The 285,178-nt window shown below is 32.6% G+C and overlaps 11 protein-coding genes and 3 long non-coding RNA genes across 14 annotated transcripts; 10 read left to right on the top strand and 4 right to left on the bottom strand.

Annotated features, from left to right (window-relative positions):
• Positions 1-736: 736 nt before the first annotated feature.
• On the top strand, positions 737-8,430 carry LOC134707005 (uncharacterized). Its single transcript, XM_063566457.1, has 4 exons — positions 737-835; positions 1,836-1,902; positions 5,139-5,314; positions 8,146-8,430. The coding sequence occupies exons 1-4, from the start codon at positions 781-783 to the stop codon at positions 8,346-8,348; spliced, it is 501 nt and encodes a 166-aa protein (XP_063422527.1). The 5' UTR covers positions 737-780; the 3' UTR covers positions 8,349-8,430.
• A 3,201-nt stretch (positions 8,431-11,631) lies between these two features.
• On the top strand, positions 11,632-13,064 carry LOC134718134 (uncharacterized). Its single transcript, XR_010107376.1, has 2 exons — positions 11,632-11,684; positions 12,570-13,064. It is a non-coding gene; the product is annotated as an uncharacterized LOC134718134 (long non-coding RNA).
• Positions 13,065-15,576: 2,512 nt separating this feature from the next.
• On the top strand, positions 15,577-19,501 carry LOC134718123 (uncharacterized). The gene is made up of 4 exons (XM_063580618.1): positions 15,577-15,715; positions 16,524-16,563; positions 17,325-17,476; positions 19,088-19,501. Exons 1-4 carry the CDS (start codon positions 15,658-15,660, stop codon positions 19,318-19,320), a joined length of 483 nt encoding a protein of 160 aa, XP_063436688.1. The 5' UTR covers positions 15,577-15,657; the 3' UTR covers positions 19,321-19,501.
• A 1,504-nt stretch (positions 19,502-21,005) lies between these two features.
• LOC134718113 (uncharacterized) lies at positions 21,006-25,971 on the top strand. Its single transcript, XM_063580608.1, has 4 exons — positions 21,006-21,231; positions 23,337-23,394; positions 24,643-24,803; positions 25,720-25,971. Exons 1-4 carry the CDS (start codon positions 21,186-21,188, stop codon positions 25,794-25,796), a joined length of 342 nt encoding a protein of 113 aa, XP_063436678.1. The 5' UTR covers positions 21,006-21,185; the 3' UTR covers positions 25,797-25,971.
• Positions 25,972-25,979: 8 nt separating this feature from the next.
• Positions 25,980-35,956, top strand: LOC134718102 (cAMP-binding protein 1-like). The gene is made up of 4 exons (XM_063580598.1): positions 25,980-27,656; positions 30,046-30,115; positions 34,577-34,734; positions 35,205-35,956. Exons 1-4 carry the CDS (start codon positions 27,605-27,607, stop codon positions 35,501-35,503), a joined length of 579 nt encoding a protein of 192 aa, XP_063436668.1. The 5' UTR covers positions 25,980-27,604; the 3' UTR covers positions 35,504-35,956.
• A 6,671-nt stretch (positions 35,957-42,627) lies between these two features.
• Positions 42,628-54,303, top strand: LOC134707003 (uncharacterized). The gene is made up of 4 exons (XM_063566442.1): positions 42,628-42,881; positions 49,580-49,646; positions 51,836-51,993; positions 53,583-54,303. The coding sequence occupies exons 1-4, from the start codon at positions 42,821-42,823 to the stop codon at positions 53,771-53,773; spliced, it is 477 nt and encodes a 158-aa protein (XP_063422512.1). The 5' UTR covers positions 42,628-42,820; the 3' UTR covers positions 53,774-54,303.
• A 2,130-nt stretch (positions 54,304-56,433) lies between these two features.
• On the top strand, positions 56,434-63,392 carry LOC134704504 (cysteine and tyrosine-rich protein 1-like). The gene is made up of 4 exons (XM_063563567.1): positions 56,434-56,581; positions 60,583-60,658; positions 62,297-62,454; positions 63,199-63,392. Exons 1-4 carry the CDS (start codon positions 56,521-56,523, stop codon positions 63,390-63,392), a joined length of 489 nt encoding a protein of 162 aa, XP_063419637.1. The 5' UTR covers positions 56,434-56,520.
• Positions 63,393-66,256: 2,864 nt separating this feature from the next.
• LOC134718092 (cysteine and tyrosine-rich protein 1-like) lies at positions 66,257-73,913 on the top strand. Its single transcript, XM_063580589.1, has 4 exons — positions 66,257-66,439; positions 70,426-70,501; positions 72,098-72,255; positions 73,636-73,913. Exons 1-4 carry the CDS (start codon positions 66,379-66,381, stop codon positions 73,824-73,826), a joined length of 486 nt encoding a protein of 161 aa, XP_063436659.1. The 5' UTR covers positions 66,257-66,378; the 3' UTR covers positions 73,827-73,913.
• A 2,185-nt stretch (positions 73,914-76,098) lies between these two features.
• LOC134706999 (cysteine and tyrosine-rich protein 1-like) lies at positions 76,099-82,214 on the top strand. Its single transcript, XM_063566426.1, has 4 exons — positions 76,099-76,428; positions 77,911-77,986; positions 80,185-80,342; positions 81,888-82,214. Exons 1-4 carry the CDS (start codon positions 76,368-76,370, stop codon positions 82,079-82,081), a joined length of 489 nt encoding a protein of 162 aa, XP_063422496.1. The 5' UTR covers positions 76,099-76,367; the 3' UTR covers positions 82,082-82,214.
• A 3,862-nt stretch (positions 82,215-86,076) lies between these two features.
• On the bottom strand, positions 86,077-88,876 carry LOC134706994 (uncharacterized). Its single transcript, XR_010105677.1, has 3 exons — positions 88,815-88,876; positions 87,688-87,816; positions 86,077-86,749 (listed from the first exon to the last, which is right to left on the bottom strand). It is a non-coding gene; the product is annotated as an uncharacterized LOC134706994 (long non-coding RNA).
• Positions 88,877-95,154: 6,278 nt separating this feature from the next.
• LOC134718085 (guanylate cyclase soluble subunit beta-2-like) lies at positions 95,155-169,846 on the bottom strand. Its single transcript, XM_063580578.1, has 12 exons — positions 169,592-169,846; positions 158,187-158,260; positions 127,143-127,243; positions 122,574-122,757; positions 122,012-122,088; positions 117,463-117,924; positions 116,395-116,569; positions 106,444-106,589; positions 105,171-105,313; positions 103,228-103,374; positions 97,224-97,378; positions 95,155-95,483 (listed from the first exon to the last, which is right to left on the bottom strand). Exons 1-12 carry the CDS (start codon positions 169,592-169,594, stop codon positions 95,207-95,209), a joined length of 1,944 nt encoding a protein of 647 aa, XP_063436648.1. The 5' UTR covers positions 169,595-169,846; the 3' UTR covers positions 95,155-95,206.
• A 21,069-nt stretch (positions 169,847-190,915) lies between these two features.
• Positions 190,916-201,261, bottom strand: LOC134701777 (cell surface glycoprotein 1-like). The gene is made up of 4 exons (XM_063563204.1): positions 201,055-201,261; positions 197,565-199,752; positions 196,926-197,046; positions 190,916-192,293 (listed from the first exon to the last, which is right to left on the bottom strand). The coding sequence occupies exons 1-4, from the start codon at positions 201,259-201,261 to the stop codon at positions 192,086-192,088; spliced, it is 2,724 nt and encodes a 907-aa protein (XP_063419274.1). The 3' UTR covers positions 190,916-192,085.
• A 65,517-nt stretch (positions 201,262-266,778) lies between these two features.
• Positions 266,779-268,161, bottom strand: LOC134700764 (uncharacterized). The gene has a single exon (XM_063562266.1). The coding sequence runs from the start codon at positions 268,159-268,161 to the stop codon at positions 266,779-266,781; it is 1,383 nt and encodes a 460-aa protein (XP_063418336.1).
• Positions 268,162-275,204: 7,043 nt separating this feature from the next.
• LOC134706990 (uncharacterized) lies at positions 275,205-280,990 on the top strand. The gene is made up of 3 exons (XR_010105676.1): positions 275,205-275,364; positions 276,355-276,454; positions 280,636-280,990. It is a non-coding gene; the product is annotated as an uncharacterized LOC134706990 (long non-coding RNA).
• Positions 280,991-285,178: the final 4,188 nt, after the last annotated feature.

The following is a 285,178-nucleotide window of genomic DNA, read 5'->3' as shown; positions in this document are numbered from 1 at the left end:
GTACAACGCCATTGAATACATATTGTATATGTAGAAATAGGCGTTTAATTAAGTTTTCATGTTTCATGTTTCATGTTTCAAGTGCCTGATAAAAAATTTCTCTAGAACATTGCCATGAAAATTCTTGACATGACCATTATGTTTTAGAATATATATAGTTATATAATTATTCGGTAAACAAGGTCTTGATGAACGATAACACTGAAAACATATCAAACCTTAAAGAATGTTCGCGTTAAACATATGAGATGTGCACCACCTCTTACGGAGCAGGTAATAATAGTCCTTTGCTAGTTATTCATATTAGTTGATTTACGCGTTTATAACCTTTGGCGACCCCACATTTTAAATGTCTATAGTAAACACTACAACATGAAAGATATGACAACTGGGCGTTACAGAAGGACGGTCATCTAAACTGACCCAGTCAATTGATAACCTGAACGCGCCAAGAAATGTTCATGTCCACGCTGAAAATGATTGTAAACTTTCTTTTTTTTTTTTTTTTTTTACTGTTGTTCAATTAAAAAACACCCATGTATACTAGATGTTCTAATAATGATTGAGAGACTCAGTCGATCACCCGGTTAACGTAAAACTGTAATGAAAGCACAAGCAATTATACATGTGCCAAATTATGTATTTATACACATGATTGAGTCTTTTATCTTATAACAAACAACAACGAAAATTACGATACAAATGTCACTTTCTTTTGTTTTAATAAGTGAATATAAATATATCGCTGCGTAAAAAACTTGTTCATGTAATTCTATCAAAATGGAAACTAAAGAAAAACTTTGTTTCATGGTCATTCTCTTTATCTTAAACTCAGGTCAGTAAAGTTAATGTACACCTGTACATCATTAGAAATAATTGGTAAACATAGTGCTTTCAAAACTCGAAAATTCTGTAATTAACCGATAAATGGCAACATTTTGTTTACTTTTATTTATACTATCAATTTTATAATAGTAAATTACTGATATTTTGTAACAACGTACCGTGACATAGTAATGGATAACCAGAAAAACAAATAAATACGTGAAAAATAGACAATTGTTAATATCTTTTTAATAACATTTTTTTTTATCAAATACCTGAATTTAACCTGATAAATGGAAAAACAACAGTTGTGTTTTTGATAGCAAGAATACCAAGCGTGCTATTCGAACTAATAAATTCTGTATATAAAAAAATAATCGTTCACCCATCTTAACTACAATGATTATATATGTATTAGAAAAGTTTATCCAAGCAAGGGAAAAGCTAAATGATTGCTATTCGGCTGGTGTGTTGATTTAAGACAGGGATGCAACATTGTGTTCTTTCGCACATATTTTTTATATAAGCTTTGGATTTCAAATATATTGGCCACGAGCATCACTGAAGAGACATGTATTGTCGAAATGCGCATCTGGTGCAAGAAAATTGGTACCGTTAATTTTATTACGATATTTATAGATTATCGTTGATTATCTCAACGAGATGGATTTTCTCGCTTGAGCTGGTACAGCGAAAGTGAGAAAAGCAATCGAGTTGAGATGACCAATGATAATCTGTTTATCGCTATTTTACCTGTGACGACGTTGTCAATTTCAATGTCAATTTCGTTAGCAACGCACGTGGCTCCTTAGTTTCTAGCAATATTTTTTTCATATCAAGCGAGAAGCATGATATGAAAATTATCACAAAAAAAGATCAAAGGAAAAATGCACAAAATAGCGATAAAATTCGTTTCTGTGTAGAATTCTAGACTGACCAAAACCGTGTTTCAATTGTCATAAAATTGATTTGCTTGCGTTTATGAAAATGTAATCTTTATCAATTTTCAGTTTCTCACGTTGAAGGATATTATCGTCGTTACTACCGTAGCTACTATTATTATTCCAACGATGGCTTGTAAGTTGAATGTATATTTATGGTCTTGTTATGGACGAAAATTGCTTTATACAAATTAAAGAATGCAATAACAGGCATACACAGGTGTATGACTGTATGTCAAGCGCCAAATTGCTCCCAGTCTAAACAAAAAAGAAAGAAAAAGATGAGACAAAAACAAATCAAAAAGATATCACCAAAGACTGATGATAGAAGAATTGGTATCAATCAATCGGAAAATATTTGATAAAATGATAATGTACTTTCCATCCTGCTCCCAGACAGATTATCGGTAGGAAATAATAATGAAACAACAAGCATACAATATGAATGTTCAGAAGAAATATAAGTACCGGTATTCCATAGAATATATAAAAATAATAAAGCTTTTGACTTGAAATTTAAACTTATTTAAAACTTACTTATTATAACCTACATATGTCATAAACAATGACACACATTCTCTTTTGATACAAATTGATGTTCGGAGGCCATGCAAGAAATATTTTTTAACTTGTTCCCATAACATAATATTTTGTTCCAACAAGATAGTATATTGTTCTCATAAGATAATATCTTGTACTCACAATATTTTATCTCGTGGGAACAAGAACACTTTTTTGTGGGCACAATATATTATCTTGTGGGTACAAAATATTATGTTGTGGGAACAAGTTAAAAACTATTTCTTGCATGGCCTCATTCTGCCACCGTATAGAAGAAGTGTTAGCCGTCAATTGTATAATATTTGATATTACATCAACACACTTTCCATCCAGTAACTAGACTTTAATCTTGTAGTATTTACTTTGTCAAGACTTTCCATCCAGTAACTAGACTTTAATCTTATAGTATTTACTTTGTCAAGACTTTCCATCCAGTAACTAGACTTTAATCTTGTAGTATTTACTTTGTCAAGACTTTCCATCCAGTAACTAGACTTTAATCTTGTAGTATTTACTTTGTCAAGACTTTCCATCCAGTAACTAGACTTTAATCTTGTAGTATTTACTTTGTCAAGACTTTCCATCCAGTAACTAGACTTTAATCTTGTAGTATTTACTTTGTCAAGACTTTCCATCCAGTAACTAGACTTTAATCTTGTAGTATTTACTTTGTCAAGACTTTCCATCCAGTAACTAGACTTTAATCTTGTAGTATTTACTTTGTCAAGACTTTCCATCCAGTAACTAGACTTTAATCTTGTAGTATTTACTTTGTCACGCACTTTCCATCCAGTAACTAGACTTAAATCTTGTAGTATTTACTTTGTCACGCACTTTCCATCCAGTAACTAGACTTTAATCTTGTAGTATTTACTTTGTCACGCATTTTCCATCCAGTAACTAGACTTTAATCTTGTAGTATTTACTTTGTCACGCACTTTCCATCCAGTAACTAGACTTTAATCTTGTAGTATTTACTTTGTCAAGACTTTCCATCCAGTAACTAGACTTTAATCTTGTAGTATTTACTTTGTCACGCACTTTCCATCCAGTAACTAGACTTTAATCTTGTAGTATTTACTTTGTCACGCACTTTACATCCAGTAACTAGACTTTAATCTTGTAGTATTTACTTTGTCACGCACTTTCCATCCAGTAACTAGATTTTAATCTTGTAGTATTTACTTTGTCAAGACTTTCCATCCAGTAACTAGACTTTAATCTTGTAGTATTTACTTTGTCACGCACTTTACATCCAGTAACTAGACTTTAATCTTGTAGTATTTACTTTGTCACGCACTTTCCATCCAGTAACTAGACTTTAATCTTGTAGTATTTACTTTGTCAAGACTTTCCATCCAGTAACTAGACTTTAATCTTGTAGTATTTACTTTGTCAAGACTTTCCATCCAGTAACTATACTTTAATCTCGTAGTATTTACTTTGTCAAGACTTTCCATCCAGTAACTAGACTTTAATCTTGTAGTATTTACTTTGTCAAGACTTTCCATCCAGTAACTAGACTTTAATCTTGTAGTATTTACTTTGTCACGCACTTTCCATCCAGTAACTAGACTTTAATCTTGTAGTATTTACTTTGTCAAGACTTTCCATCCAGTAACTAGACTTTAATCTTGTAGTATTTACTTTGTCACGCACTTTCCATCCAGTAACTAGACTTTAATCTTGTAGTATTTACTTTGTCACGCACTTTCCATCCAGTAACTAGACTTTAATCTTGTAGTATTTACTTTGTCAAGACTTTCCATCCAGTAACTAGACTTTAATCTTGTAGTATTTACTTTGTCAAGACTTTCCATCCAGTAACTAGACTTTAATCTTGTAGTATTTACTTTGTCACGCACTTTCCATCCAGTAACTAGACTTTAATCTTGTAGTATTTACTTTGTCACGCACTTTCCATCCAGTAACTATACTTTAATCTTGTAGTATTTTCTTTGTCAAGACTTTCCATCCAGTAACTAGACTTTAATCTTGTAGTATTTACTTTGGCAAGACTTTCCATCCAGTAACTAGACTTTAATCTTGTAGTTTTTACTTTGTCAAGACTTTCCATCCAGTAACTAGACTTTAATCTTGTAGTATTTACTTTGTCAAGACTTTCCATCCAGTAACTAGACTTTAATCTTGTAGTATTTACTTTGTCAAGACTTTCCATCCAGTAACTGGACTTTAATCTTGTAGTATTTACTTTGTCAAGACTTTCCATCCAGTAACTAGACTTTAATCTTGTAGTATTTACTTTGTCAAGACTTTCCATCCAGTAACTAGACTTTAATCTTGTAGTATTTACTTTGTCAAGACTTTCCATCCAGTAACTAGACTTTTTAATCTTGTAGTATTTACTTTGTCAAGAAAACATTGTTGTTTCAAGACCCACTTATGATAGCAACTAAATGTCATATACGATGACAAAATGTTTCTCTGTTCTTGCATGTGTTTGCGCAGTATTTCTGTCATGTAGCGTTGTCAGTTAAGTGATATTTTTAACATTGCCATATATGCGGGAGGTTTGGCTAGCATAAAATCAAGTTCAAGTTAACCATTTTGTATCACGTCAGGAATATGGCAGCTGTTATCAAAAAGTAAAATCACAAAATAGTTCGTTTCTATGTAAGTTGGCGTTTGTTTTTGTTGTACTTCAGTGTTCCTGTTGTTCCTTTGTTTTCCTCTTGTAGTTGATGTGCTTTCTCGGTTTTTGGTTAGTTACCCGGAAGTTAAAAATATCCAATATGGTATCGGAATAATTACAAATGCCAACAAGATAATGATTTAACAATTTTTTTTCAGATCAATTGGTGCGATTGTTGGTATTGTGATTGGTGGTCTATTTGTCATAGGAATAACGATTACTTTCATAGTCGCCATGTGTGGTGCTTTTTGTTTCAGCAAACGATCACACCGATCTGTAACCAGTGTCCCAAGCAATAATATCGCAGTGGTAGCAGCACATCCGGGATATCCTCGTAAGTTTAAGGAATATGAATACTAAGAGCAATGCAATGCTGCCTACAACATTAAGAATGAGATTACTGAATCTCAACAAAAATTCAAATTATATTGATAAACGAATGTGATTATATTATGTGGACATTTTAGAACAACATTGCCAGAAGTGACGACACTTTGACTTTTGTATAGGTAACAACTCCTATTTTTGTGAACTTTGTATATTTGAAAATGCCTGTACTAAGTCAAGGATATGACAGTTCTTGTCCATTCGTTTTTGATGTGTTTCGTCATTTGATTTTGCCATATGATTATGGACTTTCCGATTGGATTCTCCTCCGAGTTCAGTATTTGTGTGATTTTTTTTTTTTTTGTATATAAAATTTATGAATCTTTCTAATATACTAGTATAACTACCCACTATTGTATTAGATGATTTAGATTTTGTAACATTGTCTCTTCAATACACCTGATATAAAAGCCAACATCAAAACTAAAGGTCAATCCTTACCAAAAAAAATAGATCAAATCCATATAAACAAATCAACCGTTGTGGAAAAAAGATAAACACTTTTAAAATGTATACATGTACGAATGATTAACAAAATTACTACTATCAGTTGCCAATTGTAAACGTCGCGGTGGGGTTAGTTTGGTCGTTTGTTACAACTTACAAGCTCACAAGAAAAACAACTGTAAACCCCAAAATCTTTACGTTATGATACTAAGTAGATAGGTAAAGTATTTCCACTTAAGCTGGGGTCACACATTCACGATTTTTACTACCGTCCTCGACAGGACCATTCCCGATTAAAATTTATCAAAAGTCTGATCAAGATCCTGTGAATCGTGGAAGGAAATTAAAACTAAAATCAAAATTTGTAAAAGAAAATAATTTGATCACGACAACAATCAGATAGTGTTCAGGAAGCGACGATATTCAACCGTTTCTAAGCGAATAAGTCCCGATAATCCCGTTCTGAATCCGCTTCTAACCCAATTTGTATTTTTCGCCAGGTAAAATTCGACCGATTATGTCACGACTTCGTCCCGACTCTACCGAACGTAATCCGACAAAGATCAGACAGTGACCAGACAGTGAACCGACGCTGACGGAAGATATCCGTTAGAAAACTGTCGGCATATTCGGGATGATCAGGTACTGTCGGAACGTAATCCTATCACGGTCCGCTCTATCGCATTGCAAACGGCTTTGTCTGGTCTCAGTCGTATTGTATTCTGTAATTGTCGGGACTCTGACGTGGGTATCATTGATTAATTTCGTATTAATAACGGGACTGTTTCGGAACGGTTTCGGCAAAAAACGGTTCGCAATCGACAAGATTTGGATGCAATCTGGACTCAATCGTCATAAAAACAACTATGAAAAATTACTCAAGATCATTCCCGTTCCACAAGACACCGTCCAGAATACACAAGACATTGTTCGGAATTCGATCCGATACAGCAGAATCTGTCACGACATAGCCACGATTGTAATCCGACTAGACAAAATCGTCTGAGCTGTCCCGAATGTTACGGGACGCACCTAACTGTCGGGGTGCTTTGCCGAACTATTCGGACCCTTCCCGACCCGTAAGAATCTGTTACGAACTAAAACGACTGTGTTCAGACAAAGATAGGACATTCCAGATAATTAAGGATACTAATCCGACTTTTTAACTTTTCGTGTCGTATTGCTGTCTGACCTCAAACGGGAGCAATAATCGGCAATGTGTGAACCCCGCATTAGAGTTTGTATTTTCATGTGATTACTAATCGGTTACAGAATTTTCGAATATATATTTCGAGAAGACAAAAGTGCTAGCCCATCTAGAAATACAGGGAAAAGCTTCCGAAAAAAGCTATCAAAAGTTTTTATCTTGAAAATAGTTCTAATTAAGTTCTTTGATCTTTAAGTGTGCACTCTGAAAAAATAATAATAACCAAATGTCCAAATTAACAAATATTTAATGCAAGCTGTAATACTTTATTGTAGTTGTAACATGGGTAGGCATTATATGCGTGATTATTTTTGCCCGAGCTATAGTGAGGGCTAAAATAATCACGCATATAATGCGAATGTAATGCTTACCCATGTTAAAACTACAATAAAGTATAGCTTGCATCAACTATTTCGATTTTGATTAGGAAAATTAAGGTTATTTCTATGTCCGATGTGCATATTAAGTGTAGTGCGTTTGTGAAGACTCTTCCATGAACCTTCCCTTTTTGTTTGCAAACAAGCAAACGACTGGCAATGTGATTTTTCAGAGGAAGGAGTTTTGAACAGCCGGCATGCACGGTTGTCGTATCTAGGTGAAATATGTCAATTTCGAATTGCAACATGACAGTCATGATAAATGAATTAGTAACAACCTGTGCATTATATTAGAGTTTAGAAGTGTTTAAGTGATTGGAGATATTAAATGCATACCAATTTGAAAAAAAATTCATTATTCTCGTAGAAGTCAATATACGCATGCACTGAAACAAACTTTAATGGATTTAGAGCATGTGATTGTTCATAAAGCAAAAGAAGCAAGTCATATTAGAATCATCATCCATAGACGAAACAAACAACATTAACAGTAATGTATTATAAGAAAATTAATAAAAAGAATAAAATATATGTAAAGTAAAGTGCATTACCTTTTAGTAAGAATGATTCAAGTTGCCTAAGAATATATATGAATTAAAAAAGATGTTGAGTATACTAAGTATTGAAATGAAATAGTAACAGAATTATATACCAAACACCACAAAAAAAAACACCTCTATTTAAGATCAACATAAGAATTCAACAATACCAATATCTATAAAATTTCACCATTATTTTTATTTTTAGAAATGCAGCCAATGAACCATCAATTTTATGTACCAGCAAACCAATTTCCTCCACCACCAGCATACTACGAAAGTCAGAATCAAACACTTCCAATGGGAACAAACGTTTTCCAGACACCATCTGCTCCAATGCCTGACAGACACAACTCAGAATCAGCCAATCCTTTCCTGACAACAACAAACTTTGGAAACTATAATAGATAAAAGTCTAATTTGAATAATTTCACTAGATATTCGAACAAATTATCATTTTTTTTAAATGTTTTTGTTGAATAAATCAAAACTGCGCTGCACCGAAATTAATTTTTTATGAAAGTTAACCAAGTAATAAATTGAAAACACCGGTGATAGCTACAACCTCAAATGTGAAACCAAAGCTCCTGCTAAATATTTCAAAGTTAGGTGACTATGTTAAACGCATCTCATTTCTGTTCAATCGAACTTGAACTAATGGATACGCCAGATACATTTTAGTCCGTCTCTTATCGAGACTTATATATAGAAATTGAAAATGATAGCACGTTGAACAAACCTTTACGAGAAATGGGATTATTTCAGCTTTCAAATTGTGATCTTTTCTTTTCTTTGAAGTCCCATTCTAGCAGTGCCTCCATATAGAATATATATCAGTTCCAATCAAAGTATTACAAACTATTCCTTTCCTAATATTTAATTACAAGTAAGCTATTGTAAACCCAAGGATTTTAACTGATAAACAATCTAAATTTTGAAAAAAGAATTGGTTGTGAATTAGTCGCCATTTTAGATTATCTATACTTTCTCAGATGACCACTGGTACGTTCCGATTTACTCTAACCATAATTCCGTCCCCTTTTCCTCTATTGTAACATCACCAAATTTTTCAAGAGTATCATGAAGGGTGCCACATGCGGAGTAGGATATGCATATCCTTTCCTTGTTTTACTTTGTGCTTTTCCTTTTTTTCAATGCATGTGTTATTCATGCATATCCTTCGTCTTAAAAATTTCATATTCGTTCAAGTTTCAGGATGATTAGAAAATTGGCTTGACCGATGGTTGAACTAATTTTATGAAGTCTTAGGGTTAGATAAGTGTCTTTTAAAAACCGATATTTAGTGATGCCGTATACTAGTAACTTGAATTGACTAAACGTGATTTTTTGGAAATAAAGTTATTGTAATGATTTTGTGGTAAAAAGTACAGTTTCCTAAAAACCGTAACTCCAATTGCAAAAAGAGGTTATTACGCTCCTGCATCATTTCCATTCCGAGGAGAAGACACCGCATTGTTAAATATATATATATTCGATTGGGATTATATTATAATTTCCTTTGTGTTTATATGGTCCGTTTATCCTTTTTCGACTCATTGAAATCCAAGAGCCTATCCTAAATTGATGCCTTGTTCACACGGACATTTAATTCGAATTGAATTTGAATCGAATGCGAATCGAATTCGCTTATTGCGTTCACACACTCTTCTTCTTTAATTCGAATTGATTCGAATTGGCTAATTCGAATTTTCCAATTTGCATTAAAAATACGCTTTTGTGAATAATACAAATTAAAAGTTAGCGTCGTTTGGACAGTAAAGCGAATTTGACGCGCATTGCAATTCGAATTCGAATTGTCGTTACGACGTTATGGTGCGAATTAAAACTAATTCGAATTGGTTAAGTTTCGATACCTAACATCACTGAAGAGACATTAATTGTCGAAATCCGGATATGGTGTACAATTTTTTTCAGCTCATGTTTGCGGTATACTATCTTCTTCGCAAGTTTACTGTTTTCTGTTAAGTATTAAAGTGATAATTAAGATCTTGTGATCAATTCATTTGGCAATCGTTAATAGCAGTCAGCAGGGTTTAAGAACATCAATTGTTTGACCTGTTAGTCAATTGCGTTTGTTTAAAATATTCTTTTCACTTTTTGTGTCTTTCGGAAAATATTGTTTGTGCTGTATTTAGACCTCTCTACCAGTAAATTTGTTTTACATACACACGTATAAAATTGAGGTTTTTATGCAACGCATTCATAACGTTGTTTTCAATTTAGACTATATTTTTTCGTTTGGGCTTGTATTATTTTTCCTTTGGGTTAATATGATCCGCCTCTATGCTATTTCCACTCTTAAAAATTTAAGAGTCTATCCTTAATTGAAGTTAATTAATATATGGCCTCCCAAATTCCGTTTCGATCCCTAACATCACTGAAAAGCCATTAATTGTCGAAATCCAGATATGGTGTACACACTTTTGTTTGTACATATATTGAAGGTATTTATAAATATAACGTAAGGGTACACAAATTGCACCGAGTACCCAAATTGCACCTATTTAGAAAAAAATAGTAACGGAAATCTTACAAGATTTCCTAGACTAAACAATTTTGTATTTTTATGATTTGATACAATGCACGTCTCTCAACATAGGTAAACATATTTAGATATACACAAAACGTTCACATTACTTATCAACAGATGGACTGTTTACAGAAAAAGCAAAATGTACGAAAACGTCACCATGCGACGTCATCAAAACGTCATCTTTTTAAAATTAGCAAATACAATATATGTTAAGTATCTATTTTGTAAAATATGAAGAGTAAGCATGGACTTATATCCAATTGTTTAAAATATTTGAAGAAATTAAACAAAAGCTCGGTTTTTAGACTTTTGACGATGTGAATTTAAGCATGGATGCAATTTGGGTACTCCTCATTACAGAACCATGGATAGTTTGGAGGTTGATTCAAACCCTGTATTTTATGACTCAATATGGATAAAAAAAAAATCAACTTGGTGTACCTATACAATAAAGAAGGATAGGGCTATAAAATAAACACTGTGTGGACATTTTTTTCTTGATCTTAAAAAAACGTAGGTGAAAAAACTGTCAAAATAGGTGCAATTTGGGTACCGTCACGTTATATCAATTTTTGCTCTTATGGGAGATAGTTGAACTTTTGCGGTCATATGTTTGCGTTAGAAATGCATAGCGTTTCCGGATAACCCCCCCCCCCCTTTCCTGCTGCTCAACTTGGTGTATTTTATAAATAACACTTTGCATCTGCGGTGGCATTATTTGTGTATCCCTGACAGAATAATATCTCAAAGAAAGTCCAACATTAGCGGCTTTGGTAAAATACAGTTGCTTCAGATAGGAGTGTGGGACGGCCGGGCATCACTTTGTCTAGCTTTATTTGTATTTTTATATAAAAAAAATCATTGTAGGAAGGCGTCAAAGCTAATTCAAAATGACTTTCCTGAGCGTGTGGTAACGCATATATGTGATCATGTTTATTATTAATAGCATTTATAAAATTTGGATAATGCTTACGTTCACAACGGGAAAAAAATAGATGATGCTTTACGTTAATAAAGATTATTATTTTTTATGATTATTAGTTTGTGTGATCTTATGCTGTGTTATAAAGTTTTATAAAAAAATCAAAAAAATCTGTGTTACTGATAAAGTCTGAAATTTGATATACTTAATTTGACAAGCCCCTCACAACGATTTATCTCCCTTTCACTGTTGACATGGGCGAGCAAATAAGGTAAAACTGTACAGGGGATAAGGAATAATTCATTTCTGTATGTTTTTAAAAACTGAACTGAGTTAAGTGGAATAAAACTGGCCCTGTTTATTCTTCCTACAGGCTACAATCAAAACCAACGATATATGAGAGGTACAAACCAGAAACAAACGGTCCGACGACAAATTATTCTGTTGTCTCTTCGCGTTTGTAAGGAAACATTTTAATTTTTGGGTAATAAGAATGACCTTCATCAGAGTTCTTTCCCGTACCACTGCGCAGTGTCGTAGTAAATGAAATTAACAATCAGGTGCTAGCATTAAAGTAATTAAAATATTTTCCTTCGTTCACAATTTGTTTAAAGAGGTGTTGGACACCAGGTCCTTGGGGGCATGTCCACCCTTTTTCGGTTCCCCTTTTTTTGTGTTTTTTCTATATATAACATATTTATTGATGTGTCAACTTATATTTACTTATTTTGTGTGTTTCTGCTCCTATCCACATGAAAACACCAGTAAAGATAAAAAAAATCCTACATCAGTACATGCCCCCAAGCACCTGTGGACGGGATGGTTCATATCACTACATTATCAAGCGATCCTCATTCTTATGAGTCATTTTCAGTTTAGAAAAATAATTTTCCCATCATTTACTTTCAATCAAACCACTGATACATGCTTAAGTTCTCAATGAGTATGCCTTTATAACTTCATAAAATGTCTATACATTTATATACAACTCGTCTAAACATCAACCCAACAATGTTAGATCTGTAAAGCTTTCGCAAATTATTGGTTCTTCCCTCGCCTGGATTCGAACCCATGCTACTGTGATATCGTGAAAAATAAGGATCCCTTTGAGCCTATATGATACAATAAAGGAAATTCTTTATTATTTTTTTTTTAGGTTAGTTGGTGTTATTATTGGCACAGGTCTCGGATGTCTTCTTATGGTTATCTTATTAGGAATCGTTATCCAGACCTTCTGTGAAACTAACTGCTGCAGGCTAGATCTTCACGAAGCTACAGACGACAGTATCGAAGATACATCTCAACACCAACGTGATGCTGTAGATAAATCATATCTAACAAGAATCCGGCTTTGGATTCACAGACATTTAAATCAGGTCTGATACAACACCGGTTGTGATTTGAATAAAACATAAACATTCTACGTAATACGATTGCTTCGTTATGTGACATTATTTTCAGAAGGAATCATTGAATTTTTATTCATTTTAACACTTCAATGTGACAACCATTTTTTTTTTAATTTGGTGGTCATTTAGAATCATAAATTCTGTACTTTATTTAAAAACGTGTATTAGATTATTTCATTATTTCATATCACTTTCTTGTAGGACAAACGTAAAATTTCATTAAATCGTTATTTTAATTCACATCATTTATATCATTTGATCGTCAATTTTTTTACAATCTCCGATTTGGAACAACAGGGTTAACATCACGAAAAGCTTATACAATGAACGCAGCAGATACAAAGGGACAGTTAACACTAAATAGGAATATACAGGGTCAACTAATTTTCAGGGGGCAATAATTTGTCGAGGAGGGTCAGCCTATCAAACTGTTGTTAAAGAAGGAAAAAGAAGAGCTTTCAAATTCATAAGTTGGAGAGAAGGTGACAATGCCATCGCAAAAAAAAACCAACTAAATGAAATGTTTACAAAACACTACACAGAAAAACTAGACTTAAGTTATACGGACCCCATAAAAAACTAGGGTGATCGCAGGTGCTGAAGAGATTAATCAAATCCCTATGTGGTACATATCATGGTGTAAATTCAGGGATCCGTATCATTTGTTGATTTTTACAAGTAAAACCGAGGAAACTGATTCAAAACAGAAAGTCCATAAGCAAATGGTAAAATCAAAATCTCAAACACACCAAATTAAACGAATGAATAACAACTGTCATATTCCAGACTTGGTACAGGCATTTTCAAAGGTAGACAAATTGGTGTACTGAACCTGGTTTTACAGCTAACTAAACTTCTCACTTGTATGACCGTCGCATCAAATTCCATTATATTAACAACGATGAGTGAACAAAACAAACAATCTGATGTTCAGTGGTTGTCGTCTGTTTTTGTGGTTCACAAGTGTTTCTCGTTTCTCGTTTTTATATAGACCGCTGTTTTTCTCGTTTGAATGGTTTAACACTTGTAATTTTTGGAGCCCTTTAAAGCTTGCTGTTCGGTGTGATCCAAGGCTCCGTTTTGAAGGCCGTACCTTTACCTATAATGGTTTACTTTTATAAATTGTTACTTTGATGGAGAGTTGTCCAAATGGTATTGACACTCCGTACCACAACTTCCTATATCTACAATAGTGAAAACGACCAAAAACAGTTGATCATTCAGGATTTATGAACATTTAGAGATTTTGATGTGATGGCAATAAGACAATTATGAATGAGGAATTAAGTGTAATCATAATGTTTAGCAATGAGTAAAACAAACACCGTCTACTAGAAGTAAGGTACAAGAGACTTATAGAAAACTTAACGAGCAAATTAATATTACAATTAACGAAAATAAGTTATATATCAGACAACAAAAAACGATTACATGCTCCTGGTAGACATGCACTTAAAGAACGTGCAAGGGTTAAACAGGTTTGTGAGCGCTCAAAATTTCATTAACCACGTGGACAATGGTGTAACAATATAGAATAAGAACAAACTTTAAAAAAATGTCGATGAACATGACTCGTCAGATTGATATACATAATACACAATATATAGAAGAAAGATACCAACAATAATGAAGTGAGAGATGCTTTTTCTTCGTGTTGAGGGTACTGTGACTTTGAGATGAAAAACAGCAACATTGTCTCTGTTCCTTTGCTTTTTGTGTGGTTTTAGTTGTGCATGTTTGATTTTGTGTCATGGATCATGCATACCCAATATCCTTGGTTTTTCTATTCAAATCATAACGTATCGATCTGATAGTGTTCAGTTTTTAAGATACTGAAAGCTATATAAATACTTTTCAGACTAAAACACCAACCAGTAAACCTCCAACAGATTTAGGTTAAGACGTCATAAGCAATCTAGAAATTGCATTTTGTCTTGCAATGCCAAAATCTAGTTATCGACAGGAGATAGGACTTTTGGTAGACAAATATTTAACCTTTAAGTACAAACTAAACGGCAATGAAACGAAAAAATATCTTACCACAGTGACAAATTATGAATGAGTTTATTCTAACATAATAGTTATTGATTTATATATTGTATGTAAGGAAAGAGTCCAAAAGTACAAATGACCCTCTGTTTTCGTAAACGTTGCAGTATATTCGGATTATTTAGTTCAAAATGGATTCAACTAGCATGGCAGATATGATAAGTACTTAACAAATACAGAATTCAGCATCGAATCCAGTGATATAATTAGTACACTGTAGTTACATCATCAAGTCGTATGTTTGAAAACCGTCTGTGACAGATGTAGTGTTTGACTAAGACAGTGACAAAATCTGACAGATAAATGGAATTTGTTTTGAACAGCTCAAAATAGCATTTGGAATGAATGTAAACGTATACTCCAAAATAGAATTTGGAATGAATGTTAACGTATACTCCAAAATAGCATTTGAAATTAATGTTAACGTATACTCAAATTAATCAAGTAAGCAATTACATTCTACATAATTTTCATTGCTTAAGTGTTGTTTCCTTAACGTCCATTGCAAATATATATTGTATATACTGCACAAGAGGACTACATGTCAATATCATTGTTTTCCACTGACAACGAATCAGTGACTGTTCATTTGAAAAACTGAAAGAATTATTAATAAAAATGAAAGGTTATACATGTGTACTTAAACAATATAATTTAATTTAATAGTGTAAACATTTGTATAATGGCTGATTCTTTTGTCTATATGGACACGCTATTCACAGTAAATAGCTTATAATGCAATCATGTATTTATTCAAATTAATATATTTTGGATCATTTATCTGCAATGTATGTAATAGTGGGATCTAAAATCGTGCTTGTTTTAATTTGCTATGAATTAGTAGGTAAGCGATTTTTAAATACTTCATGTCACCATTTCTACCAAGATCTTAAATATAAGTATGTCAATCAATTGAATTTGATTGTATGCCCTTTATTTATGGGCCCTGTTATTTGGGAAATAAATATACCCCACCATAGTATGTATGTATATGTGCCTGTCCGAAGTCAGGAGCCTGTAATTCAGTGGTTGTCGTTTTTTATGTGCTACATATTTGTTTTTCGTTAAATGTTTGTACATAAATTAGGCCGTTAGTTTTCTCGTATGAATTTCAGGGCCTTCCATAGCTGACTATGCGGTATGTGCTTTGTTCATTGTTGAAGACCGTACGGCGACATACAGTTGTTAATTTCTGTGTCATTTTTGGTCTCTTGAGGAAAATTGTCTCATTCGAGTCATTGGCAATTATACCAAATCTTCTTTTTTTATATTCTATTCTACTATATTCTACTGCAATTCTGATGAATAAACAGAGATTTTGGGTATGTGACAAAATGATTTTAGGTAACAAAGAGACAGCAATCCAACGACAACTTAAACTAAGATTTGATGTATACGTAAAATACAGCAACCCAACGACACATTTTAAAAACAAAGAACCGATGAATACATCAATGAGACAACAACCCAACGACAAATTAAACAATCATTTGAGGTATAAATCAATGAGGCAGCCTTAACAACACATTAAACGAAAATTTATAGAATTTCTATTGTAAACAAGAAACAATACAAGGAATCTTCATATAGTAGCAACATTTTCAATTTTTTTTAAAGAATATTAAAACTATATATATACAACTTTTTTTCAGGTCATTTTGTAAGTGGCGAAGGAAATGACAGTTCTTCAAGGTATACCATATATACTTATACACTTGTACTTGGTGTCCATCGGAAATATTTTGATATTATATTCACAAAACATTATAATAAATGAATGACACCTTGTTAGGATAAAAGTTCCGTAGAGACTATAGATAGAGTGGTAATACAGGTCGCATATCTTCGATTCAAATGGGCCATCAAGCGTGACCGCAACAATCGAAATCATAGTCAAATAAGGCAGATGTAGATTCTTTTTGTAGAATTTACAAAGTGTTCGTGCTAAGATGGCGTCCGACATCTAAACATGTATATACCAGTTGTAAGACCATCTAATTTACAATTGCCGGCGAAAATTGAACCAAAGTTTCTATTTAAAGTATCTGCCAGGGTTTACATTCACGTCATATGAACTCTGGTGATGGATAGTGTTTTCCAAATGGAAACCTGACCACATCTCCTTATTTTTATATTGTTTTCTTAGTTATTTCACGGTTAGCTTCAAAGCGAAAATTAGATTATAGACATAAAACTAGGATAACTTATATAAGGACGTACACTATTTCGTCTATCAGAAAAAAAATATATTCTGGGAATATTTCTACGCAGGAAAAAGTTCATTGATACAGTTCCTCACATGCTTCATGTTTTTCAACCTGAAATTTGTAACAATGACAACAGCAACAACAAAAACAGCAAAAACAGCAAAAATTAAAAAAAAAAACCAACAACAATAATAACGTTATAACTACCTAATTTCATAATACCGTTTTATACATTTTTTTCTCCAGTTCCGATGGAACTATTTTAGGTGCTGTTCTCGGGAGTATATGTGTAATGTTAGTGGTTGTAACATGTCTTATTGTCTCAGTTTGCTGTAAGTCAAAGGTGTGTTCTGTACAACCATCTCAAGACGCTCAAAGAAATACAACAAATATCACAGGTCAGTATTACACCTACCGATTTCTTATCTAGATAACAGTGGATCGCGATATCATCAGTTCTGCTTCTATGAATATGTTATAATATTTTTTTAGTCACACGCCAGACTTGAATGATTAATTTAACCTCCATTAGGTGAAAATTGTAGACCCATCATTACCATTTTGAATCATTTTCTTCTATAATTCTAGTCGCCTTTGTGCGTCCTAACGTGGTCTCCTAGAGAGATTCGACTTGATCAGGGATTAAACCCACGACCTCCTTCACTAAAATAATAGTCTAAAAGGACCGAACTATTATGTTGCAGAACATCTTCTTCAAGTCGAAATGAAACTATCTTCGACGGAGTTTTTTTGTCTATAATCATTGTATACTATAATTTACTTTTAAAGATCTTCTGTGTTGCATGTACGTCAAATATACCAGTACAAAATTGGTGGAATGCTTTTCGAACGATATGAACCTAAAACGCTTAACGAGTATTTGAAGTTAGTTTCTAAATCTAGAAATGGGCGTATCAATAATTATCCCATTATTTATTCCTTATATATTTTCAAAATGGTATATGCAAATTTCCACAATATTCATACATTTATTCAAACAAGAACTAAGTGATGTTTTCTAAGATTTCTCTCGTTTACAACTATTTTACAATCGGATTAATTTAAAAGATTAGGCTTTAAGGCAGTTCGGGGATATAGAAAAACAAATGGCAGAATTTTCTTATACACTGCCAAAATGAAAATTTTACTATGCTTATTTCCAAAAAGTTATAAAAATAATCAAAAGTATGGGTCACCACGAAATTTTTCAAGATACGAGTCGTTCAAAATTGACAAAATTTGCTTGGATTGTTCATAAAAAAAACATATTTTTGTGCACACCAAAAAACAACTCTGAGACAGAATTTGAAATAAAATTAAGAACATAGGTTTTATAATATATTTTACGAAATAAAAAAGAATAAATGGTGTCCCGAACTTTTTTCTTGCTACAAGTAAAAAAAATCACAATATGTCCAGTATAAATTTTGCACCAAAAGAGTTATTTCCACTTTATGACTGGGTTAAAAAATAAGTTCTATAATCAAAATATTGGGTATTTTTTCAAACATTTTCGATCATGAATGCAATGAATAACTAAGTTTTCATATAAAAATAAATAAAATGATTAACCAATAAATCATAACAAATTGCAATTCTGTCTCCAAATTTGAAGATTTGGGCAAAAAACTAAACCGATTATTTACAATTCAAGATGGCGGTATACCACTGAACTGCCTTAACTGACTAAATCAAGCCGACCGTGCAAGGGCTTTATAGCCAGTCAAGGTCGTTAAAAATTTCCATTTGTTGTTGACTAAACCGACCGTGCAAGGGCTGTATAGCCAGTCTATGTCGTTAAAAACTTCCATTTGTTGACTAGACGACATTCTTGCCAAATCAATAACGATGGAGAAATATATATGTTGGTCCTTTTTCTCCGAGATTTTATAACCTCTTGGTCTAGATCGATGTTGCGGTTGCCTGCATGTTATTACCAATGTTCTGGTGTTGATAAACATTCTCAAGGTTCACTGAACCAATTTATATATTTATGCTTTCTTTTTCAGTGAATCTTGATCGACCACCTTTAGGACCTCCTAGATACAGTTCGCTGTATCCTAATACTAGACTCCCACCATTGACGAATTCGATAAGCCGATCTAGAGATGATTACACTTGTGAACAAGATGCAACTAATAGTTCTGTACATGGACATTCTATTCGACCATCGTGTATACCGGCAATATCACCTCCACAATATACTCCAACTATTATCCCTACATCAGAACTGAGAGATTGACGGATTTTTTTTTATACTTTAAAGACAAGTGTCATTTTATTTATGACACACACAAAGTACTGTTTACATGTAAAATCATTATTAGAGAATGGACAATGTAAAACTATATGTTCCTCGAGACCGGTATTTGTCATCTTAGATTTAAGATCGCCACTAAGAACACAAGTATAAATGAATATCATGGCATGTTAGCAAAACTGATCAAGCATTTAAACCAGTTTTTTCATAAATCAATCAAAATTTAAAATAAATGAATTATGTCCTGCAAATTATAAACAAATCATAAAATTTAGCTAAGACTATATTATCATTCATACATATAAATTTAAGATTGAAAGAGGAATCTTGGAATATGTGAAAGAGACTGTGCAACCCGACCAAAAACAAAAAACAGTCACAAGTCCACCAATGGTCTTTGCCACAGCGACAGATGGGCTTCAGCTGGCCCCTTAACAACAATGTGTACAAGTTTTGCGAAAGAACCTGACTTGGGATAGGTACATACGGAGGGGTTAAGGATTTTTTTTTAGATATTAACCCTCCCCGTATAAACATGTAGCCAATGTGGAATTACAGACACACCACAATATGCACAGTAAAACATGTATCTGTTGACGGTACCAGAGAACAGTTTATAAACACTGTCAAAAGTATCAGATGGTAAACATGTTTTAGGTTGGTAGTTAGATCGGCATCGAAATCACGATACTTTTTATAACAAACAAATCACCGTCAATGCACTATATCACGACTGGTTCTAGATAGTAATAGTATATCATGTTTTCACTGCGTTTCCCGAGAGAAATATAACACCCGATCAGCAAGAAATGAGATATGTATGTGTCTCATGAATGTGTCAAAGCCAATGTTTCCGCTCACTTTCTTGCATGTAGAATAATGTGAACGGTAAGGGTGACATACAATAGATATAAGAAGATATGAATTCTATGAAACAAATCTCCATCCGATTCACTATTGTAAAAATTTCCCATAATGGGTCAAAGTACGGTCTTTCAACACAGAACCTCGTTTCACACCGAACAGCAAGAATAAAGGGCCCCAAGAAACATTCAAACGAGAATATCTATATAAAAAAAAAACGAAAGGCGAGAATCACTTATGAACAATATCAACACACGAAAACTACTGCACATCAGATTCCTGACTTAGGACATGTGCAAAAAAATGCAGTGGGTTTAAACGTTTTAATATGAACCAACCTTCACCCTTATCTGAAGCAATAGCGTATCATTACAATATAAAAAGACGCACTATAAAATATCAAATGAAATGGCTTAACTCAATCAAAAGAAAAAGAATAGATTTTATCTATGGTACAACATGTCTTTTTGTGGACTGTTAAATTGTAAACACCCGGCTAAAGGTGGTTAGTCATATATGCGTTCATACGTACCTAACGAATTCCAAATAAAGCTTTTTATATAAAGATTTATATTATATGTCCTTCAATTGAAAGCCTACTGACGTAATTCAATATATAACATAAGTGTTTAGTTAACAGAAGTTAGTTAATATTGGGTAATACTTGATTTTTCAACCGTTAAATTTTCACAAATGTTTTGAATTCAAAGAACATTACAGGATGTAATGACGGGAGATTATAATCTTTGTTATCAAACAATGTTTTACACCTAGTTGTGTAATATAAAAGGGTAATTATTTACAAAGGGCTTAATCAAGTGGACTGTGACACCGCCCAATGAGAAAGATTTTTTTATTTGTCATTTCTAAATAATTCATCCATTAAAATATATAAGTCAATATTTACCTACATGTTCTCAAAACCTAGAACATTAGTATACACTATACATGTACATGTATGAGGTTTAAAATGAAATGTTAAAATGATACTTATTGTGTATGTGTGCTCAAGTGTTATTCTGACAAACGGTAAGACACTCTATTCTGTATGGTCTATGTTTTCTTAATTTAAGAATAATTATATTAAACATATCAAATTTACCAAGATAATTCAAAAGAAGAATTTGATTGAAAAATTACTATAGTGAAAAAAAGAACTTTCGATGGTTCATACATCGGTATATATTTATTTTGTTTGGAGAACAGCATAGAACCCATACTAATGCATTTCCAAATGTCTTTTTAAGCAACTCGGTGAGTTTGTCTAATATCAAATATTGTAATAATGGTGAGGGACGACAAGCATTATGATTTTCATTGTATTGCTTTTTTTCTTTTTAACATTTATCATACATATGCAACACAACGTTCTTTCAATGGTAATATCTGCGGCTTGGTGCTTACAATGATTTGTGTAGTAAGTAACTATACGAATTAATCCTAAGTGCTAGCTAAGGCAGTCTTACAAAATTTAATAATATATCGATTCCATCCAGAATTAAAGTGCATCTTATTAAAATCGAAATATATCGAAATTTTGTCAAACAATCGGTTGACTCGTTTATATGTTTTACTGATAAAGTCAAACGTGCAATAGTTGCCATCGAAAACTGAAAATTGAACCACAACAATAATTTTCTAAAATTTAGCAACTTATTTCCCCATATTTAACTTGTTCCGCTAAACGAGGTTAATTCCGACGGATTACATTTAAGTATTTTGGTCTATTATTTGTTGGTCTATTAAATTTTGGTCTGTAATTGGCACTGTGGCTGCTTTAAACGCAACACCGTATACAAATTTATACAAATATATAACTAGTGTACATGTTATAAGCGAGGGGAAGACCGCCAAAGCAATAGTTTACAATACATTCATACATTCATTTAAAGATAATGATCTAAAAACGTTACACAAGGTCCTGATAAAATATATCTTTTATTGTCCAATATTATGCAATAATAATCGGATTATTGTCCTCCGGCTAAACTTAGTAAAATAGCGATAATTGCTTCTTTTGTAGTTGAGTGTAAAATACATGTATTATCTTTCCCACTTTTAACTGCCATCGAATGGAATTGTAAATTATTGAAATCGATTTGTATTCAAGTAGTGTGTGTGGTTGTAGGAGAGGGAGAGGGTGACAATAATGATCATTTTCCCCGTTTATGATACATACAAGGTTTACAATACACTGAAAGGATATCGAAAATATCAAGAATTTGAACCAATATCAGATTATCAGTCATTGTGACTGGACTTGTACCTTGTAAACAGGTTTTGACCAACCATATGCATATTTCTGACATGTAGTATACCTGTCGTTACTTTGCTTCTCACAATGGAAAAAGACCCCAATACAAGTGACGAGTCCATCTTGAACCTTTGTTTCATGTACCACTCATAATCGATGTATATGAAAGTTTACACGTGAAAATTCACATACTTATAGCCTAGTGCGTGAAATGATAAAATAACTAAAATAGTTATGTTGTATTAGTATTGTCAGTGATCTTTGTTCCAAAGTTACAACTTTGATATGTGTAAAACACTAAGGTTCTATGATACAACAAGGCTGCACTTTAAAATGACACTCATTAGTTCATGTTAAGCACGTTTTGAAAAAAATATTATTGTAAACGTTCCTAACGTCACTATTCTCTCGGTTAGATTTACACAAAGAATATAGAGCATTACGAATTATCCACTCTTATTATAAGATAATAAAGATACGAGATTAAATTAAAAAAAAAGATAAAATATTAAAGACAATTTACAAAAATCACGCAAAAGGGTATTCTAAACACGTGTGATTATTGTTTCCTTTCCAAGTGGAAGCTACTATTTGAGGTATCGTCATTTTCTTTGCTATTCTGTTCGTTCACTGAAGAAACTTGTTGGAAATTGCAAATCGAAAGGTCTATGGTACAATTATAAATGGATTTTTTTTAACGATTTAACATAATCAGTGCCTAAAATCGCTCCGAAATGCCTCAAAGCACAATTATGCAGCTATGAAAAAGGGAAATCAAAATTTTCAAATGATTTTGAAGCAGTCCATCAAGAAAGCATTTACAAAATAAGATGATTATAATTGATAATATTTATGAATATATATCTTTATATCTTTCTAGTGAAAAGTGTAGCTGGACTATGCAGCAATTCTACAGAAGAATTGAACTTTTGCAATCCGTAAGTGAAAACAATATGGCCAAGCATTAATAACACCATTATCTAATGAACCATCGAGTTTTAATAAAATTATATCAATCATACAACAATACATACGGTAAGCTTGATATGATGCAAGACCTGAGCAATAAAACGACCTCAATGTTTCTATTTGCAATTTAAGTGAGGACGTAACAGCACATTGTGTATGAAGCGCGGGAAGAATTTGCTACAAAACTTAAAGAATTTCCCTAACCGCTGAAAGTTTTGCGAGAGCTAAGAATCATTGTAGTATCCTATCTATTTAACATATTAGCTAATATATCGCTCACATCATCACACACTCATGTAAGTAATATAAAAAAGAAGATGTGGTATGATTGCCAATGAGACAACTACCCACAAAAAGATTGCGATCCTATTTGTTTTTTGAGGATAAGTTCTCTTCTTGACTCCAGTTTTGCTGGGCATAATTACGATGCGAAAAAAGTAGTTTCAATCAGTTTTCATGTCATCTTGAAAATATTAATTAAAATAAAATCGGTTCTTATTGGATGCCTTAGTTATGGAAGTACAACACTGATGCATTCTGTCATTGCTTTCAATGTTAAATTCGTTAATTCAAGTAGGCTCAGCTGTTTTGTGTGAAGTCAAATTAAGTGACAATCATGCATTGCATGTCAAAGCAATAACTTATGGTATCTCATACTGAAAAAAATCAACAAACCTTTAATTGCAAAGCCAAGACGGAACATGTTCAAGGTACATTGATGTACCAAGACAGGTACATCAGATCTAACAAACAGGCAAATTATAGCCTCCTATTTAAATTTCATGCTTTTTTGTCATTGATAAAAATTATAGTCAAAAAGTGTTCTTATTTATCACCAGTCAGTCAATTTTCATTTGATACCAAAATTTCGAAAATATTTTGCATGTTTTTGAAGTTCCACGCAGGCATAGGAACTATTTTATTTCAAATATGTAGTTACAAGTATGTTTTTTTCTGACAAGTTCAAATAAATGGCGCTACACCTTTTGACGTGGATAAGGTCCTCAATTGACTTTAATGTGATATACAATTGTGAATATGTCCTAGACAGGGAAATATATCAAATACAGAAGACAATCAAAGTATGGGTATTTAAGGCCCGACCAATAATTTTGCTTCATGGAGAAATAATTTATTAGTATACTGCGAAGCACTCTATACCTTTTTACAGAGCTATCACCTGTTATTTTTATATTTGATTTTTTTTCTCATTTTAGCGATGCCGGGACCATTGTTGGCATGGTAATTGGTGGAATAGTGGCCATTATTTTGATCACTATTGTTATCCTCCTTGCTGTTTCACATATACGGATGCTGGATAATGATGACTATTTGATTCATGATACAGCAGTATCAACTAATCCATTAGGACGATCAGGTGACGACAAATTTCATATTATTCCAAAATAGGTTGACCATTTGAATCTAATTCAGGGCAATCAAAATTATATCCAATTTCATCCATTTTTTTGGCCGAAAGGGTAAAGGAATCTAAAAAAAATATAATTAAATTTTTGAAGATAACTAATCTGGATCTAAAAATTATCGAGATTCTTCAAACCTACATAGTTAATTTCGTGTCATTTGAAACCTATATAATACATACCAACTATTTTCTCCAAAAGGTGGTTTCGAATTTTGTTTTCAAGTTACCCAGGTCTTTTGAAATTCCCACCCAAATATTTATTTGTTGTAGCTTCCATTACGGGATTGTGAAGACATTTTCACAAAAGTGGAAATTTTCCACATTTCCCTTTTTTTTTATATTTCCACTTCGATTATAATAAATGTCCATTAAATACCATTCCTCTTTGATCAATAAAAATCCTGTGCAGCCCGGTGATTTGAGGATAATGAACAAATGCCTTTCAATAGAATATATCTGTGTATGCTTTATGAATGACGTTTAAAAAATGTTTCCCAATGAAATTAAACTTTTCCCAATGACATTGAACAAATGTTTCCCAATGACTTTGAACAAATGTTTCCCAATGACATCGAACAAATGTTTCCCAATGACAAAGAACAAATGTTTCCCCAATGACATAGAACAAATGTTTCCCAATGACATAGAAAAAATGTTTCCCAATAACATATAACAAATGTTTTCCAATAACATTTAACAAATGTTTTCCAATAACATTGTTGAACTAATGACCTTCAATTATATATATTATTATTTATATTTCTCTAATGCTGTGTTCTTGCTAGCCAACACTTGGTCAACAGTCTTCTCCACAGAGTAAAAACAAATTAAAGATTTAAAAATAAAAGAATGCATTCGTCTATTACAGGTCAACCACCGCGGTATACCAGACGTACAGACAACAGGAATACCCAACAAACAACTGAACAACCACCATCTGTGTAACAAACTCAATTGGAACGGGATATCATTTGACGTTTTCAGGAAAAATATAAGACAAATATATCAAATCAAGAGAGAGAAAGAGTGGGAGATAGATAGAGAGAGCAGGGAATTTTTTTATATTTTTACAATGCTTGTGCAATATTCTTTTACAGCCTTTAAATAAAAGACAATGTAAGTTGTTGTTATATCGAGTTACATTACATTAAACCCAAAATATGTTTTGTTGCAAATATACAGTTATTATGATGTGATCGACACTATTTGCACTATAACAAGCAGCAACAACAAAAAACAAACAGATTTGTAGAAACATCTTACTCAAAATATTCCCATGAAATATAATTAATATAGTGACTTGAGAGGGCCACTAATTATTACCATTCGTTGACCTCTATATATATATATCCATTTTGGATCAGGACAAATGATTGTAGGAGCCACATTCATGGCCATTTTATGACATCAATTTCAATTATTTTACAAGCTATCTCGCTAGTCTCGTGATAGCATGCTATTATTGCATGTAGTCCTCTTTTTGTTCACAGCATGGATTTGACGTCACAACTATTTAGATTGGAGATCTTCTGTTGAGTCTTATGCCGCTTCGTGTGTGACAAATTATTAGCCTGATATCGTTGATGAGTGGTTTGTTTTCTAAACCATTAGATTTTGAAACTGTTGCATATTCTTAGTCCGCAATATGGCGTAAGACACCAGCATACAAATAAAAAAAAACATCTTGGTACGGTAACATATCTAAATAAAAATAAAAGGATCTGAAAAGGTGGCTAATACTTGCAAGTTATGCAGTTCTAGTTCACATACAAGAGGTATTCAGCCCTTAAGAAAATATGTAACATATAATTTCAAAGCATATATAAAACACTGATACATGTATCTGATTCAAGATTTAAGATGGGCTCAGAAACATAGACACATTTAGGTTTATAATAGGACGATATTAGTACAAACAAACTAAAGATAAAACAGACAAAACAAACTTGAATTCATATGCCAGTCTTCAGTTTAAATTAGATATAAGAGGATGTGGTTTGAATGCCAATGAGTCAACTCTCCATCCGAGTCACAATTTATAAAAGTAAACCATTAGTACGGTCTTCAATACGGAGTCATTGCTCACACCGAACAGCAAGCTATAAAGGGCCACATAAATAACTAGTGTTAAACTATTCAAACGGTAAACCCAACAGTCTTATCTATACGAAAAACGAGATACACTAGAATTAACGTTCAAATAGGTACCAATCTTCACCCTTATCTGAAACAATATTGTATTATCATACACTGAACGAATAAAGTTGATCTATGACACAAAAACAATACAACTCAGAACCATTTTTCAGGGAAAGAGGACGGGAAGGAATCCTGGCATAACTAATTGTCCAACATTCCGTCTTTTTTCCGTGTTAATTAATTTTGATTTCCCAACTAACGTTTATATTATTTTTTTTATTGATATGCATAAATTATTTGCAATGCGATGTCAAATAAGTTCCTATAAAAAGATGAATTAAGCAAGCGATTTTATGACATTCCAAATTAAATTGATTAACATATGACAAAGTATTATATAATTAAGTCTAACAATAGGCGTAACAACCTTTTCATAATAGATGAAATCATAATTACATTAAATCCTTTGAATTTGATTGTGTCTCGCAATAAGTTTGATGTTTTGGTTTTAAATTAATCATGTATAAACTTGCGGTGTAAAAATAAATATATTTACTAAACAAAACATTGTAATATATGTTGATCTCCGTGAATTATTTGCCATACGTGTAAAAATGGCTGATTTTATATGGATACATATTTTAGCACTCTGTATACTAAATGAAGGTAAATAGTTTCATACAAATTTATTTCCAAATAATTTTCTTATCTAATTTTTGTTTGACACATACAACCACAGTGATGCTATTTTCCCTTCATTACCACTATGACAATATATGTTACTGTTCGAGTATTAATCTATGAGGTTTTCATAAATAGTGGTTAAGTTTTCACACTATCTGAAATTTATTTGAAAGACTAGACTTAACTTATTCTTATGAAAAAAAAATGTTCTCATATTGGAAACACGGTTGGTTGACTGCTTTAGATTATTGCGGGTTAGAGAGACCACGGATTTGTTCCAACTAACATACCCCAAACCATTCATCGTTATCTTAATTGAGACACCACCGAATCCAATGTATCATCCATGTTTACCTGCCATTCTTAACATTACGGGTGTAACCAGCAGAGGAGAAACTTCTTTAAACTTCCGGAGTACATGAATTCGCCGTCGGTAGTGTTTTGTTGTCTTGTCTGTCTTGTTTTATTTTCATGTTCAATTAATAAAAATATTATATTACTATAAAACAAGAACTGACATTCTCTGTCACAAAACATTATCTTGTCAGCGAAATAAGGACTGAATCGTCAAATGGCTTCTTTATAATGTTAAGTCAATATCAAAACAGGTATAAGGGAGACAACGTGTGTGTTTTTATGGCACCCTCAACGGAGTTGGGGTGACATATTGTTATTGTTCGTTTCTTTTTTTCTTATTATTTTTATTCTTCCACACTTTTTTGTCCATGCTATTTCTCGGAGTAGGCTTGAACAATATTGATGGAACTATACCATAATGTAGACAAGAACATTCTATAGTGCAGTGGGGTATGGCACCGTCAAGATGGCTGCCGAAACCATGGAAACGAAACAAATGTGAAAAAAATCCAGTTTTTTGTTTTTGTGAACTATTTGGATACTATTTAACTCAGAATCATTATATTTTAATACAATGTAGGTGCCCACTATATACAGGTGTTGGATGATTTTGGCACTCATTGGAACTACTATGTTGCCATGGAAACTACTCCAAAAAATTCAAAAATCTCAAAATGTTCCAAACTTAATGAAACTTCACAGTAACGATGAGCAACATTGGAAGATGTGGAATTTGGCGTTGGAATTTCCAAAATCGCTCTTGTTACCATGGAAACAATGCAAAAAGGTCAAAACTTTGAATTTTCACAGAACATTCTAGAACATCAATGTTTAATTTATTCTAGAACCATTAAATGGTATATGATTGTGGAGGGAAAAAGTTGCAGCGGGGGTTTGACTTTGGAATATTCAAAATGGCCGCCGTTACCATGGAAACAGCAAAAATACAAAAAACTTCAAAATGCTTCAAATTTATTGAAACTTATAACAAATGTTGCTCAGCTAATGTAGACTTGACTTTTGAGTTTGGAATTTCCAAAATGGCCGCTGTTACCATGGCTACCGCTCACCTGGCAATAGGGGAAGGGTGCCATCCGCTATTGCTTGCAATCGCAAATCTAGTTAATATTTCTTTTTCTTCGGTTTAAGTTTTTATAACCCCAGTGATATGTACATGTATATAAAAATAATAATTCTGTTCAAACTCTGACGTAAATATCTTAGACGAGGTAGTAATGCTTATTACGTTCAGTGGTATATATGTGGAACTAAATTCAATATTTGCTTTATACTGCAGTGGCGGATCTAGAACTTTTTATAAGGGGGGCCCGCTGACTGACCTAAAGGAGTTGGGGGGGGGGGGGGGGGGGGGGGGGAGAGACTCCAGTCATTTTTCAGTGATTCTCTATATAATCAACCAAATTTTTTCCATGATTCTGTTCAATATTCGTTTATAGTTAACCAGCCACAGCCGGCTCCTTTATCCTGATTATGATTATGATTAAGTTTTGTTCGTTTATAGTTATTCCAGTCATAGTCGGCTTCTTTATCATGATTACGATTATGTTTTATATGCATGTATTTTATAGTTATACCAGTTACATACGACTACTTTATCATGATTATGTTTTATTCGTTCATAGTTACATGTAACAGCCACCTGTTTTTATCATGCTTTTGATTCTGTGTTATATTCGTATATAGCCAGCTAATTTATCATGATTATCATTATGTTTTATACTCGTATATAGTTAGCTACTTTGTCAAGATTATTATTGTGTTTCATATTCGTATATAGCAAGCAATAACATTATGATTATATTTTATTTTCGTATATATCTGGCTCCTTTGTCATGCGTATGGGTCTGTTTTATATTCGCTTATAGTTACACCGGTCACAGCCGGTTACTTTATCACGATTTTGAATACGCTTCATTCGTTAACAGTTACATGTATACTAGTCACAGCCGACTACTTTATCATTACTATAATTATGTTTTATATTCGTATTTAGTTATACCAGTCACAGCCAGTTACTGTTCTTACAGCTACTACTACTCCTATAGATCTTGCGGATATGTATTGTGAGTATATCATTTTAGATATAAAAGTATTCCCTTTTTCCGAATAATTATTGTACAATTACATGGGGTTCGAAACTTGAGGACTTTTGGTGACGAAGAACATTTTTAATGACAAAATGATTTTTTTATAACGAAAAATGTAAAACCAGTTGGAAGGCAAACGCTTGAATCTGACAGATAAAGGTCAATTTGTCGACAAAAATGGACCCGTATGTAAAAGGTTTACGCCCACAAACAGCGCCACCTATAATTTTGTCTACGGCATCTTTGAGAACGATGTCCCGTTCTGTAGTAAATTAAAACATTAAATTAACTAAAACATATAAAAGTAAGTGTAAAAAACATATTGAAAGATATATTTGCAGATGACTGGTTATGCATGATACGCTGGCAATGTGCGCAATGTCCTTTAATCGAAGATTGGAAATTAGTTTGTTTCCTACGTCAAAATGGCGGATTTCAATGTTTACATTTTTTCCTCTATTTATAATCTGACACAATTTCATATCCAATCATTTATTAGCAATTTTATTATTGATCTTTGGAGATCATCCAATTAGATTTGCCGTTAGAAAGTGGCTATACGTTACCAGCCATCGTTACAAAGTAGCCATGTGTTTTGTGGGGATACCTTGGGAATGTTGTGTATTCAAAAGTTACGGTAAAAATCAATGTTTTCTTCATTATATTTCCATGCATACACAAGTCATACCACCAAATCCATTCTTTACAGACCTCATAAGGTAAACAGACATATTTAGCTGTCTGCTTTAGCAAAAATTCGTGTAAATAAGGCCTGATGGGTCGTTTTGAATTCAAGTACAGCCGACAAACACGTGGTAGATTGTTTATGTTTGACAGTTTGCTTTACCTTAATTGCACGTCGATGTTACATATATACTTAGCAATATAACCTTTATCGTGTTATACTTTCAAGAGTTATATAAAACATCTTGTCTAAGAAACTGGTCAAGCGAGGTGCAGGGACTTCCTTTACTAGGTCTTTAAATAGTGAGGGTGTAATGTGATGTTTACAAATTACCATATTTACATTACAGCATTTTTTTTTGCATTTGATATATTTCATATACATGTACATTTTATGTACACCAAGAACAATAGAGTAAATAAACATGCATGGATTTAAGACATTTAATTCCCACCCTAGGTATAAAATTTTATACTCATTATACATTGGAACAAATAGAGCAGATTGCAATTGGCATTATTATGTATTAAATGTCTAAAATCCTGATTGATGGGGCCAAATCCTCAACATATTTTTTTCTATAAAGTATACAGCAGCTCCTCCAAGGATTAGTAAGGGAATACTTTACATATAGTCCAATGGCATAAGTCCTGTCTTTTTTGTCTCTGATTATTCCTTATTTATATTATCATTTCTATTATTCTCTTGTACATATAGTAAGACAAAAGCTATTGGTACTCTTATTTTCCTCATTTGCCTGAAAACAATGGAATGTATTCATTGTTGATGTATGTAAAGTGACTTGTAATTTAACTGTCACTGCTAACAGGTACTTGGACTCTGGTGATAAGTTTCTAGACTGTTATCTTATTGGCAATTATACCATATTTAAATGTCAGTTTCCCCTTTATAACTTTTAAAGAAAAGAATTAAATGACAGTATAATAAGTTGTAAAAAATTTGAAATGTTTAGCACAAGTGCAAAATTTAATTGGCATATTCAAGAAAATCTAGAGATATTGAAAAATGTTGCAATTTAAAATAAATGTTTTGCACTCAGAAAACTATAAATACAGTACAGATATTGTTTTAATTAAGACTTTGAGAATATTTGCCTGTTTAATAATCATGATAATAGAAGATATAATTGTTATACCCTTTTTTTCTAATATATGTGTGGCCCTGGTCTGGCTGTGGTTTAAAATCTAAGAATGGAGTTGGTTATATTCATGTTTATCTGATTTATATCAACATTATTGTGTCAATTATATAAATCATTGTAGCACATTACTTTGCTCTTCATGGCCTTTTTTAATTGGAATAAAATATCTTATCTTATACCACATCTCTTTTATTTTAGTACTAACAGGTTAATTTTAAAAGCATTTGAAGTAAGTGAGATGTTGACAAGCTTTTATATAGTCCATGATTGTAAATACAGATAATATCATGAGTTTTTTTTATAAAAGTAAATAATGTGATTAAATTGATTATCTCAATTAAAAGAACTGACATTCTTATTTGATACTATGAGATTATTTCTGATATCAGAATAATAAATATCTTATTGTTGTCCTTTTTACAAAAAAACATTAACATACTTAATTTAAGTCAGTTTTATTTTTGTCTATGACTACTATAACATGGGAAGTGGCCGTGCAATCTCTATGTTATACATTGTAGTGTTCTCAGGTTTTTGTTTTTCAATTGATTATGCATTTTAGAGCAGGTAAGTATGAATTTGGATTAAATTTGAAGTTGATTCAGTATATTTTATGATATAATACCACTATTGTATTTTAACAAAGCATTTCCAAACTTTATTTACTGGTCAGCTTTATAGCTTATTATTCAATCAATAATTTAATTGAATGCACTCAACAGTTGGTTGCAGGACTATTGAATTCAAATATAAGAAGAAGAAAAATAAAGCAAAATTTGAAATAATACATATAATAGGAATTATGATGAGAACTGCATGATATCAGGTTGCAATACAGCTTTTGCTCAGTTATCTTTGTGTTGATTATTATGTTCTAAATCCCTTTCTGGTTCTTTGGGTTCAGATATTTTCTCTTGATTAAGGCAAGCAACATAACTTGTACATCTTATAAAGGTTATCTCAGGGTGAATCCAGACAATTTTAAACATAAGTGGTGGTATTCTCAACCAAGGATAAAAAGGAGAGTTAACTATATGATCCCTGATTTCAAATGCATTAATCTTCCATAAAAGAGGAGGTCACCAGAACCCCTGGGATCCACCACTGTATCTTAAAAGAGGTACAATAAAACAAGCATTGTACATGTACTTCTGTCCACTGCAAATTCATATTATTTTCATTCAAAAGTATAAATGTTCACAATTTTTAAGACTATATTTCCTTTGTTTCCATATTCAGTTTGCTTTCATGCAATGAAAAGTTCAATTCTATTGTAACACAGGTTCTACTGACAACTGATAAACCCCTCTTGTATCCTTCTATCTACCAAAAGGGTGTTTGAGAAAATACAATAAGTCCAAGTTCAGAATTTTCTTCTTTGGAAGTGTTCAATAACCTGTAAGTACTTGAAAAAAAAATGTCATATTCAACCTTCCCATGACTATTTTAATGTTACAACAGTAGAGGAACATAGAATATTGAAAATTTACTGAAGAAATTGCCGAAATATATCTGCAATCATTAATTTTACTCGAATTTACTGTTGTGAACTTGCAATATCCTACGATGCGCGTACCGAGTTATCTCCCTTTGATCTCCGCTTCGCAACGAATAATCTGACACAATTGCGTATCCGGGGTTTTTGTGATCTGATAAAGTATTAAAAGAAGCAAAAAATGGTTTTACTTCATATTTTATACCCCTCAACACGTTACCAAACCTATTTGAGGAATTATAAAGGATTTTCCGTGGACCTACGCAAATTTTCAGAAAAAAAGTTTCACTTCACTCGTGAATTTATAACATTTTTACAACGCTTTTTAATGATAATTATATAAAATAAGGAAGCTTATTCAATCTAGAATTGAACTCTTTGGTTTTTATCAATGTACGAGTACAAATAAGACAATACGAGTCCAAAAACCACGAGGCGTGCACGTTTACCAAAAATCGTAAACTCTGACCTTTTATCACGTGACCAATGTCTTGACCTTAGAAGCCATTAAATCGTTTGCCGTTCAACTGAACGTCTTGGCTCAACATCTAAAAGAGAGACAAAATATACCTAAGGAATATTTAAACTCATAAATCAAAATAGACTGGTAATGTCATTAATAAAACATAGAAAAACAGCGAAAAGAAAAACAGCAGTACCCAAAAACAATACATAAAAAACTAAACGTTGGCTTGTTTCCCGACCCACATCTCAGATAGTATAATGTCCTGATGGGATCGCTTTTTACCGCGTTTTAAAATGTGCCCGTTAACCAAGCATGCCGACTAATATTTTGGATATAGATTATTGAACATAGGGATCAAATGCTAATTTTGTCTCTTATCAATAAAATCGCTTTGCACTAAATAAAGAAAATCAAAAAGAGCGCTAACATGTTCAGATCCATCTACTGTCCATTTACATCAACACTGTTAGTTGACATATTGAAATGGCCAGCTTGCAAACTAAAGATTTGTTTAAATGATCAAAACTGAGGAGATTAAAGTAGTCAAGTTATGTAAATTTAAAAAGCCAAATTAGAAACTAGAAATATAATTCTAATCAGACTGGTAACCATACACTTGTACATTTCAGTCCGACTGGTGCTATTCCTGGGATAGTGATTGGTTGTATCATCTTTGGAATTATAGTTTTTGTTGTTGTTATGGTTGTATGTAAGCAGATAAAGACCAGTGGGAACAGAGGCACTGTTGTACAACCGACAACAAGAATTACTACTGTCCAGCTTTCACGTATGTAATACAGTAACTAGATCGCAGCATACTTAATTCAATCCTTTGTATACTAGACTAATGAATGTTGATCCCGAAGTTGGATATATTAGTTTCTTCAAATATTTTCGAAACATTCCACGCAAAAACAGTTATTGCATTTATTTTCCAATATTACTATATATATTCTCGTTATTTTTATAAATAAGAAGATGTGGGATGAGTGCCAATAATACAATCTTCTAAGTCACAATACAATACAGTAATGTATAATTATAAGTAAAAGAACAGCCTTAACCATTTCATTTTTTTGTATGAATAACGGTCTTTAGTACAGAGAGTTTTGAGAGACAAAGATGTTTATGATTATACAAACCAGTTTTTGTAGTCAAAATACTTTTTCTTTTTTCTTTTTCTTTTTGTATGTTTCTTTTTTCAGTTTGTAATATTTTGAATTATTGTCTTTCATTTCCTACTTTTTTGTATTTCAGCTCCAGTGCCATCATTTCCAAATCAGCCAACCGGAATGAGTTATCCACCACCACCAGGACAGAATATGGCATACCCACCTCCCCAGGGACAGTTTGGATACCCACAGCCCCCACCTCCCCAGGGACAATTTGTTTTTTCACAGCCTCCTCCTCTTCAGGGACAGTTTGGTAAACAACAACCTACTCCTCCTCAGGGACAGTTTGGATACACACAGCCTCCTCTTCCTCAGGGACAGTCTGGTTACTCACAGCCTCCTCCTCCTTACGGAGGAAACGGGGCATCAGCACCGCCGTACTAGACATTAATGTAAAGGAAAGATAAACAAAACTTACAGAAGTCTTCAAGATACACAAATTCACAAAATCAAGAGGATGAATACTGGTATGCGCTGTGTTGATGATGTTTTTTTCTGAAATATTTCCTGTATGCTTCGAGCAAGACACTTTCTACGACCGAAGATCTAGTACAATGTAACCGTATTTCTCCAATTGAGAACAGGAATAAACACTGTTGGTGACCTTCTGCTGTCGTTTTTTTATTTGGTCGGGTTGTTGTCTCTTTGACACATTCCCCATTTCCATTGTCAATTTTACTGTAAAAGTATTTCTCATATTGAGAATAAGGAAGAGATTGTAATAACCTTTGCATATGATTCGAGTTCATTGTATGTCACTAAAAACGTTACTCTTACATAGATCGGTGACAAAGAACACATACACAATATTTTGTCAATAAAATTAATTATTTACAAGTTTTAGTTTCTAAAATGCTAAGGACTGCTTCGTTCTCTCTATATATACTAGAACACACCCGCGAAATCGTGGACATTCAGAGCGTATTTGAAAGGATGTAAAGTGTTGGAGGAAGAATTTTGTAAAAGATTTAATGTCTTGAGAATTTCAGGAAAAGTATCAAAATTCATAGGTACTTGGGTACAGGAAAATGTTTTTATTAACCCTCTTCCTTTATTTCCAAAATTCCCATTTTTTGTTTTCTATTAATTTCATTATGTACATACATTTAGTGTACATGTATTATGAACATTCCAGTCAGGAGCCTGTAATTCAGTGGTTCAGTGACATTTGTTTTTCGTTCATTTTTTGTACATAAATAAGGCTGTTAGTTTTCTCATTTGAATTGTTTTACATTGTCATTTCGGGGCCTTTTATATCAGACTATGCAGTATCGGCTTTTGCTTATTGTTGAAGGTCGTAAGGTGACCTTTAAATATTAATTTCGGTGTCATTTTGGTCTCTTGTGGAGAGCTGTCTCATTGGCATTCATATACCACGTCTTCTTTTTTTTTTGTAAAACATTTAGTGACTTGAGAATTTCAGAAAAAGTATCAAAAGTCATAGGTAATTTGGGACAGGATAATTGTTTTTCTAGCCCGGCTCCTCCTTTTTCCACAAAAAAATCATTTTTTTGTTTGTTTGTTCTCTATTAATTTTAATGACACATGAATAATTTTAGTGCTAATCTGTATATTATGAACATTCATTAAAGGGGGGTCGGGTCAGAGGCGGATTTAGGGGGCCCGCCCACTTTTTCTTGAAAATAATTGGTTGCTTATATATAGGGAATCACTGAAGCATGACCAGAGCGGGCCCCTCTTATAGGCAGTCAACGGGCCCCTGCGTATGATTTTTTTTGGATCCGCCACTCCTCCCAATATCCCGAGCTTAAAAACATGAAATCCCGAGGTTCTGAATTTATTATACAAATTATATATCTCGACATCCCGAATTCGAAAAAAGAAATCCTGGATCCCGAAATGGTCTATCCCGAAATTTCGATCTTAAAAACACCCGTTCCAGACGTCCCGAAAGTGTATTTTCTTTTTACAGTCAATTCTCAGTTTAATAATTGATCCACAGCGGTCATTAATATATTATTCAGACCCTCTCTATTAAATACAAAAACAGAAGTGACTAAAGTTTTAAAATGTGATTATTGTAACAGCTTAAAGCGAACTTATAAACCTATAAATATACGGCAAGATAAACCATGGATAAATGATGACTGCAAGCTATTGTATATTGAATATAAACGCTCATTGAAACAATTTAACCAAAACAAGTGTGAAGAAAATAGACTAATTTTAAATCTTGCTAAACAAAGATTTAAACGAAGTGAGAATAGTTTAAAAAGACGATATAAAAAACAAAAAGGAAACATGTTGAGTTCTATGAGAAAAACGAATCCAAAGTACTGTTATCGAAAATTCAGGAAACGAAAAAAGGCCAAACAAAGCAACATAAAATTAAACGATTTTGTGACTCATTTTAAAAACTTAGTTTCTAAAGAAGAAATTGACGACGGACCGGAAGAAGAAGTCAACAATGAAGTAATTTACGAAGAATTGGACCGACCTCTTACGGAGCAAGAAATTGATGTTTGCGTTAAAAAATTGAAAACTGAAAAATCAACAGGCTATGACAATCTATTAAATGAATTTTTGAAGGAGTGTAAATTAGTCCTACTGCCATTGTTATGTGAACTTTTTAACGTAATACTTATTACCGGTTGGTTTCCAGAAATATGGGTCAAGAGTGTTTTAGTTCCGCTATTTAAAAAAGGTCAAGTTGATGATACAGGAAATTACAGAGGAATTTCGCTTGTGTCTCATGTTGGGAAATTGTTTACTTCTGTCATTAATACAAGACTATTGAAGTGGTGCAAAGAATACAGTATATTGACTGATGCGCAATTTGGATTTGTCCCTGGATATGGTACACACGACGCGATTTTTGCCCTTCATTCTATTGTATCAAAAAGTTTACGTAAAGGAAAGCGTCTCTATTGTTGTTTCATTGATTTTGTCAAAGCTTTCGACAGTGTGTCACATTATGTTTTATGGCAAAAAATGTTAAAATGCGGTATTAGTGGAAATTTACTGAATCTTATCAAATCAATGTATTCTAAGTTAAAAACTTGTGTTAAATTAGATGGTGAATTTTCAGATTTCTTTCATTGTAATGTTGGCCTTATGCAAGGCGAATCATTATCACCATTTTTATATGCAATTTATGTAAATGACATAGAAATTGAGTTAATTAAACAAGAAATAGAACCATATGAAGTAAAATTGTTAAATCTTTATCTTTTTATGTATGCTGATGATACAGTTCTCTTCAGCGAAAGTATTTCTGATTTACAAAAAATGATAGTCACTGTATATGATAGTTCATACAAGAATGGTCTTGATATTAATTTAAGAAAAACCAAAATAGTTGTTTTTCGTAACAAAGGTGTACTGAAAGAGAACGAAAAATGATATTTGAATGGAAAAATGATAGAAATGTGTGATCAGTTTGTATATCTTGGTTTGTTATTAAACTATAACGGTACTTTTACTGTAACACAGAAAACACTATCTGAACAGGGTAGAAAGGCTACATTTTGTTTATTGAGTAAGATTTATGATGATTGTTATAACACTGAGACTTTGATGTCCCTTTTTGATACATATGTAACAAGTATTGTGAATTACGGTTGTGAAATATGGAGTTTCCATAAAGGAGCTGATATAGAAACGCTTCATTTGTATTATTTAAAAAGAATTTTGAAAGTGAGAAAAACGACTGTGAGCCATATGGTGTATTTTGAACTTGGTCGTTTACCATTGTATGTTAATAGATATGTAAGAATGGTACGTTATTGGTTGAAGCTATTAGAATCTAATAATTGTATATTGAATAGTATTTATGAAGATATGTACGAATCTAGTTTTGTCAAACCGAATGATAAACTCAATTGGAGTTGTAAAATAAGAGACATACTAAACAGGTATGGATTTAATGATATATGGTTAGCACAAAGTGTTGGAAATAGTCAATTATTTTTGCATGAATTTAAAAAAAGAATTGTTGATAATTATATAGCAGAAGCCTTGTCATTTTTTGAAAACACTTCAAAATGTTATTTATATCAATATATACATGATGGACATACTTTGCAATTTTATTTGAATCGACCATTGAACAGTTTATATCAGTCATATGTAACTAAATATAGAATAAATTCACATTTACTTAATGTAGAAACTGGAAGATACTTTAATATTTCCAGAAATGAGCGTGTTTGTAATATGTGTAATAAGAAAGTCATCGAAGACGAATATCATTTTATATTAGAGTGTGATAAATATGTAAATGTCAGAAGTAAATATATTAAGATATATTATTACAGAAACCCATCTACCTTCAAATTAGTTCAATTACTATCTGTAAGAAATATTAAAGAATTAAATAATCTGGGTAAATATCTGTACGAGGCAGAGAAAATTCGTAACACTTGATTTTTGTTTTGTACCTTTATTACCAATGTAAATTATATGCCAAACTCCGCTATATAGTAATGCTTTATATGTTTATGTATATGTTTATGTTAACTGTATAATTTGTGTATGTATTTAATCCTATGAGCTGTATATTTGCTTACGGAATAAAGAATTAATTAATTAATTAATAAACCCTGTGACCGCCGTGGATAGTAAACTTGAAAATGATATCAGACAGAAAATACACTTTATTCGTAGTATATGCATTTGTTTCAAAGTAAAAAGAAAAACGCAAACCGGAGGTCTAATCTGACTTAAATTTCGTCCAATGACGGATATAAGACAGAAAATACACTGTATTCGTAGTATTAATGTATGTTCAAAGTATACAGAAAAACGCAAACCGGAAGTCTAATCTGACTTAAGATTTCGCCCAATGACGGAAACATATCCGGACGTCTCTTTTCTCGTTTATCACTCAAAATAACTCAATCTGAATAATCATATGAATGGATGACAAATGCGATTATGCACTGTACCCATAGGACATAGAGGCATGATGATTAATTTATTGTGGAAAGAAGAGAAGCCACACCCAAAATTAGGTCATCTCGTTTAATAGTATAGATATATCCTAATTCAAAACATATGTTCACATTACTTGTTGAAAAATTAAAACATTTACGAATAGACACGACTCGTGAGGTGTGTCTTGATTGGCAGAGGTTACATAATACAGATAATGCATGCTCATAAACATTGCATAGGAACATTGTTTAGCAAAACAAATCGTGCACATTGCAGATGAACATAGCAATTCAACACGTATATTAAATAATTGATCTTTCAATATTCATTTTCAAGGTGCAACACACAGTATAATAAAACAAGCATGAATTGATGACATTTGATCGGAACTAAAATACACATAGGTTATTTTCTGGCATTTGATTTCTTATCACGAGACGGGAAAAGTTTGTAACTTTTTGTTACTATCTAGTTTAAGCCAATAGCTGTCGCTATATCTAACCGGACAGTAAATAAAGGCAACAGTAGTAAACCGCTGTTCAAAATTCATAAATCGATAGAGAAAAAACAAATCCGGATTACAAACTAAAACCGAGGGAAACGTATCAAATGTAAGAGAACTACCTGTTGTTAAAAAAACAACGAGAAATTGCGTAACAACAATCAAATGAAATGAAAACATTCTCATTGTTGAATATCACCTTCGAGGAAATTTGTCATTTGGTCACTTCAAACTTTTGTCAAAATATCGTTTAATATGTCACGGTCAGAAATCTTTAATTATAAAGAATTGATTCATGAACATAGACATTTTGGTTGTACAGTGCAGTTTGCACAGTATGACAATTGACTTCCAAATTGTAAATAAGTAATCACAAATACTCCAAAATATGTAATGTGAAAATGTTTTTTGAATAATTAAAATAATTTAATTTTGAATGTAACACGTCTTCAGATTGGCTGAAACATATTTTTGTTATGCTGACCTTGACGTCTTCAACATTTTTAAGGGTTACTTATGATTGTAATATTTTTTTCTGTCTTTTCGAAATGACATAAACATTTGGTGCACACTTTTGAATAATCTGCTATAAATGACCGTTACAAACAAATAAATTAACCATACAACAAGCAAAGACGAGCAATTATTGAGTCACAACTGTCCTATAAACTCATCATATATACCAGGACTAAATTTAATATATACGTCAGACGCGCGTTTCGTCTACAATAGACTCATCAGTGACGCTCGAATCCAAAAAAGTTAAAAATGCCAAATAAAGTACGAAGTTGAAGAGCATTGAAAACAAAAATTCCTAAACGTTTTGCCAAACACAAAGTAAGTGACTTAATACAGACACTCACTTCGTAATTTATTAAACTGTTTTTGTGTATAGCCCTACATTATATGAATTATTCCTTGATTTTCTGTGGTTAAACAAGCATTTATATATTTTATTCCGATTGTTTGCTGTTTTAATGCAATTGCACTTTGAACATGTCAGAACTGATATACATAAAAATACTAGAGATAAGATTTATTCCGTAGGGACGAATTTTTCTACATGTTCTACGATAAATTAGTACTACGAATAGATATCTTAAGTGGTTTTATCATCATCATCATGTAGCATATTAATCTATTTCAATAAAAAATCATAATTTCAAATAAAATTTGTAGATTTAGCTAACTAAGTTCTTTTATTTCTATAAAATAACATTCGTTTATAGGGGAACATTGTTTTATCAATTAATTAGCTGCAATCAAAATTTGTTTGCTAGTCCTTCTCTGTGATCACAAATAGATAACTCTGGCTCATTTCCCAATCAATCTATCATGAAGGGAAGTAATTTAAAAGCAATTTTTATTCATAGTCTATTTCAAAAATGATAAAAAGTTCTTTATATTGGTATGTAAAATTTTTTAAACGTTTCAAATTTAGGAAATTAAATTCGTACATCAATTGTTTTGATACATCAATAACAAAAACTGAAATATATTGCATTGATTCATTTTCTAATTATTCAAAATTATATCAGAAACCTAAACATAATTATAAAAAAATGAACCTGTTAAGGGGAGACAATTATCGTATAACTTTTTCGAATTGGCACATAATACCACGGAATGTCACTCATCATACAAATGGCACATCCATATAATTAATTAACTGCGCAATTGCACTCCACCTTCAAGGATGATTCTGAATTATAAATATAACCAAAAGTTGTTAATCTATAGATAGTGAATACTAATGAAAGCTAACCCACTGTAAAAATATTTTTTTGCACTTTTTTAAAACTTCCTCAGGAAAAATTCTCTAGCCACTTGACTTTCATAGCTCCAAATTAACGTTTTTACAGAATATTTGAATAAAGTAGTTACAGATTATTCGCTTCTCAAAGTGTAAGACGCAATAAAAATCGTATGCTTGCACAATCTTACCGAAATACGGATTTAATTAAGTCCTAAACATTTTGACATTTCTTCGTATATTTTTATCGAAAACCGGTTTGAACAAATCACACGTACGTGTTAAGATCCGACTAAATACCTATTTCCCGATATGGTCAGGTAAAATTGCTATAATTTATGCATATCAGAACTGGCCTACACGAGGGGCAGTAAACCACTTTCGTTTATTAATTTCGTTGTGTTTACGTTTGTTACACAACATAAACTTTGCATTCATGTGCTTAACATTTAAATAGAGATTACGTCTGCTTATAAAACTTAATATTTAAAACTTTTGCACCACTGTGACGTTTTTAAAATCAAACGAAACAACATATATATTTACATGAATGTCCAAAATGACGGTTCTAAACTGGATTATCATTATTGCTGTCTGTATATTAAATGAAGGTATTTATTGTTATTTAGTTTTGTGTTATAAAAAAAACCCACGAAACGCACGAGAGATCTGACATTGCAAAGTTAACACAGGATAGGGTTTTATATAACATATACATATGATTTTTTTAAATTTTAACTTTAAATTTTTGTCTTTCTCAAACTTTTGTTTTCAGTGAAATATTATAACTTCAGTTTGTCTATTCGTCAGTTTCCTTTTTGACCTGGTTTTGTCAGTTTTTCCTTGAAGGTTGTCAGATGTTGACCCCTCTAGTAATACAGCAGGGTTTAAAACGAGAAATAAAAACCTTCACCTACGTACATGAATGAATTACTAGTAATTAATCTTAATTGCAAAAGCCTAGAATGCTAGGACAAACTTAACAACATATAACAGATTATATAAAACATGAAAAGACAGCAGAGAAAAATAGTATAAGGCAATGACATATAACGTTCTGTAATAATTATCCCAAGAGGACGCAGTGTTTCAGTGTAAGATCATCCTGATGGCCGAACTTTTTTTAAAAATCCCAGCTGTTCTAGATTAGCTAAAAAATCATTTACGCTTTATAAATAAAATTGAGAATGGAAATGGGAATGTGTCAAAGAGACAACAACCCGACCATAGAAAAAAACAACAGTAGAAGGTCACCAACAGGTCTTCAATGTAGCAAGAAATTCCCGCACCCGGAGGCGTCCTTCAGCTGACCCCTAAACAAATATATACTAGTTCAGTGATAATGAAAATCGAAAATCTAGTTTAGAATGGCACAAAATCCTTATGGTATATCATTACATAGTATATACATTTAATGAGCACCGGATACAATGTTTAAATATGTTAAATTAACAGAGTGTTTGTATCCAGTCGTCCTTGCGTAGGAGTTTGAGTTGTGGATTTATATGATAAAGGTCTTGTCTTGAGTTCTATTGACAGCATAGACACTGGAATTTTTTCTACAAACATTTTGATAGTATTTCTTTTCCGTAAAAGAAAATTTTATTGTGGATTAGGGATTCCCGCCAAAATATTACAAAACAAAGGAGAGCATGCAAAACAACGAACATCTAGCTAGGGAGGTCTGGTGAGGACGATCCAGCTCGGATCAGCCATTGTAGAACAAAAGAGCGTGGATGTGATGTAAAACCTACGTATTCCAATAGACAAGGAAACTCGCACACACACTATAACAATTAATTCAAACTATTTGACTCGAACGTATTTGAAATTTATTTCAATTTTATATTGTTATTTATAAAACTTAATAATAAAAGCAGGAGACAAAGTTAACAACTAAACCCATTGTTGATTTGAACCGATTAAATAAAGGTTTTAAAGATCACAATTTGGCTTTATACACCATAACTTAGTTTTAAATACTTTTTTTATGCCATGATATACTTTAAACTATAATATTTTAATGAAAACTAAACTAAAAAACGTAATCTGTGAACTCTCGTCGACACATACAAAAAGAAACAAAATGTAAAATTTTCAAACTTTGGTGTTAAATTGAATTAATCACATAGAGATAAAAAGTAAAATCAGAAAAATACTGAACTCCGAGGAAAATTCAAAACGGAAAGTCTCTAATCAAATGTCAAAATCACATGATAAAACCCATCAACGGAATGGACGGCATCTGTCATATTTCTGACTTGGTACAGGCATTTTCAAATGTAGAAAATGGTGGATTGAACCTGGTTTAATAGCGCTATTTTGAATGACAATCGCATCACATTCCGTTCATTTTTGATACTGTTCTTCGGAAAATGTGATTTACTTCTCATACAATTTTGTACTTTTACATAAATTTCACAGTTTTGACATTTTGGACTTAAAGTTCATTGTGCTTAATATATATATTTTAACGGTTTTGGTTGCTTTCATTATTCATAATCCATACCTTTCAATCAATATATTTTGAACTTTGAGTGACATTTTTTAATCCATAACAGTTATTGGATTAGTGAACGCATCGATATTGTATTTTTGTGCTGATGACGTAAATCAATCATCAATCAATCAGTTTGGAAAAAATTCACTTATTCCTAAATGTATGTTCCTAATTGTCATAATCAGATTATCCTTTCACATTTATTCTCCCAAGTTCTTAACACACCTTTAATCTCTAACAGTGAACAATATCAATCAGATTAGTGTTGGTAAATCTTTTTTTTCAGTGTAATATTATAATTTGAGTTTGTTTATCCGTTAGTTTCCTTCTTGTCCTGGTTTTGTCAGTATTTCCTTGACGGCTTTTTCGTTGCCCCATGTTCCCCCTAAGTAAATGTATGTAAATTCCGTGCTTTGCCTTCCAGCTAATGAACATTTCATTTTAGCCAAAACATATTTTCATTAACGCCACAAACCATATTTCATTTGAACCAATACAAATAAAGGCAACAGTAGTAAACCGCTATTCAAAATTCATAAATCGATAGAGAAAAAAATCCAAATCCGGGTTACAAACTAAAACTGAGGGAAACGTATCAAATATAAGAGAACTTCGACACAACAGAAACACAACACCGAAACGTAACACACAAAGAAACGAGCTATAATGTAACAATGGCCATTTTCCTGACTTGTTATAGGGCATTTTATGAAAAAAAAACTTTTTGTGGGTTAATCCTGGTGTGTGGCATGCCAAACCTCCCGCTTTAATGGCAGTCTTCATTATAACATTAAAATTACAACATTACACGACAGGGTAACAATAAATAAACAGATAACTGGGATAAAATATGGGATAGAAAAACAAACGAATAATAGCCATCCAAAGGTAACAGGTTTATGCCCGCGTCACACTGTCCCGATTTTTATGTACGATGGACACCCGAATGCGAAAATTGTACGTTCGTACGAAGTTGGTCCTGATCTCCTGAAAAAAGTGACCGAAGCTAGTACGATGAATAACGAAGTCTATACGATGGTGCCGAAATTATATACGATAGCAAAAGATGGACATACGAAGGTTAACCGAAGACGGGTATTTAAGCTTCATATCTCAGCCGAAGCCTACACGTTGGATCACGAAGGCTACACAATGGATTACGAAGGCTACACGATGGATTACGATGATGGCGCGATGGCCATACGATGTCTAAAAGACGTCGTGTACATCAATTTACCATTTTCTACATGTGTCATATACAAATATAGTGTCCATATTTGTCCCCAATATGTTACATACGAGGGGTGTGCCACGCTCGGCATTGCCTTGTTTGAACTATAAAATGTGTGCACTAGTCTGAATAATCACCCATAATTATGCCCATGTTTACTGATCTGTCTTAATGGTAAGGTAATGGGTTCGTTGATCCCTTTTATTCAAAAAAAGCTCTTTCTAGGAAAATATCATAATAATATAGACAAAAGGAAGGATGTGGGGAAAGCAACAAATGCGGCAAAATATGACACATAGAAAACAAAATGGTTATGGAGTAAACATTCGTGTGACAACAACTCAGACGATACATAAAAAATCATAACAATGAAGAGAAAGTTGGTTTCCCTATATACGTGTACCTGCAGTGTTGGTATACGAGGCGCGTTAATGATTTTCATTAAGTTACTTGATATATGAAAAATTGACAAAAAATAATATGTTATTTGTAAAAGTAAATCCTGAGCCTGTAATAGCAGCTCTACCTATTCCATTTGAATTAATAGAAACAACGCTGTCGCCTTTCTTCTTCTCATAGAATCATATAATTATGAGCTCCATGTTTTGTGAACGTCTTTCTTAACTGTCGTATTAGACTGACCAGTGCATATCACGCATGACACTTTAAATATATTTTAGCGCGAAAATTAACTTACATTTAGCTGGACTTATTGCCGTCGTAGTTCCATCTTGTCGCCTTCGTACTTTTAATCGATGACAACACGACGGGATTACGAAGACTTCACGAAGTCGTGTTGTCATCGTAAGACCTTCGGGTAGCTTCGTGATCATTCGTGTAGACATCGTAATTTCAAAACTGCCCGATGGAAACGATGGAAACACGAATGCAATACGATGTTCAAAGATGCATTCCCGGTGACATTACGTTGGTGAGGATGGTGATACGAACTCAATACGAACCCTCAACATCGGACGCACCTTCGGGGATTTTTTAACATGTTAAAAAATTTAGAACCCTTCCCGAAGTTGTCCCCGAAAGCTAGAAAAAGTGGCCGATGGTTCTCCGATGGTTAAAGATGGCACAACGAATAGCCCGATCTGGATACGATCAGTCCCGATTCTGAAAATTTCCATTATCGTGTTGCCATCGGCGTAAAAATCGGGACAGTGTGACGCGGGCATAAAAAATATTTTAAAACACCAGACGCGCGCTACGTCCACACAAAACTATGCTCAGATGTAAAAAGTTTGAAATCCATAACAATTATCAAGTTGAAGATCGCCGAGGACCAAAAGTTCCAAAAAGTTGCGAGGCCAGGGTTATCCGCCTTGGACAAAACATCATTATTATCAAGAATAATATATAGTTTTGCAAACAGTAAATTTTATAAAATGACTATATAATATATATACATGATTAAACTGAAGTGGTGACTAGTAATTATAGAATAAAAAACGAATATATTACAAAATCACATCACTGTTAGCAGCGCCCAAAGTGACGTCAAATATACGATGTACAATACGTTTCATTGGCGCAAATAATATCCACAGGACTTTTATGATAAATGTTTGTGAGTGACTTGGGCTAGTTTATACACCAATAAATTCCTTTAAAAAGGCGTTTAATTCTTATAATTCTTTTAAATTGGAGAGAATGAATATTTTGTTTTCACACTCGTTACCTCTATTACACTTTAATTGTATATTTATGTCATTGAATATACCTGGCACATGAATATATTTGTTGGTTAACGCAAAAATATGTACACAATGAAATTTGATATCTGATAAAAATTAAACTGCAAAAACTCTTATTATCATTCAAACGAATGTTTTTGTGTATTATTTTATTCAACGATTAACTTGCAGAAAAATAAAAAAAAAAATAACGTCGTTGTTATTATCGACGCCATCTTGTTTACATTGGTTACGAAAAGAAGTTCGGTCAACGTCGTCTATCGAAAAATAACCAACGTCAAGATCAATAGCGGAAGTCCTCTTGACCAATCATATCAACGTATTCCTTAATATGCATATTCTATAAGATTTATTGGTTAAGAGTTAGCTTCTCTAATTGTATAACAAGAGCCCACATGACATTCTTTATTCTTCAGTAATAATTTCTATCGGTTTTTAACAGATAAAAACCTGAACCAGAAAACTGTTCGTTAATAGACTTTTACAAGTGGGTCGTTTTTTCTCTGTTTAGAGAGATGTCCCTTTAATAAAACATTTTTTTCTGTTGATAAATTATTTACCATGTTTTCGTTAATTAAAGAACTATAGAAAACTTTATTTTGTTTTCATATACTGAAAATATTTAGCCATGGAGTTGTTAGTTTATGTTTAATCTACGAGTTTGACCGTCCCTCTTGTATCTTACGTCTCTCTTTTATGATTGTGTTCTGATATTGTTTTTTACATCTCAACCTCTTATTTTGTTTATTTTGTATTTACATTGTTTCATATATGAAATTTATTTGTTCAGTGTATGTTCACTAATTTTTTTAACATGTGTCTTTTGATTGGGTTAAGCCATTTCAATTGATATTTTATAGTGTGTCTTTCTATGTTGTGATGCTACACAATTGTTTCAGGTTGGGTGAAGGCTGACGACTATTTAAACGTTGAAATCCATCGCAGTTGTTTGCAGCTGTTCTAAATCAGGAACCTGATTTTCGATTGGTGTCGTTTGTTCATGATTCAAAAGAGATTTTCGTTTCTCTTTTTTTATATAGATTAGACTGTTGGTTTTGCATGGTTTTACATTGGCAATTGTTTTGGCCCTTTTTAGCTTGCTGTTCGTTGTGAGTCTAGACTCTGTGTTGAAGGCCTTTTATGGTTCACTTTTTTACAAGGTGTGATTTTGATGGAGAGTTGCCTCATTGGAATTTATACCACATTTTTTTATATCTATCATGACTACTGTTTATATTTGTATACAGATATACAGATATACCAATATCAGCCAGCTACTTTATCATGATAATGATTCTGTTTTATATTCGTTTTTAGTTAAAACCAATGTCAGTAAGCTACTTTATAATGATTATGATTATGTTTCATTTTCGTATAAAGTTACACCAATCTCAGCCGGCTCATCTATCATTATCATGATTCTGTGTTGTATTCGTTTATAGTTATACCAGTCCCATCCGGCTGTTTATCATAATTATGATTCTGTTTTATTTTTGTATTTAGTTATACCAATCTCAGCCGGCTTCTTTATCATGATTATGATTCTGTAAATTTTTCGTATTTAGTTATACCAGTCACAGCCGGCTGCTTTATCATGATTATGATTCTGTTTTATATTCGTTTACAGTTATACCAATCTCAGCCGGCTTCTTTATCATGATTATGATTCTGTTTTATATTCGTTTACAGTTATACCAATCTCAGCCGGCTTCTTTATCATGATTATGATTCTGTTTTATATTCGTTTACAGTTATATCAGTCTCAGCCGGCTACTTTATCATAATTATAATTCTGTTTTACATTCATATTTAGTGATACCAGTCACAGCCGGTTTCTTTATTATGATTATGATTCTGTTTTATATTCATATTTAGTTATACCAGTCACGGGCTGTTATTACAGCTACTACTACACCTACAGATATTGTAGTTATTCTGGAGTGTGAGTATATTCTAGATAGGTATACAATATTGTTTGTTTCGAATATCCTTTACTAGAGATTTTTTTTTATCAAAGAAAGAAAATGTTCGAACCTGTCATACAAGAAGCCGGTTTTGCTAGCTATAAAACCAGGTTTGATTTAAAATTTCACCGGAAAATGCATGAACCAAGTCAGAAATGTGACAGTCATTAAAAAAAATGAATTTGCTGAGTCCTCACTAAGTCCTTTGCTTGAAAATATAAGTTAATTTCGGGGACGTCGTCGTTGAAACTCTGACACGTTATCGAAAATATAATACGCACGATATAACTTTATGTAAAGCACTGTCTTAAAAGACTTTTATTTCAATTAATCGTGATACCATGTTTAGGACACATAATAATGTTTGAAACTGACAAGGACTTTGATACACAAATTATTACAATCCTTTTTTATTTTACTTTATTAAGTTTTCGAGTCTGGGATATCACGCTCATTATTTCATATATTCAACTTTAGATTGAATATTAGCCATCTTTTGTTTACTAGTTGTTTTCAGTATTAAAAGTTTTTTCTATCCCTGATATAATGAGGCACTTTTCATTATCTTGTGTAACCTCAACACCTAGTGGAAGGCCAACGAGACGTATCGGATTTTCCTTCCCATTTTAGCATTTACGGCATTCCTTTCCTTCTCTACTGGGCGTCGATTGACTCTCAATTGATATTTGCGGTGGTGGTACATCATCTAGATCTTAGTTTTGCTCAGCTGTTAAGGTCGTTTCCGAGTCTGTCCTTTTTGACTGAACTCTTGGGATTATATTGTTTTTTTATACGGATGTTACTATTATATGACAAAAGCATTGAATTCTTGTACATTTTAAGTGATCGGTGTACTGAAATTTATCACACGGGTTTAGATTGACTCTAATTCAGGTCGTAGATTTATCGCCGTAAATCAATTTCTTATTTACTGAAATAGACTTCAACTCCACCAAGTATTCATTAACTTTCAATAATTCTGACTTATCTTTAATTATTTAAGTATTCATTGTATTATGTGTATATACAAAAGAAGATGTGGTATAATGAGACAATTCTCCACAAGAGACCAAAAATACACAGAAATTTACATTTATAGGTCACCGTATGATGTATTTTCCAACAATTGTGACTTATTAGGTAAAGTTAAATGAAGGTGAAAGGTCTGACTAAAGTTACCTGCGTTCAAGCTCAAGATTTATACAAATAGAATCATATTTAAAACAGTGTGGTCCTGGCCATTGATTGACGACCTAAATTATCCCATTGACTGGGACAGATTAGGTGAACGTTTGTCTGTAACGACCATTGCTCACTTCTTACTTATTATAGAATTTAAACTGTGGGGTCACCAAAGGTTCTAAACGCCTTTAATAATAAAATTAGTCGAAAAATTATTCAGGAATAACCTTTATGTTTTGATTTATATTATTAATATAAATCAACACATCGTATTATTCCGGATTCGTTTTTCGAATTGCTTTATTTAGGTGTTGAGAACCTTTGGTGACCCTACAGATTCTGTGTCTTTAACAAGTACATAGTAAGCAGTGATTGTTACCGACAAACGTTCACCTAATCTGTCACAGTCAATGGGATAATTTAGGTCGTCAATTAATGGCCAGGACCACACTGTTTTGAATATGATTCTAGTTAAAACTAAGGTGAAGTATAAGCTAGAACAGACAACATATAGATTATAAGTACAATCATAATTCTAGAAAGGTCAGGTAATGTGTTCCGGCGAAATAAAATTTTAGATATAACGTGGATGCTTTAACGTTGGGTAGATAGATCAAATAATGTACATGTATCTTTTATTATTAGATTTGTAATTGGCACTCACAACACGTTTTCCTATATCTATTGTAATTATTCACTTGAACATATTTGTCCGACTAACTATAGTGCTGAAACCGGTTAAGTTGTTGATTGCATCATCTTTGGAGTTGCAAACCAGCAGAAAACATTGTTGAAGGCCGTACTTTAACCTATAATGGTTTAATTTTTAAATTGTTATTTGGATGGAGAGTTGTCTTATTGGCACTCACACCACATCTTCCTATATCTATTGAAGATATATACATAAGATGTTTAACTTGGTATGAATAGAGCAGACAAATGTATAATAAAATCAGACTGGTAATCGTTCACTTGTACATTTTAGTTCAACTTCTGCTATCCCCGGGATAGTGGTTGGTTGCATCATCTTTGCAGTTATAGTTTTTGTTGTTGTTATGGTTGTATGCAAGCAGATGAATACCAGTGGGAATAGACAAACCGTTGTGCGTCCAACCGCAACCATAGCTACTGTTCACGCTCCACGTATGTATTACCGTAACTTATAGACTTTGAAATTGAAACGGGGAGTGTGTCGAAAAGAAAAATATTCGACCTACGATCAGAAAAACAAATAAATGCAAACAATGGATTTTTAACACAGAGAAAAATCCCTCATGCGGAACCAGGCTTCAGTTGTACCCTGAACAATAATTATTTGCGAACAAAACCACTCTAAACTCCAAAAAATATAAATGAATCAAAATTAAAAGAACAAACACACAAGACTAACAGTACCCAGAGGTTCCAATCTTGGAACAAGCGCATATGATTGCTTTTCTTTATTTAAAGATATCAACCCTTCTCCATTACGTCAAGCAAACATGGAGTAAACAAACACAAAACATCTTCAACATTGAAGACTTCTGTTTACAGTTTCTCTTTATCATATATAAGTTTAAATGCATTTAATTCCATCGCCTATTTCTTTTTTTTTGGCAGAATTTGACCTGATTGTAGATCTTGTCTGCTGATCATATTTGTTAGCTATACAATTTATATCTATCTTTTATAGTTTTAAAAAGATAATGGACCATAATTTAATTTTGGATGTAACGCGTCTTCTGATTGGCTGACGTTATTTTGTTATCTAATTCTACAGGCGACTGGTTATTAAAAGTATTGCTTTTAAAATACGATTTTTATAAATTATTTTGTGTTATTTAAGGAATGACTGTAATATTTTTTCTGTCTATTCGAAATAACATAAAAAAATGTGGTGCACATTGTTAATTAACCCGCTATGCGCTTTATTCAGTGAGCACTAATTTTTTATGTTATTTCTTCATAGACAGAAAAAATATTACAGTCATTCCTTAAATAAAACCAAATAATTTATAAAAATCGTATTTTAAAAGCAATACTTTTAATAACCAGTCGCCTGTAGAATTAGTAATAAGACCTATTGGTAGATCTGGTCTTTCTGAGAACTTATGCTGTTTCTCTTTATCTTATATCGTTTCAAGATAATAGTCAGAATGTGGAAAAGTAGTAAAATTTGTCACTTGAGGGCAACTGCTTCAATAAGAAATTGTTTTACAGCATTAAAGAAGATTGTTTTTGCAAAAGGTAACGAAAGAATGGAGACGACAACCCGGCTACGGACGCCAAATGATGGGATCAGCTAACGTGGCCCGTCGGGCCAAGTGAGCTAACATAAATAATAAGCAATAGAAAATGATTTCTTTGATACTAAAGTAATAAGCTTCCTATCAAAGATGTAATATAAAAATCCAAAACTAACATGTTTGCAACAAACTAAATTAAATATTTGTGTATACTGGACCAACGTCGGTGCCAATACTGATGTTATATAATTTAAGATCTAAAATATTATCTGTAGAATTATACGCGAAATCAGTTCTTTAACATTTTGTTTTGATGTTGCTTTGGTTTAAAAAAAAATAAATATATATATGTACTTTTTACAGGTAGAGAATGTTTCATGATCACATTGTCGTATTTAAATCAGTTGGATTAGATACTATTTCATTTTTCATCATTTCCTTAAGTAATGAATCAGATTAGTGTCTTTCAACATAACTAGTTTCTTACATTATTGTTTTATATTTCAGCTCCAGGACCATCATTTCAGCCAGCCGGGATGAGTTATCCCGCACCAACAGGACAGAATATGGCGTACCCACCTCCCCAGGGACAGTTTGGTTACCCACAACCTCCTCCTCCTCCTGGACAATTTGGTTACTCACAGCCTCCTCCTCCACCACCTTACGGAGGTTACGGAGCACCACCCCCGAAGTATTAGACATTAAAGTAAAAGAAAGATAAACAAAACTCAAGTCTGCAAGATACACAATTTCACAAATTCACCAAAAGAATTATTACTGCTATGCACTGCGTTGATGTATTTTTTTCTGAAATATTTCCCATACTTCTCGAGCAGGACACAAATGACGGCCTATAATGTGTTGTACTGTAAAGATATTTCTCATACTCAAACAGGAATACACAATGTAAATATATTCCTCATATTGAGAACAGGAAGATATTGCAACAACCTGTACATATGATCCGAGTTCATTGTATGTTGTGATTGTAGAACCCTCTTCTATTACCCAGATCGGTGACAATAAACACATACAAAAATATATAAAATGAATATTTATAAAACAGCGATTCGCATTGTGATTATACAGTTTTAAATGTCAATGTAGCATACTCGTGAGTTTTTGTAATTTGTAAGTTGAAGACATATTTTTTTCTGCTCAATGATATTTTTGAAGAACAAAGATGTCCTACAGTTCAACAATTCATTAAAAAGGAAAATCGATTTCAGATTTAACGTTTCTTGGTTTTATGTTCACGGATTGCTTAAAGTGCCATGGTGACAATGATGTTTCCCAAGGAAAAAACATTCCATATACAACATGGTTTTTTGAACGCCTTGTCAAACACGTTATTTGGAAAATCGTGACCACGAGAAGTTACGTCACAATCATACCAGTATTTGTAAGATATAATGATATCCTCTTATTTGTAAATGGATTTGGCCATGCGTTTTTCTGCTAACCAGTTTAAGGTAGATGGGGTGTCTACGTTATAATCCATGGATGTTTTTGATAATTTGCCAAAATGAAGTTTATCTTTTTAAAAAATAATAATAAGAAGAAAGGGTCAAGTTGCTTATTTTCATGCTACAGTGTGTGCATTGTTGACAGATTTTGTATAGATTATGCACGGAAACCCCAATTTTCTGCCATGGAACGAAAAGTACACCATAGAATTTTAAAATAAATTCTGAGAAAATAGGTCTAATATTATCCTTTCAGATAAGAAAAAGAAACAAATGGGATCACGGACTCGATTTCTTGCTACATAATAAAATAGGTAAATTCTTAGCACATTCTATTGTAAAAGTAACTTTATCTGAATTATTTGCCCTTATATTTGAGTTTCATGTGACAAAGTTCGAAATCAAATGATTTAACAAAAGTATTCTGTTTTTGTAAAATACAACCATAATACATGTCATTTTCTATTATGTTTTGCTTTTTAAAAATTTAATATGTCTTTAAAACTAATTCAATATTCATGTTAATGAATTTATGTGTTTCTGTTGTAGTGAATGATTTATTACTAGCATTAGTTTAAACATGTTTATTCATAGTGGATTAGAATACAATTTTTGCAACTTATATTAATCCCTTTCCACTTTGGGGTTGCGAGTGCTGCCTTGTCGCAGCATTCAGCCTACTCATTTTCGAAATCTACAAGGATGTCTTTTACGTGCAAGAGATATGGCTCTCTCTAAACAAGGATCAGCCATTTATCGACCCCTTCCGACGGACTATAATCTTTTCCTCACGACCATACTCGCAAATGGTGTCAATGGAGACCATTGTTTGTTGACTGTTGGCTCCAGAGGATATCAACAGCCAAATATAGTATACTGCGGTACTAGCATGCAAATATGGATAATTAAGGATTTTTCTGTTGCATACTATTATTAAACTCAGATAAATTATCCTAGTTTGGTTTATCACGTTTTTTGTTTTGTTTATCAACTTTTCAATGTGTGTATTACATGCACGATTTTCAAATATTTTGGCCTCGAACATCGTTGGATATCAAGTACGTCTAACAGCTGACTTCTGTACCATAATCTTTATTGAAAAAGATCGTAGTTTTGTGTTTATGTCTTACATATATCTAAGATTAAGCTTAACAATTTATGCTGAAACTTGATCAGCGCAGATGATACGTTTTTTGCTCATACATTGCAACATTGTTCTCAAAAACCATAAATTGATGAAATCAGACAATATGTGTGAGTAATTTATTTAAGAATTATTTATATAGGCACTTGCCAAACAAATATCTCCTATATATAGTTTAATGTAACACAACAAGTACATAGGTGCCTTTTTTCAGGGACTCATGCCTGTCATTTGGTGCTATCAATGAATTATTTTTTTCAATTATGAACATATTCAAGTATTTCTTAAAGGGTGCGCTCGACTCAGTGTGATGTAATTTGGTTAAAGTTTTTTTTATTAAAAATAAACGCTAGCACAACATAGATAATCAATTGAGTAATTTATGTTTATACTGTTATAACGAAATCTCTACAAAAAAGCGTATGTATTTTTTGTCAAAATCACAATATTCCCATTTTCTTATAAATGCAAAGGAAAAATTTCTTATAAATGCAAAGGAAAAAAATCAATATCATTGCAGAAACAGACGTTTCAATTTGATAATAAAAGTATGTCATTTTCATTCGTTTCTTTATTGGAGCTGTTTTAAAATAATTGAACTTTCGAAATATCGTTATATCGTTATATCAGTCTTACAAAAACCATTTTCATGTACTAGTTTCGTTGTGTTTACGTTCGTTACACGATATAAACTTTGCATCCATGTGCTGACCATTTAAATATTTCTACTTTTAATACTTAATAAAAATATTTAAACGTTATGAATATTTATAAATTTTGTACCACTGTGAGATATATTTAAAATCGTAAGAATACCACATTTATATGTACATGAATGGTCAAAATGACTGTTCTAAACTGGATTATCGTTTTTGCTGTCTGTATTCTAAATGAAGGTAATTATTGTTATTCAGTTTTATGGTATGAAAAAAAACCCACGGGAGTTTATGGATCTTTTTGGTGTTCAAACTTCAGTGCATACATACATTTTTACAATTCATAAGTGAATGACATACTATTTATGGCATTGTTATACTATTGATATATTACGAATAAGACATAGTAGGAATTTACAAGTAAATGATGTGAATACTCGGTATATGATACGTCTTAAGGATACTTTGGAATACATTAAATATATATTATCATATCAAAAATAAATTTAATTTAATAACTTCCATAAACCCTCCCTCCATATATAGATAAATGTCTCGTGTTTGTCTTTAGAAAGATATAAAAGAGGGACGAAAGATACCAAAGGGACAGTCAAACTCGTAAATCTAAGTTATAACTATCATAATATCTCCAGACGTCTTTTCAAAAATTTAAGAAAAGCTTGCATAGATATTAATAGTCTGTCAAATATTGAAAACAACACGTTATTAATTTATTGCGTCCGTCAAACTGTTGTGTGTTCTTAACATAGTTTATGTAATACTTTACTGCAGATTGCAATAATTTAATACTAAGTTATCAGAAATCAATACACCAAAAATGACAATGTCTTTATTCAAAAATATTTTTACTCCAAAAGCTAAAACCACCAATTAGAAAATTCTCTCCAAAATTGTTTTATTTCTGTACATTCATAAAAATGATGCTCTATGGTTTCTAATTTTTTACAACTGGCACTTTCATCAGTTTAGGAAAGTATATATTTTTGAAGAACATAATAATGTGAGACTATTCTGTGTAACATGTTATATTGGAAAGCTTGTAGTCTGCTTTCTATAGTACATTTAAAAGCTAGTGAATAAATATTTTTTCACTTTTCGTCACTAATTTCTTTAATAAAACTTTTTTTCCACTATTTTTTGCGAAATAGGAGAAACACTTCCCTGATCGATAAAAAGTGAAGATACATCTTTAGCAAATATATTACTGATAGGCAGTTTTGAAACCTCATGCTCAAAAACGAATCCAAATGAGTTGTTATTAGGTGACATGTGTTCGTGAGTTCTGACATTTCAAAGTTAACACAGGAAAGTGTTTTGTATAACGTATCAATATGATTTTTTTAACTTGAATTTTAGTCTTGTTCAAACTTTTTAGTGAAATATCATAATTTGAGTTTGTCTATTCGTCAGTTTTTTTTTACTTGGTATTGTTAGTCTTTCCCCGACGGGTTTTCATTGTCCGATGTTGACCCCTTTGGAAAATGCAGGTAACAATTTACCAAACTGGGATTACAGAGGGAATAAGACATCTTTATATACGTCCATATACACCAATTATACAAATTCATAGCCTCTTTTAAAGCCTCTTGTAAGACTTGTGAATTCCGATAGACAAGGACATGACGCATACAAACTAGTATAACAACCAATTCAAACTATTTTGATTCTAACACATAGAAGGTGATCAAAAGTATCTAAGTTTTTAGCTGTTAACACTCGTTTATCATGATGTTTATGACTCTTTTAAATAATAAAGGAAGACAATAACAGCAACCATTGTTGATTTGAACCGATTGAATAAAGGTTTAAAGAAAAAAATTTGGCCTTATACACCACTTCTTACACAAAACATTTAAATGTCTTGACATAAATTAAACTCAAATTGTTTAGTGAAAACTAAAAATAATAGATAAATAAATGAAATCTGAAGTGACCACCATCGACACACATATAAATAACACACACGTTCATTTTAAAAACTCTTTAATCTGAATTGAAGTAAATAATACCGTGTACTTAGAAGTATTAGCTCTTAATTATTTTGGAAAATGTGACTAAACTGCTCATACAATTTTGTACTCTTACATACAATTCACAGTTTTGATCTTTTGGACTTAAAATGCATTGTGCTGTATATATATTTTGGGTTTCTGTTTACATTTCTTATCCATAACATTAATCGACATTTTTTTAACTTTCAGTGATATCTTTTAATCTGTAAAAGTTATTCGGTTAGAGAGAGTTTAATTTATTTTTCAACGTATGTCCTTAGTTATAGAAATAATATTATCATTTCATATTTATTCTGCTAAGTTTTGAAATATGTAATCTTCAACAGTAATCAATATCAACCAAGTTTGTAATTTAATGTCTTGCTTTCACTGTAATGTTTTAATGTGAGTGTGTCTATAATATAGATATAGGAATATGTGGTATGAGTGCCAATGAGACAACTCACCATGCAAGTAACAATTTATAAAAGTAGACCATTATAGATCAAGGTACGGCCTTCAACACGGAGCTTTGTCTCACACCGAACATCAAGCTATATAGGGTCTCAAAAATTACTAGTGTAAAAACATTTAAGTCAGTTTTCTTTTTCTAGTTTTGTCAGTCTTTCCTCGACGGTGTTTGGTTGACCCATGCTCCCCCTCTGGGTAATGAATGTATGTTCCGGTGCTGTGCTTTTGCGCTTGTTGCCATTTCATTTGAAACAAAAATACCTTCATTTGCGCCAAAACTACTGTTAGAAACAGGTCAATAGTAAAAAACAATAGATGTATTCAAAAGATTCTTTCAATAATAACTTTCTAACACAGTTTTTTTTTTGCATTATAAAACATATTCATCAGAAAGTAGTCATCATTACACCATGATAAAAGCTCTAAATACCGGCAAGTTCTATTTATAACCATGGTTGTGTTAGTTCAAGTTTGTATATGTGTTTTTTTATACTCTTAACGACTTGCCACAATTTTTAGACCATGAGATAACCTATGTTTGTAATCATTATGCATAACATTCTAATCCCTTTATTTGATTTAAAAATTTGAATGTTGTGTTTATGTTGTATCGTAGTTCTCCTTTTATATTTAATGTGTTTCCCTCAGTTTTAGTTTGTACCCACATTTGTTTTTTTTCTCAATTGATCTATGAATTTCGAACAGCGGCATACTACTATTGCCTTTATTTGCCTTCGAATTCACAGTGTCCGTCATGAAACCCCAAACTGGTGAATATTATATAATTTTAACCTAAAGTGACTCACAGTTTTGTATTATAAATGATTATAAGCTCTTTTATGGAGGAATACTTTTTAAAAATATGCACGATCCGTTATAAGTTACCTGTAAAAAATAAAATCACATAAGTACTGAACTCAGAGGAAAATCAAATCGGAAAGTCCCTTATCACATGATAAAATCAAATGACAAAACACATCAAAAGTTGCCTTTTCTAAAAATTATCACAAATGCAATACGCCCGTTTCTTCGTGTCAATTTAATTTTGCATATATATATATATACATAAATACAATTGATGATCCAAACATGACTTTCAAATGTCCATCCGAAATAAAAGCATTCCATGCTGAAATATTGAATTATAAACTCGTGTTCAAGGGTTTGAAGTGTTGGTTTGCACTAGAGTTTTACACTCCCCCGACTCAGTCAGTCACAAGTGAACTTACTTTTTTTTTAAATTTCATTTGAAATATTTATTAAATTGAAAAATAATGAAGAAATATAAAAGCTGATCACAATAATTATAACCATTCTAATTATTTACAAATGTTATCCCTTTTTTTTTTTTTTTTTTAATGAACCTGCAATTATATGAATAGATGATAATAATATGAATAAATGAATAGGAAATACAATTTTGTTTTTATAATTTGTTTAAGTTTGGTGTATATATATATTCACCGAGTATAAAGCCACATGCGGGTGTCATCTATGTATGACACGGATGACAGATTAGAAACAAAGAAAAGAAGTTCAAGTATCAATATTTCTGTTTTGAGAATTGTAAGTACTAACTTATGTACTGCACGGAAGGATTGAATTATAATATATTTCCTGCAAGCAAAAGCAGCGTTTTCAGTGTTCTTTTTTCTCAAACACCTCTTTCTAGTTTTCCGTGTCACATTCGGATCCTTTATACCATGCACAGCCGGCTACTACATCATGATTATGATTCTGTTTTATATTTGTTTATAGTTATACCAGTCACAGCCAGTTACTGTTATTACAGCTACTACTATTCCTACTACTATTGTGATTCCTCATATTCCTTGTGAGTATATTTAAGATGGTTAACTTATACAATATTGTTTGTTTCGAATATCTATTTTACATAGGATCGCATACAATACGAAGAAATATTTCATATAGAACGTTTGTTAAAGAAAACAAAATTATCGAACCTTTAGCATAGTAGGTCAAATGTTTTTAGATTGCTATTAAGGCACAAACCGGTTATTTTCTCTCGAAATAAACTATATACGACCAATTTTATATTCCTGAATTTCAAGAAGTGAATGATTTATCATTGATATGGGCGAATATGTAAATAAACTGTTCACAAAATTTGAATTTTTCGAAATACTAAGAAACTTCTACTTCTGGGATCGATTACCTTAGATGAAATTGACAAAATATTTCTGCATTTTGTTTTCTAAATGCTTTTACAATTCGTATTTTATTTGGCATTTTTTCGAATGGCATTCATGAGTGTGGACGAAACACACATCTGGCGTACAGAAAATTTACCTGGTATCTATGATGAGTATAAACAGAAGATGTGGCATGATATCCAATAAGACAACTCTCCACAACACACCATAAGAGACAGAAAGTAAAACCTTTAGGTCATCGTACGGCATTTAACAAAGCATATACCGCATAGTTAGCTTTACTTTAAAAGGTCACAAATAACAAATGTAAATCAATTTTAACGAGAAAACAAACAGTTTTGTTCATGTACAAAATAATGAACAAAAATATATATGTAAAACAACAACAAGCAACAACCATGATTTTTATCATAAAATTTCACAAACTGAATTCTAAACTCAGTGATACTTAACTTTGCTGACTATAAACTAGTTGCCAAAAAAAACAGTGTAACCTTTATGAACTGGGGTCGCAGACAATCATCTTTTGCTAATAACTTTTGTTTAATCATAGCACAAAAATGCCGTGCTATGTCTGTGATTCGGAAAAACTAGTATTTGAAAATACGTGTTGGATAAGTTCAGAGTTATTCCCCAATCTTTTGCTTTCAGTGGCTTTTTTAATCTGTTCATCGTGTGCATTTTGATATTTTTTTTTTAAATATCTCTTATTTATTAATTTTAAATCTATAACTATTTCATGCAACTAAGTTTCTGAACATCATTCCCGAAATCGTTGTCAGTTTGTCGAATACTTGCGAGTGTAAATATCCTTTTGTACCTTCCGCGTCTCATACCGTTTCGTTCTTGAAAATTACTTGAAAAATTAACAATCTTTCATTATTTATGCACATTTTACGTACGATAGTCTATTAATTTAAAAGTCAATTTTCCTTGACACGAAACATAATACATATAACAACATTTAGACATGGGCAGATTTTTTATTTATTGTGAATGTCATTGTTTGTAAGGACTCATGTTTGAAATGGAACTAATTAAAGAGTATGACGATTAAAATTTGAAATTGCCGAGTCTTCACACAACTGTCAATTTTTTAAAAATTAAAGTAAATTTCAGAGTCGTAAGGTGAAATATAAGCTTAAACAGACAAAATATAATCCATATTCTTGAAACTTATTTGAAGGATGTTAGGTAATGCAAACCAAAAAATCATATTTTAGAAATAACCTTGATGCATTAACTTTGTGTACTTATCTGTTTTATCATATTTGTAATTATTCACTTGTTCATTTCAGTCCAACTACTGCTATTCCCGGGATAGTTGTTGGTTGCATCATCTTTGGAGTTATAGTTTTTGTTGTCATTATGGTTGTTTGCAAGCAGATGAAGACCAGTGGGAACAGAGGCACAGTTGTACAACCAACAACAAGAATTACTACTGTCCAGCCTCCACGTATGTAATACAGTAACTAATAGTAATACAATTGAAAATGGAAGCGGGGAATGTGTCGAAGGAAAAAATTTCGACCAAAAGCAAACAATAGATTGTTAACGCAGCGCCAAAATCCCGAATCTGAAGGCGGGCTTCAGCTTGCCCCTGAACAATCTTGGTGTTGCTGGTTACTTATGCTATTTAAAGTTCCCTATTATCAATTGTTGTTTTCAAGATAAAAGGTAAAATGTGAAAAAGTATTAAAATTTGTCATTTTAGGGCAACTACTCCAATAAGAAATTGTCTAACAATTTTGACGTAAATCATAATAGGTAAAACTCTACATACTGATGAATCTTCCTCCTTCAAACTTTCTTTTGTCAAAGCGGATTCAAAAATTAAAGACCAAAGATATGTTTACACCTATGTTCTATTTGAGCTATGTCGGCCATCTTGGTTGGCAAATGGGGTCATTAGACACATTTTTGAAATGATGAATGTGGCCAAATTTCGTTAAATATGGATTTATAGTTTCAAAGAAGATAATCTTTGTGACAGTTAACGAAAAACGTACGACGACGACAGACCATATTTCTATTTTTTACATGCAGGGAATGTTTCATGAAAAAAATGTCATATTTAAATCAGTTGGAGTACATACCATTTTTTTTTCTTCATTTCTTAAGAAATGGTTCAGATTAATGTCTTTAATTTTCTTTCTTCTCAACATAAATATTTTCCTATTTTATTTTTTTTGTATTTCAGCCCCAGGACCATCTTTTCAGCCAGCTGGGATGAGTTATCCCCCACCACCAGGACAGAATATGGCGTACCCACCTCCTCCCCAGGGACAGTTTGGTTACCCACAGCCTCCTCCTCCTCAGGGACAATTTGGTTACTCACAGCCTCCTCCTCCGCCAGCTTATGGAGGTTACGGAGCACCACCACCGAAGTATTAGATATCATTGTTAATAAAAGATAAACAAAAATCTCACAAGTCTTCAAAATACATAATTTCTCAAATCTATTAGAATTAATATTACTGCTATGCGCTGTGTTGATGATGATTTTTTTCTGAAATATTTCCCATATGACAGTCGTATCAAATTCCATTATATTGATAAATAAAGGCAACAGTAGTATACCGCTGTTCAAAACTCATAAATCCATGGACAAAAAACAAAATCGGGGTAACAAACTAAAACCGAGGAAACGCATTAAATATAAGAGGAGAACAACGACATAACACCCAAACGTAACACACACAGAAACGGACCAAGCATCAGACAAAACACCACGAGAATAACAAATATAACATGAAAACCAAATACATGAATTTGGGATAGACAAGTACCGTGCCACGTCTTATCTCAATATCTCAAAAATAAGAGGAAACACAAACAACTCAACGTTAAAATGCAACACACACATAAACGAACAATAATATAACAATGGCCATCTTCCTGACTTGGTACAGGACACTTTTAAAGGGGAATAAAAGTGGTGGGTTGAACCTGGTTTTGTGGCATGCTAAACCTCGCACTTTAATGGCAAAGTTAAATATAACATTGAGATGACAACATAATATTACAGGACTACAATACAAATAAATAGGAGAACATGTTAGACAAAGAAAAACATGATAAATAGATAACAAAAAGCATCAGGTTTAAAATCCAATACGCCAAAAACGCGCCTAATCCACACAAAAATCAACAACGACGCCCAGATAAAAAAGATCGAAAGTGAAAAAAAGCACAAAGTTGTACAGCACTGAAGATCAAAAGTTGAAAAGGTTTCGCCAAATACGGCATTGTTTTTATGCCCGGGGTAAGAACATTCTTATTATATAGAACAATTCATGCTATTGCAAACAGTAAATTTTATCAATGATGCGTGAACAAGAATTTGAACAAAGACATTGGGGTTTTAAAATGCAATTTGTGCAGTTTTGACAATTAAATTTTTTTATGATTTTTTTTAATAAAATGAAATTTGATATATCTGTTTGATTACACTGAATAAATTTTAATTTAAACTCTCTGTACTAGGAAAAGGAAATATGTTTATTTGAGGACAAGTTCTATCATAAAATATACCGCGGGAACTATACATGTACTTATACGCGTTCGCGCTGTGTTTATGTAACGTCATATCCGAAAAAAATGGCGGGAAGATGCTCGCGAGGGTAAAAAAGGAATATCCAAAATGGCAAATACCATTGTATTTGAGGCATATTTATCGGCAGTTGGGAAAAACAGTCAGATTCGTTTGAAATGAGGAAGAAATGTTAGAATATGCGAAAAATACACTGTCTGTCAGCCAATCAAAAGCTGGCATTCTTATATAAGGTGTAATTAAGAGTTAAATAAAACGGAGCAATTGTAATATTTTTTTCTGTCCATTTAAATAAATGCTATAAATGACCATTTATAACAACTAAATCAACCATACTACAAGCAAATATGAGCAATGCATTGAGTGTCAACTGTCCTATTTAGTGACTTAATTGTATAGGAAACAAAATTATTAACGACACGAGATAGTCCATGATGTACAAGTGAAAAAATGTTTACTCAACATGTAAATCCTTCTCAACGACAAATTTTACACACACATATTAATCTTGGGATGATGCACGTAACAATTAAGCTTTCAATTAAAATGTGTTGAATTTCGAATGAAAGTTTAGTCCTATTGAAATGCTGAAATACTAAACAAAATTAAATAGTCCGCCTTTGTCATACGATATATACAATTGTTAGTACTATTTCAAACACCAAAAAAGAGCACAAATATTTCACTTTTCTTGTTAAACATTCCATGTGAAAAACGGTCTCAGGGATGTCTTGTAAAACACGTAATTTAGAAATTCGTGACCATGGGAAGTTCCGACAAAAATCATACTAGTAATTGTATGATATAATGATTTTCCTATATTTTGCAAATGAATTTCGCCATATTTTTTCTGTTAAATAGTTTTGAAGGTTTTTTTTAAAACTTGGCACCATACTTTTAAAAGAATTTTCACACAGTGAAATATCATTCGAATATGTATTAAGATTTGGCAGTGTGCGTTAAGCATTCACAAATCAATAAAGTATGATGCATTTTGCTTTCTCTTAAACATAGCTACTCGATGAGGGCTAAAATGAAACTATTTCTAGACTAATTGTATTTGCATTTTCCACTTTATATTTTTTTATTGATCTTATTGAAAACGGGTGAGTGCTGTGTGTTGACTTAACAGTAATGAAAACGCCGACAAAAAATAACGCGGCAAAGTGTTTATCGTCACTAGGTGCTACTTTGGATATTCATAAAGATATACATTATTTAGTCCGATAAAATTATATGTTGACTGACATCGGGCATTATATGTAAGAATTGTACAGTTTCTAACTTCATGCTTGCTTATTAAATTGTCATTAGTTGAAACATATGTAATTGTAATTTTTTACACTGATATGTCTTTACAACTTCTTAATTGAAATTTAAGGATGGTGAAATAATGTGCTTCTGGTGAAATTAACAGTTGGCTCCAGAGGATACTAACAGCCAAGTATAGTATACCTCGTACGTACTCGCATGCACATATGGATCATTAAGGATTTTGCTCTTATTCTAATATGTGTTTCGCTTTAATTTATTTATCAACTTTTCAATGTTTGTATCTCATTCAGAATTTTCAAAAAAGCATGTCTATGTCATATTGTTTTGAAATAAATGAAATACAGTCCTTAAGAAGGTAATAAACCAATAGCATGACTAGTTTGGTTGTGTTTACGTTCGTTACACGATATAAACTTTGCATCTAGGTTCTGACCATTTAAATACATCTACTTATAAAACTTATTACAAATATTTAAACGTATTCAATATTATTACTTTTGTACCACTGTGAAGTATTCAAAATCAAAAGAAAACATATTTATATGTACACGAATGACCAAAATGACTGTTCTCAACTGGATTATCATTATTGCTGTCTGTATATTAAATGAAGGTATTTATCGTTATTTAGTTTTATGTTAAACAAAAAAATACACCTCGAGAGTTTTAACATTTCAAAGTTAACACAGGAAAGTGTTATATATAAGGTATAAATATATTTTTTTTAACTGGAATTTTAGTCTTGCTCAAGCTTTTGTTTTCAGTGAAATATTATAATTTGAGTCTGTCTATTCGTCAGCTTTCATTTTAACCTGGTTTTGTCAATTTTTCCCCTACGGATTTTGATTGTCCCATGTTGATCCCTCTAAAGTTAAGTAATAGACCGAACTAGGATTACAAAGGGAATTAAAAATCTTTATCTACGTTCATATACACAAACTATACAAATTAAATGCCTCTTGTCAGACCTACGTAATCCAAAAGACCATGAAATGACGCATACAAACTATGACACTAAATATACTGAACGACTTTAAAAACGCAACACTCATTTTGTTGATTTTTTTTTTACCAAATCTTGTTTGGTTCGATTACAACTACTTATCATGCTTATCATGCTTCTTTCTCTCTTTACAAAAAATCAAAATCTGACTTATCCGTGGTTATTGAACATACCGAATTTTTGAAGTTGCACGAATTTCTTCAAGCGAAATTTTGGACCCATGAAAGGTTGTTTCAGTTTTTTTTGCTTCGTGAAACAGTTTTTTCAATCCTTTGCCTCAATTAAATCCGTTAAAAAATGTTGCATCTCCATATTGCCAAGACTGAAAAATAAAAAAAACTTAATCAGCCCTTAAGGTCAAGTTACAGTAAATGGGCTATGTCACAGATTTCAGTAAAATTTGGCATACAACTCTGGCTCGATGAACTTCAACTGAAAATCGAAAAAATAATGCATTTATCTCAATTAACATTTGAAATATTACTGATTGAATTCTTACAAAATGCGTAAACATTTGTATAGAAAGCACCTAAAATCGGCGGAAACCCTTCTAAAATTTGTCTTAAAATCGCCAAATCTCTAATTCTACTCCATAGATTTTTCTTAAAAAACTATATGTTGTTGATACATAAATTTCCGTTATAATGATGCAAAATAAAGATAGGGTCACCGACTTCGTTTTTACGGTATTCATCATTCAAAGTTGCGTTCTAAGTAAAAAATGCAACAAAACGTCGAAATAATCGTAACGTTATCGCGTTGCAGGCCGTAAAACGTTGATTTTTGACGTTTTTCACTACCAACAAGGTAAAAAAATGATTGTTGGACAAAAAACGAAGTCGGTGACCCTATGATTATTTTATATCATTAAAACAGAAATTTATGTTCAACAATAGTTTTTTAAGAAAAATCTATGGAGTAGAATTAGAGATTTTGCGATGTTAAGACAAATTTTAGAAGGTTTTCCGCCGATTTTAGGTGCTTTCTATACAAATATTCACCCATATTTAAAGAAATCAATCTGCAATTTTTCAGATAATACAAGAGATAAATGTATTATTTTTTCGATTTTCAGTTGTAGTTCAACAAGCCAAGGTTGTATGCAAATTTTTAGCAAAATCTGCGACTTAGCCCATTTACTGTTCCTTGACCTTAAGTATACTGCAAACATGAACACATAAAAGTGCTGCAACCATACTGTATGACTTCAGAAATTCGTCTTACTGTCCTTCCGACAACGATACAAGTAGACACGATTTGTTGCTGGCCATCAATGAACAGATACACGTTTATTGACAATGAAACGTCAATAGAATTTGAATACGCAACGTCATTTGCCAGACATGTTATCGGCCGCAACGTCAACTGCTAATCGAATTGTCGAGTGCTAGTGCGTACAGATTCATGCCATAAATGATCCCATCAACTGAATTGCCAAAGAATCGACTGAACAAAAGCCTTTAAAGTCCTCAAGTTCCAACCGCATAATTGCAAAAAACTAATTAATGGGTTGAACAAATGCATAATCAGAAGGTGTAAAACAGAACCAAAAACATGTCAGACAGAATTTGTTGACCTTTTTGACAATCATTTTGGCGTTTGTAACAGGCAGTCATTGTTTTTCACGGTGACACATTCATTAAAAAATAACAAAAAAAAATAATCTAGTGTTGCGTTTCTTAAGTTAGTCAGTATATTAACTATTTCGATTCTAACACATACAAGGTGATCAAAAGTGTACAACTTGTGACGTATTTTGAATGTATATCCAGTTTATCATGATATTTATAACTCTTGATAATAAAAGCAGCAGACTACAACTTTACTCATTGTTAATTTGACTTGATTAAATAATTATATATAAAGGTTTAAAGAAAAACTATTTGGCTTTATAAACCGTTATTTAGTTAATACTTTTAAATGTCTTGACATACATTAAACTAATATAGATTATTGAAAACTATAAATTAAAATTAAATATGTGAAATCTCAAGTGACCACCACCGACACGCATAATAAAAACTCACAGGTCAATTTTAAAAACACTTTAATTTAAGTTGAAATAAAAACTAAATAATACTGTTGATTTAAATCTTAATTATTTAAGAAAATGTGACCAAGATTTTATACTGTTGATACATTTTTTTACATTTACATAATATTCACAATTTTGACCTTTTGGATTTAAAAATTAACTGTGCTTTATATATTTATTTGGGGTGTCTTTTTACATTTATTATCGGATCCATAACATTTGATCGACACATATATTTTGAAAATTCAGTGACATTTTTTAATCTGTAACAATTATTCGGTTAGAGAAAAATTAAAGTATTTCTCAATGTATGTCTTTAGTTATAGTAATAATATTATCCTTTATTCTCTCAATATTTCAAAATACTTTAATCTTTAACAGTGAACAATTTCAATAAGATAAGTTGTTTATAGTATTTGAAGGTTTGCGTAAACTTTTTTTAACTCTCAGTGTAATGTTATAATTATAGTGTTTCTAAAAGTAAGTTATTTTGCGCTTATTGTTATTTCATTCGAGCAAAAGAAAATCTTTCATTTGAGCAAAAATTTCATGTGAGTTAAAAACTTTACTAAAATTGTCCGTTTATAAATTTGAAATTCTTATGAAATTAAGGTTCAACTTCCTCAGGCAAAGTTGACTTTAGATGAATTTGGCTATTTATTTTAGGTATTTTTTTTACATATAGCTCTTCAACGGTTTCGGTACTTATATATCGTCGGATTTCAAATGTTTGGCTTTGAACGTTCCTGATGAAGGTAAATTCAGAAAAGCGATTCGGACGCAAGATTTTATTAAACGTGTTGTTTTCAATTTTTTACATCACTGGGTCGATACCTCTGTCGAGGATTGCGGGAACGTTATGCGTTCGTATGTGTGACGTCGCCACTGACGATGTGACGTCGCGTTCCTATGTATATGTATCTTATGATTCTATGCTTTTGAATGAATGTTGAACCACACGATTGTATTAATTGTTAGTGAAACCCTAAACGAACACAACGCGAAGTAAAAACACACTCAAAACCCAACAACCTCTGCTGGTGGACTAGTACTATATACATCACACACACACACACACCAACACACACACAAACGCATGGTGAAATATTTTGAATGAGACAAAAAGTTTTAGAGAGCTGATCAAGGAATTAATTGTGGTGCCTTATACCAATCACAGCCGGCTTTTTTATACTGATTATGATTCTGTTTTATAAAAAGTAAAATCACAAAAATACTGAACTTGGAGGAAAATCCAATCGGAAAGTCCATAATCACATGGCAAAATCAAATAACAAAACACATCAAAAACGAATGGACAAGAACTGTCATTTTCCTGACTTGGTACAGGCATTTTCAAATGTAGAAAATGGTGGATTAAACCTGGTTTTATAGCGCTAAACCTCTCATTGTTGACAGTCACATCAAATTCGGTTATATTTACAGTGATGCGTGAACTAAACACACATAATAAATAAAATAAGCCAAAATATGAATACAGCATGCATCATCGTGTAACAATTTTAAAAGGAACAATTTAACAGAACATTATATTCGTTTATAGTTATACCTGTCACAGCCAGTTACTGCTATTACAGCTCCTACTACTCCTACTACTATTGTGATTCAAGTTATTCTTTGTGAGTATATTTAAGATGGTTAAAATTTACTATTCTGTGTTTCGAATATCTATTCTAAAATAGATTCGCATATTATACTAGTGAATAATTCATAGAGAACGTATGTTAAGGAAAGTAACAGTTGGAAACATATTTTATTTGAGTTGCGTTTTAACGCACAAACCGGTTATTTTTTTCGTATAAAACTATATACGATCAATTATATAGTTTTTAATCTCAAGAAGAAAATTAGCTATCATTGATATAGTCAAGTATATAAAATTGACTGTTTACAAAACTTTTGAATTTTACGAAATTTCTCTCCTGCAGCATCTTCGCTAGCCAAGGGTTACGATCCACTCCCGCTCTCTTCACCCTTGGCAGATTGAGCCAACATTTGTGATAACAATGTTGCGCCATCTATCGGAAGATAAAAATCACGCCCATTTCGAATACATTATTCTTGACCAATGGTAGCACTTGAACTCTTCAATTTGGAGGTAAAAACACGGAAGCGTCTAGATTCTACACACTTGGTAAGGCCGGAAATGAAAATATACGTCAACATTCGTGCATTTGTGCATGAAACATACACCGGAACTTCTGTTGGTTGATTAAAAACATTCAAATTGTCACTAAATATAGACGTATGTTTAGGGATGTAAAGACTTGTTGGACAATAAACACGTGGTAATTGTTTACAAACACTTTATACATTTTCACGTGATCATGTTAAAGGCGCTTTTTGATTGGATGCAGCGAGTTTTGACTGCAACCAATAAAAATCCTTACCTTGTGTCTCCGAAATTTTATCTCAATCCGCCAAGGGTGAAGAGAGCGGGAGTGGATCGTAACCCTTGGCTAGCGAAGATGCTCCTGCAGTAGATGACCGTATATGAAAATGACAAAACCCTCTGAATTTGGTGTTGTCAATGCTTTAACACTTCGTATTACACTTGGCCTTTTTTTCGAGTGGGATTGCTGAGTGTTGACGAAATACGCGACTAGCGTTTACCAAATTAACCTGGAATCTATGATGAGTATAAACAGAAGACGTGGCATGATTGCCAATGAGACAACTCTACACAACACACCAAAATGACACAGAAACTAACGCTCTTATAACATGCTTTCAGATAATAAAAAGGGAAAAGGAAAATGGGGTCACCGAACTTGTTTTTATACTACATATTTAAAAAGGAAAATTCACAACACTTTCTATAAAAAAATTACTCTATTTGTGTTATCTCCCCTTATTTTTCAAAGTTGAAAAAAAAATCAAAAATATTGTGTTCTTTAGAAAATACGGCCGTCAATATGATAACATACATAATTTTCTATATTATCATTAAAAGTACTCTTACACATAAATTATATTCAACTCTCACAATTTGCACCTTTCATTAAAGGAATAGAACAATTATTATCTGCTACTTAAAAACCCAAGATCGAGGAATACACCGGAGCCACATTAAATCAATACATTAAAATATGTCGATATAGCAGTCATAAGCTTTCCGTAATAACCTTGATGCGTTAACTTTGTGTAAATATAGCAAATATAGTAAATGAAGTATATTTTTATCAGATTTGTAATCATTCGTTTGTACATTTCAGTCCAACTACTGCTATTCCCGGGATAGTTGTTGGTTGCATCATCTTTGGGGTTATAGTTTTTGTTGTCATTACGGTTGTATGCAAGCAGATGAAGACCAGTGGGAACAGAGGCACGGTTGTACAACCGACGACAAGAATTACAACTGTCCAGGCTCCACGTATGTAATACAGTAACTATGAGAATTGAAAAAGGAAACGAGGAAGGTGTCGAAGCGAAAAATATTCGACCAAAATCAAAAAACATTTTTAAGGCAAACAATATTTTTTTAACGCAGCGACAAAATCCCGTATCTGAAGGCGGGCTTCCACTGTCCCCTGAACAATACTTGTGTTGCTGGTTACTTATGCTGTTTAAAGTTCCCTTTAACTATTGTTGTTTTCAAGATAAAAGGCAAAATGTGAAAAAGTAGTAAAATTTGTCATTTTAGGACAATTACTCCAATAAGAAATTGTCTGATAACTTTGACGTAAAACATAATAGGTAAAACTCAAAATACTGAACATTTTTGCTCCTAAAGACTTTCTTTTTTTCATAGCGGATTTTAAGTTAAAAGACAAAACTTACCTTTTACACCTTTGTTCTATTTTAGCCATGTCGGCCGTCTTGGTTGGCGAATGGGGTCATCAGACCCTTTTTTGAAATGATGATTGTGGCCAAATTTGGTTTAATTTTGGTTTATAGTTTCAAAGAAGATGATCTTTGTAAAAGTTAACGAAAGACGTACGACGACGACAGACTACGGACAACAAATGGTGGGAAAAGCTTACGAGGTCCGTCGCGCCAAGTGAGCTAAAAATGGATAATAAGCTATAGAAAATGAAAAGTGATCTCTTTGATTGCAAAGTATTTAGCTTTCTAGCAAAGATAGAGATATAAAAATCTAGGATTAACATTGTTTTCAACAAACTAAAGTAAATATCTCTGTAAACTGGACTAATATCAGTTCCGATCCTGATGTTTTAACCCCGCCACATTATTTATGTATGTGCCTGTCCCAAGTCAGGAGCCTGTAATTCAGTGGTTGTCGTTTGATTATGTGTTACATATTTGTTTTTTGACAATTTGTTTACATAAATACGGCCTTTGGTTTTCTCCTTTGAATTGTTTTACATTGTCTTATCGGGGCCTTTTATAGCTGACTATGCGGTATGGGCTTTGCCCATTGTTGAAGGCCGTACGGTGACTATAGTTGTTAATGTTTGTGTCATTTTGGTCTTTTGTGGATAGTTGTCTCATTGGCAATCATACCACATCTTCTTTTTCTATATTACATAGTTTCCGATCTTAAGATATATCTTAAGAATTTTAAGCGAAAACAGTTCATTAACATTTTGTTTTGATGTTGCTACGTTTTTAAAAAAATATATTAGTATTATTTACATGCAGAGAATTTTTCATGAAAAAAATGTCATATTTAAATCAATTGGATTATATACCATTTATTTGTCGCCATTTCATAAGTAATGGTTCGGATTGATGTCTTAATTTTTATTTTTTCTCAGCATAATTATTTTCCTACTTTTTGTTTGTATTTCAGCTCTAGGGCCATCTTTTCAGCCAACTGGGATGAGTTATCCCCCACCACCAGGACAGAATATGGCGTACCCACCTCCCCAGGGACAGTTTGGTTACCCACAGCCTCCTCCTCCTCAGGGACAATTTGGTTTCTCACAGCCTCCCCCTCCGCCAGCTTATGGAGGTTACGGAGCACCACCACCGAAGTATTAGACATTAATGTAAAGGAAAGATAAACAAAACTCACAAGTCTTCAAAATACACAATTTCTCAAAACTATTAAAAGGATTGTTACTGCTATACGTTGTGTTGATGATGATTTTTTTCTGCAATATTTCCCATATGACAGTCGCATCAAATTCCATTATATTGACAACGATGAGTGAACAAGAGTTTGAACAAAGATATTTAGGTTTTTAAATGCAATTTGTACAGTTTTGACAATTGAATTCCATAATTGCAAAGGAGTGTCTACAAAGACTTCAAAAAAATTATATGAAAATGTTAATAATAATTAATGATTTATTGCAAATGTGACAAGTCCTCTGATTGACTGGAACATTTTTTTACTAGCTCATCAAATGTTTTTTTATGATTTACTCCTTAAAATGAAATTTAGAGTGAAATAGAACGGATTGATTGTAATATTTTGTCTATCTATTCAAAATATGCTAAAAAAGAATGTGGTGCACTGCCACACATTTAAATAACTTGCTATAAATGACCATTGATAACAAATAAATCAACCATAGTACAAGCAATTAGGAGCAATGAATTGTAAATCAACTGTCCTATTTAGTGACTTTATTGTCTAAAAAACAAAATGATTAACGACACGAGAAAGTCCGTGTTTTACCAGTGCAAACATGTCTATTCAACATGTTAAACCTTCACAACGACAAATATTACACACTCATAAATCTTGGGATGGTGCACGTAGCAATTTAGCTTTCGATGAAAATGTGTTAAATTTCGGGTGAAAGTTTAGTACTTTTAAAATGCTAAAATACTAAACTAAATGAAATATTCCACCTTGCCATACGATATATTCAATTGTAAGTGTTATTTTAAACACCAACAAAGAGAAAATATTTCATTTTTCTTGTTAAACATTCCGTATGAAAAATGCTATCTTGGAGGCCTTGTAAAATACAGTTTCGCAATATGTTTTTCTGTTAAACAGTTTTAAAAGGTTTTTTTTTTTACATTTGGACCATAATTTTAGAGAGTTCTCACACAATGAAAAATTGTTCGAATATGTATGTAATATTTCCCAGTGTGCGTGAAGCATTCACAAATCAATCAAGTATGATGCATTTTGCTTTCTCTTAAACATAGCTACTCGATAGGGGCTAAAATGAAACTATTTCTAGACTATATTTTTTTGCATTTTCCTCTTTATATTTTTTTATTGATCTTATCGAAAAGGGATGAGTGTTGTGTGTTCACTTTACAGTAATGAAAACGCCAACAAAAGTTAACGCGTTAAAGTGTTTATCGTCACTAGGTGCTACTTGGGATATTATAAAGATATGCCTTATTTACGTCGGATAAAATTAAATGTTGACTGACATCGGGCATTATAACTTCAAGAATTGTTCAGTTTTTAACTTCATGCTTGCTTTTAAAATTGACATTAGTTTATACATATTTATTGTAATGTTCTATTACACTGATATGTGTTAAAAGCATCTTTAGTAAAAATTACGATCTTTGAATAATGTGCTTATGGTGTAGTAAACTATTACTGTTGGCTCCAGAGGATACTAACAGCAGTGTATAGTATACCTCGTACTGGCATGCACATATGGATACTTAAGGCATTTTTCTGTTGCATAACTCTGATTTCTTATATGGGTTTGGCTTATCACGTGTTTCCATTTCTTCGTCAACTTTTAAATGTTTGTATTACATTGATGATTTTCAAAAGTGGATAGATATAGGAAGATGTGGTGTGAGTGCCAATGAGACAACTCTCCATCCAAATAAAAATTAAAAAATTAAACCATTATAGGTTAAAGTACGGCCTTCAACACGGAGCCTTGGCTCACACCGAACAACAAGTTATAAAGGGCCCCAAAATTACTAGTGTAAAACCATTCAAACGGGAAAACCAACGGTCTGATCTATATAAACAAAACGAGAAACGAGAAACACGTATATATTACATAAACAAACGACAACTACTGTACATCAGATTCCTGAATTAGGACAGGTGCAAACATTTGCAGCGGGATTAAACGTTTTAATGGGCCCAAACCTTCTCCCTTTTTCTGAAACAATAGCATAACATCACAACATATAAAAACATACGATAAAATATCAATTGGCAGACTTAACTCAATCAAAAAACGTATGATTACACAATGAACGAATAAATTTGATCTGCGATATCTGAATACAAATGCACAGTTAATTAAATATTAGAGACAAACATTCATGACCAAAAGGCTTACAAACAAATTCAAACACACTGAGAAATATTGGATGTATATTTTATTCTGTTTTGAAATAAATGAAATTTCGAAATATCGTTATATACAGTCCTAAAGAAGGGTTCATAAACCATTATCAAGTACTAGTTTCGTTGTTGACGTTCGTTTCACGATATTAACTTTGCATCCATGTGCTGTCCATTTAAATTCGTCTACCTATAATACGTATAACAAATATTTAAACGTATTGAATATTCATTACTTTTGTACCACTGTGAAGTATTTATAATAAAAAGAAACCATATTTAGATGTACATGAATGTCCAACATGACTGTTCTCAACTGGAATATCATTATTGCTGTCTGTATATTAAATGAAGGTATTTATTGTTATTTAGTTATATGTTATAAAAAATACATGAAGAGTTCTAACATTGCAAAGTTAACACAGGAAAGAGGTTTATCAAAATATGATTTTTTTAACTGGAATTTCAGTCTTGCTCAAACTTTTGTTTTCAGTGAATTATTATAATTTGAGTCTGTCTATTTGTCAATTTTCATTTAATTCTGGTTTTGTCAATTTTTCCCCGACGAGTTTTGATTGTCCCATGCTGACTCCTCTAAAGAATGCATGCAAGTAATGGACCGAACTAGGATTACAAAGGGAATTACAAATCTTTATTTAGTACGTACATATACACCAACTATACAAATTAAAAGTCTCTTGACAGACCTACGTAATCCAATACACAAAGAAATGACGTATACAAACTTTAACAATTGATTCAAACTGTTTTAAAAGTATATATGAGGCTTTAGTTGTTACTGTCGTTGTGACGTATTTTAAATGTCTATTCAGTTTATCATGATATTTATAACTCTTAATAATAAAATCAGCAAACTACAACTTCACTCATTGTTAATTTTACCCGATTAAATGAAGGTTTAAAGAAAACGATTTGGCTTTATACACCATTATTTAGTTAATACTTTTAAATGTCGTGACGTACATTAACCTCAAATAGATTAATGAAAACTATAAATTAAAATTAGATATATGAAATCTCAAGTGACCACCGACACGCCTAATAAAAACACACAGGTCAATTTTTAAAACATTTTAATTTAAGTTGAAATAAAAACTAAACAATACTGTTGATTTAAAAGTACTAGCTCTTACTTATTTAAGAAAACGTGTTAATGGTATTCGAAGGTTCGATTAAACTTTTCTCTCTCAGTGTAATTTTATAATTTTATAATTATAGTGTGTCTATAAGTCAGTTATTTTGCGCTTGTTGCCATTTCATTTGAGCAAAAAAATCTTTCATTTGCATCACAAACCATTTTTCTTTTGCGCCAATATTAATGGTAGATATGTCTTCTACAATCAATTTCTATTTGGTTTTGGTCAAATTAAAAAGATTGCAAGTGATATTAAGATAATGATTATAATTTTTTTCCCTTCCTCATTCATTTCTCCTTTTTTTTGGTGGTGGAAATGAATGAAAACAGGTGAAATAAACTTTTGGATGTTGTATTCTAACTTATTTTGATATGGAAATAATGATTAGGCCAAGTACAAAATGATTATATCTTCAGTTTTCGGAACGTCTCTTGACTTGTCAGTATAGGTATGGATGTGTATTGGCTAAATTTGTAAGAGTGATTGCTCCAATTTTTCTGAATATTGGATGTATTTTTGAACTACATCTATACATTACACACAAAACGCATGGTGCAATATTTTTAATGAGACAAAAAGTTATGAAGAACTAATAGAGGAATTGATTGTGATCTGTGGTCTTACACCAGTCACAGCCGGCTTTATGAAGATTATGATTCTGTTTTATATTCGTTTATAGTTATACCTGTGACAGCCAGTTACTGCTATTACAGCTACTACTACTCTTACAGATATTGTGATTCATATTATTCTTTGTAAGTATATTTAAGATGTTAACTTATGCAATATTCTCTGTTTCAAATATCTATTTTACAATAGGATCGCATACATTACTAGAAAATATTTCATTGAGAACGTTTGTTAAAGAAAGTTTCAGTTGGACAAATATTTTATTTGAGTTGCTTTTTAACGCACAAACCGGTTATTTTTCTTGAATAAAACTATATACGATCAATTACATATTTTTGAATCTCAAGAAGGGAATGAGTTATCATTGATATGGTAAAATATATTAAACTGACTGTTTACAAAATATTTAATTTTTGATATACTTCGAAATGTCTTCTCCTGGACTAGATTACCTTAAGATGAAATAGACAAAACCCTTTAAATTTTGTGTGTTCAATGCTTTTTCACTTCGTATTTTATTTGACCTTTTTCGAGTGGCATTGATGAGTGTGGACACAACACACATCTGGCGTATACCAAATTAACCTGGTATCTATGATGAGTATAAACAGAAGTTGTGGTATGATTACCAATGAGACAACTCTCCACAATACACCAAATGATGCAGAAACTAACAACTATTGTTAAAAAAAGCTTATACCGCATTGTCAGCTTTAAAAAGCCCCAAATGACAAATATTAACCAGTCGCCAAAATGCACTAATTTTTAAATACCGTGGTCTCAGACAAGCATCTACTGGTACAAAAAGGATTCGGAAAAAATAGTATTTGAAAATACGTATTGGGTAAGTTTTATTCCCCAATATTTTTGCTTTCAATAGGCTTATAAACCTGTTTGATCGTGTGCATTTTGATTTATTTTTTTTGGATTTTTTTTTATATATTTATAAGTTCGTGCGGTAAAGCGTTGTCAATATATATAAAGAAGATGTGGTATGAGTGCCAATGAGACAACTCTCCACATGATATCAAAATGAAACAAAAATTAACAACTATAGGTCAACAACAATTAGCGAAGCCAAGACCGCATAGTCAGGCTTTGCATTTAAGGCCCCGAAATGACAATGTAAATCAATTTAAACGAGAAAACTAATCGCCTAATTTATGTATAAAAAATAAGTTTGTCTTCAACTTGCGAGTTTAAAAATTCTTTGGTATCTTCCGCATCTCAGACCACTTCATTTTTTGAAAACTACATATCAATTTTTCATAAATTTTGAACATATTACGTACGGTAGTCTATTAATTTAAAAGTCAATTTTCCCTGACACGAAACTTAATACATATGACAACAGTCAGACATGGGCAGATTTGTTTTCCATTCTGAATGTCATTGTTTGTTTGGACTCATGTTTGAAACGGAACAAATTAAAGAGTGTAACGAGTGTTTGAAAATATATGGGTTATATCCTATACAATGTGAGTTATCTCCCTTTAAAAGTCCAATAGTATTGTGTTCTTTAGAAAATACAGCCATAAATATGATAAAACACATCATTTTCTATGTTATCATTATAAGATTTACACATGAATTACATACTACTCTCAAAATTTGCACATTTCATTAAAGAAATAGACAAATTGTTATATGCTACTTCAATATCCAAAATAGAGGAATATACCGGAGCCACATTAAATCAATACATTACAATATGTCCACCTGGCAGTCATTAGCTTTCCATAATTCTGACGTTTGTATCATCATTCATTTAGGTATTCAGTGTGTTATGTGTTCAACAACTGTGTGTTATTAAGTAAAGTTGAAAGAAGACAATAGGTCTAACTCAAGTGGTCTTCTTATGTTAAAAAGTAAGGCGGAAAGTAAGCTCAAACAGACAAAATGAACATGAGCAGTATAATCTTTATTCTAAAAATTCTGAAGGATGAGAGGTAATACAAACCAGCAAAATCATATTTTAGAAATAACCTGGATGCGTTACAACCAATTTCAAGTATAAGGTAATATCTTTAGTTAGCTTGCTTGCAAGCTGAACCGTGAAGTCATTGTTAGGTTAGGTAAACTACCCTCCTTTAAGAGTAGACTAGTCCGACAGATAACCAATCTATCTGTCTGTAGGACTATGTTATTTCGGAAGGAGGGTATAATATCTTACATAACAATGACTTCACGGTTCAGCTAGCAAGCAATCTAACCAAAGATACCACCTAGAGCTACATACTCATTGAAATCGGCTCTAGCTTTGTGAAAATATTGCAATTAAAGTATCTTTTTTTTATCAGATTTGTAATCATTCTCATTTCAGTCCGACTGGTGCTATTCCTGGGATAGTGGTTGGTTGCATCATCTTTGGAATTATAGTTTTTGTTGTTGTTATGGTTGTATGCAAGCAGATGAAAACCAGTGGAAATAGAGGCACCGTTGTGCGTCCCACCGCAACCATATCTACTGTCCACGCTCCACGTATGTAATAACGTAAAAGAGGGACGAAATATACCAAAGGGATAGTCAAACTCATAAATCTAAAACAAATTGACAACGCCATGGCTAAAAATGAAAAAGACAATCAGACAAACAATAGTACACATAACACAACATAGAAAACTAAAGAATAATCAACACGTACCCCACCAAAAACTAGGCGTGATCTCAGGTGCTCCGGAAGGGTAAGCAGATCCTGCTCCACATGTGCCACCCGTCGTGTTGCTTATATAATAACAAATCCAGTAAATAGTCTAATTCGGTAGGTCACATTCATGAAAGGGAAGGGGATAGTAGTTACGACGTAAGGATTATATCCGATATCATTTTGTGAAACCGTTATACCATAACGGTCAATCAACTCGTGATGGTGTCCGTAAAATTTACGAAGGGATGATTTCAACTTCACCATTTGGAACTCTTGGGTTTATAGCTTTCTTGTGAGCAGCAACCCTCTATCAAGAAAATCATGATAGGAAATGCAAGCACGGGAATATCGTATTAATTGGGAGATATATACCCCGTATGCAGCCAGGGGCTGCTGGAATGTTGCTACTTAGAAATGGAAAGTTCACAATTGGAAAGTTGAAATCATCTCTTTTGTCGTAAAGTTTTGTTTTCAACCGACCCTCATTGTCAATTTCTAGATGTAAGACAAGATATGAGGCCGTCTTAACTGTATCTGTAGTATACTTTATCTCTAGTTCGATGGGATAGATGCGTTCCACATAGTAACTTACAGGATTGAAAATGGAAACAGGGAGTGTGTCAAAGAGACACCAACCAGACCAAAGATCATGAAACACCATAAGGCAAACAGTATATCTTTAACGCAGCGAGATAATTCAACATCCGGATGCATGCAGACTATAGCTGACCCCTAAACTATAAAGTATAAAAAAAACACAAACTAACAAAGGCTAGAGGTTCCTGCCTTGGGACAGGTGCATAAATACAGTGGGGTTTAACATGATTTTTTTTAGATATCAATCCTCTTCATATACCACACGCCAAAGTGGAATAAACAAAATTAATGTATAGCAATACTAACACTAAAACTCAGTTAAAAAATTCCAGTTCGATGGCAGACTATACAACAGAAGAAAATAAGCAAGGTGTCCGTGAACATTACAAATTAACAAATGAATACTTGATCAAAAGGTTATATTAAAAAAAATATGGAAAATCAAGCACAGTCTCTCCCATAAGGTGTTTAATATCATCCCATCATCGTGAATTAAAAAAAGAAGACCATATCCCCTTATCATGCCAATAACGTTTTAGTATACATGTATGTATTTCCAATGCAATGCCAAAGACCCTATGAGTGGATCAATCTTTATCTTAAAAAATGACATGTCTAATATTTAATGGTCATATTTAAATCAGTTGGATTATGTACCATTTATATTTCCTTAGTTCATTAAGTAATGGTTCAGATTAATGTCTTTAATTTAAGAAGAGTCAAATGAATTTTATTTTTTTCTCAACATAAATAGTTTCTTACTTTGGATTTTTGTATTTCAGCCCAAGGACCAACATTTCCAAATCAGCCAGCTGGGATGAGTTATCCCCCACCACCAGGACAGAATATGGCGTACCCACCTCCCCAGGGACAGTTTGGTTACCCACAACCTCCTCCTCAGGGACAATTTGGTTACTCACAGCCTCCTCCTCCCCCAGCTTATGGAGGTTATGGCGCTCCACCACCGAAGTATTGAATATATTCCTCAATCCATTTTCAAATGCTTATTTTCGGATTAATATTGACAGTGTAAAGACTTGTAATATAAAATTACGTGTTTCAAATTATTAATCTTCTACAAACTAATAAAAAATTGACTAACCATATCACTACAGATAGTTAAGTTATAAAAAAATTATAGTCATGCGACAATAATGTAACTAAATGAAAAATATCTAAAAACATTGTATTGAATGATTTAATGCAAAAAGGGAAACGGCTTGTGACGAATTATTCAGAATCATTTCATAACAGCGTGAACAAGACCATTTCTTGGCGCGCTCAGCGTATCAATTATCTGCGCCAGTATAGGTGAACGTTCGTTTGTAACACTCACTTGTCATATCGTACATGTTATTAACATTTTAACTGTAGGGTCGCCAAAGGTTCTAAACGCCCAAATGAAATAATACGTATATAACAAGCAGGAGACCTAACCTGGTTTGTTGATTTAAATGTTGAATACTTAAACTTTCTTTTTATTCTTCTCGTGCACATGCATGTACTTTATTGTTTTATTTTATGTAATACCCCACTGGACGGCCTCTGAGTATTACAGACTGAGTGAGCGTTAAATCACTGTTATCGTAAAGGAAATTGATTCAGTATTATTACCAACAAAGGTATTGCGGTTGTCCACGCTGTTACGAAACGACTCTATGTTTTCCGTGAACTAAAACTTCTAGATTACACAATAAATAGTATTGTGTTCAGACATATCGGTGGGCAACTATATAACCCTCAAAATAAAAAAGGGAAAAATAAGTTGACCATAAATTAATAGATAACTTCTATATCAATATTTCGAACAATAACCGATAATGTGTTTAAATTTTCCAAACAGTCGTGTAGAAAACTGCACAAACTAACAAAAATACATACAAACAAAAATAAAATCGAAAGTCAAACTTCTTGTGAAGTAATGACAGCCCACACTACATACTTTTGTACTAATATGATCAACACAACGGGTGCAACATGTCGAGCAGGTTCTGGGTACCCTTCCAACGCATCTGACACCATACCATGCGACCCTTTGTTTGATAGCTACATGATAACTTAGAAACCCTAGGTTTATGGTGGTGTTTATATTGCCACGGAGGTTTTTGTATGTAATGGGTTGCATTAACATCTGCAAGAGTTAATGCTAATTCAAATTTTGTCTAGAAGATGCTTATTTTTATCCACATAATTAATAAGGTTGAATTAAACAGTAAACAGAAACAGGTCATGAGAGTGGTTATATATATATCAAAGGTACCAGGATTATAATTTAGTACGCCAGACGCGCGTTTCGTCTACACAAGACTCATCAGTGACGCTCATATAGAAATATTTAGAAAGCCAAAGTACAAAGTTGAAGAGATGGTTGTATAAACGATTTACTCAGAGGACTACCCGAATTAAAATTACAGCTTATCTTAGTAGGAGATGATTATCTCGCATTCTGTAAGTAAACCGAAATGTATTGATGTAAGTTTGCTAGTATAGTGATTAATTATAGGTACATGTATTGTTTGGTGTCTTCTACAATAATAGACTGCAATTATAGTGTTGAAACTGAATTTAGATAATGTGACTGGTTGATACACATCAAGTTACAATTTAAAACTTTTATAAATTTGCATATCACACTCTATATTTTGATTTCAATAGTGGTTGCCATTTATATCTATTAAGTTCAAGACATACATAATATTGCTCATGAAAAGTGATGTAAAAAGAAAACAATTTTATACGTTCAACCTGCTTATCTGGATTGTACCTTATTTGGGAGACTCATCGCTGAATATTCTAACTACATATCTACAAATATATAACTACAGTTACTGATAAATAAAACTCGAGAAAAAAATGAAGAGCCCTTGGAACTTTTGTTCAGTTCCTTAAAAATTTCTTGATATATGAAAGAAACAATTTGAAAAAGGTTTGTTATGAAACATGTGCGTACCAAAGTGCTGACTATTAACCTGATATGTCCACCAGGAACGATAATCCACCATAGGTACCGTTAGGAATGCTCCAAGTCGAATACTTGAAACCACTGTTGTGTAAGAACAGAGAGCTGTGTGACCAGTAACTATCAAACACAGATCACATAAACATATCCTTCTTATATCACAAGTCTTGTGCTTTAAACAATTTAGTAAAAAAAAATATAAATAATTAAACTGAAAAAAACTCATTTACCTACTAGCAGAGAGGCGAGAGATACCATAAGTCGAAAACAAGCTGAAATGTCAAGACAAACAACGAAAAACGATCAAACGACAAACTTAATAATACATACAAAACGTAACCTAACATAAACAGTAGTCCTCGTTACTCCGAAGTAGGAGGGATCTCAGATGCACCGGAGAGGGCAAACAAATCATGTACTACATGATACATGATATGGATTTAATATCTGGTTAGCATACCCAAAGACGGCTATATGTTGGTTATGGATTAAAGCTGAAACGTGGAAACACACAAAGCCCCCGCGATGCGATACATGCTATCTTGTTAAATGACAAGAAATACATTCGGACTCGTACTTCTTTTGACTCATCAAAACATGTATTGGGACTACATCAAATATGAGATGCCAAGTCCTCGTCATTTAATCTAATGTGTTTCCACAAAAACTAATCTATTTTAAAGTCCCATTAATAAAGGAAAATCTTACCGGTATATATACACATGGATAGCGGCACAATTGAATTCTGAGGAAGACCAAAAATGAAGGAGGTGGGGGGGTAGAACATAGTTTCAGTTAAACAGTAAAATGTTAAACTTTTAGATGTTTGGGGCATAACAGTGTTGGAAATATGCCGCACAGCCCTTTATTTTGACCTTTGAAAAACGTTGTAGTGTATATGAGCTTTCCTTTCTAGAATATATTTTATTTACGAAACTTTTAGTAAAAGTGGTACATTTTTAACTATAAAAGGAGCTCAATTGCATTGTCTGTATTCCAAAAGATAATATAACTGTAGAGGAAGCTTAAACCTTAAATGAAAAGACAGGCAGAGAGACCGTCAGTAATTTCTGGAAAACTTAAAAATAAGGAACACAAAAGACCCCTCTCTTTCTTAGTAGACAAGAGATGAAACAATACTAGATATACGTTTAACACATGCATCAAACATAAAAGATTAAATGGATTCACATAATTACTGAATACAAAATACCATTGTAAAGAAATTAAAACGGACCCGTGAAAATCCAACAACTGCATTAAGCATATTTATAATCGGAAAACATATAAATACGAAAACACTAAAATACTAGCAAGAAAGATCAAAACGGTTTATGACAAATGTAATAAAAATGAATTATAACTGACATTTAAAGCAAAATCTTATATTAACCATCACTACTAAAATCATCCCATTAAAAACAAAACCTAACCAAACATCAAATAACAAATACAATGAATTCTCTAAAGATCATAGACATCCAATAACAACGATAACGTTGATAATGAAGAAAAAGGATTCATTCTCTAACATATACAAACACATGATTACTAATAAAAAAAACCCAAGCCATTCGCCCTCCAGGCTGATGGATTCTCTTTTTTTTTCAATAATCAACGCATAGCCGTTGATTCTATTAGGCAGCCACCATTTGATTTTCTGTGGGGGGCTAAGGTTTTTTTGGAAAAAAAAGTATGTTTCCAGTTTTTGGAGAAAAAAAAATGGTTTTTGATTCTGAGAAAAAAAAATTGTTTGTTTCACTCTCAGCTGCCACTATAAGTAATGCTAAAACTGAAAGAAAAAAATTGTTTTCGAATTGCCGCGAAAAAAATAGATTGTTTTTCGCCGCAGGCCAAAATACAAAATGTGTCCAGAAAAAAAACCCCATAGCCCCCTATCAGATAAAGGACAGGGACTCAGAATCATATTCCAAATAACACCATCTTAGTTCAAACATACATTTATCAAACTTTCACATAAACGTGATATAACTTTTATTATAGGCCTGAATGGTATCTTCTACTAAATATTGTATACTCAAAAGATTATGTTTACACTAATAAATACATGTTCTAGGTGATTAAACATATTGTTCAAAACCGTTATAACATTTCCTCTTTATATCAAGATCTTAGAAAACGTCTCACTTCAATTCGTGTCAAATGAACTTGTGTGGTCATTTATTTCACTTGACCTTTTATACTGAACTACAAATTAAGTCAACATATTACAAAACTTGGATTTTAATCACTTAAAATATCGATTATCATATACACGTAGTTAACATAACAGAATTGATGAAAACCTATTGTAAGGCATTATATCATTGCGTATCCTTACTTTATATTATGAAAATATGTGTTGAGGATACTACTGTATGTGAACTCTTAAGTGCTGTAGTCTTCCATCTGACTGTTTGAATGCAACAGTAGAACACTCAAAGAGATATTGTGTACTGAAATGTCAGAGTGCGTTTTTATCTCCAGTTAATTTACTTGTTTCGTCAACACAATTAGGTTCTTCTAATTCGATTTCGTCATCATTAATGGTACCCACTTTCCTTTGACGTACTATGCAAATAAGAATTCCTGCCATTACGGATACTATCAGTAGAAAAGCAGACACAGCTAATAAAACGTTGGAAGGCTCATTGTCAACATCAGGTCTTACTGTTGTATTATTACCTGTGTAAAACATAAGACTTATGAAAGTGATACTGTCATTTTATTTTAATAAAAAGTTTCATAAAATTGCAAGACCTAATAGTTTTTCAGTGCAATTTATAGACTATACGAAGAGTATACTATCAGATTAGTTTCCAAGTGAATAAAAGCAACCCTGAACGTAATCTCATTGGAATATATTATCTATTATATCTTCATTTGTAACGCAATTAAGACAAACCGGTTACGAGGAGTAACTGGTTTTATTTATATAGTAAATTTAAAAAAAAACGAACTTTTGACAGTATCGTCAATGCTCATGAAATAATGTTAATTTTGCAAGGAATAAGTTGTCCTTTTCTTAAATGTGTTTTGTCTGTGTAACAGAAAATTTTCAGAATAACATTATGAGCGTCTGACATTTTCGCCGATTTTATTTTTCCATCGTTCATTGATTTCAAGATCTATTTGATCCTTCTTGCATTTTGTGCTGCGCTTTTTTCATGGCCTTTAGAGGTTCTATTGTCCATTCATACTATATAGACTGTTAATGTTTGTGTCATTTTGGTCTCTTGTGGATAGTTGTCTCATTGGCAATCATACCACATCTTCTTTTTTTTTTTATATGTAAATAGATTTTTAAGTCATTTGATATTTTATTGTTAGATCTTGAACTCAGTTATTATAGTGTTTTAAACTAAAAATGGACTTTTTTGCCCAAAATCCTACTTCCAGCTCCCCATTGTGGGAAGTGGACAACAGATATATGCATGTTTTAATTGATAATTCATAACATAGGTATCGCTGGCTAGCGAAATAAGTTTTTAATGATAAATACAAATGGTTTGCACTTGCAATCGTCGCAAATACAAGAAATAATTGTCGCAAGTGAAAAAAATCGGCGCAATTGAAATGCAGATCGACGCAAATGCAAAACGATGATAATAACATTCTCTTACCTTCCATGAGGAACATCTACAATAACCAATCACATTTCGTACTTGAATTAATTAGGATACACCACTGCTGTCCGGTTGAAAAGTCTTGATACAGTTTATGAATTGTCGTCTAAAACGCCTCTGTATCGCCTGAAAACAATTCCCTTTGAAATTATAGACTTATTTTGATATGAATTAAATTACTACTAACGAATAGACTATAAGACATTGCTACAATGCAAGAAAGATTGGAGTAGTTTGAAGTATTTTATATCTGCAAAGTTTGTCACTTATTTACCAAGCAGTATTAGATTTAATATTGAGACTTGAAACTTGTTTTTATTGTATTAAGAAATATAGAATGGTTAGAAAAGGTTGAGATGTATTCTTTTGAGATTGTTTTAGTTTGATTAAAATGACATTGAAGAATGAAATTTAATAACGAAGATGGATAAATATATGTTGAACTGATTCACTTTCATAGAAGCACACATAAAGTTGATACCTATATAAAACACAACCAGTGACAATATGAGATACAAACAGCCGGACAGCTGTTCGATCGTCATAAATAACCCAATTACCCTTAAGTGGATGCATTCAAGGCTATTTAAGTATGATAATATAAATGTCATCTACAAATAAGAATGTAGTAGATATTTCAATGCAAAATAGCTTCAAAGTTGTATGATAAGCAAACCTAACAGGTCTGTATTAACATGATTAAATGATAAAACAAGCAGTATTTTGTTGAAATTAGGAACGATAATTTGTGTTCGTAGATGACAACACACTCAATTTCATCCTTAAACAATTTCAACATTTCTAGATATAATGAATGTTTAATATTCATCAGTTAAAGTAACAGTCAGGTTGAATTTTGTAAAAACTTAAGCGGACAACCAGAAACTCGTCAAATCGATGTAAATTAATATTTCATCACCAAAAAACAAAGAAAATCTTCAACTCTGCAGAAAAGGTATTATTACTATCACAGAGTATTCTGGAATGCGTATGAAATAGTATTATATATTTTCAGCATTTTTCTTTTACGTGTCATTTTTTAAAACAACAAAATATATTTCATTAACATGCGGTGTCAATCAGTACAGATCTATTGAACTTAATATATAAGATATACATCTTACCAGTTACTATCTTGTCGACATTATTATATGTATAATCATATCTAAGCACCTGCTATTATCCCACAAAATTTAAATTTGAATTATCTCCCTCTACCAAGTTTACTAAACGTAACTTTATAAATTTCCGGATATTTATTTTACAATGCATCGTTAAAATGTCAGAAATACATGGTAGTTTAAAAGATGACAGGACTATAGTTCATAGAGAATTAAAACGAGACTAAATGTTGCTATACTTTTTTTGATAAAGTTAAAATCTAAAACTGAAGTCAATTAAAGCTGATATGAAATCTGTTGAATGAACGTAATCCAATAAAAGTAATGAATTCATACTTAAAATAGTTCCAACCAATCAAGTAGCAGCAAATAACTCATCATAGAATTCTTGGAAACTTATAAATGTTACAAAAAAGCGACATAACTCGATAACCATTTTCTGAACATATCACTCATGATACTAACATAATATTATAATTATAAGATCAAAAATAAGCTGCATGCGAGTTAAGCCATTTCAATTGATACTTTATGGTGTGTCTTTCTATGATTTGATGTTACACTTTTGTTTCAGGTTAGGGTGAAGGTTGATAGCTATTAAAACGTTTAAACCCGCTGCATTTGTTTACACTTGTCTTAAGTCAGGAATCTGATGTTCAGTGGACGTCGTTTGTTGATGTGGTCCATAAGTGTTTCTCGTTTCTTGTTTTTTTAATTAAAATTAGAACGTTGGTTTTCCTGTTTGAATGGGTTTGAACTAGTCATTTTTGAAGCCCTTTAAAGGTTGCTGTTCGAAGTGAGCATAGACTCCGTGTTAAGGTCGTAGTTTGACCTATAATGGTTTACTTTTACAAATTGTGACTTGGATGAAGTGTTGTCTCATGAATATTCATACCACATCTTCTTATATCTATAATGACATAATACTGTAAATACAAATGTTTACTTTCAAACAAAGAAACGCATTGAAGATATTGACAATTTATTAATTTCTGACTATGATTCTCATTATTTCTTTTCATATTTTCAACATTATATCAATGAAATGTTTGGAACTGTCTCGAAATAATCACACAATTTTCTGTAATATTTGCGCGCATTTGGGGATTAAACTTTTTATACGTTTGCGCGCAGCTTTGTTTTTTAACGATTGGTCGCATTAATATTTCAGGTTATACTGATAAATATAAAACTAATTCATAACATATCGATAGTTTATAATTGCTAACCTACAATAGAAGAGTGGCATTACGTTTTCTGGTCTGTGCGTCCGTTTGTTTGTTTATCCGTTTGTTAGTTCGTCCGTCTGAACCGTTTCAGGTTACAGTTTTTGGTTAAGGTAGATTTTGATGAAGTTGAAGTCAAATCAACTTGAAACTTAGTAAACATGGGCCTCATGGTATGATCTTTCTAATTCAAATGCCAAAATTAAAATTTTGACCACAATATTACGGTCCACTGAACATTGAAAATGATAGTGCGAGGGGGCACCCGTTTACTATGGACATATTCTTGTTTATGATAGTATTACATATATAAATCCATTGTATGTTTCCGAACTAAAATATACAGATAGGAGAGCTGTTGTAATTAGAAATGAAAAAGGGAAAACAGAGTAACTGATAAAACTATTCCGATAATGACAGAGTGGAGACGAGAACCTGCTTTATTTTCTTCAAAAGAATGGTTTCAAATATTGAGCTCGTAAAGATTTGTAGAATCGGAACTTATAGTATTCAGATTTTTACTTTTCCATGACTTCCTGCTTGTGCATATAATAATACAAACAAACCATCTTCCATCTTCTCGAATGTGATTTAAACAAAGTGAAAGGTTGACATGCAAACGTCACTGGGCGGATATTATAAGAATTGTTATTGAAACATACATAATATTTGTCATCATCCTGTATATGTTGAAAAAAGCATAAATACTATGTACAAGCATGCTGTATGTGTTGGTAACTGATTGATTAAAGCATAAATACTATGTAAAAGCATGCTGTATTTGTTGGTAACTCATTGAGTGATAAAAGCATAAATACTATGTACAAGAATGCTGTATTTGTTGGTAACTCATTGATAAAAGCATAAATACTATGTACAAGCATGCTGTATGTGATTTTAACTCATTGATAAAAGCATAAATACTATGTACAAGCATGCTGTATGTGATTTTAACTCATTGATAAAAGCATAAATATCATGTACAAGCATGGTGTATGTGTTGGTAACTCATTGATAAAAGCATAAATACTATGTACAAGCATGCTGTATGTGATTTTAACTCATTGATAAAAGCATAAATATTATGTACAAGCATGCTGTATGTGATTTTAACTCATTGATAAAAGCATAAATATCATGTACAAGCATGGTGTATGTGTTGGTAACTCATTGATAAAAGCATAAATACTATGTACAAGAATGCTGTATTTGTTGGTAACTCATTGATAAAAGCATAAATACTATGTACAAGCATGCTGTATGTGATTTTAACTCATTGATAAAAGCATAAATACTATGTACAAGCATGCTTTATGTGATTTTAACTCATTGATAAAAGCATAAATATCATGTACAAGCATGGTGTATGTGTTGGTAACTCATTGATAAAAACATAAATATACTATGCACAAGCATGCTGTATGTGTTGGTAACTCATTGATAAACGCATAAATATCATGTACAAGCATGGTGTATGTGATTTTAACTCATTGATTAAAGCATAAATATCATGTACACGCATGGTGTATGTGTTGGTAACTCATTGATAAAAGCATAAATACTATGTACAAGCATGCTGTATGTGATTTTAACTCATTGATAAAAGCATAAATACTATGTACAAGCATGCTGTATGTGATTTTAACTCATTGATAAAAGCATAAATATCATGTACAAGCATGGTGTATGTGTTGGTAACTCATTGATAAAAACATAAATACTATGTAGAAGTATGCTGTATGTGTTTTTAACTAATTGATAAAAGCATAAATACTATTTACAAACATGCTATATTTGTTGGTAACTCATTGATAAACCCATAAATACTATGTACAAGCATGCTGTATGTGTTGGTAACTCATTGATGCAAGCATAAATACTATGTACAAGTATGCTGTATTTATTGGTAACTCATCGTTGAAAATGTAATGATATGTATAAGAAATTCTGTGTCATGTTGGCCGCATGGTCTCTTGTGGAGAGTTGTCATTGGCAATCATACCACATATTTTTTTATATGTTGTATTTGTTGTTAACTCATTGATGAAAATATAGATAATATGTATACTTTTGCTGTATTTGTTGGTAACTCCTTGATCAAAGCATAAATACTATGCGTAATGAAGCTGTATTTGTTGGAAACTCATTGAGGAAAGCATAGATAATATGATGATACTGTATCGTATCATATTGGCTTATTCAAAAATTGTTCTTCCTTTATAACCGTGGTAGATTAGCCGCTATGTTTGTTCAGAGTTCAATACCCGTCCCGGTCAACCTTATAACCAATTTCCCTAGGCACTGGGGATTTTAGTGTAAGGACTTTTTAATTGCTTTATTTTTTTTGTTTTGGGTTTCCATTTTGTATCCATAACGCCCGTACAATTTATTGAAATTTCCCACCATCTTAACCATATCATGTTACATGTATTGTGTATTTAGAACAGATACCGTTCTGTGGTTTCCTTTACCAAAGCCCGGATTTAGCACTTGCTTTATCTAAGAGTATCCATTTTGTATCCATAATGCCTTACAATTTATTTTTTCTCGCCGTCTTAACCATATCATATTATTGCGCAATTGTTATTTGTATTTTGATTAAATGCAGTTCTGTGCACGTGGTTTCTTTTAAAAAGCCTGGATTTTGCACTTGCTTTTTTTAGATCCAATTATGATCCAAATTCCTACAAAACCCTTATGATTATTACTATGTAGTCAAAATTTCTCACACTCGAAATCTTATTGTGAACCTCATATTTTCATGCCCCACCTACGATAGTAGAGGGGCATAATGTTTTCTGGTCTGCGCGTCCGTTTCTTCGTCTGTTTGTCCGTCTGTCCGTCCGTCCCTTTATTCGTTCGTCTGTCTGTTCTGCTTTAGGTTAAAGTTTTTGATGAGATTGAAGTCCGCACAACTTGAAACTGAGTACACATGTTCCTGATGATATGATCTTTCTATTCTTTATACCAAATAAGAGTTTTTATCTCAATTTTGCATCCACTGAACATAGAAAATATTAGAGCGAGTGGGGCATCCGTGTTCTATGGGCACATTTTTGTTTTAATTATTTTTATCAGAATCGTTTTCACAGTCTTCTCCAGTAAAGAAGGCTCACACTATAGTAACTTTTAAAATACCCTTCTCCTCCTTTTATCTTTATGAGATCAAATTTTCGCAGTATCTTCAACATATGATGTTATTGTGACCTCCTAGTATGCGTTTGCTTTTAATTGTTTGTTTGGTATTCCCTTACCAAAATGAACTCTGCAAGCGGAGGATCAATATTGCTATGATTGTTTGTAAGATTTCAGAGCATTCGTATTGTGCCACAATTGTTGTATAGATCTTAAAAAAACTTCTTACTTAACATCTGACAGCAAAAGTTGTGTTTCTTCATCACCAACTAGCAATTTCACTCAAAAAATCTCGCAACCACTATTCCAATTGTAGTACTAAGAATAGATAGATCTTTTGTCTTTGATGTATGTACTTTTCCTAAACTCCTTTTTGTATATAAAAACTATGAGAAACTGGTATTAAAGAACTCTGCACTTCCCAATTAGCAATATTTATCTAGTTGTGGATATCCTATGGCATATTGTTACATGCACATTCGGAACAATGACATGTTTATGGAAAATCAATATCCGTTTCACAGATGATATTGGAAGTGTTCCTTATTTCGTAGCTACAATTCCGTACCCTTGTCACGAATGTGACCTTCTAAATAAGATTAATAACCGGGATGGTAATAAAATGAAGAGCAGGATCTGCTTTCCTTCCTAGAGCACAAAATATCCCCCCCCCCCGTTTTTGGTGTGGTTCGTGTTACTTAGTCTGAAGTTCTGTGGTGTCTTAGGAAATACAATTTGTCTGTTTATCTTTTTCTTTTTTAGCCATGTCGTTGTCAGTTTATTTTTGACCTACGAATTCGAATGTCCCTCTAGTATCTTCGTCCCTATTTTTTTTTAACGTGATAAAGAATATATCCGACATGCCCTATACTAACACACTGATCATGATCATGCTAGTTCAAAAATCACAATCCGCAGGTATGCAGCATCATACTCAGATGTATTATTATGACTCCTAGTCTCACTGTCATGGTCGTCAATGCTTTGTACCACGTTATTGGTAGGTACTCAGCAATAATACTATTTTTAGTTAATTTGAATGACCCAAACGTGAATCAAACCAATGACGAAAAGAACTCAATGCGCGCATGCTACAACGAGACCATCCAACAAAAAAAGATACAAGCATTTGCATAAATAGTGTTACCAGTAAAAAAGTGGACTCAAATAATATATTGCATTATCCGGTGCAAATATTATTTTGATTGATTCAGTTATATATATCTGTTAGTATTTTTGAGTAAATGATACATTTTTCTAGTTTATGGAGCAACACACCAGCACCGCATGCATATTAAGTGTAAATTTTCCAGTTGATACGATATTACAGGGCTTGTTTACTTATCATGACTTCCTTGATAGGGGCTGCTGCTCGCAACGAAGCTATTAAGCCAAGAGTTTTAAGTTGAAATCATCCCTCGTAAATTTATGAACGCCATTACGGGTACAATGACCATTATGGAATATTTGTTTCACAGATTAATGGATGACAGATATAATCTAATTTTTTAAAACTACAATCCCATCCTCTCATCCCGGAATGTGACCTAACGAATATTACTTATCACAGGTGTGTACTTATATCAGCAACATGAAGGATGGTGCGTATGGAGTATTATCTGCAGAACATTTCGAGGTACCTAAGATCACCCCTGGTTTTTGGTGGGGTTTATGTTGTGCAGTCTTACATTTTCTATGTTTCGTTTTGTACAGTACTGTCTGTCGTTCGAACTTTTCCTGACGTATGAGTTTGAATGTCTTTTATTAAAATGATTTTTTCTACAAATCAAAATTTTCAACACGTCATACCAATATATATGTATACAGAATCATACTAACTCCTGAATGTAATTCCTTTATAAAAATAAGTGAATTACTGAATAGGTATAATACACCAATACCAGTTCCAAAATTTTATTCCTCTATAAATAATTTCTGGGGCATTTTTCGGTATGTACGATGGATAAATTGGAAAAAATATCAAAAATGAGACAGTTTTAATAGCATAACAATTACAAAATGTATTCATGAATATCAAAATAAAACACAAGTTGCGCTCTTGCTGATTTTTGATTTTGTTTTCTTAGTGGTATTACTATTTGTATCTGTAATTTTGATTGGTTGCTTCTGATCATTTGCTTTTGATTTGATAATTGCAATTGGAAGGTCACTGAAACTGTCATTTGGTTCATATAATCTTTTGATTCCTTTTCCAATCAATATATACGTGTTCATAGAGCCTTTTCCTTTCACTTCAATTACACCTCTGTCTCTTAGAATATAATTACTTTTGTCGTCGTTCATCAAAACTCTGCAAAAATTGAAGAAAGAAATAGTTTAAAACGATAATGATTTGCAATTGATACAATTTCGACGTAACACATTTTTAGCTGTTTTCATTATGAAATAAAAAGTAAAATCACAAAAATACTGAACTTAGAGGAAAATCAATTTGGAAAGTCCATAATTACATGGCTAAATCAAATCACAAAACGCATCACAAACGAATGGACAAGAACTGTCATATTCCTGACTTGGTACAGGCATTTTCAAATGTAGTTCGATTGCCAATGAACAATTATTCAACAGATACCACATCACCTAGATGTTCAATGTTGCATTTTACACATCGTTGTTAACAATATAATGAAATTTCATGCAGATACATCCCGTCATCGTGTCATTGTGCTATGGTAAATTTTGGACTCTTTTCGTTCGTTTTTTCTAATATTCTTTGATTAAATGCAATTTTGTTTATCTTAACATATTGGCTTGTTTTTACAGTGATAACACAATGTTGACTGTTGTACCCCTATTTTGACATTTCAACTTTTATATCTGTTTGGTTTGTTCAATCTTCGTTATCAATATGTTGAAATTGTATGTGACTGTCATACAAGTGATATTTTTATAGCAAGCTATAAATACAGGTTTAATTCATCATTTTCAACATAAGAAAATGCATATACCAAGTCAAGGAAATGACATTTGTTATCCATTCATTTGATATGTCAGAGCTTTTGATTTTGCAAATAGCAATTGTATTAATGAAGTCAGACAATTGTCCTGTCTCACATATTTCCGATGGAAATATTACGTGTAATAAGCCAAATGTCGGCAATGCATTGAAAGTACCTTTTTCCTCTTTGTCATTCTGTTGTTTTTCGTAAATACATATATACAACTTAGTGCTGTACAATTGTTTTTATAATTTTGGCAAAGTGAATCATAAGCCTCCAACTTTATGCCTACTTCTAATACCAGGTTTTCGTGAAATGAAAGTCATATTACGAGTATTAAATTATGTAAAAGTAGTTTACCGATGTTTAAATCACACCATTTCAATAACAAGGCAGATCTAGGTAATAAATCTAGGTAATAAACAAACAATCAAAGGAATCCCATGATCCCCCCAAAAATCAAGAATTATTATTTAACTAACAATACATTTTTAAAGGGATTATATACTCTTTGCACTTGGAAAAAAACCAACAATAAGTGATAGCTTCCAAAAATTCACAACTTCCACTGAGGTAAAAAAAAAAAAGAAGACACTTATTAGTTCAACCACATACGGATGACTAAGTATTTACCACAATTTATCAAAAACAGAAAAAGGGGTGGCTACAGACTTGGACAGATAAGAGCTACTAAGGAAGTATACAACAACTCCTTCTTCCTACGCTCTATAAGAGACTTGAACCTTCTGCCAGACACAGTAGCAGCAGCACCAACACTCGAAGAGTTCAGGGTCAGATTAACCAGTGTGCCCTGGACCCAGATGCAGCCTAACTAGACATCAGCTTACCAAATTGTACAGTGTACTTTTATTCAATGGAGAAACCTCTTGTTTTACCGAGCGGAGTTAGTTAATCACTCAAATATGAGGTCAACTGCTTAACGGAAGAAGAAGAGAAGCAATCCCGTCATAACATGATTGCTATACAATGTATGTACTTTTGATCTATTTTATTTCATAATGTTAATATTTTTCCTAATATGTAAAATAAATTGGCGTAGTCATTTTGATAATTTTATAAACATATATTACTTTGCAGTACTTCCACTCATATGAATTCTCCCTGGAACACCATGGCTTTCCATTCTAGATGCAGTGTTTACAGTGTCTCCAAACAAACAGTACCGTGGCATCTTCTTACCAACCACCCCTGCAACAACAGGACCACTGTGTATCCCTACCCTTATCTACATAGAAAATATAATAATGAAAAGTAAATATTAGACCGTTTGTATTCCCGTTTGAATGGTTTTACATTAGTAATTTTTGGGGCCCTTTATAGATTGTTGTTCTGTGTGAGCTAGGGCTCCATGTTGAAGGCCGTACATTGACCCATGTTTACTTTTTCAAATTGTTATTTGGATGGACAGTTGTCTCATTGGCACTCATACCACATCTTCCTATATCTATAAGGGTAAATATAAACAGAAGGAATACAACACAAAAGACTAACAGGAAAACTTTGTCATTAATAAATTACGATGGGAGCTATAAACAGGTAAAATTACATTTAAAATATATCAGTCCAATCTATCTATTTCGTTGAAAGGAGAATGAATATAACTTAAGGCGACAGAAGAATACCGATGTTTAAACCCCACAAATAGACTAAACAAAGACATATCAATGTTACAATTAAAAAAAAGAAAAAGAAATATCCCAACAACCCGGAGAGAATCGCTACATCTCAAAACGGAGCAAGAACAGCTGCGATAGAAATTCCAGGGAATATTTCCTTTCCCCTTTTTTTTTTGAATGAATCTGTCTATTTCACAGGTCATTTTCTCTCCCTTATTTCAGTGAGGTTGAATCCGTTTATTCCACAAATTATTTGTCCTACTCTTATTTTATTGACGTTGAATATGTTTATTCCATGGGGGATTTCTTTGCCTTTTTTCGGTGAAATTTAATTTTTTGTTGTCTTTGAATTTTTTCTCGCACTTTTTTCAGTTACGTTATATCTGATTATTCTTTGGAATTGCTCTCCCTTATAGTCCGGCGGCTACAAGCACATTTCAGACAAATTGTGCACATCCTGTTACAAGCATAAAATTTGGCATAGACCTTCCTCAACTATTACTCTTTTGTTTCAGATAGGGAGGCATTTGAAAAAAATGTCTCACTTCCGGTAAAATTCAAAATGGCGGACGTCATACTTAAATCAGCCCAAAATCTAAGGCTAGCGTGTAAAATGTGTTATTATCATGCTACTATCATAATATTTGGTACAGACCTTTGTTTTTTACTACTTTTGGATAAATTAAATAGATTAGATGTCTTCAGAAACCCCACTTCCGGTTTAAATCCAATATGGCTGACATTGTACTTAAATAAGCTTATTTTTTAGGGAGGGTAACTGAAATGTATTTTAACGTATTGCTACTATCATTACATTGTGTATGAACCTATCTTTGGTGTTCTGATGGATACAATGCATAAAACATATGTCTTAAAAATCCTTTCTTCCGGTAATATCCAAAATGGCGGACATAGAAATATCAATTTTTTATTCAAATTTTATTTTTTCAAAATGTAAAGATAATGATTTTATTTTGTGCTGGTCATTAAACTTTTGGCTTAAAGTTATCCTCAAAACCACTTATTCTAGCATGTTGTAAATATTTAGATATAAAGTTGACAATAGTTAAAAATATGACGTAAGTTTCAAAGATGAGTCCTCAATCTATTTCTTTGATGTAGAGTTTTGGATAGATTGATTAAAACAAAATAAAATCACTATAGTACTAAAAATTATTTAAAATTACTACTATTTGGCCAAGAATACATGTTTATTCACAGTCACCATGACATGCACACATCGCAGTGCACGGGATACCCGATTTTCCACATTAAAAATGACCACGTCATCCACAATGTATAAGCTTTTGACAAAATGATGAGGCCTCAAAAAGAGTTTTTCAAAAGTTATCCTCTTTGTCCCCGCCTGGAGTGGGTAGCATAAGAGCCAATCCCAAGCTCGTCTCCCTAAACACCTACCTAAGTATATTGCATGATTTACATGCTGGAAAAGACTAGACCAAGTTTAGGGAATAGCCTCAAAAAGCCGTCCCTGTTGCGCAAATAGTTATTGCCTTGCTTCGTTAACCATGTTATACCCATCTGTTAAGTTTGTGCGATCTTACAGTAAAACCCTGGTGATTTAATCTGATTAATCATCATTTTTTTTGTTAAAATCACATCTTCAAATGCAATCAATGTCTCCCACATAGTCTCTTTCCCTCTTTCAAGCAAAGAGAGAACCATATCACAACATGTAAAGACATGGCTAACAATAAATGTTTCAAATCACTCAGATCACTCATTGCCTAGTGCATTTGAAAGGCCATTGATAGATATAATATTAATCCAAGGCTTTTGCCCTCCCAAACACAATCCATAGTTCGTCTACCCCTATGTCACGGAATAGCGAAACAGTAGTGACAGCATCATCATTAACGACTGTTCGAATCATGACTCGTTTAAGTGCGTGTTTCACTGCATCAGACACATGCACCATGATTTTAGTGTCTGCCTCTGAATGTGAACTTGGTGCTGAACTTGAAATACATTACGTGGTGGATAAGATAGAATATCCTGACCATTTGTTGCTATAACTACCATACGCATCCAAGACTTCATCCACTCGTATTTCAGTTTCAAGATATTTTATTTCGGTAAGGACATAATACACAATCAGCATACTCAGTAGGCCGCAATTCACAATCGGAGAGCTGATTTCCAACATTTACAAAGACTGTGGTATTGCTTCTCACATCCATAGATTCTGCAAAAACACATATTGTCTTGCCTTGTTAACCTAATCTGTTTCTTTTATTTTTCGATCTTCCATCAAAACCACGTATCGTTTTCAATGACATTAAACATCAAATCCATATGGTGATGTTGGCTGGTCAATCATCATTCTAAATGCTATAGTCACATCTTCAAACTCCATTAAGGTCACCAACGCAGTTCCTTTTCCAGCAAACGTGCATTTGAAAGGTTTGATTGATATATATCTTATACTTTTACCCTTCCAAATGCAAAACCAAAGTTTGTCTGCCCCTATGTCACGGAATAGCAAAACAGCAATGACATCAGTATCTACTGTTTGAGTCATGACTCAATTAAGTCTATGTTTCACTGCATCAGACATATCTATCTTGATTCTAGTGTCAGTCTCTTCGTGTAAACATGGTGCTAAACTTGAAACATCATCAAGTGGTGGATAACACTTAACATCCTGAGCATTTGTTGCTTCAACTACCTTGTACTCAAAATTGTATTGAGCAAGCTCATGTGAATGAAAACTTAAAAGTTCTTTCTTACTGTCGTCATCTCTCAGAAAACTTTCCCAATTTTGAGGATGTTTTTAATCCTGGGTTCGTCTGTGTATTCCCTTTCCCCTAAATGTTGCCCTTGCTTCTTTTAGCAGCTTTCAAACTACCAGTATTGTCTATGTTCACATCCAACACTACATTCACTGTTGTTACAGTTTCAAGGTGTTTCCTTACGAGTATGATGATTGTGTATTATGTCCTTACCTTAATAAAATACATTGAGACTGTAACAAGAGTGGATGAAGTCTTTGATGAGTATGGTAGTTGTAGCAACAAATGCTCATGATATTCTATCTTATTCACCACGTGGTGTATTTTAAGTGTAGCACTGACACTAACTGACACTTAAATCACTGTGCATGTGTCTGATGCAGTTAAACACACACTTAAACGAGTCATGATTAACAGTCAATGATGATGCTGTCAATACCATTTCGCTATTCCGTGACATAGGGGCAGACGAACTATGGATTGTATTTGGGGAGGCAAAAATCTTTGGATTAATATCTATCAATGGCCTTTCAAATGCACTAGGCAATGAGTGATCACACACTTTTATTTCTGACCTATACCTTATGACGGGTTGTGATACTGTTTTCTCTTTGCATGAAAAGGAAAAAAAAGACTGCGTGGGAGACATTGATGGTATTTGAAGATGTGACTTTAACATAAAGAATGATGATTGATCAGCCTAAATCACCGGGGTTTTACTGTAAGATCGCACAAACTTATCAGATCTAACATGATTAACGAAGCAAAAAAGTCAATTTTTGCACAAAAGGGAAAACTCATTTTAAGTGAGGCTATTCCCACGACTTGTTCTAGTCTTTTCAAGCATGCAAAACGTGTAATATACAAATGCAGGTGTTAAGTGAGACGAGCTTTAGATTGACTCTTGTGCTACCTAGTCTTGTCACTGATGGATTGAGAAGGGACAAAGAGGGTCCCTTTTAAAAAAAACTCTTTCTGAGACCTCATTCTTTTTTTCAGAAGCTTGTACATTATGGGTGTAAGAAAGGATGCCTTTTTACTTTTAAACGAATCGTAATCGTAATTTGTAAAATCGAGTATCCCGTGCACTGCCTTGTGTGCATGTGGTGGTGACTGTGAATAAGCATGTATTCTTGGCCAAATAGTAGTAATTTTCAATATTTTTTAGTACTATAGTGATTTTATTTTGTTTAAATCAATCTATCCAAAACTCTACATCGAAGAAATAGATTGAGGACTCATCTTTGAAATTTACGTCATATTTTTACCGGAAGTGTCAACTTTATATCTTAGCATTTACAACATGCTAGAATAAGTGGTTTTGGGGATAACTTAAAGCTAAAAGTTTAATGACCAGCACAAAATAAAATCATTTTCTTTACATTTTGAAAAAAAATGAAAATTTGAATAAAAAATTGATATTTCTCTGTCCGCCATTTTGGATACTTCCGGAGGTAAGTTTTTTTAAGACATATGTCTAATACATTGTCTCCGTCAGAAGCACCAAAGAAAGGTTCATACACAATGTAACTATAGTAGCAATACGTTAAAACACATTTCAATTGCCCTCCCTAAAAAATAAGCTTATTTAAGTACAGTGACCGCCATATTGGATTTTAACCGGAAGTGGGTTTCTGAAGACATCTAATCTATTTAATTTATCAAAAAGTAGTAAAACACAAAGGTCTGTACCAAATATTATGATAGTAGCATGTTAATAGGACATTTTTACACGCTAGCCTTCGATATGGGGCTGATTTAAGTATGATGTCCGCCATTTTGGATTTTACCGGAAGTGAGAGATTTTTTTCAATTGCCTCCCTATCTGAAATAAAAGAGTAATAGTTGAGAAAGGTCTATGCCAAATTTCATGCTTGTAACAGGATGTGCACAATTTTTCACAAAGCCGCCGGACTATTAGTTCAGTAAGATTAAAACTATTTTACTCTCAGGAATTTTCAGTCCCTTTTCAGTGACATGAAGTTGTTTTGTTTATTTTCAAGTTATTATTTTTTTTATAATTATTTCTCTGCCTTATTTAATTGACGGTTAATCTGTTTATTCTAAGAAATATTTCTCTCCATTATTTAAATGTATACATACTTGACAGAAACAAAAGGTCGGTCAAAATGGAATTTTACAGTCAATAAGAATGTTTTTTATTCTGGGAAAAAAGTTCAAACACTAAATAATAAAATTCTGTATTGCTTTAATAATACAATAATGTTTTCCTTGTTGTATTTATTTACGTACACCAATTGCGTTCTGCAATTTTGAACAGATATTTAGGAAAAACAGTGATGTATTTGAAACTATGCGGGGATAAATTAACGATTTGAAGGTCTGAATTGAGTCTATATTAGACGCGTTTGCAGTAACTGAACAGATATGAGAAATGAGAAATTGAGGCACGCAAATCTTCAAATGTAATACGGTTATCTACATTTTTATTATGCAAGAGCAAATAAAAAATAAATCAATCATGTATTTTGAAAAAGACATTTGTACTTGCGCGCAATACTTTATTCCATTAATCGTGGATCCATTGATGCTCAGAAAGTTTTTGGCGTTATCCAATCAAAATGAAAGTTACGAACATTAATGTTGTAGAATATTACCTGCCCTAAAAAAAAAAGGCAATCAAATAAGCGTATTATACTTAAAATACTTAGAATACACTATTAAATATAGATATCTTTAACTACCTGTATCGGCTGTCCAGTTATAGGCGAACGGACTTTTGATGCTTCTTCTACTATTTCCATAGCAAAATCTGCTACTGGTTGCGCATGTCTGTCAGTTTTGTCAGGAACACCACTCACCACCATGTAAGCATCACCAATCGTCTCAACCTACAAAGATCATTTAAAAATTGAATGCTTCTTTTTGTAACTTTATTTGGGTTAAAAGCGTTGACCGAAGTACATTTTGTATGAAGCGCGGAAGCGCTTCATTCTAAAAATGTACGAACGGTCAACGCTTTTACAACCCTAAAGAATAAACAACACGAACCCCACCAAAAACTAGGGGTGATCTCAGGTGCTCCGGAAGGGTAAGCAAACCCTGCTCCATATGTGGCACCAGTCGTGTTGTTTATGTGATAACAAATCCGCTAAATAGTCTAATTCGGTAGGTCACATTCATGAAAGGGAAGGGGGTTCCGTACGACGTTAGGAACATATCCGATATCATTTGTGAAACGGTATTCCATAACGATCAACCAACTCGTGATGGTGACCGTATAATTTACGAATGGATGATTTCAACTTCATCATTTGGAACTCTTAGTTTAATAGCTTCCTTGTGAGCAGCAAGCACGGGAATATCGTATCAATTGGGAGATATATACCCCGTATGCAGGCGCTGCTGGAATGTTGCAACTTAAAAATAGAAAGTTCACAATTGAAAAGCTCATCTCTTTCAACCTATCCTCATTGTCCATTTCTAGATGTAAGTCAAGATATTAGGCCGACTTTACTGTATCTGTTATATCCTTTATCTCTAGTTCGATGGGATAGATGCGTTACCAAATTTTGAATTATTTAGTCAAAGCATATCATCTATATAGCGGAAAGAAGAGTTAAAGGATATCGCTAACTTCTTATTTTTCTTCCTAAGAAGTTCCTGCATGAAGTCAGCCTCATAATTATAAAGAAACAAGTCGGCAATTTGTTCCCATTGGAATGCCGACAGTCTGTTTAAAAACACGTCCTCCGAATGTAACAAATATGTAATCAATCAAGAAACCAAGCACTCGAATAATAACAGTTTTAGAGAATTTTTTGTTTGATTCAGAGTGATTCTTTACAAAGTAGGATTTATCCCTCCGTAAGACAAGATACTTGTATCTACGTTGGCCATTCTGTTAAATAAAGCAAATCAGTACCAACGCTTTCAATTTGTCTTTTAGTTTGGAATGTGAAATACTTGTGCAAAGAGTAGAACAGTCAAATTGAATGTACTCTAATAAAAGATCTTTGGAATTTTTCAGTATCCACATGTGATTCACGCTACCTCTAGAATAGGCAGTTTCACAATAACTTTGAAGCCCGTCTTTGTTTGCTGATAAAATAAATGTTAATAAATGAGAAAGAGGTTTCGTGGAGCACTTGGAAGACCCAGCACTATACCGTTGTTTGTAAGGACACTTATGTAGTTTAGGTATCCAATACAGTGATGGAAGATCCAGTTCTTCGTCTTTGATTGAAATCCCAAAATAACATAGGACAGACCTATGGTTATCTAGGATTTCCTCGTTGGTAAGTGTCGTTAAGGTATATGTTGAGTTCCCAAACGTATGGTATCATCGGGAACTGATAGTCCACAAACATTTGCAAAAAATGGATATACTTTTATATATTTTTTAGGAGTTTATTCTTTCTCTAAAGGAACATGTTGTCAATTACAAATCTCATTAGAAGTAAATACATTTACAATATCATTTAAGCCAATAAAATCAGTTCTCAAATTCCACTACATATGAAATATCCTAAGTATAAAACCGATGAAATGTCATCGAGGAAAACATGATATGACAAAACTCGGACAGGCGAGATCAAAGACTAGAACATAAGGAAAACCAATCAAGAAAACAACGTTTACTTAATGTTATCAGTAGTATAGTCTCAGGTCACAATAAAAAAGATACCTTGTAGACTTCATTGGTCTTCTGGTCAAATCTGTTATATAATTCATTCAGAAGGTTCACAATATCCATCGGGGGACAGGCTGATGCAATATTTGTAAATGTCACAATATCAGTAAATAAAATAGTGGCAGATTCAAACTTTTCTGAAAAATAATTATAAATATTGATTTATCATGTTATTTGTTTTTTAATACAATTGCAGTCGATCAAAAAAATAATAAAAAAATAGTAAAAAATACAAACCCTATTGGTTTAATCTTGAAGTAGTCTGTCCCAACACCCTTTATTGTTTTGTTTAAAAAAGAAATGTTAGCAGTTCAGATGTATGGTTTATAGGTAAAAAGATAAAGATTGCTTGGTGAAGGGTAATTTAGAAACCCTTTTAGACTTTTTTTTCATTTCAACTGACCTACACATGCGTTGAAAATGAACGTATCCCATTGAAAGCATGTACTCTTTGCCATAATCTAAGTATGCACTTATAATTTTTGGATTTTTTTTAACTTTTTGCAAACAAGTCGTTTATTGATTATGACACTTCTTAATGGTCAGACATGAATCTATTTTGTATATGTCCAGCTGCAATTCGAGAATGCGTTAAAAACAGTGTTAAGTTTTATGAATACAAGCTTAATACCGTGGCCTAGTATTTAATGAATTTTAGATAAGTTGATCTACAGTTATGAAACTAGTTATAAAACACTAAGCAATTGGTCACATGTTTCACAATAATTAAAATGATACTTTTACGAATTTTTACACAAAATAGAAATAAAAGCGACGTGACATGGTTGCAATGAGACAACTAGCCACCAGAGGCTCTAATGAAAAAGACATAAGTGCAATCTTTGATTTCAGAAAAACATAGGGCTTTTCAGTTTAGATTATTTTTAGGGGGTACTTGTTCCAGAGGTACACTTTTTCCCCAATGTTTACAAACTATTTTGTTCATTTATAAGCTTGCATTAATATACGCACAATGTGAACTGATCTACAGAATTGTGACCAGGTAAGTCATGTGCTCTTGTTGCATATGTGTTATAGTTTATATATTTTATTTATAAAAAAGATGGGGTATTAATCTATGAAACACCATCTTATCGTCACAAAAGTACAAGAAGACACAAAAAATCAACCAACCGAATACATAAAGCTTTATATAGTCAATTTATTTTTATGCACTAAACCCAAGCGTAAGAGAAAAGACGTGTCTGACCATTGTATCATTCAGCCTCTTCAAGGTTGTCTTATGTTATTTATCAAATCAGAGTACCTGCTTTTACTTGTCTACCATTTTTCAAATCGTCTGCAATCTCTTTTGGTAACATTTGTGAAAGTAGCTCTTCTGTTTTCTTCTGCTCGTTTTCTAGTGCTTTTGATGTCAGTTTTAGTTTTGCTGTAGTTTCGTCAAGTTGTTTTCTATATATCAAAATAATAAACACTTTAATAATGTACTAAGTCAGGAATATGCCAGGTGTTAAATAAAGACAACAGTAGTATACCGCTGTTCAAACTCATAAATCCATGGACAAAAAACAAAATCGGGGTAACAAACTAAAACCGAGGGAAACGCATTTTATTTAAATATAAGAGGAGAACAACGACACAACACTAAAATGTAACATACACAGAAACGGACCAATCATCAGACAAAATCTCACGAGAATAACAAATATAACATCACAACCAAATACATGAATTTGGGATAAACAGGTACCGTGACACGTGTTATCGCAATTTAAATTTACACTCCAAAATAAGAATATCTATTCGTATGATGTGTTTGAGTTTTTAATTTTGCGATTTGTTTTGGGATTTTTCGAATTGAAATTTCCTCGATGTTCGATATTTTTGTTATTTTACTTTTTATACCACTGTGTCTAAACCACACCGGCAGAATTTGATCGGACTCGATGGTATCTAACGTCCGGCACAATGACGGAACATCAATAGACAGAAGAAAGATAGGTTTCTCCTTATTTTCTTATTTTTTTAATGATATCGAAGAATATATATACATATACAACTATTTTCTATTGTGAGATGCAATATTTTCTACAACCGTTCTATATTAACGGAGAAATAAGTCAAAATGCATGTCAAAATGACGAATTGAGTGAACCTTGCCTCGAAATTGTTTATTTTCTCTTTAAATTGTTCACATTGTACGGAAAAAAAGGTACGGGAAGATAGATACTGACACAGAGATTGCAAAACTAGTCATTATGAGCATCTCAATACTTGTAGTTATGTGTATGGAACGAAAGAAATGGGTCATGTCAAATAAAAATACACCGGTTTCGTCATTGTTGTTTACTACACAACACCCGGTTTCGTCTATATATATCACCCGGTTTTTTATATTTGTTTAAAACCAACAATTTATAGAAAGCAACGTTAACACGGATCTGAACATTGTCTTTCGAAAGAAATTTAAATAAATATGTATTATAAAGTAAACTTGGCGTGTTTACATTTATTTACATAGGTAATTATAGTACTACACATTTTCCTAATGAAAGTCGTATCCGTTATTTCACTGATCTTCAAACTAATTTTAAATGGAATATAAATACTCAATTGCAAACACTGATATATAATTATTTTTTTTAACATTAACATTATGATATTTTTTTTATATAGGTTTTGAGATACATCGCAGTATGTGACCCCCCCTTTTTTTTTTTACAAAGAAAACCTAATTAACGCTTAAAAACAAAATTTAAAACATCACCTTAAAGTATGCAGAAGTTAAGATTTATATTACTAAGAAGTGTGTAAAGTTTGATGCAATAACGATTAACCATTTTGAGATATGGCGCGACATGTTAAAAAAAACACACTCCTGTTTTACTTACAAAGTTCTGTAAAAGATTTAATTTGATTTTCACTAAAAGGTTTACAAATCGTTTGACCATTCCAAGAAATAACTTTGTTAAGTTTCATGAAAACTAGATCAGCTGTTCTCAAGTTACGGTGCGACATGTTTACGCTGGACAGAAAGATAGACGGATAGCTAGACGGACGGACGGACGGACCGAATGACTGATAGATGAAGGAACGGACGGATGGACAGACGGGTGTGTACAATAATACGTCCTGTCAAAATTGGGATGGGCGTGTAAAAACGCAAAGAAATGAAAAAAAAATCGTAATTAAAGGTCAATAAGTTTTACTGATTAGGATATCGGCCAAGTCGATTTATTTGTATATTTGTCTGCCTTATCATTTTCCTATATAACTTTTATATATATTTGAGAAAAATGTATAGAAATCGATAAAAAGAACTTGATTTTCGGTATTTATTATAATAAACAAAATCCAACTCACATAATGCGATTTCCCGGGTGTCCCTATTTTCTATATCTTTATTCTCATAAACCAAAATCCATGGAACAGAGATATTATAAACATTTATAATACAACATAAAGTCAGAATTAATACAAATGTATGATCTACAACTGGAAAAATATTTCCAGCTACATGTAATATAAAAAAACACATTATGCATGTATACATATTATATAAAAAATACATTTAACAATGTTTCCCCTAAGAGTCCAGCTGTTTATTAATCAGTTTGATAAATTTGCACAAATGATTCAACATACTGATGTTTCTAGTATTCATCAAATCATGAAATTTCAATACGTTTGGTCTATTTAGATAATATGGTTTCAAAATTTTTTCTCTATCATGATTAAATTTCGAACAATTAAAAATATAGTGGAATTCATCCCCAATATCTCCTGAATTACAAAGTTTACAATTTCGATTTTCTCTAGGTATATTTTTCCACCTTCCAGTTTCAATAGGAAGTTTATGACTGAGTATCCTGAATCTACAAAAAGTAATAATATTTTTATCATCTAGTATCTTAAAATAGTTTTCTCTTTCAGCATTATCTTTGAATAGACGATAATTAATAGCTTTTGGCGATTCTAATAAGATAGAGTGCCAATTTCTTACAATATTTTAATTCGTTATACACTTTATAAGATAAGTGGCGAATCTAGATGACGTATAGGTTGCACGCCCCGACCCCACCTTCGGTTGCCAAAACTATATTGATTCCTGTATTTAACGATTTTGTAAAGCAAAAAATAATCAAAATATTGTTCGACTCGCTACGCTCAACGGTATGTACAAGTTGATCGAAATACGCCCACTTTGAAATAAACTGAATCCCTCTGTCCGTATATATTGTCAAAATATATTGACCAACGTCAGTGTACGATCATCATAACACAATGGCGACAGTACAGACTCGTTTTTTTTTAATAATGTTAACAAAATAATTATTATTGAATTTTATCGATGACCTGAGACTATTATACTAATTTGTACATAGCAGTATAGTTACAATTACATGTAGTGATAAATAAATTTTATTTTAATGCATGGTAGTTGTAATCCTACATTCTATGTCGATTATGCATGCATATAAATTTGTCTTATCATCAACTTTTATCCTTAAGAAGATTTATTTTTAACGATGGTAGAAAAGATTACATACATGGAATGATTAAATTACTTATAAAGGTGTCCATTCTTTTGTGCGAGAAAATCACATATCAATTGTGTGTTTCGATTTTTAAGACCGTAAACTTTAATTTCAAGTTTAAACATGTTCAACATATTTTCCCATAACTCATATAGAAAACGCATATTTAAAGAGCTTTAATCTCAATATGCTGTTAAAAAAGTTCGGAATGCAAAGTAAAATTAAAATATTTGAGTTCTATAAGAGTAGGAATTTGCTTATTATTTATTTGAATCTGAGACTCATATAAATAATAAGCCGCTGTCCGGTGAACGAACTTGTTTTCGAACGACCCACAAAACTCCTTTTGAACTCTGAAATTAAATAATCAATTATAATCTAATGCGATTATGATTTTTTTTATTTGACCAAACCGGGTTATGCATTTTAAAATCTATGACGAAACCGGGTTGTATACATTGACGAAACCGGCCAGTTCCATTTTGACATGACCCATTTCTTTCGTTCCATACACAGAGTTACATTTATTGAGATGCTCATAATAACTAAATTTGCAATCTCCGTGTCAATATCTATCTTCCCGTACATTTCTTTCCGTACAATGTGAACAATTTAAAGAGAAATTAAACAATTTCGAGGCAAGGTTCACTCAATTCGTCATTTTGACATGCATTTTGACTTATTTCTCCGTTAATATAGAACGGTTGTAGAAAATATTGCAACTCACAATAGAAAATAGTTGTATATGTATATATATTCTTCGATATCATTAAAAAAATAAGAAAATAAGGAGAAACCTATCTTTCTTCTGTCTATTGATGTTCCGTCATTGTGCCGGACGTTAGATACCATCGAGTCCGATCAAATTCTGCCGGTGTGGTTTAGACACAGTGTATACGCAACAATTATAAAAATGTTCTATTGATGTTAAAATATAAACAACAAACGCAGTGAAGATCTACCTGTTAAACTGTTGGAACAAACAGTTACCAAACTAAACCCAAATCAATACTTTAATACATATAGAAGACTTAATGTCTTTATTGTACTTTAAGCCTTAATTTTACTTGATGCTTTTCTTTTCACAATATTTTATTTACAATGGTATTATTCAGACACATAAAAGCAGGATTTTTTGTTGTAATTAGGCACATGATTGTCTCGTAAAAAAGAAATGATGTCAAATAGTACATGTAAAGCTTAATACCATGCAATTAAAGGCGATATAGATTTCCCAGGAATATTACGTGACAAGCAGGTCATAAAATATTATTAATATTGGTAGAAAATTGCACTTTCTGTGTTATCTTGAGTAAAGCTTATACTTTCATCAATAAAACTCAAACATTTCTATTCATCAACATCACCATTCATCAACTTAAATACTATTTATTTATGCCTAGGATTTAGAAGATTTCTTTTATTGTTTAGAAAAATGAGGAATTTTTGACACTAAAATCCGTTTTCACTATGGAATAACTAGTAAGATAATTCTCATTTATCAACAACAATAGATATAAGCCAGTCTCGTGACTTTGAAAATGAACAAAACTGAAGATAAATGAATTTTACTTTATACAAGGATTACAGAGAAAAGAATTTGACTATTGTTTGCGAACATAATTGTCTTGGTAATTACTGCTTTTCAAGGTTTTGACATGATACTTGCAATATATAATCAGCATTAAACATCAGCTGATTTTTTTTTTATATATTCCAATAATCACATTGATAGAAAATTGTACAAAAAATAAAAATCCCAAAAATACCGAAATCCGAGGAAATTTAAAATGGAACGTCCGTAATCAAATGACAAAATTAAAACTTCTATCACACCGAACAAATGGATAGCAACTGTCATATTTCTGACTTTGCACAGGTATTTTTAAATGTAGAGAATGACGGATTTAACTTTACAGTCAACTAAACCTTCTGATTTGTATGACAGTCATATAAAGTAGAGTTAAACTATCAACGTTTTGTTATAATCTTAACTACTATAAAACATACAACAGTCCTACTAAAATTAACTGTGCAAATGATCAAACTGCGTTTATATTTTTAGATTCATTGACCATAACCATATATCTCTGAGTAACTATACTTACAGCTGAAATGGAGCAATGGAAAGAATAACAAGGCCTGTATAAAGACGTATTTTAAGTCTCCCCATGACCATATTAGTTTAGATTTTTTCCAAATATTCTTATTTTGGGTAAAGAATAAAATCAACATCATTCATCTAGGTTATCCAAGTTCATTATGTTTCAGAACATAACATGTGTGGTTTGTTGGAAAATGACAACTAGCGTTTGTATATGGATCGTTCCGGTATTTTTTTGGTTACAACGTTGTTCAATGTAGATATACCGAACGTCAGCAAATGTGCTTCCAAATTAAAAAGGATATAGCTACATGATCCCTCAAATAAAACCATACTTTTATTTATAGCCAACTTTTCTAAATAGAATCATTTTTAATACATTTTAGACTTATTTGAGTTTCCTCTTTTAACAGCCAAGGCTGATCGTAGATTAATTTGGTTAATTATAGGTACGTTTAAAAACAATATGACCATCCGATACCCTAATGTGTAGTCAGGGTAGTTAAAGCCCTATAGACATATTAATTATGTAATCATAATGCTATCTGAAATAATACTTTGCTTTCCTTTTTCAACACATTCTTTGAATACTTTAATTTTCTGTGTGATTTTGTTTGCTAATCTTGTACATTATGTGATTTATCTCATTGAATGTGTGAATAGCACTTAAGTATTATGGAAACAGATATCTATCTAACACATGCTATTAATATAATGGCCAAGCGTGCATTTTCTTTCAGTGTTGCACACATTAATGTAATAAAGAATAAGACGACAAGTCGCCTTTCCCTGTTTTTTTAAAGGAAATGGTGCCGTGTCTGATTCAATGTTTTTTCTCTAAACTGTGTTTATTTCAATTTTATTGAAAGGTTATTGAAAGAGTTTCTCCGTTATTACACAGAACTGATGCAATTACTTAACTATTTGCAAAATTCTTCTAAAGCAATTCCTTTAAAAGCAATCGTTTGAAATAAAATCTGTCATTATCTTCAGAAATGAGAACAATAATAACTCGATATGACGGCAATAAATTGCTACCCAAAGTAGTAAATGGTTATAAAACATGTACTTTTCAGCCTACTATACTGGCACTTACTGCTTTAATGACATGAATATCAGTAAAGAGTTATCTCGTTATCCTTGTTATATGAAAAGAAATAGCTGTTCTTTAGTATGGATTGCTCGAAAGAAAATGGGATGAAAATAAATACTTCTTGCAAATAGCAAAATAAGAGGTGGTTGCTAATAACAAAGGAAATAAATTTATGACTCCTAGTATAATACACTTTAAGAAAGGAGCCTTTAATACAATGATTGTCGTTGGTTCGTGTCTGTTATATTGTAGTTCAGAGCCACACAATTATTGGGAATGTATATCAACCTACTTTAACGTATACTAGATAATGAAATCAAATGATTAGTCAGCCAAGGGTATTTGACATTTCTTTTTTTTTTTTAAAAAGAGCATCTATAAATCTATATATGTATCAAGACGTATTTGCAAATCAAGTAAACTCGCTGTTTTTGGAAAATCCTTTACAGAAATTTTGATGAATTTAAATATGCATGGTTCTCTAATGAAATTTTAAAATTTATGTTCCACAGGAATCTTCATTTTTATGTCAGTATAAAATAAAACAACATTCATTTGCAATAACAAGGTAAAACTATAGGAACACAGTTGTCTGTAAACACCCCGAAAAACTTTCAAAGGTTCACTGTCAATGTACAAGACACTCAAAAACCTGATTCAGTTTATAATGGTATTTCCGTTGTTTTAATCATTTTTTGGTTAGTATAAACATTTTATTCAAATCTACTGCCGTTTTCTCTCTCACTTTTTTATGCATATTCGACGGTTGTATTACGTTGCTTTCAAACCAAAAGAAGTAACTATTTTATTTCAAGATCGGAAATCTGATCATGTTTTGTTGTACTTTTCACAGTGATATTCATCATCATTATCCATTTTGTCATTTCAAAAGAGATGTTTAACGCATTGTTGAAAAAATAAATATAATTATGGTATAATGAATACAAAATCAACAATTATCGAAAAAAAAATATTTGTTAAATTTCCTATCCTTGTGCTTTAATTTGCAAACACGCAATATGCAGTCATAAAGTAACATGTTTGACTTCCAAAACATTAGGAATATCAGGTTTTAACATTACCTGATGCATTCTACTGCAAAACAAGGACTGACAGGAATAACTTTAACGACAGACTCGACAATGGAACAAACAAAATCAATTACCAATGATCAATATAGTACTCTAAAATCATTGGATAATTAAGTGTTTCGATTGTTTGTTACAGAAAAAAAAGTAAACAAATTGTGAGTCTGTCATGCATAACGTGTGTCGCCACCAACAATAAATAAAATAACTATATATAGAAATAATCACAATAAAATATATTGGAAACACACCAAAATCATGTTTTATGTATATAAAAAACAAATGAACAATTGTGGTTTAATTCTACCAAGCCGTTTCAAGATTAATGGATTAACAAAATATGGCGCAAATTACACGGACGACTGCGCGGATGATGACGCCAGTAGATCTGTATGTGTCGCCAAAAAATTTTACTGTCAGACGAAACGTCAAGGAATATTGACTGGCAGACTTCCTGTCTCCGATTTCCGTATCACGTATTTATTGATACTTCACTGGACTCGAATCCTTTGAATTGAATGTCCTAAGTATACAGACTATTTACTTTCCCCTTAATAACACTTTGATTAAAGTTAATTCCTTTTACCTCAATAACAATACAATGAAGAATAATGACATTTCCAAGATAACACTCAAAGACATTGATAATGAATTCATATGCTATGATATAGATTTCCGGACAACCATTCATTGATATCTCATAAAACACTATCGGCAACACTTTATCATTTCTAAATTGGAAAAACAGTTGTAGCAGAAAAAAACTTTTATCAATCGGGGCAAATTAATTACATTATTGTAAATTTGTTTAATCATATGAGATATTTTGCATTTTTTGGTAATAAGGAACAACAAAACATGATAAAGTAAAATAATCAACATTTTCCTCAACATGCTAAATTTGTTTTTAGGAAAAAAACATGCATTTTGTTTGATAAGCACGCTTCACAACCTAATTAATCAACCATTTAAGTACGTGTGTAACAAAATGATCATCATGAATGAACTGTTGTCATAGAGATGTGTTTAGCCTCTTTTTATAGTTTAGTCTTGATTTTAAATGTAGCATTACCGATGTTTATATACCGTAAATCAGTTATAAATAACAAAGATTATAGTAGCAGAATGAAAACGCTAACATCTTAACTTTAATATATATACAAAATTTTTAAATTCTTATGAAAATCGCTTAGAAGGCGTATAAAATAATATACTTATGAAGATGATTTTTGCAAAAGGCTTATACAACTGCATACAAAATATCATTGCCCTATTGTAATTCCTCTAAACTTGACCGTATAAGCAAATTACGTTAACTTATGTTTCAATATCAATAAAGCATGTTCGAGAGGGGGACGCACTATTATTGTCATATAAATGAGATTTGTTAATGTAGATGCTTCTGCCTTCCAAATATAATTGACTTCAAATGTGGATCCTGTTAAAATAGTCTAATCATAAACTCAAACAACTGTTGAATCCACCGTCGCCACCGGAAACAACAGGCTATAGTTAAGACGAGTACACGAACAGCTTTAAAATGTATCACATATGTTTCAAAATTGAAGTAGTAACAGTTCTTGCTGCACTAGTCGCATTTGTTGAATTGGTCATAAAATGTAAGAATCAGATGATAAATTACATTTGATTGCTTTGATGGATTCTGACTAACGTTAAAATAAACGATTAAAGATTGTTTAGTTGAAATAGAAACAATCAATTTATAAATCTTATCTTATTTGAGGGTAACATAATCTGTGTTTAACAGTAGAGTTGTCGCATTCGCGCTCATACCACATCTTGTCATTTCTGTGAGGTACAAGCATCTAAATCTATCTTTCTTTGTAACCGTTTGATTGTTTTATTTAAATTGGGTGTCGGGTAAAAGATGTAAGGGTTAAAACCATATCAAAATTGAAGTATATTAGTAACTTCATAGATCGATTGTAATGAAAATTTTATGTTCTATTATTGTTTTCATATAAAGCGAGTACATAGAATAATTTAGTTGTGTAGTTTAGGTTTTAAGCATCATCTTTATTGAATATATACTTCAAAATAGGAGTTCATTTAGCTATAACCAAACACAGTATTATCATTTAGAAAGTTAAAAAGTGGGAAAAGTGCTTGTTTGTTACCACACTAGAAAGGTTTTGGTGTTCTTTTTCTTTTTCTTCCATCTAGATCGTACATAAATATCTCGTTACTAGTATTCTTATGATCATTAAATGTCTTTTCCAATCGGCAACTTTCATTTTCCTGTTATAAAAAATAGTTGTGCCAGTGTTCTTTTGCCAATTCATCTTCCGACAGAAAATTGACGGTTCAATTTACGTCGTAGCAAAAATCAATCATTACATGCCTTTGTTACTGGTCAACAGCAATCCCAACTAGGTCCGATTACATATTTTGAATATTGAATAAAAATACTTACGCAACGTCGATTTCAGCAATTCTTTGTTGATTCAGCAATACCAATTCTCGTGTGACGTCATAAAGAGGTATGTCCGACAAAAATACATTCATTTCCATTAACTCTGTTAAGCTTGAGATTCTGGGAGAACTGATAAATATCATATGTCGTATATCTTCTAGCCATATCATCTGTCCTTCAATGAATACATTTATCATGAATAAACTTGCATTGAAAAAAAGTATGAGTATCATAAGAATAACCAAATGGGTCTAAGGTACACTTCACTTGAGTGAGATGGAACCCAAGTCCCTTAATACCTTCTAGAATTTATTTCAGGAATATATAAAAAAATATATGTATCTATGCTATAAAATCATGCTAGTACCATATCATTAACATCTGAGATGATGCTTACCTTATGAGCCTTACGTCTTACAAGCGCTTCAGTGATAGTGCTTAAAGTAACGTTTTATAAAACTCATGAATTTGAAGTAATTTTCTTAATTGACCTTCATCAGGAACGCTCAGACTTAACCGTTGAGAGGTACGAATATGATAATACAAAAACACTTTATACGTTATGAATAGTCAGTTTTGTTCCAGTTCCATAACACATGCATATCTTTTCAACGTGAAACTCAAAATGGGTATTTTGTAGAATCAAGCACCTAACTCCAAACAAGTGAAACACTCGGAAGTTCAACATTTTTCGCTGTTCCTTATGACCTGTTGGTGACCTTCTGCTGTTGGTTTTTCTATGGTCGGGTTGTTGTCTCTTTGACACATTCCCCATTTCAATTCTCAACTTTATCTTTTGTTTTTGTTTTTTCAACGGTTTCATAATTTGGGTCAGCGTGCCCGATGGCGGTTATTTCGGGGTATCTAAAGAAGGATATTCAACCGTAACGAATATTCTTTTTGCTGAAGTGAATATCCTGTTATATTCAAAATGTTATTTATATAGAAAAACCTCTTAAAGTTCTAGCATTATGGAATAAAATGAATTAATCCTTTTATACATAATATGAAACATATTATCCAAGCAAATTCTTGAACAAAACTAATTTTAATACCTTCAACTAATACCTTTTAACGTAAATCTATGTCCATTTTTATGGATACGCACTCCTAGCATAAATACAGAATTTATAAAAGTTCGGATATTTTCTATTGTGAACCTCATTATAGGATGAACAATGTCAAATAATTCTGACATTTTCATTCCAACACAAATTGGACAGTTCAACACTCTTTGAATCATTCGTCCGCACTGCTGAATTTCAAGATGTTCATTAAAAATAATATGATATGGAAAAGCATGACAAAACTGATCAGCACTGATTTGGAATCCTTCTCGAACTGCTGGTTTGAACACTTCCATATTTCGAACTGTTAATTGATTTTTTTGGTCCTTAACATCTACTAATTGTACTTTAAATATCACATGTTCTTGAGTTTTTCCTCCTTCCATTATATGTTGTGATTTACTCAGAAACTCGACTGTGGCAGCCTGGTGATACAAATCTCGGGCGACAGCTTTTACTAATCCTATAATGAGAATGTAAATATAACGTTAAAAAGATAAAATTCTTATAAAGATTGTTCTTGATATGATGATAGTACACTGAATGTTATATTAACACTATTGTATTAACAATATACCAGCCAAACATTAAAGTAAAAACGAAGAGTTTATATATATTCTGAGGAACGTACACAACATCTTATCTTACCTTCTATAGATTTATGGGGATATGATTGATTAACGGAACAAAATCTGGTGACTACATGTATTTGGTATAGGATGTCCAAAACAATACATGGTTGGTTACTATATTGGGTAAGCAACCACATCGGGATAGTAAGGAGTTGCTTCCCTTTCTAAAAACGAAATCTGAAAGGTTTAAACAGATGAAGAAACAGACGATGAAAGAATGAAATGCATTCATGAAACAAATTTAAAGCTTACACGTTGTTATTTTTGGCATTGTTTTTTTTATAGGCAAATGGAAGTAGGTTCTTAAACATGTTAAAATTAAGTATTGAAGACTTGATCACTTTGATATGCCGATAGTCAAACACCGCAAGTATGCATATGAAATTTACTGACCCCATACATATCGTATTAGGTCACTAGCACACCAAGTAACTAATAATATATATATGTCAATCAGTGCAATAAAACCATTATATTTGAAAAATAATAAATAGGAATACAGTTGCCTGATGTTTTAGGAAAACATTTATGAGTTTGATTTTGATATTGACGATTTAATACAAATGTTTAACTTCAAGCATCCATTGTATATTTTTGTCCATTTGACAGCTTTGGATGACTTAAGTATTTCTCATTGTGATATATGCACATGTAAAAATTCAAATTTAACGCTGTATATTAGCCTTAAACTGTGAATGACTTATTATTGTAAGTATTCTGACGAGTTTAGTTTCCATTAATATCCTTGTCAATGTTCACAATGAAGATAAGAAAAGAAAAAACAGTTTCATTGGGAATTCGGGAAAGTTTATCGATATTTGTATATCTTTAAAGGATAAAATGAGAGTAAAGTATTTACGGAAATATGATCACGATAAACAACTCCTTGAAATCAAACCTTTAAAGCGTAATTACATTGTACGATTATTTGTTTTCAAATCCTAATTTATATGATTAGTTCATAGAGAGGACACAGGCAATCAACATATTCTAACACTAATCAGAAGCCAAGTTGACTATTTAAGGAAGGAGTCCACACGGCCTAACGACATCGATCGCATTAATCATGTTTACTTATCATAAATTCGTCATTAATTTTTTCTAGCTTTAAATAATCCCCAATCTGACATATTGCTAAGCTTAACATTTGATTACTCGCACAAAATATATCGTTTATGGAATGGCTTTAATTAACTTGTTGAGCTTCTAATATTGTAACATCGTTATTGTAAATCGGAAGCCGATAAAAAAAAACATGTCATATTTACATTATTAATTGCGACATCAATCTCTTGACACAGTAGTATACTGATTGAGAACGGGTCTTTAAAGAATGAATCGCAGACAAGATAACTAAAATACTTGATTCTATCACAATCTTTTGAAAACAAAGATTCTTCCGGTTTGTTTTGTTGTTTTCTGTAGGGTATGATACAGCATGATGAAATCTGGAAATAATTTTCAGAATTTAGATTAGCAACTTTTGATATTGATAACATACGACAATACAATCAAACCGATTTTAAGATACCACTTACGGGAGAGGAAGAGAGTGGTCTCTTAAAACAGGTGGTCTTTCAATAAAGGTTCAAATTATATAAAATGATCAGAGGGATCTTAAATTGATGGTCTTTTGAACACAGGTTTTTGCTTAATACAGGTGGTCTCTTAATTAGGGTTGACTGTATATCAACATAATATCAAAACTATAGTCCAAACAACAACTGTCCTATTCCTGACTTGGTACAGGCATTTTCAAATTTCAAAGTTATTCCCCTTGACTGACAAATACACTTAAACATGCTCTATCTTACTGGGACCAGTTTTAATGTTCGCCCTTGAGTTATTCCCCTTGACTTACAGTGACATTAAATAGACTCTTGCTTTCTGTGACCAGTTATAATGGTCGCCCATGAGTTATTCCCCTTGACTTACAGTTACATTAAATAGACTCTTTCTTTCTGAGACCAGTTCTAATGGTCGCCCTGGAGTTATTTCCCTTGACTCACAGTTACATTAAACAGGCTCTTTCTTTCTGTGACCAGTTATAATGGTCGCCCTTGAGTTATTCCCCTTGATTGACTGGAATATATCTTACTGTGACCAGTTCTAATGGTCACCCATGAGTTATTCCCCTTGATTGAACCTGGTTTTATAGCACTAAACTTTCACTTGAACGACAGTCGTATCATTTTAGGTGCTTCGGAAGGGGTTGCAGATCCTGCCCCACATGAAGCATCCGTCGTGTTGCTCATTTTGATACAAAGCCGGCAAATATTATAATTCGGTAGGTCACATTCGTGAAAAGGGAAGGGAATTGTAGTTACGACATCTGTATAACGAATATTCATTAACGGTGACCAACTCGTGATGTCGTCCGTAATATTTACGAAGTGATGATTACAACTTCACTATTCGGATCACTAGGTTTAAAAAAAAGGAAAAGGTCATAATTGGGAAACTGAAATTATCTCTTTTGTCGTAAAGTTTTGTTTTTACCCGACCATCATAATCAATTTCTAGATATCAGTCACAATCAAATGTCAAATTCAAAATACTTTGACAATCGTAAATTTACGAACTATATAGGATTCTATGCAGATGTTATAGAACTACATTATTTGATAGTGACAGACATACTAGACGATTGAACTGTATTCAAATGTTTCTGATCATTAGTATAAGAGCAATTATGCTTAACAAATAATTTCAAGATACATGAATAGTGGGACTAATAGTTATCGCTAACTCTAACACGATTGAAAGAAATGAAATGGGATTGTATAAGCAACGTATAAACATAATTAAGAGAATAATCATGTGCTGATTGTATAATGGTGATTAATTGATTGATGCTGACTAAGTACTCACAGTGCTAAATGTGTTGTAATATTTGGGTTGACAAATTTCGAAATATAATCATTTGCAGACAAATCAACCATATGCCAATTCATTTATAGTACAAATAAACGCTATTTTTGCCAGAATTCTCCATTATTTACTGCAAGTTTGTCCATATATAAACAAACAATGGCTTTCGCTACAATGTAGTTTTCATTCACTGCACATAGAAGTGTGAGCGATTTAATCAAGTGTGTGCATATAACCAGATGAGTCGCATATTTTTATCATTATGTTTTGTAATTATCTAAGGTTTCGGCAGTATGCACATTGAATTATCATATTGCATGGCAATCTAATTGGTTAAACATTATGTGAGGGAATCACAATTGATCCCAATATCTTAGAGAAAGCAAGAGTATGTCTGCGAAAATGAAATGAAATACAGCGCTCGAGTGTCCTTTTTGAGGGTGAAGGCTAAAATACAAAAAGGCACGAAACAACGTAGAAGGACTCTATATGTTATGCGCCGTGAAGGTTTACGACACAAGTCCTTCCCAAAACAGCATGCCAGTGTAATCTCAGACAAGGTAGTAGTAAGGGCATTATCTAAGACAGTTTTCTGTAGACCTTGTGTTATGGTTTGTTAAACCGATTGTGAAATAGGGACCTAGTTTATTTGAGCAATTTTGTAGTAACCTACATATAATAAGGATACTATACTGTACTTCGAGGAGCCATATGTAAGATACTTACCAAGGACAATACGGTTTTGTCCTGGCCTGATTGTGTAGTATTCAGATGACTCACATAAGAACGTAGAATATAGTCCTGGCCTGATTGTGTAGTATTCAGATGACTCACATAAGAACGTAGAATATAGTCCTGGCCTGATTGTGTAGTATTCAGATGACTTACATAAGAACGTAGAATATAGTCCTGGCCTGATTGTGTAGTATTCAGATGACTTACATAAGAACGTAGAATATAGTCCTGGCCTGATTGTGTAGTATTCAGATGACTTACATAAGAACGTAGAATATTCTGGCCTGATTGTGTAGAATTTAAGTAACTTACCTAAAACAATAGGATACAACCCTGGTCTGATAGTGTAGTAGTGAAGCGTAACAGAACCATCAGCTTCTCTTTCACACCTTAAATAGAAGTTTTAATATTAGCATGTTCAAATAGCAATATCTTTTTTTTCAAATGCTAACTGTTTCGTAAGGCTTCTCTAGACTACGGTTAGATCACGATAAACAACTCCTTGAAATCAAACCTTTAAAGCGTAATTACATTGTACGATGGTTTGTAAATTTTCGATCATATGTATGTTTCGAAATTGAGCGTGTCATCCATTTTTCTGAACTTTTGTTAAGGGTCAGATATAATCCGTCTCCGGGTGCTGGATGTTCTCTGTGTGTTGACTCATTGGTTGCCTTTGAGTTTGTACTATTCTTCGGTCGGATTGTTGTCTCTTTGATACATTCCCCTCTTCCACTTTAAATTGTATTGGCAATTGTTTTTAACTTCACTTAGTATGTTATATCAATAGAGGAATATGAAAAAAACACTAATATAAAAATAGGGAGCTGTGTATGCACGTCAATGTGATATCTAAAGCATTAGAAGAACTTACCTGAAAGATGGTGCTGATATATTTTTGTACGTCATAGACAACAATGCATGAAGTGAGTCTAGATTTTGTACGAATGATATGAAATCTCCCCCAAGTGTCCTCAGCATTTTATCATACCCATGTCGCATACAGTACGTAAGGAAATACTCCCCGAAAACCTCTAATACATCTGCTAAAGGCAAACCTGAAATGATATTGAACGTTTAGCCCAGCTGTAAGTAAGAGGTAAAAGAAGTTTACGGATGTTTAACTTCCACATAGTTTTGAGAAATATATGAAAACAAATAATAAAAACCCAAAAAACTGCGGCAATCAAATGACCCGAAAAGGAGCGTACCCGGTGTACCCGGGTTTATTGCATCTATCTGGTGCAGTAAAAGTTGGTACCGTAATGTTGTTATCGCGATGCATATATCATCTTCCTTATAAATTGAGTTTTAGTTTCACAATCGGTGAAAGGGACGATAATTTTACAGTTCGAAGGATACAAGAATGCGATATCATGTAGCTGATGAGGTAAGAAACAAACACATTGTATTGGTCTTTCAATCATAATGATGGTGACTCTTAAACTTGTAGTGTCGATTTCAGTAGTTTAGACAAAAAACAAGTGCTACGGCATTTTTTGTTTCTAGGGCAAACCCATGTTACATAAAATGGTGAAAAGAAACGATTGTAACATACAAATTGAAAGATATATATAATGCCGGCAATTTTATGGCAGGTATTTTACTGCTAGGAAAATTGAAATTATCACGTTTGACATATATTATAGTTTGAAACTTTCCACCAGTAAGAGTATCGCTTGACTACATTTTCCCTAAAATTAATTTGGCTCGTTTAATTTTCATAAAATTTTGTCAAAGTAAATACTCTAACAAAAATATACAAATTAAAAACATTTTAAACCAAACGTTACACTGGTTATAAAGCAATTTGACACAAACACCAATTTTGATCATTAATAAGCTTAATATTCTGTTCACACAACGTAAATAAAACGTTAAGCTGACTTTACAGAGTTATCTCCCTTTAGTGTTAGGTACCACCTTAATTTATTTGATTTTACCGTTACTCCGATATTATCATTATTTTTTTTGACTGGCTAGTCATTAAAAAAGGTGATTTTTTATTGTACACTGTTAATACTTTTGAATACACATTTCATTCAAGATGAAATTTTGTATTTACATTTTTCTATAAACTACACAGTATCTAGATGTAAAACATTGGACTCAAAATAGTGATGTCTGTTCCACTTTATTTTATATGATGTGTTTCTAATTATAGTAATGGCCTAACAATTGAAAAGAAAATATTTACAACAGTTTGGTAATATGAAAAAGGACATCTAATCAAGTTTCGCATATACTCTCGAGATTGGGACCATCCAATCTGCATTCATAATAAAATACAAGATGTGAACAGTACATATGAACTAGAAAAGAAAAACGAAGCAAATAAGCATTGCCACTCAGTCATATACTATATTACAGACGTCTTTAGATGCATTACGAACAATTGATTCCTCAAAAACCCTAATTGCACAAACGGACATTAATTTGAACAAATATAGCAAAAACAAAGATGACCAACGACAGGGTTTAAATACATATAAGCAGGTGGCTATATGATAATATTTTCTAAGCATTCATCAATAAAGCAATGTATGTCCGTTTGAAACACATTTCAAGAGAATACAATCAAATAGAAGCAATAATAAACAATACTCAAGGTTTGTTTTTAACAGATGCCATATGAAATCTAATAGAAATTGACATTTATCAAGTCAAATCAAGTCCTAAAACAATACAGATTACACTGTTACACTGCATCAAAATGAATAACTACCCACGAAAAAAAAAATCAGCACAATTATGTTTTACATGATTTGTAATGCTGTGCAGCTTTTATATCTTTGGATTTATCAGAAGAAAAAAAACATAATCAATTTTTGAAAATATTAAGTTGGGACAATTTGTTCCAATTCAAATACCAACTGTTTGTTAAAAGATCTAAATGATTGTTGTCGCCCAAAGTCCGTTTTTTTTTGTATCATTGTTGTATTGATGAAGTTTTACGAAAGAAGATGTATCGTAGTTCATCTTCTTGACCTTAAACAACAAAATAATACCAGTACATATGTATACGCCTTTATCACAACGGTGCGTTCAAATACTTTTTTTTTTTTTTTTTTTTTACATATTTTCGTCTTATACGAATCTGATTGAGCACTTGTGTGTTCAACTTCTACAGACTGTGAGATTATGTCAGCCGCATCTTATAAAAGTGTTGACCATAACTCGAAAAAATAGCAATAAAGGGTATTCATTGAGTGTATAACTTACTTGTTACATCAATTTTGGAACAAAGCTGATCATAATGATACCTATTCTTTTTCTACTCCGGATTGTGTTATTTTTATTGTGCATGATGGGAGTTGAATGCATAGCTGGAGACGCGAATCCTGTCAAAATACTTGGTCTTGCTCCTTTTAGATTTTATGCAATTGTTAGTATGCTACCTTGATTTGTCTCAACTACATCGTTAACCGAGATGAGGATATAACTGCTATCGTTTAAATTTGATATTTACCGGTAATCGAAAATAGAAGTTTTAGATTTTGACTGGCTAATCATAAAAATTAAATGTCATTGTAAATATTTTTGACTACACATTTCATTTAGGGAAGAATACTGAAATTTTGCTATCTGATAATTATCCTTTGTATCATGTCAAGTGTTATCGATATTATTTTGACAAGTGGACATCATACAACACTACATAGGTTCAAAGCACGAAATGTCCTACAGGATGGCAATAAGGAAACTTTTTGTCAGAAAATCAACATACGTCATTAATTTATGAACAAAATGCTTTTATAAAAGTTTATTACGTATTTGAAAGCATAATTAACATCATGATTTTACATTACGCGCTTGAAATACGTCATAAACATGCTTACAGAAGAAAAAAGCAATTACTTAATAGCTTTTTTCCATAATGGTTCATTGAAACTAGTTTAGCAAACCGGGTATATCTGTCCTTATTCGGTCAAAAATTATTACAGCTACATGAAATGTATTATAATATCGAAAATAAAACAAGCATGCCATAAAACATAAATATCCGGCATTAACTTGAAGAGCTACTAAACAAATCGACGATACTCATATTTTTTTTTTTTTTTTAATTTAAAGTTGAATATTCAATTGAATAAAACTATATGCTTTTTAATTCATTTTTTCTTCTTATAATATTCTTAGATAACTAAGAATTGATCGGTAAAACTAAAGGCTTAATCGAGGTTTCTGATTACTTATTAAATAATGCGGGCTTTTCTTATAAATACATATAAGTATGTATGTTATTTAATCCTTTTGGTACTCTGGTGTTAGGATTAGATCGTAAAAGTCAATGTTTGAAATAAATGCAACTTTATATAAAAAAAAATTTCATGTTTTACAGCTCGATTTTTACAGCCTCTCTATTGTGTACTACTTTTAAGGAGAAAACATATAATGCTAGAGATGTACTTGTTTTTTATTCGCCAGTTTTTAAGTGGGGTTAGTTTAGTTTAAACAATATTTTATTCAAATAAATTGAATTGGATTAGGCAACAGGCATAGCCTTTGTAAGCCCTCTCCAAGTGGGGTTCGTGTTGCTTAGTCTTTCTATGTTGTGCCCTGTGTACTTTTATTTTTCTGTTTGTCTTTTTATATTTTAGCCATTGCGTTGTCAGTTTATTCCAATCTATGATTTTGACTGTCCCTCTGGTATCTTTCGCTCCTCTTTTATTCATCTGAAGTGTAGAAATAAAACTGAACTCGTCCATTTTTCTGTTAACTACACACAGTATCGTGTAAAACATTTCCCTCAAAATTAAAATATCTGTACCAATTTTATTCTTGTATATTCTACATAAAGCAATGACCTACAAATTAAAATAATAATTAAACAGTTCGTGAATACAAAAATGGGACAACTGATCAAGATGGGCCCACATTTTCTCGTCATTGATAAATCCATCTTTGCATTGATAATGAGATACAAGATGTTTACAGTATATACGAATAAAACATCAGTGTCAAAAGAGTAATTAGCACTGCCAAACAGACAAACATTGAAGATGTCTTCCGTTATGTAACGAACCATTGATTTATAAAAAGCTTAATTAATAATTGCACAAAGAAACATTAATTTGAACCAATAAAGAAATGACCAAGGTGACCAACGACAGGACATATATGGAAATAAGCAGGTGGCTTGATTAGACTTTATTTTTTTTTATTAGCGTTCATCATTATAGAAACGTATATTCGTCGGAAACATATTGCAGAAGAAAAGAATCAAACAGAAGCAAAAACTAACAATTATCAGGGTCTAGTTTTAACAGATATCATACGATATTCTGAAATTTATCTAGTTATCAAGACCTAAAGCCATACAGAAAAAACTGCATCACTGCAGAAAAATGACTGTCAACAATTAAAAAAAACCAGAACAATATTTTAATGCTGAGACACTGTAAAATTATCACCCTCATAATCAATCTTTAATAAATCTTACCTGATACCTTACAAACAGACCCGATCAATCCGAAAGTACATTCATCTGAGTATTTATGAAATACCATAAAGTCATGTTCATCATTCAAATCACTCTGTTCGCTGCAAAAAGAAATGAGTAAATTTATAAATGTATCCTTACTGACCAACATTCCTTCATAATCATCGCCATAAATCGAAGATTTAATATTTGTTATTGAAAAAATATATACTATTTCTTTGGAGAATGGTTTCAATGATCCAAAGACGCTAAATATGTTTTTTCCTTTTCAAAAACAGTCCAAAAATTAAAACCCTATGCGCTATGAGTACTTGAGTAAATTTGGGGCTATATGAATATTAAACTCATAAAAGACATGATAGATACAAGAATTAACATTGTGTACGTCGCATTTCGTTTACGAAAGACTCATCAGTACGCTTGGATAGAAATGGCCCCCCAAATACATCTTTAAGTACAGACAAATTTATTGAAAGGTAAACAATTGATGTCTTTATTCGTTCGATTACTATTGTGATCACAGGAACAGTCATTTCATAATTTGAAGAAATGTAAAATTATTGGACACAGAATATGTACACCAACCATTAATTTAAAAGACATATTTATAACACACAATAACTCAAACACAGAAGAAAACTGAAAAGTTTGTCTGAAATTGTTCCATTTTAAAAAAAGAGGCAAACACCCATAGATGTACGACGGTTACATTGATTCAATTCACTGAAGATTTTCCGGATTGAAGCTGACATAAAAGGTTCACGATAACATTATAGTATGTAGAAGTTCGAAAGATATGAAGCTTAAGTAGAAAAAGGGGAAAATACCAAATATATACTGTTGTAAATGTACATTCAAATTCAAACTGATGAAGAAACGAAATAGGTGACAAAGTTCATCAGATGATGAGTTATACTCTGGGCGGTTTTCAAAAAGTTTCGAGAAGAGCTGCAGGATTTGTTATATACAAAAAAGGGTCTGAATGGTTAAAAGGCAAATTTCAAAATCACTTAATACTACATGCCTCAGAAAGTGGACTCAAAAAGTAGGAGTAGAAAGATGCAGATGCCGTATAACCAAGAATCAATGACATTGTATATTATCAGATATACAATTTTGCTTTTGTCATTATTAGAAATACAGAAGATAGTAACATTTACTATATACTTAGTAGTAAATACAGATAAATGGTATGTGTAATACAGTCATTGGCAAGCTTGCTGTATCAGCCACCCGTGATGATATCGATATCAGCACGGTTGCAAAAGCTTTATCACAAGTTTATTCTGTATGACGTCACGTCATCGATTGCAATCACTGTTGCAAAGGCTTTATCAAATAACTTATCTGTATGACGTCATTTTAAACCTCCTTATCTGTATGACGTCATGTAACACGAAAAACATCTACTTGAGGTATATGTATATATTATAAAGTGTATATGATATGGCTTTTTCAATATCACACACCATATCAACCCTCAACCAATATAATCCCTCGAGCAGAGCTCTTGGGATTATATTGGTTTCTCGGGTTGATACGGATGCGATATTGAAAAAGCCATATGATATTCTCTATATATTCAATGAATATTATGTACGTAACTTGTAAAGGAAATGAAATGTGATAAACGATAATGAGTCTTTATATTAGGCCATAGAACTAGACATTTATATAAAATACACTTACATTAAGGTTTACCAATGGCATATAGATATATCACTATAACGTAACAAGTCAAAGCTAGATGATATAACATATAAATTCAGATGAAACTCAATACGATTAGACACTTTAGAGCAATATAACATCCAAACGTTATATCGAGAATGATTGAATAGATGTTCCAGTTTCAAAAGACAACAGTACATCACATATAACGTTGTAAGATTTACCTACTTGGATATATTTAATCATTATTCTTACTCAATTGTTACGAGTATTTGAATATTATGTTTCAGCAAAACATAACAAATAGCTTATTCTGTTCATTTGTCAACACTGTCGGTCTTATTTACTTGGCCGTCTCGAGGTAATAAAAGTAAACGATAAGTAACGTTATCTGAATACATTATAAGGATTGGTAGAGACACACTGTTTCATTTCGTCTATACTCTACACACAGTTAGATCTGATCAACGAGAGGTCAAAGACACCAACGTGATATGCAAACTCATAAAATGAAAACAAATTGATAGTTATGGATATTTATGTTTTTTATGTTATTTATGGATCCCCCAGATCGATCATTTCCAATGATAAAAATGCCGTGGAAAAAAAGACCAAAGCAAGAAAAACAGACAGTAGAACAAACAACACAACACAACACAACACAGAAAACTAAAGACTGGGTTAGTTCAACTAAACCAAACACTGACGTAATGTCTTGTTAACCAACATAACACATGTATCAAATAATAAAAAAAAATGAGAATTTAAAAAAAAAAAAACCCACATGATTTTTAGTAAATTACAATATTAACATCAATTCATACATTTGTAGGAACGAAAAGATTTTCTATTTCATCGAGTAAATATAACCACAATTAAGTATTTTGAAATTGTCCTAGCATCAAAGCAAAGTTAATATAGATATATCAGCGTGTTAAAAGTCATTAATACATATAAATGCAAGTTTTGTCATACTTATATCTATTGTCTTTCGTCTGGTAAACATTCATATACTGTGATGTTTTTATAGTCTTGACAAAGGTAACAAGACTGGTGTTCATAATTATATAAAAGCATGAAATAATGTGTACATGGTCCCGATTTTAGAACGTATACTGACATTTGTTGGGTCGTACTTTATTCAAGAAATGACGAACTTGCGACTGGTTTTATGACTGCTTTGATCGATCTACTAAGGACCCAAAAAACAAAAAATCAAAAACATATATATTTTTTAGGACTCTCATTGTGAATGCCGAAAAAGTAACACTTTACCCTTTATAACTTGTTTATACATTAACTTCGAAATCAAACCTGCACACGTGTTCACCTCTACTAGACATGATGTATGTTTAATCTGGCCTGCATCAAGCTTAGAATACCTCTTTATCGGTCTTGCGATTCATGAGAATATTTTCTTTATATTTATACACTGCATATAAGTTTTACTGGAATAAGTATATACTCTGGTGTGCCTGATAAAAAAAATAAACAGTAACCCAAAACCGGGCATAAACCAATAAACATTATCGAGAACAGACCTGTCCTCATCACTAGTAAACAGCAGAACTGCACACAGTAAGCAGTACCACTTTTTTTCTGCAACAGATGAAAATATCGACAATAAAAGTCTCTTCGGTGATTCTCGAGGCCAAGCTATGTGAAAATCTTAAGCTTGAAAAAGATGAAAAGGTTCATTCCAATTAGGTTTCAAAAGTATAGCCAAAGGCAAGGATCCAGAGCTAAGCATGAGGGAGAAACATTCCGTAATTTAAAAATAGTGTCCAACATTTTGAATCAGCAAATTTTAATAACAAGAAATCCGTATTTTCATGATAGTACCAGACTACTGGCTAATGTGCTGGTTATACCTTCAAGGACTAACCAGGAGAGGCATTGACCCAGTGGTATCAATAACATTAACGGTAAAATTTGTCGCACTAGATGCACAATTTGATTTTTTTGTCTAGTTTGAAACAGCCGTGAAGCAGTTCTAATTAACGGACATTTGTCTTTACCATGTTTAACGCTATAACAAAGTAAACATGTTTGTCTGCAGACAGTGCCACGTTTACTGTCAAGTTTTCAACTGTAATAGTAAAGCAGAAGTATTGCCATTTTAACAGCGATTAATATTTAAGTTAACACTGTTGACGTAACTACGATGTATTGAACAGTCGAAGTATTTACCTTCACAATTAACAGTTTTATTAATTTTAAGTAATCTGTCTCAATGTATTCATGATTGAAATCGATTAAAAAGCATTAATATAGGCATGAATTACCATACGAACAGTCCCTGATAATCATATATTCATAGTGTCTCTTGGATTTGCGTCATCAGAATACATAAATTGATGACATAACTACTTGCTGACATGCAAATGTATATTTGAATAAGTATGCCTTTACAAAAAGATGAGATATTACGATTTCCAAATGTTCGTAAGATGCAATTTATCCTTCGACAAAATTGATCGTTGGATAAATAGATGGTAGTAAATTTCAGTCAGCCATCATCATATCTCATGCATCTTAACAACATATCCCCGTTATCTTAAATGTCATCTTCAAACAGACAAATTGGTAATAATAACTCCGCTGTAAAAATAGATCTTATAAAAAACGTACAAACATCACATCATTTTATTCAGATGCCGCTCAAATATTTTGTATCTCCATACATCTTAGTGGAAAAGTACAGGATTATATAAAGTCACTAAAAGTACTAAAATGATAATTAAGAAAACTAGAACACGTTACACAGATTATTCAGAAGTGTAATGAGTGTTAATGAGATAAATCTCTATCTAACTCACAATTTGTAAAAGTAACCGTTATAGGTCAAAGTCCGGAACCAAAGCTCACATCGAACAGCAAGCTATAACGAACCCAAAATATTACTAGTGCAAACTCATATTTCAACAGAAAAAACAAACGGTTAAATCCATATTAAATACGAGAAACGAGAAACTCATAACCACTTCATCAAACGAAAACCCCTGAACAGCAGGTACCTGACTTAGTACAGGTTCAAACAAACTTATACGATGATGACTGATGTACCCATGTTTTGACTATGTTGTTTATTGTGTCTGTTTGTTTAACGCATCAATGTAAATAAACTGAATTTGATCAGACTGTCATTATAAAGTGAGAGGGTTAGCGCTAAAGAACCAGGTTTAATCCACCATTTTCTACATTTGAAAATGCCTGTACCAAGTCAGGAATATGACAGTTCTTGTCCATTCGTTTTTCATGCGTTTTGTTATTTGATTTTGCCATGTGATTATGGACTCTCCGAATTGATTTTCCTCTAAGTTCAGTATTTTTGTGATTTTACTTTTTAGGTGTTCTTTAAGACATATAAGTGGCTTTGGAATCATAACAGTGGATAGGTAAACTCATTTACATTAAAATGCATTGAAATGAAAAATGCACCGATTTTTGCAAAATCTAACTAATGTTATTTATGTCTTTAGGAGAACAACGCTGTTTGTTTCTAACAATTAAGAAAACTAACAAGAACTGTAAAATGACAGAAAATACATGTTTTAATAATATCCTTATCAGTATTAACACAGTGGTTTTGAAAATTCATAAAAGGCAAAAATTTAGAGCACTCGGTGTCATTATATGATAATTCATAAAAAAAACCAAAAAGATTGGACAGCTATATCAGTGACGAAATACCTGACTAGGGATATGGACATGGGAATGTGGCGGGAAAAAACGAGTTTCCTTAGTTTCAAACACTCCAACCTGTTTAATATCGATTAGATGATTAATTAAAGTACCATAAGAACACAATACGCATAATTGTTTCATACTTCCGATATATTGTCCCATCACATTCTGTTTTTTTTTTCTCTAACAAGGTTTATTAACTTCATTCTGTGATAAAAACAGATTATTTTTCGCCCGACAGACAAAATTAAATGTTCTTTGGGATTTTACTAGAACGTTGAAGAAAGTTTAATTGAAACTGATGGTTCAATATTTAATAAAGATCTACGTCACATACCGACGTAAACCGCAATAGAAATAATTTGGAGCACCGAAATTACAAATTACTCAACATCGATTATAAGAACATCTATATGCATCAACGTTAATTTGTAAATTGCCATCAACACTTTTTTCCAAGCAATTTATAATATTTGTTTTCTCTCGCCAATTTATGACATTTAGCGGTATACTACTGTGGCTTTATTTATTCTTCCAAGTCTATTATTTTCTCGTTTACCCCTTTCATTCATGTTGAAGTATGATAGCATCGTTACCTTTATATGTATGTTTATGCATACGTAATATTGCTTATACTATATAAAGAGAAAAAACGCTAGAAGTAAATTGATATCTACTAACTTCGATTTAAAAAAAAAAATCGTGACTGTTAAGTGTTGAAAAATTTACTGCAATTGTTAATTTTGAAATAATATGTGGTTTTTTAAATTATTATTCCTTCCAGATATATCTAATAAATTCGATAGACTGAGACTCGTATTTGCATCTTTTACAGTTTCCTTCTATATCTTTTGATTTTTTGTTAGTGTAAATATGAACAAGAAGAGATAAAAGGTAAGCTGTTTAATTATTTTCATAAATAGATCGAAACATACATTAAATATCACTGTGGGACTTACATATATATTGTTACAAATAGTTACGAATGGTTCTAGAATTGTTCTAATCAATTGCTTTCAATTACTTTAAATCAATAAAATGATTTAGACAATACAGACTAGTGGCATTTCGGAACTGAAACTTCACGTTAAAATTTAATTGACAATTATGTTATTTGTTAAAGTTCCGTCTGACTCCACACTTATTGTTATTGAAGTCTGTTCATAAAACTCTCATGAATCTAACGGTTTATCTTTAAACGTCCCAATGTCGAAAATTAATCCAATCAAAAAGCATTAAATATAGATTGTTATGTGACCGAGAGGAAATTAAACTATCAGAAAGTCATCTGGGGCTAGGAACCTAAAGATATAACACATTGTTATGGTAATCCTGAATAAATTTAAATGTATCAAAGTTTATTGCAAGAGGAGAATTTTAATTATGGTCGGTATTAGAAAGTATTTTTACTTTCATCTAAAAAATAAACTTATCCAACGCAGTACAAAATCTATGGCAAGTTTCAACCAAAATGATCTACATTTAAGACCCTGCAACGAGCTTAGGATAAATAAATCATTCGATTAGATTTATCTCTGATTTTTTTGTTAGGATTTCTCGAGGAAATGTTTCTCATATACTGTTTATGATATGCATAAATAATATACAAATAATATTCCTCTGCTGTACAACAAATGTGTAAGTAAATGGTATACTTACTTTAGGAATAGTTTGTTTTCGTCCAAATAAAGTAAACTTTAATTTCACTGAAATATTAACTAATAAAATTTGGTCTTTTGGCTTACTCGGATGGACTAATAAACGTTTGTTACAAATATATTTATCATATATATCGAACCAAAGATATATCAAGACATCATTAAAAATCTGTATTGACATTCAGGTACACATTACCTCAATTCGGTTATCAATGTTCCCCATATCAAAATACCTCCAATAGCAACATGTAGCACCAACTAATTTGAAGATTTTTTGACGAATTTAAAAAACAAATTTAGATGTGTGATACATGTATGAAAAGGCCAAGTGCGCGCTTCTAAACGACAACCTTACACCGAACACATGAGATCAACCCTAGTTTTTGGTGGGGTTCGTGTTGTTTATTCTTTAGTTTTCTATGTTGTGTCATGTGAACTATTGTTTGTCTGATTGTCCTTTCATTTTTAGCCATGTGTTGTCGGTTTATTTTCGATTTATGAATTTAACTGTCCCTCTGGTATCTTTCCTCCCTCTTTTACAGGAAAAAGTAGATGAACTACTAAGACCTATCGGTCACTAAATCCCTTTGGTGTAAGTTATTTTTGTTATATGTGCTATGAAAGAATCTAGTAAAAGTAAAAGCATCTTGTGATAACGAAATCCAGACACAAACATAACGAACAATTTGGGATATATAAACACAGTAAGATGTTGCCAAAGGAACATCGCTTATAGTATTCGATTCGTTTTAATTTACTACTGGATAAATTTCTTAAGTATTTTGAAGAAAACTTTTGATTATTTAACGAAAAAAATATCATCAAGACAACAGTGTTAAAAAGTTTAATCAACTAATTGTCATTTTTTTTTATTTGACCGAAATGCATTAATTTCAAAGTCATTTACGACAACCGTTCAATTCTTAGAAATAGTTATTTTAGGTATTATTCAATTTACTTTTTCTAAATTTTTTAAAGTGCTGACATGCATAAAATTCAATGCAATTTTCGATAATCGTTCCAACTCCTAGACATAATCGAAAACTGTTCAGGAATATGGCAGTTGTGATCTTATAGTCCGTTTTTATGTATATTTGCGTCGATTTTTGTAGCATTTGAGTGTTTCTATTGCTTTCCTCTTATAGTTGGTATGTTTTCCTGGTTTTTGGATTGTGATCTGGATTTATTTCAGTTAAATTGATTGATTGACTATCAAAATGCGGTTCGGTATACAAGTCTACTATTGCCTATGTTTATTGCAAAATTATTAAGAAAACATTATCATTACAGTTTTTTTGTATAGCTATTCGAAATTGTTTTGCACATAAGTTTTTATTATTACTATCAAGGTACTAATCAGGGACATGTCGACCTTCTTATAGGACTGATATGTCAGTGTTTGTGCATAGAATTTTTTACTTATGACTTGATACGGCAAGATTAAAACTAGATAAGAAAGAACAAAAATTCCAGAAAAAGCCCTGAAATAAAATTGATAAAAACGCATAGAAAAGGGATTGTAATGTGTTTATTTAATTGCAAACAGTACCCTATCAACTGAAAACTCTTTTAGTAGCGTGGATTAACTGGCATTTTTAACAGCGGTACCAAGATATAATGTGACGTTTTTGACAGATAGCACTGCCTAAATTTTTGTTGATATCGTCTATATTTTGTTGAACTGCTATTTAGCTAACCTTGGGAAATACTTTATGAATTATGGAGATTACATGTTTTAATCTAATTGGGTTGACTTTGTTTGTCTATGTCTCTACCACGACTGTACTTAATATCATTATATATAGCAAAGAGTGTTTGTATTTTATGTCATAATTACCTATGTATTGTATAAATGTTTTTATATTGTAAGTTCCTGAATAACAGAAGGCATGGTTTTATGACCGGTAGCTTGTAGTAAAATGTACGTTACTTTCACTTTGGCTTTAACCGGAAGTCACGTATGGTGTTAAATATAGTGGAAAGGCTGAGAAATAATATAATTTGTAGACTGTCTTGATCATGTTTTTGTATGTTTTTCAATATAGATATATATGTTAGAACATTTTATGTAAGATTTATGTTGAATAGAGTTTTATTCTATTTATTGTAACATCGTCTTACGAACTATTTTTGCACCGACGTTGCGCACCTTTTCTCCGTAATAGGGCTGGTATGACGTCATGTTTCTAAGACGTTAGTGCAAAGATATGAACCTTATAAGGAAGTTTCCTTATTAGGTCATTGTTTTCTATCCATATTTGGAAGTTCTCTCACGCGAAATAACAACACTAGCGTAAGATTAATAGTATTTTTACGTCAGTTCCAGCTTGTCCCTAGTTCCGGAAAGCAGCAAAATAAACTTGTCTTAACTTTCAAGGTACAGTTTTTCTAAAGAAGCAGTTTAAAAGTTCCTGTATATTGCATAAAATATATGCAATATAACTATTTTTGCAGTACAAATATAACGTTAATTGTTCCCGTTTCTAGTTTTAAACCGTGAGGCAGAATTTAACCAGTGTTCTTGATTTCTGAAAGATTCTAAGTTTTGAGAATAAAGATTAATAATGTATTTTAACTTTAAATAAGAGAAAGGTGCGTCAACTCGGCAAAGGGGGCCGTTTGTTTTAAATAGTTAGGGTGGCTGTTTATATATCTTTTTATATGTTACTCTGATATAAAAAGAGAGTTACGAAAATAGTGACTTGTTTATTTGTGTATAGTATTTTACATGTATTTATCTGGATAGTTGCTGATAATCTGTGTTTCCTGAATGTTGATTTTTGGTGTAACTGTTTTAGAATATTATTATCTGTTTATCTAATCTATGCGGACGATTGTTAATTGTTGATTGTTGTTTTAAGAGATTTATTACTGTTAATCCATGGTCCAGTTGTTTTTAATATTATGTCTGGATAATAAAAGTTATTATACATGTTAAACGTATTTGTGTTTCCATCCAGAACCTCAAACTAGAGACTGAACTGATAATTTATAACATTTACATATAAAAAGCAGATCCGACGTACACACACACATATAAAGAAACTTGGTGCTGACCTAGAAACTATGTCTGGGTGATATGCAGTTATTGTAGCAGTAATATAGTAATATTGATTTATCCGGAGTGTTTATATTTCCTGTGAAGTTATCTTTGGTTCGTTGTTGGTGTCTGGTCTGTTGGGTAGTTTGGTTAGTGGGAAAGGTTCTCACCGGTTTGCGAACACGTTACATTTGGCGTCGTCGACAGGATTCTATAGTTTCAAAGTAGAATTAAAAGATCCTTGATAAATATATTGTTTTAATTTTATTTTTGTGGTTCAAACTGGTGAGAAAGATAAGTAATAGAGATGGCAGACAGAACGCCTCGGCGGGTCCAAAGTTATACCGGGTGTAGGGACGACCTGGAACTCACCCCCTTTAAAATTGTAGCCGGTACTCCCAGTGGAGAAGTTCAAATGAGGGTTCCGGTATCTGATTTTGGGGCTGGCCCTAAATCTCCTGAGATTAGAGGGAAAGCAGATAAGGGAAAAGGGGATATTCAATTAAGGGAGAAATATGCAGAATTATTGGAGCAGTTTGAGAAATTGAGCGAGGAGTTTAGGGTGACGCTAGATGGTTCGGACTCTGTGGATATTCTATCTCCGCCTTCACATCCTAGGCAGGTGCAGGGGCGGAATAATCGCGAACTGGCGGCACCGGGCAACAAGGGGCTACACCAGATTAGTGGTACTGATCTTAAGAGCCCTACCATAGATCAGGGTTGTGCTAATGCTGCTGAGGGGTCCACAGAGGGGTTCCAATCAACCGGGAGTGTACCTGGGTCTGTGCATTCAAGGGATGAGACTTCGACCGCGCTTCTGCAGGAGCCGGCGGGGCTACGGGGCAGGTACCAGATTTCGTTAGCTGGTGGCAGTGAAAATCACATGCCGAATTGTGAACCTCCTCCTCAATTCAATGAAAATGTAACTACTATACCAAATACAAATAATTATGTTGTAAATCGCAGAATTAACGTACCTACTAAGAACAAAAGTTCATATAAAAAGCCCCCCACTTATGATGGGACATCAAGCTGGCAGGACTACCTGGTTCAGTTTGAACTTTTGGGTAAAGGCAACCAATGGACACAAGAAGAAAAAGCTATGGAGTTAGCTACTAGTTTAAGGGGAGCTGCGGTAGCAATACTCAGCGATTTAGGGGTGCAGGATAGGGAAGATTATGATTGTTTAGTTTCCGCTCTAGCAGCACGATTTGAACCCACAAATCAGTCAGAGATTTTTAGATCTCAAGTAAAAAGTAGGGTAAGGGAAAAGGGGGAATCTTTACCAGAGTTGGCTCAGGATGTGAAGCGGCTGGTTAGGTTTGCCTATCCAACAGCAGGCGTAGAGCTTAGGGACCAATTGGCCCTTGATTGCTTTATTGATTCATTAGGTGATGCAGAGTTGCAGTGGTCCGTCCATCAGAATGGACCAAAGTCAGTTGGTCATGCTGTTTCTGCAGCTCTTAAATATGAAGCATTTCATGCTTCCCGCAAAAAGCAAGGTATGCCTAGACCAGTCCGTACTCAGAGTGAGGTTGCAGCTGAGCAGAATGAGATGGCAGATGCTGTGAGGAAGGTGGAGCAAACTCTGGAGAAACTAACCCAATTTGCAGGGGCGTCTAATAAAAATAAGGGGCAGGGTAACTATGGCAGGTGTTATTGTTATTATTGTGGAGTTCTAGGTCATATAAGGAAAAATTGTAACAAGCGCAAGAAGGATTTAGAGGATACTGTACAACAGTGTCAGATAAATCAGGAAACAAACAGGAATGCAGAAAGTTATCACCTTTCGGGAAACGGGCCACGGCTGGGGTAAAGGGCCCTACTCCAGCGTCGCCTGATTTCGATGATGGGTCTAACAATTTGAAAATGAAATGTAGAAAATTTAATAATGCTTTGTATGTAAATGCTAGGGTGGACAGTATTCCTACCGCTTGTTTGATCGACACAGGGTCTACCATAACTGTGCTAGACTCTAGGAAATTTCATCAGATTCCTGAGGCGGATAGACCTGTGTTGAGAGAAACAAGTCGATTAAAAATGGCCGATGGCAGTATTGTACGCCCCCTGGGAAAAGCTGAATTTATTTTTGATATTGGTTCTAAAACTATAAAACATGAGATGACTGTGACTGATATTGAGTCACAAGTAATATTAGGTTTTGATTTTTTGTCTAAGCATAAATGCAGTTTAGACTTGGAAAAGGGAATTTTACAGGTGGGAAATAAGTCAATTAAATGTACTAGCGAAAATGCAGAACAATCAGTTTGCAGAATTCGAGTTGCAGACAAGGTTTTTGTTCCAGCGGAATCTGAAATTGTAATTAAATCTTTTGTAGAGGGTGATTCATTTAATGATTGTCTTGTTCTTATAGAACCGGTTAGTACCAGTATGAGTGAACAGGGTATCCTGGTAGCTCGAACTATAGCAAAATCAAAAAATGGTTTTGTTCCCCTGAGACTTATAAATATAAGTAAACAACCCCAAATTTTACAGAAAAACATGCAGGCAGCTGTGGGCGAACTTGTGGATTCAGTTTACTCTTCGGAAGCTGAATATGCGGAAATAAATAAAATTTGTGTTGAGAAAGTTCAAAATGTTGAACTACCAGAATATATGGAGCCTATTTTAAGGTCTTGTGACGGCTTGTCCGATGAACAAATTATAAGAGTTAAACAACTTCTAGCTAAGCATTTACAAGTATTTGCTAAATCCAAAACTGATCTTGGAAGAACAGACCTGATTACACATAAAATTAATACCGGTGACGCGAGGCCTGTCAAACAAGCCCCAAGACGGATACCATTAGCCAAGCGAGACGCAGCCGAGAAGGAGTTACAGCGCATGATCGAGTGTGAGGTCATTGAACCTTCGAAGAGTCCCTGGTCAGCAAATTGTGTTCTAGTAGAGAAGCGAGACAAGAGCCTTCGGTACGCGGTAGACTATCGTCTCCTGAACCAAGTGTCAAAAAAAGATTCGTACCCGGTTCCGCGCATTGACGACGCGCTGGACGCGCTGGCTGGCGCAAAGATGCTGAGTACCGTCGACTTATTGAGTGGGTACTGGCAAGTCGCCATGGACCCAAAAGATAAGGAGAAAACGGCCTTCTCTACTTCGCACGGCCTATATCAATTTCGCGTCATGCCGTTTGGTGTATGTAATGGGGTAGCTACTTTTGAGCGCTTAATGGAGTTCGTGTTGGCAGGTTTAAATTGGCAGATTTGTCTAGTGTACCTAGACGACATAATTATCTTTTCGCAGGATTTTGACAGTCATTTATCGCGTCTGGATCAAGTACTCGATCGAATTGGCAAAGCTGGTTTAAAGATAGCACCGAAAAAGTGTCAGTTCTTTCAAGAAAAAGTAACCTTTTTAGGCCATGTCGTTTCAAAAGACGGTATTTCTACCGACCCAAGTAAAATTGATGCTGTTAAAGAATGGCCAGTCCCGCGTAATGTACATGATGTTAGGAGTTTTCTGGGAACTTGTTCCTATTATCGCAAGTTTATTCGTGGATTTGCTGACATCGCGAGACCGCTTCATCGACTCACAGAAAAACAGGTCCGATTCGAATGGACGCCAGAATGCCAAATAGCGTTTAACACATTAAGGGATCGTATGACAACTGCGCCTATCTTAAGTTACCCACAACAAGACTGCCATTTCATTTTAGACACGGATGCTAGTGGTTTCGGTTTGGGGGCGGTGTTGTCGCAGTTACAAGAAGGCGAAGAACGGGTAGTGGCGTATTTTAGCAAGTCACTAAGTAAAGCAGAGAGAAATTATTGCGTGACCCGTAGAGAATTGTTAGCAGTCGTTATGTCTATCAAGCAGTTCCATCATTACTTGTATGGGGTAAATTTCACCGTAAGGACAGACCATGGCGCCTTGACCTGGTTAATGAGATTCAAAAACCCCGAGGGACAAATAGCCAGGTGGCTAGAGGTTTTGTCTACCTATGATTTTGAAATCAAACATAGAGCAGGGAAACAGCACGGAAATGCAGATGGTCTCTCTAGGAGACCTTGTTCGGATTGTGACTATTGTTCCAGACAAGAGTCTAAGGACTTGCCTCTTTTAGATTCTGAACAAAGTATGTCTGCATTACGGGCTGTTTCGAATGTTCCCGATAATGAGGCTGAACTTTTGACCTGGTTCCAGAGTAAATCCTTGTCAGAGATATCTGAGTCCCAAAACAAGGATTATGTCCTTTCTGAAATAATAAATTTAAAAGAAACTTTCCCCTCTAGGCCAAAATGGGAAAATATTTCAAACAAGTGTCCTGAAATAAAAGCTTACTGGTCACTTTGGGAAATGCTGGTTTTGAGAAATAAAATACTTTATTATAAATTTATTGAAGCTGATAACAGCGTGAAATTGACGTTAGTGCTTCCTCAAAATCTTAAGCCGGAAATTTTGACAATGTTGCACAACGATCCCTGTTCTGGTCATCTAGGGATAACCCGCACTTTGGCAAGAATTAGATCAAAGTTTTTCTGGCCAAATTTGAAGCAGGATGTGACTAGGTGGTGTGAAACATGTTCGGCCTGTCAAAGGAGAAAGGGACCCTATCGTAAAGCAAAAGCAGGAATGAAACAGTACTTAGTTGGGGCGCCCTTAGAAAGGGTGGCGATTGACATTATGGGCCCTTTGCCTTTGACATGGCGCAGGAATAAATACATCATGGTAGTTACGGATTATTTTACTAGGTGGGCCGAGAGTTACCCCATGCCCAATATTGAAGCACAAACTGTTTGCAGTTTACTTATAGAAAATTTTATAAGTAGATATGGACTTCCTAAGCAGATACATACTGACCAGGGCAGACAGTTTGAATCTGATTTATTTCAAAGTATGTGTAAGATCTTTAAGATAGACAAAACTCGCACCACTAGTTTCCATCCTCAAGGTGGAGGTTTGGTAGAGAGGTTCAATAGGAGTTTGGAAGACATGTTGTCCAAAGTTATCTCCCGAGATCAAAAAGACTGGGATGAATGTCTTCCCCTGACTATGTTAGCTTATAGATCCTCTGTCCATGAAAGCACTAAACATACTCCAAATCTTATGATGCATGGACGAGAGGCGCAGCTCCCGATTGATTTATTATACGGTCCATCACCGGATGAAGCAGAACGTGTTGAGCCTCATGGTTATGTAGACAGAGTACAGCAAAACCTTTGGAAGATTCACCAAAAGGCTAGAGACAAAATGGCTGTAGCTAGCATGAGGCAGAAAACTCAATACGATCTTCATATCTTTAAAAATAAATACACGGTGGGCACCCCAGTTTGGCTCAATGTCAAAATTAGAAAGAAAGGACTAAGTCCGAAGTTGCAAGACCGATGGGAGGGTCCTTATTTAATAATAGGGGTATTATCAGGTTTACTGTATAATGTACAGAAGGGGGCCGGAGCCAAAAATAAAGTTGTACATCACGACCGGTTAAAACCGTTCCAGGGTGAATTCACCAGCTGGTTATAGATACCTTTTTGAGCCGCTAGTTGAAATTCATATGACTTTGTCCCCAAGTCTTATGAAGGCTTATAATATTAAATAGGCCATAACTTATTATGTGTTGTATGTATACGTAAAACACAGATACTTTTAAGGGTTTTGATTTTTGTGTTGTTAAAATAGCTGAAATGGGTTTTGTAGTGTGTCTTGTCTTATTATGTGTATGGCTGTGGTTGTGCTTGGCAGTGGCAGGAACTTCTAATAAATAAGATAAAGTTACAGCTCTCTATGATTTTAATCTGCCCCATTCTTAATAGGTTATACATTTTATTTATTGCAGATGAATATGCTTCGAGCAAAGGTGCCGTTTACAGTTTACCAGTGCCCAAAGTGTCCTGTGGGTTTTCCAACCGCTGCCCGGTTATTAATGCATGAGGAGGAGGTACATGGTCCACAAGATGTATGCCCGTTTGCTGGATGTGATGTGTCGTACCCCAGACAGAAGCCAGACCGTATGCACCGCCACATCCAGCGTGTGCATCCTGTGTTGAGGAGAGGGTCACCCGCAGGGCAGTCGTCAGTCAGTGTCGGTAGAAGGAGGAGACCCCGTCCCACAGAATGTCCTCCTGTGATGGAACCAGAGGTTGGGGAGGCACTCCCTATTATTGATTACTGGGCAGTACCTGTGCCAGATGAGACACTGTCTGAGCAGGAGGAATCTTTGTTCAGTCCTCCTTCCAGGAAGGTGCTGATAACAGATGGATTGCCAGAGGATGTTTCAGACTGGGAAGAGCCAGATGTTGAGCTTATGGAGATGCAAGGATCACCCACCAGGTCTTTGTTAGATGTTGTGTTATTAGCGGCTGGATTGAAGGATGTGTCTGGCGTGGGTACTTCAAACGCTCTAGGTGTGTCCTCTGGAAGTTGTTCTGTTCCAGTCACGTCTTCCGTCCTGCTAAGTTCTTGGTCTGTTCCTGAAGTGTCTACTGTACCGTCCTGTTCCGTTCCTGTCATGTCTGCTGTACCGTCTTACTGTTCCGTTCCTGTCATGTCTGCTGTACCGTCCTGTTCTGTTCCTGTCACGTCTGCTGTACCGTCTTGTTCCGTTCCTGTCATGTCTGCTGTACCGTCTTGTTCCGTTCCTGTTATGTCTGCTGTACCGTCTTGTTCCGTTCCTGTCATGTCTGCTGTACCGTCCTGTTCCGTTCCTGTCATGTCTACTGTACCGTCCTGTTCCGTTCCTGTCATGTCTACAGTACCGTCCACTGTTCGGGTTCCCCTCATGTCTTCCTCTTCAGATTTCCTTGCCGCCCGGATTCCGGACTTTCCCAGGAGCCCCCCAAGGGAGACAGAGGAGGACTTTGTTCCCGTTCAGATAATCCCGGCTGCAAGAACTGTCGAAAGAACTACGTACGATTTCGAGATGCAGGACCCGAGGCTTTTCTTTGCGGGGGCACCGTCCTCTTACGTCAACTCCTGCCCCGCTCTAAGAGATATAAGAAACATGGCCAGAATTTCATCTAACCGTACTCGTCGTTTTGTTCCGGTAGGGTTTGCATGTATGCAGAAGTTAGAGAGAGCCACCCTACCGGACGGAACTGTATACGAATTGACTTCTACCTATGTTACTGATCCAAATTATAAGGAGATCCGTACCACAGATACCCAAACACCTACTACCCAAACCTGTAGTATTGGTGTTGGTTGTAGACCCAGTCTATCGTTCGATTGAACAAGGGTAAGATATCTGAAATTGATATGATATTATAAATTGTATTTTTAAGATTTGAAAGTTTAAAATTTGAAATACTTAGCATGCAGTCAAAGGTGCTTCTGTTAGTTATATTTCCGGTTATAGAAATGTCATGGTCGTAGAATTAACTGTATAAAAATTTTAAAAATGTAATAACAATGTAGGTGCTTATACTATTTGATTTGTATACTAGTTTATAACTATGTTAGTTACTTTATATAACATCAAGATCTCAACTTCCATCCAGATGAAGAAGATACTTAGTGGACACTCTAGTAGTGATATGCTAATCACGAAATCACTAAGAGCTATTGTACATTTATAATATATATTGTTCAAATTGCATAACTTAAGTTAAAGAAAAGGGGGGATTGATAAAGAAAATTGTAGTTTAAATGTATATGGGTTATTGTATTAGAGCTGTAAATGGGTGGATATAATTAATAGTGGAAACCAGCACAACTTTGAAATAGGTCAAATAGTACTATTTTATTATCTATAAAAATTGTCATAATGTTATTTACTATGTATATGTATAACAAAAAGTTTATATATGTGATCTGAGGTAGTGACAGTTACCGTATTTGTTTGTATATAACCCGCGGTCGGGTCGACCACTTTTTGTAAGGAGGGGGTAATGTGACGTTTTTGACAGATAGCACTGCCTAAATTTTTGTTGATATCGTCTATATTTTGTTGAACTGCTATTTAGCTAACCTTGGGAAATACTTTATGAATTATGGAGATTACATGTTTTAATCTAATTGGGTTGACTTTGTTTGTCTATGTCTCTACCACGACTGTACTTAATATCATTATATATAGCAAAGAGTGTTTGTATTTTATGTCATAATTACCTATGTATTGTATAAATGTTTTTATATTGTAAGTTCCTGAATAACAGAAGGCATGGTTTTATGACCGGTAGCTTGTAGTAAAATGTACGTTACTTTCACTTTGGCTTTAACCGGAAGTCACGTATGGTGTTAAATATAGTGGAAAGGCTGAGAAATAATATAATTTGTAGACTGTCTTGATCATGTTTTTGTATGTTTTTCAATATAGATATATATGTTAGAACATTTTATGTAAGATTTATGTTGAATAGAGTTTTATTCTATTTATTGTAACATCGTCTTACGAACTATTTTTGCACCGACGTTGCGCACCTTTTCTCCGTAATAGGGCTGGTATGACGTCATGTTTCTAAGACGTTAGTGCAAAGATATGAACCTTATAAGGAAGTTTCCTTATTAGGTCATTGTTTTCTATCCATATTTGGAAGTTCTCTCACGCGAAATAACAACACTAGCGTAAGATTAATAGTATTTTTACGTCAGTTCCAGCTTGTCCCTAGTTCCGGAAAGCAGCAAAATAAACTTGTCTTAACTTTCAAGGTACAGTTTTTCTAAAGAAGCAGTTTAAAAGTTCCTGTATATTGCATAAAATATATGCAATATAACTATTTTTGCAGTACAAATATAACGTTAATTGTTCCCGTTTCTAGTTTTAAACCGTGAGGCAGAATTTAACCAGTGTTCTTGATTTCTGAAAGATTCTAAGTTTTGAGAATAAAGATTAATAATGTATTTTAACTTTAAATAAGAGAAAGGTGCGTCAACTCGGCAAAGGGGGCCGTTTGTTTTAAATAGTTAGGGTGGCTGTTTATATATCTTTTTATATGTTACTCTGATATAAAAAGAGAGTTACGAAAATAGTGACTTGTTTATTTGTGTATAGTATTTTACATGTATTTATCTGGATAGTTGCTGATAATCTGTGTTTCCTGAATGTTGATTTTTGGTGTAACTGTTTTAGAATATTATTATCTGTTTATCTAATCTATGCGGACGATTGTTAATTGTTGATTGTTGTTTTAAGAGATTTATTACTGTTAATCCATGGTCCAGTTGTTTTTAATATTATGTCTGGATAATAAAAGTTATTATACATGTTAAACGTATTTGTGTTTCCATCCAGAACCTCAAACTAGAGACTGAACTGATAATTTATAACATTTACATATAAAAAGCAGATCCGACGTACACACACACATATAAAGAAACTTGGTGCTGACCTAGAAACTATGTCTGGGTGATATGCAGTTATTGTAGCAGTAATATAGTAATATTGATTTATCCGGAGTGTTTATATTTCCTGTGAAGTTATCTTTGGTTCGTTGTTGGTGTCTGGTCTGTTGGGTAGTTTGGTTAGTGGGAAAGGTTCTCACCGGTTTGCGAACACGTTACAATATTATTGAAATAATTGTGACATTTATTGATGAATCAGAGTTTTACAACAATGTAAAGTTCAGATTCTACATGGTTGTACATGGTTCTACATATATTCATATTTGATATATACCATTGAAATCTTATTTTAGACAAAAGTGGATGAGTATCAGAACAGTCCCTGTTAATTTTCGATGCATATTGTCAGTTAGATGTTCCGTTAACACATACATCAATTAATGATATAACTACTTGTTGACATGCAAATATTACATTGCATAATTAATCGGTTCCTTCAAAAAGAGAAGAGATATTACGGTTTCCAAATATTCGTATAATGTAAATTTCTCCTCCGACAAAGTTGTAACTAAGATAAGGAGATGGTAGTGAATTCAAGTCAGCTAACGTCAGATCTCATGTATCTTCATCATCATGTCATCTTCAAATACACTGTCAAATTGGTTATATTAAATCTGTCGTAAAAAACGACCGTCTGGACAATCATTATTAGAGGTTTTATGAGTGATATACAAATTATCAAACAATTCTGTGCAATTTGAAACCTTTAATAACTTGAAAATCATGGATTATTTGTTAAACAATTTATATCTGTATTGGAAACTGCAAATAAGGCGTAATTGTTCATAAATATCGAATGGCTCAATTGTATTGTTTCTCTTTAAATTGATAAAGATCGTCTAAAATAAGCATTCGGTGCATTGGGTAATACAACATAATTATCGAACAACAAGGAAATTTCAAAATGAAAAAACCCTTATCAAATGGCAAAATCAAAATGCTATGACACTTGACACTTTAAGATATTTAAAGTAGTTATATATCGAAACAAAAAATCCGTTAATCATTTTCACATATAGAAACTTAATTTCGGTCAACCTATTTTTATTGGATTTTCCTTATAATCATAAACAAACTCATTATCCCGAAATCTGCCAAAACAAACATGCCTGGTCTTCAAAAGAGTGCACATGCATTTACTTTAGTCAGAAATATGACAGTTATTATCCATTTGTTTGATGTGTTTGAGCTTTTGATTTTACCACTTGACAATACCGCAGTACCACTAGGCCACGATCGCACTACGATCTGTGAAAAAAATGCAAATTTTGATGATCGTAGTACGATCGTGTAGATCGCAGTTAGGTCGTATCACGGTCGTGGTGAGGTCTGCAAGATCGTGAAGAGCCTGGCCAACTTAAACATGTTCAAAACAATCGTGGTGCGGTCGTGGTGAACTCAGGTCGTAGTAGAAGCGTAGTGAAAGCGCACTAAGATCGTAGTAAGATCGCAAAGGTCGCTGTACAATCGTAGCAAGAGCGTAGCGAAAGCGTGATTCTATTCGAGGAGACTGCGCTACGATATCACAGCGACGTTATCACGACCTCACTACGACCATCACATTCTCACCGCGACCCAACTACGCTTCCACATCGACTATTCCACGCTGTTCACGACCATAGTACGATTCTAGCACGCCCTTGCCGTCCTCATCACGCTCTTTTTACGACCTGACTACGTTCACACTACGACCATCATTCTCATTGTCATTTTCACATAAAATATATAAAAAGAACTCCCTAGATTTTGTTTGTCTGATTGTAATCATCCATTTGCTCCTACGGCTCAACCATGCTTCTCGTTTTCATATAGATTAGACCGTTGTTTTTCCCGTTTAAATGGTTTTACACTAGTAATTCCTTTGGGCCCTTTATAGCGTTATGTTCGGTGTGAGCCAAGGCTCCGTGTTGAAGGCAGTACCTTGGCCTATAATGGTTTACCTTTATAAATTGTTACTTGGATGGAGAGTTGTCTTATTGGCCCTCATACCGCATTTTCCTATATCTATTGACACATCTATGGCATCTCTGCTATCGTTCACTGAAATATCGTCATTTGAGCTTTATGGACCAGCAATAGGTTGTAATTTAGGTTGGATTGGTCGGTCCGACATCTCTGCTTGATCAGGGTTCGTTACTTTGCTCCCTCTACCTCTACATCAACCCCTACCACCACACTCTCGTGTTGTAGTAGGTTTTGGTGGCATGACTGTTTTGTTTCCGAGAAATCTACGTATTAATCAGAAATAGGAGGAATGGAACTGTATTGATATGGAAAACGATGTTGATGTTATTGCTGAGAACGTAATAAGATCGCGGTATGAACGTAGTATAATCTTGGTAAGAACGTGCTGTAATCGCAGTAAGATCGTGTTGCAATCTAAAAACTCGTGGTTTGGTCGTAGTAAGAACGTGAAGAGCATAGAAAGATCTTGATAAGCGCAGTGAGGTCACAGAATAAGCGCGGTGAGGTCGTGGTATAATCGTAGCAGGATCGTTGTAGAAGCGTTATGGGGACGTAGTAGTATCGTGAAAGCAACGAAAATTTACGTTTTCATGCCGCTCATACCGCGACCTTACCACGATCTAAATTTATTTTAGATCGCGGTGAGCATGGTGCGATCGTGGTCTAGTGGGACTGGGGCTTTAGGGACTTTTCTTTTTGATTTTTTCTTGGAATTTTGTTTTTTTGTGTTTTTGTGATTTTATTTTTTACACTGGATGAAATAAAGTGATAACTTATTTTATATGTTCCCCATTTTTCCTTACTATGTAAATGCTTTCTTATTATTATATATTATAACCATGAAGTGGTATTGTGATCGAATGCAAAACGGGAAGGTTTGAATTGGCAATTTTAATAGTTCTTTGACATTGGAATTGATATCATACAAAAAAAAATAATCTTAAATGACTTATCGTTCAAAATGGAGGCGCTGCTTTTAATTTTTCGATTGCATATGCAGGTTAAAGTTATATTAGCAGACAAGATATACAAAACAGGACCTTTTTTCAGTTTCTTTAAGTTTTTGTCATCGGTAAATTATTTTTTTAAAATCACTTTTTGTTTCTCATACCCTTTTTAGTTATGTTTAGAATATGAAAATCGTTTGAAAATATCTTTCATGCATACTATTTAGTAGTTAAATAGGTAAAAATGTTATAATAGTAGGTGTGACCGAATCCATTGTATAACGGCGGAAACTTGAGGATATCTGTTTAAATTTTTTTTGTTATTCAGGTTTAGATACTATTATATAAAATATGAATAAACGTAGGTGTGGATGAACGTCTATGAGCTTACAACTTAAGACAAAACCAAAACCAATAGAGATATTGAAAACTAACACTAGACATGTGTCAGCACAAAATATCAATATACACATTATTTCGAGTCTATAAAAGTTAAATTTATTGGAAACAATAAAAAAAATTATGCTATTAAAACCCAATTATCAAATAAAAATAGGACATGACATTACGAAAACAACCGAAAAAACTTCCTGATAGACAAACGAAACATAAGTGTTGCGGGGTTAAACTATATTTTATTAGATTTAAAAAAAAATCTCGATCAATAGATTAACAAAATATCCATAAAAGAACACAATGAATATAATCGTGTCATATGTTCGATATATTGCCCAATAAAATTCGACACTTTTAGATTTAATGATATCATTCTATGACAATATGAAACTAATTTTCTTCCGATAGACAAATTAAGATTTTCTTTGGGACATAACTAAGATCGAACAAGAAAATGAAATTAAAATTTAAATATGTTATGAGGATTCGTGTCACTTATGGATGCAAACCGCGAAGACATCCCCTGAGGTATGTGAGTTTCATCTTACACAAAATATATGATATGAAAATGACTTGAAAAATGTTCTTTCAAAATAAAAATAAGAAGATGTAGTATAATTGCAAATGAGACAACTTTCCCCAAGAGACTAAATGACAGAGAAGTTAACAACTAACGGACATCGTGCGGCTTTCAATAATGAGCAAAACTCATACTGCAGAGTCAGCAAAGAAAGCCTTTTTTTAAGTCTATTTTAGGATAAAACACCTTTTCACAACAAGCAACATTGTGTTTTAATCTGAAGAACATTTTAACAATACAATGATGGGTTGAACCGGATTTTGATGTGAGTCAAACCTCGGCCTTTTATGGCAATATTGAAAATACCACTTAAGTGCCAGTCTGCCTAAGAATCAGGCAGTGGTGAAAACATGACCAAAAAACCCCACCCAATTTGACATTGATTTCAGTTCATAAAATGTAGTTATGCACAAAAATAACATTCATTTCTGTTTTCTGTTCTGGTAATAGAAGATACAATTTGGTTGAAATGCACTAGAAATTAACGAATAAGGGGAGATAACTCTGTAATTTGCTATCATTCTAACCAATTTTCTAACCAAGTTATTTGATATTACCAGACACACACAAACGAAAGACCAATTATTTTTAACTCAGGATGATGATTAGTATTAAATAACATGATTAGCTCGGTGGGTTTTTTTCTGATCATGTTTTGATTTTTACCTAAATTGCCTGATTCTTACAAAGACTGGCACTTAAATGACAATTTTACATCACAGAACTATTATAATAGTACAAATAAATTTAAGATTATTCAGGACAGAGAAATACATAAAATAAACATTAAAATAGGACATTTCGACATGTTAAATACACCATATGTGCCTTTCTTATACACGACTCAACAGTGATGCTCAGATCAAAATAGTAAAGAAAGCCAAATAAGTACAAATTTGAAAAGCATTGATGACCAAAAATTCTAAAAAAAAATTGTGACAAATACGGCCAAGGTTATTTTTGACTGGGATAAGAAAATCCTTAGTATTGATAATAATATCTTCTTTTGCAAACAGTAAATTTATAAAAAGGACCATATAATTGTTCATGTCAACCCCGAAATTGTGACGAACCACAGAATAAAAACGAACCTAATGTAAAACAAATTAGAACAGCACATAAAACAGCAATAGAGAACCATGCAATGCACCCGACTGGATACGCTTCAAAAATTATGTCACAGGTAACTTTCTTAATTTTTCATATAGTTCAAAATCAGGTTTGTAATTATGGTATTTGATGTATATATGTTACAGTGAATTTGTATAATCAGGGATTATGTAGAATAACTTAAATCATTATTGATTATACAGATTCCCTAAAAATGACCATTGATTTTACATAATCACTGTTAATTTTAATTAGTATTGTACAAATTCCCTAATATGATTTCAGGGATTATCAATAATTAAAAGCTCCAAAGATGATGAAACAAATTGATATAGACAAATTATAATTGTTTTTTTCTTATTCCTTGAAAGTTTAAGTAAACAGTTTTCATTCCAGATCTACTATGTGAATCTTAAGTGATGAGTTTTCCCCTATATATTTTAGTCAATTGTTGAACCTCATTATGTTACTAACAAATAAGCTCGGCACAGACACAGGTGTTGCTTGGATTGAAGAAAACGTATCCATAAAGGTTAATGAAAATTGCGGAGGAAAAACAAAATGCAACATATATCTCAAACCAATTCCACTAGTGGTTCCAGAAAAGGGAGATAAAAAAAATGATCTAATTCACAAACAGATTGAAGAAGGATATCGCCTTGCCAAATATTATGGACCCCTGATCGGATCTTTAATACACGAAATCAGTTTGAGGTTGCTTATTTCCCTTCATTGGTACCTTCAGATATTTGTGCTGAAAACTCTATTTCTCTGAGACGTGCCGTAAAATATGATTCGATATGGAGGACAAGGTTTATTAAATGTTGACATTGTGGTAAAAACAAATATAAATTTGGTAGATACACCTGTAGAAAAGCCGGGCAAATGTGTTATAGTCGAAGCCACCCAAATCTAGTTTGTAAATAAAATGTTTATTTGTAAAATATTGTGCATAAAATTTACATTTATCAAAACGATTGAACGCATAAAAATAGTTTTAATGACAATTTCATTTTAATTCATATTCTCAACCTAAAAACAATTGCTAAAACAATACGATCCAAATAATAATCATTATGCCATCTAATATTTTCATACTAACTTCACCAACCCGCCCTTGCGGGTTCGCTTATTGTTAATACTGATACAGTCGATATGAAAAAGGGCGCGCTTGATACTAATGCTGATAAAGTCAGTATTAAAAACAAAACATCAATTATTCAATATATATTTTGCTAAACATTTAATTATATTGTGTTTAACATTTCAATATTTTTGTGTCTTTCATATTAATATATTATGCCTAACGTTTTACAATATTAAGGTTATAAGTTTGATATAATACTGTTAACTTTTATTATATTTCAATATGTTATATATTTAAGTACATTTTAGATTTTCTCTATAATCCCTAACGTTTTTTCTAGTGATTATACATAATCCCTGAAAATTTTAGTGATTACATATAATCCCTTAACTAACCAGTGATTATGAATAATCCCTGAATATTTTAGGGATTCTACATAACATTGTTGGGTATATATACAGATCTAAAAATGTTGGATTGATGTTTAGACAAGTTGTATATTATACAATATGTACACAGCCATGTATCACCATCATTGCTGGTGATCCGATGAATAAATCTGTTGTAGAGTTGTCACTGACTCAGACGTACTTATAAATATAATTATCTTCTGTGACTGAATCTTACATTAATTTGTAGGATCATTTACTATAGATAGTTGAGCTGATCTGTTACAATAACATCTCCATGCCTTATATATCATGTACTGTATTATGCCGCTAAATTAAAACTGACGAGGAAAGGTAACACACGGCCACCGAAAGCTTTATTATTGTGAAGCCCCGGTGGTCGTGTGGTCTAGCAGGACGGCTACAGTGCAGGCGATTTTGTGTCACGATATCTCAGTAGCATGGGTTCGAATCCCGGCGAGGGAAGAACACAAAAATTGCGAAAGCGAATTTACAGATCTAACATTGTTGGGTTGATGTTTAGACGAGTTGTATATACATAATGTACACAACCATGTATCACCATCACTGTTGGTGATCCGATGGATAAATCTGTTGTAGAGTTGTTCTGGCCCAGACTTACTTACATATATATATATCCTTTACTGTATTCTTCTTAACTTTACTATCATAAACTCATAACAGAAACCGGAATAAAAATATTGTACACCGGGTTTAATCCAACATTTTCTATTATTTATTTATTTACTACATAAGAAAATACCTGTGTCAGTATCCATTCGTTTGATGTGTTTGAACTATTGATTTGGCAATTTTCTTGGAGTTCTGTATTTTTGTGATTTTACTTTCGTTTACAAAAATCAGTAGGGACGCTCGAATCAAAGCTCTAACACGAAGTTAAAGAATATCACAGGGACTTCGATATTCATTTATTATAAATCGTGATAAGAATAGTTCTTGAATTTTATTTTCTAATTGCTTGATTTAAATGATATTGAATTTGTAATTAATTTCAATCAATGAAATTTACTTAACAGTGTAGATAAATGGCATTTGGGAACGGACACTTGATAAATAATAAAAATTGTTTAATTTGTTCAAGCCCTATGTGACTTGATAATTTTTTTTACTGAAAACTCCTATAAATTGAACGGTAAACGTAGATGTTCCAGTGTTGAAAATTAATCCAATAAAAAGTATTGAATATAGATTAACATGTGATTGAGAGGAAATTTAAATACCAGAAAGTCACCAGACATCTGGAAACAGAAAATACAACCACTGTGTTAGGTTATCAAGAATAAATTGAAATGTTTAACAGTCTATTTAAAAGAGGCATTAGCTACGAGTTATAATACACAAAAAAATATGAGTTTTTGTTAAATCGTTTATGAAAGTAAAATAGTGAAATAATAATGAGACATGGAAAGAAAATCATTTGATTGACTGATTCGATCACCAAAACCTCTTTTTACAGATACAAACGATGATTACTATATTGTTTTTTGTTTTCATATCGGAGGCCACTTTTATAGTTAATTAGACGGCATCTAGACTAAAATACATAGGAAATATTGATATTGAAATAAAAAGATGTGGTAAGATTGTCAACGAGACAACTCTCCACAAGATACCAATCCGTGAAACGGTCACCGAACAGCCTTCAATAATGAACAAAGCACATACTACACAGTCAGCTATAAAAGTCCGCAACATGAACTAACGTAAAACAATTAAAACGAGACAAAGTAACGGCTTAATTGATGGACAAGTATGTCAAACCAAACTGAGATTTTCAATGAAGTTTAACTTATCCTTTCCCGAGTCAACTAGTTATACATGATAGTATATTGTAGATATAGGATCAGAGCATTTTCTTTATTAAAAAGATAAAATAAATAATCTATCTAATATATATTCAAATATTTATACTTTACCAGGAAAATTTCCGGAAAAGTAATAAATACAAATTGCGGAAACTTATACTTTAAATTTGCGGAAACGTAGTATTGGGACTTGGAAAAATTAGCGGAAATTCAATACGCCCGTTTTAGTATCTGATAATTTATATATGAGAATTTGAGTTATATATGTGAACATTCAGTCGAATGCCCCTTTAATGGGAAATAATTAATACATATATGTTTGGTGTAAGATAGCATTTTAACTTTCATATTTAACTTTTTTCAAGAAAGTTCAACTAAGAGAATCTATATTAATTTTTAGAAACCCTTCAACGACTTTCAGGATAAAACACATCAATTGAAGAGCTATTTCTATGATATCTATAGATTACTTTAGAAATTCTTTTCGATATTCATTTTTATACCAAGGAGGTTATATGTGTTTAATTATTGTTTATACAAATGGCGTTCTGTTTTATACAAGATAATGTGTTTATGTCGTGTGTGAAAATGTGCAAGTAATTCTTTTCCTATTTTGATAACCGTTTATGCAGGAAGAGTATTATTTTGTGCAAAGAGAATCAAGTAACAAAAAGAAAAAGAAAAAACGAAAAAACGTAATCTCATATAATGAGAAAGAAAAATCTGTGTTACTTCCTACACTAAATTGATTTTCAGTAAGATTCAGAAAACTAGAGGCTCCAAAGAGCCTGTGTCGCTCACCTTGGTCTATGTGAATATTAAACAAAGGAAGCAGATGGATTCATGACAAAATTGTGTTTTGGTGATGGTGATGTGTTTGTAAATCTTACTTTACTAAACAGTCTTGCTGCTAACATTTATCTCTATCTATAATGAACTTGGCCCAGTAGTTTCAGTGGAAAATGTTAATAAAAATTTACAAATTTTATGAAAATTGTTAAAAATTGACTTTAAAGAACAATAACTCCTTAGGGGGTCAATTGACCATTTCGGTCATGTGACTTATTTGTAAATCTTACTTTGCTGAACATAATTGCTGTTTACTGTTTATCTCTATCTATAATAATATTCAAGATAATAACCAAAAAAAGCAAAATTTCCTTAAAATTACCGATTCAGGGGCAGCAACCCAACAATGGGTTGTCAGATTCATCTGAAAATTATAGGGCAGATAAATTTTGATCTGATAAACAATTTTACCCCGTGTCGGATTTGCTCTAAATGCTTTGGTTTTTGAGTTATAAGCCAAAAACTACATTTTACCCCTATGTTCTATTTTTAGCTGTGGCGGCCATCTTGATTTGATAGTCAGGTCACCGGACACATTTTTAAAACTAGATACACAAAAAATGATTGTTGCCAAGTCTGGATTAATTTGGCCCAGTAGTTTCAGAGGAGAAGATTTTTGTAAAAGATAACTAAGATTTACGAAAAATGGTTAAAAATTGACTATAAAGGACAATAACTCCTAAAGGGGTCAACTGACCATTTCGATCATGTTGACTTATTTGTAAATCCTACTTTGCTAAACATTATTGCTGTTTACAGTTTATCTATATCTATAATAATATTCAAGATAATAACCAAAAACAGCAAAATTTCCTTAAAATTACCAATTCAGGGGCAGCAACCCAACATAGGGTTGTCTAATTCATATGGAAATTTCAGGGCAGATAGATCTTGATCTGATAAACAATTGTACCCCATGTCAAATTAGCTATAAATGCTTTGATTTTTGAGTTAAGCCAAAAACTGTATTTTACCCCTATGTTCTATTTTTGGCCGTGGCGGCCATTTTGGTTGGTGGACCGGGTCACCGGACACATTTTTTAAACAAGATACCCCAATAACAATTGTGGACAAGTTTGATTGAATTTGGCCCAGTAGTTTCAGAGGAGAAGATTTTTGTAAAAGATAACTTTAATTTAAGAAAAATTGTTAAAAATTGACTATAAAGGACAATAACTCCTTAACGGGTCAACTGACCATTTCGGTCATGATGACTTATTTGTAAATCTAACTTTGCTGAACATTATTGCTGTTTACAGTTTATCTCTTTCTATAATAATATTCAAGATAATAACCAAAAACTGCAAAATTTCCACAAAATTACCAATTCAGGGGCAGCAACCCAACAACAGGTTGACCGATTCATCTGAAAATTTCAGGGCGGATAGATCTTGACCTGATAAACATTTTTATCCCATGTCATATTTCCTCTAAATGCTTTGGTTTTTGAGTTATAAGCCAAAAACTGCATTTTACCCCTATGTTCTATTTTTAGCTGTGGCGGCCATCTTGGTTGGTTGACCGGGTCACGCCACACATTTTTTAAACTAGATACCCCAATGATGATTGTGGCCAAGTTTGGTTCAATTTGGCCCAGTAGTTTCAGAGGAGAAGATTTTTGTAAAAGTTAACAACGACGACGGACGACGGACGACAGACGACGGACGACGACGGACGCCGGACGCAAAGTGATGGGAAAAGCTCACTTGGCCCTTCGGGCCAGGTGAGCTAAAAAGTATCGAATTTTGACAGATACATTTGTACTCGGAAAATCTAAGAAACTGTTTGAAGGAAGCAACAACAAAAACCATCATACAGACAACAAGGTTGACTAAAACAGCTAAAAACCAAACAAGAGTCACAGCAAGCTGAAGATGTTACTTAACACCACACCAAAACCCCATAACACAGGAGACATGTAAGCATTTAGAATATCACTTAACCCCTTATTTGTTCGGTTTATACTGCTTATGTCTAGTAACAAGGCAGTGGCATGAAAGAGGACATGATATTGGTTGTGACATATTGATCATATTTCTTGTCATCTTTGGTGCATATGTTACATTAAGGTCAGCCAAATCGTAAATGACTAGATACTACAACTTACATATCTGGATTAAATTCCTTCATTATTGACAGTGAATTAATAGCATATTGATTTTTTTATTCATCTTTTTTAAAAATATTTTATTAACTTTATTGGTAAAATTTATTGGTAATTTATTGGCATAATATTCACCAAATATACACTTTTATTTTTCAAGGTATAAGGTAAAATAGTCGACCTAAAGAGATAAAACATAATGTGTTTTCCTTAGTTTTGGTTTCTGACTCTGATTTGTTTTAGTCAAATCGAATTAGTACTATTGAACAGCGGTATACTACTATTGCCTTTATAAACTCGTCCTTCTCCCTTCATGAAAAGTATCCGTTACTCTTGTTACTGATATTTATTGAACGACAAATAGGATGACGTATCTAATAGCTAGTATGTTGTATTTTAGAAAATTGTGATACTCACATGATTTTGTCCCATGCTTCTTGTCCGAACTTTTCAAGAACGAGTTCACGAACGCACAAGTGAATTTGACCATACTGCAAAACAAAATTGGATATTATTCATTTTTACGTTTACAGTGTTAAGAAAAATATGCATTCACAGTCATTGTAAAGCTAAACTACATTTGCATGTATTGTTGTTCTATGTAGTCTTGTTTTGTATCGATTTAACGGATAAAGTCTTTTTCATCTGAATTGTATAGTTTGATCTTATGTTGTATCGGAACACCACTGCTACAAGTAAAGGAGGGGGGGGGGGGGGGGGTACGTGCCTACTAACTAGTTAAACCTCGTCACATTCTGTATTTTTAGTTTAAACATATTTATTTAGAGTGGATTGGGAAACAAGTTTTGCAACTTATATTAATCCCTCTCCACTTTGCGGGTGCGAGTGCTGCCTTGTAGCGGCATTAGCCTACTCTTTTTCGAAATCTACAAGGGTGTCTTTAACGTGCAAGAGATATGGCTCTCTCTTAACACGGGTCAGCCATTTATCGTCCCCTTCCGACGGACTATCATCGTTTCCTCAAGACCATACTCGCAAATGGTGTCAAGGGAGAGCCGAAAATTGAGTTCCTGAAATTTTCATCCCAAACGGGAATCGAACCAGGAACCTTTGTGTTAGTAGTCCAATGCACTAACCACTACACCACGGCTCTCATTCTGTATGAACCTATTACAAGTTTAAAGCCTGTAAAAAATTAGTATTGTCGTTTTTTTTTCTCAAAATAAATTTGTTTTACTTTCATCAATTTGATCAGGCCGTTAATTTTCTCGTTTGAATTGTTTCACATTTGTCATTTCGGTACTTTTCTAAGTTGACAATGAGGTGAAATTTATGCGACTGGCATACAAGTGAGAGGCTTATCTACAAATAAAACCAGGTATAATTTACCATATTCTACGTAAGAAAATGCCTGTACAGGAATAGGACAGTTGTTATCAATTCGTTTGATAAGTTTTATCATTTGATTTTGCCATTTGATTAAGGACTTTTCGTTTTGAAATTTCCTCGGCGTTCGGTATTTTTGTTATTTTATTTACTTTTTAGATGGCACAATATTGTTCTGGAAACAGTAAGTGTACACACACCAACAACAAAAGGATATCTCATAGTATGTTCCTAATCTTTGCAATAATTGTAATTACACAAGAATGCCATATTATTGTTGTCTTGGTACTAAGGAAGGTCGAACTATAAGTCTAACGGAAGAGAAGCTAAGAAATAACTACCTCACTCATATCGCAAACCTGAAATCTTGAAATATTTGTATTTTTCCAGAACAAAAATATATGAATCTACCTTGATCTTACATTATACAATCTAAACTGATAATCAAATCAGTATTGATGAATGACAAAACAATGATGATGTTTGACAATACATATATCAAAATTTGACTAGTTATGTATACAAAAAACAGAATCAGGTTGATAAATCGTGTTTGAGATTTGAAATATTGTCATATCATTTTTAATGCACGAAGTAAAATGATTAATTTCTATTTCTATGGCGCTTTTCAGTTGGAACCGTTAAACATTCTTCGGAGAAAAGCATTATCAATAATGAAAAATTATTAATCCTTGCAAGATACAAATTCGAACTTTACTTTAAACAAAGCGAAATTATAATTGACGGTTATACGATCTGTTATCGAAGATAGTAACTATGTTTATCGTCCTGAAACTTCGATTAATTGAGTTTTGTCGACCAGGTTATCATTTGATAAGTTTGAGCTTTGAGTTTTGCCATTTGATTAGGGACATTTTGTTTTGAATTTTCCACGTAGTTCGGTATTTTTGTTAATTTTACTTTTAACAAATATCTAACAATGTACATGATGTATCGGTATTTGGATCACTTATTTGTCCGATTTGCACAGTTCGCCAGGTATCATCTTTTAACCAGATATTTCTATCCTTCGAATGCTCTTGGTATCACTTTTGATCATTTCGAGAGCTAGTGGTACTACAATATGCTTGTTATAAATTTGTTACATAAATAAAGGGACATTCAAACTCATGAGGTGAAAACGCCATAACTAAAAAACAGAAAGGAACCAAAAATCCAACTAACAATACACAGAATACAATGTAGAAAGATAATTTAAAGGACTGAGCAACATGAACCCCACAATTAACTGGGAGTAATTTCAGGTGCTCTGGGAGGTAAGCAGGTCCGTCTCTACTTTCTCATTTATGTCGTTGCAGGCAGAAAAAAGTGCAACATAAAGTCTATGAAACAAGTTGACAAAAAAGAATTGGGAATCACGATTTGTAACACTGAAAACAATTTCACTCCTCAAACTTATTTTAAAAAGGGACCATGCTTACCTAAATACATTTATATCCAAATGAATTACTTAAAATTAATCGTTCATTCGGTTTGACCAAAACTAAAGATATTTTAGGAACCTAAAAATTAAATTTAATAACAGATAAGATCTGACGTCTGAAAATATCAGTTTTATTTTCAGTAGAAAAAATATCAAAAAGAAAAAAAACAGAACATGTGCTTGTTACTACTACAAAGAGGAAGCAAACAAAGCATTCATTGTCATGGAAAACATACACAAGACTAAAGTATATCAATAAATCAGCTTTATGTGATAGAGGAAAGACATTCACATTTAATCTTTTTTTATTTTGTAAACATACAATACTACGACCATTGACTCAAATACGAAATAAATTGTTTCCGATTCAAGTCGCGGAACAAACATACTTGTTCATCATGCTACCGGTGTTGTAGATTTTAAACAAACAAATCGAAAACTCAATATAATGATCAACAAATTTATTGAAATATAGAATTAACTTCACTAATGAAGAACTAATTACAAAAAATCATTATCTGATAAAGCTGTGCAGTTAATACCAAGAAGGATCAATACTCATTAAACTGAACCTTTAGAAGCAGAGGAAGAATAAAATTTAAGTTGTTTCAAATCCAAACTAAAGGACTGTTTCTAAAAAAAAACCAGAAAAAATGGACAGAAAACTGTCAAACAAATGTTGATATTTATCACAATACTATGTTACCTCCTATATAAAGTTATCATTTCAAATATCTTGATTATATATTATACGATGATATTGGTCATGAATCAAAATCAATTCGTACTTTGATCCTTATGATATACTGATAAACTTTGCAAAATCGAAAGATCCTAATGACCTTGCTGGTGTTCTGATTAAATCTATATTTTTAATAAAGATTAACCACAAACAAAAAAACTTAAGTGAAATTGAATGTCATTTTATGAGAAATTATCGGCTTTCGTACTTTTTGTACACAGGCGCGTGTCGCCTATTTGTGAAATAACCTTCATCGGGTACGCTCGATCCAAAAAGATTGATAAGATATTTCATAAATACAGTAAAGATAAACAAAAACTAGCCTGTCTTGACAAAGCTAAAAAATATCCATACATTAACAAGGACCAATAATTAGTATGGATTTACGATGCTTACACAATACTTCTTGTTTCAACATTGCATGAAAAGGTTCAATCCTTCAAGTATAGCAGTACTACGTTATTCTAAACACACATCATAAAAATGTATGATTTAAAGTTTTCAAGTATCGAAGGGATGTGTACTGAACGTACGATACCCTTGGGACTGATATTCTGCAAACAACGAAACTGATTTAGTTGTAGAGATTAAAAAGAATAATACCGATTTCAGTAATGCCACGTGTTTGGAAATAATTTTCATCTGGAATGCACGTTAACATTAGTACCAATTTTTAAGAGTTTTTTTTATTGTTAAATCAATGAGAGTCCATACAGAAACAGGATATTAACTGAAAATAATGACGTTAACTTAGATCAAATCAGTAGAAAATTGATTGACAATATCAAATGCTACAGGTACTTATATAAAATCGCATTTGGAAGAGAAATAAGGGAGTTGCGATTTTTCTCCGATTAGATTCAAATTCAGATTCAATAGTTTATTAAAGCCTCACCACATACATACAAGTATAAACACAATATAATCACAAGTATAAGTTTTGTTATTTATACAAAACATAAATTTAAAGTGCAATATCACCATGCACATCCAAGGATAAAACCTGATGTACATGATAAAAATAACCGATTTTTAACAGTCTAAGATACTATTTTGTCGTAATAAAATACATTATTGCAGGTTTTGGCAACAGAACTACAAAAGTACAAATATTTTCATTTTTGAACAAAAATATAAATTTTTCATCATCTGACAAAGTTAAAAAGTTTTAACATATCATTTTGTTGAATATAATCAATAAATAAATTTTTCATCATCTGACAAAGTTAAAAAGTTTTAACATATCATTTTGTTGAATATAATCAATAAATAAAGACTGCCTTAAATCTTCATATAATGGACATGTTAATAATACATGTTTTTTCATCTTTTATATTATCACAATTGAAACATAATCTTTTATCTAAATCTAATCTTTCGCAACGACCATTTTCAATTTTTAAAGGTGCTACAGACTCCAAATCTAAATTTCGCATATGCACTGCGATTTTGAATAGGTATATTTTGCAACAAATTTTGATCAGTAGAGTATGAAAATTTAAACAATTTATAAGTTCTTAACTTATTTCCTTGACCATAAGAATCAAGTCTTGTACTCCATTCAGTTTTATTATTATAAAAAATATTAACTTCTAACTGATGAATTATATTTTTATCCAGCATATAATCATCTACATTACAAAATCGGTCCATATTGTAAAGTTTCAACATTTCAATCACTGTATAACTCCAATTTTTAATTTTATAACTACTTTTTCTTATTGACCATATAAATACTTTATAATCTATCCTGCCTTTATTAATTTTTGTACATAAGATTTTCGACATAAATAGGGAAACTTTTACGCGATTTATTTTGCTAGTAACATAAATCTTATGTCTCAATCTATTCTTTAATCGATACACAAAATCAAAATAATATTCGAAAAGGAAGAAAACAAAATTGTGCTGATAACTTTGGAAATTTTAATTTAATTTATGAAAGTAATTTAGTGCAAACCTTTCTTTTGAAATGGCATACCGGTATCTTCTAATGCAACAAAGTTGTAATGCGAGTGGTCTATTATTTAGTGACGAAAACAAATATACAGTTTAGATTTTTGAAACCAACAATCGATATTATTATAATAATTATCATTGAACAAACTAAGCAATACAGACTATTATATTTTTGAGTTTGTCGCGTTTCAATTTGTACTGTTTTGGTTCCCATATAAAGATAAGAAGATGTGTTGTCAATGCAACAAATCACCATCAAAGACCAAATGCCATTGCAGTTAAAACAACTGTTAGTCTTTACATTTTATTCAAGTGTTGTTAACTCTATACTATGTTTCATTCATGTAAAATTATGTGACACATTTGTCATCTAAATAAGGTAACAAAAATAAGTTATAGTCAACATGCAATTTCGTAAACTGAAGAAGCACGTTTGTTGGTAGCTTGATTTACACGTGAAAACTTCTATGCTATGGAATATAGCAACTCTAAAGATAAAATCATATAAGTCATATGAATTATATATCGTTTCGTAAAAAAAATTCCCACTTTTTATTCAATGTTTCTATAGTATGTGAAAAGCTGGTAACCATTAAGGAGTTTCGGTATTTTTAGGTAATCTTTGGTGTTACTAGACTACTGATTGTTTGTCATAAAACAGAATGGTAGATGGACTGATCTTGATGTAGTCGTTTCTTCTGTTGTATGATTAAAGTTTTGATCTGAATATCTCCAGCAATCACAAACTAACAAAACAAAACACATTGTAATACAACCAACAAATGTGAAGATTAAATTTAAGCTTGCTTAAGCCATTTATTGATTTTTTTGGGCTTGAATATGTTATCTCTGTAGACCTCTGAAGCATTTTCTTTACATTCATTTTAATTCATCCTTCATTGTTAAAATTGGCTGTATTTAAGAAAATAATGGATTGATTGGTAATAAGTGCTAAGTTGGATGAAGCTTTGTTTAGTATATTTCCTGTTCTAGCATATTTGTCTGATGAATGTTCAATTAACTCGCGTCGTGCATGCTGAGGTATGTTTCATTCGTTAGTTCCTCATGTACAATATTGATAGTTCACCGTTCTGCTCAGACTAACTCGAACAACTTTTGATTCAATGGCCAATTTGCATTAAAAAAAACTTCATCGGTAATGAAACTTTTTTGTTTATATGCCAACATTATAGAAAACAGAAATTTTAAAAACGTACATAATGGTTAACGAAATCGTCACAGTTTTAAATTAGAGGTCGAAATAACAAACACATAACATCGCTGTCAGAATAATGGAAACTTTAAGCGAATGTCAGTGAGAGGTTCAGCTTGTTATAAAACTAGGTTAAATCCAGCATTCCCTATATAGAAAAAACCGCCCGTACCAATATGATATTTATTATCCATTCTTTTGATGTGTTTGAGCTATGATTTTGTCATTTGCTTATGTATTTTCCGTTTAGAATTTTCCTCGAATTTTGATATTTTTGTTATTTAACTTCTTATCATATTGGACTTTTTCATTGTTGTTTTCTAATAGAAATTCAGGATATTTATTTATAATAGCATTTTACGTAAGAAAAGGATATTTTGGATAGGGTAGAAATGTTAACAAGTAACCGGTCATCTTAACGGACACCTCAATGAGTTGTTCGAGACAAATTTAACGAAGCTGTAGATGATACCCTCGGAAAATTACAAAATCATAATATTTCAAGAAGTGGACATTACATGAAGGGAACTGCTAATATTGTGATCCTCTGGGGACCAAACCTCAATCAATAGTGTGAAAGATAGATTGGTTGAACCTGGGTTTTTGTATTTTTGATATTCACAGGTTTAGTTAGCCGCAAAAACAAGTTTCAACCTACCAATATTTTTCTTAAAATGTCCTGTATCAAGTTCTGAATATTACAGTTGCTATCTAATAGATCATTTCTATGTATGTTGCATTGGCGTTTGTTTTTGTTATTCTGTTGTTTTTCTGTTATATTTGATGTGTTTCCTCGATTTAAGTTTGTACCCCGGATTTATTTTTACTCAATCGATTTATGAACTTTTGAACAGCGATATACTATTGTTGTACATACCCAAGGCATGTAAAAACTCATCAGATTCCAGACTATTAATCAAATTTACAAGAGATGCGTTTCATCTTTAAAAGACTCATCAATCATAAAAAAAAACAACATTTTCATACTCGTCATGGGCTCATTAACTGTTTGTTTTAATGTCATAAATGAGTTGTGAAACCTTAACATCAACCGATAGAAGATGGTAATCGGAGACCTTGTGAAATTAACATTTCAGTTGTCTTTTTATTGCAGCAATATTTCTGTTAAAAGCATACCACTGTTGTTAAAATCGCCATAATGAACACAAATTAAACCCGAGGGAAACACATCATCTATAATAAGAATCTTATGTTCAGTAGTTGTCGTTTGCTGATGTTGTTAATAAGTGATTCTTGGTGTCTAGATAAGATTGTTGGTTTTCCCGTTAGAATGGTTTCACACTAGTCATTTGGGAACCCTTTATATATCTTCCTGTTCGATGTGAGCCAAGACTCCGTGTTGAAGACCACATCTTTATACTATGGAAGACAGTGTTTTCACCCTTAGATGACTCTTTGCTTTCAGTATCGTTTCGATTCTGTCTCATTGATTTATATTTTTATTTTATTTATTCACAAAAATGTATCTGAATTTACAATGTCCTTTCCTACACACTCTGATTATTTAACTCGTCGTTTGTTTACATTAACCTACACTTCAAAAGAGGCCAACAAACTAATTAAGTTCACTATGATAACTTAAGTATCTGTACTATCTTGCGTCTCGTAAACACTTTAAACAATCAGATGAATGAATTTATTATATATTGACATTCACAAGAAGTGACAAATGCAATTTGGTTCCTACTTAAAAACATTCATATCACTGCTTCTCAACTTTTTTCATCAAACTCAATTAATATCGTTAAACTTGGTAAACATCAACCTTTATTTTTTCTAACATAAACACCCTTTTGTTTACAAATCATTTTCATTTGCATGATTTAGATCGTATCATTACAAAACACGTTCTGTATTTGTATAATATGGTGACATTGTCGTTTTTGCAAGTAAAGTATAGAAATATTTCCATTTAGTGACCTAATGGAGTATGAATGATGGTTCGTCACAATGTTCAATGACAGTGCAAACAAGGAAGTAGTAAACAGATCCATATGATACCAAAAATCAGTGCATCTTGGTTTATTTCTAGTAACATCAGTTCCTTAATTTATAGTTTGAAACAAAATTTCAGGTTTCTTTGTTTGTCTTGTTTTGAACTTCTATACAAATTTACGCATTGTGGCATGATATCAAACGAGCAGGTTTAATAATTTAGAATTTACAGTTGAATAACTATGATAATTACTTCCCCATAATGGGATTAGCGATTATCCGTTATTTTACTTTCATGTTTCCGATTGGGGACCGACATTTGATACTTCACTTTAGATTTATTGAAAAGTAAATTATAAATCGTGATTCTGGGTTATTGGGAGATTTTCGAAATATATAGATAGCTATCTCTGTAAACGTCGTCCGTTGACTTAGGCCTCTAGATGCCTATTGATTTTCGTGTCGTACAGTCGCTGTCTGATTGGTGAACACTCAACATATCCATGTTCTTTTTTTCAATGTGAAACAAAGTTACAGAGCCTTTATTGTAGTTCTTCTGAAGATTTATATATTTAGGATGAAGAACATCAAAGTCGTAATAACTATTTTTAGAGCTAGATGTATATTTAGATATAAAAAGATGTGATAAGATTGTCATTGAGACAAATCTCAATCCAAGTTACAATTTGTAAAAGCAAACCATTATATACCTGACTTAGAAATGATCTGTATGCATGACCTTGCCTTAATGTAAGATATAAGTTCATAAATGTATGTCCTTTTAATAAATATGTTTATATAGCAACGTACTTGTAAATAATGCTATAATCAAAGGGTATTTACTGTGTTTGTTAAACGTTATGAATGACTTTATTGATTTATTAATTATTTAAATTATATTACAATATCGGAACAAAGTATCAATTAACACGATACTATAATAATGGAGTTATACAATGTTACAAATTTGAAAGGGAGCACTAAATCAGTACTATGTATTGTATTATACAATGTTACAAATTTAAAAAGTACTATGTATTGTAGCTATTTAGGTATAACGGAAATGTAGACATTAATTGTTATATAGTGAAGATGTCAATGTTCTATATATATACAGTTTGGATATGCATTTGTACTATTAATGTTAAAATTGAGAATGGAAATGAGGAATGTGTCAAAGAGACAACAACCCGACCAAATAAAAAACAACAGCAGAAGGTCACCAACAGGTCTTCAATGTAGCGAGAAATTCCCGCACCCGGAGGCGTCCTTCAGCTAGCCCCTAAACAAATATATACTAGTTCAGTGATAATGAACGCCATACTAAATTCCAAATTGTACACAAGAAACTAATATAAAAATAATACAAGACTAACAAAGGCCAGAGGCTCCTGACTTGGGACAGGCGCAAAAATGCGGCGGGGTTAAACATGTTTGTGAGATCTCAACCCTCCCCCTATACCTCTAACCAATGTTGATTGTTTTAAAATGCTTAATTTCCGATTTGTAGATCTTGCAGATTCAGGAGGAGAACCAGTTAAATGTATTATATATAATTTAATATAAGCAAAGGATTTATAAAAACTATGATAATCGGGTGCACCGATAATAAATTTTGGCAACTTTGACTACCTTTAGGTGTAAAGATATGAAATTTGGCAATATAACAATTGTCGTGTAAAAGACATATATGGACCATTCCGTATATCAATTTAAGTTGCTATATAACGTCCTTAAGTTGTTAAACAAAACGAAGATAGTATTTTAGAAAATATATTAGCGGAACATGCATGTTGAAAATTCATTTCTCAGTATATGTATGGCAAATGTTGTTAAATAGCCATGTTTCTCTTCATTTTTTATGACATTCACGCTTCATCAACACTTTGAAATTTTCAAGCGATATATTGTTATGAATTATACGATACAAACTGTATTCTCAAACGTTATGAGACAAAGGTTGTATTCTGTTCAGCATGATGCTCCTGTTTTAGCTCATTTATATTATTGTTGCATTTGTACAGTATAGTGAACCTGCAACATCTTTCTATTAGACAGTTAGTTAAACTTATACTAAGTGCAGCAAGAATAAGTTTAGACGAATAATTACAGCAAACCTTCTAGCAAATTATTATACAAATGTGACATTTTGCCGATTACGAAGATAATACATGATCATAAATCGTTAATAATGTATAAGGCAAAAAGTAATTTAGCTCCAGAATAATTGTCGAGTCATATTTTGTCAGCTTCTCGAACCAAAATAACATACAAGATTTTCATCATTTGATATTTTTTTTAATTCCGACGAACATAACTACAGCAAACCTTCCAGCGAAATAGTTTATGAATGTGACAGTGTGCCGATATCATAGATAATACATGACTATAAAGCATTTCAGGCTAATCTATATTAAAAAAAAAATTTACTCCAAAATATTTGTCGAGTCTTTTAGAATCAGATTCTGTAAACCAAAAATACAACACGAGATTTTCAACATCTAAATTTGTTTTAATTCCAAAATCATAAGTCTAGTTTATCTTACAAGAGACCAACAAATTACTAGGAACCAAAAGTTTGTAATTTTCTTTCAAACACAATCAATAAATCATAAGAAAAATAGTTTAAACATAAAAATAAATTCCGTAAAAAAGCACTAGAGCGTATTTTAATCATGCAAGCATGTACAAAGATACAAAAGATAGTAAGGAATCATTATAATCATTCCAAAATTAAATGAAATGCACTTAAACAAGCAAACAACATCTCAACATACGTGAATTAAACAGTTCTTACATAATACAAATCAAAGCATTACACAAATGAGAGTATCAAAATAAACAGCAGTTCATGTATATAGCATAAAGACGAATAGACAGAGACCCGCTCACTACCTTTTGGGGAAGGGGGACTTTTTTTTTTAAATAATATATAATCCAAACACAAATGTTGATAAAAACTTAATTGAAAAAGAAAAGTAGCATTTTAGTTTCATGATTTTGATATTTTCTATCTAGCAACATTTTTTTCATACTATTTGATACAGAGAGGGAAAATCCGAACGCATTAATCCAGGTGTAGTTTTTGTTATTCACTACCTTCTATTATTAATACGAAATTATTTAAGATAATCAGAATATTTAAAATTAAATGGACTTACCATATCGATATTAATATTCCAAATAGAAAATCATGTCAGTTTCACTCGATTTATCTGAATTTGTTCCAATATTACCACTTGACTAAACTTGCGAGCCATGTAAACATTAATGACATTTAAATTTCGCTGTCATAGATCTATAATAGCTGTAATCAAGTAGGACTTCATAAAATATTTCACAGACCATTCATAGATGTTCATTTGCTGTAGATCTCTACTGATAATTCAGTGTTTGAATGATATAAGATCCACAATAAAAACTTGCATCAGATAAGTAATTATAATATACATATAAAAACCGCTTATAAAGGCACGTTAATACTGGAATATTGTATCAAATACAATATCTTCTTATAACAGGATTGTGTTATAATATATTGAGCTGTTAAGCTCTTGCGGTACGTATTATAGAAGCTTTGTCGTGATTTACAGAAAATAAGGATTTTACGAATTGATGATTTTCTAAGCAAATGCAGTATACTATATGCAAGGCATGATAATGACTTATTTTATCCTAGCAAATTAGTAAAATCAATTTTGTTTGAAGATATTTAATAAAACTGCAATTATATCGCAAAACAGAAGACAAAGGATCTACATGTAGTATACTATACTATAAGACCAACTATATTTCATATATATATATACACAAAAGCTACGCTGTTTAAAAGTAGTGATTCTAATAAAATCTTAAATTCAGCTAGATTTAGGTCACAACTTTTCTAAATTTGTTCAAAAAGTTTCATTCAATTTTAGAAAGTATCAGCTTTAAATGATTCGAAAAAGAACTCATGGGCCCAAAATGCAAATATCAAGCATTATTTGTGCATGCCGTTTTCAGTGTATAATATATGAATTATTTGATTGGCTACTGTTATGATACCCTTTGTACCATGCCGTTTTTATAATATAGATAACATGTATTGGTCTGACACATTGTACCTTGTCGTTTTTATTGTATCACTTTTGTATCATTTTCTGTCTCAACATATTCAACCATGCCGTTTTCATTCTATTATTTTTCTGCCAAACATAAAGCACCATGTTGTTTTCATGATACAATATATTTTGCCTAATAATCATTGTACCGTGGCGTTTTCATTGTACTCTTTTACTGAGTCTGTAATGCGGTAGAACAAAGTAATAAAGATACAACTATAAAATGATTTTATAATGGTATATATTGCCTTGTATTATGGTTTGACATCCACTTCACGTGCCCTTTCGAACTTATCAGTTGAGTAAACAGGTGTCTTCTAGGATTTTTGTTCATTGGTGCGTATATAACTTACAAGACAAATATTGAACCAATGAACGTGTGTTTATTAATTAAATTTGTTAGAAGCTCTCTTATATCCTAACAAACGCGACTGGTTATATTTAAGGTAAACGGATTTAAAATTAATCAATCGGCAAAAATCATTTGAACACATTTATTAATGAATCAGCCATAATACGGATTATCAGCATGTGCAAAACAGTGACTGCAACTGACGATATTTCTCTGCAAATATTGATATAAACATGCAGTGTTGTCTCATCAACTGATATAAAATATTTCACTTCCGGTTGTAATTTCTGACCACCTAACCAAACTGATGAGGCGTTTGATGCATATGTTTCATTTCAGTTTCTCAAATTTTGTTAAATAAATTCAAATGTTCTTTCATTTTTCAACGAACAGATCTTCATGTGTAACTTATAAGTAAGGGTTATCGTACCAATATTGTAATTAGATCTCTGAATATAGTTCACATTGGCACTAATATTGATTTTGTCATTAGCAAATTAAAACATAACTAAATTTCATTATCTTTTGAGGCGAGATGTATAGAGACACAGACACGTTAACTTTTATTTCTATAGAAGTCGCTCTTCACTATACTACTACCTGTCGATACATTTATTTTTGGCATTGCACAAGTCATGTCTTCTTTGACTATTAATGACGTTAAAATACTAAATCCCTGTGATGTGTTTTAGTCGATTTTAGTCTCTGATGCATGATTTTTTACTATTAATTGGTTTTGGCTTTTAACTAGCTGTTAGTAACTGCGAGTCCTCTCAAATCGTATTTTCTTGTTAATTCGACCTGTTGATACTGTTTATAATACTTTTTTGTTATTTTTTTTATTTATATTGATCTTGTCTGTACACCAGCTTTGATTATTTGTAATATCTTCAATTTTTCACTTATTCTTACAACATTTGTATAAACTTCAAGATTATAAAAAAACGTTTTTTTTCTAAAGTGAACATTGATTGGTTAAATATTTCCCAGTGATGTCCTGTGTTTGAATTTGTTTGTTAGCTTTTGGTCGTGAATGTTTGTCTCTAATATTAAACTGTGCATTTGTTTTCAGATATCGCAGATCAAATTTATTCGTTCATTGTGTAATCATACGTTTTTTGATTGAGTTAAGTCTGCCAATTGATATTTTATCGTATGTTTTTCTATGTTGTGATGTTATGCTATTGTTTCAGAAAAAGGGAGAAGGTTTGGATCCATTAAAACGTTTAATCCCGCTGCAAATGTTTGCACCTGTCCTAAGTCAGGAATCTGATGTACAGTAGTTGTCGTTTGTTTATGTAATATATACGTGTTTCTCGTTTCTCGTTTTGTTTATATAGATTAGACCGTTGGTTTTCCCGTTTGAATGGTTTTACACTAGTAATCTTGGGGCCCTTTATAGCTTGTTGTTCGGGTTGAGCCAAGGCTCCGTGTTGAAGGTCGTACTTTAACCTATAATGGTTTACTTTTTAAATTGTTATTTGGATGGAGAGTTGTCTCATTGGCACTCACACCACATCTTCCTATATCAATATACTAAATAGTTCAATTGCGTTTTTCTTTCTTCCAATGGCTGGTTACCGCAAGGTTGACTTGGGTATGGAAAAAATATGATCACCTTGCAATTGATAAACCTCGGGGACTCCGCTTCTCTCCATCTATCGGCAAGCATTGGGTGACTCCGCTTCCCGCCATCTACCTGTTATTTCGAGGTACGGATTGGCCGAGTTGTGACGAATTTGTTTCCTTGGTCTTTTTCCAACTGGAAGTTAAACCCTTGCAATATTAGTGTGTTTTGTACAGTACTGGATGTATGAGTACGAAGCTACGTCTGATCGGAAGATGGTAATAGATCGAACGCATCATGTACATAGAGAGCACTTGCAACAGATTTGAGGGATCGGTAGGTGGCAAATTACAAGAATAATTACTATCCTATAGATCTAGCATATCATCATGTCCATTGGCGGTCTAAATTGTCCATCATTCTTTCGATGGGACTTTCTCGCTTTATTTATTGAATTAATGGGATAGAAAAAAGTCCACATAATTCAAACGTTTAATTTCTCAGTAAAAGTATATATGGTATCTATATGTATGCAATAGAAATATCAGATAAAGGCAATTTGTAAGTTAAGCGCCTGACACAGAAAATCTTAAATGCCGGTAACTTCTTGTCCATTAGAGGTCGAACAGTTATTGCATGTAATCTTGAACTTCTGATTTCTTTATACTTTATAGAAATTTTTAACATTTGATATTACTACTGTACAAAGCATATTATACAGATATGATTAATTCATACCTTTTTAATGTTTATCAAGAAGTACAAAGTAATTTGAAGAAAAGCCATTACTAACACTTTATTTCTGTTATCGTAAGGAAATTGAAATGTGGAATGGTTAATAAGGAGATTATGCTGTTTTATGATACTATGTATGAGGCCATTAATATGCAACGTAATATTTTAAAATTGATGATTAATCATAACTATTCTGATTAATTCTATGATTGATAATAATAGCTATGACCAATGCCCACATCTATTTTTCTTACAGGGTAAAAAAATAGTTTTTCAAATTTATAGAACTAAATGCTATATTAAGATACCCAAACATTTACAATTACCTTAAGTCGATCCCTGAATCAGAGCTTCCTTATTCCTAAGAATCACAGTTGATGCATATAGCATGGAGCAAAGACAAAGAGCTTCAATCGTTTCTTCGTATGTCCACTGGTGTATTAGATGTGCATTTAATTACAACAACATCAATTGTAAACACTACAATATACACCAGTACTTATAGTAATTGTACTTGACATATGCCTTTCAGCAGTATTCGAAAACAAGTTCCAAAAAAAATGAAAAGATATTCAGAATGACCGCACTCAACGGTTTTTCAAAACTCAAACATAAAAATTCTTGTAGATCATTGTTAAAATTTTTCTTATTAATTTGAATAATATCTATACATACAATGCATGTATGAGAAATTTAATTTTGGATATTTACTTTCAACATATCGTTTTCGTTTATTAACTTACAAACGGTTCATGTTTATTCTGGACAAGTCCCCACTATACAGCTGCTAATTCCGCTTTGTTGTATTGCAAATTGACAGAGCTTTGTAAACATAATACATTTATGTTGTCAAATTTGACAGGCCATGTAGTATTAGTGTCGTTCCATGGCTTCCGGATTTGGTTTACAACACTGTCACACATGTATTTATATTATTGGTTATCCAGTTTGCGTATGCTAGTACAAAGGAATCTACAGCTGGCATTGGTTAAAAGGTTGCTGCAGATTGCCAATAACTTTTAAACAGCGACATTAAGTCATTAAAGAGAAAAATCACTATTTTGAATTGTTTAAAAAGAATATTTTTTACGGGTGACAATTTACAGAAAAGAGCGACGATTTACAGAAAAGAGAGACAATTTACAGAAAAGAGAGACAATTTACAGAAAAGAAAAGGAAATGATTGTGAACGACATAAAAGAACAGAAAAGAAACGAAAATGAGACGAACAACAGCATACATAAAAAAATATATCTATTTCATATCTATAAAGTAACTGAACGCGAAATTTTGCTATACCTTTACTACGAAAACGTATTAAGCAAAACAATACTTTCAAACCGGTGCTAGGGCCATCTTAAATATTATTAACACTGTCTCGTCCTTAATGAATGCATAACTCTAATTAAGAAATAATTCATGGGGGCTTGAATATATCGTGATTTTACCACGGGTTGGCCCTTTATGACAAATATTTTACCCTGAGCGATAGCGAGTGGTAAAATTTCGGCATAAAGGGACAACCCGTGGTAAAATCTAGATATATTCAAGCCCCCATGAATTATTTCGATTCTAATAGGTCAAATACGGCAATTCTTTTGGATCGAAGCGCTCTAGATGGAGGCAAATATTTGCCATTCCCATAAATAAACGCACAATCAAATTGGCGTAAAAGAACGGAGAAAACTGAATTAGTAACATGCTTAAAATATTTAAAATAACGTATATAGATAGTTTTGAATTAATTTAAATGATAATTTACTAATATGTCTTAAATGTTTAAACAAATATGGCTTATAAAACATTTTAGCATCGTTTTACGTTTCCATGTTGTGATGATTTTCGGTTTTTCAAGCGTGTATTTTCCCGTAAAATGCTCATATTCTAACGTCATCCTTTTATGACGTCGCGAAACTCATTCATAAAAAAGCATTTGACGTGGGAGTACGATCAGAACAGCCCATGTAATATATTCAAATTTTACCACGGGTGTGTACTCAAAGCTTTTGAAGGACGTCATGTTAGAATTAATATTGTACATTTTATAGGGAAATGTAGACACAAACAAAATGTTGGGGGAAATAGATTAGGCATGTGAACGCCCAACAAATAGGTTTAGATGAATGAATTGAAAATCAAGAATTATACAAGTGTGGACACAGATCAGTGTGAATAGCATGTTTGGATGTTTGGCAGTGTTTTTCTTTGATTCTTTTTCCATAGGGTTCTATGTTACTGTGTTTCTCTGTGACAGCCAAACCGTATCAAACACAAAAAATAAGCAGTATCTTTTTCTGATATTTAGTTTTAATGTTCAAGACTGTCATGGCTGAGATACTATAGCTAATTGCATGGATTACCAGTTATTCTGATTATTTGATCTACAAAGACTCATACTTATACAGGTAAAAACGATAATTCACATTTTATTTTAACCTATAACATGAAATCAAACAGACCTATAAAAGTCAAATGAACGAGTTCGCTTACTATTTATATCTATGTTAATGATTACACCGGATTATATAATTGTCGTTAGTCTTCATCAGATCACCTCGATGTTTAATTAGAGGGAGTCTAGTCCAAAATACACACGAAATGATGATACCTAATTTCGAGTGTATGCATCGTAAATTGGTAATTTTATTCTTTTTTATACAGTCATAGAAAAGATTATTTTGTATGAATGCCAAAAAGACAACTCTCCACAAGAGACCAAAAAGACACAGATATTAATGACTATAGGTCACCGTACATTTAACATTGTAGCTTTTCTTTTTGTAAACTTATTTAGGTGTAAAGGCATTGACCGATTTAAATACATCTTGTATTGAGCAGACATGGGGTAATTGAAATATGTAATTGTAATTGACTGTAATTAATTACAATTTATCATGTAATTGAATGTAATGTGTAATTGAGCATTTTTTCAATTACATGTAATTGAATGTAATTAATTACATAGCCAAAATTGCCTGTAATTGACAATTACTTCTCAATTACAAGTCAATTACATTTGAAATTTTGGATCAAAAGATTAAATCTTGTGTTTTCTCAAAAAATTATTAAAAGCAATAATATTAACAAATGTTGTAAGCTGACAAAGAAAAGCCTTCACAGTATACTTTCTGTATTAACACAACCATGGTAGATTCTTCATTTTGTATTGAATGATAAAAAAAATGTAGACACATGCCATAATTTTAAAAGAAACCACTAGGAAGTCACTGTCTTGACCTTAATTAGTAGATTTAGATAGATATTTTAAGACATTGATTTAACATAATTAACTTTATTCAAGGAATTAAATAACCAATAAATATAACCTCTGGCTATTTGTTTTATTACAAACTATATAATGACTGTTTTTATAACAGTTATGTTAAACAGATATAAGGCTAATTAGAGAGAGATAAATATACCCCTAGGGCCTATAGGTACATGTTTAAATTCTTGAAGGGATAATGCATATGACAAAATCTCACTTGCAAAATTTGTTCACTATATATATGAATGTTGAAAGAAAACATTTTATCAGATTTAAAAATGAGCTCTAAGAGTGTACTGGAACATTTTACTGTTCCTGATGACTTCCAAAATGGAAATACTTTCAAAGGAAAATGTATGCATTGTGGCACCCTCATTAGTGGAAGTTATAAAGTTACATCTAACTGTGTTACACATATGAAGGTAATACTATATAAGAATTTTAAAAATTAATAAATTCATAATGCTTCTTTTTCATTTCTAACCAGATTTCATTTATCTTATATCCTCTAATAGCTTACATTTAAATTTGGAAAATATTTTGTTTATTAAATTAATTAGTTGTGATTAAAACTAAAGTTTATTTTTGTTTTAAGAAGTCAGATTTCTAAATCACTTATTTAAGATAAATAATTTGAATAAGCTGGGATAAAAATGAAAATCATTTCAAAAAATAAAAAAATAGTGCTCTTTTTTTGTATCATTTACAATCAAATAAATTTAAATAAATGTAAAATTTCAATAGGTAAATTAAAACAATTTAATATTTTCAAGATATTAAATAAGGCCTTTTGTAATTTTCAGAGAAAACACAGAGATTTGTACATTCTGCATTCTGAGAATAAAGAAATTCAACCAACATTGACACAATGCATAAAAAAAAGTGTAAAATATTCACCGTCTGATCCAAAACAGTTAGAAATGACAAATGCTCTTATAATGTTCATAGCTGGGGATCTTTTACCACTCTCTATTGTCGAAAGTGAAGAATTTAAAAACTTGATGGAAAAAGCTGACACTAAGTATCAAGTGCCTAGCAGAAAGCATTTATCTTCGAAACTTCTACATGAAAAATCGGTTGAAATAAAAAATAACCTTGTAAATACTCTTAAAAGAGCTGAAAGTGTGTGTTTAACCATTGATCTCTGGTCTAGTAGACAAATGAGAGGATTTTTGGGAATCACAGGCCACTTTATTTTGGACTGGGCTATGAAGTCTGTCATGATATGCTGTAAACGATTCAAAGGTAGACACACAGCAGAATCCATCAGGAGTGAATATGAAGAAGTTGTTACTTCATTTGAAATAGGTTTTAAAATTGCTGCAATAGTCAGTGACAATGCTAGTAATATGGTCAAAGCATTTTCAATTCCTGGCTTTGATGACTTTAAGGTAGATCATGAGAGTTCTGATGAGGAAATTGATGATGTAGACAAAGAAATTGAAGATGACCAGTCTGATGATTTACATTTATCCGACTGCTTACCCAAACATTCAAGATGCTTTGCACACACCTTACAATTGGTTGTTAAGGATGGCCTGAAAGATTGTTCACCCCACCTTAAAACTGTTATTACAAAGGCCGGAAAGGTGCAGACTGGCTGATGGAACATTTGAAAAGCTGATGATGGTCAAATGTAATGGGAAAATGCTTAAATAAGTTATATGACACAATACAAAAATGTATATACTAGTTGAACACTGTCTAATTGTTATAACTATAGAGCAATGTATAATACTTATATACATATCATAGAATAAATGCATGTTTTCAATGTTTTATCTTAATTTTCCTTTCAAATGTAATTGAAGTAATTAATTACATTTGCCAAGTAATTGGAATGTAATTAATTACATTGGTAAAAAAAGTCAAATGTAATGTGTAATTTAATTGAAGATTTTGTAATTGTAATTGAATGTAATTAATTACTTTCAAATGTAATTGACCCCATGTCTGATATTGAGCGCAGAAATGCTGCAATATAAAGCTGTGCGCACGGTCAACCTTATAGAACTACAAAAAAAGCACTCAATACTTATAATTGCATTTTTTTAACTAGGATCATGAAAACACAACTGCTATCAAGTTTCTCTTTTATTTTCCTGTGCACTTTACTGCTGAACATCGTGACGTCATGAATATGTGACATTTCATTTTGAAATAAAGGCGAGATTGATGCTAGCGAATCAAAACAATGTATTATCAGGAATCGTACATATTTACCTCATGTTACATATATGTGTCTGCGCGTTGCTTAAAAAAAAGATCTTGAAATCTTGGAATCTATATTTTGCAAGGTAATTATTACTAATTAACGGCTTCTGACGACTTCAGTGTTTAATCTAAAGACATTTATTCTGTTGAACTTACTTTAAATAAAGCTAATACTAACAATGACCACTGTCCTTTCCTCGATCTTGATATCTATATCAGTAAGGGAAAGCTTAATGCAAAACGTTATGATAAAAGACATGATTTTTCATTTCTATCGTTAATTATTCATTTTTTAGATGGTCGCGTTCCCTTTTCACCATCTTACGGTGTTTATATATCTCAACTTGTACGATTCGCTCGTGTATGTAACAACGTATTATATTTTAGCGATAGAAATTTATGTATAACTGAAAAATTATTAAACCATGGTTTTCGATATCACAAACTAGTCAACACATTTACTAAATTTTATCATCGATATAAGAAAATATTTCGTAAAATAACTCAACATGCAGACATCTTATACGTTCAGGTATATTACATCCAATCTTTTTATCGTAATATTCTTTACAAAGCACAAAAATGTCAGTATTCACCTCAAAATCTTACACAACCTTTAAACAGACTTATTAATAAGGGATTTAGTTACGATACTGTTGTCAGGTCTTTAAAGATTGCATATTTTGGCTTTAATATTGATTCACTTATAGAGTCTTTGCATCGAAACTGAATACATTGATTTTAAAAAATAGTTGTTGGCATGACACGGGTTATGTTCTTTTCATATATTTTATGATAGCATGATACTAAATACCTAACGGGAGGGATTGTGCCTGATATTCATATGATAAAGACATAATCTTTCACTCAGTGTAATTGAGGTCTGGAGCTGGCATGTCAGTTAACTGCTAGCAGTCTGTTGTTATTTATGTATATTATTGCCATTTTGTTTATTTTCTTTTGTTATATCTACTGACATCGGACTCGGACTTCTCTTGAACTGAATTTTAATGTGCGTATTGTTATGCGTTTACTTTTCTTCATTGGCTAGAAGTATAGGGGGATCTCATAAACATGTTTAACCCCGACGCAAATTTACGCTTGTCCCAAGTCAGGAGCCTCTGGCTGTTGTAAGTCTTGTATGATTTTTAATTTTAGTATTTTGAGTATAATTCGCGGTTTAGTATGACGTCCATTATCACTGTAATAGTAAACATATTTTCAAGGGGGCCAGTTGAAGAACGCCTATGGGTGCGGGAGTTTCTCGCTACATTGAAGACCTATTGGTAAGCCTCCGGCTGTTGTCTGCTCTATGTTTGGGTTGTTGACGCTTTGACACATTCCCCATTTCCTTTCTCAATTTTATTCTTATATCGATTTGTGTAAACATGACAATAAGCTTCTTGCATTGTTCAACAGTAGTTCTAACATAAGACTAAGCAACATTTGCAAGATCAGGTAATGGTAAAGTGTATTGTAGCAGGGAATATGTTATACTAGTCGGTACGAGAGTTCTGTAAGTATAATGGGTGTGTGTGGATCGACGAGGTCGCCTCCGTAGTAATATTTCACAACAAACAACTTACAAGCTTCAGACAAAATATCTAGCGTGACAGTTGACAAATGTTTACATTTTAAACTCACACGTAAATAGCAAAAAACAAACAATGGTGTCTGAAGATGGTGTAAATATCTAAGTCTTTATAATGATATTTTATCTAACAAATCTGAGCTGGATGTTATCAGAATGGATTACGAAGGATCAGACTGGTCACATTTGTAACACAAGTTTCAATAAATGTCACATTAACTATCAAATCATGAGTGATAAATTTCATGAGAAACATTCAGCGAAACCATGCATACAGAAAAAAACTCAAAGAATGTTTATTGATGTTGTGACACTATTTCAATCAAATGAAATAGTTACAAGTCAAATGTTGTCAATGGTAATAAAACTATTTCCATTACATACACATTAATTGATGTCAAGGATCTGGTAAATCATCTTTTAATAGAATGAAGATATGAAGAACATGCTCAACAGTGCCTAGATTGATCCATGTCCAATAACAACAGTACTCACTCTCCAGGCATATAAACATGGTAAATTCAACCTTATAATTGGTAATTAGATTTTTCTTAAAGGTAAAGTTGCTTTTATAGGGTTATCTCTATGTAGTGTTATGTACCACCTTAAGACCACAATATTCAATCCTTGCGTACAACATTAACAAGGGTAGATCTCTGTTGATCCTCTCCAACATACAGATGAAGGACATGGAACTAGTCTAAGACAGGATATAAACATGTATGTCCTCCGCTGATCATCCCTCCTGCAACATACGGCTTAATCAGAGCCAAACAGATAAAGGACATAGAACCAGTCTAAGACAGGATTGATATATGTAGGTTCTCAGCTTATCCTCTTCATTGCAACATACGGCATTGTCAGAGCCGAACAGATGAAGGACATGGAACCAGTCTACGACAGGATAGATACATGTAGGTGCTCCGCTGATCCGTTCCCTTGGAACATACGGCTTTGTCAGAGCCGAACAGATAAAGGACATGGAACCAGTCTAAGACAGGATATATACATGTAGGTCTTCCGCTGATCCCCTCCCTTGGAACATACGGCTTTGTCAAAGCCGAACAGATAAAGAACATGGAACCAGTCTAAGACAGGATAGATACATGTAGGTCCTCCGCTGATCCTCTTCCTTGGAACATACGGCTTTGTCAGAGCCGAACAGATGAAGGACATGGAACCAGTCTTAGACAGGATATATTCATGTAGGTCCTCAGCTTATCTTCTCCCTTGCAACATACGGCTTTGTCAGAGCCGAACAGATAAAGGACATGGAACCGATCACAACAGTGTATATCCATGACGTTCCTCCGCTGATCCCCTCCCTTGCAACGTACAAAGTTGTCAGAGCCAAACAGATGAAGGACATGGAACTAGTCTAGGGCAGGATAGATACATGTACATGTAGGTCCTCCGCTGATCCTCTCCCTTGCAACATACGGCGTTGTCAGAGCCAAACAGATGAACGATATGGAACCAGTCTAGGACAGGATAGATACATGAAGGTCCTCTGCTGATTCTCTCCCTTGGAACATTCGGCTTTTTCAGAGGCGAACAGATAAAGAACAAGGAACCAGTCTATGACAGGATAGATACATGTAGGTCCTCCGCTGATCCTCTCCCTTGCAACATACGGCTTTGTCAGAGCCGAACAGATAAAGAACAAGGAACCAGTCTATGACAGGATAGATACATGTAGGTCCTCCGCTGATCCGTTCCCTTGGAGCATACGGCTGTGTCAGAGCCAAACAGATGAAGGACATGGAACCAGTCTTAGACAGAATATATTCATGTAGGTCCTCTGCTGATCCTCTCCCTTGCAACATACGGTTTTGTCAGAGCCAAATAGACGAAGGACATGGAACCAGTCTAAAACATGGTATATACATGTTGGTAGGTCTTCCGCTGATCCTCTATCTTGCAACATATGGCGTTGTCAGAGCCAAACAGATGAAGGACATGGAACCAGTCTTAGACAGGATAGATACATGTAGGTCCTCCGCTGATCCTCTCCCTTGGAACATACGGCTTTGGTAGCAATACACAGTTAGAAGTTTAGTTTCGCATTATGGCCCCTGTGAATTTTTTAAATATGAAAGTTTTTGTACAATAAAATTGAATTTTAGATAATTGAAGAATAATATAGCCTTCTTAGTGGGTTTATATGAACATTTAGATTGATTTGAACATGTTTTATAGGCCATTTCTATGATTGACAGTCCGTATTTTCCTATCCGTACCGTTTATAGGTCCATAAATTATTGTAGTGTTTATCAACAAAGATTTTGCGCTCGATCTTTTCAATTGAATTTTATGGAAAAACGAGCAGGAAGGCATATGATTTTTTTTGGACCACTTGATAGATATAAACCTATGGATTCAGGAAAGGTATCACTGTAATTCATTGAAATTTTCCTTTAGACCAAATTTTGGAGACTTTTGTGACATGTTCACCCCCCTTTTTTGATATATTTTGTATCTAAGAAATGCAGATTGTTGCCATGGTTACAACCAAAAGGGATCATATTTCACCCTTATGACCATTAGAAATCAAATCTATGGAAGATTTTCTTTCTACAAGTATATACATGCATAACACACATATAAAGCTTTCTTTGTTACACGGGAGGGGAAAGAGGGTGTTTAAAAATTATGAGTGTCAATTTTAAGTGTTTTCCCAACTGTGTATTGCTACCTTTATCAGAGCCAAACAGATAAAGGACATGGAACCAGTCTAAGACAGGATAGATACATGTAGGTCCTCCGCTGATCCTCTACCTTGTAACATATGGCGTTGTCAGAGCCAAACAGACGAAGAACATGGAACCAGTCTAAAACAAGGTATATACATGTAGGACCTCCGCTGATCCTCTCCCTTGCAAGATACGGCATTGTCAGAACTAAACAGACGGAGGACATGGAACCAGTCTACGACAGGGTATGTACATGTAGGTCCTCCGCTGATCCCCTCCCTTGCAACGTACAAAGTTGTCAGAGCCAAACAGATGAAGGACATGGAACTAGTCTAGGGTAGGATAGATACATGTACATGTAGGTCCTCCGCTGATCCTCTCCCTTGCAACATACGGCGTTGTCAGAGCCAAACAGACGAAGGACAAAGAACCTGTCTTAAACAGGAAAGATACATGAAGGTACTCTGCTGATCCTCTCTCTTGCAACATACGGCTTTGTCAGAGACAAACAGATGGGACCACAAGTCACGTGTAGACAAAAATTCTCTGTGTAGTGATATTTGACACTTTTCTATGATAAACAAGTGACTGAGCTTAACCATTTGAGAAAATTAGAAAGTAGGGGAACACAGAATAAATGTGTTAAATCTATGGAGCTATTAAATGTGTTCAAAGTATTAAATTTTCAAAGAACTTATTGTGTTAAAAATGGGATTATTTACCATGAGGAGCCGCATCACAAAAGGATACTCGGGGTTTGCTAATTTACGGAAAAGTAATCTAACTTCGTGCCCCTAAAATTTAACCACATATGTCAAAATGTCTCAGCTTCGAAACGAGCCATCACACATATCCAAGTTTACGATATAGAGTGAGCAACAGAAGAAAACGTTACCATTACGGCCTATGGAGAAACGAATGCGCATTTGTAACCAGATGAAGAACATGGAACCAGTCTTAGACAGGTCCGACGTTATCAGGGATACACTCGAGGGATTTCATTACGTAGGTTACTGATAAAACAGCAATTAAAACATATTGTCAGTTAATGCAAAGTTAATCATGAACGACAATGCTAACGCTAGTAATTAGACGCAATAATTGATTTACAAAATTACAAAAAGACAGAAACTATTTTTAATTTATTTCTTTGTGAACTTTTTATTAAAAAATAACAAGATTGATTTTATGTTGGAATATTTTATAAATCATATTTTAACAAGACAAATCAATTGTCTCTCATCTAATATGGTATCTATCTTTTGAAACTTCGTCTATAATGGATTTAATTGAATGCCAACAACTGATTTATGACCAATTTCGAGTAAAAAGTACAAAAACCGACACATTATATGTTAAAGGCTTGAAATTTACAAAATTATTACATTGAAACATAGTAAAGTTAACTAGTACCAGTTACTTTTTAGCACTTACTGATATTATGAAGCTTATAGCACGTAGCTTGTAATGCTGTGATTTGTAATGATTATATCACAGTTATCATTGGATAAGGTGTTAATACTTAACGAGTACACACCTTATATTTGTATTTGTCAGACTATTTGCCGTCATTCGTCGGATTCTTTTTTATTTATATTCCTTTCAAGTGCAACAATGTTTTTCTTAATAAATTTGAACTATTAATTCCTTTTTTTCTCAATCCAAGACCTTTCATCTTTATCATTATAAAAAAATACAGCAAATAAAGATACTGCAAAAAATATATACATGAATGTGTTTATTAGCTGGAATAACTAGATTTCAGTATTTTGCTTAAAGTGAAAATTACATTTATAGACGTATAGATATCAAATCCAAAAATAAACTCGACCCAAGCACTCACAAACAATTAAAAGTTCGCAAGATTTTTATGATATGTTTGTGAGTGACTTGGTCCAGTTTATACACCAATAAATTCCTTTAAAAAGGCGTTTAATTCTTATAATTATTAAAAATGGGAGATAAGGAATACTAGTACATGTGTGTATGGTTCAACGCTCGTAACCTCTAGCATCAATTTGTATATTTGTGTCATTAAATAGGTCTGGCGCATGAATATATTTGCTGGTTAACGCAAAAATATATATACTCAATGAAATTTGCTATCTAACAAAAAATAAACTATAATAGTCGCCGTCAGCTGTAATCCGTAGCGGTTATTGGTAAAAAAAATAATCTAATCTATCAATCGCGTTCACTCGCGTTCACTCGAGACATAGTTTTTCACATTCCATTCATAAATCGTGCTCTATGTAAATTTTCTGAACTTGAACTCTACGACAACACTTCCGGTAAAAACAATGGCTGGTTCCACCATTTAGCATTGTCTTGGAAAATGTGAAGGTCAGGATTATCACAGTGAGCTCACTAAGAGGGAGGTCAGTGGTGGTTTTTCTTTTGACGATTTATGAATGGAAAGTGAAAAACTATATCCCGAGAGGACGCGATTGATCATAGTTTAAATTCTTTTTACCGATAACCGCTACGAATTTCAGCTGACGGCGACTATAAAAAAACTTTTATTATCATTTAAACGAATGTTTTTGTGTTTATTATTTCATTTACCGATAAACGTGCAGTGAAAAAGTTATTATCGTCGCCATCTTTTCTACATCGGTTACGAAAAGAATTTCGGTCAACGTTGTCTATTGAAAAATAAACAACGTCAAGATCAACTACCGGAAATCCTCCCGACCAATCATATCAACGTACTTCCTAATATGCAAATCATATAAGAATTATATGTAAAAAAGAAAAATATGTAAACATCGAAAATAAAACAAGGATGAACCATTTTGTTGACTGACTCGATCACAAAAAACAAAACACATTCTTATAAATTTGAAAACGATGGTAAACATACCTTTTAACCAATAATATGAAATCAAGCAGATCTTGAAACATAAATTTGCAAGTGGTTTAATTGGTATTTGTTTTTATTTATACATTTACGTTAATATTGGTTTCAATGACAATCGGCAGTCTTCGGAGGTCAGTTAGATTGTTAATTATATGATAAGTGTATCTTTACAAAATATATATATGAAATGCTGATGAATATTGTCAGCTCCATGTTTTGTTAATTGTGTATTTTCGACTATTTGTAACAAGAACGTACGTTTAAGTATATAAAATCAATCTTAAGAATTTGAGAAACATCGGTAAAATTGGCAGCTAGTACCTTTAAATATTAAAATTGTGTCATCAATGACTTTGAAATGGACACACAGGGATGACTAGGACTTTTATAAAGTGGACAAGACAATTATGCTTCAATTCATTTTCAAAGTTGACTTGTGTTTACTAGGAAAACAAACGCATCTTCAATTTTGTTGATATCTTTTTTTGAAAACATCAGATTTCTCGTATAAGCGTTTGCGTTTTTGCTTATGCGTGTGACTGCTTGTTTGTAATAACCACCATCTTCCTACGTCAATAATGAGAAAATTGTAAAGAGTTGCCTTTCGTACACCACGAATTCGACTATATCAGGACCAAACATTAATTCGAAATAATTTCAGTAGTCTCCTGCGTGGTGAGCCAAATTTTTTGTTAGAAATATCATTAAGGTACAATAATACAATAGAAAATCAAATTAAATTCACCCATGTTACGGAATTACAAAACTGAATATTGTATTAAATATTGTTATTGGAAATGCTTGTCAAGTTCGTTATTTATATTGTAAACCTGTTTCGCTGACAAAGCGTGTATCAGTGCAAATGTGGAATGGTGACCGATTAATTAGGATCAATTTCATCGAAATGTAATTAATTGATAAAGATATGAAAGTATATTAATAGAGTATTGGTTATTTAACATTAATGTCATTAATGGTATCTGCTTTACTCACCAATTATTAGATTATTGACCTCTATATTTCCAAAAGATCGTGTTTTGTAATAGTTTAGATAACCATACACAAATAATAGCCAAAAAACAAATAAAAGATGAAACCGTTTAAAGCGCCTTTAAAAAATATAATTAGTCAAAATAGCAACTATTTGATGTCACCATGTTGCAATATGGAATTTAAGTAAATATACTTAAATTCAGTTATCGCTGGGACCACTGCTGGATTGTGTTTCATGTTTTAGATTTACCTCCGCAGCAAGCCAGCTGTTTAAATATCGCCAAACCAAAAAAACAATAATAATAAAAATTTATTGTAACTATCATCGACACAACTATTAGTATACGTAAATTTGTTTTTATTATTGTTTTTTTTGTACAGTCATTAATTTGATTTTGTTATGTCAGTGCTAAGTAGCATGGTGGAAATTATATTTACGTTTTGTTGAGTGACAGCACAATGTTGGGAAGATCATTTAAAAAAAGTTAAAGTGTGACTTTACTCATCCACAGAACACTGCCAAGGGTTTTTAACAGTTGGACCAAAAACATAGACAACAAGAATGTGTCCTCAGTACACGAATGCCCCACTCGCACTATCATTTTCTATGTTCATTGGACCTTGGAATTGGAGTAAAATCTCTAATTTGGCATTAAAATTAGAAAATTAGAAAGATCATATCATAGGGAACATGTGTACCAAGTTTGAAGTCGATTGGACTTGAACTTCATCAAAAACTACCTTGACCAAAAGCTTTAACCTGAAGCGGGACAGACGGACGAACAGACGGACGGACGGACGAACGGACACACAGACCAGAAAACATAATGCCCCTCTACTATCGTAGCTGGGGCATAAAAATGACGCACCAGGTTTTACAGATGGGTCACCATATTGGATTTACGACTCATCACGCCACCAACTCAACTCCTTTGGAATATGACAGTTGTTATCCATTCGTTTGATGTGTTTGTACTTTTGATTTTGCCTTTTGATTTTTGATTTTCCTTTTTGAATTTTCCTCGGAGTTCAGTATTTTTGTGTTTTTACTTTTTAGGACACATACATTGGTACATTGGATCATCATCCGATGTTATTTATGCAAACCACTAGAGCTCTGCATTAGTATGTTTCGGTTGATAATTTGTCAGGTAATCGTCAGGTTTACTAATTTAATGCAGTATATTACTTTAAATAAAAAACAATTCGTAAATATGAGGTTACAATTATTATTATTATATAAATATATTACATGTGAAACTTTTAAATGTTGTTTTGTATATTATCATATGATTTGGCATGGAGAACTCTATCGATTAATTATAATATATCATTTATCTTGATTAATAATCTGAATATTAAAAATCAGATATGCATGTACTGCATGAATACAGATGTTGCAATAAAGTACCACAATTATAAAGGACAAAATTTATAGAAGTGTATATTTATTGATCACTTTTTTAGGACAGACTGCAAATATTTCTGTTTGCCCAAACCTTACCAGCTTAATAAATATCAACCATAATTTGGAATCAACTGTAGCCGAGAAACCAGTAGGGCCAATGGTTTTATGCAAATGACCTGGCATGTCCGTTAATGTTAGTTGTCCGTTGATGATTTATGTAATATCGTAATTTTCATTTTTTTGGGTGACCTATTCTGATATTGGACTCAGACTTCTTTAAACTGTGTGGTTTTTACTGTGCGTATTGCTGTGCGTTTGTTTCTTCTTCGTTTGGTTGAGACGTTTATCATGCTATAACCCCACGGGAATTTATTATCTAACTGTTATTTCAGACCTTTAATAACTGTTTAATTGTAAGTTCCACACCACCCAGTACATACAGATGTATCTGAGAGGACAGTCTTTCTTTTTTCATGAGTACGGTTCTCTAATTGTTAATGAATACATTTCCTATCTCTCTCTATGAATTGTTAAGGTATTGCTTACTTGTACATTTTGTATCTTTCTCAGCAAAAATTGTGACATTACTAATTTACTAGGTTTGGATTTTTTTTTAGTTTTTAGTAATTTAACAGATGTATAAAAGAAAATATTAAAAAAAAATAATTGAAGTTTGAGTTTTTAAGAAGGTATTTAACACTCCAGGCCTTTACACTTACCACAACCATTAGTATTTGAAGCTGTCTTTTTAATTGATTTTGGAGGATTATTAAAGGGTTGGAGATCCAATGCTGACAACACAATACAGGGGTTTACAGAAGAATTATTATTTTTCTCGATAATTATGCTTTAAATTGTATTGGTGTTACTATGTAACATATACTTCCATGTAGCTACATTTGCCGAACAATAATTGTAGGAGATCCTATAAGCTTTAATATTTGGATAGTTGAATCCTCAATAGTAAGTATGTTTTTGTAGCAGACTGACATTCTCCAGATTGGATTGACTTAGGTCTAGGCACGGATATGAATCTTTGTGGTGGCATATTTGTTAAGTTAAAAGTTTACCCAGAACAATGAAACTATAAGGATCCACCATATTTTTTTTAATAAACATGTAGCAGGTAATGACACAGGTAGTTCTATGGTCGTTTTTTGCACAATGAGATGTACAACATGATCAGATGGATTATGCGATTCATCATTCTTAAGTAAGGATAGTCTCAAATTGACCAATGCAAAACATGGACTGGTGTTGCTATAGAATATATAACTTAATAATTGCATTGATAATTAGCTGTCAGGGTTGCTATCCTAAAATAATATTATTTTCAATCAGACCAGAAATTTTTCAACTGGTTGTTTTTCAATAGTCACCCTTAACATGCTTATAGAATGAATTGTTAAACACCTTGAAATATATATTTGTTGATAATATACTATAATTCACTATATTTTATGATATACAAATACAATCAACTATCTCATTGTTTAGTGTAGTTTTGGTTAGTATTTTTATCTGTGTAGGTAAATATGTTTTTGAACAGTTGTTCACAAAACATCGTCTAGATTTTTTAACATAATATATGTACCAAGTTGTACTTTAAATTAAATATCTAGCTATCTATATGTAGTTTAAATTAGATATATATCTATAATTATCTATCTGTAGTTATCTCATTTCTGGTTCACAGCTTAGCAGCGAACCGCCCTTTTTATGGCGGTTGACAGAGTCTCTGTTTTCCTCCGTCAATGTGGCAGATTCGCTGCATAGAATCTTAATATTAACAATGAAATTTTAGGTTTTTGGATAATACATACTACACTTGTGTATCCCACGCTGTTTTCTAAACTTAAACTCCAGTGTTTCCCACAGTGCATCTTTACATTTTCATATATATCTATCTATCTATCTGGTTGCCATATTATCTTCGGGTAACCGATCATATATCTATCTACATTTTATTTTTCCTATGTTGTACTATTATACCTCTGTCTCAAGTTGAGGGGAGAAAGATAGGGTTCAAATGAGTTTAATCCCCCCATATTCTGCATGTAAGAAAGAGGCTTACAATTTAGTGGCTGTCGTTTATATTTGTATAACGTGCCTAGACCTTAGTCAACCTGACTTTTATAGGTACGGATTCAATATCTCCTTAATTTTATCATGCCCATTTTTACATAAATCTTATTGTTTATCAGTGCTATATTTTTAAAATCTGTTTGTTATAGAATTTTTATATTATTATATTGTAAATACTGATATATGTGAATTGATATATGTTGTAAAGCGCTTAGAGTAAGTTTATTTTTATATAATGCGCTGTTATACATACTGTATAAAAATAATAATAACGTATTCATTTTTCTTTTTTTTTACTTCATACATACATTTGTTCGTTAATTTTCTCGTTTGAATTGTTTTACATTTGTTATTTAGGCCCTTTATAGCTGGCTATGTGGTATGGGTTTGCTCATGGTTGAAGGCCATATAGTGTCCTTTAGTTGTTATTTCTATGTAATTTAGTGGAGAGTTGTCTCACTGGCAATAATCTCTTAAAATTCTGATTCAAAACCATCGGCAAATTATCTCACATAATAAATGACTTTTATTCTCACTTAACTACAATTACATACTAGAAGTTACAAACATATACAAAAATAGCTATAATATACATGTAGTACATACATGTGTGAACAATACAATGAAATTAATTTATAGGACCCGATCAAAATGATAAGAAACACGTTATTTTTATGAAGTTATCTCCAACAATAAAATAAATATTAACACAGCATGCTTCACACAAACGTTTAAAAAAGGTTATGCGTGTAACAAGGAGAAAATAAAATATCACATGGGAAACGTACATGTAACTACAGTATTCATTACACGATCATATGTCAAATATTTTCTACATTGTAATTACATGTATCTGCATGGTGGTTATAAGAAAAATAGCAAATAATTGTTCTTTCGTACACATTTCTAGAGAGTCGTGTACGGCGTCTACATGGTCTACTGAGTGCAAAATGAATTCTAACAAAAACATGAATTTGCACAATTATTTCAATGAATGTCACTCTTGCCAGGTACATATGTGATCGAAATTTGGTCTACTGAACAATAATTTGTAGTCATAATTATATTGTAATAAAAGAAAACGCAGACACAGTGCAATATTAAATTTGAACGTAGTAGTCCAAATTACAACATTCTTTTTTTATCCAAAATAAAGTATAAATTCTTTTTTCGTGTTTAGCCTTTCCACTCATAAATCAAATTTGGGATAACTCTTAGTTAAACAAACAATTATTTTAAAACAGGACTGCGAAAGTATAGAATTCCAAGATTTTATTCATCAAAAGTCCCTATTAAGGATTCAAGAGGGTAACAGGAATAAAATTTTAATGCGGTATGTTGCTTTTTAACATAATCGTCCGTAATAAATTATAAATATTAACAAAGAAAGTCATACCATTTTCTCTGTTTTACTTCTCTGTTCTAATTTAAGAACGGAGGTTTTGCCTGGTTGTTCGCAGAAATACATGTATATATCTAGAACGTGTTTGGCACCTACTCAGTTAGTAGATGGTGTCAGATTGTTTTTGAGGTTCAAAAGTTAGCTTGTGATGAATTTGATGACTGGCGACAACAAATGCGAATAACTGATAGAGATAGTAAAAACATTTTTTTTTAATTTCATTTGTGAGTATATATATCAAAAAACGATTATACTGTGCGTATTGTTCAAAACAAACTCAGTCTTAAACTTCAGTAAAAGAGGGACAAAAGATACCAAAGGAAGATATATTAATATACATATTATACATCTGGGAATATTTCATTGGATACACAAGTCATTGTAATGTTATTGTTGACAGTAGTCTTCAAAGAAATTACGCTGACTATAAGTATTGGAAGAAATACTTGATACAGAGGGCCTTGTATTGATTCGTGAAGCATGTACGAAATCGGGTGTTGCCAATTTGTCTCCATCTTTAGTTCCATCATTTGTTTTGCGTGTATAAATATCCCAGGAGTCGAATACACTGGTGTTATCAATGTTCTCCTGCTTCCTACAAGCAAACACAATATCAATTAGTATTAACTATTTTGCATATGAAAAAAAATGATACTTCATGTGTCCAGCATACTTAAATAGGGTTAGTGCACAAAGAGATAGTTTTGATTAAAATGGATGTCGTTTATCATAGAAAAGTGAATATGGTGCTTCTACTCAGATCCTGCATAATGTAAAAAAGAGGCGAAGAAAAACTAACAACGTAATATAAATTAATGGCAAAAAAAATAAATCGACGAAAAGACGACGATTTTACAAATCAATTCATAAAAAACTAAAGACTGAGCACCACGATTCCCGTAAACAAAATAAAGGATTAGATCGAGTTTCTGGATCGGTGCTGATTATAGACAACTTCGTATAATCATACAATGTAGCTGTATATTTTGCAAAACTACAGACAGAAGATACTGAAGCGAAGTGGGCAATATAAATTGCGAAGTCCACTCAAAACTGACTACATCATGGCCACAACTAAAAAAAAATAGAGGACGAAGAACAATACCAAAGCATTGCACAGAAAACTAAAAGCAAGGCGGAAACTGCCTAAGGAATCCGATACTAATACTAAATTATTCTTTTTTGTAAAAATATTTCCGTATTCCATTACTGTATGCCGTACAACGAAACTATTTTCATTTACCTTTACATTATTTTTTGTGGCGGTATGTTGTCCAAGGTTGTGGTTTTCTTTCTGATATCGTTTAACACTCATATCTCACCCCTTATTTTACTGCTACACGTTCCGTTTGTTGATGGTTTAAAACAAAAATACTCTTGAAGGCCGTACGGTGACCTATAGTTGTTAATTTCTGTGTCATTTTGGTCTCTTGTGGACGGTTGTCTCATTGGCAATCATACATCTTTTTTTATATCTATCAAGAGAAAATATTTCTAAAACTTACCCTCAACTCTTCAATTACAATCATTGCAATTTTGCAATAATATCAAATCTATTTGTTTATGCACATGCACCCATAAATACTTCCCTGCATGCTCCGTTGAAAGATCGAGTTCATACTTTTAATTATTAGTGCTCTTTTCCCTAACAAACATTGAATCATAGATAAAATTGAGAATAGAAATGGGGAAATGTGTCAAAGAGGCAACAACCCGACCAAAGAATAGACAACAGCAGAAGGTCACCAACAGGTCTTCAATGCAGCGAGAAATTCCCGCACCCGGAGGCGTCCTTCAGCTGGTCCCTAAACAATTATATATACTAGTTCAGTGATAATAAACGCCATACTAAACTCCAAATTGTAATCAAGAAACTAAAATTAAAAAAAATACAAGACTGACAAAAGCCAGAGGCTTCTGACTTGGGACAGGCGCAAACATGCAGCGGGGTTAAACAGGTTTATGAGATCTCAACCCTCCCCCTATACCTCTAGCCATTGTAGAAAAGTAAACGCATAACAATACGCACATTAAAATTCAGTTCAAGAGAAGTCCGAGTCTGATGTCAGAAGATGAAACCAAAGAAAATAAACAAAATGACAATAATACATAAATAACACCAGACTACTAGCAGTTAACTGACATGCCAGCTCCAGACTTCAATTACACTGATTGAAAGATTATGACTTCATCATATGAGTATTAGGCACAATCCTTCCCGTTAGGGGTTTAGCATCATACATCTACCATCATAACATATATGAGAAGAAAATAACCCGTGTCATGCCAACAGCTGGTTTTTAAATATATGTGTTTAGTTCCGATATAAAGACCCTATAAGTGAATCAATATTAACGCCAAAATATGCAATCTTTAATGACCCGACAACAGTATCGTAACTATATCCCTTCTTAATAAGTCTATTAAAGGGTTTTGTTAGCTTCTGAGGTGAATACTGACATTTTTGTGCTTATAAAGAATATTTCCATAAAAAAATGTATGTGAAATACCTTAACGTATAAGACGTCTGCATGTTGAGCTATATTTACGAATGATGTCCTTATACCGATGATAAAATTTAGTAAATGTTTTGACTAGTTTGTGATATCGAAAACCCTGATGTAATAATTTTTCAGTAATACATGAATTTCTCTCGATAAAATTTAAAACATTGTTACATACACGAGCGAATCGTACAAGTTGAGATATATAAACACCGTAAGATGATGACAAGGGAACGTCGCCATCTAAAAATGGATAATTAACGATAGGAAATGAAAATCATCTCTTTTATCATAAATTTTAATTTTAAGCTTTCCGATAATGATATAGATATCAAGATCGAAGAAAGGGCAGTGGTCATTGTATTAGCTTTATTTAAAGTAAGTTCGACGGGATAAATTTCTTTAGTATACATACTGAAGTCGTCATTATTGAGAGCCAAAATATTATCCAAATATCTAAAAGTATTATTAATTATTATTTTGTATCAGATGTTGTTTCGAAGGGTCTTTGCTGATATTTTTTCATAAATTGTAACTCATTGCAATACAAAAACAGGTCCGCAATAAGTGGTGCACAGTTAGTCCCCATTGGAATTCCGATTACTTGACGATATACGGAATCTCCAAAGCGAACAAAAATGTTATCTAGTAAAATTACAAGGGCAGATAAAGTATCAGAGCATGTCCAATTGACATAGTTTTTTGTTTTTGTTTATTGCTACTAAAAAATGATCTAAATGAGTTTGAACATATGTATTCACATTCTTACTTTTTAAATGCCCATTTAATTCGGTGTGTAATTTTTTTTCTTAATGAGAACGTGAGGCAATGTGGTATATAGGGAAGAAAAATCAAAACTTTGAACAGATACAAAATCACCAATATAAGCATGCAATTTATCAAGTACTTCCAACGAGTTATTGACACTCCAAAAGTAATTAATTTCACTATTTTCGAAGGTCTTATTTAAACAATTTATTATCAGGTTTTTGATTGTACCAAGTGTACTTGTAAGAAGAATAGAAAATTTAGTAGTGGAACAATAGCTTGAAGACAAAATAAATCTATATTTGTACTTGGTGCTTTGTGTAGCTTCGGAAGCCAATAAATAGTTGGGACTTTCACTATATTTGGTTCTGCTTGTAAAGCGGTAGCTAAAAGTTTATGTTTGTTACAGATGTCGTTTTCTGAAATTGGAGTCAGTTGGAATGTTGGTGAATTGGTGATTTCTTTTTGCATAACCTCAATGTAAAATTTACGTCAAACAATAATAATATTATTAGCAGCTTTATCGGCCGGACAAAAACAAATTCCTTGGCTAATTCTTTTCGTTTACATGTATGTTTGATACGAGAAATAGGTTTATTATGGTTATTGTTAAGAGTAAAATGTTCTTTAAAATGTTGAATAGTACTTAAATCAACTATGTTCATTACTGAATTAAAAAAAGAGTCGAAAGATTTTTTGTCAGCTTTTTCCCATTTTATCCATTTCGAACAGTAAGTAAGGAGTGAGTCGTGGATGATATTACGACACTCATTCCAATTAATAATTGACGGGGGACGATATTTGGGTCCTTTACTGAGGAATGATTTTAACTCTCGGTCTTGAACGGTGTTAAGATCTCCTGTTATAACATGGGAAATGGGTCCATAAATGTATTTGGAATTACTGCAATTACATGAAGTAGGTGTATTTTCACTAATATTAACATCTTTACACAATTGGCTATAACTGAACACAAATTTCCAGGTAGATTTCTTGTAAATATAACAAATAAGAGGGAGCTCAATATTATCAAAATATCCAGGAATTTGTTCTTTAACAGAATGGTCGTTAAAAATACCGGCAATATTTACAAAGTCAAAACCTTTATTGACATACTTTATTTTAATAAAATGTTTTTTATGATCTTCAGGGCGATCAATTTTGGGAAACAGTTTAGAATTACAATATGCCATTATAATTTGAAAGATTTCATACTTAGACCTGCTATATGAAATTGTGATGCAATCCTCTAAAACTTTATTTAACTTATTAACTGGTAATGAACATAGTTTTGTTAACTGATAATGTTTGTCGTTGTTTTTAGAAATAGAAATTAGGTCCGAAATATTGGTATGATTGGTCCGAAATTTTCTTTGATTGCGATTTTTTCTACGACCATTGTTCATGTTTAAGATGCATCTGCATATAATCAAGTTTATTTCAAAGTTGATCAACATACTAGGGCCTGCGTTTCATTTCATATTGTTTTTATATGATTGTTGCTGATGAGAATAATGAAGGTATCTAGCAATAGGTTCTGAATGGTAAAGTTGAGGAACTGTTTTCGAAAGTGTTAAGAACGCTAACATAATTTGTTAAATTAGATAGAACATCAACATCACAGAAGACCATATTTATATGTCAATTCGTAGCCAAAATTTATCTGATTCATGAAACCAACGAAAGCTAAATGTTTACTTAATACTGGCGACATGACAATTGTTGAGAACATGAGGTATACTTTTTTTCGAACTCAATCTTTAGTATCTGTGAAGTGGATAGTACACTTTTTGTTCACTGTTCGTCGGTTGTTTTTTTCAAACATGATATCTGTTTTTCACCCTCTACTTTAGTGTTCCCCTTGCAACGTACTCCATTTTTTACCCGTGTATATGTTTGTATTAGAGGAAAAAAATACATCTTTATTTGAAAAAGATTCTAAAAAATTGACATACCTTTGACGAGCCCTTTTAAGAAAAAACCTTATCAATAGTATGGCACACACTATCACAATAAACAAAAGAACTGAACCTCCAATAAATATGGGTCCAATGTAAGAAATCACTTCATCGGCATCTGAAATAGAAATTTAAACAATGTTTTTGTGAATAATTGGTATTTGTCTTTACTAGTATCCTTGTGTCAAAATCTCTTTAATTGGCAATTTCAAGTGATATAAAGATAATAAAACCAGATCAGTTTTTGTCATGAAAACACGTATACAGTTGTATTGAACTTAGCTGTTTAATATAGGATTTTGGTAATCATTTTAAAAAGTAAAATCACTAAAATACTGAACTCCGAGGAAAATTTAAAAAAAAAAGTCCGCATTCAAATGCAAAATCAAGAAGAAATGTGTATGGTGTTGATAAAACTTCGGAACAAGGGTTTTTGCGAAATAATATTTTTTTGTATCTATGGAAAAATAAATGTTTGCTGTAATTAAAAAATTGACACCCTTTTAATGAGCTAAAAAATGATGTATATACAATGATGTATGATTTTCAATTGGTATATTGTCATTTTAATTTGTTGAATACGTTATTTTTATCCTTAGCGTATGTTTTAAGCAAAGATATATTTTGACACTGTACCTGTTATGACAGCCTCCGTTGTCTTTGTTACTGTAGTGACTGTTGTTCCATCAGTCGTTGTCAGTTTTGAGGACGTAGGTTTTGGTGTAGACTTTATTACAGTCGTTGTATCGACATCAGTCATGTCAGTAGTTGTTGATTGCTTCAACGTTGTTGTTTCTGTTGTTGACTCCTTATATGTTGTTCGTTCATCTGGTATATTTGGTTCATTTGTTGTTGTTGTTGTTTTGCCTATTGTTGACTCCTTATATGTTGTTGTTTCATCTGTTGTTGTTGGTACCTTATACTTTGTTGTTTCAACTGGTATAGTTGGTTCATTTGTTACTGTTGTTTTGCCTGTTGTTGTTTCATCTACTGTTGACTCCTTATATGTTGTTGTTTCATCTGTGGTTGTTGGTTCCTTGTATTTTGTTGGTTCATCTTCTGTTGTTGTTTCATCTGTTGTTGTTGGTTCCTTGTATATTGTTGGTTCATCTATTATTGTTGTTTTATCTGGTATTGTAGATCCCTTGTATGTTGTTGTTTTGTCTGTTGTTGTTTTGTCTGTTGTTGTTTTGTCTGCTGTTGTTTTGTCTGTTGTTGTTTCATCTGTTGTTGTTTGCTTGTCTGTTGTTGAATAATCTGTTGTTGGTTCCTTGTATGTTGTTGACTCCTTGTATGTTGTTGGTTCATCTTTTGTTGTTGTTTCATCTGGTATTGTTGATCTTTTGTATGTTGTTGTTTTGTCTGTTGTTGTTTCATCTGTTGTTGTTGGTTCCTTGTATGTTGTTGGTTCATCTTCTGTTGTTGTTTCATCTGTTGTTGTTGGTTCCATGTATATTGTTGGTTCATCTATTGTTGTTGTTTTATCTGGTATTGTAGATCCCTTGTATGTTGTTGTTTTGTATGTTGTTGTTTTGTCTGTTGTTGTTTTGTCTGTTGTTGTTTCATCTGTTGTTGTTTGCTTGCCTGTTGTTGTTTTGTCTGTTGTTGAATAATCTGTTGTTAGTTCCTTGTATGTTGTTAGTTCATCTTTTGTTGTTGTTTCATCTGGTATTGTTGATCCTTTGTGTGTTGTTGTCTTGTCTGTTGTTGTTTCATCTGTTGTTATTGGTTCCTTGTATGTTGTTGGTTCATTTTTTGTTGTTGTTTCATCTGGTATTGTTGATTCCTTGTATGTTGTTGTTTCGTCTGTTGTTGTTGGATCTTTTGTTGTTGTTTCATCTGGTATAGTTGGTTCATATGTTGTTGTTGACTCTTTAAAAGTTGGTTCAGCTTTTGTTGTTGGTTCCTTTTTAGTTGTTGTTTCGTCTGTTATTGTTGGTTTCTTGTATTTTGTTGTTTTATCTGTTGTTGTTGATTGATCTGATGTTACTACTTCCTTATATGTTGATGTTTTATCTGTTGTCGTTGATTCAACTAGTGTTGTTGTTTCATCTGTTGTTGGTTCTTTGTATGATGCTTTCCCATCTTTTTCCGTTGGTATCATGTAAGTTGTTGTTTTGTCTGATCTTGTCGTGTCCTTGTATGTTGTCTGTTCTCTATATTTTGTTGTTTCATCTAATGGTGTTAACTCCTTGTATGTTGGTGTAACATATGATGTTGTCGTTTCCTTGTATGTTGTTATTTCATCTGGTGTTGTTGATTCCTTGTATGTAGGTGTTTCATCTTTTGTTGTTGATTCCATGACTCTTGTTGTTTCTATTACAGCTGATCTACCTGTCGTTTTTGTTGTTGATTCTTTTCTTGTAAATGTTTGAGCTGATGTTGCGTCTTTGAGTGTTGTATCAGTTGTTGAAAGTTCTTGATTTGTTGATGTTTTTTGTAATGTTTTTAATTGTTCTGTTACTGACGTTGGTTCATTTGTGGTGCTTTTGACTGATGTCAGTTGTTTTATGGACGAATTTTCAACAGGTAATGCCGTATCGCTTAGGGTTGATGCAGTGACAGTTGTTGTTTTCTTATATGTAGATATCTCAAATACCGTTTTGTCTGTAGTAATTATTCCAAATTGTGTTGAACCTTGATTAGGTTTATAAGTTTTTGTTATTGAATCGAAGGTACTGAACTGTTTTGTAGTTTGTGTTTTCTGACTGGTTGTCGACTCCACTGCTTTTACTGTCAAGGATAGAGTTTTTGTTAGAGAAGTTGATGAGTTATCTGTTGTTGTAGTATCAATATTGGTTGTTGTAAAATCAGGGCATGAATCCTACAAAATTCAACGTAACAGTACTAGTTATTACAGTAAAGAATACTCATATAGGTAATTGAGTTATTTCGTTTGACCCTTTTTTAATCTAAAACTCTTTTCACTGATGAGTCTTATGTAGACGAAACGCGCGTCTGGCGTACTAAATTATAATCTTGGTACCTTTGATAACTATTCGTGCTTTACTAGTTATACATAGTTGACTTTCATTGATTTTGTACAAGAATTCCTGATAAATATAAAGCCATACAAGCACGTCGGAGGCAACAATGAAGGAAGTGTAATTAGGCCTCTAATTTGACCCCTTTCATTCAAAAATTACAAAATACTTATAATAAATATAATGCATATCATTGTTCAAATATACAAAAGACGTTAGTTTGTCGGACAGCAGTATTTGCATCTTTGTACTTTGTCTCACATATTGAAGATGCAACATCTCACATGTAATGCAAAACATCAAACTTATACAAAGGGTTTGACTAAATAGATGTTTGCTATAACATGTATTTTACAATGTCAATGTGTGAAACATAAATGTACTTATTCTGTGTCATGAACATATATCCGTATCCTTTGTTTTTCTATTATGTAATAATTTTTTGGGGAAAAGCTGTTGCTCGTATCTAAATTTCCAAAAACCATGAGTCAAATGGCCAGTTTAGATCAAACTTGTTCATATCAACACAAATGACATTTCTGCATGCACTTACGTTTCAAAACGAGAGCAACTGGTTCCTTTATCAATAATAACATATGTTTTTAAGATGTCAATTAATTCATATAGTTCTGTACTGTCGTTTATCCCTGGGGGACTCCGTTGTAATTCTGCTGTTTACATATTCTGCTGTTTTACTATATTATTTATTTGTCTATTTCTCAGTGCATAGTGTTCTTGTGTTTGTTTGTCCTGTCACGAAGTGTTGTCATTTTAGTGTGTTTTTTTCTTTCATTCCCATATAAGCAGGAAGTTTGGCTAGCCATAACACCATCGTCAACCGATCATTTCCAACTACTTTTTAGAATTTTATTCTTATCTTGTGTTGTTACACACCATTTTCTAAGTTTAGTGCACATGGGTCAGTGCTTACAAACCCGGTTCAGCAAATTACCTTCTTCTTGGATTATGTTAGTTACCTTACTACAGGACACGCTGTCAATACGAAATCATATAAAGATGAAGAGAACAGATGAGCAGATAATAAAGGGCTAGCAATTTGATAAAAATTGTATGATGTTATCAATTAAAATGATTAAAGAAACAAATACCCTTATATTTTATCATTTTTGTTTATCACTTACAATTACCACACAGGAAATTGAGGATGCATTACAGTCATAACAGTCTTCATCATATATGATTAAGTTGACTGCGTCACCAAATTCGATACCATTATTTGACATGCGCAATTCATATCCTTCCGCCATTACAGGATCCATAATTGATCTCTTATTACGATTTCCATTGAGATCAACCGATACCATAAAACTATTTCTATATTCAGCCATCACAATAACCGTGTCAGTATATGTTTTTGAATTACCGTTTATCTGCAAGTACACAATTAACATGTATTTGTAATTACAAGAGTTTTAACTTCCAAGTGAAAGAAAAAACAAGAAGCACTACCATAAGTTGAAATAAGAGACATACTTTTGCAAAATAAAGACAAATAATCAACCAAGATAGCACTCGATTAAAAATAAAATTTGTGAAAAAAAGTCCCTCCGCAAAATCGAGGAGAACTAGGTTTCTTGTTTTCTCGTTTGAATTGTTTTACATTTGTCAATTCGAAGCTTTTCATAGCTGACAATTTTATATGGGTTTTGCTTAATGTTGAAGGTCATGAGGTGACCCAATTGTTAATCATGTCTATGTCATTTGGTCTCTGGTGGAGAGTTGTTTCATTGGCTATTATGCCCAATCTCCTTATTTTTGTCACATTCTCAAGAAAAGTCAACCGTAAATACTTATATAACGATACCCGTCAAATTTTACATATAATTTGACCTGTCATTGTCAATGAGTGGCCTTCATTGTATTTTCTATGGGAATATAGCCTTCCAATTACTTCTGTATTCTTCAACCTTTTACCTGAAAATGTGTTTTATTACACCATACATTTCTCGACTGAAAAAAGCCGTAGATATTTGTTCGCTCACAAGCTCTGGTACGCGTACTGCACAGTCCACTAGTAGGTAAACTAGTGTTTGTCGGTGGCACAGTTATTTCATTTGAACAGTCGTCACCTATAAAACCATCTTTACATGTACAACTTCCTGCAACAAAAGGATTTTACATTGTTAATGTGAATTGCATAATGCATACCCAGGAAAAAACACACTCCAGGAAATTTAATGGATAAGAAGGAACAGTAATAGCAAGTTTTTTAGTTTACATTTACTGATCTGTAAGAAATGTTTGCAACTATATAACGAGATGCTATATGAGATTGATTGTTGTTTGCTTTACGTCATGATGAGAACATTTAATTTCGTTCGATACCTAGAAAGTTCCAATGCATAATAATGTCTATCTTTTTCATTTAAAAAATAGAGTTAGAATATGAAGAGGAAAAAAAAAACGGAAAAAATGCAGGGACTCCTCAAGTTTATTCTCATATAACTATGCCTTTATAGGAACAGGGGACACATTCAATGATCACACTAAGAATACAGTTGCGTTACCCATGTCAGGGACTGTAGTAATTTCGTTCGACGCAAATCTTAATTGACTAAGATTACCGGTGTTTTTTCTGCTGAAGATGGGTGATTCTCACGAGGTACAACGAATTTATCTACTAGTTAAAAAAAATAGACACCATGATACAGACTTGTGTATGGAAAGTGTCATTAAAAACCAGCAATCAATCAATCTATCAATCGGTTATTGAGAATGACTTCGACATCTGTGTTTGAAATTTTTTTACAGTACCAAAATTAGTTTTTATTTTAAAAGGATCCAATAGATAGTTGCTTGACATAACATAATTATTAAACATGTATCGTACCCGAAGTGCAGTTTCCGTTATTACTACAATTGTTTCGACAAAGTAGGCTTGTAATATATTCTAACATAGTATGTGACCCATTCTCTGTCTTGGTTTCAGCCATTATCTCGTTCCTTGAAACTTCCATGATTGTGTATGTCTGCATTGCACCAACTGTATCTTGCACAAACGAAGTATCTGCAGTTAACTAAAATATATTGAAGCAGTGTGTAAGAATAATGTGGACAACAGACAAATACATATTAAAAAATAAATGAATAGAAAAGTACTCAAAACCGAAATCTAAAGCGTATAGGATTAACTAAGCAATACATTATTCTTAAACGGAGATACATTGGTGAGCCTTAAAGTCATAAGAAACCTCAAATTAAAAAAAATCATGCATATGTTTTTTATAACTAAATTGATAGTTTTCATTATACAACTTCTGTACATATACTTTTTTCTGAGGAAAATTTCTTTAATTTGTCCACATTTAGAAGAAGTTTATTTATTTTTAATTGCTTGCTTCCAGGAAGCAATTCGCCGACATATTTTCCGTATGCATAGTGACCTGAGCGTAACCCTCCTCGTAAAAATCCGGCGATCGCAATACGCATGGATCTGTCATTAAAATAAACAATTATCTGATTGTACATGTTAAACACGTGCTCAATACCCATGCTTTTTGTTATTTGTTTCCTATAAGGTGACAATCGGTAAACTTCGACTTTAAACACGGCATTTAATGAGCAGCCATATTTGTTAAATCATAACAGACAGAGAGAAAAAAAAATTGACGATTATACGATATATTTGCATAAAAAATGACAAAATCGTGCACAGAGTTCTAAGTTTATGATATATACAGGCATTGGTTCAAGAATGGAATAAACATTATTTTTCACCACTCACTGGTTTCATATGACTTTAAATTTTCATATGTTTCAATTGTTTTAATATTATTACAATTAAAACAGTCTCCTGCTAAAGTCTTGTTAAAGGTTACCGTTGCAGTTTAAATTTGACAAAATTTTGGGTTTCCCTTTAAAACAGTAGGAATATATTTTATTGTGTGTTTTTGAATATGTTCTCAATGTGTTTATCCATAATTGATTCGCAATATTTACAGTAGAAACATGTTTTTAAGTAATTCTGAAATGTCACGGCAATATTCATAGCCATAATTATATCAATTGTTTATAATTATTGCACAAGTTTTGACGTTCTCAAATAACCCATTATAAATTGAAAACATTGCCAGAAAAAAACTAATGTTAAATATATGCAAACATAATGAGATATATATTATAAACAAAAGAAATAAATGTCTCCTATACCAAAGGGGTACCCATAGCTTAGGTATATTACTAATCTAATCAGTGAAATAAAGTATCTGAAATTTAAAAAAAAACAATTTATTATGTTTCTATATATGCCCCCTCGAGCGACAATGTTTAAAAAAAGATTCAATAACATTTCGATTTAATTGTGCACACCCTTCACTAGTGGCCCATGTGTTAGAAGTTTCAAATGCTTGTTCATTTTTTACTTCATCTTGATGAATATTTTCGACCATGATGAAGTCCAAAATATGTTTACAACATGTTTTAGTTTTGTCTGAATAATAGGGCATATGGGAAATACATGAAACAACCTAAGACATGAGGTACCAAATATGTCAACAAAGTCTCCAAGAACAATGAGATCGTCTTTCTGAGTTATATTATGTCATGTTTATCTAAATCTATAGGGGGTGTTCTTATTAACAGTTTAGTCTGAGAAAAATAGGATGTATTTAGTTTAAAAAATATTTATTTATGGTGGATTGGGAAACAAGTTATTGCAACTTATATGATTCCCTTTCCACTTTGCAGGTGCGAGAGCTGCCTTGTAGCGGCATGAGCCTTCTCTTTTTCGAAACGAGGTGTATTTAGCAATGGAAATTAAACTTTGATGAGGCTGGAGTACTTTTAGTTAGGTTCTGTTTTTACTTAGTTTTAATTCGACGAAAAAAGTAATTTTCAAATTAGTTCTACGATAAATTTTGTTCTTAAGATGTTTACTTACAATACTGTACGATGTTTGTTTTTTTAGCAATAGTAGTTTATCGATGTTCAAATCTAATTAGAAAAATACAAATAATGATAAAAAAAAATCTGTGGGAGCTGTTTGTTCGTTAAAAGAAATGGTATGTTTTATTTCTGAAACAGCAACGTGAACTATATATTGTGTCATGTATTCCGTCGCCTCTAAAAATGTTGCTAATGAATAAAACAATATGACTACAAAAGATATGAAACCAACGTAAACTGATCAGCATAAAACAAAATATCAAAATGTGACGTAAGATAAATACTGGTGGAATCCCCTATTTGAGACAGGCGTAAGAATACCTGGAGGGGATTACTATTTTAAAAATTCCATCACCTTTTGAATGTCTCTTAAATGTTGCTGATTCATCATAATGTTTTTTTTCATGTAACCTCAAAATGTTTATCACCTTTATGTCTAGTATGCAAGATTCGATGTAATCTGATATCGACAATCCAGTGACTGCCCCAAATAGATCGATAGGAATTCCATTCTCAATACGTTCATAACAAGTTTGATTTGCTTTTTCTTCTGTCCATCCATTTCTAAACTCAGGTGTCTATACAAAAAGCATTCGAAAAAATAAACTGATAATTGAAAACAGTACAGATATATGTAATATATATTACGAAAGAAAGATTGGATGTACAATACTTTTTTTTTTTTAAATCAGTAGCTTTTTGTTTCATTTAGTTATAAGATTGCTTTTTCTTTAATGGAGGAAAAACAATTATTAAGGTGATATAAAATGGTTGACTCAATTTTTCTACTTAAATTTCACACATATTTATTTATCATTTTAATTATTAGTATAGATTTTTACTGCTTCATCTATCATTTATGGTTGTGCATTTAAGAAGATACCTCTGGATCAATGCTTAAATCATCGTCAATTTCCAAAGGTTTGACATCCGAAATGTCATCTGTGTCAGAAAGACTCCTTCGAATTATTCTATGATCTGTAGAACGCTTTTGTCTGTAATAACTTGGTTCACATATTGTAACAAAAGGGCTGATGGTATTGTCATCGACATAGTTTTGTTGCGCAGACGAGCATGTTTCAGTACTTTCTGTTAAATTACATTGACTCGAATAAAATAGTTCGAAGTCATCTGCTGGTGATGCTTGCTTTTCACAAACACAATATCTTTCGGTTGTTCCGGCTGTACTATTCATTATGTACCCAGTGTCGACTTTTGATTTGTGTAGAAATTCTGGCTCTGGTATAAAGAGTGATTCGTCTAACATTGTTGTTGAGCTTATTCTAAAACATTATGAACAGTTTAATATATTAGGCTTTTATTGTATGGAAATTATATTACTGTTCCAATAATAGAAAATATTTTTCGCTGTAAGAAAAGTCATTGACATTTGATAAGACGTTTCTTAAGTGATTTAATGCCTTTTTTGGCCTTACTTCAGAGTATTGATTCTGTGTTCTTTATGTCATTATTTTGTTAGTTTTTAGACCATATTTAGATATTTCACTGTTTTAATCTCAAACATAAATGTCACTTGGTCTCTTGCAGAAAGTTATCTCATTGGCAAGCATACCCAAATTCCTTACATTTAAAAAATTGCAGATTTGAAGGGTTCTAAAAATAAACTTTGATAAAAACAAATTTCACGGACGACCCTTTTGAAGTGCAATTGATGGTGCTTCCAGTAGTCAAATTATTTTCTGTAGATTGAAATATTGAATCAAATAAGAAAATTTCCGGATAGAAATATAAATTCCACAACTGCAACAAGTGTGCTACGATATTTCTCCACTCGATACAGTTAAAGTTAATATATAAAGCGCGAGGCTTGCCGAGCTTTTTAGATAATTAAAGTTTAATTGTCGAGAGTGGAAAAATATCGTTACACACGAGTTATGGGGGTGGAATCTGTTTCTCTAAAGATTTTTTTTCCTTTTTTTCAAAGATTTAAAGAAAGTTGTGTACTATATATGAAGTCATCAGACATGGTCGCATCTTTTCATGACGTCACAATAGGAAAATTCAAAAGAGACCAAAAAAATTGAACGTCACATTCAAATGTTGACCAATCATTTGCCTAGATAAGATTTTTCACCAGTGAGGAGAAATATTTTTTTCACACCGATCAAGAAATGTGAAAATAGCCCAAAAATTAGAGAAATAACTAAAGACACGTTGCAAACGCATAAAATACATGTTACATGTTATATTGCGTTGAGACAGTCATGATGATAAAAAATGGCACAAGAAAGACGTCTTTGTTCATACAATCAAATGGTGTGGATTCATTTATTTTCATGTGTATGAGTTTTCTTGGGATTGAGGAAAACTTGCGATTTTTGGATATTTGATTTCGGGGTCTTACCAGTCACTTCATACAAAACTTATAGAAATTTGTTATTCGTTAATCAGATGATGACGTGGTTCACATGTTTCCACGAAACCAACAACAATTGGTGTCAAACTAATAATAATGAATCCAAAGTGATCGTTTGTCAAGTGGCATAAAGAAGGCAGATATATTACATAATAATAATAAAAAAAAACCCAAGAAGCGTAGTTATTGGCGTCATTACAATCTTAGGTGTAATACCACTATTGAATGTTAGTTGTATTTTGAAATCTGCACTTTTCGAGTACTATAGTAAAATTTCACATAATGTTTCATTGCAAATAATAGATACAATAAAATTCGTACTTTATTTGGTCTTTTAAAACTTTTTTTATTCGAGCGTCACTGATGAGTATTTTAGAGACGAAAAGCGAGTCTGACGCAAATACAAAATTTAATTCTGGTATCTATGTTGAGCTTATTTGCAACAACTGGGATTATGCAACTGCTGGTGGATTTGTTTTTATTCCCCGTGGTTATCACCTGTACAGTAATCAGCTCTTCTGTGTTGACATGAATTATCATTTGAATGGTCATAATAATAAATAAACTGTTTACCAAACTTTGAATTATAGAAACACTGAGGCTTTTCTACCTCAGGAAAAGGTTAACTTAGAGTGGCCGTTCGTGTAATTGGCGGTTTGAACATACCGTATTAAATTTTCAACGCGTTGGTATTTACTTTCATCAACGCGTTGGTTTTTACTTTCAACGCGTTGGTTTTTACTTTCAACGCGTTGGTTTTTATTATTAACTCGTTGGTTTTTACTATCAACGCGTTGGTCTTTTCAACGCGTTGGTTTTCACTATCAACGCGTTGGTCTTCCTTTTCAACGCGTTGGTTCGTAATTCATACGTTATAAAAAACCAACGCGTTGGTTTTTAATTCGATTTGTAAGTTTTCCACTTATGTCTACCAATCAACATCTTTGTAACAAAGTTCAATATTATCAACCGTTCGGACGGACTCCGGTTTGTTGTTTAGTTTGGCGGGGAAAATATCCACCGTTTTACTGACTTGCTACATGGAGACACGTAGAGGAGACCGAGGGCGATTTTTAGATCGATTCAAGGAAATGTTGAATTATTGCAGCCAGATTAGCACTTCGAATACAATGGACGATGATACATCAGAAAATGTTCGAGGAAGGTACACATGTTTGATATATGTTTAGGGTTAATAAAAACTACATGATATTAAGTCCAAATATATTTCGTGATAGTCTGTATTCTCGTCAGAGCATACATTCAAGCAGTACCCACTACAAAGAAAATTGATAAGGTGGAAAACATCTTCAAAACTGTTTCCGTACAAGCAATAACAACGTTTTTTCGTAAACGACCAGGTTACGAAACGAACTGCACCCATGAAAGTTACAAAAATTGAGTTTCAAAGGAATAACGGTCAGCTAGGTTGCTATCAGATTTTCGCTAAAAAAATATATGCAATTTATATATAGTAATTTAAAGTTTTTACACTAAATTTACAGTAGTATGAGATATTGGTTACTGGTTATTAGAACCCGGGAATGAGGGATGAAAATCGAGGGCTAGATCAGAGGGAATCAGTGGCAGGAACTGGGAGAAAGATGACTAAAAATATGGTTAATTTATACTTGACAAATAAAATGAAATAACAGGGGAACGGAATTCTTGAAATTGAATGTTTGGGAAGGGAAGCTAGAATTAAGAAGAAATGAATCCATGACTCCCCATGTCTACCACTCTTGCCAAAATTGTAAGGAAGGTGCAGACATGAAGTTTTTTTTTATATAAGAAATGTTAATAACATACACCATTTTTAGTCAGCTTCAAGCTCAATGGTTATATCTAGAACACAAGAGGCTTAACGAAATTTCTTGAACTCCCTTGACTTGAAATAATAATGAAATCACTAAATTATACAAAAACATACCTACGACGGTGTAGTTCGAATTTCAACTTGTTATACAATACATTTTGCAGTTTACAGATAATGCGTCGAGATATTGAAAGAGCCAGTGGTGGACTGATAACCAATGAAACAGTTATCTAAAACTCGTCTGACCAACTAGACAAGTCCCTTTGATACATGTTATAACACTACACCAATAAAATAATAACAGGGACGTGTATATATAAAAATAAAAGAAATATTGTTTTGACGTAAATTTTGATTATCAAAAAAATCTTTTACCGGACCTTACCCAGACAAGAAATCATCGTCATCTTGATTTTCGACAACTTGTGGTCTGGTTACTTCTGTATTTAATCTTTGTGCCCTGTTTATGCAGACGGACTGCGGACGATTCAGTCATATTCATACTTTACCGCCAATATCAAGAAAAATCCGGAGGCTGTCCGAATAGTTAGAAATTACTTTGTAACAAACATTTTGATTGGCCGATAAAAATACAAAACTTACGGTATGGAATGAAAACTTACGTATGGAGTTAAAAACCAACGCTTTGGTTTTTCATACCGTATGAATTACGAATCAAGGCGTTGAAAGTGATGACCAACGCGTTGATAGTGAAAACCAACGCGTTGATAGTAAAAAAAAAACAACGCGTTGAAAGAAAAAACCAACGCGTCGAAAATTTCATATGGTATGATCATACCGCCAATGACACGAACGGCCACTCATACTTAGCTGTATTTGACATTTTTAGGATTTTTTTTGTCTTCAATGCTCTTGAACTCAGTACTTTATTTGGCCTTTTTAACTGTTGTTTATTCGAGCGTCACTAGACGACACGCACGCGAAAATACAAAAGTTTAATCCTGCAATCTATGATAAGTTTATTTGTTTGCAGATTTTTGGCTTTTAATGTAAAGCTTCAATAAAAACCTCGTCCTCATTTCCAGGGGACAATTTTATAATTACTTCATGCTATTCAAGTTAGATAACAACACGTTAACTAAAAACTAATTAACAGCTAGACAATCACACCGTATTAATTATTAATTCACCTCCAAGAGTCCGCAAAACTTTTGTAATCAAGTACTGTGCCTAAATCTCTATGCATGAAGTCGTCGCTTGTATCTTTTGTTACACTTGGAACTCCACATAGACCTTTAGCGTTGTTGATATCGCTAATAGATGGCTTGATTGAAATTCGAGAAATGAACATGAACCACGATGATATCGAAAATTCTATCACTGTTCCAGTAGGTAGAGTAATCTGACAAAAGTATCAAGTTAGCAAGTGACAATCAAAAAGCGATATAATTTAGTGCTATACCTATGGAATTGAAAATAGAAAGTTTGAGATCATCAAAGTTAGCGATCTCTTGTCTGTATAAACAGAGGTAAAAACAAATAACTCATGCGTTATATTTTGTGACATTTTCCGCGATATTCACCTTATTGTTATTGCATAAACACTGTTTAGTTCGATATTTTGTGAATTCTCGTATAAGTCTTTCATATAAGGGTCCAGTTTGAACAAATGCTACTATTATAATGAATGTTCCAAATTATGACTTTGAATAACTTAGCACCATCTATAAAACTGAAAGAGGACTAAAGTACAATATTCCAAGCCGTACTTCGGAATAGATTTTTTAAAAGTACCGTCAGAAAATTCGATCTTTTACAATATTTTTAAACAAGAACGTGTCCATAGTACGGGGATGCCCCACTTGAACTATCATTTTATATGTTTAGTGGACCGTAAAATTGGGATAAAAACTTAAAAACTTAATTTGACATTTAAATTAGAACGTTCATATCACAGGGAACATGTTTACCAAGTTTAAAGTTGATTGGACTTCAACTTCATCCAAAACTACCTTGACCAAAAACTTGTAACTGAAATTTGCACTATCATTTTCTATGTTCAGTGAACCGTGAAATTGGGGTCAAAACACTTATTTGACAATGAAATTAAAAAGATCAAATCATAGGGCACATGTGTACTAAGTTTCAAGTTGATGGGACTTCAACTTCATCAAAAACATCCTTGCCCAAAACATTAACCTGAAGCGGGACGAACGGACAGAAGGACAGACGGAAGGACGAACGGACAGAAGGACAGACGAAAAGACGAACGGACTCACACAACAGAAAACATAATGTCCCTCTACTATCGTAGGTGGGGCATAAAAAGAGGAATTACTAATTTCTTGAAGTTGCAATAAGAATACAATATACATCGAACATAATTTGTCAACAAACTATAACTGCTGAAAGATAGGTCGATATTGTAATTGTGAAGTATATTATTAATATATGAAGTATATTATAAAGTTGTTTGCGCTCGACATCCTAAACAAGACTATATCATAGTATAGCGTCATCGACATAGGTGATATAGAGCGATAATGCATTTGACCTGGACCCGTCCAATCAATTCATCCTTCCTGACAATCCAAGGTTCCTTAGCTTGTAAGCTGTTGGTAACACAAGGATTGAAGTCAGCGCGGAGAAACGTTTGATTCTTGTTTTGAAAAGGTAGTGGATAAATTGGATCGAAACAAAGTTCATATGTTTGTCGGCAATGCAACATTATAAGCACACCGTAGAGATGACGTCCCAGTGATACATGTTAGTTACACTCATGCTTAAAGACCAGAGTTCGAAGATACCAAATTGAAAATAAAAATTCAAACTCGAAACAGAAACAGACAAAATTATATTTAAAAGACGAAAATAAAAGACTTTCAACAGTCTTAGAAAAATTAGGGTGTTTTAGTATGGGTAAACACAACAGAGTTATGTCTCAGTCGCCGCATTTGTCTGCTTATACTATGCCTATACTGTAAGATATGATTTTTAAAAGATACAACGTCGTCTACATATATATGTGATAGTGCAGGAACTCAATCTTCGAAAAAGATCGATATAACATAAAATTTGTACAGATTGTAGATTTGTATAGTTGTTTTGTGTATTATTCTTAAATGTACCCATTACAGGATGAGTAGATACACGGCTATTTTTTTATTAAACAGCAATTTATATTTTGAACGAAATAATCTGATTTTGGAAAGTGAACTTACTTTATAGTTGTTATTAGTATGTTCAATAGACAAATCACTGTCATCACAACTTCTAATTTCGGTATGCGGTTGTTGAAGCATATACCTGTCATCCCTTGCTATCTTCTCACATGTTCTTATTACAAATAAAGACCTTCGACTTCTAACAGCTATTCCACAGTTACAGGATGAATGTGTCCATCCGAAACCACAATTGGTGAATAAAACATGAACCTACAAAAGAAAGGTATGTAATTTTCTTTTATCACACCTTTGCAGTTCAAAATATCTGTTCAGCCTCCCTCAGATTCAGACTCATACAAATTAGCCTTGATAAACTAGATATAGGAAGATGTGGTATGAGTGCCCATGAGACAACTCCAAATAACAATTTTTAAAAGTAAACCATAATAGGTCAAGGTACGGCCTTCAACACGGAGCCTCGCTCACACCGATCAACAAGCTATAAAGGGGCCCAAAATTACTAGTGTTAAACCATTCAAACAGGAAAACTGAGTTTGTAAGTTAAGTTGTCATGTCTTTTTACAAACGTACAAATTAAAAGCAACATGATAGTAACATATTTAAAAAAAAAACCTAATATTTCATTGCACGTTGAATTTGATAGCGAAATCAACATTGGTTGATACAATCACACGTGACGTGGAACAAAACTTTATATTCCCCTCTGATTATCATATTCCCATCTGAACGTCGGGATAGCCTTGTGCGACGCGGTGGAATAAATAAATAGTTAACTTTAAATCGGTACTGATTATCATTGTGTATGTTGTATTTAGTGACATAACAAAACGGATAAGAAAACAACTATGTAAATTTATATTCAGAAGTAAAAAAAAAGTATCGGCAGTGGAATAAAACAGTAATTTCCCTTGGCTTCGTGAGATATGAAGATATGTTCACCCTCAAAAAGTCATATATGATTTTTCTTGGGTGAACAAATCTTCATATTTCCACCAGACACGGGAAATAAATGTATATTATCACATTACATGTAACAGACAAGAATAATACTACACATCTTTACGGCTTTAGTAGTTTCAAACGGGAAGTTTGGATAGTCGTGCATTAAATCAACTCTAAAGATATACTATTGTAGAATCAAGTTATAAAAAAATGATGGAATATTAGGAGCGACTTTTAACTTCAAAGTTAATTAAAGTTAATTAAAATATCTACTTCATTTACAATACGTCCTTAACATTATTTTATCTTTATCAAGTTTTATATATCATAAAATGTCCGTCACATAATCGTCAACATATCTTTATAATACAGCTATCATTTTTCCTTGTAGACTACAGCTGTAGGTAATTAATGAGAATATCAATTTCTTTTACTCATAATTAAAACTGCACTTTCGGTTATCTATAAAGTTGACAATTTGTATTTGTTAAAATATGTTGTAGAAACTTCACCCAATAAGGTCCTCTGTCATTTCTATATAACACATATTCCCCAATGTCCATGTAATGATAAGTTTTTCCATCAAAGGTTGTCATATGAGGGTCATTGTAAGATTGGCAAAGTCGGCCAGTTAGAAGAGAGTCTTTATCCAATACGTTTATCTAAAATATTCAAAAGTTTTTCATGAGAAGATAATATTCTCAACGTTTTCAAATGTAAATACAATACTGCGTCATACGCATATAAAAGCCTCCATTAAAAAAATACCGTATTTTAAATAGATAATAGCAATTCTTTCAGTATTCAGATTAAATGAAATATCATTCCATTCTGTCATAAGTTTCGTTGACATAAAGGAAATTTAGTGATGTTGCATAGGTGGACAAAACCGGTTTAAAAAAATAGTCGATTAATTGTGATTTTTGTGTTGTTGCAGATTTGAAGATATTTGTATGAAACATTTTTCCTTAAACACAATCCAAACCCGGTACGTTTTCCGCGAGATACAGTTGTAATAAATAAAACGTTGGTTTATGCTTTGGAAATTACTTAAAACAAGTAATCTTTAGTTTTCATATTTTTTCAATTTAATTTGCTATACCTTAATATCAGGAACTTGCAGGTTCATCCACTGGTCATTTAACATCGAAACAGATGTAACTGATAATCTGATGTATGTTGTTCTAGCTTGAAAGTTATATAACCCATCACTAAATCCGTATACTTGCAGGAATGTATTATTTTGCCAATCAGAACTTCCGAGTTTAACTCCACAAAACTGAGATTTAAACAAGATGTCTCTTTTTGCTAATCCGTTGGCACATTGGTTCGTATTTTCATCAATGTTTGGTTGGAAAACGTAAATGTTCTGGTGACACTGTGATTTTCTAATGTCAGGGTTAGACACAATACATCCTACTGGAACAGTCGAAGTAAGGATAATGTTAACTGACTCGCCTTCCACAACTGTATATTCATAATGTTCAGGCTGTAAGTAGTATCATATTAGAAAAACTAAAAGAGAAGCTTGAAATTTTGATAGCAAAATTGACAGATGTAAAATAAACAGATTTATGTACAGCATACTCAACCGGTCGAACCATAAATACTACGAGTTAGACTTTTACATACGATACTCCATATCTTACATGTTCATCTTTGGTTTGTTTCATCATACAACCGTGTTATTGAGACAACCATGGCTTCACGAACGTTTCTACAGATATGTTTCACGTTTTCAAAACCACAGTGAAATTTAAAAAAAAAAACATATGAATTTTGTTTAGATAGAAAAAAGTCTTCGGGTACAACAGTCAGTTTTAAGCGACCTTTTTTGAAAAAAAAAAGAAAAAAAAATTAATTTCAAAATACTTGCAAACTGAATCATAGAATACATTTGCACTTTTAATGATAAAATGTGATATGAAATATTATATGCATTTTCTGCTATGCTACACATAAGACCTTGGGGGTATTTTAAAACTTTACACCCACAAATGATATTAAGCTTACCTTTACAGCAATATTTTTATTTAAAATTTATATGGTGAAAACGCATTAATTTTATCAGTCACAATACAACATCATTGTAATTGTAATGACGCTTGCTAAATGGTATTACTTGCTTCTGGAAATTTGTGTAGAATTTGCTTTTCCGTTTAATTGCTGTACCAAAATGACTCCGAACAAATATGACCAGCAGGGTTATCCACATTTGACTTACCATTTTGATTGGCTAAACATTCGCTGATGCCTATCTAATCAACTTATCGTCTAACTAAACTTTCCAGGAACAACTTGTCATATTTGTTATCCTCACAGTTAACCTTTATGCAATGTTTTCGTTTTATTATTTATCTTATAACAATAGTTAAGATGCTTGACTTCTATGCAGTTAATAATGACACCGTCTTTAATTGTGGTAGGCTAACGTAATTTTAGATGAACACATATTGTCTTTTTCATACAGGAAAACGAATGTGTTGTTGAAGCTCGAAGTGGAATTAATTTTCTTAATATTTTGATTATGCTACGTTTAGGAAACACATTTCTTCGGATACAGATAATGCTTTTTAAATTATAAACTTTGAAAATAAAACTCTTTGCCAGAAAACATGAATATTCGTAGGATAACCTTTGAATACTCACATAATTTTCATGAAGCAAAAACGTGAATAAATCCTTGGAAATATTAAAATAATTAAGTTGGAATGTTCAGATGTATTTGGCAAAACCTTCAGGAATTTTTGGTCCTCAATGCTCTTCAATTTCGTGCCTTTTAATATATTTTTTAACATTTTTTGATTCGAGCATCACTGATGAGTCTTTTGTAGACGAAACGCGCGTCTGGTGTAAATATTAAATTTAAATCCTGGTATCTATAATGAGTTTATATACAATGTTTATTTAAATACTTACAAATAGTCCTGCGTTTAAATCTGTGCTTCTATAAAATGGACTAGGTATTGCATTTGTCAAATTATAACGTATTCTTACAGAACAACTGACCTAAAAATGTTAAAAAAAATATCTGATACATTGTTCTAATTGCACGATTCTACTATATATAAAGCTGCATTAACGCTCGAAATCGTACTTTATATTATTATGAAACATGAATAAAATGAAGAAGCTAACATTAAATAGTTTATCTTAAAAAGTATTACGGAGCCATTATCTTTTACGATCACGAACTACAATAAACGATCTGCAATGTATTGTTGTACTAGAAAATTCTTCCTTACAAATTTAGAAACAGTTGTGTGGTCTGTAAATGTAACGTTTGTGTTTTATTTAACGTGACTTCTTAGCAGAGTTTAAATGCTAGTCAGTTTTGATTTGTAAGTTTATTTTCGTCGTATGTGCAAGAGAGGCGAACGATATCAGATGGACATGTAAACTCATAAGTCGAAAATAACTGACAACGCCAATGCTATAAAAGAAAAAGACAAACAATAAAACACCAAACAAATCAAAGAAAACTAAAGAATGAGCTGCACAAACCCTACGAAAACTTGCAGTAATTTGAAGTGCTCCAAATTGGTAAGGAAATCATGTTCCTCATGAGGCAGTCGTCGTGATGCTAGTATTAGTAAAAATCTGGTACTTTTAATTTGATAGATCACAATTGCGAAAGGGGACGGGATTGTAGTTATTATGACAATTCATAAAAAGCTCCTGTATGAAGCCAGCCTAATATGAATAACGGAAGTCCAGAAGAGGGGCACGATTAGTTATCATTAAAACAATAAAATTTAATATCCACGAAAATGCGAAACTTAGTTTTCCTCAATCCACGTAGTTTGGTACCTACGAAAAATTCTGTTGTGGACCTAAATAATCGTATCATAGATAGATACTAGGAATTTTGTTTATTTACGCCAGACGCGCGTTTTGTCTACAAAAGACTAGTCAGTGACGCTCGAATCAAAAAATGTTTAAAAGGCAAAAAAAAAAAAGGATGAAGTTGAAGAGCCTCAATATAATAGAACTATAAAAAACTGTTATAAAGGTGAGAAGTATCGCTGGTTATTAAACGATGTTTTATCTCTGGTAAATGTATGTAATGGGGTAAACTTCTCAAGGCGCTGGAAAAATAAGCAAATCCTGCTCCACATGTAGAACAAATAGTTTTGCTTAAATGAGTACAAACTTAGTCTCAATCGGTATAAAGCAATCTAGGAAATGAGGACAATATTTCCGTTACGACAATAGGAACATATCCGTCGTAAAATGCGAGAAAGATAAAGGGTCAACCAACTCTTGATTGCGTCCGTAAAATTTACGAAATGATAATTCTAGCTTCACCACTTTGAACTTTTCAATGAGTACAATTGAAATTTACAAAGAAGAAACTCTCGACACAATGTCATGTCTCAATGCAGCTATGTATACAATACGCTTATTGTTCTAGATATAACGGTGACTTAATGTTGCGAACATGCGCCTTGTGGTCTCTGGTTATATTGTGTCTTCATAACACATGTATATTTTCATTCTTTTATATAACCCTTTTGCTGATTTGGTAATTGCACATTTTGTAAAGATTCACGTGTATTTACGAGTTTTGTTTTAAGATAAAATACCAAGCAATTTAATACAGAGTTCAAAGTTTTGATGCAACTGTCAAGCTTTTTGTATTATGATATTTGCATATGAAAGTTATGTGTGTAAAACAACTATCACTGTTCTCAGAGAGCCCGAAATGTTTTAATGTATTATCTAAATTCTAATGTTTTCAAAACATACCAATTTGGCGGGAAACGATTCATTCTAGGTTTTTCATATCTTTAACATTGGCAAAGGGATTTTAAAAGATTTTGAAATATGGCTTTTCAATCTATATGTCATCATATTATGAAATGGAAAATGGGGATAAGTGTGCAAATATTTTAATGGCACTAAATGGATAAATAGTTATCAAAAGTACCAGGATTATAATTTCATATGCCAGACGCGCGTTTCGTCTACATAAGATTCATCAGTGACGCTCAGATCAAAAAAGTTAAAAAGCCAAACAAATACAAAGTTGAAGAGCATTGAGGACCCAAAATTCCAAAAAGTTGTGCCAAATACGGCTAATGTAATCTACTCCTGGGGTAAGAAAATCCTTAGTTTTTCGAATAATTCAAAGTTTTGTAAACAGAAAATTTATAAAAATGACCATATAATTGATATTCATGTCACCGTAGTGCTGACTACTGGGCTGGTGATACCCTCGGGGACAAAACGTCCACCAGCAGTGGCATCGACCCAGTGGTGTAAATAGTTATCAAAAGTACCAGGATTATAATTTCATACGCCAGACGCGCGTTTCGTCTACATAAGACTCATCAGTGACGCTCAGATCAAAAGAGTTAAAAAGCCAAACAAATACAAAGTTGAAGAGCATTGAGGACCCAAAATTCCAAAACGTTGTGCCAAATACGGCTAAGGTAATCTACTCCTGGGGTAAGAAAATCCTTAGTTTTTCGAATAATTCAAAGTTTTGTAAACAGAAAATTTATAAAAATGACCATATAATTGATAAAACTAGAGGACTTCGAATTTGTGTCAGAATGGGCACTATTGCCACGATTACCTGAGGGCACCGATTACCTCAGGGCATACAGCAGCGGACCTAACTGCCATCTGCAAATCAAGTGAAGCGAACAACCTAAAGAATAATAGGGAGTAACAGTATCAGTTTCCTTTATCTATGAAACTTTACCTTCATATTCAAATGATGTGTATTTGTCCAGTCATAATTCCTCAGGTCTGTTGTGTTTACTTGTGTATATGAAATATTTATCACTTTTTTAACGAAGTCCCCATTTATATACCAATAGATATCATATACATAACTTCCTTCTGACACTTCATCAAATTTACATCGGAAAACAGGCACGAGGCTTGGTGTTTTTGGATAAAGAGGTATGAAATCAAATATATCTCCTTCAGCAAGAACAGGTTCTACCATCGGCAATACAGTCTCATTTGGAAACAATGCTTTAAAAGAAATGACATTACACAGTGTAATTAACATTCTACTGAAAGTATTATCACAAATATACACATGAAAAAAACTGATAATGTACATTTAAATGGTTCGAAATTAGTATCCGACAATCAACAATTGTAATTAAACAAGTAATTCTGTATTGTTTTATACGTATAATTATCTTACCTCCTATACATTTCTATGAATATGATTGGTTATACACGTCTGCGTGGAGACGGTGTATATTTCATATTAAGTTAGATTGGAGGCGGGGCTTATTTCATACACGGTTAGTAGTGGAGTTACGTCCCCTTATATTTCATATTAGGTAAGAAGGGATGCGGGGCTTATTTCATACACGGTTATTATTAGTAGTGGTGTTACTTCCCTATATAAAAACAAACGGTACTGAGAAAAAATCTTAAAGGTTTCAACAGATGAAGAAATTGATGATTAAGATGGCTTTTTGCTCTAACCTCATATGGAATTTACTGACCTCATATATACCGTATTAGGTCACTAGCACACTATGTAACTAATATCATCCTAATACGAATAATGTTCTTCTGGAATAAGCAAATGATAATATACGAATAACTGTTGTAATCATTATTGATTCAGAAGTCCTCATAGCGATATAAGTTATAACACTAGCAATATCTTTTTAAGATACCGGAGAAAAAATTTGAACATGTTAATCGAGACTTACGTTTTCTTTGAATTGCCGTATAGAAATAACAGACTTTAATTGTCTGATTGTAACACTTATCTAAACTCTCTTTTGGCTTAAATATTATAACAATTTTTTGACAATGCAAACATTTGTATATTGCTTATTACCATTGGATGAACTTTTTTTATTTTGCATATATCACATTTGATATATGTTAAAAAATACACGAAAAAGTTTAAACCAGTATTGCGTACTTGACAAAAGCTTCTCAGTACTCCATCAACTTAGTAAAAAAGCTTATGAAGAACTTTGAATTATAAGATATTGATAGAATTTAAAAAAACATTTCTTTTGGTAAAATTTAAGATAATACCAACTACTTAAATGATTAAATATATTACTTACAGCTACATCCAGGATAATAGCCATCGTTCGAGGAAAAACCACGAGGACAAAGTACTGGACCACTTCCTAAACAATGACATATAATATAATTCATACTGGTTTTGGCAAACATGTTAACGTTTAATGTTTATCTAGTCTTCACGAATTATCTACAAAAAACTCCGAGGAAATATAAAAACAGAAAGTCCCTAATCAAATTGCAAAACCAAAATCTCAAACACATCAAACGAATGGATAACAACTACAATATTCGTGACTTGGTACAGGCCTTTTCTTTTACAGAAAATGGTGAATTAAACTTGGTTTACGGTAGATCACAAGTATATACTTTTTGAGACAGAATTTTCTTATAATTTGCCAAAATGAAGATTTTATCATGCTTTTTTCAAAAATATAATACAAAGTATGAGTCACCGTGCTATTTTTCATGCTATGAGTCATTGAAAATTGCCTAAATTTAGTTAGATTGTTCATGAAAAAGCACACTTGTGTGCATACAAAAAATTCTATGAGATAGAATTTTGAAATAAACTGTGAGGAGATAGGTTTTAATATATTTTATGAAAATAAAAAGAAACAATGGTGTCACCGAACTTGTTTTCTTGCTACAAGAAAGAAAAAAAAAATCCCTATTAGTCCAGTATAATTTTTTTTAAAGAGTTATCTCCCCTTAAAAACAAAAATAAATGATATTTGATTAAATATTTTGAATTATACAATAAATCACCAAGTTTCCTTCATATAAATAAACAGTTTAACCATTAAATTGCAAATCTGTCTCCAAATTTGCAGATTTGGGCAAATAACTAGACCAATTTTGTACTGTGATTGTAAATCCAAGATGGTGATATCCACATTTGATTTACGCCACCTCCAAAATAGGCAGTTTCACAATAAAAAAAAATAAATAAAAAAAATAACTTAGAAAACCGCCTTTGATTGTTGATGAAAGAGGGACGGAAGATACCAAAGGGATAGTCAAACTCATTAATCTAAAACAAACTGACAACGCCATGGCTAAAAATGAAAAAGACAAACAGAAAAACAATAGTACACATGACACAACATAGAAAACTAAAGAATAAACAACACAAACCCCTCCAAAACTAGGGGTGATCTCAGGTGCTCCGGAAGGGTAAGCAGATCCTGCTCCACATGTGGCACCCATCGTGTTGCTTATGTGATTACAAATCCGGTAAATAGTCTAATTCGGTAGGTCACATTCATGAAAGGGAAGGGGATTGTAGTTATGACGTAAGGAACATATTCGATATCATTTGTGAAATGGTTATTCCATAACGGCCAACCAACTCGTGTTGGCGTCCGTAAAATTTACGAAGGGATGATTTCAACTTCACCATTTGGAACTCTTGGTTTAATAGCTTCCTTGTAAGCAGCAACCCTCTATCAAGAAAATCATGATAGGAAATGCAAGCACGGGAATATCGTATCAATTGGGAGATATATACCCCGTATGCAGGTGCTGCTGGAATGTTGCTACTTAGAAATGGAAAGTTCACAATTGGAAAGCTGAAATCATCTCTTTTGTCGTAAAGTTTTGTTTTCAACCGACCCTCATTGTCAATTTTTAGATATAAGTCAAGATATGAAGCCGACTTAACTGTATCTGTGGTATCCTTTATCTCTAGTTCGATGGGATAGATTCGTTCCACATAGTCACCAAATTTTGAATTGTATAGTGAAAGAACATCATCTATATAGCGGAAAGTAGAGTTAAAGGATATTGCTAACTTCTTATCTTTCTTCCTAAGAAGTTCCTGCATGAAGTCAGCCTCATCATAATAAAGAATCAAGTCGGCAAGTAGAGGGGCACAGTTTGTTCCCATTGGAATGCCGACAGTCCGTTGAAAATACGTCCTCCGAACGTAACAAATATGTTGTCAATCAAGAAATCAAGCATCTTGATAATATCAGTTTCAGAGAATTTTTTGTTTGAATCAGAGTGATTCTTTACAAAGTAGGATGTATCCCTCCCTAAGACAAGATACTTGTATCTACGTTGGCCATTCTTTTTTATGAAGCAAAGTAATACCAACTCTTTCAATTTGTCTTTTAGTTTGGAATGTGGAATACTTGTGTAAAGAGTGGAAAAGTCAAATGTTTGAATACTGTTACAAGATGAAAGAGAGTTAGATTGTATATACTCTAAAAGATCTTTGGAATTTTTAAGTATCCACATCTGATTCACGCCACCTCTAGAATAGGCAGTTTCACAATAACTTTGAAGCCCGTCTTTGATTGCTGATGAAATAGATGTTAATAATTTAGAAAGAGGTTTCGTGGAGCACTTGGAAGACCCAGCAATATACCGTTGTTTGTAAGGACACTTATGTAGTTTAGGTATCCAATACAGTGATGGAAGATCCAGTTCTTCATCTTTGGTTGAAATTCCAAAGGAACATAGAACAGACCTATGATTATCCAGGATTTCCTCTTTGGTAAGTGTCGTGAGGGTATATGTTGAGTTTCCAAGTGAATTGTCAATACCTAATTCGTTTATCAAGCAGTTGATGTAATGACTTTTACACACAAAAACGATGTTATTTGGGGCTTTATCAGCGGGGACAACAACATATTTGTCATGGAGGTCGGATAGGTCTTTTGCAACATTTGGGTCTTTAAAGATTGACGTAGCATGGGCATTGATGGACCCATTCAGTTTCTTAATTCTGATTTGTATCAACGACCTCACTGCCTTAATCCATTCGGAAAGAGTGTCTACGTCTTCCTTCTCGCGCTTAGCCCATTGCCTGGCATAATCCTCAACTGAATCCATCAAAATTTTAAAGTTGTATTTCCAATTGAAGGATATAGGCTCACGATATTTCGGACCTTTCGATAACACATTTCGTAGAGAAGTGTTATTAACAATGTTAAGGTCACCGGTAATAACGTGGCCAGCAGGATTATATGTGAATTGGGAACTAGCACAAGTGCAATCAGGAGGTTTAGACTTGAAGTCGTCAATATCGAGATCCTCCAAAACTCGTTTGTAATTGAAAATTTTAGTTGCAATAGGTTTGGTATAGGTATAAGAAATTATTGGTACAGACTGGTCTTTTAAAAATAGATATACATAATTTAGGAAAAGTTCTCGTGGAGCACACGAAAGAGCCAGCTATAAACCGTTTTTGTAAAGACACTTATGTAGTTTAGGCGTCCAATACAGTGAAGGAAAGATCAAGTTATTCATCTTTGGTTGAAATTCAAAAGGAATATAGAACAGACCTTTGATTATCCAGGATTTCTTCTTTGGTAAGTGTCGTGAGGGTATGTGTTGAGTTTCCAAGTCAATTGTACAAAACCTAATTCATTTATCTCGAAGTTTATGTAATGAGATTGAACCCATCAGTATTTTGAATTTGTATATATTTAGACTCACGATATTTCGGACCGTTGAATAACACATTTCGAAGGGAAGTGTTGACAATGTTGATGTCACCGGTAATAACGTGGCCAGTCAGATTATATGTGAATTGGGAACTATCTGGAGGTTTAGACATGAAGTTGTCAATACTGAGAACCTGCATAGCAACAAAATTAGCTTTTATTTGTATTGGCATCAATTGGGTCTCAAATAGAAAAAAGTGAAATACAAAATCTGCTTAAATATAGGTAAATGACCTTTATGAGCTATTGACGTCTGATATGTAAAGAAAAATGTATGTTATGGAGCAAATATGTTATCCTGTATAAGAGGAAAAAACTCACATAAGTACCTTCTTAAAATTCGAGTTTTCTTTTCGCTTAGTTTCTAATGTTTAATGTTTAAATACATTTGTTGATGTTTGCTTAATGAGTTTTATTGATAGATTTGTGTTTTGAAATTAACAGTTAATTTACAGATAACCAATTTTTATTATTAAAAAAACTTACTTTGCAAATATCGCCGATTTTTTGTTTTGAATCGTTTGGTTTTCTTGATTAAACAGCAGTTTTGGCAATGAAGATATCATGGTCTTTAATAAAGATATCACAAAAACATGCATCGTGGTTTGTTTTCATAAAAGCTTACAGGATGTAAGCTGGATGTCATATCAAATAAGTAAAAATAAAACGAAAATATATTTTGTTGAATACTTTACCAAAGCAATATGCAGAATTTTGGGTTGTGTTCTGAAGATAATACACGTAAAACGTCCCACAGTTGGTAATAGTAATAAAGATAGATTTCTCACATATATGATCAGCAGTTTGTAGGCAAGCCTCTGCTGACACATTTGTATCACCAGAATCTGGGAGAGACCCTGCAATATAAATATCCGATATAATTTGACTATAAACCAGTAAAGCATAAACAAAGGAATGTGTTTGACTTTTCGGAATTTGTTTTTAATTGTATATTAATATCTAAAAGGAGAATATAATAATTCATGTGTTTAATGTTCATTCACTATAAGATAGAAATGATATTGCTTACTTAAAAACAGTTCCTCTAACTTTGGTATTGTTTTTGACATTGGGTCAATATCTCTAATGCGCATCAAATGAGTTGTAAATGAAAAGAAACTGGTAGCAATGATTTTAGATATGATACTTTTTTTTAGTAATTGACAGAGACTAACCATTTGGTTGTTTTGTATCTATTGGGAGATATGTACTCCTTATGCAACAATGTCGACACGATATCGAATCGATATCGCTTTTTGCTTAAGACATCCATGGCAAATCCAGACATACCAGATAATGATATGTCGGAGGCAGGGTAACAGTAGTTTTATAAGCACTTACATGTCGGATGATGTTACAATGGAAATTGCGATGGAGTTTACAGAAAAACTTAACTTTTTTGGAATGAAACTTGACGAATGTAGAAACTCTAAGGAGAATAAGGAAAATATGTTGTGACCTTTAAAGCCAGAAAGTAGTTTAAATCAATATTTAAGAGGGGGAACAGATCCAATAACAAACATTATCATTTGCATATTGATTTTGAATTTTTATTTAAATCACTATTCCGGTATATGTTCAAGATATACACATGGAAAAAAGTATTGCAACACCTTGATTTTTTAAACCTTGAAAAATCAGCCTCTTATTTTGGATAGACTATGATAAAATAATTGTAAAATAGTATTGAAACATATTTAATGATAACATTGGAATTAAAACGAATAAAACAATGTATGAACAAAATGTTTTATCTAACCACAATTTTGATAACGAAATAAAGTATTTTTTGTACAAAAAAAAAATGCATTTTACCAATTTTACTGTAGACTGTCAGGCATTTCAAAAGTAATCTAAAACTGATTGTTTACATCATGGTTGATCGTTATACGCCAAAGAATTAGTACTTGGTGCAGCTTCCATTTAAACGGATAACCGCCTCATAACCTCTTCTGATTCCCGCCACCAGTCGACTAATTTGTTGCTGAGGTAAACACAATTTCTGATGAAGGGCAATGTTTATTTCATGACGTGTTTGAGCTCGGGGTGTCCTTTCGCGCACTTTACGCCTAATGGTGTCCCATAAACTGTATGTTCGATATGGTTCAAATCCGGGCTACAATCGATAGTTAAGAGGGGGAACAGATCCAATTTCAAACATTATCATTTGCATATTGATTTTGAATTTTTATTTAAATCACTATACCGGTATATGTTCAAGATATACACATGGAAAAAAGTATTGCAACACCTTGATTTTTTAAACCTTGAAAAATCAGCCTCTTATTTTGGATAGACTATGATAAAATAATTGTAAAATAGTATTGAAACATAGTTAATGATAACGTTGGAATTAAAACGAATAAAACAATGTATGAACAAAATGTTTTATCTAACCACAATTTTGATAACGAAATAAAGTATTTTTTGTACAAAAAAAAAATGCATTTTACCAATTTTACTGTAGACTGTCAGGCATTTCAAAAGTAATCTAAAACTGATTGTTTACATCATGGTTGATCGTTATACGCCAAAGAATTAGTACTTGGTGCAGCTTCCATTTAAACGGATAACCGCCTCATAACCTCTTCTGATTCCCGCCACCAGTCGACTAATTTGTTGCTGAGGTAAACACAATTTCTGATGAAGGGCAATGTTTATTTCATGACGTGTTTGAGCTCGGGGTGTCCTTTCGCGCACTTTACGCCTAATGGTGTCCCATAAACTGTATGTTCGATATGGTTCAAATCCGGGCTACAATCGATAGTTAAGAGGGGGAACAGATCCAATTTCAAACATTATCATTTGCATATTGATTTTGAATTTTTATTTAAATCACTATACCGGTATATGTTCAAGATATACACATGGAAAAAAGTATTGCAACACCTTGATTTTTGAAACCTTGAAAAATCAGACTCTTATTTTGGATAGACTATGATAAAATAATTGTAAAATAGTATTGAAACATAGTTAATGATAACGTTGGAATTAAAACGAGCATTTTTTATACAAAAAAATGCATTTTACAACTTTTACTGTAGACTGTCAGACATTTCAAAAGTAATCTAAAAATGATTATTTATATCATGGTTGATCGTTATACGCCAAAGAATTAGTACTTGTAAAATAATATTAAAACATAGTTAATGATAACATTGGCATTAAAACGAATATAACAATGTATGAAAAAAAATTTGTTTTATCTAACCACAATTTTGATAACAAAATAAAGTATTTTTGTACAAAAAAATGCATTTTACAACTTTTACCGTAGACTGTCAGACATTTCAAAAGTTTTTACATCATGGTTGATCGTTATACGCCAAAGAATTAGTACTTGGTGCAGCCTCCATTTAAACGGATAACCGCCTCATAACGTCTTCTGATTCCCGCCACCAGTCGATTAATTTTTTGCTGAGGTAACCGCAACCATTCCTGATGAAGGGCAATGTTTATTTCATGACGTGTTTGAACTCGGGATGTCCTTTCGCGCACTTTACGCCCAATGGTGTCCAATAAAACTATCTAAATCCGGTACATTTCAATTACCTATTACGACAGATTTTTGGAAAGTCAGTAATGAAACTAAAAATAGATTTAACCTTTCACAATGCTATATATAGATCTATAAATAACCTGGCGTTTATCTGGGTCATGATCAAGCTCCATAAACAAAACTTCAGTTGGCATTTAAATGTTCTATTGGAACTGTTTTTTCTATAACAACAAATACAACTAACTACTATGAACATTAAAAATCTTCATATTTGTTCATTAAATTGTCAAGGGTTAGCAAAGAAAGATAAACGCTTTAGACTATACACATGGTTTCAACAACAAAAGTGTGACATTTTAATGGCACAAGAAACCCATTTTTCAAAAGATATTATAACGAAAATTAATAATGAATTTCAAGGAAAACACCATCACAGTTTAGGCAAAACAAATTCGAGAGGTGTTTCTTTCTTTATACGCAAAACACTAGATTTTAAAATAATAAATGAATTTTGTGACAATGAAGGAAGAATAATTTTAATTAATTTGGAAATTCAAGATAAGATATTTACTTTAATAAACTTGTATGCACCAAATGAAGTCCACGCAAGGAACACATTCTTTAAAAAAGTACAAGGTTTAATAGAAGAGCACAGTCTTGGTGCATTGATTGTAGGAGGAGATATGAATGACCGTCTATCTAGTATAGATACAAAAAATAAAAATCTTCATAAAAAGTTTAAAAAACCAGTAAATAATCTTAAACAGGTAATAAAAACAAATAAACTGATAGACATTTGGAGGCTATTAAATAAAACCAAAAAACAATATACATGGAAAAGAAAAAATTCTACAAATGAGGCAAGTAGAATTGACTTTTTTATAATAAGTTCACAAGTACGCATGCTGACAGTATCAGCTGACATCAGACCAGCTCACATTTCAAGTACAGACCACCAAGCTATTTCTTTAAAAGTAGATATTTATTCAAGTAATCGAGGAAAGGGTTACTTTAAAATGAATAATAGTATATTAGCTGACTTTCAATATCAAGAAATAATAAATAAATTGATTGATAAGTATGAGAATAAATTTAATAATGAAAATCTTCTTACTCAGTGGGACTTGTTCAAAATTGATACCAGAGACACTACAATTAAATACTGTAAATCGAAAGCCAAAGAAAGAAAAAATAAAATCAATGTTTTGGAAAGCCAAATTAAAACTTTAAACGATAGGTTAGATACATTACCCACAGACACAAATAAAAATCTTTTTAATGAAATTAAACAATTAGAAAATGAATTAGACCAAATATATTCATTAAAAGCAAAAGGGGCTCAAATTAGGTCAAGAATCAAATGGGTTGAGGAAGGTGAAAAAAATACAAAATTCTTTTTATCTTTAGAAAAACACAGGCAATCAAAAAAATCTATTAATAAGTTATTGTCCCAAAATGGGGAGGTAACTGTAGATCAAAGTGAAATTCTTGATATGAGTAAGGAGTACTACAAAGTCCTATACAAAAGCTCTAACCCCGATACTGAAATCTTAAAATCATATATTGAAGGAACAAAGATAAATCATTCTTTGACATCTTCTGAAAGTAAACAAGTAGATGGTAAATTAACACTAGAAGAGTTAACATCCTCTATTTTTAAAATGAAACTAAATAAAACACCTGGGAAAGACGGTTTAACTGTAGAGTTTTACAGACAATTTTGGCCAAAATTGAAGAACATAGTTTTGAAAGTCTCTAATACTTGTTATGATAAAGAATCTTTATCTAATACCCAAAAGATTGGGATAATATCATTAATTTATAAGAAAAATGACCCTTTGTCCCTGGATAACTACCGTCCAATAACTTTATTAAATATAGATGTGAAATTAATAACATATACTTTAGCACAAAGACTTAAGAAAATCTTACCATTAATAATCCATAGAGACCAAAATGGATACATAAAAAATCGCTATATAGGATTCAATGTGCGTCAAATTCAGGACATCATAGATTATTCTGAAAATTTTAATATTGAAGGAGCTATACTATTTATTGACTTTTCTAAAGCATTTGATTCACTGGAGTGGGATTTTATGCTGGAATCATTAAAGAAATTTGGGTTTAATGAATCATTTCAGAAGTGGGTTAAAACCCTATATTATGACATAAAAGGATGTATCTTAAATAACGGGTGGATTTCAGAAACCTTTAATATTGAGCGCGGAATTCGACAAGGGTGTCCTTTAAGCGCTTTATTGTTTGTTTTATCAGTTGAATTACTTGCTTGCAGAATAAGAGACTCTAATGATATAAAAGGAATACAAATCAAAATTGATAAAAAAACTCATAGTCTAAAAATTTCACAATTAGCAGATGACACAACTCTTTTTTTAAAATCTAAAAATGAAATAAAGCATGCACTTAATATTATTGAAACCTTTGGATCGCTCTCAGGACTCAAACTCAATAGAAACAAAACAGAAGGTATATGGCTAGGTAAACTTAAACATTGCAAAGACAAATTTGAAAATATTAATTGGAAATATAACGTAAAAAGTCTTGGTATTTATTTTGGCTCTGATAAGAAAGAATGTCAAAAACTTAATACAGAAAAACAGTTGGAAAAATCTGAAAGAATAATTAATGATTGGAAAAAAAGGAAAATTAGCATGATTGGTAAAATCACTATCATCAAAACACTTGTCATACCTAATATAACATATATTGCATCACTAATAAATCTGTGCAAAGAAACTATATCTAAGTTTAAGAAGATGATATATAATTTTTTATGGGAGGGTGGTAGTGAAAAAGTTAAACGCTCAGTGCTAAGAAAAAATTAGTTAGAAGGGGGGTTAAAAATGACAGATATAGATTCCTACATTGAGGCAATGAAAATAAATTGGGTGAAAAGACTTACAGATGAAACTTGGGCAAACTGGAAAATTATTCCAACCTATTATTTCAGTGAGTTTGGGGGTAAAAACCTTATATTTAAAATGAATCTGGGTTCTCATAAATCATTAGAAAACATAAAAAACCTGCCTACTTTTTACTTAGAAATCTTAAAATGCTGGATTAAAAATGGTGGCGAGAAGACAAAAAAACCTGAAACCTATTTAGATATCAGAAAACAAGTTATATGGGGAAATCAATATATTAAGAATCAAGGCAAAAGTTTGTACTTCAAACATTGGATAGAAGAAGATATAATTTTTATAAACGATATAATCGACGATAAAGGAGAAATTTCCAAACAAATCTTAGACAAACTTAAAAGGAAACAAAATTGGATAGCAGAAACATGTATTTTACGTAAAGCCATACCCAAATCTTGGAAAGAAAAATTAAAGAGTAAAACATCTTTAAATACTAAAATTCATTTTCAAAATGATATAAAGATGAATAGCCATGGATTGTATTACAATCTGGACAAAATTTCATTCAAAGAAATATATAATATTTTAATTATATCTAATAAAGAGCTCCCAGTAGGATTCTATGTATGGAAAAATCATTTCACTTTTGATAACGTTACTTATTTTATAAAGAAGAACCTTATTTTTACGTTCCATTTTTTAAAAGATAACAGAATGAAAATGTTTAGATGGAAATTACTGCATAATATTACAGCAATTAATTCTAATTTGCACCGCTGGAAAATATCTGATAATCCAAATTGTGTGATTTGTTCCAAATGTGATAACTATAATCATTTTTTCTTTGAATGTAAATGGGTAAAAAATTATTGGTCAATAATTTATGACATATTTATGTATTTCAGTATAGACCAACATGTCTTTTGTCTTAAAAATCTTGTGCTTGGATATAAAATTGAAGATATTGAATATAATCCACTTAATCATGTCATAACAATGATTTGTTTTGTGATTTATAAATGTTTTTATTTATCAGAAAAGAGAACTAAATTTGTGAACATGTTGTCAGTTCTAAAAAATGAGATTGAAACACAAATGTTATATCATCCAGAAAGTCTATTTTTGAAAAAATTTCATAGGAAAATGTCCAAACTTTGATTATATCTATTTTTGGGAGAATTAGATCTAATATAAATACTTCAGTCAGTATTTTTAAAAATAACAAAGAATCAATCAAGATCAGGGGTCAATAGCTCCTTCTTTGATCTCTTCAATAATTATATTTCATTATTAATCGATTATTATAAGTTTAGAAATTTACACATTTGATAAGTCACTTTATGACTGCAATAAATTACTCACCACTTTATGAAATTATTCGTCTAGCCATGAGGTCGACCATGCTTGATCATTCTTGATCATTCTACTTTCGGTTACACTAGTTTTATATAATCAAAACAAATGACGGACAAAAATCCGTCTTTTTGGGTTTTTTATTATTATAATTTATTTCTTATATGATTGTTTATATATATAAGATCACTGAATAATATGTATGTATTGTGTGCTCGTATGAATACTTTGTAAAATGCAACTAACAAAAGATATAAATATAAAGTACATATTTTGCTAATCAAATCCCCTGGTTTTATTAGCAATTAATAACACAGGGAGGAACCTTAGCGTCATTGTTGTAGCGCTAAGGGACATTGTTCACAACCAGGAATGAAATAAAATATTTAAAGTTGAAAAAAAAAAAAAAAAAAAAAAAAAATCAGACTCTTATTTTGGATAGACTATGATAAAATAATTGTAAAATAGTATTGAAACATAGTTAATGATAACGTTGGAATTAAAACGAGCATTTTTTATACAAAAAAATGCATTTTACAACTTTTACTGTAGACTGTCAGACATTTCAAAAGTAATCTAAAAATGATTATTTATATCATGGTTGATCGTTATACGCCAAAGAATTAGTACTTGTAAAATAATATTAAAACATAGTTAATGATAACATTGGCATTAAAACGAATATAACAATGTATGAAAAAAAATTTGTTTTATCTAACCACAATTTTGATAACAAAATAAAGTATTTTTGTACAAAAAAATGCATTTTACAACTTTTACCGTAGACTGTCAGACATTTCAAAAGTTTTTACATCATGGTTGATCGTTATACGCCAAAGAATTAGTACTTGGTGCAGCCTCCATTTAAACGGATAACCGCCTCATAACGTCTTCTGATTCCCGCCACCAGTCGATTAATTTGTTGCTGAGGTAACCGCAACCATTCCTGATGAAGGGCAATGTTTATTTCATGACGTGTTTGAACTCGGGATGTCCTTTCGCGCACTTTACGCCCAATGGTGTCCAATATACTGTATGTTCGATATAGTTCAAATCCGGGCTACAATCGGGCCAAGGAAGATAAACCGAGATCCATTGGAACAATGTATCTTCCTCAACGATGCTAATTTTCAACTTTGGCGAGCTCTGCATTACATTGGATACGGGCCACTGTATGTCTGTTCGTAAGCAAAGGTCCCTGAAATGGTCTTATCGCACGATAACCAGTAGCAATGAGTCGATCTCGAACAGTTCTTGTTTAAAGTCTCCGGTATGGCAACCACTCTCTGTTTAGGATTGTATTGTTTGCAATGGGGTTCCTTCTGACCAAACTTCATTATGCTAGATTTTCCTTTAACATCGTTTGTTGCCTGATTTTTATTCTCAAAACGACTTATAGTGGAATGGTGATGACCAACAATACGCGCAATTGTCACAGCGACATGCCTGCTTCTCTCATGCTGATAATCTGCCATCTTGCTGCAGTTAAGAGTTGTGGAGGACCCATAACAAGGTGTCAATCACATAACTTTATAAACTTAGTTATTGAAAGGGTTGAAAACAATGAGGATAAAAACTTCTGTTTTATTGTTTACGGGCACAGTAGCTGCATATGCAGATAAGAACTTATTGAGTCGATATTTATTGATTTAATTCAAGTGAGATTTAAATAATGTTTAACTAGTTCTAATTGAACAAATTATATCACAAAAAAATAAAGTATTTTTTTTTTATTTGAATTTCAATACTTTTTCCATGTGTATATATGAATACTAGACACGAAATAATTATATATAAATATATTTGATTGGAAAACAGAAAACGTAAATTTGTTCCTAAAAAGATTATTTAATCCATTATGAAAAAAATTGTCACAGCTATATTAGACAAGAAAGTTTATTTAAAAAAAGTTAAGGATAAATATAGAAAGATGTGGTACGATAGCCAACGAGCCAACTCTCCATCCAAGTAACAATTAATTAAAGTAAACCATTACGGCCGTCAACGCGGAGCCTTGGCTCACATCGAACAGCAAACTATAAAGGGTCCAAAAATTTACTAGTGTCAAACCATTCAAACGGGAAAACCAACGATTCTTTTAAAGATCGATCATAATCATTATTATTTAAATACAATTGTATTTTGTGTATAATATAACTTTATAATACTTTTTGTACTTATACATATGTTATTATTATTTTGAGAACTCTCAGGAAGATTAGTTTTAACTAATGGGATCATCCTCTTGAAATAAAGATTATTTCATTTTTTATAATACAGACTACAGAAGAAAAGAGCCATTAACCTAAAAAAAAACATCCAGTATAAGTTGAACTAGCTTTCAGTAACTGCTACTACTTTCAGATATATGTACCTTGTTTCTTTTGTGTTTTTTAATATGTGAATTACTTGGTATTGATTCGACGAGTAGGCCATTTTTAATTAATCGTATATACTTCGTAATGTAACACCGCTGACAAATGAAACAAATTAAGATATAGGAAACACGTTTTTTTTATAAATAAAACGAACAAATTTTGAAGGAAGTTTCAAATGCAAGATGAACCAGGAATAATCTACACTTGCATAATATGATTGCAAAGTTGTCTCTATGCAATCATACCACATCTTCCTTTTTATATGAGCATATAAAGAGAAAACCATATGTCATATTAGACATTTGCGGAAACTGTCATACTCTTACAATTAGGATCACAATTACACTTACAGGTATCATTTAAATCTTGGGCTTTCTCAAAGTGTAAAAATAAACCGTCGATCTAAAGAAATGTAACGATAGTAGTTGAACAACGATTTTTTTTCTAATATATTTGCAGCAATGGGTTAACATTAATTATTGTATACGTTGTTATCCAGATTGAAAATGCTGTAATTGTACGAAGTATGATAAAATGAACTAACATTATTTTAAAAATAAATTTAACATCTGACACACAAAACATCGCAATTGTTGCAGTATCTAGATTGGAACTTGCTGAAAAAAGTCTGCAATACTTTGTGTTAGAAAAGGTGCAATCAACCATTAAGCATGTTAGCATTTTTATGCTAAAACATACTTTCTCTCTTTTATTGTGTGTTAAAGAGAATGAGGAAATACAGCGGACGAGTGTTTTTGAGCTATTTATTCTTCATGACATTTCACTTGTCGTTCGGTATAATTTTGATTTTTTTTAACATTTTCTGAATAAGACAAAACCCCCCCCCCCCAAAAAAAAAGTGTTATCATCAAACTTCTCCATGTTGGAAATATATATTTTAGACTGTTCGCCAGACTCAGTTGAAATGTAGGAATTGGTGTACTCAAATAGATAAACCTTTGCTATCTATATTTTCAACAGAAAACAAAAAAAAATGACAAACGAGTTTTTCTTTTATGCAATTATTATAATAGAGATCTTGGGAATCAATAGGTATAAAAGTGTGTTTTTTTCGCGTTGTTAAAATTTTCCCCCATGAACATGGGTGGAACTGGTATGAGCTTTAACCCCTTTTCCGAGACTGGTGCTATTTTCATGGAATTGTAATATAGAGTGCACTGACGACGCGGCGGTCGATCCAGGCATTTTCAAAAGGGGATTCCAACCCAAGATAAAAGGGGAATCAGACCATATGTCCGTTATCAGAAGCATTGATCGGCAATAAAAGGGTTGTTCCAACTCCCGGAACAGCCCGTGATCTCTCACTGCGGCGTTGTTCATTTCAACACAAAGTTTATACGCAAATCTATTCAAATGATTGTTAGAGGTAAAAAATGCGAGAGTGTAGCAGGCGAGAAGAAATTGTTACAAACATCACAATCTATTTAAGTCTTCAAGGCAACAGTTGCGGATACAAAGTTGTAATCGTGCATAACACAAAACGACACCAACATTACTATTTCGAATGAAACAGTTTGTAGAGTATCCTCTGAACAATATTTATTATGTCACCCGATCGACAATGTCGGGTGACATATTGCTTTTCCTCTGTTTCTTTTTCTGTATTATTATGTCACCCGATCGACAATGTCGGGTGACATATTTAAATAATTGCTTTTCCTCTGTTTCTTTTTCTGTATTATTAGGTCTTTCCACTTTTCTGTGGAAAGACCTATTGTTTTTCTTCTGATTATTTTTATAAATCCGCCTAATTTTTTTCTTACGATAAACATTTGTTTCGCAATATGTCGCTTAGATATTTGGTATATGATATCGAACAGTTTATGCGCTTTTGAAATTTACCCTGCGTAAACGAATACTTTTCTTTGTAGGAGTTATCGCCCCAAACACTGTTTTCCTTGTTAGCGCAACTCCTTTGCAACCGTAAAATATTATGACAAATTTATTTTACAAAATTGCTCGTTATATCCTTCGCATGATTTGTCCTATTTTGACCGAAGCGATATGAACGCTCCATATGAGAGTTATTTCCCCTTATGCATTTGTAATAAGTGATATGCATTTCTATCTTGTAAACCATAAGTGCTAGAGACCTAGGATCTTTTGATTTGAGGTCCTTGGTCCAAAAATTTGAAAATTAGTTCAAGGTCAAAGGTCAAGGTCAAATTCTAAATTTTGATTTTGGCTTATTTTCACTCTTTTTCATTAACTTTATAAGATTTCGACAAATTATTTTTACTAAATTGTTAGTTGCGACATGTTGTGACTAAAAAATTTTGATTGGAAGGGTGCGTAGACAATAAATGGGAGTTTTTGCCCCTTTTATATTTAGAATTATGTGTAAACGGATATAACTCATGAACCATACATAATAAAGACCTAGGGTCTTTTGATATGGAATCCTTGGTTTATGACCTTAAAATTGAGGTCAAGGTCATAGGTTAATTGGACGTTCTAGATTTTGACCTTTGCTTGAAATTCATATTTATACATCATTCAGCCATAGGAACTGACATTTTCAACTGAATTTTAATATTTTCATATCAAAATAGATACTTTTTGGCGGAAAGACCATCAATTGTTCTTTGAACAATTGGTTTTTAATTATTATGTCACCCGATCGACAATGTCGGGTGACATATTGCTTTTCCTCTGTTTCTTTTTCTGTATTATTATTATACTTCCACCTATTTTGTCCGGCAGTTTTCTCGGAGCCAATGGAACCAATCTTAATGATAGTTAACTATATTGAGGAACACCAAATTTCGGGTTGCAGTAGGGTCTAAGACCATGAAATTGGCTGCCGTTACCATGGAAACGGAACAATTGTGAAAAATTCCAGATTTTGGTTTTAAGGAATTATTTGGAGTTGCTTTAACTTAGAATCATAATATTTTGATACAATGTAGGTGGCGGGCATATACTGGTTTTGGATGATTTTGGCAATCATTGGAACTATCATGTTGCCATGGAAACTACACCAAAAATTTCCAAAATATCAAAATGCTCCAAATTTAATAAAACTCCACAGTAACGATGAGCAACATTGGTAGATGTAGAATTTGGCGTTGGAATTTCGAAAATGTCTGCCGTTACCATGGAAACAAGTCAAAAATGGTCAAAATGCTTCAAAAACCTTAAAGTGGCATTTACTTTCATAAAATGGTAGGTCAAATCCATTGAAACTTTGATGGTATGTTCCTTCCCATATTCCAATGTGGTATCTGCCATTAGAAATTTGGAATGGTATCTGTTACCATAGTAACCGGCCAAAATGTCAAAAATTTCAAAATGCTCCAAAATTGATGAAACTTAATATATTTGTTAACTGTCAAGTCTGCATCAGACTTTTGAAGTTGGAATTTCCAAAATGGCCACTGTTGCTATGGAAACTGCAGAAATGTCAAATATTTCCAAAATGCTCCAAACTTCATGAAACTTAATGTTATTGTTAACTGGCATGTAAAGATGAGACTTTTGAATTTCGGAAGTTTCAAAATGGCTGCCATTGCCATGGAAACAGCAAAAATGTGAAATCTTCTAAAATGTTCTGAATGTCCTAAAAATTTACAGAAAGATATATCGCAATGCGTTGATCTGCATTCACTGTTAAATTGTTTTCAAATGGCTGCCGCTTAGTGGCAATAGGGGAAGGGTATTTGGTTTTAGTGAATAATTTGGAGATGCTTAAACTTAGAATCATTATATTTTGATACAATGTAAGTGCCAGCCATATACTGGTATTGGATGATTTTGGCAATCATTGGAACTACTATGTTGCCATGGAAACTACTCTAAAAATTTCAATAATATCAAAATGCTTCAAACTTTTTGAAACTTCAGCATAACGATGAGCAACATTGGTAGATGTGGAATTTGGCGTTGGAATTTCCAAAATATCTGCCGTTATCATGGAAACAATGCAAAAAGGTCAAAATGCCCAAAAAACTTCAAAGTTTGGTGAATAATTTTAGCATGCTTCAACTTAAAAGCATCAAATTTTTATACAATATAGTTGTTCCCTATATACAGGTTTTGAATTATTTTGACAATCATTGGAACTACTATGTCATCATGGATACAGGATCAAATATTTCAAAAATTTCAAAATGCTCCCAAATTGATGAAACTTAATATGATAGTTGACTGGCAAGTCTGGATGAGACTTTTTACTTTGCAATTTCCAAAATGGTCGCCGTTGCCATGGAAACTGCAAAAAAGTCAAAATTTCTCAAAATGCTTTGAAATTAATGAAACTTGATATTATTGTTAACTGGCTAGTAAAGATGAGACTTTTGACTTTGAAATTTCCAAAATGGCTGCCGTTGTCATGGAAACAGCAGAAATGTGATTTTTTTTTAAATGCTCTGAATATACTGAAAATTTAAAGAAAGATGTATTGCCGTGCATATATGTGCATTCACTGTTAAACCATTTTTAAATGGTTGCTGCTTAGTGGCAATAGGGGAAGGGTGACATCTGCTATTGCTTGCAATGGCAATTCTAGTTATTCTTATTCTTCCAATGATTTTTGTCCGGCAGCTTTTTTGGAGACAATGGAACCTGACTCTTGATGATAGTGAACTATAATGAGGAACAAAAAAAAATCGTGTTGCAGTAGGTCTTAAGACCATTAAAAATGGCTGCCGTTACCATGGAAACGGAACAAATGTGAAAAATTCGACTTTTTGGTTTTGGGGAACTATTTGGAGATGCTTCAACTTAGAATCATTATATTTTGAAACAATGTAGGTGCCCTCTCTATACAGGTTTTGAATGATTTTTGGCATTCTTTGGAACTACTATGTTGCCATGGATACTACACCAAAAATTTCCAAAAAATCAAAAAACTCCAAATTTAATGAAACTTCACAGTAACGATGAGCAACATTGGAAGATGTGCAATTTGGCGTTGGAATTTCGAAAAGTCTACCGTTACCATGGAAACAATGCAAAAATGGTGAAAATGCTTCAAAAAACCTTAAAAAGTGGTATTTACTATCTTAAAATGGTAGGTCCATTGAAACTCTGATGGTATGTTCCCTCCCATGTACCAATGTGGTATCTGCCATTAGAAATTTGGAATGGTCTGTGTTACCATAGAAACCAGACAAAATGTCAAAAATTTCAAAATGCTCAAAAAGTAATGAAACCTAATACGATTGTTGACTGTCAGTTCTGAATGAGATTTTTGAAGTTGGAATTTCCAAAATGGCCACTGTTGCCATGGAAACTGCAAAAATGTCAAAAATTTTCGAAATGCCCCAAACTTAATGAAACTTAATATTATTGTTAACTAACATGTACAGATGAGACTTTTGACTTTGAAATTTTCAAAATGGCTGCCGTTGCAATGGAAACAGCAGAAATGTAAAACTTTTGGACATGCACTATATGTACTGAAAATTTACAAACAGATATATAGCAATGCATTGATCTGCATTTACTATTAAATTGTTTTGAAATGGCTGCCGCTTAGTGGCAATAGGGGAAGGGTGACATCCGCTATTCTTGCAATGGCAATTCTAGTTATGTCACCCGATCGACAATGTCGGGTGACATATTGCTTTTCCTCTGTTTCTTTACTATTATTATGTCACCCGATCGACAATGTCGGGTGACATATTGCTTTTCCTCTGTTTCTTTACTATTATTATTATTCTTCCAACTATTTTGTCCGGCAGTTTTCTTGGAGACAATGGAACCAATCTTAATGATAGTTGACTATAATGAGGAACACAAAATTTCGGGTTGCAGTAGGGTCTTAGACCATTAAAAATGGCTGCCGTTTCCATGGAAACGGAACAATTGTGAAAAATTCCAATGTTTGTTTTTTGTGAATATTTTGGAGATGCTTAAACTCAGAATCTTTATATTTAAATACAATGAAGGTGCCACACATATACTGGTTTTGGATGATTTTGGCAATCATTGGAACTACTATGTTGCCATGGAAACTACACCAAAAATTTCAAAAATATGAAAATGCTCCAATTTTTTTGAAACTTTAGCATAACAATGAGCAACTTTGGTAGATGTGGAATTTGGCGTTGGAATTTCCAAAATGTCTGCCGTTTCCATGGAAACAATGCAAAAAGGTCAAAATGCTCCAAAAACCTCCGGGTTTGGTGAATAACTTTGGTATGCTTGAACTTAAAATCATCAAATTTTTATGCAATATAGTTGTCCACTATAAACAGGTTTTGAATGATTTTGACAATCATTGGAACTACTATGTTACCATGGATACATGATCAAAAATTTCAGAATGCTTCAAAATTGATGAAACTTGATATGATTGTTGACTGTCAAGTCTACATATGACTTTTGAAGTTGGAATTTCCAAAATGGCCACGGTTGCCATGGAAACTGCAAAAATGTCAAAAATTCTCAAAATGGTTTTAACTTAATGAAATTTGATATTATTGGTAACTGAGTATAGATGAGACTTTTGACTTTGAAATTTTCAAAATGGCTGCCGTTGCTATGGAAACGGTATGTATGTGAAATACTTTAAAATGCTCTGAATATACTGAAAATTTACAAAAAGATGTATAGCCATGCATATTTGTGCATTTACTGTTAAACAAGTTTGAAATGGCTGCCGCTAAATGGCAATAGGGGGAAGGGTGACATCCGCTATTGCTTGCAATGGCAATTCTAGTTATTATTATTCTTCCAATGATTTTGTCCGGCAGTTTTCTTGGAGCCAATGGAACCAATCTTAATGATAGTTGACTATAAGGTGGAACACAAAATTCCGGGTTGCAGTAGGGTCTAAGACCATTAAAAATGGCTGCCTCTACCATGGAAACGGAACAATTGTGAAAAATTTAAGTTTTTGTTTTTGGTGAATAATTTTGAGATGCTTAAACTCGGAATCATTATATTTTAATACAATGAAGGTGCCGTTCCATATACTGGAATTAGATGATTTTGGCAATCATTGGAACTACTATGTTGCCATGGAAACTACACCAAAAATTTCAAAAATATGAAAATGCTCCAATTCTTTTGAAACTTTAGCATAACGATGAGCAACTTTAGTAGATGTGGAAATTGGCGTTGGAATTTCCAAAATGTCTGCCGTTTCCATGGAAACAGGGCAAAAATAGTAAAAACGCTTTAAAAACCATTAAAAGTGGCATTTACTTCCTTAAAATGGTAGGTCAAATCCATTGAAACACTGATGGTATGTTCCCTCCCATGTACCAATGTGGTATCTGCCATTAGAAATTTGGAATGGTCTCTGTTACCATACAAACTAGCCAAAATGACAAAAAATTCCAAAATTTCAAAATGCTCCAAAATTAATGAAACCTAATATTATTGTTGACTGTCAGGTCTGCATGAGATTTTTGAAGTTGGAATTTCCAAAATGGCTACCATTGCCATGGAAACTGCAGAAATGTCAAAAAATTTCAAAATGCTCCAAACTTAATGAAACTTGATATTATTGTTAACTAACATGTACAGATGAGACTTTCAACTTTGGAATTTTCAAAATGGCTGCCGTTGCCATGGAAACAGTAGAAATATGAAACTTGTAACAATGCTCTAAATGTACTGAAAATTTACAGAAAGATATATTGCAATTTATAGATCTGCTTAATTTACTGTTAAATTGTTTTGAGATGGCTGCCGCTTAGGGGCAATAAGGGAAGGGTGACCTCCGCTATTGCTTGCAATGGCAATTCTAGTTATTATTATACTTCCACCTAATTTGTCCAGGAGTTTTCTTGGAGCCAAAGGAACTAATCTTAATGAAAGTTCACTATAATGAGGAACACAAAATTTCGGGTTGCAGTAGGTCTTAAGAGCATAAAAAATGGCTGCCGTTACCATGGAAACGGAACAAATGTGAAAAATTCCTCTTTTTGGTTTAAGTGGATTTTTTGCATATGCTTAACATCAGAATCATTATATTTTAATACAATGTAGGTGCCAGTCATATTCTGGTTTCGGATGATTTTGGCAATCATTGGAACTACTATGTTGCCATGGAAACTACACCAAAATTTCAAAATTATCAAAATGCTCCAAATTTAATGAAACTTCACAGTAACAATGACCAACATTGGCTGATGTTGCATCTGGCGTTGGAATTTCCAAAATGTCTGCGGTTACCATAGAAACAATGCAAAACAGCTCAAAATGGTCCAAAAACCTTAATGTGGCATTTACTTTCTTAAAATGGTAGGGTCAAATTAATCGAAACTTTGATGGTATGGACCCTCCCATGTACCAATGTGGTATATGCCATTAAATTTTGGGAAGGGTCTCTGTTACCATAGGAACCATCACAAATGTCAAAATTTCAAAATGCTCCAAAATTGATGAAACTTAAAATGATTGTAGACTGGCAAGTCTGAATGAGACTTTTGACGATGGAATTTCCAAAAAGACCACTGTTGCCATGGAAACTGCAAAAATGTCAAAAAATTTCTATTTTATTTATATAAATGAATATATGATATACATCGGCACAACAGTCAAACAGGGCTTCTACCTTTATATATACATAATCAAAATGCTTTTAACTTAATGAAACTTGATATTATAGTAAACTGGCAAGTAAAGATAAGACTTATAACTTTGAAAATTTCAAAATGGCTGCCGTTGCCATGGAAACAGCGGGAAAGAGATTTGTTTTAAAATGCTCTAAAAGAACTGAAATTTTCAGAAAGATGTATAGCCATGTATATTTGTGCATTCTGTTAAACAGGTTTTTTTAAATGGCTGCCGCTTAGTGGCAATAGGGGGAAGGGTGACATCCGCTATTGCTTGCTATGGCAAATCTAGTTGTTGTTGATTTTCGTATACCAACTATTGCATTAAAAGTACCCTGTTTCGCGGGGGAAATATATTGCTCTTGCTGATAATATATATATCATACATCTATCTACACCTTCGGTCCTTATAAATCCTTGTCTAAAATATTCGGGTCCTGATGGTAAAATCATGAAAAGCACTTCGGACACATGGAATTTGAACTTGTTGCTTACATAAATTTTTTTTAGAAGACACCATTTGCTAATTTCTATCTGAATTGTTGGTTTGTTTTTGTATTCTGAGATGCATGACCCCTTGTTTATGTCACCTTTAATCATAAGTCTAAAGTATTATCCTAAGTATAGACCTAGTTTCCGCAAATGTCTATTTATATATGATTTATATCAACATCATTGGGTCAATTGTCAAAATCATTGTAATAAGTTACTTTGTTCTTCATGTGCCCTTCAATTGGAACATAATATCTGATCTTATCTTATGAACAAAGCGGAAACAAATATTGATTTTGAATCAATATTGTTGAAACTGACACTTGTTTGAAATGAATACGAAGTAAGGAATAAAAAAACACATTGCAAGGGAACATTTAAATTCCGATCGACGATAGTTTCAGATGAATACAACGTAAATTATATACAATGTAAAGAATGGATGCTACACATTAGAAGGGAAATTCAAATGTCGATATCGACGACATCGACAACAAAATCAAAGGAATAATTCGACACTTGTTTAAAATGTATTCAAAGTACGGAATTAATGTTTCACATTACGAAGGAAAATTTAAATGTCGATATCGATTCGTTAACATTGATATCTTCGATATCGACACCAGTTTAAGATTCGTTAAAAGTAGCAGATTCAAAGTCACAAACGAAGGATGAAATCAGAATGTCGATATCGAGTCTATATCGTCGATATCGTTGATATCGACACCTACAGATTAAACAGGACAACCTTCTGTTAATAATGAGGTAGATAAATGGTAATTTATAGTAGTTACATGAGCATCGATATCGATACGATGTCATCGATGTCGTCGATTTCCACCTTAACAGATGAACCCGGACATCTGATGAAGAAGATGAATAGGGTCTTTTGTGATAAAGTAAATTCCGATATCGATACGATATCGTTGATATCTTCGATATCGTAACTTCATCGTGTCTTTGACATTCCTCAGCAAAAGACTAAAAATTAAAGGTGCTAAAACTTTGGAGTTAACAATGTTTGTAAAGAAATGAATTTTCAGAGAATTTAACTATCTATATTGAACGTCTCAATATTTAATTCTTTCTACCGTTGTTATCTAAAATAAAAAAAGTCTTAAAACTGAACAAGGTTTGAAAATGGGGTCTAAGTCAGATGAATCATGTCAGATTGACATATGCACTTTAAATTTGTCTGTACAGCGAATATAATGGACCTAATATAAAAGGTGTCAAATCATTTTATACTGTATCCCTATATTGTTAATTTGACCAATGAACAACGAAAATGATTTCAAAGTCAGATAAAGCTACTAGACAAAAATATATATATCATACAGTCATTCAATATGGGCCGCATTTCTTTCTAACCCAAATTTTGTAAACGTTGTGTCGCGTTTGTTGTTGTTTTCTAAACGCTACAAAAGTAGAAACAAATATATCGTTTAATAAGTCTTTATTGACGCTGTTCAATAACTTTCAATAAGGCATGCACATGTTGTTGGTAAACAGACTTTTTACGAACGTAGAAACAAAAACTTCGTTTAATCAGGTTGAAGTAAGAAACAAATGTAGCGTTTGTACTAACAAACGACAAACGACAAACTGCAGACGCATTTTTATCGTTTGCATAGTTTGTCAAAGTTTATGCAAACTTTGCAACCGTATGTTTGAAAGAAATGATCAAAACATGTGCGCGCTTAGCCGTTTGCATCGTTTGTGTTAGAAAGAAATGCACTCATAGTGTTTTAGTGGGAGATATTATGGACATAATTGTGCAAATCGTGATACAAGCATGAAATTTGGTATAAAGGTTAACTAAATGACACTGCTGGCCAGAAAAAATAATCATTTTTTCAAGATGGCCACCACACATTTTGAAAATGGCGTCATACCAAATTAGCCATTAATGGTTAATCCTTTGAAAGGTGTGTTATTTGTAAAATCCATTGTTAGATTTGATAAAAAGAAAATGACAGTTCATAAATAACGACTAGACAATACATTAATGAAACTAAAGGTGACTTCCGGTTTCAAAATGTCGGCTAACGAGTGAAAAATTTCGATTTTTTTTACTTTCAAGCAATTTTACAAGGGATTTTAATCCTTGAAAGATGTGTTATGTATAATTCAATGTAAGATATGATAAAACGTTAAAAACAGCTCCTTAGTACGACAAAACAACACATAACTGAAGAAAAATAGTGGTTTCCGGTTCCAAATTAGATGCAAATACGTAAAAAATATTTTTCATCAACTTAACAATTATAACACATACATGAAATACAAGCATGAAATTTGGTATACAGGTGGACTGAACGATAATTAAAAGAAATCAGGTGCTGGCCATCAAAAATTTCCATTTTTTCAAGATGGCCACCGATCATTTTGCAAATGGCGTCATATCCAGTTGTTAATCTCTGAAAGTTGTGTTATAGGTATAATCCAATGTAAGGTTTTATTAAGCGTAAATTACAGTTCCTAAAGTACGGAAAAACAACACACAAATGACAAAAAAGAGTGATTTCCGTTTTCAAAATGGCGGCAAAATTTTTGAAAATGCATTTTTTTATAATTTTCATCATCTTAACAAGTGATATCACATTCTTTGTAAAGATTTAATGTCTAGTTTTATTAGAAAGACATTTTCGTTATCTTAAAATTATCGGTCAGTAGCCAATAACAAAACTCGTACTCGAACAGAACGGTAGCATTTACAGTCACCAACATAACTGGATGTTTCGCCTCGTCATTTCAAAAGTTCCCGACAGGAGGATGCAACTTTAACGGTAGCCGAAGGAGTCCTCGATTTTTTTCTTTCATCCAACCCTAGTGTTCATGAATTGGTACATAAATCAGGCTGAGCCCAAACTTATCATCCTTGTTACGCTGCTCTTTCGATGTGCTCCGAAGAAAAAAAACTCTTGTAGGCGGAACTACATCACAATGCCGCTGCTTTTTGGGTAAAAATTTACATCGTGCCTCGTTAACAGCAAATAGTGATGTTGTTTTGTCATACATGATGCAAACAAATGCTTCTTTTATGTCCTTGTATGTGTCTTTATACTTCAGCAAAGAAATAAGTACGTCTCTTACATGTTGAAATACTTCCTATGTCATCCAAACTGACCTATTCCCTTAGTGTCACATGCACTGAATGTATGAATAAAAGGAAGAGTAGCTACACGAGGACCAAACGCATTTGATATATCACGTACAGGAAGCCATCAAAAGTCTTCATTCCTGACAAAACCTATCCACAGTTTGTTCCACCATAGTTTTGGAGTGCTGCAATTCTTAATACTACTACATCTGTGTCGGTGCTACCTTGAATTACCGTCCTACAACAATTTTCATAATCAGGCCGAACATGGACAAACATTCGTATATCTGATTCTCCATGCTTACAAGGGGTAGCTGGAAAGTATCCTTATTAGTTCCTACATAAGCATTTCTGTCGGCAAGACACTTGAAAAATTTCGTTTCGTTGTCATCTTCATAGAGAAAACTACTCCAAAACCCAAGTTTTGTCTTCTCACATCTAGCCTTTCAATGATTCATTTAGTAAATCTAAAACAATATCTACTCTTGAATACTTATCGATGCAAGATTTTATTTAAGGCCGTATAACACAATTGCAAAATCATCCAATATTGATTCCCTACAAGGTGGCCTGGAATTAACCATTGCTGCTCTATCAACGATAAATGCGTAAGAATTTGGATCTGCAAATTACAAAATGTTTCAAGTTTATCCATTTGCACCGATTTAATACCACTGTTTAAAATGACAACCGAAGACAAAAACGGAGGAGCAGTTTGTCTTTATGGATTAAGAAATATTCCAAATCAATTTGTCCACTGCGACAAAAAATAAAGACTAGAAAAGATATCTAAGAGCTCTAGCTTTGTTTTTTTTACAAAAACGTTTACAGTTTTATATAATAAGAGCTGTTCTTTTTAATCTGGTTATAAGAAATCGGTTCTCCTTCGTTTTGTATTTACTTCAAAGGATCTTCAAATTATATGCCTTTGATCTTTTTAAAGAAACCCTTGTGTGTTCATTAAGTCGTTCATCTATTATAGAATGCCTCAAACCACTAGATCTTGCAAATTTATCTGATAGTCTACTGACTTCTGGTCTAGCTACCATCAATACGTCTAAATGAGGTCTTCGGTTAAACCTATGACAACACATCGCCCTTTACAATTGCATTATTCTGTTTTTGTCTGATCAATTGTGTTATAAGAAAAATATTTTTTGGTCTTACGTACAGTGAAATTATCATTTTCAAAATCAATTGCCACCTGTGGGTGACTTAAGAGAAGGAAAGCCATATCTCGGAGAAGGTCGGTCGCGATCGAGAATATGTTACACGATCAAGACCTAAATGAATACAGTATCATGCTTTATATGGACTGTTGATACAAAATCTGACTCATGAAATAAGCATACTACCAAATTTACAAGAAGTTCTTATTTTATAATTGAACGCCAGGAATTGAACTGTGGTAGAGATGACTATATTTTTCTTACGCCAGTCTATCAAATCATTGAACGTCACAGAGTCATGACATGATTATAATTTCTGTGTTTAGCTTTCTAAAGCCGATATATATCTTTCAAGCTAAAACACATAGAGTTATCTGATGCGCGTGTCTAGTCCTAGGTACATTTGAACCTGTTGCTATAATGGTTTTAGTGAGCTCGAGGAAACATGAAACATGTGTCCATCTACCTTCACGTAATATATCACCAAGAACTTTAAAACAAGTCATTTCAATGTGAAATCCACCTTACATAACGATAAACTTATCTTCAATGTACAAATCAGGCAATGCCCACTGAATATCCAAAAGTGGCTGATCTACCGTTACTAATGATGTTTTTCTCGTTTTAACCACATTTTCCGTCTTATCCATCAAATACCTATTCATTGCAACTGAATTGGCTTGTTTTTAAACAGTGGCATCATAGATTTTACACTTACTTGCCTTTTAGAGTAATGAGATGAACTACAATTTATACCAGTTTGCCCTGGTAGTGCATATGTTCCGGACCATATGAGTATCTGGATCATACGCGTACGCGTATGGTCGGGGTAATCAACACGTATACTTTTAAACTCTTCATTAGGTGTGACCCTTCTGGTTATTACGTCACTAAAATGTCATTTTATTATATATATTTAAAAAACTTATTTAAAAAAAACAGTTTCACACAGTTAATATTAAATTTACTTACTATTTGTAAGTACAATTATAAAAATATGCCAAAATTAAATGAACATATTGTACAAGGAATTTTATTGTTTAAAGTAGGTGACATCACCGGCAAGGATCATGATATTTTTTAAAGATCGTGATATTTTTTAAAACATTTTTGATAAGTAAAATATTAAAAGTGTATGCTTCTTTATTTTTTTCTTTATTTTTTCTATACTTCTATTTAATTTTAATTCTAAGACGGTAAACTAGCATTTAAGAGCCATGAAATAGCCACTGTCTTGATTTAAATTGGTCTGTGATATTCATTTTACGATATTGGAGATCTAGAGTTTCTCAAAAACACCGTAGACACCTCACCAATTGTCCGAGTCGATATCACTGCACGCAGCCAAAACAAGCAGTCGCAGAAAATCTACATGTATGGTACCGTGTGCATGTCATTCTAAGTATACAAAAGCATACATGAATACAATCAGCGATGAAAACTAAGATCAACTGACTGTGGCATCAATATTTAATGTTTATGTAGCTTTTGACATGTAAAATTAATACATTTTATTTGTAAACACATTTGTTTTTAAGAAAAAGTTTATTGTATTATTTCTATTGTATATTTGAAAAAATACCTATATGGTCCAAATACTCATATGGTCCGGCCCGTTAATAACCAAACGAGTATAATACTCATATGGTCCGACCATACGCGTACGGTCGGACCATACGCGTATGGTCGGACCATATGAGTATACGCATATGGTCATGACCATACGCGTATGGTCCAAATACTCATATGGTCCGGAACACATACAAATCACTCATTATGTCTAAAAATAGTTTGCGCACGCGCAAAATTGTTAAATCATGTGTGTTATAACCTTGAAAATGTTATCAAACCAAATCAATATATCATTTAAAAATCCCAAATCACTTATTTTATAGTAAATAGTTAAAATATTTTTTAATGAATTTTGTTACATTTTCGCGCATGCACAAACCGGCAAATACTCATGTCTAGTGAATTATTCACATGTAAAGAAGGTAGCTACCAAACCTGACAGCTGTTTTTCTCTAATAGAAGGTAAACGAAAAGTTTTCCAGAAAAAAATCAGTATTTTCAAACTGAAAAATCAGCCATTTTGGAAAACGGCGGTGGCCATCTTGAAAAAATGATTTTTTTTAATGGCCAGCAGTTGTTTCTTTAAAAGTATATAATAATGATGCTTTGTGGTAATTTTCATGCTTGTATCATCATTTGCACAATTCCCTCGATTTTGCCTGCTAATATCTTCCACTATTTGAGAAACGAACTTAACCATGTACATTGTAAATCGTTGATCATTGAACCAGGGATGCAATCAAAAGTCTTGTCAAGAGTACATTTGTTCATTTAATTTAGTGGCATTCTTCCAATTCAAAATAATTGGCCTTAGATTTGGAGTATCTGAGAAACGGACAAAGCTCGGAAAACTTTACGTTGACTGAATATTCATAATGATTTGGTAATTCAGTTCGAAATTGTAAGAAAAACATCTTAAAAACATTTTAAACATTAAACATAACTAAATTGTAATTTACAGTGCCTCGAGTAAAACGGAATTTATTACGTTTGCTAAACATTAACCAGGAATAGAGATAAAGGGACGATTTCCCGTTTCAATCGGAAATTTTCCTTTTATTGTCTTTGTATTCACAAAAATAGTTTCTTATATCTATCATTATCTGCGAAACGAACCCAATTACGCTTACAATTGAGTTCAATATTAGTGAGTTGGTATATGGAAAGTATCCTTGCATAAATTCTATACACCAAATATGATTTTCCTGTAGCTCCTTTATAACTGAAAAAATATGCGTGTGAACACATCTACAGTTTGAATTTTAAAGCAGTCATTGGACCTTATAATAAACATAGGCCAACAGAAAAATGCAAAACTGAAAATTTTAGACAATATTGGCATCTGTATACAAGATACTTTCTGTATAGATTTTCTCAGTTGCTCGTATTTTCTGGGAGACAAAGATGTAGGAAGAATATGAAAGATGTGAAAATATGTCAAATTATGTTATATTGATAACACAATGGATAAGCGTTCATTCTGAAAAAGAAACCATGAGCCCTAAGGGCGAATAGTTTATTTTTCATGAATCAACGTATATCCATTATATCTATTACAATTGATATAATTAATTTTCAAAATTAAAGCCTATAAAAACCATATCTTCATGTCCAACGATGCATTTATGAATCTAGTAGGATCTCAATAAAATGGTTAAAAAAATATGTCTGTTTATCGTTATATTATCAGGCAACTGAACTTTTACCAAATCAGATAAATGCGAAAATTGATAATGGAAATGAGCACTGTCTCAAAGACACAACAACCCGACCAAATAGTATAAATAAAGTATAAATAAAAGGTATGTTACCGAAAATTCTAACAAGAAGCCCAATTTTATGTCATCACGATTTTCTCGCATATATTGGAAGAGGTAAGCAAGCAAAATCGAGAGTAAATTGTGCCATCTATGATACAATCATAAAAATTAGCACGAAGCATCATTGTAATATATCCTTTTTAGAATAAACTGCTGACCATAAAAAAAAAAAAAAAATTCCAGATGGTCACGGTCTTTTTCTGAAATGGCTGTTTCAAGATCGTTTTCTTTGACCTTCTTTTGAACTATTTTCTATATACTTCGTACTTTTGGATTTTATCAACAGAATACCCGTGTCTCGCGTTTTGACACCGTGAAATGGAACACAAATCTAGGTTCTTCTTTTCAAGTAAGTGTAAATTTTACGTTGCCATTGTTTGAAAACACACCCATTCAGTTGTAATTATAAAGCAGTCGATGGATAAGGTGAAAAAGGTGGTAAATCTTCAAAATCCCGGGCAAACATCAATTTTAGCTTCAGATCAACCACTTTTGGTATTGGCTAAGCAAATTGGCCAGATTTGTACGGAGAAGATAAGTTTATCGTCGTGTTAGGTAGATTGTTCATTGAAATGGCTCGTTTTTTTAATTCTGTGTGATATATTGCGTGATAGTAGAAGGACATGTGCCCTCATTGAAGCCGATATTGTAACACGTAAAACGGTAGATTCTTTTCATATATGTTCAAATGTAGCTAAGACTAGACACGCACATCATATAACTGCATGTGTTTTGCTTGAATCATAAATGTCGGCTTATGAAAGCGTTAAGTCTCTGTGACGTTCGATGATTTGATAGACTGGTTTAAGGAAAAAGAGTCGTCTCGACCACAGTTTCTGGCGTTCAGTTATGAATTAAAAATTTCTTGTGATTTCGGCAGTACGTTTATTTTATGAGTCAGATATCATACTTTACAAACAGTCCATATATCAAGCACGATACCGTTTTCCTTTGGTATTGATCATGTAAATTATGCTCGATGGCTACCAATCAATCTTCGAGATATGGCTTCTCTTCACAAACATCACACACAATGGAATTTGCAAAATGGTAATTTTAATGTATATAAGACCAAGTTGTTTTCACAAATGATCAGGCACAAAAACAGAATAATACAATTGTGACGGGCGATGTTGGTGACAGTGCTTAACAAATCTATTCCATCGAACTAGAGATAAAGCATACTACAGATACAGTTAAGTCTGCCAAATATCTTGACTTACATCTAGAAATTGACAATGAGGGTCTGTTGAAAACAAAACTTTACGACAAAAAAATGATTTCAGCTACCCAATTGTGAACTTTTCATTTCTAGGTAGCAAGATCCCAGCAGCGCCTGCATACGGAGTATATATCCCCAAATTGATACGATATTACAGGGCTTGTATTTACTATCACGATTTCCTTGAAAGATGGTTGCTGATGACAATGAAGGTATTAAATCAAGAGTTCCAATGGGTAAAGTTGAAATCATTCCTTAATAAATTTCACGGACGCCTTCACGAGTTGGTTGACCGTTATGGCATAACCGTATCACCGATGTTATCGGATATGTTCACTGTGTCGTACATGTAACTACAATACCTTTCCTTTTTTTACGAATGTGACCTACCAAATAAGACTATTTACCAGATTTGTAATAACATAAGCAACACGACGGGTGCCACATGTGGAGCAGGATCTTCCAGAGAACCTGAGACCACCACCAGTTTTGGGTGGGTTCGTGTTGCTTAGTCTTTAGTTTTATATGTTGTGTCTTGTGTACTATTATTCGTCTGTTTGTACGTTTATTTTTTTAGTGCTATAGATTAAACCGTAGATCTATTCTAGAGGTAGCGGGAATCAGATGTGGATACTTAAAAATTCCAAATATCTTTTAGAGTACATATAATCGAACTCTCTTTTATCCTGTAATAGTATTAAAACATAGACTTTTCTACACTTTACACAAGTATTCCACATTCCAAACTAAAAGACAAATTGAAAGAGTTTGTATTGCTGTGTTTCATAAAAAAAGAATGGCCAACGTAGATACAAGTATCTTTTCTTAGGGAGGGATAAATCCTACTTTGTAAAAGATCACTCTGTTTCAAACAAAAAATTCTCTAAAACTGACATTATCAAGATGCTTGATTTCTTGATTGACAAGATATTTGTTACGTTCGGAGGACGTGTTTTCCAACAGACTGTCGGCATTCCAATGGGTACAAATTGTGTCCTTCTTCTTGCCGACTTGTTTCTTTATTATTATGAGGCTGACTTCATACATGAACTTCTGAGGAAGAAGGACAAGAAGTAAGCTATATCTTTTAACTCTACTTTCCGCTATAAAGATAATGTTCTTTCACTAAATAATTCAAAATTTGATGACTATGTTGAACGCATCTATTCCATCGAACTAAAGATAAAGGATACTACAGATACAGTTAGGTCGGCCTCATATCTTGACTTACATCTAGAAATTGACAATGAGGGTCGGTTGAAAACAAAACTTTACGACAACACAGATGATTTCAACTTTCCAATTGTGAACTTTCCATTTCTAAGTAGCAACATTCCAGCAGCACCTGCATACGGGGTACATATCTCCCAATTGATACGATATTCCCGTGCTGCCAATTCCTATCATGATTTTCTTGATAAAGGGTTGCTGCTCACAACGAAGCTATTGAACCAAGAGTTCCAAATGGTGAAGTTGAAATCATCCCTTCGTACATTTTACGCACGACATCACGAGTTGGTTGATCGCTATGGAATAACCGTTTCACAAATGATATCGGATATGTTCCTTACGTCGTAACTACAATTTACTCCCCTTTTATGAATGTGACCTACCGAATTAGACTGTTTACCGGATTTGTTATCACATAAGCAACACGACGGGTGCCACATGTGGAGCAGGATCTGCTTACCCTTCCGGAGCACCTGAGATCACCCCATGTTTTTGTGTGGGGTTCGTGTGGCTTATTCTATAGTTTTCTATGTTGTGTCATGTGTACTATTGTTTTTCTGTTTGTCTTTTTTTCATTTTTAGCCATGGCGTTGTCAGTTTATTTCCGATTTATGAGTTTGACTGTCTCTCTGGTATCTTTCGTCCCTCTTTTGAGACAATTAATGGTAGCTGAACCAGGAGTCAGACTAGTAGATACATTTGTAAGATCTAGTTGGTTAAGTCGACACCATAAAGATTCTACCAAAACACAAAAGGATTTCTTCGAAAGTTTCAAAGGCTTTCTTAAGTGATAAACGAGTTTGGAAATCTATTTTTAGAACAGTCGTCAGTTTTGTACAAAATTTTCTCTTTTAGTAAACTGTTGATTCGGAAGCAGGTAAGATATGTATATATACTCCAAGATATTGGGTCCAAACCATACAAAGATCGTTTGAAGCAAAGGCAAAACAGAGGAGAATCTTTTTTTTATATAACCAGGTAAAAAAGATCAATTTCTTATAGCTGTAAAATGAAGCTGGAAACGTCTTTGTCAAAAACAAAGTGGCGAACATGAGAAATGATTCCGATCTCTTTTCTAGACTTTTCATTTCTTGTCAAATTAGACAGTTTTCTTTAGCCATGAAACCAAATTTCTCATCCGTCTTGGTCTCAGGATGTTAGTTTAAACAGTGGTATTAAATCTAAGCAAATGGGTATACATTTTTTGTACTGGAAACATTGTACAGTTTGCCATCAACTGATTAAAATTCCTGACCCATTTAGCGTTGCTGTTGCAGCAAATGTTAATTCCAGGTCACCACGTGAAGCAAACATATATATGATTATGCAAATGATGTCTTTTCTGCCTTACATAAAATCTTGCACCGATAAGCATTCAAGAGTAAACATTGTATTTGATGTATGAATTAATAGTTTAAAGACTTGGACGAGAAAAGGGCAATGTGCTGGTGCTAGACGGAAAGTTGTTGGTTCTTGAAGGGTTTGGAGTAGTTTTCTCTGTGAAGATGACAACAAAACGGAATTGTTCATTTTTGGTCAAATTTATCACTTTTATAAATTTACTGTTACAAAACTTAAAATTTTTCGAAACACTAAGGATTTTCTAATCGCAGGAAAAGATTACCTTAGCCGTACTTGGCACAACTTTTTTGAAATTTTGGGTCCTCAATGCTCTTCAACTTTGTACTTGTTTGGCTTGATACCTGTTATGATCTGAGCGTCTCTGATGAGTATTATGAAGACGAAACGCGGGTCTTGCGTACTAAATTATAATCCGGGTACCTTTGATAACTATTGTTCAAGTTTCTTGCTTCTTTAGAGACTTAAAAAAGGCGAATGTTACTCAAATTGTAAATAGTCTTTGCAATTTCCATACGGCTACTTCCCAGCTATCTCCTTGTAACAAGAAGCAGATAAACGAATTTTTGTCCATGATAAACATGCAGCTGGAAATCGAAAGTTGTAAAAAGTTAGTTTAAGTAGTATTAGGTATTGCAGCACTCGTAAGATTATGTGTGGACAAATTATGGATAAATTTTGGAAGGAATAAAGACTTTCGATGGCTTCCTGTACATGGCATATAAAATGGGTTTGGTCATCGTATAGCTGCTCTTTCTGTCGGCATACATTGGATGTGCCACTATGTCAGCATTTCATTGGAAAGATAAGTGGTCAGCGTGGCAAACATGGGAAGTATTTCCAGATGGAACGTACATTTTTCCCGCGTTAGTATGAAGACACATGGAAATCATAGAAGCATGTGTTGCATTATGTATGGCATCGTCAACATTTGCTGCTAACGAGGCACGATTTTAATCGTTTTCTAGGAAGCAGCGGCCTTATGATGCTTTTCCGCCAACCAACTCGTGATGGCGTCCGTAAAATTTATTAAGGGATGATTTCAACATCACCATTTGGAACTCTTAGTTAAATAGATTTCTGGTGAGCACCAACCCTCTATCAAGGAAATCATGATAATCAATTCAAGCCTTCAAGTATTAATCGAGAGATAAATACTATGTATGCTGGCGCTGCTAGTATGTTGCTACATAGAAATAGAAAATAACTGTAAGTGCTACCGTTCTGGCCTTCCTTGAAAGGGTTTTGGCAATTGTCAGATAATTATAAAATAAGCAACCTGTATTTCTACCCAAACAAGGCACTTGAGCTTCTTAACAAAGTTAGTAATATCTTAAATAGTTTGAAGGAAATGAAAAAAATTTGCATTTTGCACGTTTTTGCCGCCATTTTGGAATCGAAGTCACTATTTTCGTCATTTCTGTATTGTTTCATCATACTATAGGCACTGTTATTTACGTTTTATAAAAACTCATTGGATTAACCCTATTACACAGCTTTCAAAGGATTTACGAAATGTAGCCATTTGGATATGACACCATTTGCAAAATGAGCGGTGGCCATCTTGAAAAAATGGAAAAATGTTATGGCTAGCAGCAGATTTCTTCTTATCATAATTTAGTCAACCTATATACCAAATTACATGCTTGTATCACGATTTGGACAATTATTTCAATAATATCTCCTACTAATATGTATTTGCAAATAATCATTTAGTAAAACAGATGAAACTCTGCTATATTAATGAAACAAAAATTTACCATTAAAAAGTTTTATTTTCGTTTCAAATATATGAATTAGCCAATAATAATCCCAAAACAAACGGTAAAATTAACTATTATTACAGAAATATCCACAATAGTATACAAAAAAGGACAAAAATCAGAAAAAAACTAGAGAATAGGGACAACAAAGAAAATACAAGAAATCGAACTTAAACTGTCAAGTTTAACTAATTGATCTTAACTATGCTACCCTCGCGGCTACCAACTTATAATATACGCTTGACTATTATGTATTTATATGTTGCACTTTTTCTCAACCCACGCCTTTTTTTGGGGATATTTATACTATTCATAATAGATAATTTGATTTGTTGACATACTGGTTCCCAGATATGATCTCTATGTTTCATCTCGTACAGAAATAACTTGGGACTGTTACCAGTAAAAGACATACTATTCCGGTGAAAAATGAATTCTGAAGTAGTGAAAAAGTAGATGTAGGGATAGTACACAATTTTTGTATAAGTTTTAGGTTCATCTATAATCTTTGACAAAAATGGCTGTGTTTATACCATGATATTTCTCTGTATTGATCCGGCTCAGATCCCCCTGCTAGAACAAAGGAGCTGGGATGTAATGAAGAGGTATTCCAGTAATAAATTTTAATGCATAATGAGTACTTATATGGACGGAACGCCTTTAAATTTGAACTATGTTGCTTGTTTCCTTCATCAGTTATATGATGTTACATTTCATACAACGTGAATCGATTAAATAAGCTTTACAACTGCCCCAGTTTTGTTAATGTTAAATAAGCGTTTTATTCCGTACGGAAACAAAAAAGTAACGATGATAAACGTTTCTCGAAACAGACATTTCTTCCTGCTGCTGAAAAACAGTCATGGTTTAATTTGGCAGCAAAATACACTATTGTAATAAATAAGAATTAAAAAACCTTGAATCTTATCTGAAGGAGCGACAAATCCTTCTTTGTACAATTTACTCTCTCATTTAAACACATATTCTCTAAAACTGATACTATCAAGCCACTTTAATTTTGACAAAAAAAAACTAGACATTCTCATAGGAACCAATTGTGCTGATCTTCTAACCGACTTGTTACATTATTTATATGAGGCTCACTTCATACAGAAGCTTCTCACGAAGAATGCATTTTTCCTAAACTCCACTTTTTACTATAAAGATGATGTCTTCTCATTGAATAATTCAAAGTTTGGTAACTATATTGAACGCATCTATTACATCAAGCTTGAAACAAACGGACAAAGTCAAGTCTGTCTTACATCTTCTAATTGACAATTAGTGTTGGTTAAGAACAAATATCTACGACAAAAAAGATGATTTCAGCTTTCCAATTGTGAACTTTCCATTTCTATGTAGCAAAGTTTAAGCAATGCATTCACAAAGAGTATATATATCCAAGTTCATACTGTATTTCAGAGCTTCTTTTTCTATCATAATTTACTTGATAGAGGTTTGCTGCGTATCACAGGATGTGTTCTTACATGAACAACACGACGGGTTCACATGTGGAGCAGAAGTACACAAGATCAACCCTAGTTTTTGATGGGTTTCATGTTGCTCAGTCTTCAGAGAGTTTGCTATATTGCTTTTATGTGAGTTTTTTCCCCTTGATGAGTTTGAATGTCCCTTACCATGTACAGTATTTTTGGACTCTTTTGTATCTGCGCAATAAAATCTGCTGTGCAGCTTCAAATGCCAGTGTTTTCGTTTGAAATTGCATGAAAGTTGACATAAGAATAAAAATGAGGAAGCAGAGTTATGAACCAAAGGTATGCTTTTCTTCCTCTAGAGGGTTTAAATCAATTATAATAGAATATTTTAACATAACAAAATCCGTATTTGCACGCCTGTACCGAGGAAAGGCAACTAGATATGTATTTCAAACAATAGTACATTTTCATTGATGGTCGAGGCAAAATATATTTGTAAATTAAAAATACAATGCAATGCAGAGGAGGTGATAAAACCAATAAGGGTAAAAGTATAGCTTAATCGGGTCTTCGGATTATTAAGAACTATAAATGCAGGAGATATATTCCTTAATTTTAGAAATTTAGTTGATTTCTCGAGTTTTTACACTGGAAATTACATAGAACTGTAATAAAGATAAAAAAAATCCGTATGTTTCCATACCCAAGGACAAACGGGTTTCAGATCCTTTTAAAAAGCCCAAGGTTGTGCATGCTTTCTCATGTCTTCGTGACAAATGATGTGGGTTTTTTTTCTAGCAGACAAAGCCAACTCATAAAAAAACTTGAATTTATAGCAAATCTCATGTATACCTCTGCATTTTCACAAAAGAAGTTATTTTCAAAAAATCACAAATATGTCCTTCTCTCATTTGGTATAAACTTTTAGAATATTTTTCAATCCTAGTTTTTAAAAATTTTGCAGCAACACCATTGATGTTCTACCTCATATGTTTTGAATTTCTAAATTCATCACAAAATGACCACTTACCATTTAACCATATTGGGTTATATGTTCCACAATGAAAAATACCGGGAGCAGAAGTAGGTATGCCATCCCCATTTACACTTTCAATTCGATACCAAGTATGTTCTAATCCATCGTCAGTGATTGGTAGATCTAACGATACATCTGTTTCATATCCTGCTGATCTCTTCTCTTGGTGTCGAATTACCTTGTACTTGGTACATTCCTTTTCTGAAGAAAACACATTCTATTACTTTTTACTAATAAACCTCTAATAGATAAGGTTCCTGGTTCGATTCACGTATGGGATGAAAATTTCAGGGACTGAATTTTCGGCTATCCCTTGACACCATTTGCGGGTATGGTCTTGAGGAAACGATGATAGTCCGTCGGACGGGGACGATAAATGGCTGACCCGTGTTAAGAGAGAGCCATATCTCTTGCACGTTTAAAAAGACACCCTTGTAGATTTCGAAAAAGAGCAGGCTAATGCCGCTACAAAGCAGCACTCGCACCCGCAAAGGGGAAAGGGATAAATATAAGTTGCAAAAACTTGTTTCCCAATCCACTATAAATAAATACGTTTAAACTTAAACTTAAACTAAACTTAAACTAAACTCTTATAGATATCGACCCGAAACATCTTATGAATGTAAGTTATCTTTAAAAGAGATAATACAGATAATACTATAGGTGCATATATATTTGAGTTCCAATATCTGCTCTGCTTCTCGACGTTGAGAAAAACTAGATAATCATCGAATCCATATACTATAATGCAAAAGAGAAATTTGAATAAAACTAAATAACTTTTATAAAAATTAACATGAACAATTTTGATAACTAATAATATAAGCTTTTGAGTAGAACCGGCTAAACTGTATTTTATTGACAATTAAAGTCCCTTTCTGGCAAAAAAAAAGGCATCCTTTAATCGTTTACAATTATTGAATGTATAGCCTGAATGCAAACTTCTGGTTCTGGTCTTTATCAGTTATATTGAAATGCGCATCTGGTGCAGTAAAATGGTATTTTTAAAGGATGCTAAATTGATAGATTTAGATAAGCATGTCTCAATTTCGAAATCAATAAGATTACCGTTTTAGTACATTAAAAAGACCCGTATTTTGAAGTAAATGTAAGGCAGGATATGAAATTCTCTCAACACTTAAAAATTCTTTCACGTTCGGTCGTTAACAACCATACTTCTTTACTATTATATTGTTTTTTAAGATATGATACAATAAAAAACGAAAGATAACTTTTAGTATTGTTTACCACCTGAAAATTGGTAAATTTTGACGTCAAACATGTATGAACTGCTAGAATATATAAGCTCTGCAATTGCATCTTGGTCATATCGGGAAACAGAATACAGTCCTCTGCCATAAACTGAGAAATATATATTACTGTCGCTAATGTCGAATCCATGAACATTATAAGACCAAGGTGATGTATCATATACTGTTATTATTTCGGATCCATCAAGTAAAGCCGATCGTGTTTGGAATGTGTGATAGTCATGCCAATAAAGTCGACCTCCGTCGAAATCTGAAATTAAAAGAATATATAATTTAATGAAACCACTTATGTACGTCAAATACACAAACTAATAGAAGATAATTACAACAACATACGTTTGAAATGCTTTTCTGAATTAAACATAATCAGGAACACTATTTAACATTCAAAAGGAAAATTATAGATTTTACTTTGTAATTCTTTAACTATATGAACTTTACGTCGTCAAGTCTTACGGTGTAAAAATATCAGTTAGAGTAGCCTCAGACTCCGGTTATCCATATTTTTGTTACGATTAGTTCTCTTCGCTAGGTAAAGACAGAACAATAAGGTAATCAAACATATCGATATGGAGATTCGGTAAAATAACCATTAAAATATCTATCAACCAAATGTGGATGTAAATGTAAAAATGAAAATCGCAAAAATACTGAATTTCGAGGAAATTAAATACAAGAAAAGTCCTCAAACTAATGGCAAGATCAAAAACAAAAACACATCAAACAAACGATAACAACTCTCCTATTTCCGACTTGATATAGGCATTTTCTTATGTAGAAAATTGTGGATTAAACCTGCGTTTAAAGATTTAGAAAACCTCTCACTTGTATGACATTTGCATCATATTGGAAGCAGTTGGCTATTAAAGTTCCTAACAAGAAAAATATGAAACAACTTCATTTCTTATTTCTGTGACGTTTCATGGATATTGGATATCATGGGAGAAGCTAATTACACAAAAAGTTGCGGTCTTCCGTAAATTTCATTAAAACTAAATTACTAAATCTGGAAAAATTGGAAATTTTGTAATACAATTCCATAAGCGAAGGACAACAACCTCAACATTTGTGCAAACATGCCCTGGATTTGGGCTAGCATCTCTGATACAAGTTAATTGCACTAAGAAGGTACCAAATTCCAATCACACTTCCCCCGATATCATATTATGCGATGACTTGAGACATGATCCATTACACCCAAAGTAAGTCAAACACTCTCGATCAAAACCATGCACACTTTTGAATCGTACTACAGAACTACCCATTTTATTGTATTATATAAAAACACGCACAAACACAATATATATATTGTATGGTGAACTATTTATAAGTTTACCCAACAAAATAGTGTAACATAATCCAATATCCGCTACAACTATTTGTCTATCAGTTCCGTCCAGACGGCATTTTTCGATACTGTTACCATTGAAATATAACCATCTGAAAAAAACCAAAGCATTTTGATTTTATAAAAATACAATAAAAAATTATGTTAAGTACACATCCATCAACGGTGACTTAAATTAAATTGAGGATTGTGTTTTCATTCTAGAGATAATAAATACCCGCGTACAATAGTTTTCCTACATTGTAATGAATGCAGTCGTGAAAATTTAAAGATAAGCTAAACATCTATTTCCTAGACTGCCTTTAATTGCTTAACGAAACACATGAATGTAAAGCCGTCCTTGACTTAGACAATACTAGTTGATATGATAAAAATGAATAGGCAATTAGAAAATGATTGAACATTACAATTAAAAGGTTTTATCAGCGTATTGCAGGCTAGGTGTCGAGCCCTAAAACTGAAACTGGTAAAATTGGGAGATACTATATTATCTAAAATATACATATCGATTATATATGTACGTGGTAGTCATAATAGATTTTTATAACAAATAAAAAAATACATTAGACATAGGTACCTTATGTTCTAACGTGATAGTTTGCCCATTGTGATTTTCGGAACACCATGTGCAATTTCATTATACATGTATAATAGAAAATCATATGGTCAGACCTATTATAATCAGATATTCCTGAAATTCCACAATCACCCAGTCCGACGATCCTAAAATCCAACAGCCCGTTTTGTCCGACAAGAGATTATTTGTCTCTAACAGTTATCATGTAACGTTTGCATAGACTTTTTCCACAGATATGATAGTTTGTGTCTGTCGTTCATCGCACGTAAATTGTTAAAAATGAGTGACTTTTGTCGTTTTTCTTCCTCAGCACACATGAATTGTGCTATGCTATTCATGCGAAGGGCCTTACGGTGGATTGTTGTTTAGGAGGCCCGATCTAGGACGCGTTTTTGAATTGTTAATTCGGGCAGTTTTCAGTTGTTGGGTAAACGGTTTTAAGACGTTAAGACCTAAAATAAATGTAGACAATACCTCTTCTGATTACTTTAGTCACCAAATTGATAAAATAAGACAGTTTTCGATCGTAGTCATATTCTATTTACATTTATTCTGTTATTATTGTTTACGACATAGTTTCGCGCCATTTACGGCAATGTACAAAATTTCAAGACGACATGCCTAGCCGAAAGAAGAACGGTTGATTTTTTAAAAATTGCCAGACAGAGACTTACAAGAACAGATTAGACAACATTTCTAGATCCGACTCATCAACAATTGAGACACCATCTACAATCGGTTTTGATACGTTTTTTACATCCGATTTTGAAACATCATTTACACCATGTTCTTTTTAACATGACCACACTTATTAATCTTCTGCATCCTTTGATGAGATACATGATTTATATTATTCTTGAAAATTGATGCCAATTGGTTATACCAGACATGTAATTGACATTAAAACCTTTTTTGATAACATGAGATGTACTAAAAGTGATATTGAAGTTAAAAGATGAAATTCGAATTTTGACTGCTTGTTTATATGGCCACCTAATTGTTCGTTGTTATAACTGTAATGAATTTGTTCGTGATGCCATGGGCAAAACCCACAGTTCATCTCATGGTCTTTGTGAACTTTTCATTTCTAGGTAGCAACATTCCAGCAGCACCTGCATACGGGGTATACACTCCAAATTGATACGATATTCCCGTGATTGCATTTCCTATCATGATTTTCTTTATGTAGAATTGCTGCTCACAAGGAAGCTCTTTAACCAAAAGTTCCAAATGGTGAAGTGGAAATCATCCCTTCGTAAATTTTACGGAAGCCATCAAGAGTTGGTTGACCGTTATGGAATAACCGTTTTACAAATGATATCGGATATGTTCCTTACCTCGTTAATACAATCCCCTTCCCTTTCATGAATGTGAGCTACCGAATAGGACTTTTTTTCCGGATTTTTTATAACATAAGCAAAACGACGGGTACCATATGTGGACCAGGATCTGCTTACCCTTTAGGAGCACCTGAGATCACCCCCAGTCGGTGGGGTTCGTGTTGCTTATTCTTTTGTTAACTTTGTTGTGCCAAGTGTACTATTGTTTAAAATTGAGAAAGGAAATGGGGAATGTGTCAAAGCGACAATAACCCGACCATAGAGCAGACAACAGCCGAAGGCCACAAATGGGTCTTCAATGTAGCGATAAACTCCCACACCCTTTAGGCGTCCTTCAGTTGGCCCCTTAAAATATGTATACAAGTACAGTGATAATGGACGTCATACTAAACTCCAAATTATACACAAGAAACTAAAATCAAAATTTATACAAGACTAACAGAGACCAGAGACTCCTGCCTTGGGACAGGCGCAAAATTGCGGCGGGGTTAAACATGCTTATGAGATCTCAATTTGAGCGTCACTGATGAGTATTGTGTAGACGAAATGCGCGTCTGGCATACTAAATTATTATCCTGGTACCTTTGATAACTACCTATCCCTCTAGCCAATGTAGAAAAGTAAACGCATAACAATATGCAGATAAAAATTCAGTTCTATGGAAGTCCGAGTCCGATGTCAGAAGATGTAACAAAAGAAAATAAATAAAATGACAATAATAAATAAATAACAACAGACTATTAGCAGTTTACTGACATGCAAGCTCCAGAACTTAATTAAACTGATTGAAAAATGATGTCTTCATCATATGAATATCAGGCACAATCACTCCCGTTAGGGGTTTAGTATCATACTATCATAAAATATATGAGAAGAACATAACCCGTGTCATGTCAACAACTGTTTTTTTTAAATAAATGTGTTTAGTTCCGATGCAAAGACCCTATAAGTGAATCAATATTAAAGCCAAAATATGCAATCTTTACATGACAACAGTATCGTAACTATATCCCTTCTTCATAAGTCTGTTTAAAGTTTTTGTAAGTTTTTGAGGTGAATACTGACATTTTTGTGCTTTGTACAGAATATTACCATAAAAGATTGGATGTTTGTCTTCTTTCATTTTTATCCAGGCGTTGTCAGTTTATTTTCGATTTATGAGCTTGACTGTCCCTCTGGTATCTTTCGTCCCTCTTTTATGGTCCAAGGATATTTGATGTCAACAACAAACTTGCAACTGGTTAGTGTAAAAATAAAATCTATATCTATATTTCATGTTTATAGATATAGGAAGATGTGGTGTGAGTGCCAATGAGACAACTCTCCATTCAACGCATGTTTACATGGTACCTATTCACCTACTGCAAACAATTGGGATGTCTTGCAAGGCTTTATTTTTTTTTAGATGAGGCCTTCGTAGGCTTGAGTTATTGGTTTTTATTTTAAATTTCTGCCTGGCAAGAATATAAGAAATACAAAATCAAAATTACCGAATCAAAATCTGACATCATCCAGTGAAAAGGTCGTCGACACAGTAGAAAAAAGTCACAGTAGTCTTATTATTATGATTCAGGAGATGTTGATATACAGCAATGCCTTGTTACAGTGGTCTTATTATTATGATACGGGAGATGTGTGCTATACCGCAATGACTTGTGGCATATTTCCTATAAAGTCATAGTGGTATTAATATTATTCTTATGATACATAAGGTGTGTGATATACACGTAGCAGCAATGCCTTGCGATATATTTCCTATATATATTACGCCTCATATAAGAATGCTAGATTTTGATTGGTTGGTATCCAGTGTATTGTTCGCATATTCTAACATTTTTTTCCTCATTCAATTTTTTTTTTAAACATAATTATAATATAGGTTTCGGGGCCTTTCAAAGCTGACTATACGGTATGGGATTTGGCATTGTTGAAGGCCGTACAGTGACCTATAATTGTTAATTTCTGTCATTTAGGTCTCTTGTGGAGAGTTGTCTCAATTGCAATCATACCACATCTTCTTTTTTTTATATTCTGTACTGTACATTCTCAATTTATCCTGTACCATGCCTTTATACACCAAATACTCTTCAAGTTTATTTTTTCTATTTTGTATTAAATTAATAGAAAGATCCACTTTGTAACATCTTGTGATCAATTAATTTGGCAATCGTCAATGGCAGTCAGCAGGGTTTAAGAACATCAGTTGTTCGACCTGTTAGTCAAATGCGTTTTGTTAAAAATATACTTTTTCAGTTTTTTGTCTTTTGGAAAATATTGTTTGTGCTGTATTTAGACCCCTCTACAACGAAATTTGTTTTACATGCACGCGTTTAAAAATTGCGGTTTTTATCCAACGCAATCATAGGTTTGAACGTTGTTTTCAATTTAGACTTGTTTATATTTGTTTCGTTTGGGCTTGTATTATATTTTCCCTTCTGTTTATATGATCCGTTCATCCTATTTTGACTCTTTTAATTCCAGAGTCTATCTTAGGTAGCAATAAACAGTTAGGAAAAAATATTAAAATTTGCCCTCATAAATTTTACCATCCCCTTTTCATTGCTTTCTTGCAATACTAAGCTTACTGTTTGTGTCATATATGTGCATAAGTATGTAATGAGAATCTTCCATAGATTTTATATCCAGTATATAAAATGGTAAAATATAATTTCTTTTGGGTGTATCCATGGCAACAATCTGCACTTATTTGCTATAAAATATTGCAAAAAAGGGGGAAAAGATGTCACATATTTCGCCAAAATTTGGCTAAAAGTAGAATTTCAATCGCTTGAAGTAATACCTTTTCTGAAACTGTGTACATATATCATTCAGTAGATCCAATGAAAATCATATGTCTTTCATCTCATTTTTTTGTAAAATTGCGTCAAAAACTTCGTGTAGAAAAAAATTGTTTGTAAACATTACATTAATTTCTGGACCGATGACCGGTCAAGCTATGAAAATACGGATTGTCAAACAAAAAATAGCCCATAAAACATGTTAAAAACAATCTTGAAGCTCTTATAAACCATCTTTGAAGGCTAAATTAGTACTCAGCTGTCTAAAAATGAATTTTATTACACAATAACTTTCCTATTATAAAAATCCACATGGGCCAAAATGCGAAACTAAACTCCTAACTGTGTATTGCTACCTTAAATTGAGATAAATTGTATGGCCTTCCAAATATCGTTTCCATCCTTTCTCGTGTTCGTATAATTGTTGTTTGTGTTGTGTTTTGAATAGAGAAAAAGACGTCTATACAAATGGATGATTTAATGCTGGAAACACAATGACGTTAATACATAGCAACCATGACGTTACATATAGAGAGCGCTAACGCGAAAAGGTACACGTATGAGTCCCGCGTACTGTGATTGTCTCTATTTTTCCTCGACATACTCGGGGCCGCGAGGTTATGCAATTAAAGTCTCAATGAACAATTTATCCAAATTAAGAAAATTATCTATAAATGAAATGAAATGAAATATTTGAAACTTTAAAGTTTATGAATCACATATAAAACTATCTCTAAATCAAGTTGCGATTGAAAATTGTTCTCAATTAATTACAGTCTCTGATTGCGGTTTTGTAAACGAACACTCCTTCTAAGTATTTGCGATTCATCATTGTCATTTGAATTTATCTCTAGTGGGTAGAGTTTGACGATTGGTCTATTTGTAAGTCCAAATTTTGTACGCACTATAGCTGATCTTACCAAACCATCTCCGCCACGCACAAGGTCCTCGATGATACCAATGTTCCATACTGTTCTAGGCGAGTCATCATAAATCTGTACTATGTCCCCGGTCTTTATCCGCTGTAAATTATTTCCACTGGCTCTGTGGAATTCCCGTAGTGATGTAAGGTACTCCTTCTTCCATCTCGTCCGAAAGTGTTGTAGTAATTCTTGCTGTTGTTTTTTTATGTTTTAGCGCATGAGCGCAAGTTAGTGTTTTTCTAGTGTCTTTGAATTCGCTGTGATCATTTGAAGGATGCGGAAGTGTCTTTAATCTTCTGCCATACATAAGATGAGACGGCGTTAGTGGTTCTGGATCCTTTTCATCAGTAGAGATGTATGTTAACGGTCGGTCATTCAGTGTGCACTCGATTTCTGTAACAACGGTGTGTAGCATATCTAAGTCGATACAGGCACGTCCTAATGTTTTCTTGAGGGAGGTTTTGGTAAGTCCAATAAGTCGCTCCCACCATCCTCCGTACCAAGGAGCCCTGCTGGGTATAAACTTCCACACTGTTCCTAACTCACTAAGTTTTCCGTGCACTGTTTCTGATTTGAATATTTTAGCAATCTCTGTCGCTGCAGATATATACGTAGAAGCATTGTCAGATATCATTATTTTCGGTAAAGATCGACGGCTAACAAATCTGCGAAAAGCTAATAAAAATGAATATGTCGTTAAATCCTGAACTAACTCGATGTGAACAGCTCTGGTTGAAGCACACGTAAATAGATATATGTACGCTTTTGTTTCCTTGTTGCCATTTTGTCGTACATGTAACGCTCCTGTTAAATCAACTCCCGTGACGCTGAATGGCGGGTCTTCTCCAGGACGATCCTTTGGTAGCGGTGGTGGGTCAGGCGCCACATACGGTCGACTAATTAGCTTCCTACAGGGAATACAATTCCGTAATGCGGTTTTCACTCTATGTCGGATTTTCGGTATCCAATATGTCTGTTGAATTAACGTTATTGTCCCATTTATTCCACTGTGATTTTGTAGTTTGTGTGCGTCCAAAATTATCAATGTTGTCAACGGGTGTTTTGTCGGAAGTAAATAAGGGTATTTCACTGTTTCGTTAACGAGCGCATTGTCAATTCTTCCGCCGGAACGTAGTAGTCCTTTTTCGTCGATATATAATCGTAACTGTCGTACAATAGGTAGTCGATTAGTATCCTTTGAAACAATATTACGGATTTCATTCATGAAAATAGTTTGCTGTACATTCCGTATCAACACAAGTGAAGCATTTTGAATCTCGGCTACCTCTAACTGTTGGTATTTCCTGTTTTCTGAAAGTGTCCTGCAATTCGTTATAAAGCGCAAAACGTAAGACATTATACGAAGCAGTTTCGGATAACTGCTGAACTTCTCTATATTGATGACTTCCTTTACAACTGTGAATCTGTCATCATTTTGTTGAATTTGCCGGTCTATGTCTTTACTTTCATTGTCTGTAATTGTTGTCATAGCAACGGAATTTCGATCCCAATGCGGCCATTGTTCTTCATGTGTAAGCCATTTCGGTCCGTTGAACCAAGTATCATTATTCAAAAACTTAGACGAAGACATACCGCGCGTAAGACAGTCAACAGGGTTACAGTCAGTTGGACAATATCTCCAAGTTTGATTTTCTACAAGTTGTCGAATTTCTGTTATTCTATTAGCAATAAAAGGTTTTTTTTATTTTCGACGAATACAACCATTTCAGAACGATTTGGCTATCACAGCAAAATGTGATTTCTGTAATTCCTAAAATATTCGACACATGTTTACCTAATTTCGCTCCAACAACGCCGCCCATCAACTCCAATCGCGGCAAAGTAATTACTTTAAGCGGTGCAACTCTGTTTTTAGCCATAACTAATTGCGAATGTTTACCTTGTACAATGTAGGCGCATGCTCCATAAGCTTGTTTGCTAGCATCGGTAAAAATGTGTAATCTAGCTGTTTGCGGCAATAAACCATCGTTGTTAAGTAATCTGAAAAGTTCAACTGATGTTGTATCTTAAAGATCTGTACATAAAGTAGTCCATTGCGTAGTTACATCTTCAGGTAAGCGTTCGTCCCATCCAAAATTACGTTTCCAAATTGACTGCATAAGTATCTTAGCTTTCACTGTCACGGGACTAAGTATGCCAAGCGGATCAAAGATTTTAGACGACTGTCGTAATATTTCTCTTTTTGTTACATCTATCATGGTTGAATCTATGTCTACTTCTGCAAAAAAAAGTTTGTCGTCCGCAACATTCAAGCGCATTCTAAGTATGTTGACCTCGTTACTGGAATCTAGTACGTTTTCTTTTTCAGCAAGTTCTCGTAGTCTATTTCAACTCAGAAGCTAACAAAGCCTTTAAAAAGACTTACTTAGAAGGGATATAGTTACGATACTTTTGTCAGGTCATTAAAGATTGCATATTTTGGCGTTAATATTGATTCACTTATAGGGTATTTGCATCGGAACTAAACACATTTATTTAAAAACCAGTTGTTGGCATGACACGGGTTATGTTCTTCTCATATATGTTATGATGGTATGATACTAAACCCCTCACGGGAATGATTGTGCCTGATATTCATATGATGAAGACATAATTTTTCAATCAGTTTAATGGAAGTTCTGGAGCTGGCATGTCAGTTAACTGCTAGTAGTCTGATGTAATTTATGTAATATTGTCATTTTGTTTATTTTCTTTGGTTACATATTCTGACATCAGACTCGTACTTCTCTTGAACTGAATTTTAATGTGCGTATTGTTATGCGTTTACTTTTCTGCATTGGCTAGAGGTTTAAAGGAGGGATCAGATCTCACAAAAATGTTTATTCCGGCCGCATTTTTGCGCCTATTCCAAGTCAGAAGCCTCTGGCTTTGTTAGTCTTGTATTATTTTAACTTTTAGTTTCTTGTGTACAATTTGGAGTTTAGTATGGCGTTCATTATCACTGAACTAGTATATATATTTGTTTAGGGGCCAGTTGAAGGACGCCTCCGGGTGCGGGAATTTCTCGCTGCATTGAAGACCCGTTGGTGACCTTCTGCTGTTGTCTGCTCAAGGTCGGGTTGTTGTCTCTTTGACACATTACCCATTTCCATTCTCAATTTAATGAAGATGTTATTCTTATAGATCAGCTAAATTACTCTAGTAATGGATCTGATAAATTAATGTAAGATACAGTCACAGAAAATAATTATATTTATAAGTACGTCTGAGTTAGTGACAACTCTACAACAGATTTATCCATCGGATCACCAGCAGTGATGGTGATACATGGCTGTGTACATTATGTATATATATAACTTGTCTAAACATCAACCCAACAATGTTAGATCTGTAAATTTGCTATCGCAAATTTTTTGTTCTTCCTTCGCCGAGATTCGAACCCATTCTCCTGAGATATCATGACACCTAATCCCCTGAACTGTAGACGTCCCGCTAGACCAAATGAAAATGAAGCTTATATATATATATATAATTTTTTTTATAAGTAAAATAATTGCACAGTTAATTATGGCTGTAAACTGATAATATGCAAATGGCAGAATTAGTGGAAGATCAGTTGTTTCGTATACTATACCCATTTATCATATCCAGATGGAGGTCTATTGAATAAGCAGTATTTTCGAAGATAGTAGTTGTGTTTGAACCATCAATATTTGATCTGAAGATGCTTTGTTCATCAATGGCCGACCAGTATAAATGATCATGTATTGAGTCGACTGCAATACCACCAGGATTGTTTCCACTTATTATTACCTCTGCAGGTGTTTTATCATTGGATGGGTAATTTATTCTGTATTTTAAAAATATAAAAACATTTTTAAAACTAGCATTTTTACCAATATCATTGTATATATACATTTATACATATAGAAAACTCTAGAAAAGACATTTTCTTACACAATACTTATTCATAAGAATCCTAGTCATTAAGAACTCACTGCATATATTCTAACTTTTCTTTTACAGTACATTTTATACCCCCATCCCAGTTTCAATTTTTAAAGAATATGTAAACGAGAGTTTAATTATTGTCAGCTTATCCTATGTTCATGGTTTCTGAAATGAAATTTCGGGAACCTGTTTTCAACAATTTGAAAAACAAATTTAAAGCGTTTCAGAATACTTTAAATTTAAAGTTTAGTAGTTAATTATTGCAACATTCAAAATGAATAAAGTATTCAATCCTATTATTGTTATTGTTTTCTATAAAAAAAAAAAAGACATTTCATATACTTACTACCATAGGCATTGTTCTCTGTATTTTCCAAATGGGACATTAAATTTGGTAAATAATTCTGCTGTTTCAGTGAATATGATGATTTATATAGTATATATTTAGGATATAACACACTATTGTATATTTTATTGAGGTAACTTTATATTTCTAGCTTGAATTTGTTATGCCGCGGTCACAAAAACATTTTCATGTGTTTCGGCTTACTTTTGGGTTATCAACATAACATAAACACCCCAACAACAATATACATCAAGGATTCATGACGTTTAATGACTACAAGGAGTAAATATATATATATTGTAATTTACTTTGCATTCAGTGCTTGAGGTAAACTTTGCATATGGTAAGGTCTATAATTTCCCAATCTTCATAAAATATTTATAATACTTCTAAAAAATATCTGAGATGAATCAGATTTAATGAAAATTCTACATGATCCCTTTTTTAACATAATATACATTTGTAGGTTGCACTTCTGCTAATATAGACAATGCAATTCCCCTTAGGGTCTCTCTTTACGGCTTAAGCTGTTCCTGTTTTACTATGAACTTTTGCAAACACATATATTCTTTAATGGATATGTCCTTCTATTTTATCCAAAGGTAAAAACATAAGGCTCTGCGGCATATTTCCAACATTTAGCTGTGCCGGACGTCTGAGAGTTTAAACTTACACTAAAATTCTACCTCATTAACAGTAGAAAAAAACATGCTTTTTGTAGTACCAAAATCTATATCGATAGATTGTAGAAAAGTTCATTAACTTGTGTGTGCAACAATGATATTTAGTTGGGTTTCAACTTAGTTTAAACATATTTATTTATAGTGGATTGGGAAACAAGTTTTACAACTTATATTAATCCTTTTCCACTTTGCGGGTGCGAGTGCTGCCTTGTAGCGGCATTAGCCTACTCTTTTTCGAAATCTACAAGGGTGTCTTTAACGTGCAAGAGATATGGCTCTCTCTTAACACGGGTCATCCATTTATCGTCCCCGTCCGACGGACTATCATCGTTTCCTCAAGACCATACTCGCAAATGGTGTCAAGGGAGAGCCGAAAATTGAGTTTCTGAAATTTTCATCCCAAACGAGAATCGAACCAGGAACCTATGTGTTAGTAGTCCGATGCACTAACCACTTCACCACGGCTCTCTCATTGATAATCATGTCATATGTTCTTGTTTTAATATTTATTTCCGAAATAACCATTTTACTTCAAAGGAGGGTAATGACTATAAAAAAATAGGTTTTATTTATTTAAATTAATATATGAAAATTAAAGGGTTGGGTAACAGAACCCCACCAGCTTTAAGTAGCTTCCCATACTAATTAAATTAGCCTTTCCCAAACCCCCAAGATAAATTGGCTTTGACTTTATTCAAGATAAAATGTACGAATTTGACAATAAGTTACAATGTCAATGACACAGTTGACTGAGTTGTAGCACTACATAACACTAAAATGATAAAAGATTTACATAATACATATATATAATTACAGAGAAGGGGGGGGGGGGGGGGCAGGACCTTTTACATGTTTTTAAGCCAGTGTATAGAATATATGAATAGAATCTGATGTCAGCCATGTCAGCGCAGTGGTGAATCCAGATAAAAAGGACATACTATGTAGTTGTGCATGTTGACGGGAAATTGCGATTCAATTTTTTTTCTAGGAGTTACGCCCCTTTGAATTTATTTACTTTAATGTACTACTGCAACAGTTTGTCATCGCAACTCCTCTGAAACTACTCAACAGAATTTCATGAAACCTTTTCAGATAATAAGGACATACTATGGGTGCTATAAACAGTTTCGTACTAAAAACTAGGGGTTATTCCCCGTCTAAAAATAACCATGGAGGAAAACCCCTATTTATTTACTTACTTGGTGAATAAGTATCATGTTTTTTGTATTTGACTGTAAAAATTAGTTAATTAGCTTTCAATTAAAACAGGTTGAATGATTGAAATGATTTTAAAAATTATATTAAATAAACATGTTTCGAGGGGAGACAACACTGTAAACAGTCTGTTTTTTTAGCAGTGAAAATTGAAAACTTATTTGCAGCCACTGTAGCTCTTTTCGGAGCAGGAAACCGTACCCTGAAACAAGATTTTTTTGAAAGGCCAGGTAAAAACTTACAAAATTCATACAGTTTTGATTATGAAAAATGTGCATGGATCATGTCTTCATGGGTGTGCACTTGACCTGATTTCAAGTTTTTTATGTTAAAATTATACCTTCCCCCCCATGTTTATTGCATGAAATTTTTATAATATATTAAAAGTACACATTATTTTTATTTCATTATAAACTAGAGAACATTCTGATTCCAGTGATATCTAGTTTTATACAAGTATCTTTATTAATCAGTCTACCAGTAAGGGTCACATATGCATGGTCCCTCAAAAAATGACGTCATAGAAAAAAACTGTTGATTGCACCCTATGTAGATGTGCATATCGACAGGAAATTACGATTCAATTTTTTTTCTAGGAGTTACACCTCTTTGAACTTATTTGCTTTAAGGTACTACTTCAACAGTTTGTCATCTCAACTCCTCTCAAACCACACAACAGAATTTCATGAAACTTTGTAGATAATAAGGACATACTACGTAGATGTGCATTTCGACAAGAAATTTTGATTCATTTTTTTTCTAGGAGTTACGCCCCTTTTGAACTTATTTGCTTCAATGTACTTCTGCAACAGTTTGTCATCTCAACTCCTCTGAAACCACACAACAGAATTTCATGAAATTTTGTAGATAATAAGGACATACTATGCATGTAGATGTGCATATTGACAGCAGACAGGAAACTATTATTCAATATTTTTTTTACACAATTTTTTTCCTTACACTTATTTAATTTCTCCAATGACAATGTGCCATTGTGGGGACGTGGGGTATGTGAGCGTGCTCACTAAGGTTCTTTAATTCATACAGTCATGTTTTTCATTTCTTGTTTTTATATAGATTGAGGTGGTAAAATTAATTTGGCTTGTTTACTTATCTAAAAAAAAATTGAAAAAGTATTTACTTTGACAATGTTTGAACCCTTTGACAAATGTTTAACAAAAATAAAAATTTCAAAAAAATTGAACCAACCGTTTTATCAGAAAAATTAAATTGTTCACTGGTTATATAGCAGTTTGACAAACACTTATTTTGGTCATTGAGAAGCTTAATATTCCCTTAACAACGCAACATAATCAAAGCGTTAAACTGATTTTACAGAGTTATCTCCCTGTAGTGTTAGGGACCACCTTAAACCATTGGTTTCTCTGTTTGAATGGTTTTACACTAGTAATTTTGGGGCCCTTAATAGCTTGCTGTTTGGTGTGAGCCAAGGCTACATCATAACATGTTGAAGGATGTACCTTGACCTATATTAATGGTTTACTTTATTTTTCATAAATTGTAAATTGCATTGGGAGTTTTCTCATTGGCACTCATACCACATCTTCCTATATTTAAAGATTACATAACAAGTGAAATTTAAAACGATAAGATTTTCACTGTAGCCTCATTTCTTAGGATGACCCACAAAAGTTATTGAAACTTATTTCCAATGGCTGTAGTTTTCTGGCTTGTATTGTTATACAACACTGGTCATTTTGAGCCTTTTATAGCCGAAAATGCAGTTTAGGTTTTACTCATTATTGAAGGTTGTACATAGTTGTTTATTTCTGTGTCACTTGTGTAGAATTGTGAATGTCTTTAAACTCTAATTCATATTGGCAATCATACCACATCTTATTTTTATATATTCATGTAATACATGCTATGTAACTACATGTACAAATGTACTTGGACTATGGATATTGGATACCTGATTGATCATAGGCAGTCTTGTTATAATGTTTCATAATCCAACATAAGTTTGTCTCCACTAAATATAATGAAAGTGCTACTACATAAACACAATGTATTACCACAAAGCACAGATTGAGGTTGAAATTTTTTGGAGTCAAAAAGATATGCCCCATTATTAGAAAAAATGGCTAAATTTGTAGTTTCTGTTCTCTAACTGAAGTATGTCTCATACAAATGTTTAAAACTTATGCTTATAATCACAAAATGAATCCTGCATCTGTATACATGTATGTCTACAAAACTGTAATGACAAAAGCAATAACATTGTGAAGTTTAAACCTTTTTTAGAACTGTCAAATTGATATAAATCTAAAAAAAAATACAATGCTAATACAAATGTATCAAAATAAGGAGATGCAGCATGCAATGTAAATGCCAATGTCACGGATGCGTTGATGAGACAACTATCCACCTGATGGTTAAGTAAATTTTGTAAAAATATTTGCAGATTATGCAAATTATGTGTACCTCAGTGTATAGTATTCATGTATGCATGAAAATAAATGTGTTTTTTTTAATTTCAGTGCAAATCACTCTTCCAACAACTGAATATAAATTGGTAAGTATTAGATACTGTTTTGTAGCAAACATTATACATGTAATAAGCAGTAGCTATCAATTTTTCATGTATGATGTACATTTTAAATTCTCATAATGACATTTCCACTTAGTGATTGAAAAATGTATGCCATTTTGCCTTGCATCAGAATTTGAAGAAGGGGGAAAAACAAGATAAATAATTAGTCGGCCTATACTTGCCATGGCCTTGTGTCAACAATATAAAAAAGTTGATGTGCTATGATTGCCAATGAGACAACTGTCAACAAGAGACCTAAATGACAGACATTAACAACTGTAGGTCACTGTACGGCCTTCAACAATGAGCAAAGCCGATACTGCATAGTCCGCTATAAAAGGCCCAGATGTTTATGTTCAAAAAGACCAGATCAACAAATAGGTCATAAGGACAAATAGCTGGAATGAAAAGTACCTTAAAATCATACCAGATATCAGCAATTTGGGGAAAACTAGTGATATTTGGTCGTTATACTATATACTGAAAAAGTTGTTTAACTTCAAATTTGATTGCAAAGTCAACCAATACTATACCTTAACAGTCAGCACAAAAAATGTCTTGTCAACTCCCTCAATAAGTTGTTAATCTTTAAAGGAATGGTCATGTCAAATGATACAGAAAAATTAAAAGAGACATTCCAAACTTAGAAGTGGAAGAGAAACTTATGTCTTATAAAACAAAACAACAACCATATGTCCACACACCACTATTTAGAAAACTAATTTATAAAAGACTGAACAACAGTAAACCACCAAAAACAAGAGGAGACATGTTTAATAGCAGATTCACAATCATGTAAATAAGTATTTTTAACCCTGATTCTGGGCCATAGCCACAAATATATATACTATTTAAAGGCTGTAACAGTTAAACATAAACTTTATGATCATCTATTTAAGGGTGGGTAAAAAAAATAAAAAAATTCTATATTATTTAATATGTATAAACTATTATTATTTTTTTCTTTGTTAGGTTTGTCAAATATGTTCTTTGGTGTATGATCAGATCCTGTATATATATACTATAGTATAGATCTAACAAACTGTTAAAAGAAAAGAAAATTATCTTTTAGGTAAATATAAATGATGCATATATATATATATAGGATACATTGAGTTATTCAAAGACAATTTCCAAACATGTCTACAAAATTTATCATTTACTACATGTATATATATATATTAAGGATGTTTGCTTGTCATGTTTTGTGATTTTTGTCAGATTGTCGCAATCCTCAGGTTTTATTCATTTAATGTCTTTAAAAAAATTCCCAAATTGATCCCCATTTTTTTTCTATAAATCTTTTATATGCATAATTATATGCCATCAATCTTGTCTGTAAAAATCTTATAAAATCTTTGTTATTTTTTTAATTGTTTTTTGAACTTAAATTGTCAATAATAAAGCTATTAAAAATCAAAGAGATAAAATTGAGAATGGAAATGGGGAATGTATCAAAGAGACAACAACCCGACCATAGAAAAAACAACAGCGGAAGGTCACCAACAGGTCTCCAATGTAACGAGAAATTCCCGCACCCGGAGGTGTCCTTCAGCTGGCCCCTAAACAAATATATACTAGTTCAGTGATAATGAACGCCATAATATTTCCAAATTGTACACAAGAAACTAAAATTAAAATAATACAAGACTAACAAAGACCAGAGACTCCTGACTTGGGACAGGCGCAAAAATGCGGCGGGTTTAAACATGTTTATGAGAGAACGTTTTCCTGCGAAAATTTAAATGGCTAATATCTGGAAAACAAGCACATTGGCCTTAATATTTATTTTATGTTTTGGTTCCTTTTTATTACATATCTATATACATACTAGTCTTAAGAAAAGCTTGTTATTTTGAAAATGAGTAGGGAACTTCCATAAATTAAAATATATTTGGTGTGTCAGATGATTGTACATGTACTATAAACAATTAGATCAAATATATGTATTGTATGGAATATTGTAAGGTGTACCTGTGTCATCTGACCTCATTCTCAGTTCATTGGTCAGTGTTAGTTTTCATGGTTATGTCTGTTTCCAAGATACTATAATCAATATATCAACTATAAGTGTAGCTAGGAATGATTGCATGGTGTAGGTTTTGTCTGCAGTGTTCATCTGACCTGAACTTCATTTTTTGCTCACCTGGCCCTCAGCCAAGTGAGCTTTTCTCAGTACTTTGCATCTGTTGTTAACTAATTTATAAAATTCTTAACTTTTACAAAAATCTTAACCTCTGAAACTACTGAGCAAAATTAAAGCAAACTTGGCAACACTCATCATTGGGGTATCTAGTTTCAAAAGTGTGTCCAGTGACCCAGCCAACCCACCAAGATGGCCACCATGGCTAAAAATGGAACATAGGGGTAAAATGTAGATTTTTACTTATATCTCTGAAACCAAAGCATATAGAGCATACATTGTATCTGACATTAGGTTAAATTGTTCATCAAGTCAAGATCTTCCTTCCAAAAATTGTTCAGATGAATAGAACAACCGGTTGTTGGGTTGCTGCCAATGAATTGGTAATTTTAAGAAATTTGGCAGCTTTTGGTTATTATCTTGAATATTATTATAGATAGAGGATAAGCTGTAAACAGCAATAATGTACAGTAGAGTAAGACCTACACATTAGTCAAAGGAATAAAATGGTCAATTGACCCCTTAAGGAGTTATAATAATTGCCCTTTATAGTCAATTTAAAAAAAAAATCACAAATTTTTTAAATTTTTACAAAACATTTTTAACTACTGAACCAAGTTCATTATAGATAGATAAAATTGTAAGCAACAAGAATGTTCAGTATAGTTGGATGTACAAATACATCACTAAAACACAATTTTGTCAAGAATCCATCTGTGTCCTTTATTTATGATATGCACATAGACCAAGGTGAGCAACACCGCCTCTTGTTATGATAAATACTGATAAGTCAATGTACAGTTTTTATACGACCGCAAATTTTTAAAAAATTTTCGTCGTATATTGCTATCACGTTGGCGTCGTCGTCGTCGTCCGAATACTTTTAGTTTTCGCACTCTAACTTTAGTAAAAGTGAATAGAAATCTATGAAATTTTAACACAAGGTTTATGACCATAAAAGGAAGGCTGGTATTGATTTTGGGAGTTTTTGTCCCAACATTTTAGGAATTAGGGGCCAAAAAGGGCCCAAATAAGCATTTTCTTGGTTTTCGCACTATAACTTTAGTTTAAGTTAATAGAAATCTATGAAATTTTGACACAAGGTTTATGACCACAAAAGAAAGGGTGGGATTGATTTTGGGAGTTTTAGTTTCGACAGTTTAGGAATTAGGGGCCAAAAATTGCCCAAATAAGCATTATTCTTGGTTTTCGCACAATAACTTTAGTTAAATAAATAGAAATCAATGAAATTTAAACACAATGTTTATGACCACAAAAGGAAGGTTGGTATTGATTTTGGGAGTTTCGGTCCCAACAGTTTAGGAATTAGGGGCCAAAAAGGGACCCAAATAAGCATTTTTCTTGGTTTTCGCACCATACCGTTAGTATAAGTAAATAGAAATCTATGAAATTTAAACACAAGGTTTATGACTATAAAAGAAAGGTTGGTATTGATTTTGGGAGTTTTGGTCCCAACAGTTAAGGAAAAAGGGGCCCAAAGGGTCCAAAATTAAACTTTGTTTGATTTCATCAAAATTGAATAATTGGGGTTCTTTAATATGCCGAATCTAACTGTGTATGTAGATTCTTAATTTTTGGTCCCGTTTTCAAATTGGTCTACATTAAGGTCCAAAGGGTCCAAAATTAAACCTAGTTTGATTTTAACAAAAATTGAAACCTTGGGGTTCTTTGATATGCTGAATCTAAAAATGTACTTAGATTTTTGATTATTGGCCCAGTTTTCAAGTTGGCCCAAATCGAGGTCCAAAATTAAACATTGTTTGATTTCATCAAAAATTGAATAATTGGGGTTCTTTGATATGCCAAATCTAACTGTGTATGTAGATTCTTAATTTTTGCTCCAGTTTTAAAATTGGTATAAATTAAAGTGCAAAGGGTCCAAAATTAAACTAAGTTTGATTTTAACAAAAATTAAATTCTTGGGCCTCTTTGATATGCTGAATCTAAACATGAACTTAGATTTTTGATTATGGGCCCAGTTTTCAAGTTGGTCCACATCGGTCCACATCAGGATCTAAAATTATTATATTAAGTATTGTGCAATAGCAAGTCTTTTCAATTGCACAGTATTGTGCAATGGCAAAAAATATATAATTTCACAATATTGTGAAATAGCAAATTTTTTTTTTATTAAGAGTTATCTTTCTTTGTCCAGTATAGTAAGCAAGAAATATCTGCAAGAATTTTTTTTAATTGGAGTTATCTTTCTTTGTCCAGAATCAACTGAAATCTTTGTTATATACAATATACAATGCATATTCACTTTTTACTACCAACTGATAAATTTAAATAATCTTTACCATTCAGTGATAACAAGCAGTTTTTTTACATCTTAATATTTTATGATGTATTTAAATGAGTAGTAATTGTTGCAAATTCCATTAGAATATTTTAATTGAAATTAGTTTTTGAATAAGGGAAAGGGGGATGTGATTAAAAAATTGGGTTCAATTTTTCTCATTTAAAAAGAAAATTTCTTCAAACATTTTTTTGAGAGGATTAATATTCAACAGCATACTGAATTGCTCTAAGAGAAAACAAAAATTTTAAGTTTATTTGAATACATTCATTCTGTGTCAGAAACCTATGCTGTGTCAACTATTTAATCACAATCCAAATTTAGAGCGGAATCCAGCTTGAATGTTGTGTCCATACTTGCCCCAACCGTTCAGGGTTCAACCTCTGCGGTCGTATAAAGCTACTCCCTGCGGAGCATCTGGTTTAACTTGTATAAAAATCAGAGTTGATGTGGTACGATTGCCACTGAGACAACTCACCTCAAAAGACTGTACAGCCTTCAAGAATGACCAATGGTCAGTTACTCAGATATGATATTCACAATAGGCTATATTTGGTGTATTGTGACAGTGATTCACTGATACATGTATATCAAACTTTTTAGTTTTGAGATAAGTAAAGCAGACTTGTGTTTATAAAAAGGACATATCTCCATTTCTGACAAACATCTACATATGTTCATGCTGGGATTTGAATAAAAATTATGTTTAAGTATACTTTGCTATTCCATTAAAAAAAAATGATTGCCCACGGTGCACCAAAATACATTTTCTTTTGTTTTTACATTACAGCTGCTGTGGAAAATTTTCAAAGGATAGGATTATTGATTATGAACAACAGGATTATATCATCATGACCATTGGAATCTTACAAGGAGAAGTGTCAGTAAAGGAAGGAATTCATGAGCAAAAATTATAATATTGTAAACAGGAGAACAGTTAAAATAATACTAACAGTTCAACAGTTTTGTGAGACCAAGAGCATTAGGCAGAGTAAACTTGGAGTGTATATATGTCAACCACAAGTACATTTAAATACCACATAATGCTAATGTAATAAGAACTATGGTACACCAGTTTGTATGATTGTGAATATCGGGTCCCCAAAAAAATGTATTTGTTAAATAAATAGAATTGAAATAACCAAATTTGAAGTGTTTATATGACCATCATATTTTGAGGTATTTTTGCAAATTCGATCATAGAACCAACAAACCAACAATCAATTCATTCAAATCCCAATTGTAGTGAACAAACTTTCCATTGAACAACAGAAAAAGATGATGTTTAATCCTTAATGCATGTACCTTTTCTTCTTCACATTGGCTTGAGTATAACCAAATCTTTTCAGTAGATTATATTCTGAATATAACATAAATATTAAAAAGGAGATATTGCGTATACATCAATTAAACCAGCTTAAAACCAAAAGATATCTTTAGCATGTTTAAGGCAAATAGTCCATTCTAAATGGTAATTGATAATCTTTCTCAAAAGGTTTTTTCATGGATGTAGATCATTGGTATAGGCTGTCATAAAATATTGTGCTTCAATTCTAATTGTAAGATTGTGCACAGTAAATGCACGTCTTGCCAAAAACAGTTGTGGAAGGGAGGTAAAGGTTGAAAAGGACAGACAACACCATCATATTTCAATGTTGTCATTTTGATTTCCAACTAAATACTACTATAATATACTCATTGATTTATATACTTACATGAAGATATGTAAAAGAATCAAATTGTTAGTGTTTACGTAAGAAAAGACAAATATCAATGGTTCATCCATTTATACCAACCAGACAAAAACTCCCAAAAATCATAATGTATTTGGATTTTTTTTGGATGTTTGGACATCAAAAATTTTTAGACAGATGATGTGTTACCCAATACAAAAAAATCTTTCATTAAACTTGTGTAGATGACAAAAAAAACCAACCAAGATGGCAAGAACATACATACATGACATATTACATGTATTAAGGGTGCTGTGGAAAAAAAACCCATGTAAAACAGGTTTTGAAGACTACAAAAACATGCATAAATAGTTGTTGCGGAAAAAGAAAAAACATCCGTAAAAAGGGTGTTGTTGAACCCAAAACATACGTAAAACGGGTGTTGGGGATAAAAAAAAAACATACGTAAAACGCATGATTTGCCAGAAATTAACAGGCGTTTAACGTGCATTTACACGTAAAACGGGCGTTATACGTAAAAAATTTAACGCATGTTTTACATCACGTACGTATAACGTGCGTTTTACATGCGTAATTCATACGTTTCAGACGGGCGTTTTACATGCGTGGTCCTCAATATGCGTTTTACGTACGTTTTATAACATACGTAAAACGCCTGTTTTACGCATGAAAAACGGGTATGCAGTTTTTGCTGTGTAGCATAACATAGATCGGACGTGGCAGGGTACTTAAATCAATAGTGATACCAACAAAAACAATATTCACAGATCTGATTACATTTTTAAATAAGTAATCTTTTAGAATAAGTATATTTTTAAGATAGATAAGTTTAACCGGATCGTATCTAATAATATATAAATACCCGGGATCGGTAAACAATACATCCGTCATAATTTGAATGTGCTATTCCGTTTGAAATAGGTTTCTACATTGTACATGTACAACCATACTTCCAAACATTGTTTTTAACTATGGAATAATGTTGTTAAGATGTAAAGTAATTTATGGTAACGAAACACCTTTTTTCGTTATAATTTTAGTGCAGATTTTCCCGTGTAAAACTGAATATCTGAATCAAGGAAACAAAAGTTATCACCGTTCATATTTGATTTTTTTAAAGTAAATTTCTTCAGTTAAATTTCGGCATTATGGTTAGAAAATTGTTGAATATTTAACGTAAAATTATCATTAAGATAACTTAAAATGTTGAATTCATTCATTAAATACATCGTAGACGGGTTTTACTGAGTATGGTCATAAACTGTTATCCATAAAAATTGAAAAAACAAGTCTGCTATTAAAGGGTCGAAGTTGGTGCTTACAACATATCGATATTTTCTATTGCCGAAACATACATACATATAAAGAAGAAGAAAGTTAACAGCATCGATCATCTCAATATACCTCCAGTAAGAATAGCTATTATATTTACCTTTATTTTTTAGAAAAGAAAGCTGTAATGTGTTGCAGCAAATATATTTGCACACTTCAGTTTGCTCTGCATAAACGTTTCGTACACGAACGCATCATATTGGTATATCCCATTTTACGCGTAAAAGTCCTTCATTAATAGATTGGACACCTTTTATAAGATTTGTAGGCACAAAACACAGATATTTCACAGTGCATTTAAATTATACAATAAACGCTAATTAGAAAATTTGCCACAGATCTAAATATATCTCAACTAGATATTTTACAGTGTGGTTACTTTTTGTCCTAATTATAACAAAATTATCGAAAATACTATCAATACTAATTCAACACAACATTGGCTATTTCTACGTTACGGTGATATATACTTCAATTTGACAGCTTCATGCATACTTATTTTAGACATTTACAACTGGGCAGAATCATTAAATTACCTTAAAATTCATGGCAGTGTTTTTTTACTCCCTTTCTTTCCTAAAAAAAGAACTATTAGAAGGTATTTTAAAAGGAAGGACGATAACTGTGTCCCTGGAACTTATAGAATAGAAAAACTTTACCAATATTTACAAGACTTAAGGTTTTATTTAAAAGTTTGTTCACCAATATTGATGATAAAGGGATTGATAATGTATACCATAGAGCATTTTTAAATGACCATATCTATAATACTAAAATAACGATGTCCAATTTGTTAGCCGTCATGGGGTAAAAACCATGAAAACGACAAGTTAAAGAATTCAACTTTATATATGGCTTATATAGGACAATGGTGTTGATTAAAAATTACACCACTCCAGACCCTTTTTTATACATACTTAATATGGCCAATAATTAACAAGTTCCGGGTCGAATCCGATACCGACACCAATTATAGTATATTCACCTGTTAATTTTTACCTTATCTATACGTTCTGCATCTGATAGGCGCACCACCAAACGGTGTAATTAGGATTTTTTATATACACGGGTCATAATCACAGGGTTGACACTACTAAATTCAATCATTGTCACATTGTTTCCTTTTGTAGTGTTTTAATCAGCATGACTTTTTAAGATGACACTACAAATACAAATACTAAAAAACTAGACTTAAATTAAGACAAATAGGTACAGTTTCTAATTTGATAGCCGGCATATTGTAAAAACAGCGAATCAAAGAACTCAACTTTATTTATAACTAATAAAGGACAATGCTGTTAAAAATTACTCCATTCAAGGTCGACGGGTTCAAACAGAAAGATTTTGAACGCAGATAATAGTTATCAAAGGTACCAGGGTTATAATTTAGCACGCCACACGCGTGTTTCGTCTACATAAGACTCATCAGTGACGCGCATAAAACCAAAAAAATACAAAGTTGAAAAGCATTGAGGATCCAATTTCAAAAAAGTTGTGACAAATACGGCTACGGTAATTTATGCCTGGGATACGAAAATCCTTAGTTTTTCGAAAAATAAAACTGTGCATCTTATAATCAGCTTGACTTTATCAGATGTCAATACCAATACTAAAAAGCCAGGCTAAAATAAGGCTTATACATACATGTAGTATTATACTTTAATTATACTATTCACGGGTGTGTTCAAGTATATATATTTTATATATATATTTATAAAAGCAAATGTACATTCTATGAAAATGAGCTTTTCCATTGTTTATAACAATGATTCAAAAGTCAAACATATATGGAATGTAGGTTGAAAATTAACAGATTTTCGAATGAAAGGAGGCCTTATATGGAGATGTAGTTTTAATCGTCAAGTTAAAAAAGAAGTTGGTGTTTATGAATAATTCTTCCATGAATATTTAATGTACTTTACAGACAGTATGGTCTATTGCAATTTTTCCCCCTTTACTGTGGAAAATGTATATGTTCTTTCAGTCTAAAGGTGCTGAATTAATTGGTTATTGGTTGCTTAATGTCCCGTGTCATATATGTTATGCCTGTTATGCCTGTTCAGGACAATGTGAATTTTAAAACCGTGATAACGTCTGAAGAAAATGAACCACCTATATACATGTAAACATGTTCTGAATAATCTTTCAGTTTTTATAATGAAACCTATATACATGTTAACATTTTCTGATTAATCTCTTAGGTTTTATAATGAAACCAAAAAAAAACATAAGCCCAAGTATCTTTGATCTATTATTAGTTGCTTTTAATAGCTATCCATTAGACTATCTATTCTATGGATACATACC

The sequence above is a fragment of the Mytilus trossulus genome, chromosome 1, assembly GCF_036588685.1.
Source record: "Mytilus trossulus isolate FHL-02 chromosome 1, PNRI_Mtr1.1.1.hap1, whole genome shotgun sequence".
NCBI lineage: Eukaryota > Metazoa > Mollusca > Bivalvia > Mytilida > Mytilidae > Mytilus > Mytilus trossulus.
The sequence above is the reverse complement of the archived record's forward strand: the minus strand, read 5'-3'. Positions and strand labels throughout refer to the sequence as shown.

Bases quoted from the DNA above. Each gene is read 5' to 3' on its own strand.
- LOC134707005 (XM_063566457.1), top strand. From the start codon at position 781: ATGGAAACTAAAGAAAAACTTTGTTTCATGGTCATTCTCTTTATCTTA. The intron at 836-1,835 runs GTCAGTAAAGTT...ATCAATTTTCAG, and splicing joins TCTCTTTATCTTAAACTCAG to TTTCTCACGTTGAAGGATAT. The intron at 1,903-5,138 runs GTAAGTTGAATG...ATTTTTTTTCAG, and splicing joins TATTATTCCAACGATGGCTT to ATCAATTGGTGCGATTGTTG.
- LOC134718123 (XM_063580618.1), top strand. From the start codon at position 15,658: ATGTATGTAATAGTGGGATCTAAAATCGTGCTTGTTTTAATTTGCTAT. The intron at 16,564-17,324 runs GTATACCATATA...TTTTTTCTCCAG, and splicing joins GGAAATGACAGTTCTTCAAG to TTCCGATGGAACTATTTTAG. The intron at 17,477-19,087 runs GTCAGTATTACA...TTTCTTTTTCAG, and splicing joins AAATACAACAAATATCACAG to TGAATCTTGATCGACCACCT.
- LOC134718113 (XM_063580608.1), top strand. From the start codon at position 21,186: ATGATACTTATTGTGTATGTGTGCTCAAGTGTTATTCTGACAAACG. The intron at 21,232-23,336 runs GTAAGACACTCT...ATATCTTTCTAG, and splicing joins AAGTGTTATTCTGACAAACG to TGAAAAGTGTAGCTGGACTA. The intron at 24,804-25,719 runs GTGACGACAAAT...CGTCTATTACAG, and splicing joins TAATCCATTAGGACGATCAG to GTCAACCACCGCGGTATACC.
- LOC134718102 (XM_063580598.1), top strand. From the start codon at position 27,605: ATGGCTGATTTTATATGGATACATATTTTAGCACTCTGTATACTAAAT. The intron at 27,657-30,045 runs GTAAATAGTTTC...ATTCGTATTTAG, and splicing joins ACTCTGTATACTAAATGAAG to TTATACCAGTCACAGCCAGT. The intron at 34,735-35,204 runs GTATGTAATACA...TTTGTATTTCAG, and splicing joins TACTACTGTCCAGCTTTCAC to CTCCAGTGCCATCATTTCCA.
- LOC134707003 (XM_063566442.1), top strand. From the start codon at position 42,821: ATGTCCAAAATGACGGTTCTAAACTGGATTATCATTATTGCTGTCTGT. The intron at 42,882-49,579 runs GTATTTATTGTT...ATTCATATTTAG, and splicing joins TGTCTGTATATTAAATGAAG to TTATACCAGTCACGGGCTGT. The intron at 49,647-51,835 runs GTGAGTATATTC...TGTACATTTTAG, and splicing joins TATTGTAGTTATTCTGGAGT to TTCAACTTCTGCTATCCCCG.
- LOC134704504 (XM_063563567.1), top strand. From the start codon at position 56,521: ATGGTCAAAATGACTGTTCTAAACTGGATTATCGTTTTTGCTGTCTGT. The intron at 56,582-60,582 runs GTAATTATTGTT...ATTTGTTTATAG, and splicing joins TGTCTGTATTCTAAATGAAG to TTATACCAGTCACAGCCAGT. The intron at 60,659-62,296 runs GTGAGTATATTT...TGTTCATTTCAG, and splicing joins TGTGATTCCTCATATTCCTT to TCCAACTACTGCTATTCCCG.
- LOC134718092 (XM_063580589.1), top strand. From the start codon at position 66,379: ATGACCAAAATGACTGTTCTCAACTGGATTATCATTATTGCTGTCTGT. The intron at 66,440-70,425 runs GTATTTATCGTT...ATTCGTTTATAG, and splicing joins TGTCTGTATATTAAATGAAG to TTATACCTGTCACAGCCAGT. The intron at 72,256-73,635 runs GTATGTAATACA...TTTGTATTTCAG, and splicing joins TACAACTGTCCAGGCTCCAC to CTCTAGGGCCATCTTTTCAG.
- LOC134706999 (XM_063566426.1), top strand. From the start codon at position 76,368: ATGTCCAACATGACTGTTCTCAACTGGAATATCATTATTGCTGTCTGT. The intron at 77,987-80,184 runs GTAAGTATATTT...TTCTCATTTCAG, and splicing joins TGTGATTCATATTATTCTTT to TCCGACTGGTGCTATTCCTG. The intron at 80,343-81,887 runs GTATGTAATAAC...TTTGTATTTCAG, and splicing joins ATCTACTGTCCACGCTCCAC to CCCAAGGACCAACATTTCCA.
- LOC134718085 (XM_063580578.1), bottom strand. The intron at 103,375-105,170 runs GTATCTTTTTTA...TGATCTTTGTAG, and splicing joins AGACCAATGAAGTCTACAAG to GTTGAGACGATTGGTGATGC. The intron at 95,484-97,223 runs GTAATATATGTT...CAATTTTTGCAG, and splicing joins ATGAGTGGAAGTACTGCAAA to AGTTTTGATGAACGACGACA.
- LOC134701777 (XM_063563204.1), bottom strand. From the start codon at position 201,261: ATGGCTGAATATAGAAATAGTTTTATGGTATCGGTTGATCTCAATGGA. The intron at 199,753-201,054 runs GTAAGTGATAAA...TGAATTTTGTAG, and splicing joins CAATTTCCTGTGTGGTAATT to GATTCATGCCCTGATTTTAC. The intron at 192,294-196,925 runs GTATGTCAATTT...GTTTGCTTGTAG, and splicing joins CTTAAAAGGGCTCGTCAAAG to GAAGCAGGAGAACATTGATA.
- LOC134700764 (XM_063562266.1), bottom strand. From the start codon at position 268,161: ATGACAACAATTACAGACAATGAAAGTAAAGACATAGACCGGCAAATT.